Source organism: Gavia stellata, chromosome 7 (genome assembly GCF_030936135.1).
Source record: "Gavia stellata isolate bGavSte3 chromosome 7, bGavSte3.hap2, whole genome shotgun sequence".
Lineage (NCBI taxonomy): Eukaryota > Metazoa > Chordata > Aves > Gaviiformes > Gaviidae > Gavia > Gavia stellata.
The window spans coordinates 20,631,439-20,919,796 of NC_082600.1; the positions used below are offsets into that span (position 1 = coordinate 20,631,439).

Below are 288,358 nucleotides of genomic sequence, written 5' to 3' on the forward strand. Positions count from 1 at the left end.
CATTGGAGACAATGTGCAGCATTGCCGGTGGGTGCTAAAGCCTGTATGTGCACTCCCGCCCCAATGCTGCAGGTCTGCTAAGTGCCACTGTAATTAAGCCAAAGACCTTTCTTTCTCTCTTCTTTCATCTAGATCCCTGAACTTATTTTAAGCATTTGTACAGTGGTCCTCACTGTGGTACTGGAGAATCATTTAAATAACAAGCGATCTCAAAACTGAAATGTCTAGCACCTAAAAGTGATATCTAGTGATAACACAAACTTGAAATCTGTTTTCAAGCATTAGACTACATGGTACATAAGTGATTGGTGTTTGCTACTAAATGCTAGACAGCCTAGCATGGAGTATTTATAATAAATTACAAAATATATCATGGAAGTGGTTCTGTTTTCCAGGTGCAGCCTACACCCTTCCTGAAAAGGAAGCCCATAGACATGGCCAAGTGTGCAATTAGTTATCACCAGCCAACTTCCAGTGCTTCTGGCTTAGTCTGGTATTACATTTTCTGCACCTCCAGCAACTCCACAATTATTCTTCTGGACTTGGAAAAAGTAAAGATTAAAAGATCTTGGATGATAGTTTCCTTCTGAGCTGAAGAGGGTTTTTTTGTTTTTGGTTTTTTTCATTTTTCCTTCAAATTTAGTGATTTGTACCTGAAAGAGTTTAGTACCCTGCCTTCTGTTTCTGGAGCCCTGATCTGCAAAGACTTCTTTGATATCTATGCAATAAGATGTCAGGCTTTTTAAAGGCTTTTTTCGTAATGACATTATACAGATTGGATGTCCTGCCTTTCAGATGTTTGACTGGCAGCTTCTACTAAGACAAAAACAAGCAGTGCCACACCAAGTCACAGAAGGAGGTAAATAAGAAAACAAACAGACAAGCAAGCAAAAAAAATAATCAAGGAAACCTTGTCATATTTCCTGCCATCCTGTTTTCGGTTCTACCTGAAATTTGTTACTGTTTTCCTGTGGGAATGAGGTTTGACATGATTTTGCTGTCTATCTGTATGTCTCTCTGTATGTCTATCTGTATGCCTTCCAATTTCAGTGACATTTGGCAGGGAAGTAATGAATGGTCTGAAGGAGATGATGTTCTCACAGTTCTCATAAACACAGGTGGTTCTGTGCAGGAGGCCAATTCTAAGTGCATTGACTGGGAAGGTGCCTGGGTGGGAATCTCATGCACTATTAGACAGCAGAGGATTCAAATGATAAAGTCATTTTATATATGCCAATCATACATAAAACTCTAGAATTTATACCTTCTTCTACAGAAAAAGAGTCACTGCAGAAAAAATATCCTTGGGAAATCAGGTCTGCTTAGTCCCGGTGCTCAGGGATCTGCTTGTTCCCTGCCTTTTTGAAATGTTTTATCCATTTAGATGACTCATGGGGACAAGGACTGTCTCTTAATAGATGACCGTACCTAGCACAGTGAGTACCAGTCTCAGCTGAGTCAAGGGCTCTTCCATGGCGAAGGCAATTATGCACTGATGGAGCCTGCTTGCTATGAAGCAATAATACTCAGATCCATCAGGTCAATCACTAATCTTCCTTTTCTTCTCTTAGATGCAGATAATGGAGATTCTGCCTTCCATTACTCCTCTGCTATCAGTAAGAAGAATTATTTATTACCACAGGAAATGAAAAAGCTGAAGATGAGACTGAAATTAATTCCAACATAGTGGAGACTTTGATTCTTCTTTAAGTCTCTCATACCGAAGACTTAATGCACAAAGAAGGGATGAAGTCAGTGTCATGGGCTGGCAGTTGTAGTTTGCACCACATTTGCTTGGAGGTGAAGGAATATAAAAACCAAGCATGGAAGAAAACCAGGCATCTCTCTTGTTCTCTCTATACAGGAGAAGGTCATGCATTCCGAAATGCATCTTGTCGTCATCCCACCATCATGGTTATTGGTGTCAAAAGCTTCTCTTGCCAACTTTTTACGTGCAAAGGGAGTGTCTGGCTGCTGGAGCAGCACCGGCAGAGCCGTCGCAGGCAGCACAGCTGGGGATGCCTACTGGAGGTCACAGCCTCTGGGTTGCTGCAGACAGCCTAGGCCCAGCTGCTGGGGTGTTTCTTAGCTTTGAAACAGACATTCAGTTTGGTGTGGGGTATTTCTCTCTGGACACAAATACAGCAGAGAGCAGTGCTTCCCTCCTCATGGCACAGCAGCTAGCATGCAGCTTACATCCTTGCCTCACACGCTCTTTCTTCTTTTCCAAAATAATTGCAGACAGAAAGCAATTACTTAAGCAATATTGTTGGTAGGATGATCTCTGTGCCACTGACATTTTCGCAGCCCTGGGAGACCAAACAGGCCTTTTGTCTCCTGCTAAGCCCTGCCAAACACAGCATCTGCCTGTGTGAGACCAGTCTCTTGTCACCCCAGCCCACGATCCTCCTCCACCAGTATGACCTCCCTTTCCCTCCGTTTCCCTCCTCCACGTCCACCCGTCTCTCACCGGCTCCTTTCCCTGCACAAGCCCCAGCCGGTCTCTCCGTATGCCACACTCCAGCTCTCCCCTTCCCGGCGCAGCTCTCGCTCAGCCCCTTTTCCACCCCGACTGGCGCTGAGCCTGCCGGCTGCGGTGACCTTTCAAGCGCATGTAATGCCATGTGTGCCGCGAAAACATGCTCCCCTCCACGTGTCGGCACAGCCACAGCCTCTCATAAACTTTTGACCCTTGTTTAGCCCTCTGCCATCCCCTGGCAGAAACAATGGCAGGGTTGTACGCCTGGATTTAGTTACCAGGGGCTGGAGACTGCCAGGGAACACAGTGTTGCAGCTCTGATTACACTTACATGGGAGAAAAATACGCTTAAGGCAGCAGCTACCATTTTCTTCTTGTTTGCATTTGTTTTCTAGGCTGTTTTTCCTCTTTTTCATGTGTGTGTTCTTTTTTTATTTGTCTTTAGCTGCTGTTCAGGAGCCAGCTGTGAAAGACTACATCCCTTGCAGTAACACAAAGTAGTGCTCCCTGGGCTGGATAAGAAGTCCATGTTATGGGTGAAGGCAAGGAAGAGCCTAGAAACAGAGAGGGGTGGCTGCAGTCCTTTTGGAAGAGTGGGGAGGAGGCAGAAGCAGCAAGGCCATATGTTAAACTGGAGACTTAATGAAAGAAATTACACCTTTCCTGATTCCAGATAGCAGAAGGAAAATCCCTCCCCACTCAGAGGCTGCACAGGATACTGTCCATTGCTTTTTTCCTATTAGTAAACAAATAAAAGTGACTTTCCAATGAGCTCCAGAGCAACCTTCAGTGCTCTAATCAGTGCTTTGCTTTTCTTATTTTCAGCACACCATTCTCCCACTGCAGTTGTGCTCTAAAGAATTTATAAACTTCAAAGCCTTGCTCAGAAAACATTTTCAAAAGTATTATTCTTTCACATAATTTATTTGTAATACAATAGTTTTCTTTTCAGCTCCTGCCACCTTATTATATCAGCCTCAACTTTCCTTCTCAGTTCCAGCTCTTAATTGTATGTTCCACCATTTCTTCCACCCTTTTACAAGGTCCATGTTATTTAAGTGAAAAATAGTTAAGGAATGGATGGTGTACTCTAAAAGATGTTGCATTGGGTGTAATCATACTGCAGAAGGGTTGGTTAAATGGCAAAAAGTCAATTGCATCATTCTTCCAAGGGAAATTATCTAGTGAAGATATGTTTAGATGCATAAGATAATTGGTAATCTGCAGGACATCTCTGAGAGCATTCAGAAGCTGGGTTTTGATGGATGGTTCTTTAGAAGGAAATAAATCACACAGTCTGAGTGGTCCCTTCTGTATAGAAATGTCATGTCTCATGTCTTTGGCATGAGCTTTGCTCCATTGTCCCCAGTCCATGCGGTTGGCCTCACGCATGCTGCAGTGAGGTCTCCATCACTGTGTGAGCTCATGTGCCTGACTTGCCTCCTCCCCAGTTGGACCAGCTGTACTGGTGGGCAACACCTTAGAGTGGGAGACAAGCTGTGGCATTGCCTGGCAGGCAGCCTGGCTTGGCAGGTCCTGGTCTCAGTATGAGCTAATGTTAGGATCTGGAAAAGATGAGAGAGCTCTCTCTGTCACTGATGTGTGGTCCAAGTGATTGAGTAAATGACAAGTGAGCATTCATAGAATCATAGAATAGTTTGGATAGGAAGGAACCTTTAAAGGTCATCTAGTGCAACCCCCCCTGCAATGAGCAGGGACATCTTCAACTAGATCAGGTTGCTCAGAGCCCGGTCCAACCTGACTTTGAATGTTTCCGGGGATGGGTCATCTACCACCTTCACTGGGCAACCTGTTCCGGTGTTTCACCATGCTCATCGTAAAAAATTTCTTCCTTATATCTAGTCTGAATCCACCCTCTTTTAGTTTAATACCATTACCCCTTGTACTATTGCTACAGACCCTACTAAAAAGTTTGTCCCCATTTTTCTTAGAAGCCCCCTTTAAACATTGAAAGGCTTCATAAGGTCTCCCTGGAGCCTTCTGTACTCCAGGCTGAACAACCCCAACTCTCTCAGTCTTTCCTCATAGGAGAGGTGTTCCATCCCTCTGATCATTTTTGTGGCCCTCCTCTGGACCCGCTCCAACAGGTCCATGTCTTTCCTGTGCTGAGGACTCCAGAGCTGGACACAGTACTCCAGGTGGGGTCTCACGACAGTGGAGGAGTAGAGGGGCAGAATCATCTCCCTTGACCTGCTGGCCATGCTTCTTTTGATGCAGCCCAGGATATGGTTGGCTTTCTGGGCTGCGAGCGCACATTGCCGGCTCATGTCCAGCTTTTCATCCACCAGTACCCCCAAGTCCTTCTCCACAGGGCTGCTCTCAATCCCTTCATCCTTCAGCCTGTATTGATACCTTATTCAACAGATAAGGGGGCAGTCCACCCTCTAGCAGAAAGTATTTTCTGGTTACTTATACTACAGTGCTTAATTACATGGTCTCTGTTAAGAAGAGCTCACCAATCCACTGGCCAGGTGTCCTAGGAGTTGTGGGAACCTAGGAAGGGCATACGGTTCATGTGGCATATGTGTATATATATGCACATTATATATATGTGTATAGTATGTGTGCATCTATGTGTCTACTGTATATATGGTAGTCACCTATCATAATTTTTTCAGTTCTTTTTCTGGCAGCTTGTGGATACTTGGTTGTTTTCTTTCACTGACCCTCAACCATTACTTTCCTTATCTACACCTGTCTCATAACACCTGTCTCATACAGGAAATAAAAACTGGACAACTATTTCTCTAGTTGTTTTATTCTGTTTCAGGTTTAATCATAAGTGATTCATTTGAACCGCTCCTCACACCAGCCTGAGCAAACTTTTGAAGTTTCGCTGTGCCCCTTTATCCTGCTATCCCCGTTCCTTCTCCCCGTTTAACCAGGGCATGCATGGGGAGGCTGAAGCCCAGATAAGGTGCCTTTCTGCATCGAAGTCCTTGACATAGACCAAACTGATAGTGCGATGGCACTTGTGGTTTCTTCCTGTCCAACATATATCCTTCCTGCAAACATCAGTTTGAATACATGTCTTCCAATAACAGACACTTATATTTAGTTGCTTCTTTCTTGAACTCTGGCACAGTTTCCCTTAAAACCCATTGCTTCTTAGCTGTTGTAGGTGCTGCCAGGCAAAAGCCACGCAGAGACAAACAGGCCCTTGCATATTGCCTCCCTCCCATTGCCCTTACAGTCACCCGGCCCCGCTGTGGCTGCAGAGCCGGGGCGAATTTGCCACCCTCTTCAAGGGGGTGCCGAGGGTTGATGCCTTGATACTCCTTATACCTACCTGTACCTACAGCGTTGCTGAGGAAGAATTACTGGCTTCATTGCTCTGTGGAAATAGAAGGGAAAAGACTCAGCGACTCTTGAGGTCATCTAAGTTGCCTCTGTCTGAGTGGCCTGGATGGAGGAAGGGTAACAGCAACAAGCATGCTGCAATGTTTGTTGCATGAATGCCCTTAGTGAGTGCATCTTTGTGAGGATGACTAAACCCAAGGAAGGACACACGTGCTTCTCCTTACCCCGGTTTAAAGCCAGGGTGGCCGTTGGCCTCTGCTATTCTTGTGCCAGGCACAGCAAGCAGTAGTGCCCACAAGACCAATGGTATCTTGTTTTCCCGATGGAGCTGCCATTTGCCCTCAACAAGAGAACAAGCTCAGGTTTCATTTGAAAACAAATCCACAGGATGTTTCTTGCTGTTACAGAAAACAACACAGAAAGCTCCAGAATAGCTGTAATAACATAGATCCAAACTGCTTTATATTTACAGTTGCTTGATTTTGGAGGTTGGGCTGACTCTGGACTCTCTGTGCTCGACTTGGCAAAGTCCACCAGCTTTTACCAGCCAGGCTGTGCCTCATGCCTTAGCCTCTGAATATTTGCTTCCCTCCAGACATGTGTCTCTGCAATGCAGTTTATAGGTAGGACATGTTGTTATTTGTTTCTTTTCTGCCTGGAAAAGTATTTTCCTTTTGTAAGGTTGAATGCAGTCTAAATAAACACTTACTGTCTTTTTTGTGTCATTTTGAAACACAAGCTGATTCTGCAGACAGTGCAGCACATAGTATTCAATGTTTAAACTGTCTATTTAGCTCCATCCAGACACCACGGCCTTGAAACAAATGTGTTACACCACAGCATAAACTCACTGCGGAGAAATAAGACTAATTCTAGTTACTGGATTTAACAGGTTATGCTTACAAAGTAGTTGTTTGATTCTTTTCATTTCATGTCATATCCTATTCCATTTAAACTTGATATCCTATTTCTTAACAGATCAGGTGCCACAACTTTAATAATGAGACACAGTATCTCATTATCCTAAAAAAAAACCCCACCAAAAAACAACAAAAAAGTTTACAGCTTACTGTCAACTTCCATGAGAGAACATGCAGACAGAGCAGGAAAGTGCAGTCAGGTTCAGGAACCTGATAAGGAATATAGAGAAATGTTAAATAAATTATTACTTGTGCATTATTAAAAATAACAGTCACACTTCCATAGCTCCTCTCAGATAATGAGCTCAAAGCCATTTATAATTAATTTCACAACTCCATGTAGGTGAAGTAACTATGCCACGTTGTTTTTATGAGGAAAGAGCTGAGACATCAGGAAATGAAGTGTTTAAAGTCATGTAGACCCCCCTTGAACAGCACCAGGGAGTTTCTCCCAAAGGGCGCTCTGCCAGGTAAGTAAGGTGGGCAGGCATCCCAGTTGGTTTTCCAGGTTTTAAGCGCTTGGAGCTGGGACTGTCCGTTTGTCCTCAATTTGGCTGGAGTCTGGCCCAATGGGGTCTTCAGTTTTGCCCACTGAGGCACTGACCCAGCATCACTAGCTCCATGGGATACAGGCTGTGCGACGCGTCACCATGTAACCAGAGTTGCCAAAAAGGCATCTCACAGTGCGACACTGTGACAGGGCGCTGAGGGCTCCTGTCACTTACTGTTGTTGAAGCCTAAAAAATTGCAATGCTGTACAGAAGAGGAAAAAAAAGGCCATGACGCACAAATACTGCTTTAACTCACGGATAGGGGAGCTGAAACTGCCAAGACTGGAAGCCATTGAAGTACGTGCTGATGGGAGGCAGCAGGGCTGTCTGTACTTGTCCGATCTGCTTGACATGCAGCGAGGAAAGCATTTGTCTGCTGCTGAGCCCAGTGAGAAAATTAAAATCCTACCACAAATGATTTTCTAACATGGTATATTCCAGAAAAAGCAATGACATTTACTGGCATACTGACAATAACATGAACGTTTACATATAACACAACCAAGTATTTTATCAGAGCTGAAGTCAACTGTGCCGCCCAGATTACTTCCACTTTTGTAGACTGCGCTGCAGAGAGTGCTGTGGGAAGCAGTATTTCGGGAAACAGCATGGTTAGAGAATCTGAGCCCCGCGAACCCAGGAGAGCATGGCTTGCCCTCTTTTCCCCTGTGCTGCTTGGGCTTGCAAATAGCTGATACTTCTTTTTCCCAGCTTTCAGACTTATTTTATTTCTCATAGGCAATTGAGTCAAATTGCACCGTACATGCGGTATCCTATGACTGTGCTCCTTATTGGGCAATGGCAATGTGTATGTGAAACAACACGTCCAAATATTTCCTTACATTATCATCCTTGCCCAGATGAAGGTATGCTGTGATCGGTACTTTCTGCACCTGCTCACTGCATCGTGCAAGGAGCAGCAGTGAGGTCCTGGAGGCAGAAGATGCTATTTTTGGTTCTGTACTTTAAATGTGCATCTTTTTTCCCTCCTCCTAAAATTGTGTTTATTATCTAGCCATGTTTCAAGGAGGTAATGAATTTCTGCATTTAAAACCCTTCCCCAGAATGTGGTGGGCTTTCTTGGTAAAGAGACAGGTATGAAGAACCTGTTCCATTTCAAATCTCTGAAAATAAAGATCCTGGCAAATTATCATTGCTTCCTTCTTTTTTTGCTTTTATTTAAGCTGTTCCAGAGGTTTGTTGTGCCTGTATCAGGCAAGAGATGCGTTGAAGTTGTCTCCAGCGTTGGGCTGTGAAGGGCCCAGGGAGTGTCAGGGAAGAGGATGATCATGATGAACGCCCACCTTCTCCTGGGGCCGGCAGGCTTCCTCCAGGAGATGAGATTCGGATGGTGAAAGCAGGTGGTTAGCTATTCAGATAGCGGTAGAAAGGCTGTCAGGACCCCAGCTGTGGATGGATGAACTCTGGTTCTCACAAGGGTTTGTGTATTTTGTGACTGTGAGTTTTAGCTGCACTAAATATACGGTTTCCTTCCTCAAAGCACCAGCCTTTTCATAGGAAATATTTTGTTAGCTCTTGTCCTGCAGCCTTCTACTCACTTAGGGGTTAAATATGCTACAAAAACTGCCCATAAAATGGACTATGTGAAGATTTAATGACTATTGTGGTATTAGTAATAATCTGGTGAACAGTTGATTCTTATCTCTGTGTGTATGTGGAAAAGCATGAAGAGAGGAAATCTGTGACGGGTAATGGCCATATGAATAATTTATTTGACACAAAACTATTTTGTATCTTGACAAAAATCTTGTATCCCTATGAAAGCAGAAGTTCCTGAGGCAGCGCAGTTTGCCTCTAGGGCAATATGCTTTTTTCTTATCTTCATTTCTCATTTCTAGCAACAATCTTATTTACTCTATCAGAATTCATCATTAATAATCACTTGTCAGGGGTTTTCTGACTCTACCAGCAATTATTTTGCCGTTCTGCATTACACATTTCCAGAGTGAACAATAGACTATATGTTCCATATTTTGTTATAAAGCTATGCCAAGAAAACTTTTATGTTTTTGTGAGTAAACAGAATAGATGTAATATCTGAACAACAGAATGATGTACAGGTTTGGGATTTGATTGCATTTTTACCAAGCGAAAAATGACATTAGGATTAGAAGGGAAATATTTGCTGAAAATAAGAAAAGCTTACCTCAACTTTTTCGTAGTTACAAGACAGTATTCAAAAGAGGTATTTTTATACCCATCAGGGAGCCATCCAGGGTTTATGCAGATTTGACATTTTCTTCTTTCTTCTCTATTTATATCTGGACCCCAGGATGAACAGCTTCCTTTCTGTTTGCTCTTTCTAAATATCTCTGTCTGGGCAGCTGTTGATTCAGGCCCTGTGAATAAATAAAATGAAGAGGACCTCCTGCATGATTTAAAAAGAAATGCTATTTTCTGAAACTTGCCATTTGTGGTGTTAGCATTATCTTACTTAGAGAAACAACCGGCCTCTTCTCCCTCCTCACGAACATATTAGCTTTCCACTTGCAGAAGCTGCAGCAAGGGAACTTTCCTGACGTTAAAGGGAGCTGATGGCGGGTGAGGGAAGATGCTGCCTTTGTCCGAGAGGAGGAGAAACGCTGTGAGCCCAGCACGCCCGCAGCGCTCCAGCTTCCTGCACAGCTTTATTCTCCCAGTGCTTGTGAGTGTTACTGAGGGAAATCAAAGACAAAATCCTTCAAGAGTTCAGTCCTGTCACCCCCCTGCACACTGCCTCTCATCATCACTTAAGGAGGACTATTCACGCAAAAAACCCAGTGCTTACCAGGTGTAAGCATACACTGATACAAAATGCACTAGTTTGTTATAATGATAGCAGCAACAATCCCTTTAGCCTTATTTTACACATATGGAAATGGAGGCACGGAAAAGCACAAGGTGCTGAAGCTGGGAGCACCAGCTGGGTCTGGGACGCCGGCGCTCCCTTTTCAAACTACTAGACCAAATTGCATGAACCCAACATGTGATTGCTACCTCATATTCTTTATTAAGTGTGACTATAACCTGTCAGGAGATCCTCACACAGCTCTTTGAGGTCCATGTATGCTCATTGACCTTCAGTCATATTTGCACTGCCTCTTGAAGAGCATCAGGCAGTTTGGATGAATGTTCCTCAACTGGCAGGTCAGTGGCTGTGTTGTACGATCCAGCTCACCTGAGCCCTGTTTTGCATCCCGTTAACACATTTGAAGGCTGCCACTCTGATGGCACCTTGTACCGAAACTTTAGCTCCCTTTCCTTTTGGACTGTCCAAACTTGGAGGGGGGAAGAGGGGAGAAAGGAAAAAATCGTGGAGACAATACACTACACTGCTGTGCGATGATAGGAAATGTTGGATACTGAAAGATGCCAGTTATTTTAAGGTTGAAGGTGCTAAGAGTATCAGAAAAAGTGCTGAGCATCTTCAGCATCTGTTGCCCTCAGCGGGAGCAGAGACACTCAGCTTCTCTGAGACAGCACTAAGCACTCACCAGGGTCACCCTGATAATGAGCTCAGACAAATCCATGCTCCTTGGCTGCCACAATGTAAGGAGACGTGAGGACAGCTGTCGAACACAAAGTGGAACGGACACTGTGGCTTCACCAGACATGGAAGAAGCCTGGGAAATCGCTTCCTCCATGGTTCTTAGCCGCTTGTTGGTGTGATGCACTCCCCGGATGCCAGCTGGCTTGTGTTCGACTGTCTGCTGTCCCACAGGGCTGCACAAGCAAAGTTCTTGCTACTGGTGCAGACCTTTCACCTTATCTGGGTCCCTTTGTCCCAGGTCCAGCACAGCAGGGCCCATGATGATGGTGTGAGCTCATGCAATAGGAGCACAGAATACCCTTGGGCAACATAAGCTCCCCTGTACGGTACATGCTTGTCCAGGGACCTCCCGTGCCATTCGAAGCTGGGGAGCTGGCCACCGACAGGTCCAGTTTTCTGTTTGCGACGTGTAGGGTCACAAAGTTGAAAGCTATGGTATAGTGCTGTAAATGCACAGTGAACATGCACTGCAGAGGACATGGGTCTGGAAGGTGTCCAAATAGCATGTCTCATGCTTAGCAGGGGAGATTTGACGGGGCTGCTGTGAACATCTCAGGGAAGATTATTCTAAGCAATCTCTATTGTCACCATGTATTTTAGAAATTGCAGAGATTTTAAATGTTCTGGAGTTTCCAGTGTGTTAGAGCAGGAAGCAGTGGAGATAGATAGAGAAAAGTAAATACCGCTCACGTCTACTGTTGTGATCTGCTCCTAAACCTCCAGAACATAGGAAAAAGACATCAGATTAAACACAGGTTTTCAGGCTGGAAAAGAATGAAATCCCTGTTAGTCAGCATGATCAATTAAATGAAATTTAATTTGCTTTCCAAATGTGTGCACAGGACAAACCCAAAGCATCCAGCTGAGAAGCCCAACCAAAATGGACTGTTCTGAGTTTCTCTTCAAGCAAATGGAAAATCTGAACCACTTCCAGAGTTATTGGTGGCTGTGTGGCGAAGCTGGCCTGTCATGGTGACGGCTCGACTGGATGGAGCTGAAGCTTGTCCGAGGAATGCATTTCGTTGGAAAAAGCCAGGCTTATGCAGTCAGCAGCTGGAGGAGGAAAGGAAAGTTTTTGGGGTCATATAGACCAAACTGCCTGGAAATAGAACATAAAGTCATGGAGAGTGCAAGTGCAGCGTGGCAGGATGAACACATCCTGAGAGAAAAAATGTAACTAGGTCATAAAAACTAAGAAAAGAGGAGAAACTACACTTATTATTCCTTAGTGATTCCTAGGTTGCTTGATATCTCAGATCAAGTGTCTGATCCAGAGATGGATTTCACAGTTATCAGAATGATTCTTGTTTTCAGCTCACTTTTAAGAAAAAAACTTAAATTTTGCAAGTCATATTCCAGAAACTAAAGGTGTTTTTTTACATCAGCTGTCATGTGCCAGCCTGCTCCAGCCACACAGACGGGCTGTACCTCCCGGGAAAGGGTTACAGCTCCCTTTCCTTATCTCACTGGTAGCACTGTGCCAGCCAAGGGAAGTGGCAAGCAGTCTCCTGAGCCTTTGGGAGCTATGCAAAGCCCTGGGGCACCCACATCTTCTCAACAACTTTCTTTTACAGGTAAGACAAGCCTTAAAAAAACGACCTGGGCTGTCTGTTGAGATTTTTATCAAGTGTACCTTTAGCTACTTAAAGCTTCGTCAAAACCTGACTGGAGATGCTATATTCATACTGAAGCTTACCCATGTAAGAGAGCAGCTCTGACTGTGGTTGGGAGCAACACAGGGTGGTTGGTTTCTTTTTGCCCAGTGAGATGTGCTCAGCTTGTGAGTGCTCTCATTTCTCAGCATCTGTGAGGTTCTATCATATCTACTGCTTCTCTGCTGTAAGCAGTTTCATGAAAACATTGGTAGAAAACCCTGAAATCAGGATTGATGAAAAAAAGTTGTTCTGCTACAGGTATAATCAACTGATGGGAAACATACCGCTGACTACCTGCTGTGGATATGTGTGGAAAAATAAGCGCAAAAGAAGCTCTCATCTTTCTTGTATCTAGCTCCTTTGCTATTGTTAAAACAAAATTGTTATATTCAGCATGTCTGGTGATACGAACTCCTGAAGGGGCAGAAAAATGTTATGACCATGCCCAGCACTGACTTTCAAATGTGCACGGTCACAAAGACAAGGACGGCACTGCTCCCAAGAGTGTGGCAGCATGACGTTCCCCTGCGCTCTGTGGACTCCTTAAAGACCAATAGATTTATGGTAAACCAGAAACTATTCAAGGCCTGTTAAACTACCTGCTGTGCTTTTTTAAACCTGAGCTAAAGCAGGACTTCCAGATGGGGAAGGAGAATTTATTTGTAGTATATATGTCTTAGAGTCCTATGTAACAAGAGTGTTTATTTTTCCTCAGGATGCTTGAATAGACTTGTATGGGTCAAGTTTGTCTGTTTGCACGTGGTTATAAATGTTATTGTGCTGCAGCATAAATTAATCTTGGAAAAGTTGGCTATGTTGCTAGGTGAAGATGTCCAAGGGACCCAGAGGTGTCTCTTAGGATAACATGAGAATATTGTTTACAATCCAAATAACACTTTGCAGGTTTTCTCTTACTCTTCCTTGTTCAAGAGATTTGTGCCTGAATTACCTTGTTTGCCCAGAAATGATAGGTATTTAGCCAGAAAGGAATTTGCTTACAAGGGATGTTACTTTACATCATGTCATTGGCTTATGTTGCAGCACAGTAGGGTCCACCAAGATAACATGATATGAAGTTACAGGTGATGCTGTGACATGAGTTATGGGCTACCCCAAGAAACAACTCTTTCTCCCCTTCAAAATCAAGTATCTGTCATTATTCAGGCTTTGTTTCAAGTTTTTTAAAGTTTTGATCTAACAGGAAAAGCATCTGTTCTGGTGGTGGTGGTTTTTTGTTTTTAAAGGCATTGAAGCATCTGAAGCTTCAGCTGAATTAGAACCACTTTCCGAGATTGCTGAGTATGTCTAACTTTTTCTTTAAAGATGATGTTGTATTCAGGTAAACAGTACGAGATTTGTCACATAATGCCAGGGGTTTGAAAGTTTCTGAGCTTTGCTTGTAATTGCTTAAAAATGAATCTGTTTGATAAATATATACACATCTGCTAATAAAGATAATAAAGATTATCATAGGTGTGGCTGCAAAGTATAAATGACCACAGTCATTTATAAGTAGCCACATTTTGTTTATTTACCATTAATTTTCTATATTTTGCAAATATACATACACCCCTGCAAAACAGGATCTCCCATTCCACCCACCTTTCCCAGTGTTCAGTTAGACCGGGGTCTAAGGAACTCTTGGAGAATTATTTCCTTCACTGTCTACAGCTACTGCCTGATTTGAAGATACAGGCTATTTGGGGATGTCTTGCACATATGTAAAATGATATCCCTGTATTATACTGCAGAGATTTTTGGTATGTGACCTTGGCATGGCTTGTGGTCCTCTGCTTATTAGCCTGCCTTCCCAAGATTTGTGTTGAATTTCAAATCTTGCGTTCATCCAAGTAGCTACCATTTTATACCATAATAAAGAAATGCTTGGTAATGACACAGCATTTTAAGCCTATGCCTTAGACTTGCAGGATTGCAGGCAGAAGTCAGAAGCTTCTGAAGTTTTTCCACTGGGCCTCCCACATCAGTATCTCTGGAAGAACCAACCATTACATATTTAAAAGCTAGGACAGATACATGCATGTGGTTTTGTTCTACCAATTAAAAAAAGAAATCAGTGACCATCTATTTCAAAAGATCATGGCTTTATCTGAACCCTGAACTGCTGGCTTATGGTAATTCACAGGAATAAAAATAGTCTAGGGTTATGGTCCTAAATTAGCTTTTGTGTGGTATCTCATATACAAATAGACCAGAGTCTGTTGGTTGAAGGTTTTATGACCTTTGGTTAGGATGATCTAAAATCATTCTATGCGAGGATTAATTAGTTAACATGTGTAATAGCTTTAAAGGTGCTTGGCATTATTATAGGATATAGATTTGGCAAAATATGGAACTGACAGTAGTATAAAGTAATACCAAAGCTAAAACGTAAAATCTTGGCAATTACTTTACGGCTATGTAAACTGAATAAGCTGAGAATGAGGTGAAATTGCTGGGGTGGTCTACTTGCTGGAACCAAGTTTCCTGGCTCTTAATTGAGTTTGCCCTTTCCATAGTGCTGAGCAAGGTTTGCATCCTGCTGTTTCTTCTTGCATCTCATTTCTAATGGCTTCGAGACTTATCTTTGAAGCAATATAATTGGTTTCACTGGCAATGCCTGTCAAAAAGCAGACAGGTAATGGGGAAAACCCCCACAGTTGTATGTGCTGATATATTCACATACACAATTAAACATAATGCATTATGTGTTGGGAAGGGAGCTCGTTACTATAAAGTCATTGGTTTGATCTCTTTTTTTTTCCTTCACATATTCTATACAGATCTAGTATCTAACTAGGAAGTCTTTTTCAGCTGAACATTTATGACCCTTTTGTAAACTAAACATAAGAAGGGAGAAGGCTGTGTACTAAGCAATTGCTGTAATTAACCAACAGAAAGGAGAAGGTAAATATAGTACTCATACAGATCATTCAGTTATTCAGTGTAATTCAGGGTATGTTTACTTAATAGTTTTGCAATAAAACCTGCTTTCTCTGGTGACTTATCTCTCAGATTTAACCTGTTTACAGATGCTTCTGAGCATTTGCAGCTCCTGAGCACTCCTAAACTCTGAAAACATGAATAGGGAAATTAGTAACACAACTATTTCACCAGCACAGGAATTCAAATGCTATTAGAGAGTGACTGGAGATACAAGACCGTCTATGACTTGAATATCAGGGTTTCTTGGCTCTTGCTTCATTCATATTCTACAGCACAAAGAGAAACTTAGTTTTGTTTTTATTCATAGAGAAAGGGGCATTTTGCATTCTACATCTGCCATGTGCTCGCTTGTTCCCAGTGATGGCTGGGATATCAGTAAAATGCTACTCTGTGGCCCGCAGCGCTTGGCGGTGCAAAATTACAATGTGTACACACAGGCAACTGCTGGGAGGTGGAAGTTTGCAGCAGCCCTAGACCTTAAATAAATTCCAGCAAGCAGAGAAAATTGTGTGAGCGGCCTCTTGTCCTGGCCCTCTGATGAAAGCTCACCCTTTCCTTGAGTCTGATTCCACAGTGGCTTCGCACCCCATATTTTATATTGCTGTGTACAATATAAAATGTTTCTCATCTGGAAACTTGCTAAAATGGCAATTCTGAGACTTCCTCTGGAGTAGGTGAGGAACAGGGTGGGATCTCACAAACCCTTTTACTCAGCTGATTTAGTTTCCTGGTAGGCAGCTGCTTTTCCCCTGTACTTATCTCGAACTGATTTTTGACCTGCATTTCAGACTGTCCAGCTCTGTCCTTGCTGAAGGGGCATAGGTGATACCTGCCAGTAAGTTTTCACAGCAACTGCTTTTTGCTGTTTGGAGTAAACCAGCATGTCCTAGTTTAGACAAGTGTGTTGGTGCAAAGGGTTCTTCCAAGTTCTCTATTTCATGCTCTCTATGGCAGGGAGACAGCGTATTTGGTCAAAAATAACCATCACAGATGGCAGTGACAGCTCTGGTGACAGAGGCAAAGTAGGTATTGCCTAAAGGCTGCAGAATGGCCATGGTCCTACTCAGTTGTGGCAGATCCTAATGATGGTTCAGGTGCTGGTGCTGGGGTATAATGACTACCTACTGGTTGGGGAGTGGGTGAAGGGAGGGGGACATGAATGAGCTTGAAATCATCCATCAGAAAGAAGACAAACATATGGTAGTGAGGGTAACTGAATACAAAATCTTTCACAGAAGATGCTGTAGCTTTTTTGTACCAAAACTTGCTGCTGCTCTGGCAGGTAATCGCTAGTCAAGCACAGACTGGGCTCATTAAAAAGAGCTCCTGGCTTAAAATGTTTGGCCTATGCCATATCAGAGATCAGACTGAAAGACCCCCAAATCCCTCCCTTTAGCCTACAAAGATAGGAAGCAATCAAAGAAAAAAAATGCCACCACCAGCAACAACAACAAAATGGGATCATTATCCAAAGTCTTCCAGTGACTGAACTGGCACCTAATAGCAAACTGCTCTTGTCCTGCCCAACGACCTCTGAGGATGCTTTTTGCAGCCAAAATGATCCACAATCATTAACTGTGAATTCTGATTAACTTCACCCACAGTTTTGTGGCTGGTGATGTGGCTATAACATCTTGCAAAACAATCAAAATCTGTTAATAACCTAACCCTTCATTATCACCTTGTAAATGGATTCATCCATCAGAAAGACCCCAGCAAGAGGGCTGGTCAAAAAACTGGAATTGGTGGTAACAGCCATAAACTGTACAGACCTTTCCTGCAGGGACATAGAAACTTCAAGACCTCCCAGCAATCTGCTTTGAGCTTCCTTCCAGGCAGTATTGTTGTGGACACCATCTCCCCTGCAGATTAAAAAATTGTTTGTGTTGTTTTTTTCATTGTATTTTATTTTCTACTCCCAAGGGGCTTTATAAATGCTGGCTGGACATAGCTGGAGCTGTGCTACAGGTTAGAGGGAAAATGATTTCTATTACAGAAATGCTACTTGCAATATTAAGGTCACACCGTCCTAACATGATCCTACCGCAGAGATGAATACAGATTCTGATGCATTGTGTTGTGCTGTGTCGTCCTCAATGAACTGAAGGCAGTTTGCCCCAGGGCCTGCCGATTCATCTGTTCGTTGGAGCTCACACCAAATTAACATACAAAAAAATTGAAGGATTCCTCCACAACAAACAGCCTGCTCATTCATCTGTTGTTTCATTGTGGTGCTGTTCTCATTACCGCATTTGATTTCATTTGTATGGGTACTAGTCGTGAAAAAAATGCTGTCGTACCCTTGCTTTGGGGCATGAAAGGTCATCAAAGCAAATAGCTGCTGCCTTTTGGGGCAATCAAAATATACTATGTCAGATAAATTTGGAATTGCTTGCAGATGCTGCTCACTAGGGAGCCAGAAAGGTTTTAAGCCTTATGTAGAACTTTGTGTGTTTGTGAGGGGTGATTTTTTTTTTTTAATAACTAATTTGCACAAGCATCTTGTGTAAAGGATTCCTTACCATACACAAGCCTTTTCCCTTTCAATGTCCACACATCCCCCAATATTAAAAGAATAATCATGTCAGATCTATGTTCTAAGAAGTACTGTTTGCTAAAAAGATGAGTTATTCAGGTCACTAACTTGAGCAGTGATCACAGTAAGTGGGATCTCATAAGCACCTATGAGGAACTATTGAGCTGCCACACTGGATTAAAAACTGAAGTTGTATTACTAGTTTCTGATCCAGTTCATGTAGAAATAATCTTATTTACTATGCAATTTAAAAAATACTTTGAGTTAATAATATGACTTTCAAAAATTCTCAGTCGTCGTGTTTAAACTGCTAAAACAAACGTTTTCTTTTCTGGTAGCTTCCTAAGTTTAGCACTGTCAACTGGAAAGACACAAGTACAGTAGATCAAAGGATGGAATTTCCCTATAAATTTTTCCTTTTTAGCAGAAAGTAGGATCTTATTTAGGTAATGAAAATTACTGATAACTAAGGTTCTCTCTTAATTAGTTTGTGATAAATTTCCGACAATATAAAGATCAATATGGAAAAAATAAAAGATGCTGCAGCTATTCAGCCAATAATGCTTTTGCATTTCACAACATGATGTGACACCAGTTAATGATAGTGTTTCTAACAGTCATCTACAGACTGCTCTGTGGGGGAGCCTGTGGGTACACTTCTCTAAGCTCCCCAGCATCTGCCTTCACCAGCTACAAGGGTCATACAAAGATGCGGGTGAGGAAGTAACGAATAGTAAAAAGGAAGACATAATATTCATAAGCATGTTTAGGGTTGCTCCCTAAACCAAGATAATCCCTTAATGTACTAGAGAAACATGAAAAGATTTTAAAGGCCTGTTTCAGGATGTGCCATTTCAGAATGCCTCAACATCCCACATTTCTTAAAGGTCTTTTAAAAAGGTCAAGTTGGGAAATCATGCAAATTTATCCCTTTTAGTTAGAACACAAAGATATATGACAAAGTCTGTGTTTGTTGCTATTAGCAGTATTCTTGTAGTAAGGATGACCCAAATATTTATTTAGCAACAGTGCTTATGTGGTAGCACAGGTAACCAACCACCCAATCAATGCCTTGTTCTCAATTATTAGTACTTAACTCTGTAAGCATCTAAATATCCTTTTCCCTCACTGAGATCAAGAATAAACTCTCTCCTGGGTAGAGAGGAACACACATATTTATGCTATTTTGTACCAGTTCTGCATACAGAACTATGTACTATGTATGCTATTTTGTACCAATTTTTCAAAATACGTTAAGATCACTGACTCTGATTTTCATGGATGTAATTTTAACTTATAAAAACAAACAAGACAAACCATACAAACTGGAATTTATTTAATTCATACAGTACAAGGAATATAAGAACTTCTGCTTTACATACGTATTTTAGATTCTTTTTAGGTGTTTTCGTTTGAAAACTTAACATACAGTAAGAAAGTATACTATCAAAAGCCAAGTTTGAAGACCAGTTAGGAAGTACTCTTACTCTGTGTTACTTTACAGATTGTCACACAGGAATACTTAAAAACACTTTTTTCTGCAGTAAAGTCAGAAAAAAAAATCCTTTAAAATATTCATTAATATTAAATGAAGACTTACTTGCTTATATACCAGACAACTATTTCAAAGTTGTCATACTGGCAGTATCCTGCCATTCCTGTAATCTCTCATGTATGTAGTTGCAACATGTGTTTTAGCTGCATTTTAGTAAGTTATGTGTTTTAAGATGACAGAAACTAATAAGGACTCTTAAACCTTTCCTGCTACTCAAAGTAACACAGGCTTTGCCACAGGAATGCGTTAAGTATAGGTTATCCACTTTCAGCTAGTATTTTCAAGAAGATGTATGGGACATTTGCTCTGGCTAACTGTTTTTACATAATAAAAAATATGCTCATCAAAGCATAGCAAAGTGCTGTTTTAACTGTTTGATGAGCTGCTGTGTATCAACATGGCCTGGAAATGCTTCTTCTGACTTTTGAGCAGCTGTGTAACTCCTCTGAAGATCTCCAATCTGTAAGAAACACACAAACTAATTTTGTAAATGCAAGCACTGCAGTATTTGCATCATGTATTCTGTGCAGTACATTTCCGATACTCATAAATGTTTAAACATAGCTGGTCCTGAGAGTGAACAAATAAAACAGTCAGTATGAAGGCTTTTGAACTCAGGGTTATGACCCCCTTACATCAAGGGATCAGAAGAAAAAGACAGAAATGTGATTTTAATCGGAGGGATGCTTCAAGACAGTAACTTTACATCCCGTTCCACCTGACTTCCTGGAGAATGGACAACAAGGTACACCATGCCCAGTGCTTGAAGTGAGGAGGAATATGAAATGGAAGATTTGCTTTTAAATTCCACAGAACTGCTGTTGTATATACAGGCAAAACACAACCAGTCAAGCCTCTGTAAAAGCTGCAACTCCATGTGATTTCCGGCTTTCTTACAGAGAGGCACAACAGTGTTGGAAAGCTGATGTTGCTCCTCTGCTGCTTTTATTCCCTACTTAGGGAATTTTATTTTTTCCTAAATAGACATAATTTTTTGGAATGAGGAAGTTACGTAAGGAGAGTATCTCAGAAAGTGGTTTCAGCAAAAAAGAACCCAAATGTTTTGGAACCCGTCTAGTAAAAGTGGTATCTCCTGGGTGGAAAGGAAGAAGCTGTGGAAAGTGTCAGTAGGAGGCCTCTGTAGCCTGTGCATCAGTCAACACAGAGCTTCAGCGCAGCAAGAATTCTCTGAAGGGGAAGAAACCAGGGTGCTGGCCAGAGAAGTTATGTTTTGTAAACCATGGCCTTTCACTGAATCTAAGGATTGCATTACCGCACTGCATCAACAGCTAGCTGATCTGGCCATCTGTCTCCTCCCACAACCTATGCAGGTTCTTTGTGCAAAGCTATGTAACAAGACATTTGCAGACTAGGATTTACTCCTTAATCGGTAAGTACAGAATGCAATTATTCAAAACCATCTTATGCTTCACAACAGAGAAGATACGCTTACAAATTAATGGGTTGTTCTCTCCTTGATGCATGTACTTTAGTATCTGTAAGAGCTGGGCTGCCCACACAACACAGACTCATAACAGAATCTCGAAGGTGTAGGCACAAGCAAAGGAGCAATTTTTTCTTGTGAAAAATATAAGGACTTGTACAAGTTTCTCCTTATTAACAGGAATGTTGGACACACTGTTAATTCAGTGTCTGAAACACTCTGTATGAAAGAAATTATTAACACACAAAATTCAAAGGTTGTAAAGCTGAAGAACAGACTTTCCTTTTGAGATCAGTAACATCATGGGATGAATAAATGATACTCTTTCTCTAATTACTGATAAATCATATTATACTATTTCACTTCACATTCTGAAAAAGCCAAAGACTGTAAAAAATGTAGATGGAATTGTTAACAGATTGTTCATCCTCTGGGCATTTGAAAATTACAAAGTTACTTTATAGCTAGTTGGCCTCACTTATTCTCAAAAGCAAACATTTGAATGACTACTTTTACACACAAAGCTGCTCGGTATTAAAATGAAAATGTAACTTTAGTTTTCCTTGAGTTTATGCACTCTATATTGTTTTGTCTTACTTATTTGGAATTCTCAGTAATAACAATAAAAACCCAACTGCCCCACCAAGGCTCAATTTTTTGATTACAAGAATAGGATAGTGCATTACCTTCTCTGAGAGTATTGCAAAATTGAAATGGGGCTCATACATATGAGGTGCTAAAGACGAAGCAGTCTGCAGCAAAGCTCTTGCCTATGTAGAGAAAGAAAAAAAACCACAGTGAAATCTGTGAGGGAGGGTAACAAGAATCTAATGCAAATTTCATCATTCTTAAAAAGAAATCATCCTGTGTTTTCTTTACTAGGCCTTTACTAAGAAAGCCATCTTCAACTATGTATGAGTTACACCAGTAGTACATTTAGGCATAACACAGTTTAATACCATTGAAATGAATAAGACTCTTGGTTGAGTCAGAAAAAACATGTTGGGCCTTATTCACTCAAGCAATTCACTTATAAACACTGAACAGAATATATTAATTTAAAAAAAAAGCATTTGAAGTCCCACCCCACCGTATTTATCTATTGTCTCTGACAGCACTGTCTTATTAAGCATCCCTGAAAACCTAAATTTTATCATAAAAATGACAGCTTTCACACTCAAAAATTTTAATAAAATTAACTCTTTTTTTCTGCCTAGTAAAATAGTAGCATTAAAAACTAATGAAAAATTAAGTATCAGTGTGCATTTTCATGCTGTAAATTCAACACAAAATTAAGGTCAACTTGTGAATGCTTTTACTAAAAAATGGAGAACTTTGGGGGAAAAAAACTGATCTTGAAAAAAAAAAAGTATCTGTAAACTGTTTGGGAAGGCAGAGTTAAGAACTTGTTAAAACTCCCTAAATCTGACAACTCTGAGTACATGCAACAGTACTTACGAAAGAACATTGTAAAATAAAATCCAAGATAAACAAAATATTTTCACATTCTTTATTCTTCTGTCCATAATTTTATTGCCATGATGATCCTGATTTTTAATTATATATGTGATACAAGAAGAAAGTAGAAAATTTTAAGCTAAAAACTAAAGTAGACGGGGAACGATTGTAATGGAAAGGCTCTGCAGTGCTAATTATTAGCAATCACAACCTCCACAACTGGATGTAAGTTCCACCTGGGAATTAAACGTCTGTAAATTTACTGATTATGAAACTGAAACTAAACCCAAAGTTTATTTGTCACTGGAAATACCCAGTGCTGGGGTCATTTGTGTTTCCATGGTAATTGCTAGGTTATCTGAATAAAGTAAACTTTAAGAATTTGCTCTTAAAAAAGGTATTTACAAGTCTTTGTATCGTATTGTAGCTCTCCAATGTATATATGAGTCCATCAAAATAGGCTTGCTCCCATAAGGACTAAAACAAGCCCATAGTAGTTCAACCTGCCCAACAAATACATATTAATTTTCCCTGCATGTGTATAAAAAATGAATGCATTTAATCCACTGTGCATGTCAATTACACATCTAAGCTAAATACAACTCAGTATACTCACATTAGGTAAGACGAACTACCAAGCTTACTGATGCAAAAGTATTTATCAAGAACCTGCTGCTTTGGGACAAAACTCTAAAGCAATGTCCTTGTCAAAACCAATCTTTTAAGTGCTGATCTGATTGCTGTCTTCTGCCACCCAACAAAAGTATATTATCTACAGTTACAAACTGAACATATAGTCAAAGTTGTAATTTAAGTGACGATTACAGAGTGATGGGTTTTGTTTTGGGTATCAATTTAGAAAAAAGATCTGAACTACTGCAAAGCTACTGTAAACGTTGTTTGTCTTTGAACCTTTTGGATATACCTAAGAATGAGCAGTTTAATGGGAGATGGAATGACAATGTGGAGGTTACACTGAAACATCCATAAAAGTTATCCACGTGTTCTGCCTGTAATAGTAAGCTAGACATTCATATGATGCCTCCACCTCAGGGAAATGGCACGTTTCTTAAGTACAAAACAGCCAAAGGAAGCATTCTGCTTAGGCTGAGACTCAATACCAACCTGTTCAATGTGTCCTTTTCGCATTTCCAGCACAGCCAAGTTGTTGTAAGCTTCTGCATAGTCGTTATTGTTGACTAACGTTAGCCTGAAACACTGGTAAGCCAGATTCAGGTCTCCTATCCCCTAAAAGTAAGATTGTATTTTAATTTGTGAAAAGACTGGAAACAACATGCATCTGTTTTGTTGTCTGGAGTATCTTTTCACCCATATGTACTATCATGGAGCACAAATTACAATAAAAACACGCTGATCAGAACCATATGTGCTTTCTTCCCAGACCCTCTCATTTGATTCTTATTCTTCCTCCAGACAGAATCATTTCTCTCCAGCACAAACTTCCATGCTCCAAGTGATATTCTCTTCATCCAATTTAACCTTTAGATGACTGAAGTGTCATCTAAAGACTACGCTATCTGCTACTGTCTATAGTATGGTAAGAAAAACGGAGATGTCTCCAGAAGAGACGTCATCTTGCCTCTCTGTCTCTACACAGATTTAAAAAAATCACATATAAGCCTAGTTTTTAGAAGATAAAAATTAAGGGAGAGTAACTTCTTTGTATGGAGCAGCTGACTACTCTTTAATGCTCTAGTGTTATGACCAACACTGACACAGCATCAGGTTAAACATTAAAAGTGACAAATGCTGAAAAATGTAGGCACATCAGTTCAAATTTCAATTTTTTAGGCAGTATAAATTAATGTGTTCATCCTAGTTGCAGTACAATCAAGATGAACAGTTGAGTTTCTCTCTGACTTAAGTTAAATCATAATCAGCATTTGAAGACAACTCATATTAGAAAGCTGTCAAAAACTTTATTCAGTAACCTTATTCTGGGCATGCAGCTAAACAGAAATCTAACACAACTTCTGGAAGAACATCTGCAAAAATGGGCAATGAATGCAAATTAGTGTAGAAATTCAACAAACCTTACACACAATTACACAATAGTTCTATAACTGCCTATAAGACAGAGGAACATGCCTTCTCAACTATGACATACATAGTGCTTTAGCGTCTACTACATGCTGCTGAATATGCATTTTTATGACAAGAGAATCAGTCCAATGCTCCATGTAATACAAATAACAGCTCAGAGAAAAATACCTTGAAGTCAATTTTTTTGTGAGATTAGCTTGTATTGCAGCGAAGTCCTTCAAGGGTTGGTACGTGTTGCAATTTTTTTCAGAAAGAAGGGAAGGTTAAAGATGGTGGGGAGGGAGCATCTTTTAGCAGAAGTAAGGCACATTCTGTGAAGATGTACAGAACTTTTTTCTTTTGCCTCTGCCTCTCTACTGAAGTGCAAATAAACCTTTAATCTCTACTGCACTTTATCCTGTACACTATCAGGTTTCATATTTTGAAGTAGGGCAATGACTCCTTCCTTGTTATTCTTTTTCCAGTTTTTGTAAAAGTGTATTTATTCAGAAAGGTTGTTAATACTTTTCATACCACAGCCACGTGTCCCAAGTTGTACCACACATCTGCTGTCTCCTCCTCATTTTCAGCCAAAAACAGTGCACGTTCAAATGAAGATAGTGTCATATCGTATTGCTGGGCATAGAAGCAACAGAGGCCCAGATTGTTAAAAAGTTGGCAGTTATAAACGCCCATCTGCAGGAGCCGTCTAGATTGAAAGAAAATATTTATTTTTTTAGCTTAATTTCAAATAAGAGTTCTATTCTAAATGACAAAGTTCTCTCCTCCTTTCTCCCGATTCTGAGAGGGTGTAATAACCAAGTGTTACAGTTTTACACTTGGTAAAGGTTTCATGAAGGGCAGCGCAGGGCATTTTTGATTAGTAGAATCAAAGCTGTGCAAAACAGTCTTTGTGAAATTAGATAACTTCCGTCTTTTTGACTGTACCACATGATCTGACTTTACTGTAAGACAGAGCTGTATGTAGACTTTCTCCATTTCCTCTTTCCAATCCCTCAACCTCAATCAAGCTGTAATTTGTTGCAGTTACTTTTTATAGCTCTTCAGACTTCAATTTTTTGCTTGATTCCTGTCCTTCAGCACTGCTCTAATCAGTACATCTAGTATGTGAATTTACATTAATCTTACATTTGAAGTATAACTCAGATTTTGATTCAAATTGATGTTGTTTAATGTGTCTTTTAGAATGGAGATGTATTATAAAAATTCTGTTTATTAATATTTATAGGAAAACCAGATATGCTAAGAGGGCCAGGGAAAAAGAGGGCTGCTGTCTGCAGCATGACTCTGAATTTCTGAACCTAAAGTATAAAAGAGCTCAGGCCCAGCAGAAATGAGATGGTAGTGCTTATATTGACTTAATCTGCTCTTAGACTTAAGAACATGAATCAGGCTCCTTTGCACTCTGGTTGCATTGAAATAAAAAGCAAGCAGCATCATTTAACAGTATCTTTTTATTGCTTTCAGTAAAACATGGGGGAACCCCAGTCCATGTTCAGGTAAGGTATTTTGTAGTCACAACTGCTCATGACTTCAGGTGGGGTTTTTCAAAGACTACTCTTTTTCAAAGGGCTACATAGGAAGTCCATGTGCCTTCTGAATGCAACTGAGGTTTGGAGTAAGATCCAGTGTTCTCTGGACACTGGACCATGGTGTGAAAGATCATTTCTGGTTTATTAATGAAATAATAACTGTTTTGATAATCTTTGTTGATACTTGTACATACTTCACATGTAATGATGACAAGTTTTTAAGAGAGAGATGTAATTATCATTGGCCGAGAAGACACGTAAGTTGGTATGCTGATTTTATGGTGATATTTGTCCAAATGCCCAATCATCCTCCCATGCCAATCTCCTAATGTTCTTTTTTTGCTATCAGCATTACAAAAATCAACCCTTTATATTACTCTCCCACGCATTCAGTTCCCCCTCCCTCCCCCCAAGCGTAGATACCTATAAAACCGCAGAGCTATCTCAGGTTGGTCTGAATAAAAATGGTTACTGCCAATGCATGCAATGGCTTCCACATGAGTATTGTCTTGTTTTAAGACGTCTTTATAGTACTCTGCAGCCGAGGAGATATTGTTCATTTCCTATACAATTGGAAAAAATTCAGATTAATTCTATTTTTATCATAAAAGTTATTAAACTACTGAGTGCTTTATCCATGCCCTGTACAGTACTTAACTGAGATTAATTATGTATGCTCTTAAAGTTCTCTGATCATACAATGCAACATCACTGATTGGCATCTTCACAAGCAACACACACATCCACAAGAAGAATGCATATTAATTTATCAGTGCTAGCTATGCCTGTCGTTAACTCTACACCATAGCTACAAAAAGAAATTTGTTTCTTATTTTTTAGAAAAAGAGATTGGTCAGAAGCTTAGCACATGTAACAGGCATTTGCTACTTTTTGCACAATGCCTTGCGATACACAGTACTGTGCAGTCGGTTTCCCAGTATAGTAACATACAGTAGTCTTATTTCCCCAGTCAGCGTCTCAATTATTTTCAATGCTTTGTAAGCCAACTCATGAATTGCTCTAAACACAAATGAGAATATAATTGCATATGAAGAATTATTATGTGTTTTTGAAAACAGGAATCATGGATTTATTATGAAAACTTGTTCTAGCTAGGATATGCGAGTTAAGAGAACTACATTGTATAAAAATATATGCTTGGATGTATGCTACTTGGAAGACGAATTAGGGTGAACTCATTGCTGTAAACAACATCACACTGTTCCTGAGGAGCGCAAGTCACCTGAGGACTCTACCTCATATCAGAAGAAAATAAATTAAAAGATCAAAACACACTTCTGTCTTTAAAGAGGAATAATTTCTACCTGTGTGCTGTAGATACACTGTACTCTCAACATGACTAAAGAATAAGCTTTTATTTAACCTCAGCGGTGTATTTAGCTATGAAAAAATGTATTTCTTCCTGTGATTAAAGGAAATAGTACTAAAGCAGTCCCTTTAAAAATAACTTTTTAAAAAACAAAAAAGGTCTACAACTCTTCCTACTGTAAAAAGCTAGTGACAGAGAAGAAGAGCTCTGATTAAGATGCCTGATGCATATATTTCACTTGTGAGTCTATGTAATGAGAACAGCCCTGTGCTGCAGTACAAATCTTTGCTAATGAAGCTATAATCCTGCGCTAAGGTGTCAGTGCAAAACTAGATCCTGTCAACTATATACTGCTGTTTAATAATTCCTTAAAGGGTTATGCAATGTTATGTATGGTTCTGCAAAATAACATCCATATTAAAAACTGTTTAACAATTCAGAAAGAAAAGCCTCCAAAAATTATGCAGCTGTTTTCTTCCTCGCTGAAGGACAAAAAGGATTTAATATGAAAATGGATTAATGCTTAAGGGTTAGATGAGAATGATGAGAACAGGAAAGAATGCCAAGCATGAATGTAGACAAAAAAAAAAAAAATCATGACTTTGTTTAAAACATTTGTTCTGGAATAGCATCATCACTAACTTTCAGTGAAAAACAACATTAAGTCCACTGTTTGACATGAAAACACACACTTTTAAAATACAAAATACATGGTTACCAAGCTAAAATGAAACTACTTTAAAACTAATCCTACTTAAAATAGCATCTACTTCCTCAGCTAAGAAACATTCACATTCCAACTGTTCTCACTGGCTTAAGAAACTAACAGTAACACATAGTGCTAATAAAGACAACATTGACAAGTAGACTATTTTGCTGTTTAATCCTGCTAACAGGCTGTTGGTAACTTGAGCAGTTTTAGTATGATGAAACATATATGAACTAGACCAAGCTACATGGACAACATCTGGACCACTTGACTTAACGTGGACTTGCACCTCTGTGTCAAGGGTAAATAGGATCTCACTAGTGTGATAAACCATTTAAAGAAGTAAGCCTGCAAGGCTCCCCGACATTACTTTGGTATCTTTGTATAATGTTACCTGTTTTGCATTAGTGATACTGAAAATCAGTGTAGTTAATTTTTGATGTTATATTCAACTATTGGCTCTTTCTTCTTGCTCAGGTGGCTAACCTTGGCCACAATAAGGATTGCATAATGGGTGCATACCTCGTAGATTCTAGCAATTCCACAAATAAGAGTCACTTCTCCAGGAAATCGATCTAACCCTTGCTTGAAGAGGTTCAAAGCTGTTACAGGCTGATCCAAGCGCAAATACACCTAAGCAAATAAAAAGTGTATATAAATGTCAAATGTCTGACTTTTATACTTGTACTGCTGTTTAACAAGGGAGATAAATAAAAGGGATGACACCTCCCTTTAAGCAGTAAACCATTAGCTGAGATGGTGAATAATACTCGGAAAATAATGGAGTGAATACTGAATAAATCTCTGTAATGGACATAACATAGGCTAATTAAGATAATTAAATTTGTATGTGTATCATATGGACATTACTAATTCATCTGGACATTACTAATAAACTAAAAAAGTATCTTTATATTTATTATCATATAAAAATGATATACTTTGACACCGAGGTGAAGGTATCACCTTGAGTATTTTCCTGTTTAATATATTTTTAAAAACTTATGTTTAGGCTTGGAAGAACTGCATCTTCAGGTTGATAGTGTTGGAATACCAAAATATTTTACTTAGTCAAGTAAGACTGCACTGCACAGAACAGTGACACTGTCAAACATCCTTACTGCTCTGCCAGCCTCCCCTGTCACAAACAATAAAATCCCGTAACAGAAAGAGGGCAGTTTGGTCTCTGTGATTTTGGCTTCTGTGTTGATTATGACAATGTGTGATGTGGGTAACATTGTGTGAGAATTGGATAGAGGCCATCAACGTGTTGATAGAGACCACCTCTGCAGCTGTCTGAGAGTACAACTGTAAAGCCCTCCTGTTGTGGGGTATGGTAAATACAGCTACAGCAAAGGAAAAAGCCCCACGCACCTACTTTGGGAAACTAGATGGCTAGAGTGATTAATCTGTCTCCGACTGAGCGGAAAAGTGTTTTGAGTGCTCCTGTTGGGGAAATACTACATTAAATAGTGCTAATATTTGATATGACTAAAAAAGGGAAAGAATCTGTGACTGGTATCCTGACACAAACATTTTGTGATGCAATGTAAGAAAAATATCAACATTAACTGAACACCTGAGAAACCTCTGAACACATTGTCTGCTTCTGCCCTTGAGCTTCATGGACTTTTGAGTGCCAACAATCAAAATACTAGTTAAAGTCATATGTTCTTTATCTGCATCCCTACAGATATATACTGCTGTAGACATTTGCAAAGAATTCTTTCCTATGACCACTCAAGTGACATTCTTAATTGTCAAAGAGCTGTCGACTGAGTACCTTCCTAGTAAAGGGACTGCCATTTCAAGTTGATCACTGGCAAAAAGAAAAGAATACAGGCAATTTTTTTCCAGTAATTTTGCTAATGTTACTTGCATTTCCTGTATTAAGCTAGAAAACGAATTCCTTCCTGTGAAAAGCAATGAAAAAGAGAGGGGTTTGGGTTTTTTTGGGGGGCGTGGTACTTAATAGACTAGGACTGCACTAATGACACCATCAATGAATATGCTTTAAATCAACAATTTATTCCTAATGCACTCTATCTGGGCATGTTGCTCTATCTAAAAGAGACTTCAAGTCATTTGCTACAGTTTTGCATTTATAAACCATGCAGCAGTTTCTGATTAATTTTGCGCCTGCATTAAACTTTAAATAATTGTCTCCATTGTGACTGTCATGCTCCTTATTTTCTTCTAGCAACAGTTTTCTACAACTAAATTACTCTGTAAACAGTTTCAGTGGAAAGTACATAGATGAAAGAGAATAGATGACAGCTGGGTATGACTTCTTAATTAAGAAGAACCTTGGCTGGTTGTTTTACTCTTAAGTATCACCTATGTGAGCGACTTGCATAATTTATCCTAAATATGTGTAGTAAGCCACTGCACACTGCCATACCTACAAATAATTTCATATTTTCTTTGTTTGAACTGTGAGAAAATTTTAATTAGCTGGTTTTTTGTTTTGTTTGCTTGCTTGTTTTCTGACCTGATCTAGCTATGAAGCACAGCTACCTTCATATTCTTAGGGCAAAAAATGTAAAAAATGGAGGACAGGAAACTCCACTAGATCTGCTCCTTTTTTATCTTTTTCTGTTTGTTTATGAAATATATTTTCTAAGCATTATGACTCCAGTCTGCTCTATTGCTTCATCTGGAGTTTCACTCCAAAGATGCACTCACTACAGATCCTCTGTGCAAATATTACGCTAAGGCAACACAGCCACAGTAGTCTACTACATAATTCCCATATCCAGTGGCATATCACACTGTCCAACATCTCTGCAGACTGTAGAGCTGCTGTCCAGATGAGTGGCAAAAGAAAATAAAAGACAGGCAGGACAACTTCCACCTACTCACAGCTGCTTTCGGGAGACCTGCTCTTTAAGAGTACTATAGCTATAGTCATTAAGTTTTAGATGCTAAACGCAGAATGGCTCCATTTTCTTTTTGGTATCTCTCTTATCTCTGGTAAAAATATCCCATTTCCAGCTCTTCCAGGTCATGAAATACTTTGTATCTTCTCAGCAGCCCTGACTTCTTTAAAGACTCTTCATTTTTTTAGTTTTCTTTTGGTCTTTTATCTTTTCATAAATTACATTTCAAGGGAGAGTTAGCTTTCAGGAAAATATTTTAAAAAAACCAGATAGCTGTTGTAATAATGAATATAAACAGAAAATTAATTGGTACAGTAGTATCAGTCTGTTTGCACAGAACTTCATGCAATACTATTATTTTTTTAATGGCTGCTTAACTCAAGTGTTATCTTTTCAGTACTGTCAAATTGAGCTGTATCTCAGTGCCCTACCCCACGCCTGTCTACCTACAGTCACTAAATCATGCTGTGCGACACTTTATAATTGAGCAAGCTGGTCTATGGAGTGGGAGGTGGAAGTTCAAACGCAGCTCCTACTTGAGCTAGTAATGATCTGGGGGGACGCGTATCTCCCATAATGAAACACCGTTTGTTAATTTAATTACTCTGCCAATTTAATCACTCTGTGTAGCTCATGCATTTTGCAGAATGACTCCTGGTAGCGACAGAAATCTAAAATTACTAAGCTCAGTTGAGTAAACTAACTCCAACTGCTGTATTGAAGACAACTCTCCAGTTAGCAATGATGATCATTCAAATACAAACTGTAAATTGCTCAAGAAATGTAAAGGTAAAGCAAGTATCATAATATGAGTATCTGAATTATCCACTAGTATTGATGACTTTTGTATAGGCCTGTGACAGCTGGCTTAAACGGAGCTAATAAAGAGCAACTGATTTCATGTCCTTCTAGGACACGAGGAAGAAAAACGCAGTTTTAGTTTCTCACAGGCCACCTTTTCTTGAACGTCTTGGAAAATATTTAGAATCTGGTGTGTAGCCTGGTAACAAGTAATTCTGAGGCTTAGCTGTGCGACTTGTTCTTTTAAAGCTTTTAATGCCTTTATTTTGACAGAACATTCTCTGTTTCAAGGTCTCTGATTGCTTCCTTTAAGCTCACTTTGTTTTCATCTTGCTTGTGAAACTACGATTTTGAGCTTCACTCTTCACTTACTGATTTATTGCATTAGTTTCCTAGGAGACCATATATAGCTACATTGTTCTTCATACTGGAACTCCAATAATTCTTTAACTATATAATCCCCACTGGAGTTTAGAGCAAAGAATACAGTAACATAGGAGATTTTTTTGTTTCGTTTTGTGAAATCTGGAAGCTCCAAAAGCTTTTTGTAAACTATAGACTTCCATTTCAACTGTTAGCATGTATTGCCTCAGGTCTATATGGAGATCACACACTATTACACTTAATGGTGTATCAAGCTCAATACTCAGCTATTCTGGTGTATGGACTTCTCAGGGATAGTCTGGAATTTCACTACATTCTTAAACAAGCAAATCTATGACTTACTTTTGCCAAATACAAGATTGTATCAACCATGTCCTGTTGCTTGAGAGCTGACTTAAATTGTTTTTCGGCTTCGCGATATAATCCTAACCTAAAGAGACAACAGATAGATATAGAAGGTATTTGTTTGTTGTTTTTTTTTTTTTTTAAAAAAAAGCTTGTTAAATAATGAAGCAGTGCACACTACACCAAACACGAACTGCCCAAAAGCATACTTTAAGGTCATATATTTGTGTGCATGTTAATAAAAACATGCTGTTAAATATACTAAGGTTACAAAGACAACCATTCAAAACTATGAAAAAGGCAAATTCATGAAATTTGTCCCCCTTTTGTACATGCAGCCTTCTGGTGCTAATTGAATAATGATGTACTCATTTTCGTAGGACTCCTTCCTGCTTTTTGTACAGAAAGGACATTAGAAAACGAGCAATTAAAGTCATGCCTCAATCTCTACCCACATAGTTTTGGAGCAGAATTTCCTCACTCATGGCAAAGATCATGCAGATACTCTCCACTGTAAAGTTTAGGAAATGCTTAATCATCTATAAAACACTTTCTCCTAGCCTTGTATGAGAAATGGTGAAACTTCTGTGGCTGGTACTAAAAATCCTTAACTGTGTGTTGAAAACATGCTGTATTGTAAATGACACCACAGCTTAAGACCATCCAAGCAGACCACTTGGGAGGGGGCAGTATATGGCAGATGAACCTCACAGTAGTCTGTTTCATCTCAAAAGCATTTGTTTTGCAGTATTACTGTAGAATATTTTGCAGTAATCTATAAATGCTACATAGCCTACATAATTAAAAGGACTGTACCATGTCAAAAACAGCAAAAAGGTACACTTTCTCATATGCAAATTGCCTTCAGCCAAAGAGCACATATACTTGGTGAAGAAACACAAAACACGGTCAGAACAAGCCAGCCAAAACAAAGAAACAAAGCCAATGGGGACATAAGGTAATTTTCGATCCTGGAAGTCCATGTGCCTGCTTAGATGCTTTAGTCTCTGTAACACTATTCATAAAAATCCTGAAAGTGACGGATGACCTCTAAGCTCAAAAAAAAAAATCAGTCTAATCTTCTAAAGAATGTCAAATAAAGGTTAAGAATAATGAAGAATTTCATTAGTTTGGGCACCTAAAAGAAGCAATAGTTTCAAGCCAAGATACAACATGGAATTTCAGAGGGATTACTGCTTTGTATTATCAGCCTGTTCATACAAGAATTGCTTATAGAATTGTAAAGACTGCAGATGATGCTACAGTTTTTTAACAATGAATACAGTATCCATATGTTTTACATTCATGGGACAAACACATTGTAAAGAATGAAAGGGGGAACTGCCTCAGTACTTGTTTAAATTATGGGAAACAAGGCTGTATCAGGAGGAGTTTCACCTGATTTCATAGAACTGGCTGTTACAATCATAGCTAGATCCTCAGCAAGCACTCTAAACTGCTTGCAACAAGCTCTCCTCCCCACTGTTGCTACTCTTTCCTCAGAGAGGTATATCACTGCACAGTGTTGGGGCACTCCTAAGTCATTTGTATCAGATGCTTGGGTACAGGGTGCCAGCCCTAAGGCCTTGGCATCTTTGAAACTGGTATTTCTTGGGCAATATACTAACGTGAATATTTCATTTTTCATTATTTCATCAGTCTGAAGCCCTCATTGACAGTTAATTTCTCAAGCTAATATTGTAATATTAATTTTGTGTGGTCTGTTTTAACAATAGTTCTTTGCATTTATTTACTGACTTTTCAAACAAGGACTTTGAACCACATTAACAAAGGTGAAGATGCAACAAATTCAGTTACTTAAAGGTACTCAACGTTGATGCCTTTACCTCAAGCAGTTGAACATAATCTCCTTGTATATTAAAGGAGATTTAACTGTAAGCACAGCGCTCTCCAACTAAATACTTACTGAACTATTTCTCAGTGTTCAGCATTGCACAATACACTCAGCAGTTCAGGTCCTGCACTCATACTGACTGATCACAGAAGTAATGAACAACGGCTTACCTATAGTAGCACTTCCCAATTTGGACTTTCCACCACCAGTCCTTGAATTGTGCATGCTCAGTGGCAAGGGCTGCCAAATCTAGTGCCTTCCAAAACAAACCCATCATCTTAACATTAGTACCTTCAATGTTTACCCAAAGAAAAAGAACATGAAGTGAACAATGTAAACATTTTTGTAAAGAGAAAATTTTGAACAAAAAGTCCTGGTAAACTTGAGGTGGGGGCACTGCTTTATGTTCACTATTTTTATAGCTTAGTGCATGAAGTAGCTGAAAGGATAATTTGTCCCTGTAAGAACATGTAATCCAAACAGCTTCTAGTAATGCAAAGATAAAATATAAAATTAATTTGATCAGATTCCTGAAGTGCTGATTTTCATGTTTCAGCTATAACTCCAACATTTCTGTTCAAACAAATAAATGTGTGTTCTGTACCAAAACCTACCAAAGAAGCAATTGTTAGTGTCCCTTTTTTTCACATTCCATTTTGTCCCAGAACATATCAAAGCTATGCTATGTTTGTTACTTATATTTTAGGGCTATCATCAGAAATAGTCTAAAAAGTTTCAACACAGTATTTTTATAACAAAGAACTGACCTTTTTTTGTTTTCATAAACATTTTGCAGACCACAGAAATCAGAAACCCGCTATCTATTACAAACAATATGGAAAAGTTCTGTGCATTGGCCACTCAGTAGCAGAGGAACCAATAATTTCCAGGAAAAAAAAAATCTGACATACTAGAAAGAGCCTAATTTAGTGACATCTACCTCTGGATTTGAGTCCTGTTCTTCCTGCTAGCAAAAGGAGGCTGCAAGTAATCAACAGGTGTAGATTTGACATAGCACAGCAAAGTCAGTGGAGCTATGACAACTTAGACAAATTGCTCTGTTTTGGCTCTGTGAGAAAGAATAATTTGCTTTCTGTAGCAATTTAGGCTAAGGATTTGCATTGATGCTGTCCTCAAAAAGAAAGAGACTCCTTGCCTCTGTGACAGGAGAGAGAAAACTGAGGAAAGCTTACAACACTGAAGTCACTATTTCTTCCAGTTAGGTGGAGTCCTTGAAGACCTCAGATGGCAGCTCTTATCTTGGTTGCCCTTTGTTACTTAATGGCTTTGCAAATTGCACAACAGGGCCTCTGGATGCTACAGCTACAATGGGGAAGAAGCTTGCTTCAAGACAGAAATTATGAGTTTCCCTTCCAGACAAATACTTTCTTTCATCTGAAGGTATATAAGCAACTTCGTCCCAGTACTGGGAAAATTTGGGAAAATAATTGATGTTAAAACATGGGTTACTTTTGATGCGTTTACAGATGTTTAAACAACACCTGTCAAACACCATACCTGCTTCTAATGCAGCATGAGCAGCCACTTAAAATGAGTAAGGATCATACTGCAAATAACGTGCTTCAAAGAGTTTTCCTTAGAGTGCTCTGATGACAAGTATTCAAGGAGAAGGTCTGAATTTCAAAAAACGATCCCTTCTGTAGCTACACATTCAGCTTTCTTTCTGGTACCCTAATTATTTCTGATAACTATTTTATGCAAGGCTAACAATTCTGACTGCTATTGGGAAATGGGAACTAAGACTGCTTCAGGCTTGGTAGACACTAACATCAGCAGTTTATCTGTCAGTGCAGATCCTGAACTCTTACTGGGATCTTATTAATATGAAGAAACAAAGCATGACTTCATTTTGAAGTTAGTTTCTGAGTCCTGTTTTTACACTTTCCTACTAAGGAAGTAGGAAAGGAATAGGAGAATCCTGTTTCTGATACTGTACAAGCGATCACAAAAACTTTAATCTAAAAATACTACAAATGTTACCAACATTTCTAAAAAGTGTTTGCCTGAAAAGGTTTTGTGCATAACAATGTTAGCTTTTTGCATGCTAGTAGTTAAAACTTTCTGCCGGTATTACAACAAAATCTTTTGAGAATGTGGCCTTTGAAATGTTAGTAAATTGATTAAAATAGACTTTTAGAAGTCAAAGCCTTCACCTTGCCATGTCAAAACCAACTGCTACTATATTTCAATTTCAGTTTGCTTCAAACTTTTTTTTTTTAATTGTGCAGTTTAGGTACAAATCTATATTCAATCTGCCCAGCATGTTAATTTAAAACCAATCCATAACAGCAGTAGTAAATGTTATGCCTATCCTGCACTCCTGTGCATTGCTGAACATTGATGCAATCATGTTAGTAACTAGAAGGGAAAACCAGCATGGATTGTGGATTGGCAGATACTGGTATGTTCTTTTAAGGATTTTTGCTTCTAATGTACATATCAGAATAAAAACCCCACACTGATTGTCCCAAAAGTTTTAATAAACTTTAGGATATAACTCATCGTCTGGAAATGCTGGTCAGCTGAAATTGTTACTGTATCACAGAATCATTAAGGTTGAAAAAGACCTGTAAGATTATCAAGTCCAACCATCAACTGAACACCACCATGCCCATTAAACCATGTCCTGCAATGCAACATCCACACATTCCTTGAACACCTCCACTGATGGTGACTCCACCACCTCCCTGGGCAGCATATAGAGCACTTAGCATAGTTAGTCATGTATCCAGGAGTCTGTTTCAATAACAGTCTTAGTCCTAGGAAGCCTTTCAGAATAAATTTGGTTTACTCTCAGTTCTTATATTTGTGCAAATAAAAATAATAAAAAACCCTAATACTTAGCACGTTTCCTGTTTAAAAAAATATTTTTTCTTAAAGAATGAATCAGAGCTGGTTTTAAATGAAAAAGAATGTAGATTCTTTACTTGTAACTGTATTTAGCATGATTCTGAGATTAATTTTTTTTACCATTACTTTCCTTAGCTAAACTGTATGGTAACTAAGACTTCCAAATTCTCTACCAGCTGTAGCTCAGTATAGAACAGCTTGTAGTGTTGTGGTAATTTATTATCATGTTGCAAAATTAAATTGGTAAATGTACATTTGTTTGAAACTTAATAATTTCATACATAGTATTGTGTGCACCAAGAAATTAGATAGATGGAAACGATAGCAAGTGTCTGCTGCTTCTTTCAGGTGCTGTGAATGGCAGTATTTCTCCCAGCAACAGTTACTGACCAAAGTCTTATTTGTAGACAGATCACCACAGGATAGTCTACAAGATAGCTGAGTAAATCACATTAGCCATAGTCAATTTAACACAATTTCTTTTGGTGAGTGCCTTGTGCATTTATACAGTTTGTAAATCTAACATAATTCCATTATAAATAGATTTCTATCAGAGAGTATAAACTTCAGAGTATTAGGAAGAACTAAGGAAGTATCATAGGTTATGACTTCTGACCCCAAGTATATATTGTACATTCACTGTTCTTCCTCAGGACAAAGTGTCTTGTCATCATTACCCACCTGTGAATAATGGCAGAATATGATGTCACAGTCTGCTCCTGAAAAAAGTGGCAGCTGAAATATTTCTGGACAAGTCTTTTAAACTGCTCTGCTTTTACAGCATTTAGCCCATAAAAGGTCTTTTAGAAATAGCCCAAGGGGTACAGAAAGTCAGTTATTAAGTATATACATTCAAAAGAAAACAAGTCATGAAAGACTTCATGAAGGGCAGGTCCTGCTTGACCAACCTGATCTCCTTCTATGACCAGGTGACCCACCTAGTGGATGAGGGAAAGGCTGTGGATGTTGTCTACCTGGACTTTAGTAAAGCCTTCAACACTGTCCCCCACAGTATTCTCCCGGAGAAGCTGGCGACTCGTGGCCTAGACAGGTGCACTCTTTGCTGGGTAAAAAACTACCTGGAGGGCCGAGCCCAGAGAGTTGAGGTGAATGGAGTGAAATCCAGTTGGTGGCCGGTCACAAGTGGTGTCCCCCAGGGCTCAGTTTTGGGGCCGGTCTTGTTTATATATTTATCGATGATCTGGATGAGGGGATTGAGTGCTCCCTCAGCAAGTTTGCAGATGACACCAAGTTGGGAGGGAGTGTTGATCTGCTCGAGGGTCGGAAGGCTCTGCAGAGGGATCTGGACAGGCTGGATCGATGGGCCCAGGCCAGTTGGATGAGGTTCAACAAGGCCAAGGGCCGGGTCCTGCACTTGGGTCACAACAACCCCAGGCAATGCTACAGGCTTGGGGACGAGTGGCTGGAAAGCTCCCCCTCAGAAAAGGACCTGGGGGTGTTGGTCAACAGTTGGCTGAATATGAGCCAGCAGTGTGCCCAGGTGGCCAAGAAGGCCAACGGCATCCTGGCTTGTATCAGAAATGGTGTGGCCAGCAGGAGCAGGGAGGTGATCGTGCCTCTGTACTCGGCTCTGGTGAGGCCGCACCTCGAATACTGTGTTCAGCTTTGGGCCCCTCACTACAAGAAGGACATTGAGGTGCTGGAGTGTGTCCAGAAAAGGGCGATAAAGATGGTGAGGGGTCTGGAGCAGAAGCCTTATGAGGAGCGGCTGAGGGAGCTGGGGTTGTTCAGTCTGGAGAAGAGGAGGCTGAGGGGAGACCTCATCACTCTCTACAACTACCTGAAAGGGGGTTGCAGAGAGGTGGGTGTTGGTCTCTTCTCCCAAGTGACTAGCGACAGGACTAGAGGAAATGGCCTCAAGTTGCACCAGGGGAGGTTCAGGCTGGATATTAGGAAAAATTTACGAGAGAGTGGTGAAACACTAGAATAAGCTGCCCAGGGAAGTGGTGGAGTCACCCTCACTGGAGGCGTTCAAGGAACATGTGGATGTTGCATTGTGGGACATGTTTTAGTGGGCATGGTGGTGTTGGGTTGATGGTTGGACTTGATGATCTTACAGGTCTTTTCCAACCGTAGTGATTCTGTGATTCTGTGAAGTCAAGAACAATAATGGATAGGGTAATAGTAATTTCTTCAGAGAAGTATTTCATTTTTCATTAAATAAGATGAAAGACTTTTGAATACATTTTCAAGTGCTGAAAAAGCTCAGCGCTTCTCTCTTCTTGCATCTCCACGTTTCTGGAAATTGATAGATTACAGATGTATTTATTTTTAATTTGAACTGAGTTCCTAGCCTTATTTGTCCAGTCGAATGCACGTTGATTAATGATATTTCTCAACTGAAATTGCTGAGGTTTGGGTTTTTTTCTTTCCATATAGTGACTGAATACTAAATAGAAGACAAATAATAAAACTGCCTTTGCTTCTTCAATAATAATGCAGTTGAGAACAGCACAGACTGTTCCAGATCAGCATAGTGACAAAGGAAGGATATTGTCACTACTACTTTTGTGTTTTATTTGCAAAACTGCAGGAACTGGTCTTCCAATTCTACTCATGCAGAAAGTCAATAAGTAGAGGCTTTTCAGTCTATACAGTCACAAACTTAAGCCAATTTCCCAGGCTTCCAAGCCTTCCAAGGTCTTTCATCTCATCCCATGCAGAAAAGCGTGTTGTGTTTTTTTTTTAAGAATGTGCAACATCACACAGTAGCAGGCAATACAAAGATGCAAGAGATGTCAGTGACTGTTCTAATGGGTGATCAAGCAAGATTCAGATCAACTTTTAAATAGTTAACATATGTGCTTTTTCACTGCTGAATCCTAAGCGACCAAATTCTTTTCAGGGAGAAGAAAGAAAATGAATTAGCGAAATGCCATTGGTAGGAGAAATGAGTAAACAGTGATGCAGCCAAGTTTAAGAAGAAGTTGAAGTATTTATTTTTTTGTTTAAGAAAAATTAATGCAGATGACGTTCAAAGGGAAAGGAGAACTGTTTGGAGAACAGAATTATATTGAAAATGGTGTAGGAATGAAGGCAAACCAGAGAAGGCAAACCGAACAGTTGAAAAAAATCTCTTCAGAGATACACATTACATTATAAAGGCACCTCATACTGTGAAGTGTGACACAATTTTTTTTCCTACAAGATGCTACCATTAACCAAACATGTTGCTCTCCCTCTCCACAATAAACAGTGGTGATTAAGCTGACACTTCTTTGCTTACAGATATTTGTTCAAATGGCTAGGGTGCCTAAAAAATACACAGGCAAAACTTTTCCTGCAATACAGTGATTTGGGATTTTCAGCAAGGATTTCAAAATACATGCAGCACAGTGTAAAAATATCTTACAATTTTTTCTGGAGTGCTTGGAAAATTCCTTGCATTATATGAAATTATCTGTCTAGCTTAGAGATCCTGCGTGTCCTTAAAGTGTAGGTCACAGGCACATGTGCCATCTTATCAAGTGACCCTTTTATCCTGAGTGAACTGAGTTCTCAGTAACAAACAACATGTATTTAAATTATTAGTGGCATAAAACCCATGCACTTTCTTCGTATTCAGTATCAGAATATGTAAATGTTAATTGCTATTTTTCTCTGACATTTCTGACACTTGCACTTACTGTTTCAACCATATTTTGGATTAATACTGCATTGCAATTCAATCCTCTTAAAAGAATGCTATGCAATAAATTGACAGTGTACAACTATAATCATTTGATACTAGATTAAAAAGCTTCACATAGCAGTACATTTGGAAATGGTTCTGATCTATGTCAACAACAACAAAATATTTTTTTGTGTGTTACTGATTAACTGGAGAGTTTAACCCCAGATCCAATCACACACCAGTTAGTAGTATTGCAGAAAATTCAATAAATGTTTAGATATGCATTATTGACACAAACACTTCTTTCAAACAAACTTCAAGCAGAAATTTTGATCCCATTTCAACTGGTTGCATATATCTAACACAGTAATGAAATATTTTGACACTTTATTAATTGAAAAAAAAAAATTATTTCCCTGGGTGAACTGCCAAAGAAGTTCTGCAACCTTTATCTATTTCTGAAAGTTTAAACAATATGTACCCAAACTTGATCTTCCCCATTCATGCAGTAACATATGAAGAACCACAGAAGAAAAATTTTGGATAGGGTGAGAGGGAAACTGTATAATTAGGAAAACTTTTGGAGAATAAATGTTATAGACAATCGTATGGACAATATAATCTTTCCCTTGAGGCCACAAAACACCTCAGCACTATGGAATTAAATTTCTAGAAAAAGTGTCCAAAGTTCTATTGATGCTTTTTTTTTCTGCAGCTTCACCAAATACCTTTCCTTTCTATTCACCCAAATGCATAAACAATCATCTCAGTAGTTTAAAATATCAAATGATGTTCAACTCATTCTCTAACTATTTTGTCAGATATTTTCACCTTCTTCTGTTAACGGACAGTCTTCCATAACTTATTGCTTACTCTCAAGCCTCAGGAACTCTGAACTTTCTAGGCAGTTCAGCTACCTGACATGTAGTTTCAGCTACTGCTCAGACCCCAGTAAATTCCATTAACATGAAATCATTAGACACAGGGATCTTACCATGTTGATAGATGAGGGACCTAGTTTTAAGCATTAGAATGTTTTGCTTCTCAAAAAAGAAAGCAATCCGTATCTTGGTATTTGCAAATTATCATCCCTGATTATTACCCCTGTAAGAAAAGATTTCTCTCTCTTAAACAGCTTCTAATGCTTCACTTCTATGCTCAGATGTAATGTATTACCTGGATCCTTAGTTTAGCAGAATATTGACAGAAATAACTGAATGATACTTAGTAAAAACTGAAAATGGAACATACGAATTACTCACAGTTTTTATGTCATTTTCATGGTGAAAAATATATTCGAACAATGCCTGTCAGAAGAATATTTAAAACATTGTCATATTTCAAAATAAAAATTGATAATATTATTTTAGATGAACACAGAATCTTGATTAGGTTAGGCAGAAATCAATTCTTTAAGGAAGCAATCACATTCACGTATCACAATTGCTGAAATTTACATTTAATTAAGACTTGAATAGACAAAAACTATAGATGTGCTACATTGTCATTACAGGAAAGCATTTTAATTCTTAATTTGTTGCAAGATATTAGTGGAATTGTCTCTTATCTTTGGTCCCTAAAGTAATTTAAAAAAAAAACCAAACAGCTGTAATTTGAAACTGAATAGAGATTTGAAAACCTGGTACCATTTTCAGGACTTTTTAACTGTAAAGTCAACAAGTGATCTAACAAAAACTTTTTGCAATGTATAGTTAGGTGCTTAAGTAGTGCAAAATCTACTTAAATTAAACATAGGTTTATTAAGAATGTAAGCTGAGCAAATTTTGCCTTAGGGAAAAAAATTTCTAAACCCTACAGAATTTTGGGATCTGTAAAGGAAAAACTTCTTTTTTATTTGTAAATGATAAATGCTAACAATATCGCGCTCCTGAAACTCAAATACACCATCATAACACCAAAGCTTAAAGAAGTTACATGCATCAGCTGTGCTGTGGTAACTGCTCATAAGTCCACAACAATTGCACGGCAATATAACTGCATCTTTGTTTACTGCTATATAAAGCTAAGAAAGTCATACTACCTTATAGCTGTTCTGCACTAGAATATAGAAGAGTATGTAACAGGTAATGGTGGTGGTATTTTAAGTGAAGAAAATTATGTTGAAAGATACTAGATAACAAAATGGAGACTGGAAGCCTCTATTCCCAGAAAAGTAATATGGGTGCTAGTAACACAAGGTTCAATTAAGTTGAACCTTGATCTTTTTCTGCATCCAAATCCCAGGTCTTAACTGCTTCAGAAGAACAGAACATTTTCCTAAATTCTTATTATTTACTATAAAAAACTAAAATAAAATATTGCCCCACAAGGAAAGAAATATAGAACAAGACAGCAGTCTTCTAAGGGCTTCCATGATTCTTCTGTCAGCTTTTCTTAGACAAAATTCTTAAAAGATTTACCTAAAGGAAACTAGAGAATTACTAATGAATTGTCATGTCTGGTGAGGAAAGTAAACCACAACCTCCTTTTCTCCTATTTGGTCAGGAAAGACTCTGAACAGATGATTAAGAGACCTTAAAGAATTATAGATAAAAACACATCTATAGGGAGATTAGAATAGGTGCATAACAAAAGAATAGAAAATGAAGAAGTAGCTGAACATTTCCTCCTCTTGTTCAGTAACAGGGAAGCATTCAGTAAAAGTGAGTAAATCTAAAGTAATAAAAAAGATGTTTTCTTGCATGGCTGGCATGAAAAATTTACTGCTGTTATCTATAGGCCCTGACCTTCGAAAGGATTTAAATGACTGAACATTCACTTGGATAAAAATATCTAGAGTTATCTTAATAGCTCTATTAAAAATCCACAAGCTAAAAAAGATAAAACTTCCTGTTTCATGCCATAAACAGGCTGCAAACTGAGATTTACCAGAGGCTCTCTCTGGCGACAGGTGATACCTCATATGTCTGCTATGGGGTTTCCTGCGATTGTCCTTAACATGGCTGATGCTAGTCAGAGAGAAGCCACATGCCTGTACACTTCAAAACATTGGAAGATCTAGCCGTGCAAAGAAAAGATAGATAATCTAGCTTAAAAAAAGATGCAATGAGTGTACTTTGCAAACACATAAGGAAGAAGTACACAGGAGGAGTATGTACCAACATGAATACACAGGCTAATTATGTGAATTTAATAGTTGCAAGATTTATCATCTTTTTGCACCTGGGAGAGGTGACAGCTCAAAGAGTTTTAAGACTTTAATCAATGATTCTTAACACAGAATGCAGTCTGCAGTCTCACCTCCTGCTTTGGCTTTAGCCTTATGGCTGTCTTGTTTTAAAAAAAGTTACAAATCCATGTAGCTCCAAATTTAAACTTAGATCTTACATTCTGTGTGAAATGTTAATGTCATAATGTATTAGCTTCGTAATACTGACAAGTACACTTGCTGCCTATGGATATTTCTATGAGTGCTGCTTTACATTTTTTGGCTTAAGCCTCTTTTCATATGAAACTGAAGGAAGACAGAGCTATTCCATTGTCCCAGAAAATGCTAATTAAAATCCAAAATTGCTAAAAATATATATGTTTCTCATTCCTGAGACCTGTTGCTGAGAATACATTTTTCATCTGAAAGCTAACCTACGTACTTAAATAGTATATAGAGTTACCAAACACAATTAAAAAGCTAGTTGTCTTCAAGCAGAAGAACTAAGCCTGATTTCTTATGGATGTGTCTCGTGTTTCTTAATCCTTCCCAGGTTTCTTACATTCTCCCTATTTTACAAACTGTGATGGATTTAGAATAAAGTTTGTGCTGGCTGGTTGCTAGCAAGGACATAATTGGACAAAAGGCCTGCAGTTTTTTCAGAAGTGATAAAGAACTGACTCGTAACTGCCCTCAGATGATAGTTTGGAAATCTTTCATTATCTTGCCAGGCTAGAGCTTAGTATATTTGATATCTATTCTTCTGCCTAGTTTAGTTAAGAGGCCAAGGGACAGAGATGTAAGAAGTGGGTGAAGAACACAATACAATTGCACAACATTTATTTCCTTTGAAAGCCACATTGAAAAGCAATGCTCTACATCAGTCTCAATCAGGTTTTAAAAAGCAAATGAATTTGCTAATCATTTATAAAAAAATATTAATTAAAGTTTTGGACTGGAGGAGCTAATTTCTACCAGCAGATTATTAGGTACTGCTAGTCTTCTAACAGCGTTCACCACCACATTTCTCAAAACAGACTGAATAGGTATGGGTTCTTTCAACTCTAGGTTGCTAGCCAAATATAGCTCCTGAGAGTGTGTCTGATAGTTGTTTTAGACCTTGTACAAAATGAGTTGTTGGTCTCAGCCCAACAGTTGTTTTTTGTGAACAAAGTATGCACAGAAAACATCTTCATCTATACAACTAACTGGTTGTGTTGGGGAAAGATTCAACTGAAAGGCCACAGAGTGATAAATCATTACACAACTTTTAGGTCCTTTCCACTCAGAGCTGAAACCCGTAAGTTGGGCAGATAACCTGGATAAACCTGTTCTGTTGGCAGATAGTCTCAGTTTCAATGGCTGTCAATCATAAGATCTTAACTGAAAATGAAGAAGAATTCTGAACAAAAAGATGAAATCTTTTTCTACAAAAATTGTTAACTCATGCCATAAAATCAAAGGGAAAAATCGAAACCATTTGAACATTTTTAGGCCAGGATTGCCATCTACGTGTACACAGAACCACACTTCTGGACACTAAAGAGGGTTCTGCTGGGGTTTTTTCCTCCTGTTTTTTTTTTTTTAGTTGCCCTTCATCACTTGTAGAATAATTGCTGGAGGTAACTTAGAAATTAAATTTGTATTAAAGTTGCAGCATTGAAGAAATCTTCAGGGTGGAGTGGGGTGAATATGCAAGGAATCCATCCCACAGAAGTTCTCTAGGCAGCCTTAGATGTTGGCAACACCAGGGGAGCTTGGTGTGCTGACTCTAAGAGAAACTACACAGAGGGTGGAGCAGAGTGAAGACACCGCGGCCAGGCTCTGCGATAAGACAGGAACTGGAAGGTACTATGGAACTGACAAGCTGCATATTTACTACCCTGAGCTGCATATTTACCACCCTGAGCCAACAGTCTGTCATTTTTTGACAAAATACTATCCTTTGGGTGAACTTTGCTCATTATAATCTCATTATAATACCAGAAAACACACCTCCATCCCAAAGCTACCCACCTCCAAGGTGCGACCACCCCTCACTGAGCTTGCGCTCTGGATTTTTCTTAGTCTATACCTTTAAAAGCAGAACGAGAAGCTTTTACACCAATTATAATAGAGGTATGTATGACTAGAGTCACTCAAGCTCCACCTGGAAGGACAAATAATATAAAAATGGCTTAAGAGAGGAAGGATACCAGGGAAGATACCATCACAGACCACCTCTGACACCTGGGATCAGTCGACGGGCTGAGCCTCTCTTAGCCCCCACAGGGACGCCTTTGGGTAAGATTCGAACACTTGGTTATACCGAGTGCTTCCCCGGGAAACTTAGAAATCTCTATAGAGTTGCTTTATAACTTAACGCGTTTGTAGCCAGGCTATATTACTCATATTCTTGGTATTCACACATGCTTTGCAGGCAGTAATTTTATCACCAGCAATTCAAAAGAACTTGTGTATCTGTTGCTTCAATAAACTGCACTATTCGCTAATCCAGCCGTGAGAGTTCTCATTCAACGCCACCAAATCCCTTAAGTGTGGCCGTGCTAGTTCATGGAACGCGACTAGACTGAAAGTGTATGGTACACATAGTATACCATACGGATACGAGTGTATCCGTAATCGTGAGAGTTCAATACATTGAACGCGACCAGACATGTAACACAGAGAATTGGGCATCACTCAGAATCTAAGCATAGCTGCCCCCAGCCCCTCTGATATCTGAGGACAAACTCGAATGCAAGGGGGTTTATTTTCTGCCAAATTGCCTTGCCCTTTAATGCAACATCACTCCTATATGCACAGTTCAAAGTTATTTACCAATAGAATATTTTATTCTATACAAATGTTTTTCCTAGGTTATACTTTCAACATAACCTCTTCAGACATATTTTCAATTTCAAGCCTGGTAATCACTGTCAAAGGATAAGTAACACACTATTTTTATGAACTTTACATCTACAACACAGTTCATCATTGTTTATATCCCCAAACCTATGTACAGTTACATTAGAATGATGCCAGAATATAAGAAAAAGATATCACAACATTAACTAAAACAGTTACATACCTTTGCCAGTTTGGGTTTTTGAGCGTATTTTGCTAAATTCAGTCGAGACAGATTTATGAAAGGGCCATCTGGATTTGTTAGCATTGAAGCCTGAAGGGGAGAAAGAAGTTTTTAAGCGGGAAGATTCCCTACACTCTTCCTGAAAATTTTCAAATTAGTAGTAGTATGCAAAAAAAAAAAAAACCCCAAAAAACCAAACAAAGCCTTTGTAGATGCATTGCTCTACTGTGTAGTACAGACTCTTCTTCCTGAATTTAATCTTTTCTGAAAGCCAGGAGTTCGTCCTACTCCCATACAGCCCCTGAAAGAGGTTGCATGAATTACCTCCTGGAACTACCTTTTTCTTCGCTCTCTCCACTATTCCCATAATGTGCCTAAGCACGTAGCTTGGACTAACTGTTAGATGGACTGAAGATTTAGGAAGATCTTTTCTTACCTGCAATAGCAAGAAGATACCATGTTTTGCCATTAATGTGATGTTAATCTGTATTACATATTCGTGCCAGTTGCAGTTTATTAGTTTTGCCAATAGAACAGGATAAAACTAGTATAGTTCTCCTTATCTTCTGAAGTGACAGGCACTGAGAGATTAGTAATTGTTTTGCAGTAAACTGAAAAACTTGGAGAAGGTTTCAACATACTTATGGTGAAATCATGTCATAGTCTTTTCATGGTCTTCAGTGAATAAAAATGAGTCTCACAGAACTTGTGAATTTGGAATTTATGTGAATTTTTGTGAACTTGTGAATTTATGTACATTTTTTATATAAACAGACTAACAAACTAACAAGTAACATTTTCAAACTCTACTTTGAAAACAATTTAAACAAAAAATTAAAAATGCTCACTTCCTTAAAACTTGAGTTTAGATGCAGCTTTTAAGTCAACTACAATGTCATTGTACCAGATACTATGACCAAGAAAGCCATTGTTCTGAGAATAGAGTCAAACAACTTACCGTTCCTAGCCTGACATATGTCCCAGAAGCACTAGTAATTGGACGAGCTGTGAGAGCTGTTCGAGGTGTTTTTATAGCCTGTTCCATAGTACTTGGCCGTCCACTTTGCGTGCTGGGTCTCACAAATCCCGTAATAGGTCTTCCTGATTGAGTTACTGGCCTGAAGATGTTAAGCACATTATCCTTATGTTGAGTGGTATTTATCGATAGAGAATTTAAATACTTATATCTGAAGTACTTCATTTTCAGAAGTTAAATTTAGGATTTGCTCATTTGTAACTAGTCACATTTTTAAAAAATAAACAATCACATACCTAACAGCTGGGCTGGGGCCTCCACCTTGGCTAGTTCCAGGGAGTTTCAAAGATGTTCCTGGTCCTATAAAATAACAGCATTTCTCACTGCACATTGAGATACTACACCCTTTTCCAGGGTGCTTTAAAAAATGATGGCATCTTACAATAAACTGGAAATTTCTTTGTTCAAACTGAGGGGCCATAGCACTAGACAAAGAAGACAAAAACCAAACATTGCGCTGTACTACTGATAAATTGTCAAGACTATTGCAAGAAACCTGCCACAATGAACATGGTTTTTTCACTTTTACCCTTCCCATTCTCTCCCCCATCCTACCTGGTGGCAGTGAGCGAGCAGCCATGTGGGGCTCAGCTGCCTACCGGGGTTAACCCACAACAATTCTCAAGAACATATTAGGAGCAACAGATAGCAATGAAGTAAGAAAGGTTACTGGAACAATAAGATCATGTTCATTTGAAAGGTATATTTTCTATCTGGGACTAAAATAGCACCCAGATTTGAGTAAGTACCCCAAAACCTTCAGCTGCAGGGCAGATGGAGAATGTTATGTCATTAGACCCCCGTAGGACCCCCACCCACAATTTAGGGCACAGTAAAGTTCAAACTCATCCATATCCAAGGTCATCACTGAAAATACTGAATTGGCCTAAGCCCAGGTGAACAGATGAAGGGTCCCCCTTTTCACATATTTCTGTTTTGACAGTGGATCATTACGAATTACTAGTTCCTGCATGTAGATTTTCCATCACCTTCACTGACATTCGATTATAGTCAGTTTTTCTAACCTCCTAAGTCAATGTCTAAGAGGTGGTTTTAAAAACTTGGTTAAAAGCAAGATATGACATCTATACCTTCTGGTCTGTTCACTGCTTGTTACCATGTACAGAAAGAAATGAGATTTAAGTTGACACACCCAGTTCTTGACAAATCACTGTTACTCATCGACTTACTTTCTAGATACGTATGAACGGCTTTTATTCCAAATGTTTCCAAGAACTGAAGTTAAACTGAGAGGTAGATAGTTACCTTCCTTCTTTTTTTCCCCAAAATAAACCCCAAGTCTGCCCTTTTTCAGTATTCTTCCTCTCCTGCCTTCAAGCTGTGATCACCTCTAAGATACTACCAGTCTGTTAAGCAAGTTTAGTAGATTTGTCCAAATTGATAACTTCTAATTCAATCTAAATACCTTCTAGCTTTTTTAATCCATGCTGATACCAAGCACCTCTGACTCCAATATTATAGTAGCCACCTGGCTACAGCTGTATTTAAAGTTAAATAATACAAAAAAAGGTATTAACCATGATCTCCTTGGCAAAACCAACTAAATATGCATGTGATGTTAAAATAAGGACCAAACCTCAGGATGCTCTCTCTTCTGGTTGGCCACACTTAGAATCTCTGTTGCTTACTCGCTCTTTATAGTCCTGTGAATCTTGATTTTTTTTTTTACTCCACAACAGAAAGGGTGGACAGTCCACCCAGCAGAGTTTCTAACATGATAACCAGGGCACTCTTCTGAGAGATGGAGAAAGTGGTTTTCAACTTTTCAGGCTAGCAGACAATGAACTAGTCTTCCACTTTCTGAGCCTTTTTTTAAACTATCGCAATAATATAAAAAAGGTAGGGCACTAAAATCCCTTTTCCAGACATGTTTTCTAATAACTACAATTGTTTTGTGCTTTTTTTTGGTGTACTGGAAGAATGCTTACAGGATTTAGTTCCCTTGATCTCACCCCAGGCAACTCAGTCCTTACTTCGAGAATCCCAACTGAACTAGCTATGAATAGGCATCAAGAGGCCCACAGCAATGCATTTGGCCACTAACAGTGACAGAATTTAAGAGCCTAATTTCAGCAGTTAGTGATGACTGCAGATTACTCCTGTAACGCCCTAGTTAATGAAATAGCTCTGATTACCCATAATGCCAATTAGTATGAGTTTCTGAAAACCATGTTGTCAAGGTAACACTTTTAAACAAGATTACAACCTTAGCTGATAAAATTGATGGCGTTAGGAGTCCAAAGGTAACATACTGGAAATTTTCTGTAAAATTATGCTACAGGACATTTTTATTAATAAACAAGACTGATGGAAAATTAACACAGCAAAATTATAAAAATTTAAAAACTGGTGGAACCACAGAAAAGTAGTTATTTCCAGTGGACCCTATACAATTTAGTAATTATTTAATAATGCAAGACTGAGAGCAAAATAATTATTAAGATCGTTTAATCTGGAAACTAAGGTAAGGACAGATGCAAAATTGAAATGGACATGTAACTGATGCAAAAGGATTTGAACTGCTTAGTAAGCAAAGTACAGACAATACCAGTTGTAATACTGGAGGAATGACTACACGTTTTTAAGTTTGTAAGCTATAATTGTAGTGGTGGAGGATATCCTGGAAGATTTGCCACAGTAAAAGACCCTGAGTCAAGACCAGCTATGGCTAACACAGTTTAACAGGAAAATAAAGAGCCCACAGTCAGCAAGCACCCATTTTTATTAAATCATGTGTAAAAGTGCAAGTGATCACAGAATCACAGAACGGTTGAGGTTGGAAGGGACCTCTGGAGGTCATCTGGTCCAACCAGGCTCAAGCAGGGCCACCTACAGCCAGTTGCCCAGGACCCTGTCTAGATGGTTTCTGAGTATCTCTAAGGAGGGAGACTCCACAACCTTCCTGAGCAACCTGTACCAGTGCTCAGTCACCCTCACAGAAAAAAAAAGTGTTTCCTGATGTTCAGACAGAGCCTCCTGTGTTTCAGTTTGTGCTCACTGCCTCTGGTCCTGTCACTGGGCACTACTGCAAAGACTAGCTCTGTCCTCTTTGCACCCTCCCTGGTGATACCTGTGCTTACCTTTGTATAAAAGCGTAACAGAAAAACACTTCAGATGTATAAAGAAAGTAAAATCAATCTGTAGAGGAAAAATGTGTTTTCTGTGTGTCAGGGGACTGTTTAGTTTGGTGACTACAACTGAAAAAGCATGCAGATTAATTGGAAAGGGTTAAGAAGAGAGTTTCAAGACTCAACTCAAAAATTAAAAGATATACCTCAGAATGAGAAGATTGTTTAGCTTATCAAAGAAAAAAAATCACTGGATGACTTAATGACAGTTTTAACTACTTACTTTGGAAACATACCTTTGAAAATAAAGACTTCAATCAGGCATAAAATGTACAAAAAGAAGCAACAGCTGGAGCTATAGTTGATAATTCCTACTAAAGATATGGCATACACTGATAAAAGCTAGCAAATTTAATAATTCACTAAAAACTGCAGGGGGTTCTTTCTCTCTGGAAAGTTCTTACACTTTCTGAAAAACTATATACTAGCTCAGGCAATTCTAGTGGATTTGAAGCACGAACAGCAAAGTCTTATCTCAATGATTCAGGAGTGCAGGCCACACTATCATAATGATTTTCTTTGGCTTTGACATCTGTGAAACACTATGCAGAAAGTCACCTTTTTTCAGTTTAAATATAGTATTAATGTATTTTTCCAGAATGCCTTATTTCTAAGTAATATTAGTCAAATGATTTTTGTTGGCAGATGGTCTCTACCACAGGGGGCATGAAGTCAAATGAAAGTATAAATTATATTATTACGCTATTTTAAGACAGATACAAATAATTAGATTATCATAATGTATAAACACAACTTGAGTACTGCTTGACAGTTTATATGTGACCAAGCATGTAATGACAATTTTAAAAAATGTAATCAGATATATCACAGAATCACTAAGGTTGGAAAAGACCTCTAAGATCATCAAGTCCAACCATCAACCAACACCACCATGCCCACTAAACCATGTCCCACAGTGCCACGTCCACATGTTCCTTGAATGCCTCCAGTGATGGTGACTCCACCACCTCCCTGGGCAGCCTGGTCCAATGTTTCACCACTCTCTCAGTAAAGAAATTTTTCCTAATATCCAGCCTGAACCTCCCCTGGTGCAACTTGAGGCCATTTCCTCTAGTCCTGTCACTAGTCACTTGGGAGAAGAGACCGACACCCACCTCGCTACAACCCCCTTTCAGGTAGTTGTAGAGAGTGATGAGGTCTCCCCTCAGCCTCCTCTTCTCCAGACTGAACAACCCCAGTTCCCTCAGCCGCTCCTCATAAGACTTCTGCTCCAGACCCCTCACCATCTTTATCGCCCTTTTCTGGACACACTCCAGCACCTCAATGTCCTTCTTGTAGTGAGGGGCCCAAAACTGAACACAGGATTCGAGGTGCGGCCTCACCAGCACTGAGTACAGGGGCACAATCACCTCCCTACTCCTGCTGGCCACACTATTTCTGATACAGGCCAGGATGCTGTTGGCCTTCTTGGCCACCTGGGCACACTGCTGGCCCATATTCAGCCGGCTGTCAATCAACACCCCCAGGTCCTTTTCTGCGGGGCAGCTTTCCAGCCACTCCTCCCCAAGCCTGTAGCGTTGCCTGGGGTTGTTGTGACCCAAGTGCAGGACCCGGCCCTTGGCCTTGTTGAACCTCATCCAATTGGCCTGGGCCCATCGATCCAGCCTGTCCAGATCCCTCTGCAGAGCCTTCCGACCCTCAAGCAGATCAACACTCCCACCCAACTTGGTGTCGTCTGCAATTGCCTACTTCTATCCAGATGAGAAAAGCTTTTAATGCTTTAAATATTAGTTCTGGCCTACGTCCAGTTCTTCCCTTGAATTCCTTGACATGGTAGGTGGTTGAGAGCCACATCTAATAAGACACATAAAAATTCCCATGTGGACTGTACTAAAGAAACAGAGAAAAATAGAAATAATGCCAAAAAGTAGTGGAAGACTACTAATCACTGCCTACTTAGAAGGGAACTGACAAAGCTGAAAAGAGCTGCATACAAGAAACAACAACAGGACTGAAGAACTGCCCTGGGAAGGAAGAGAGGAAAAAGTAGAGAAAAGCAGAAGAGAGAAAATCAGTTCAGAAAATGTTTGTGGGAAATGATACAAACAGGTGATGTCAGATTTGGCCAGACTGTTGCCTACAGTACAGGCATACAGATGAGATTCACAGTACATCAAGGGCCTATATTTTCCTCTAGTTTCCCACAGTGCCTAAAGAAGCCAGAAAGGAGTAAAAGAAATCAATGCACTGATAGAAAAGAGCTAGTGAGTACAGAGACGTAGAAGAAAAGCTGACAAAACACTATTTGTCTGAACCCCCGTCTGACAGGCCTAAGCACTACATTAAGATCATATGGCATATCTCAACATTGTCATGCAACCATGAAACAATCTAAACCTCTTCTTGTAGCAATAGCTAAAAGCTGTATCAGGTCACCTCAGTATGTACTATTTTATGCTAGATGACAATCGTGACCAGAAGACCTCTTGTTGCTTCAATGTATTTAAGTGAAAGTCATTCTTACGCGCGACTTGAGCAATGGCATTTTCATCTAGCATCATCTCTGCGATTCCTTCTTGATCCATATCGATTTCATCCACGTACACCACTTCTGTCAAAGCTCGTGTTTTCAGGCTCCAGGCAGCCTGAACAAGGATAAATTAAAAAGTAATATATCTTCAAGACACCAAGTAAATAATATAATCAGCAATTTTGCCATTTTTAATTATTATTCCCTTCACAGTTTTAATAGGCTTGAATAAGGTATTGACTTAAATAGCTGGGTATATCCATCAGTTGCCTGTTGGAGGTGGAAAGGGGACCAAGACTTTAGACAACTCTTTTGTGGTGGAACAGCTATAGTCACTGAGTTTAAAGGACAGAATTTCATGCCTCATGAAGTTACGACTAATTTAGGTCACAGACAACTCTCTGAGATCTTGTGCTTTTGAAGAAATCCCCAGCTACCAGTGCCATTCAAAACCCACCGCTGACAGACACCTTATTTAAATTGAGATGGGAAAGGAAGGTAGGTAAACCACTGTAATGCAAACTAATGCCCTTCCCACAAATCTGTAGAGAAAGAAGGAAAATCTTTTAACCAGCAGTTAAAGATACAGTACATTACTATCCACAAGTGAGTCTTTAGAAAGATAATCTAAAACTCCTTTGTTCAAAGCATCAGCTGTAAAAAATGTGTACATGTATAGATTAAGCATCTCAGATTGTGAGATTATTGGCATACTTGTTAGTGAACTGAACTGACAAATTACTGCATTAAATGTCTTGGAGGATTATCTGAGCAGTGTGCAAAGGCAAGCATAATTCTAGCCTATGTGACAAGCTTTATATAGACTGTAGAGACACCAAATCAACAGGGAAAAGAAAAAACAGTGGCAGCCATACAGACGTAACAACAAAATAAGTGCAGATCCAGCCACTCTGATAACTTAATATGCCTGTAATGGACTCAGAGAGCTGGCATGATAAAGGGAGCCACAAAACCAATCCCTAATCTTCCTTCAGATATTGAACAGATCATCATAAATTTTCCAGACTAAAAATCACTGCCAAAACAATTAGATTTGTTTCTTTTCTGACACAGGCTACATCAGTCTGGTGGAAAAGCATGTTTAATATTTGCTAAGGAGACATTTCAAAATAGAAACAAACTGATGTTTAATAGAAGTAAAGGTCAAACACACGGAAACATTTGTTCTTTAAATAAGAGGTAGGAGAAGATCTGGTCCTCAGGCTTATTTAATAATTTAAGTAATCATTTAATGGGACACTTCTCATTCATCATGTCTCAGACCACCCCTTCCCCTACACTTCCCTCACATTTCTATGCAACTTTATAACTGTCTATCAAAAAGAAAGTATATCTAAAAATGAAACATTTAACTCTCCTTTTTAAAAGTGCTTTTTTCCAAGCAGAAGTAAAGGAGGGATTTAGCTAGCCAGTTCAACCACTATTAGAAACCTTTGTTCAAGTATGAAGAGAAAGGAACAGGGCAGGATGATTTGAATCTAGGCCATACAGACATAATCCAGATCTGCTTTATTATCTTTTGGTTTCTTCTTACGTAGTAAGGTGACAACCTCTAATTAGCATTGAGATTTGCAGTTAGATGTTCAACACCCTTAACTGTTTTTCATTATTCTATAGAAGTATTTAGCTTGTTGAATTTTTAACACCTTGACGGTACTCTGCTTTTTTCAAAGACATATACGTCTGAAGTCAACATAACTTTGTCTATATTGGGAATATGCTGAAATTAGAGCTCTCAGTATAGCCAAACACAGGCTAATTTCCTAGTAAAGATAAGAAAAGCTGCCCATGGTAATGAGCTTTTCCTGGGAATTGAAAGTAGCAACTTCACTACACTAATTGCTAAAATTGAGGCCAGTTCTTAACATACAGATAAGTATATCATTGTAATTTTTCCAATAACAAACATGAGATAATGTGTTTTTAAAAGGAACATGTCTCTTTGTCATTATTGGACAAATATCTCTCATAAGAAATAGATTTCTTCGGCTGCTCTTCCAGTCTTAAGCTCCTAGTCTGAGGCTTCACAGCCAACAAAAAATTCAAATATCACATATTATTCCTTAATTAAACATCAGTCTGTAGATTAGAGTATTGCCTGCAACAATGTTTGTTACAGGACTTCTGATCAAAATAGCAAGAGAGAGAAAAATCATAGAATCACAGAATGGTTTGGGTTGGAAGGGACCTTAAAGATCATCTATTTCCAACCCTCCTGCCATGGGCACAGACACCTTCCACTAGAAAAATGTCAAATTTGTTACTTAAACTATAGAAAGATGACCTTTACCTTGGGAGACAAGAAGACAATTCAAAATTCCTAACTACTAGTTACAAGACCCATATGAAACAAAAGTATCATTTCTATGCACGCACAGTTATCCTGAATATCTGAAAAATCAAGGCATGGGAAAAGGAATTAGAAATGTATACTGACACACAAAGATAAAGGGAGATGTAGGAAAAAGATATTTTTTTCAAAAGAATTAAATGACATTTCTGACACCCTTTTCATTCACAAAAAATTTGCTACTTATTCATAAAAAGCCACATAGGACTTTATTAGAACTACATCATATGGCTATTGTCTTACTTTTTTGAAAAAAATGGAGAGATGTACATTCTGTTAAAACAAACCCTCCCCAACAAATTTTCTTTTTTTTTTTTGTTCATAAAGTAAAGGTGTCTTTTATCACAGGAGACATAAAACTCATGCAAAGTTCAAAGGTTTTCTTAACAGCTCAGTAATTTCAACTTTTGCTGACTTTATATAAAGAATTTGTACCAGTAGTCTTGGTATTTCCTATAGCTACTTTATCCTTGTATGAAGACCCAGAAAAATTTTAACAATTCTGTTCATAAGAAACTACACAGTTTTAGTAATTTACTATAGCACAATGCACAGATCTCTCATTCAGTGAAAACCTGTAAGGGTTTTCTGAAACTGAAACTAATGCAGAAGAACTTCAGTTGAAAAACTTCAGTTAAAATGAATGAAAGCAGCACAAAACTGGAAGAATCACACTGCCAACAGTGAGAGGAAGGCTCACTTATAATCACAAAAAGCCGTAAAAATAAATGCACACATTTCTGAGTAACCACATGACAATATTATTTACACCTCAACTTAGCACAAGTTTGCCCACGCAAACTGTTGCCTCCATTTATATTACCTGCTCTCTCTTTGGGGGATCAATAATTTCGTTTTGTGACAAGCAACGTCTGGCGTTTATGAAGACGACTTGTATTTTTATGAAATGGGGACTTATTCAGCAGGAAAAAGAAAGGGACAGTTCGTTTCAGACAACCCACATAATCACAACATAATAATAGATTTAGCTTGCTTAACTCATAATCAGAACAGAACTTTACAATAACTAATAGCAATTAAAGAGGGAAGCAATATCTTAAGTACCGTAAGTACAGAAATGTGATATAGTATTACTTAAGGAGTCTAAACTCCAGAAAGAAAAGTGACAAAGTGTTTTTCACTCAGTTCCTGAGAACTGGTTTGTCACTGAATCGAGTATCTTCCTCTTGTTCCTGAAAAGTCCGAAAACCAAATTCAAAAAAGACAAACTTAAAATCTAAATCTAAATGTATTTTCTGAATCTGGTAACGCACATTTCTAAGAGGTTTCATTCTCCAATAATCCTTGCCATTATCATAAATTTTATTTCGTACACAATGAAAACCCCAGAACGCAAGAACTACCTGGTGAAGCATAATCTTTAAAGTCAAGAAGATATCTGGCAGTATTTCACTGAAACTATTTTGTATGCAAACAACTTGCACGACTTCATTGGAATGTAATCAGAGACTTGTAAAATATGTTATTGAGCTGAATTTAAAGATGCAATTTCACATTGCATTTAATCTCATCTGACTGTGGGCTGGAGCCAAAGGATGCCACCACCTGCACATTACTATTCTTCCCATTGCAGTAATCTAGTGCTAATGTGGACAGAGTGAAAACCAATCAATTACTCTCAGTCTTCCATCACTTATGCAAATCATTATCATGCAGCGTCAAGACTACTAGACTCTACACAACGTAGGCAGTTTAGAGTGAGCTGTAGGAGCAGGAAAGGCATGGGTAACAGGTCACCGTTACACAGCATTAGATGAAACATGAAAGTGAGCCCTAAGAGCATAAACATTGTTCTGTTTGTGAAATACACATTGGCTTTTTCCTAATCTCATCAGCAGACAAAGGTCATTCAGTTCAAGATAGATTCAATTTAGCTTTTAGAAGGCACTAAGCTACTGAACTGCTGAATAAACCTATAGGAAATATATGAGAGAAATAAACTTCTATCAAATATAAAAGCTGACTATTTAAAAAATCCTTTATCAGACATACTGCCTTACCAATGATGAAAAAAAAATTTATTCCATTAAAGATTTAACAACAAAACAAGTATTATGCACTGTATCAAATTCTTCCTAATGATTGTATCTAATAATTGCATCTACGAAAAGAATTTTACCTGAAACACAGTGTATTCAGAATCAGGCTCCTGAAAAGAGAGGAAATAGAAATTGAGGAATGGAAATGCCAAACAATAAAAAGAATAACAAAAAATTGAATTATACTCTGTGACCACCTCATTTTGTACAAACATTTTCTCTCAGACGCATACATCCAAATTTTCATTTTATTACATTATCTCCAATTACACACATTATGGAGCTAATCAATGTTTTACACAATGAAAGCAGATTTGCAGTAAGTACATTTTTCAAATACCATTTGCTTTCTTGCTTCTGATGGATCATGTTGACCAAATCTTAGATTAACATTACAGAATTATTAAACTAAATAATGGTACATTTAAAAAAAAAAAAAAAAAAAAAAGAAAAACTTGGAAGATGTAAGCAAATCTCTCAAAAGGTAACCAGATTATTAGGCCATGGGCTTTAGAACACCTACTTAATAAAATCCATCATTGTGCATTTTTGCTAGCTGCTGATAGTGATCACACTGATATCACTGAAGTACATAAAAGAAAATTCCTGCACATGTTGAATTTTTTTATACTTTTATGATGTAAATGATGTATTTATTGTATTTTGGACAGTAACAATGTAAGTGGAATAAATGTCAAACTAATGGCTTATTGTACCATCCAATAAACAAAAGGAAAACTACCAGATGAAGTTTACTACAAGCCTAAAAGCAGGAACTTACATCTGCTTGAAAACGAGGTAAAAGTGAGTAAATACTAACAATGGGAAATGTAGGTTTATCATAATTTATTGTGTAATTATAATGTTTATATAATATTTAAACTATCCTTCAGAGCTTCTGCTGCTCACTTCCAGGGGCTGGCGAGGAATTTTTCCTCTCTAATGTATAACTTAGCTTTAGGGGGAAAGACAAGGAAGGTAGAAGATAGATGTTACTTTCTCTAAAACACTATTAGTCTTTTGTAGATTCAGGTCATTTCTGCTCCTAGAGGCAGTGGAAAATGTCTTGCATATCTGGCCTTGTGTAAATCTATCACAGTTAAGCCAGCTACATTAGATTGAATATGGAACCTTAGAGTAATTCAGACTAGAAAGGGACTTCAGGAGGTCTCTAGTCCAAAGCCTTGCTCAAAGCAAGGTCAGCTATGAGGTCAGTTGAGGTTGCTCAGAGCTTTGTCCAGTTGGGTCTTGAAAATTTCCAAGGATGGAGACTGCAAAATACCCCTGTGCAACCTGTTCCACTGCCTCACTGTCCTTTCGGAGAAATGTTTTTCCTTATATCAAGCCAAAGTCTCCTTCATTTCAATTCATGTTTGCTGTCTCTCACTCCATGCACCACTGTGAGGGGCCTAGCTCGATGTTCTTGATAACCTCCTTGTATGAATTAGATGGCTGCTGTTAGACCACACCAATGTCTTCTCCAAGCTGAAGCACTGGCTAGTGTGCTGTTAGCTTCCTTTGCAGCCAGGGCATACTGCTGACTCATGCTTCACCAAGAGCAAGGTCAAGCTCCCTCTTCTCCTCTGTAGTATGAGACATGGCCTACTTTCAATTTGAGCATTTTTACTCAGTAAACTCCATGACAGCAGGGACCTGGAACACTGGTGATGCTCTTGCATCTTCCTTCTGTAGTGTACTGAAATTTCTGTGGCCTTTTAAGGATCATATTTGGAACCACAAACTTGTTCACTGGTGGTAGAATGCATAAAACACAGCTTAAAAATTGAGTATTCTATGGAACTAAATGCTAATTGAGGGATTAATCTCAGCTGTCTGTGATGTACCTGGGCTTGACTAAGGCACTGAAACTGCCTTTACATTTTAGATGTATGATTAAATTAACTCCAAGTTCTTTTAATATGTTGTTTTATTTATAGTATTCATCTTCTAAAAAATAAACTGTTCTAGCTTTCTAAGCAATAAAGTACATTGAGATATTTCAGCTTGCATTTTATTCAGCCCATTGTGTCCGAGTGTTACAGCACATATGGTGTACTAGAAAATGGTTTAAGAGCAGTAGGTGATCTTCCATACCATATGTGCTACAGTAACTAATGAGGACAAGGTTAGGAATATTACGTCAACACTAACTCAAAAACGCCTTGATGTTACAGATGTGTATCTTACTTTAGGCACTGTTCACTGGTTTAAAATTAATTTTAAAATAAACCAAATTTGCTTATGTAGGAGCATTCATATTACTAAAAAAGTCAGAAATTACATCCCTTCGCACTTTGGAAAAAACGAGTTGACCAATAATACTTACCAAAAGCATTGCTTTCTCATAATGGTAGATGATAGTATGCATTGTTCATAGATCCTAATATACTGTTTCAGTTTTTGACAAGAAGTAACTTCAGATTTTAAATAACCCTCACGCAGGTGATAGAACCCTCCCATTAAACACAAGTCTGGAACAACAACAACATTAAAATATGGGTGGATCCAGCAGTTGCTACTTATGCAAGTAGTCCACTGGAAATAGATTCCAAATAAAGATTTCTCTGAGAGGATTAACAAATAGCGTTGCCCTGTAAGCTTGTATCTCAAAACAAAAGGTCAAATTTATTCTTCATTCACACATATAAAGCTCCTTAGAAATTAATAAGATTGTAAAAGCAATGAAGGAAGGATTTAACCCAGATCTCTAAATCCACTGAGGGCATTTTAAAATTAATGTATAAAGTCAGTTTATTTGAAGACTGAAAATATTTAGAAAAATTAAGTCTTCTGATGCTTATAGCCTAGAAGAGGGAATGAAAAAAGATGCACATACCTTATATTCTAATAAAGCTTCATTCTACAATTAATTTCAGGTGAGTATGATTTAATACATGCAGAATATTAAAATCAGTATATTCTAAAAATGCTCTCCAAATGATTAAGAGCAGAAACACAGAAAAAACATTACCCAGGAACAGTAACTTGACTGTATGTATCACTAGTTTTTATGCATAAACTTAGTAATTACAGTCTCTTGAACCAGTAACTGATTTCAGTTGAAGATGCTTTTTCAAATCATGTTCCATGTACATAAACATGTCCATGATAACTTTATTATTACTTACTTATAAAAACCAGTGTGCAAGTAACAGTAGCTGAAAGTTCACCACAGGGGGGAAAAAAGGACAAAAGAACAAAAGCAAATCCTCCTCATAGTAGACCATCAATCACGTTAAAGGCAGGACATCCACTGTATGTCTATTAATTACATTAGGCTTTTTTATTTTTATTGTTAAACTACAGCAGGCCTCAGACATGGGTGCTGGTTATTGCCTTGAATCTGACATATGGAACACAAAGAAGAGTAATCAGATTAGGTAACTAATCAGGATGATCAACAAAGACAGCCCTGGATTTTATTTCCTCTAGGTCATGCTATTACTATAAACATAGAAGACAATGCCTGTCTGCTTACAATAGGAAATAATTAAACTGAACATCAGTGCTTTATGTCTTTGTGTGCCCAAATGCTAGTCATAGAAAATGTAGCTTTAATCTTTCCTGAGATAAGACTCTCAGCATAGAAGTAAATTCCATCAATAAAATACTTAAATGAAGAAATGCACAGGACATTTTATAGAAAAAAATATTTCAGTCTTCCATAAAATCTAATTCAGTAGCAGCTAATTATTCTTCTATCAAAATGTTCAGCATGTTTTATTCATTAAGAACTCTTCAGGAAAACATAATTGACTTTAAAATGTTTTGATTTCATTGGTGTGTTCTTTAAGAATGCAAGTTTATAATGGCATAGCATTTGATACTGCTACATAAGAAAATTCCCGATTCATGCCCAGTTGGCTAAAAGGTCAACACCATACCTCAAAAAGCTCCTAGGGCCTACCGCATCAGGTGACAGAGTTCAAAGTGAGTTCTACACTAATTAAATGTATGTACATGTAAGTATTGATTGATAAGCATCAGTAAACTTATTTTTGAGACCTTCAAATCATCTTTTATGTTCTTAAAGGAGAACTTCTTAAACATCATTATACTTGTGATGAAAACATATTCTGAATACTAAGCTATATGTACAGGGAATGGTAAATTAAGAGATATCAAGATGTCCTGGTCAAGAAAATTTCTTATTACATTTCTAAGTGTGACTGGCAAAACTGCCTACTTCTCAGGCTATTGTAGAAAGCTGATTTCAGCTGCTGATGGTTTTGTGATAGTGTTGTAGATGCAATGAAACACGAGCAGCACTATCATTTAGCAGACCAGCTGACAGCTGGGAAAAATGGACAGGCTTTCAGACAAGCAAGGTCGTCTCTTTCAGGCAAGAAAACACTCTCAGATTATGTACTGTTAGTCTCTTCATTTACTTATTGTTACCTTACACGTCTTAGAAGGGAGAAGGTTAGTTGCCTGAGCATGAAAAGTTCTGACCTGCAACAGTCACAGTTTAACTGAACCATTCCTAAGCATCTCCTTAAAGGATACCATCTCCTGTGGCTTGGTTTATATCATAACCTAATGCATGCTGTTCAAGGAAGTGAATCCCTGAACAGTGGCAGAGGCTACTGTTCTTACAAGATCCTTCTTTCCCTGGTTGCAGAGGTTGGGAGGCACACACTTAGCAGAAAATGGGACAAGATGATGAGAACAGGTGGCACGGTGATTACAGCAGTTGAGTATTCCCTTGTGCTGCACAGCAGCTCACTTAATCCAAACTTTCTGTAAGTGGTGTCATTTGTCTGTTTGCTTTCTTGGTGGTCAACATGACATATCTTAGGCTTGATTTGCAGAAGTGTTCCCGTTAAGGGTTTGACCATGAAATGTTTTAGAATTGCTATGCGTTTTTTAAGCATAATAAACCACACATATTGGGTTTAGGTACCAAAAATGATACATACTTAATTTGAGATATTTCTCCAGGTTATACTAAAATACTACTAATGTAATTCACACAGATGGACGACAGCATCATTTTCTGCTAGGTGGCTGAAGACGACAGAAATAAAGTTCAATCAAAATATTTAGGAACTACTGATTTCATTAACACGCTGCCTTCAAAAGTAAAACAGACTTCAGGAATCAATAGTTAATCTGCCTGAGAATGGTCTTGGATTCTTAATTAACTTTAAAAAAAGTAATCTTAGATCACTTTTCTAGTATTCACAATTACAGCAACTTAACTGATATGCTAGCATTAGAATAAATACAGAATAATGTAAAATAGTATTAGACTAGGCAACCCAGGAGAATTAAGTAATGTATGTCACTTATTTGAGTTCTAATTACTTCAGTGTTCAGCCTTGGAGTTTAGCATCTTTCAAAGGTTTTACAAAAAATAATGGTTCTATTAAATGTAAAGTATACATGCTGCAATACATAAACATGATTTGCTTTTTCATTCTGTCATATTAAGTAGGTTCAAAATAGTTTGTAAGGTTTCAACTACATGTAAGACACATTCTTGAGGCACGTTACTATTTTATTTACTCTATGCCTTAAGTCTAGCAGGGCGAATGTGAAAGACGGGTACCTGAAAGCAGCAAGTGTTAGAAAGTAACGAGCTGAAAGCGCAACAACATAGCTAGGGAGAAGACCTGCGAGGCTTTACAAACGGGAAGCAGAATACAGACTTACTTGGACAGATAACCAGTAAAGATTAAGATTTTGTGCTGATTACAATAAAAAGTGTATAATCTAAAACATCATGAGCACAGCTGACTGAAGAAGAGAAATGCCATTCCATGTTAAGTCTGCCATAAATGTTAAAGCTATATTTTAACTAGATAATTAGAAAATGTTTTACCTGAAGAGATTTCAAGTGTAACATTTTGTATGTTGAATTGGTTTGAGTTTGGTTCAAGTTGCACCCTTGAAAGATATTTAGCCGATATTCTGGTTTCTCCAACCTGCTGTACCAAAATAAACAGGTGGTATAAAAACAACGCTGCATCTTCTCCTGTCAGGAGCTGTGCTCTTTGCCTGGACTAACAGAGAGGAATGATGGAAGAGCGAGCTGTGTAGCCATTACATTATAGACCATGAAGTACAGTATACTCCATGATCCTTCTGAAGAAACATGCTGAATTGCCACTTAATAACCACCCCTCCATTTATTTTATTTTTTTAAAAAGTCTCTAAACTGTTACTCTGCTTACATAAAGTACTTACATAGAGTAAAATCCACTTGCTGGTATCTGCAAACTTATTATGTGCTTTACTTGAACATTGCTCTATGAAATCTCTTGTCAGAGGAAGGCTGAAATCTCTTGTCAGAGAAAGACTGAAACATTGTTCCATGCACTTTTAAAATGTTAAGGAGGAAGACTGTTATTTCCCAAGCTAAAGTAGATATATTTTTAAATATTTTTAAAAGTCATTAATTCCTGCTTAGAAAGAGCTCTTAATAAGGATCCCTCAAGAAGATTATATGGGGCAAGAGCCAAACTAATCATATTTCAAGTTTGCCTCTACAGAAAGCAAAGTAATTTCTCTTCCTCCTAAACTTTCAGGTAGGTTTGAAATATGCTGCTGATGAAGAGTATCTTTGTCACCCAGAACTGTGAATAGCAATATAGTTCTGAAATTAACATACTGAAGTTATAAAGTCCAGTCCTTTGCAGGCAACCATGACCTGGAAGTCTTTTCAAAACACTGATGAAACTTGATCTTAAAATTCAGAGACTTCATACAGGACCTCTTCTAAGAGCTTGTGATTTGATGTAGTATAGACACTATTCATATGCCCATCCTCCACTGTTTCTCAAAGCATAACTATCTTAAACGTTTTCACTCTTTCATTCTTATAGAAGATGAAGCTTATAGGCTGGTGCGATCATTTCAAAGGTTGTATTAAGTGATCAGTTGTTTGTCCCAGCTTTATATAGTATTTGCGAAAACTCTCATATTGCTGTATGTAAGGTCCTGGTTCTTCATTTAAGAAAACAATTTAATTTATATACTTAAATGTTTGCAGCATGTGTGATCAATATTTGGAAGAAAGAAGGAAGACCAAAGGGGATCTACAGCCTCTCATTGCTGCTTTGTTATTTTCCTCCAAAACATTTTTTCCAGCCTTGTACACTTCCTCCTCCTTACCCCACTTCTGTCAGTTGCAGATGTCTTCAACAAGTCCCCCAGTGCTACAGGAAACAGCCCAGCAAAGGTTTGGAGTTGCCACGTGTAACAAAACAATTTTATACTTGAGCATCAGCACACAGTAGAAATGCAGTTGTCTTTATATTTCCATGTTGAGATCATGTTGAAAACATTTTACTAATTTAAAAAATTATAAATTAATAGCAGCAGAAACACTATGATCTTTACGACTCTTATTTACTGTTATTACCTGTACTGTCTCAAGAGTTTCTATCATGAATCAAGTGCTGTACTTCCATATGCAAAGATTACATGTATGAAAACCCTATAATGTAAATACACATAAACGATACTGTTCTCAAGACTAATTTTTGAAGGACTTGCACAGAACTAATACTCAGTCCCATTTAGTGTTTAGGACCAATTTTCTTGGAATGTCTTCTCTGCTAAAAATTTTTCTGCTCATGGCTCCTTGTTGGTGCCTTATAGTATATAACATAAACAAAAGCATCTTTTAAAACTCTATCTGTATTGGGTTTGCGTGGCAGCGCTCTGGTAGCAGGGGGGGCTACAGGGGTGGCTTCTGCGAGAAGCTGCTAGAAGCTTCTCCTATGTCTGATAGAGCCAATGCCAGCCGACTCCAAGACGGATCTGCCACTGGCTAAGGCTGAGCTAATCAGCAACAGTGGTAGCGCCTCTGTGATAACATATTTAAGAAGGGCTGAAAAACCAGGAAGAGGCAGCCGGAGAAGAGAGGAGTGAGAATATGTGAGAGAAACAACTCTGCAGACACCAAGGTCAGTGAAGAAGGAGGGGGAGGAGGTGCTCCAGGCGCCGGAGCAGAGATTCCCCTGCAGCCCGTGGTGAAGACCATGGTGAAGCAGGTTGTCCCCCTGCAGCCCATGGAGGTCCATGGTGGAGCAGATATCCACCTGCAGCCCGTGGAGGACCCCACGCTGGAGCAGGTGGATGCCTGAAGGAGGCTGTGGTCCTGTGGGAAGCCCATGCTGGAGCAGGCTCCTGGCAGGACCTGTGGAGCCGTGGAGAGAGGAGCCCACGCTGGAGCAGGTTTGCTGGCAGGACTTGCGATCCCGCGGGGGACCCGCATTGGAGCAGTCTGTTCCTGAAGGACTGCACCCCGTGGAACGGACCCATGCTGGAGCAGTTCGTGAAGAACTGCAGCCCGTGGGAAGAACCCACGTTGGAGAAGTTCGTGGAGAACTGTCTCCTGTGGGAGGGACCCCACGCTGGAGCAGGGGAAGAGTGTGAGGAGGAAGGAGCGGCAGAAACAGCGTGTGATGAACTGACCGCAACCCCCATTCCCCGTCCCCCTGCGCCGCTCGGGGGGGGAAGAGGTTCGGGAGTGAAGTTGAGCCCGGGAAGAAGGGAGGGGTGGGGGGAAGGTGTTGCTTTTTAAGATTTGGTTTTACTTCTCATTATCCTACTCTGATTTTGATTGGTAATAAATTAAACTAATTTCCCCAAGTCAAGTCTATTTTGCCCATGATGGTAATTGGTGAGTGATCTCCCTATGTCCTTATCTCGACCTACGAGCCTTTTCCTCATATTTTCTCTCCCCTGTCCAGCTGAGGAAGGGGAGTGAGTGAGAAGCTGTGTGGTGATTAGTCCGGCTGGGCTTAAACCACGACACTATCCTAAACCAGTTTAAACAATTACTGTGCTTTACATTTATACAACCATGTGACTGTACCGCTTTCTTTAAAGACTTTTCCTTTGTGATCAAAAGAACTGCTTTCGAGATTCTTAAAATATGTAGCTATAGGATGCTTTGAGAGACTTACTAATTTACTGTATTTATCATGAAGTCCATTCAATTACTGTTTTCCAAATATGACAGTAAAAATGTTTACATGCATACAAGTATTAATCCGGAAACAAATTTCTCAAATCCTTCCTTCTTACAGAAGGGTGAGAAAATATGTAGGAATTGAACAACACATGCCCAATGCTTTCAGACACTTTGCAGCTGGAGAAAGAGCAAAGAGAGAGGAATGGAAACACCTGCTGTCCCATGGTAATGCTCATACACCAGCTGAGCGAAAATGAGTCTCTTAACCTTATGAGGTTTAGTCCATACAGCAACTGTGATATCCGAACATCTGTGTAAAACCAACAGCAACATCCTTAAGCAGACCTGATTTTTAGTCTTGGCTTTTCTTCCTTTAACTCCGCAAAATCTTGAGTTAAAATTCTTGTTGTGGGGAGTCCTGGGACCCCACTACTGTCAGGGTTTCATTCCCGGCAGTACAACGTACCCGTTGCACTACCCCCCTGCCCTTACTCGGCCGGGGCTGGAGGGGTACTACCAGGGCGGGTCTGAGGAGGAGCCGGCAGCCCCGCACTCACCGCCTCCACTTTCAGAGATGTAGGGAGCTCGGTGAGAGAAGACGCTGCCCGGCCCCCCTCCTCCTCGCGGAGCACGGCGCGGCCCAACCCTCCCCGGCCCGCTAACGGAGGGTCACACCGGGCCTCTCCGGCGCCGGCAGCAGGTAGAGAAGGGGTGCCGCGGAGCCTGTCCCGGCGGGCGGCGCAGCCGCTGAGAAAGCGGGAACGCGGCCCGCTACCGACCGACACCACCGCCTCCCGCCCCGGCTAGCCGGCGCCCCCGGCCTCCCGGCCCGGCCCCCGCTACCTGCTCGCCGGGCGGCCTCTCCAGAAGCTGCGAGCAAAGATCTGAGCACTGCCGGAACTTCCTCCGCCTGAAGTAGCTCCAGGCCTGGAACAGCGGCTCCAGCCCCATCCCGCCGGCGGGACAGCCGCAGCGGCTCCCGCTGGGCCCCTCGCGCCTTCCGGCCCGCTGCCTGCCGAGCCGGGCCCTGGGCGGAGCGCGGGCGGCCGAGCTGCTGCCGCGGAAACGCCAGGCCCCGCCTCGGCCTGGCAGGGCCTGCGCGCCGCGCCGTGAGGCCTCGAGGGAGGCGGCCGAGCGACCGGGGAGCCGGCAGCTGTGGGCGGCTTCCGTGGGGTCCTGCGGCCGGTCCCAGCTAGCTACGGTGAGCTCCCGGGCCGGGAGCTGCGGCCCCGGTCCCGGGCCGAGCCCCTCCCTGCAAGAGCCTCTCGTAGGCTGACGCGTTGATGACTGAAAGCAGAGTTTGATCTGTAATACTGGGAAGAGTAGGTTTCAAACAACCGCACTATTTTTAACTGTGTCCTATTATTTGCTGTCCTATCATCAAGGGCCATTTCGAATTGGAATATATGCCTAAACAAGAATACAGTCCTTTAATCCGTATTTGGGTAGAATGTACTTTAGAGCCATGGGAGTCCTTGTTGAGAAAAATACAGAGTGCTGTGAACAGCAGTGTTTTCGATCTTGCAGACTCCATTAGTTCCTTTAGTTCATTAGTTCTTGCAGAGAAATGATAAGACCAAGATATTGAGAGATGAAAAAAGCTGGAATACAACTACTCTTACTTTGTATGTATTGTAAGATGCTGATTGCAACCATCAGCCCAAGTAAAAGGAAGAAAAATTCTCTAGGGATGCTTGGTGAAATAAGTGAGTTTGTGATGTGAAAATCCCTGATGGATGACCACTAACATAATAGCTACAATCATGTCATTGGTATTTTCACAGATCATTCTGCTTTTATTGCTTCTGTTTCACCGAAACAGCTTGTCCAAGATCCATGAAATGGATATGCAGGCTAGCAAGATCAATGTCAGGTGGAAAGATGCAGAAACAGAAGTGCCAGTCCCAGGCTTATTCTAATACCGGAGAAAGTGGCTTGAACTGAAGTAGCAGCTATAGACAGCTGGGTTTTGGTTGTCCCATGGAGAGTGCACAGGGAACCAGTGATCTGAGTGAAGTCTTTTCTGGGACCCATGCCATCCTCAGTTAAGAAGGGTGGAAAGGAACTAGTACAGTAGTTTCTGTCCCTCTCTGTTTTTAAGTCATTGTGGGAGTCAGTATGTGCTGCATTCGCACAAAACATGTAGGAGACTTGCACAAGGAGACTCAGTGTATACCTCAGGTTGGTCAGAAGAGTGAACAGTATTTCTTGTTGCTCTGTCAGACCATCTGATGTGATACTGCTATGCAGTTGTACTACTGTGGCTCAGTAACTACTGAGCTGTAAGATAAGATCCCATTTTGTTTACAAATTCTTTCAAATGGCAAATCCTTCAGCACGTGTTTTATGGTCAGGCTTAGCATGATGAGCAGGATATGCTGTTCAGAGAGATTGTGAACATTGGTCAAAAACTACAGATTTACTAAAAATACTAACTAGAAGTTCCTCCACTTCTGTGTGCATTTATGAGATGGTCTGTTTTTAAACTCTTGCTGTTACCATGTTAGGTAATTCAGTATGTCTGAGCTATTACTTTTTAATAGAACATAATGTGAATGGCACTTTCAGTTTATAGAGACACATTTTGAGGTCAGTGCATTAGTTTCAAAGTTGTTAGATTAAAATGCCAAACTGGTGTTAGTTTACTGGAGACAAATAATGCCCAAATGTTTTATACTTGCTGTTTTTAAAAGGTGGTTTTCTTTTGTGAACACTCCACCACATCAGTTAAACACACCATTTATCTGCACAGGAAAACAGGGGAGACCAGTAGCTCCTAAATTTTATTGATTCCAACACTACCGTCTTAAAAACCTCATAATTAAAGTGCTACATGTAATTTTTTTCTTTGTAAACACCTATTTTAAGCCTTAATATCTCTTAATGATTACTTCCAGACTACGAAGTAAATTAAATGTCTAAGGATGCTAGGCATGTTTGATTATAACAGTCTTTTTCGTGATTTCCATTTTGAGATAGTGAATCAAAATGAAACACAATGAAGTGGTGATTGTGGGCAGACACAATGGATTAAGGTTTCCAAGTACTCTGTCAAGCTGGGAGCTGCGCATTCAGGTGAGCAAGTAGTGGATTACTCATAGATATCATCAAATAATCTGTGCTGTAGCTCACCCGAGGGTGTTTGGCTTGACAAGGAAACAGTGTTTTCTGTTTCCTAGAGAAAAGAATGGATCTTCAAGGTGACTTGGCTTTCCAGCAGAAACCAGTGGAGACCCAGAAAGAGGCATGAAGCTGTATGCTTTATATGGAGCATGAACTTGGAGTTCCTCTGATAAAAGCCGATGACTTCAGAAGAAAAAAAATGAGATGAGGCTGTGTGACTAGAAACCAATGGGAATAAATTGTGAGTCATGTGAGCTGCCAGTATTTGGTCCCTGGTCATGGGAGGATGCCCCTGAAAGCCAGAAAAACAGTAAGTATTTCAAATAGCTCTCTTGGGTGGAGAGGTGGAAAATGAATGCTTTTCATATAAAAGAATTGCTGTATATTTAATCAGTAATACACATATTGCTGGACTTCAGCCATAGTTCTATTGCACCAAGGTTCTATCTATAACAAGTGTCGTGATTTAACCCCAGCTGGCAACTAAGCACCACAGAGCGGCTCGCTTGCTCTCCCCCTGCCCCAGTGGGATGGGGGAGAGAATCAGAAAAGTCAGAAAGCTCATGGGTTGAGATAAGAACAGTTTAATAAATAAAATGAAATAAAATATAATAATAATAACAACCATAACAATAATAATAATATTGTAATGAAAAGGAAAATAACAACAACAAAAAAAACCCCAAACCCCAAGAAAGACAAGTGATGCAAATGAAAACAACTGCTCACCACCCTCCGTCTGATGCCCAGCCTGTCCCCAAGCAGTGGTTCCCCAGCTAGCTTTCCCCCTAGTTCATATACTGAGCATGGCATCATATGGTATGCAATATCCCTTTGGTCAGTTGGGGTCAGCTGTCCCGGCTGTGTCCCCTCCCAACTTCTTGTGCACCCCTCGCCTACTCGCTGGTGGGGTGGGGTGAGAAACAGAAAAGGCCTTCACTCTGTGTAAGCACTGCTCAGCAATAACAAAAACATCTCTGTGTTATCAGCACTGTTTCCAGCACAAAACTAAAACACAGCCTCATACTAGCTACTATGAAGAAAATTAACTTTATCCCAGCCAAAACCAGCAAGACAAGAAAGGTCACAGTTTTCCAAAGTTAGCCTGTTAGATACTGCCATATGGCTTATCAACAAAAGAAAGGGGAAGATGGTCCCGGAGCAATTTTTATTTGTTACGCTGTTGGGAAAGGTATTCATTGCACTTAGTGATCAAGCTGAAGTAACCTTGTCCTACGGTAGCAATTAGATCAAGATGGATCTTCAGCTTTTTTACAATGAGGAGATTTTACAGTGTTGAGAATGACAAAATTCTTTTTCCTTCTTTTCAAGCTGTAATGTGCAAGGCATTTTTGCTCTCTGTTTGGCTACACATATGAGAAGGAGTTTTTTTCAGTTTCTACATGATGGTATGTATCTAACTGAAATATATGAAGCCAGAAAGAGCTGTCCTGGCAAGACTAATTCATCCACCCGTGGCAACATGAACACTCAGAACTAAAATAATAAAGCAAAAAACTGTACCTAAAATCAAAGTTCAAAGAAAGATGCATCTATATAATAATTTGTCAGCAATAATTATATGAGGAAGAGCCTTTGATTATTTCCTTTATATAGGTCCAAATGTAAAGCAACTGTGATTCTGGAAATTTAGCTTTTATCAAACCATTTACTTTCATGGCCTACCTGCCAGCATGTAGAATAGAAACACACTGTCAGTCTCCTCCTGCTTCCAGATCACATCGCAGTTTTGTCTGCATTCCGGAAGCTATGCATGGTGCACTGAACATTTCACTGGTAAGTGCTCTAGATAAACAAGTTTGTATAAGGGTAGGAAAAAGTCAAGATGGACAGAGAAAAGTGTGGCCATCCAAGTCAGCAGTTACAGTACATATAAGTCCCTGCTCATGTATTGCCTCTCTATGTGCACTATTCGGAGGATAAATATAGATCTGAGAACATCTATGTTCATCCTCCGTAATATCTTAGAGAACATCAATTCTCTAAACTGTGGCACTGTTTTATTCCCGGAAACAGCTGTCCAAAAAGTATGTCATGATCCTGGAGGAACATTGCAAAGAAGACTCAATCCAATATTGACAGATTTCTGTATGAGCAGAGCACTTAGACATAAAATTACACATGATTCAACCTGTCCTACCTTTCAAGTAAGTCCAATCCCTTAGTGCAGATGCTATTTGCATCCCTGGAGTCCAGTCCTACCTCAGTAGCAGGCATAAAAATGCATTCTGTCTGTCACAGCCTGCTGCTGCTACTAGGTGAGGCCAAATTTCCAAATGTGCTGCTGGTGTGCTTTCTTGGCATGCTTGTATCCTGGCCTGTCTCTGGTATTGGCACAGAGATCATCCTATGCATATCATCTTTGAAGTCTTTTCCACTGATAATGCTGGCTTTCACTTCTTGCATAGGGGAGTGTTCTGAGATTTTTAATATAAGGGCTGTCATCTTGATTATCAAAATCCCCAAATTTGAACCTTCTAACCAGTCTAGTACTTCCTCCAAATAATAATCTCTGTGGGTAGCCACATTCCACTTATCTAATTTACTAAAATCCTGGAATAAGACACACAAAGTCCCTGTGTCTTCCTTTGTGTGCTTTGTAGAGCCCTATATGGCAGTCTCCATTCCAGTGTAACTGCATGAAAGCTAAACAACCAGGAATTAGATTCAGGGCCGATGACCAGACTACCTTCAGGGAAAGAAAAAGACATAATCTATTGCAGCTGAAGTTAGGTGATGTATAAAATTGGGAGAAGTTTCATACCTATTCAACTGAGCAACTCACCCTATCCATCTGCCTATGATATTTATTTGCCAAAAAATCTGGATCTGAATACCTATTTCTGGTATGTGCAGAGGCACTCTTGCACACTTGCGTAATTCTCAAAACACAGCATAGAAGCCAGATGGGTAGTCCAGCGAGTATTTCTAATACTTGCTGCCCACTTTCTGGGACACTGATAACAGGATTTTGGAAGCCAGTACATGGCAACTAGGACATAAAGGAATATGTCAAATAAGACTACATATGAAAACTTTTACTTGCAGGAATACAGAAGTCCTTGAAGGCATGTGTAAAGTCCCTGGCTGACTTGGGATGTAGGCAAATCCTGATCATGGTTTAGGACTAACTGTAGGGCTGGTTGGTTGTGCTGATTAATTATCCTAAGACATATGAGAAAAAGAGAGGGAATTCGATTGACAGAGGAGGTAAAACAGGAGCTGACGAACAGAGCTGCTATACCTCTGGCTGTCCTTTCCTGGACTCTGAGTTGCAGTCCTCCCAGACTAATATTGAGATGAGTACTGGGAACAGACTATAGAGGAGTTTTCATATCCTTTTTTCTATGTTTCTCCTAGTTAACAGCAACATTAACTTTTACAATAGGCCATCAGCATGGGCAGCCATGCACTTTAGTTACCCTCAAGTCATTTTGCACAGTTCGAGCACAGGCTTGTAAATAGTCTTTTCCATGTCACCTTCTGAGAAGCATAGATTAATTTAGAATATTTCATGTCCAGCTACATAATTAGAGTGTTTTAAAGCCCTGCTGTAAGGCCTCTACTGTAGAGGAAAAGAAAATGTAGGTTATTTTTTGCTGTATTTTCTTGAGGGTCTGCTGTTAGCCTCCTGGCCTTTAAAGGCCTCTACTCTCTTTAGTGTCCTTGAAGTCAGGTGAAGTCAGGCGTACACATGTATGCCTGGTTCATTGTGTATGCTGCTGTGTTTGCTCTGGTGATGTGGCCTTCCTGGATGCTAATGAATCCAACGTGTCTGCTGAGGTATCTGGTACCAGCCTCTATTGCAAATGCTGATGCTTATCCCAAAAAAGTGTACCATATGCATTTGGCTGATGCCAACAGTAAAAGGAGAAAAAGCCCAGCAATTGCCTTTCTGCAGAGCTGAGGTGTATATAAAAGAGCAAGTACAGAAGGCCAGTAACAAAGATGGTCAGATGCTGGCCTAGAATGCAATCTCCTGCTCCTGCCACTGCCTCTGGGCAGTTGCCACTACTGATTCATGTGAACATGAAAAAGGAACTTGCTCCTCTCATTTCCTACAAAGACAAATTCCTGTCTAATGTATAGTTGTGCAGTGTACCACATACCCCATTTTTCTAAAGCCATTTTCTATCTCGAAGTTTGACTGGGTGAGTCTGAGCCAAAGGTCAGTGGAAATGGACTCTGCAAAAGTTTTCTACATCAAAGCTTTTTGCTCTCTGGGCTTCATGTGTTTGCAATTCTGTATGCTAGTCCTTTGTACATATGCCTTTCTATGCATGAAGTAAACCACTGGTGACTTGTGAGTTAATCATTTAAGCTGTATATGCTAGATCTAAAAAGAATTCAACCAACTGGGCAGCAAATGAGTGTCTTGTGTCCCCTATACATAGCCACGCTACACAACTGGCCTGTAAATAAAATTACTCTGCCATTGAATTGTATTTGTCATTAGGCTGACAGAAGCCTGGAGAGCCTGTTTGGCTTCTCAAGAGTTTTCTCACACAGGCTGCAGTGCATGAAATAACTCTCAGTTGCACTAAATGGATGACGTTCATTGTTGTTGGGGGTGCAGAATCACAGTTTGGAAGACTGAACATGCTGGCCCTCCTCCACAAAAACAAGAACATGGTATCTTTCAGACTCTAGTGTTAATAACTGCAAGGTATTAAGGAGTTGTTTTCAGCTCTGGAGCATTTCTTTCATGATGTCATTTATTTAAATACATGTCTGGCACCCCATGTGAGAGCTGGAAGTGTTATCTATCACAAGATAGCTATTCAGTGGCTTATGCGAAATCAGTGGATGGTTTCAGCAAAATTATTAGTAATGCTTGAATCTCCACGTTATACTTCAGGAATTATCACTTCCAGCATATTTTTGTATAGTGTGTGGAAAAAGAATAATTTTGAATGTGTGTAGAAACGGCTTAGTTTCTTTCCCATAGCTCAGGGCTAAGACACTGAGTAGCTTGCTAGAGCTATGTGCTTCTTTCACCCACTCTCTCCCAAAATGAAGAAAATTCATTCTGTGGGAAGTTGGACAAAATAAATTTGGGGAATTATACCTCGATGCACTTGATTTGTGGGAGAAGAACAAATCGCAAATAATCTGTTTAACATTGATAGAAAAAAATCATAATTTAGTAACAGTGACATCCTGGTGGATTGTCTAGGTGGAAGATGGGTTTCACTGTGTGAAATGTTACAAGTAGTGTTTATGTGTGATATTATGAAAGGTGGCAGTTGCTTGGCTTGAGTGCAATATAGGCTTGTCTGCATTCTTTTTTCATAACTTTTGTAGTCTAGTGGTTAGTCCCTTCCATTACTTTAAGTAGAAGTGCTTAATTTGGTCATAATACTCAAATGTCCTCCAACTATAATGAATCCCTCCATGTTCATTGTGTCAATGCTATCTTGGGACAATGATAGGTGTGTGATATAACTAGAAATAACCAGGGTTATTAAATAAAAGTCATGTGCTTGTCTTGTATAACTATGCATGTTCGTTGTATTAGAAGTGACCTGACCTTAGCTAGTATGTTTTGAGAGACTATTCTCATCCTTGAAAGGACAGGAAATTCTGGTGCTACTTTATTTATAGCTGGAGTATTGTGGCAATATCACTGTCTCATGGGTAACTTGAACCTTGCCTTCATTTATTTGAACCAAGAACAGAAAATTCACGAATCAGAAGTAAGGGACAGTTTAATTCCTCTTCTGTCTATGTTTTATTCTTCATTTGAAAACTAGATGTCCCTGAGACATGCTACAATAAGAACTCTTATTATAATTATTTCTAGATAAAAATATCAGGGAGCTCTACTGAATATCAGGATTCCATTATTATTTCTTTATTCATAAAACATGTGGCTTTGTATAATTGCTTTTTATAAAACGTAGGTTTTGTTGACATCTGTATCTGTGTAGTGGATTTCAGTTGTGTTTCAATTAATCGTTCAATTACTTGTCAAGATTAAATGTTGCTTAGAGATTTAAATTGTCTTCACATTTTCACCTTTTATATTAATACATTTTTTTTCTTCCTACTGACAAGGGCGCTTTAAACTGATACTGAATACTGGCTCTGAAAGGATAGATTTATTTAATGTGTTTCTCCTTTACATACTCCTCCAGAATAAACTATTGGTATGCCTAAAATGCTTTGCATTTTCCAAATGCTCTTATGACTCTTCTGCATCAGCCTCTTAACATTTAAACTATGAGATACATGAAGTAGCTTCTTACAAAGTGCATATGAAAGAGGAGAGTAGGACAGAACCCACTGATATCAAAGACCCCTTTCATTTTAAAAACATAAATGCTATAGGCTGACTTTGTCTTTCTCCGTAAGTCTCCCATGGGGGTCTTCTGTGCACCAAGCAATCATACTTGTTACTTGAACTAGGAATGCTAATTCTCAGGCCGTATCTCTCATCATGAACTCACATTCTCATGATAAGACTTGGAACAGAACCTAAAAATTGTTCCTGAAATTCTGTTGGTATCTTAAAATTTCTTTTGCAACTCTGGAGAAATGTCCTGTATCCCTCAGTATGCAGGCTACTGCTTCTGTCAGTGACTCATCTCTCTCAAGACGTAAGACTACACAAGAAATGTGTAATTTGCTGGTCAATACAATTAACAAGGGCTTGAAAATGAACATTGATGTTACCACATGTCTACCTGCAGATTGCCTCAGCTAGAGATGTCTGGCTTGCCTTTGAACAAGAGTTGGCATCATGAAAGAAGACATGCAAAAAGGGTTCATTCTAATGATTCAGATACATTTGATGTTGGGACAATTGAGAGCAACAGAGCGTAAGGAGAGTTTTGTTTTGTGTGCTTTGAATGAATCTGAATAGGACTACAGATCAGGCCATGCCAAGTGCTTGCTTTTTGGGAAGGCATGTAATTGTGGCAGAAGAGGACAAAGAGGAACTTCCCTCTTTACATGCTATTTTCAGCAAGGACCCTGCCATCTGAAGTTGATTTCACATATTTGCTTGTAGAACCCATTTCTTACTGACTGTAGAAAATTAGGAGAGGTCATGCAAATGAAATTGCATTAAGAAGAGTTTTGTGCTGAGGCTTAGATTCAGCATCGGGGAAAGTAATTTGTAGTAACAGCTGCAGGTCTCATTCTGTGACCAGCCAAGACAACAACATGCATCAATAGCAACTATTGCTATCATAAATAAGAATACTGCTGCTTCTGGCTGATCATGCATGATATCCTAACTATGGTTACCATGGTCTAGCTGAAAAGGGATCATCCATGCATTTGATAACAGAACTTAGGTGGCAATACTGTTCAGGTCCCAAGCCATTAACTTTAGGGCTGCCCTATTCTATTTACGCATGGAATGAATGCAGTCTTTGTGATCAGATCCACACCTCCTTCAGTGTACAGGATGAACAGGATGTTTTTCAAGTGAGATTGTTACCTTCCTTTTTATCTTTAGTGTCTCAAATGAGTTATCTTTAGTGTTTTGTATGAGGTACTATTTCTTGTTTGATGCAGATACTCTGTATGCTGCACTGAATATAGATTGTTGTTCATGACACTAGCAGGAATCAATGCAGCTATGAAAAAAACTGGGCTTGACTCTGTTTGTTTCTTTTCAAGTTTAGAGCGGCTAGACTAAAACACTTATTTGCAGTGCATCCTAAATATCGAAGTAGGAACCCTGGTAATAATACTAAGTTAACAGTCATAGCTGAAAAGCTTGATGTAAATGGGTTTGCTCATATATATATACACACACATATGCATGTATATGGAAGTGGTGGAGAGAGAATACAGATCTCCTGGTACTCGGCTTACTGTATTAATTACAAAGCCATTCCAGCATCATCATTTGTTATACACCTGCTAGTTCCCACAAAAAACGATGTAGGTGCCCTACAAATCTACTTTCTTCCTTTTAGGAGTGTTAGTCTGTTTTGTTATTAATTTATCATTTTTAGAGCAAAAATATGGGAAAAAGATCTATTTTCCTATTGTGAGGAGTGCCTATTTTATAGATGCTTGTGCACAGTAAGTTACACTAAGAAGTTATATCAAGTAGCAGTCTCTTGCCCATATTTTCTTTTACAACTGGAATAATTTAAAATGAAGTATTTGCTGTCCTTAAAGTAGGCTTACTTTACTTCAGTCGGTAGACTGACTTAAGTGCAGTATGACTGTAGGGAACCAGCCTACAGAACTGAGTATCTAAATCAGGGCATAATTTAAGTTCAAAGGGATGTTTGGAGGCTCTCTAATTCAACCTCCCGCTCAAAACAGGGTTAACTTCAAAGCTGGATGAGGTTGCTCAGGGCCTTGTCCACCTAAGATTAGAGAATCTCTGAGGATGGGGAATCCACAGCCTCTTTGGACCACCTATTCCAGTCCTTAACCAGTCTGTTCCAGTGCTTAGTCAAATCTGATAGTATGAAGTCATACAATGAAATTAATTAAATCAAGGTTCGCATTCCACTGCTAGATTAAAAGTGCTATGCTATTTTTTAAGTTTCTTAGCATTATGAGATCTAATACTGCTACTTTTTTTAATGTTTAAATATTTTATATTCCTTCAGTTCTTCTGAATATTTATATGATCACAGATAAATGATGTCATATTTGATAAAAGTGCATTATTGTATGTTGAGTCTATGTAGTGACTTACAGCTAAGCGCTTTCATGATTCCTTTTGACAGCTAAGCTTTTTGAAAGTTTTGCAAAGTCAGTACTGTGCATTATATTTTGAAAACCTTGTCAACTACTGTGTAAAAAGATGTCATCTTGACCTGACAATTTTTAATCTAATAATTAGCATCAGCCAGCTGAAATATTAATTTGTCCCCCAAAAAATATTAAAAACATGCTTTGGGGTTGATCATCCTACACTATCCTAGTTGTAAATAAAAAATTGAAAACAGGTAGAAAAATTACCACTGCATGCAGACAAGGTGTTGCTTCACATTGTTTTTGATCATATCATAAGATGAAGCCAGAGATAGCTGTCACTTAAGTAGAATTCAAAATAAATTGCATTCCATATTTAGTTTACTCAACAGTTGAAATCAATTGATTTTGAGAGTTCAGAATCAGATTTTCATCATAAGTCTATTGATAGAAAATGCATTGGGATTTAATCAGCCCCTCTTTATGCGCCTCATTTAAGCCTGTTTAGGTTGTCATATGTTATATCAAGAGCTGGTGCTTGATACAAGTTCTTCACATCACCTAGATTAATGACTTCAGTACACATATAATTGTGCATAAAATGCAAACTGTAAAAAGCTGTTTAAATCCAAGTGTGTGTGTGGTGACTAGAGCCATGTTGTGTAGACACAACGTCATTGCTGAAAGAAACTGAGGGCTCCATTGAGTGGCTTCAAAATGCATTCTGGTGTCAGATTGTTGGCAGTCTGAAACAGTAGTTGTTTAATTGTTTACAGACTAAAAAGATCTCTTTTTAATGAACTGTTCCCATGTGCTAACACAGATTTTAGGGCCAATTTTTAAAGTTTGTGATAGACATTTTAAGAAAGAATACAAATGTTAGTGCCTAACTTCTAACACCAATATTAAACATCATTTTAGTACAGCAACTTCAAATCTGGAACTAAATGTAGAAGTTCTTTTGCATTTACTTGGAAAAAAATATGTGCTGTGATGGAAATTCTTAGACTGAGATTTTTGCCATTGAAATCATGGTAGAAACCCTTCTCTCAGTTTCAAAAGAGAGAGGATTTGAACTTTGGATTACAGGAAAGATGCTAAAACAAGATCCTTTGGTAAAAATGTCACAGCTAAGGAAGCCAGTATACGGTTTTCAGTAATTGTGTTCCCTCTGCAGTTTCAGCTGGTGTTGTTTACTGATGTACTTGCATCACTTCCTGTCTTAAACAGATTTATTTCTGCATTAGAATGTCCAGAAGAAGTTGTTGCTTTCTATACTAATGATAGATTAATTTAATTTCAATAACGTTTGTATCTTGTCCATCCCTTTACCAGCCCTGTGTTAGGAAACTGTTATGTGAGGACATTTGTAAATCGAATTTCCATGAATAAACGTATAGCAGCCCTAGTTGCTGTCCGCATTGTGAAAATTACATGTTCATTGTCTTTTCAATAGGGTGCCTATTTCTTCCAGTGCCCAGAATGAATGTTTACCAAATTAATATAATTCCTATGAATATGAAGGTTTAATTTATCTTGCAGAAGCAGGACAAATTAATGTCTATAATATTTAATTTCATACACATATAACTGTTTTATTTTCATTTCAACCGTTGTATCTAGTTTATCAGTTAGTACCAAAAGAAAATATATGGATTCATAGTTACCAAGTTTATAATAGAACTTGCTTTTCAAATTATTACAGTATTGAATGATGCTTCAACATAGGACATGATTTTAAAGGCAATCACATTTTTCTCTTCAGAACATGTCAGCTAAAACATTTTGAAATTGACAGCATTTCTGGAGTTATAATGTAATGTACCCATGGCTTGTTGCTCTTCAGCGCTTCATTTTCCAGCACTTTGTTATAAAGATATCTCCTTCTGTGACCATACCCTGTATGTGCTCCCATCTTGTATTTCCCAGACTTTTCTGTGTTGAGGATAGATGTGAAGAAATCAATAACTATTTTTCTGTGCCATTTTCTTTATCTTAATTGGTTCCTTTTCTTCTTGATGATGCAGTAGACCTACTGATTATTTTCAAGGCTTCCTACTTCTAATGTTACTTTTAAAAAAAATAATCTCTATTGTTAATTTGATAATATATCTTAGTCCTTTAAAATTTCTTAATAACTTGCATCTTATGTGTTGCCTGATATGGTATAAGAGCTCTTGTTAAATTTTCCATTTTCTGAAGGCAAATTAACTCAAATGGTGTTTGAGTTTGCAATGATGTCTTTTTTCCTTGACTTCTTATTTTTATCCGGTAGTAAACAGGCCTTTGTGATCCTTAGTATTTGCCTCACTGCTATTAAATGGTAGCAGGTAATTTTCATTACTTTCTCTCTTAAATAGGTTTCTTAGTTTTGCAAAATATTATTTTCAGGCATTGTGTTCCCATAATAGACTGAGACCTTTTTATCCCCAAGGATGTTGAAAATAATGTTGTCACTGTTGCTCATCTGTTTCATATTATATAATTACTACTTGAACCAGCTACTCTGTATTACCTAGGACTTAACAGAGAATAATCCCTCATCTTGTGTGCTCTGGAATTAGCTGTTCCAAGAGCATTTGTTTAAGAAATCACTTCTTTAAGCCTTGTTCCATTTAGCAGAACATAAGATACACTGTAAATATATTTATAATATGCTAGGAAGTATGTCTTCTTGTAAGTACGCTTTGTGAGACATTAAAATGCCACTCATTTGATTTTGTTTAGAGAAGTGATGTACTTGTGTCACTGTATACTAACGAAACTTAATTTGCAGTGATGTATCTGACATCGTAGGAAAGATATAAAACCCACCATAGGCAGCTGAGGCAAAACAGCTAAACACCATGCTTGCAGGAAGCACATAAAATGTCTTATTTGGCTAAAAGCTCGTTTATTTCCCACGATAACCATAGGTCTAATAAAAGATACCTTTCCTCTCCCTGCGAAGGCCGCCTGGCCTCATGGATCCTGCCTACCGAGATCAGCACCGTGGACAGCGCCAGCCCCGCCAGCACGTGCGACTGCCCGGCCGCGCCGTGCGCGTTCCGCCCCGCTCGGCCCCCGTGTCTTCGGCCGCGCGGGCCGCACGGATGGCGGCGGGGTTCGGAGGGGAGTCACAGGCTTTGAGAAGAGCTTGAAAAGGACAGGCCGCGCTCAGTTTGTACACCTGCCAAGAAAAAGAATGGAGAGGGACTGGTGTCAGAGTCCTGGTGTACGTGTGCAACATATACAAGAATATAACGCTGACGGGGGGATGTCATGGGTCCTGGTCGTTCCTGAAGTAATGACTGCCTGCTACCAGTGATACTGGGTGGAGACGTCCAGGCTGGTAGACGCCAAAGGAATTACGTGTGTCAGAGCTGAGTGGGAACGCTAGACAGAGTAAGGGTAGAGGACGAGGTTGTGATAGTACAGTGCTTCCTATTCCTGGCAAAATTAGATGCTGAGTGTGTAAAATTTCACTTGCACCCCTTATGCGTAGCCATAAGGTTAGCAAACTACGACAATGAACAGTTTTCCTCTTGGAATTTTCTCTCAGGCATTTCCTCATCTTAGAGATGGCAGTCAATTCTGGAACAATCAAAAGGAAGTACTGGCTGTTTGTGTGGTGTGTGACATGCAGCTGTTCCCATCCTCCTTACATTGCACATATGTAGTGCTTCTGACTACAGTTTTGGGTTCTCCTGTTCATTACAGGAAATACGATCTGCAACCTCCAGTTAGAGCCAATGTCATTACATGTTAAAGTTTCTTCCTGATTGCTGTTTTATCTTTTCAGTTTTAGTAACAGTGGTTTTGGAACATGTGGCTGAAAACAGCCTATTCATTTCATAACCAAATACTCTCTTGTTCCGAGTTGCGATCAAGACCACAAGATTAAAATTTTAGCTCCACTGAAGTCAGTAACACACATTGGTATTGATCTCAAGAGGTCCAGAATTTCATTTTAAGTAATAACCCAGCAAAATATATATTTATATAGAGTAGAAGAAAGTAGAGACACCATAATTATGTATTTTTGTACATTCATGTTTAAATATGTAATAAATGTGCAGTAAAAAGAAAATTAGTATATTCTTAATTCATATGACAAAAATACTCCCACTTTCAAATGCACTTCTACAACAGCAGAAGTCAAATATGTATCAAATACCTATGTCTGCTGATAATCCAATTAACATTTAAAAGCTTGAAAGAAGTTATTTCAGTTATCATGTACATTCAGTATTTTTTGAACCTACTTTCTCATAAGCTTCAGTTTATGAAGGGCACAGTCTTGCAGTTGTAATCTTACTTTTAGTCTCAATATATTTGTAACTTTATGAAACTGCACAAAATCTTACTAGCAGTTTGATTAAATGTATATCGACATTCAAAACATTTTGTGGAATTCAAGGGGAAGCAATGCAGAAATGCATATTTTTTTGGTTTTTGTTTTTCAAAAGGAAGTCAGTGTTCATTTCTTTTCCATATTATTTCCAGAATGAGACTAAGCGTCACTGTTATAGAATTCTTCTGTAACCTCCTTTCCCATGAAAAGAGCTGGGATAGCAACACAGAACAGCCATGCAGAGTTAACATCAGAGTAGAAAGAATACTACATTTTGTACTTCTAAGATGAGTTAGTTGGGAATTTTCCAGTCTGTTTCCCTGGCTAGTCTCCCATCTTGGGGACTCCTGAGAAACTGTGGGTACCCAAGTTCCAAGGTGCTCTGACTGTTTAGGAAGCAAATAGAAGGGAAGAAGACTGCCTATGATTTTTGTGGAAGTAACATTTGCTTTATCTGTTGGTGAATGTATACAACTTTTTGTCCTGATTAGGGATAAAAGCCTTTTTCTTTCTTTCTTTCAAAAAATTCAAATTTTTCATGGAAGGGGAAGTTTCCTTGGCTGTATATTTGAGTCAAGTTTCAGGCTGCCTGAATCTCTCTGCAGACCTCTGTTATGTGCCTTGTGTTGTTTTCAATAAACGTGTGGGACTGAAAGCTGCATCTGACCCTGGTGTCATGAAAATCCTTATTGTCAGAGCTTGAGAAGAATATCATCTCTTGGTGTTCTAGACTGCAAAAATATCTTAATATAAACCTAATTGACCAGAATGCTTAAATACATGTTTTTACAAGAGAATTCTTTTTCTGAAACAATGAAAGGAATAATATAAGTTTACTCAAGAAAAATTTAAGAGGAAAAACTCCCAGTAATTAAAACGTAAATAGAGTAGCACAGCAAAATGTCTCCAACATGAAGTAACTAGTTAGAAGTAGATGTTTTGTGGAAGAAATGTCAATAGGACTAATGAAATAGTAGAAGGGAAACAGAAGTCAAAGAAATGGAGATTTAAAAATAAATCCTGACAAAATACATACATTTGGAAAGCCAAATCTGTGCTGAAAGTAATAGGAAAATGATTTGGTTTATTTTCAATTGTCAAACCAGGCTAGTTATCCAGGAGCTTTTAGAACAAGTATTCACGTTTATAGCGCAAAACTGTTTGCATGATCATGTAATGTACATTTATTTAGCCAGCTAGGTACTCCGTAGTGTGACAAAGCTGGGAAGGAGCACGTTCTCCTGACCAAAAGTTTGGACGTGGCGGGGGCGTTCCCCCGCACTGCTGCCTCATGCAGCACAGACAAGTCGCTTCCCCATCTGTGAGATGGGAAAATGGTGACTTTCCCATGTAAAACGCTTTGAGATCTAAGGATGAAAACTTGTGTCATGGGGAAATTAAGGCATGGATGGGGAAGTGACTTCTGTGTGGTGTATGAGGCAGGCGGTGGGGTTAAAGGGTTGAATACTAGTCATTAAAAATTACAGCTGACATTTTCTTCTTGGATGAAATGGAGCTGGGCCCTCAGTGAGAGCGGGGTGGGGGGTGGTTTCCACCCTCGGCTGAGGAGGGACTCGCCAGCCCCAGCGGCTGCCGAGGGCCAGGCGGCAGCGGCTCGACAGAAAGGCAAGGAACCGGTATAACCGCCGAAGGGTCAGTAAAAATATAAAACTAAACTTGGGGAAGGGGGAGAAGACACAGCCTCGCTTAAAAAGAAAAAAAAAGGGGAAAAAAAAAGAAACTTTTAAATAAGAAAGCCTCCCCGAAAGCCAAGAAGGGGCGATGGTGAAGCCCGTTATCTCCTGCCCTCTACCCGCGCCGCCATCTCCTCACCGCGGCGCCTCGGCCCGCGCCTCCCGCCGCTCAGCGGTGGCCACCGCGCGTGCCCTTCCCGCGGCCGGCCGCGCAGGCCCGCCTGGCCGCCTGACAGGCTCTGCCCTCCGCGCAGGCGCAGGCCGGGGCGCGCGCGGGGGGGCGCAGAGCGGCGGCGCGCCGCGCCCTCGCTCCGCGTCCCGGGCGGTGTCTCAGTGCAGCCATGTCTGGCAGCGCGAGGCGGCGAGGCGGGCTCGGTCGGCGGCGCCCTCTGTGAGGCGGTGGCGGACGAGCGGCGGCGGCGGGCATTCATGTCGGCGGCCAGGGATTAGCGGGGCGGACATCGAGCCGAGCGGAGGGGGCGGCCGACCCGTCGCCCCCTTCCCGCGGGGTCTCCGGCGGGAGAGAGCCGTACGCGGCTGGCGGGGGCGGGGGGACATGGCTGACCGGAGCGCGCCGAGCTGCCACCTGCGGCTGGAGTGGGTCTACGGTTACCGGGGTCACCAGTGCCGCAACAACCTCTACTACACGGCGGCCAAGGAGATAGTCTACTTCGTGGCGGGGGTCGGCGTGGTCTACAGCCCCCGGGAGCACCGGCAGAAATTCTACCTGGGGCACCAGGACGACATCATCAGGTACCGCCGCGGGCCGCCGGGCCGCATGCCGCGCCGCGCCCCGGCCCCACAGCCCGGCTCGTCCCCTGCCCGCTCCTCCCGCCCCCCTGGAGCGGGGCGCGAGTATCCCCCCGCCGCCGCCTGCCCCAGGTGCTGTCCCGGGCTGCGCCGGCAGTCCGCCTCCCGCGCCCAGTCAGCGCTGTGGGGATCCGGAGAGCGGATCGAAATACATCAAGGACAGTCAGCGCTTCCTCGCCCCCCCCGCCCGGGCTCCGCCGTGGGTAGAAACAGCCTGGAAATGGCTTTTGGCTGTCGGCTTTAACGGGCCGTGCCGTGTTCCCCCCGCCACCGGCGCGCGGTGCTGAAACTTGTACGGGCGCTTCTGCGCCGGGGTGTCCGGCGCGGCACGGCACGGCACGGCACGGCACGGCAGCCTGAGGGTCGCTGCTCGGTCCCCGGCCGCCCATGAATGTCAAAGGGCCGGCGGGAGGAGAAAGAGTAATCTCGTGTGTGCTCTGAAGTACTTTGGCTGCGGAGGAGGTTAATCTGCAGTAGGTAGACCTTTGGCTCACGTTTAAAAGGCGGCGATTACATGGGGAATTAGTGGCCTGCCTGTAACTCGTGCAACTTTTAGGGTAATCTTAAAAGATCAGCCTTTCTTGCAAAATTGAGGCTTCTCCTGTAGCTCAGTAGTTCACTTGGCAGTGAATGTTATTGGGTGCTGAAGTTCATAAAAAAATAATTACAAACTGATGTTGCAGAAGAAATGTGCTGGTATTACTTCTTAAATGTATTTTCACTGTAAGGATGCTTTTATAAGCCTAGTGGTGTTGTGAGATCAATGAGAGAATTTGAAGAGTATGAAGGGCAGGTGTGAGCCTGAGTCATCAATCCTTTCCCTTCCAGTAGGTGTCATTGCGGATGGATTTTAAATTCTGATTTCCTTTGCTCTTCCTGTTGGGGTAAAGAGCTAGCAGTAGACCATTTGTAGGTAATTTACACACAAAATTTGTTTTTCTGATGCTTAGTGCTCCAAGGCCTATCTTCTGTGTGTGTTACTCATATGAGTAACAGGTTTGCCTGCGGAGAGCAGAATAGGTGCTATGTCTTTCATTTAAGCTTTTCAACACACTAGAAAACTTGGTCATCGTGGCCACTTTTTTTTCTTTGTTTAAATCTTCTTGAAGAAATTTAAGTAGTTTTGAAGTATGGCTGTGAATGTCCCTTAGAAGGGTGTCACATCTATAGTATATTTCTCCTTTAGTGGTAAAAATGTGAAGAAAAAAAGTAGGCAGACAATGTACCATTATAGAGTGTTGTACTAGGGGTGTTGAATCAGAAGTCTGAATCACTGTTACTTGCATCATCTAATGCTTTAACATTCTCATTTTAATCCAGGAAAAAGCTTTTCTTAAGATCTGCTAGCAGTCCCTGATGTCAGGTGTTGTGGGAAATCCAGATCTGCAACTTCCTATTGTGCTAAGGAAGTGGTGGCTCATTACTTGTTCTAATCTAAGGTCCAAGGTTGCTGTAGTGTAATATTACACATTTAATACCGTGTATTTGTGAGTGCTTCCAAATGACACCGTTTATTTCAGTAGAATGACTTATAGTACAAGAATTACATGGCTTGAGCTACAACTGGGGAAGTTGTTTATGTTTCCCTGTGACAACAGTTTTTTGCTTGGTGTCTCTCAGTTTTGGTACAATGTGCTACATTTGGCCAAAATGTGACAGAACTTACTGTTCAGGATAGTACTGAAACAAAAAAAATCTGTAAAAAATCAGGAAACCAGAGAGAAAGAATATAATGACTTTATCTGATTTGTGTGGGGATGTACTTCGATTTGTATGGTACCATGATCCGGCGTACTGGAGTTTCTCCTGCTTTGAATTGTACTGATGTTGAGAGAATATAATTCTAAATATGTTAAAGCATTACAGTTTTATGCAGTTAGAATTTTTTATGCTTCTTAAATGCAAAAGCTGTACAGAAATGTTAGTATGCTTAAAGAAGAATGCTTGATTTAAAAGCAGCATGGCTATTTCTAATAGTAAGATCAGACTTGCAGTGATCAGTGTTTCACTTGCTGCTTTTTCTAAAAACAACAAGGTACCATTTAAATGTCATCATCCCATACTTTTCCTCACTAAACTTGGGTACCTAGACATGTTAGTTCTCAATATTTAAAGCAGTCATAGTAGGAAGGTCAAGTATTTAAAAAACGGATTTTTAAAATACCAGAAAACAGGTGCAAAAATGGGATTATATAATATAGTAATCAGTGTTACTAAATTTCTGTCTGAAGATAGCAAATTCAGCTGTTGTATTGCAATAAAATTCATATGTTTTGTGTTTTAATAGGCTCAGCAAGTACCGTCCGAATGCTGAGGCATTTGTGATGTTTTAGCAAAAGCAATGGGAGGACTGAGTGTCTTTTTTACAAGTATAGGATCTCATTTGTGAAAGCAGGTCTGGTGTCTGAAAATCTATATTTAAGGAATCAAACTTCCATGAGCACAGCTCCATAGCTACAGACTAAGCAGTATATATGGCATTCTACATGATGATATTATTAGTACTGTTCATTATGGGAACTTTTATATCATTAGCATGCTTTGGATGTCATTCTAATTTTAAGCGTCAGTCAGGAAGAGAGGAATTGCAATTCCTAAGTCAGAGACCAGCTCTTTATCTTTAATAATAGAAAACAGTATTAGATTAATGGACAGCTAGATTTTCCTTTGGAAAATTTCTTTCTAACACTAGCAGTTAGTTTGTCTTCTTCTGTGAAGATTTACCTCCTTTTATTAAACAAAAACCTATAAACCTGCTGTAAGATTTTTGGTATGATTAGATGTTTTAACATCATTTATTTCCAGTGTAAATATCTAATCTCAATTTTAATCACAGTGTCCACCCCACAGCTCCCCCCTGCCCAGCCTCAGTTAACTGTGTACTGAAAATATGAGACCTCTCTTTCAGTGTTGTGACCCTGAGTTCTATCAAACAGTCTTTTGGAATAGAAAAGGGTAATTAGGATCACTTGGGGCCTCTTCTATTAGTCTGGTTTTTGAATTGAACTATCTCAGTCATTGAGCTCCAATCTATCTCTAAAAGGACTTCTCTTTCTTTCTGGTTAACTTTTGTTTTTTATATTTCGGTTTTTATCTCTTCTGAGAATTACTTTCCAGAAATCAACCCACTATTCTGGAGGACAGAGAATATCATGTTTCTGATCTTATTTATCTCCCATTTCTTAGTCATCTGCACATTTTTATTGTTGAGGTCCTAGGTGTGTGCAGACACTTGTGGAACATGTCACTTAGATGCAGAAGTGCTGTGGAAATTTGTGTCTTTTGGGAGTGCTGATAACTGAGGGGTTTTTTCTTGCATTTTTAGGAGTAAATAAGGAGGAAAATCTTGTACATGAAATCTCGGGTGACTTGCTTTGATAGTGCTATCCATTGCCAGCAGCATAACTTGGACGTCCGCTGTGATTGCAGAAGATAAGATCCCCTATCCAGCATGGGCTGTATATATGTAGGAGATACTAATTTTGAATGAACATGTGAATTATTCCTGCAGAGTTACTGATTTAAACTGTGTGTTCTGTAGGATTTCATAAATCACCAAACTAGCTTGTGAGGTGTAGATTTGTTTGCTTTATGGTAGAGGAGGAAGAAACAATGTCTTGGTGTGTGCAGGTTAGATCTTTCCTTTGTTGTCTCTTCATAATTTTAGGGGTTTAGAGGAGCATGGGTTATTTAATGTAGGCTGTCCTTCCCTTGTCTGAGGGACCTTAGGGGGATCATATTTAATCCCGATCTGTATAAAGATTTCAGAAGATGCCCCCTCAGAGTATTAACCTGTCACACTGGAAACTGATGATCATGTTGAGGCTCCATATTTGTCTGGGCTAGCTAAAGCATATTTATGTACTTTACTTCCTCTGATGGAAGGTGAGAAAATTGGAAACCCTGAACTCATCCACCTTTTTAAATGGCTGTCTGCTGGCAAAAGCCTTTGATGTTACCAGGACTATTCTCTATGCTGGCATGCTCCAAGGAGACTTCAGAATCATTTTTCCTTTTGATGCATTTTTCCCCCCTTTTTTTATTTTTTCTTAATGCCAGCCCTGTGACCGTCTTTTTTTCATGAGCTTCAGAGTTATTGGAATTTTACTGCGAATTAACTTTTCACCTGGCATCAATGATGCTATTGAAAAGCAAAAGCAAAACCTAAGATCAGACCAGTGCCTTTTTTTGAGATCTTTAGTAGACCTGGCAAAAATTCATATTTTGCTTTCCATGACGTCTGTTCTTCAGTTCAAATGTTAGCACTCATTCGTAAGTCTGTCGTGCACCATTATCTCTATGCTGGCCGAAAGTAACGACACAACCACGCAGGTCAAAGAAAGAAGAGGAACTACATTTCTCTGTCAAAGGGAGACAAATTAGGAAGAGTTGTTACCACTCTCGTACTTTTTTAATATCTATCATGTGAGTTAGCTGGCAAATAATAGTGCTGTTGTATATGTTTCCTAGAACTTTATCACCAGTAAACTGTGATTACTTGATTAAGATGTCTGTGCTACATTTAGGTTTTGTTGCTAAAGGTAGTAGCCAGCTCATGTTATGCTAGAAAGAATGCTTGAATTTCTGCTGATAATGCCATCTGTAGCTCTGCTGTAGAGCAACCATAGGCTGTATCTAATAAGTTCATTTCCCTACTTCTCTAGAAATATGTGTATTTTTCCTTGTCTCAGACTAAGCTGGGGGAAAGAAATCATGCATTGTCTGCCCTAGAACTCATGTGAAGTTGTGTTTTTAGGGCAGACATAACTTAAAAAAATTATTCAGAAAACATTAAATTTCTTTACTATTAGGACTTCTAGTACCAGAAGCTAAGAGATCCCCTGCTGCAAAGACAGAGAAGAAAGAAATTGGTACTACATTCAGTTTGGTTAAAAATACCTGGTTCTTTCCCCCTTTGTGCCCCTCTGTATCCAAGAGTGTAGAGAGGTAAACTGCATGCTTACAGAAAGCAGAGGTATATGCAAGACAGGTAGGAAGAATGACAAAGCATTTCTCTTTATTCTGACAGAGATAGGGTTTGGCTGTTTTCAGCAAAATAGTTTACTTGTCTAAATCACAGCTTTTGTTAAGACAGTTTTTCTTATTTGTTGCTGTGAACTCTGTAGGAATCGTCTTGGATTTTGTTTCCCAAGGAACAAAAAGAAGCAGCCAAAACTCTGATCTTTCTGCACACTTTATTTAAGACTGTCTTCTTTTTATATTTCAGAATTTGGCTCAGTCTACAAGAGATTGTCCTGCCTGAGATTTCTGTGGTCTTGCTCCTGTGTTCCAAGGCAAAAGAAACCATTTCTTTCTAGTGTCAATATTTCTGAGGTTCTAGTGTAAATCAAAATCACTAAAATCATGTCTGCTCCCTGGTGTTAGGGCTGTCCACCGACTCTGCTTGAAGGAGATTTTTCTACCTATTGTTGCACCCTCAACGTTAGTCTGACCGTCAGCATCTAAGAAATTGTTAGACTCTGTCAGCTGCTTTCTAAGACTGCTACTAGATAAGCTCTCCAGGAGGCAGGTCCAGGCTTCCTCTGTATGGCTGTCAGCTGTGGTTTGCAAACAGAAATTCTAGCAGTGCAGTGATTAGTCACATCTTACTTTTGAATGACGACTCTGTTCTTTTCCTCATCCTCTCTTTTTGTTAACTATGCATTGTTATGACTTCGGATGACTAGCTGTTGGACTTTTTCTGTAAAGATGCTGTGTATTTCTACGACCTTATTGTATTGTTCTGCCCCCTTTGTTCCCTTTTCATTAGATCCATGTCATGAGAAACCTTATGAAATAAGAGAATATATTTTCTCAGAAAAAGAGCCGAACAGAAGGTTTCACAAGAATGTAGAGGGAAATTATTTTATTTCCATCTTTTCTATTCTTCCAGTAGACTGACACCCTAAGATCCATCCTAGTTCTCAAAAGCCTCAACAAATAATGCAAGTAGTTGGAAGTTAGGGTATCTGCTGTCAGCTTATTGTCTTGTTCTTGTCTGGAATAAATGATGTATGTCTCTGACCTAACTCCAGATGACAGTCAAGCACAAATGTTAAGCAAGAGATATTATGTATAGCTACAAAATTCTATCAGATGGAATTCTGTCAATTGGTTTGGCAGCAGATCTATGAATTTTCACCAGGAATTTCACGATTAGTTGTTTATTTTGAATTCCAGGGAATGTAACTGAATGAATACCACAGTTGCCACATGAGGAGAAATTTCTTCATTATCCATTACATGTGCAACCTCTTCCATCTTTTGAATTACTAGTGTGATAGAGGAAAAACAAGCTTCAGCATGTTCTTGTGAGGAATTCTTTGTATGCCCTGGAATTCTTTGTATGCCCGTGAATTCTAGGCAGTCCGGATCTTCCTTTCCAGAAGAGAACTCTGTTGTTTATTCATTTGCAGAAATGTAATCTCCCAAATGATTTCAACAATCATAGCCTTTGAATAAGGCCAGTCATCCCCCTTTGGATCCTCTAATAACTTTACTGGAGGAAAACAGGAGTAAAATCCATCTTACAGTTATGCCTAAAATGTGAAATGGACCATGCATAGAAACACCTCAAAATGTTGCTTGTGTAATACTTAGGAAACCTACAAGGTGCATACATTCTGGATTATTAGGGATAGTCTTGGGAAACCAGTCTTTGTTCTTAAGTCCCAAAGAAAGTCTTTGGTAGGAATCCTTCCCCTCTGCTGAGCACTGGTGAGGCCACATCTGGAGTACTGTGTCCAGTTCTGGGCTCCCCAGTACAAGAGAGATATGGTGCTACTAGAGAGAGTCCAATGAAGGGCCACAAAGATGATTAAGGAACTGGACCATCGCTCCTGAGGAAATGCTGAGAGAGCTGGGACCATTTAGCCTAGAGAAGAGAAGGCTCAGAGGGGGTCTTACCAATGTATATAAATACCTGAAGAGAAAGTGTAAAGAAGGTGGAGCCAGGCTCTCTTCAGTGGTGCCCAGTGACAGATCAGGTGACTTTCCAACCAAAAATCAAAATTGGAGCCCCAAGCTGAACAGTGGGGCCTTCCAGAATTGGAAGTTCAGTTCCAAAGCTTCAGGATTTTGACTACAAACATCCATTTATGGTCTTCTTTCCACATGCAAATTCAAATAAAAATAATTTCATGTAAGTCTATAGTTAAGGAAATTATTTTTTAAATTATTTTTTCTTGAAGAAAATGAGACATTGAGAATAGATTGTGGGGTTTTGATATGCAATGGAATGTTTACTGTGAAACCTAATAGCTTTAATAGTTTGTTTTCTGCAAAGAAGAACAGGCTTTGGAGTGTGTGCTGGTGCGTCCCTGCTCAAATGTGACAACTGGGGTTCATTCTCCATTCGCACTTGATGAGGAAACCATGTTCTTGCTTCAAAGGATGAGAGCAATGTAATGCTGAAATCATGTAATGTGTACCATTCTGAGAGGTTTATTACAGCAACCCTAATCACTTGAATAGATTAATTCACCAAGCTAATGTACTTCTTTGTGAAGAAGGCATTTTCCTTTTCTGAATACAGTATTTCGAGAGACTGGTTGGTTTTTTTCCCAGAAAGTTTAGATTTGTAACTTAAAAATCAAGTCTTCTCCTTTGCTTATTCTTAGGCTTATATGGTGCCATGTTTGTTTTCTTTATACTAAAGATAAATCCATCTACTCTCACTTTGTCATCTCCAGATGTTCTTTAAGGCCATAATCAGTTTATTTCCCCCCATTAAAGAACTCATGACTTAATGGGACCTAAATTATGTCATAATTAAACTAATCAGTCCTCCTATGAGCCTCTAGCTCAAGTATCTTTTGACTGTCAGTCGAAATGCCATTTCTTACAGCAGAAGTAATTGCTAGGAAAAGGAGTGAGATAATTACTCTGCTGACCGCTTCATTTTATGCCATGGTTCACAAGGACAAAGTCCCAGTTAAGCTCTGTCCAGCTTTTCATGTTAAGTGATCTCAAATTGTCAAATATGTAGAAGTCTGGAGGGAAGATTTGTGTTCATCTCTTAAACAGATCAGAGGGAGAGAGGAGAGAGAATGATCTGCTTTTTCCTTGAGGAAAACAGAGTTTTCTGGGTAGTTCTAGAGCTGTTCTGGAACATGTGTTGTAGCAGGATGGAAGATGTTCTTTGAGGGATTTATTGTCGAATCTTCATTATGGGGTTTTTTTACTGAGAGCTTTGTGTGTCGTCTTTTTAAAATATCTTTTGCTTGGATTTGGTTTGATAAAATGAAAATATTTTAGGAATACAGAATAAAATATTTTCTGGATTAAGTTTTGAAATGGGATTAGAGTGTGCCTGTTGTTTAATATGCGTGCATACCATTGAAAACTTTATTTCTGCTAATTAAAACTACATTAATAGAAATACCAAAAATATCCAACCAGAATTGAACATCTAAAACATACTAGAAGTTGATTAAAGTAGATCAACACGGCAAGGAGCTACAGGCTTATGAGCTTGCCTTCATGCATCATGCTTTTCGTAGCCTGCAGTCACATCACCTTCTGATCTGATTCTGTCAGCACTCACAGGCAGGGTCAGATCAGGTCAATACTTAAATGAGAAAACATCTTGGTGCTGTAGAAAATGCTTTTCTTGATTTGGTAGTTGTCTCTTTTTCTCAGAACTAATGTGACAACATGAGGCTTTAGGACAACATCAGAGAAGAACAGGAAATGTAACCAAAGGCTTAATAATGTTTGATCATTAAAAATTTTAAAGGATTTTCTGCAAAAATTTTGAGGTCTGCCCTAATCTTTTAGCTTTTCCAAATTGCAGTCAAAGCAGTTATTTTTCTGCTTACCTATGTTTTCAATGTTTTAATTTGTTAGTTATCCTCTTGATATAGGTAGGAAAGTAGATTATGTTCCTGGCTGATTTTTAAACAGCATTATGAAATTAACTTATTATTGTGTTTACAATGTTATTATGATCGTGATAGGCAGTAGCTTAGCATGTTTGAATAAAGTAATTCTTTCGAAGGGTTTGTCTGAAGTCAAATGTTTGAGTTTTTTAATGCAAAATTTAAAGTTTCAGTTAAGACATAAAATAAACTTCAGGTTGAAAAGTTAATTATTTAAGAGTTGATTTATTTCCCCACCCAAGTGTTTTAGAATGAAAACCATAGTATACTAGTTCTGTCTGTCATAATAAAAAAATGAGTTTAGATTTTACTGTAATTACTAACACAAGCACTGTAGGCTTTTAAAAAAACATACACCGCTTGAAACAAAACCTGAAATAATTATAAAACCTCCCCCAAACAACAAAAATTATGAAGTTATTTGTAGTTTTATGTAATCTACAATTTGGGGGTTTTAAATTTTTAAGTTTTACAACTAAAACCTTTTTTTTAGGCTTAAAGCTAAAAAGGCCAGAGAATTTAGTTTTACATTTTATAATATCTCAAGGGTTTTTTTTACTTCAAAATGTAGTTTACCCAGTTTTTCAAAATATTATTATATCACTTACAGAGTTACATTTGTGATTTAGGACAGCACTTTTGTCTAGCATCAAGGACTTTAAAAGAAAAATAATTGATTACTCATAAAAGTGGTAAAGCTGTCTAATCTGGACTGATAAGGATCAGTCATATGCTCAATTTAAAATTCAGATTTCTTAAGGTACACTTATAATGCTGTTATAGTATTATCAAGGAAATTGGTTTATTCACAATATATATATTTGACTTGGAATAATCTGTTGCTCTTGGTACTTTCAAATGGTAAACAAAGTTACTGAGCACTTGAAATAACTTTCTTCTCAAGTTATAATATTCCTTGAACTTACATGGCAGAGTGTGAAAGTTTCCCTGGCTGTCTTAGTAATTCAGTTGAATGTTTAACCTAGATGCTATTGAATGCTCTCTTCAAAATACATATAGTCAAGATTTTCTACACAGTGAGATTCTGGTGTGAGTGCCATCTGATGCAGTATGAATTTTCCCTGGTGCATCAGTGAATCACCTTACAGAATGTTATAGATACATACAAATTACTTGCATTAGGGCGCAGATTGCTCTGATTACTCCAGTGGCTACAAAAGACTTTCATTTCTACAAGAAATAACCAGTATCATTTTTTGTATTGGTTTTGTAGCTATTACAATAGTAACAGACTTTCAAAATGCGGTGCTTGATTTGCACAAAAAAGGTCAGAATCAGCCAACATTCCCTTAACTCTTGGTAGCAAAAGATACGATTAAATTTTTGCGCTGGGCTTATGATACCTATCGGTTACATATTGCAAAAGACAGAAACCACAAAGAATTCCAGTGTGTGCACCACCTGATAACAAATCCCTGGAACATTTTTGGTGTTGACCACCCTTACTTTGATTCAAGTTTCTGTCTTTCTGCTTCAATTTTGGCCATGAAAATGGCAAAAGTGATGTCAGCGTTACTAAGAAAGCGGACAAACTTTGGTATTCATTAGTAGCTGATATGAGTTGAGTGAAATCACTCTTGGAGACATCTTCATCAGCCTGTGAACATGAAGAAAATCTGTCCTTTGAAGGCCCCATCCTGACACACCTATTACTTTGGCAATAGGTGAGATACTTCACTTCTATGCTGCATTTAAAGCAACATGTCTTTGTGGGACCATTTCTGTTAGAAAAGCAGTTTTTCTTGTTATTTTACATAGCTGCTACAGGATACCTGTATGATTAAATCTCTTCTCAGAATAACTTTCTTGGCCTAGTTGAAAAAGACTTTCCTTTAACTGGGAATCCTCACTACTGTTGAGAGGCTTCCTGGTAGACTTCTTTTCTTTTGAATAGGATCTGTAAGATGGTGCCTGATACTTATCCTTCTGTAAAAGCCCTGGGTATTCAGATACTAGTTCAGAAGATACAGTGGACAGTCCTTCCAGCTGTTACTCAGTTTTCTAATCTCATGTCACTGCTTGATCTTCCCAGCTTTTTCAGGGGAGTTTTCTTTATAGTGCCTATTGCTTTGGCCTGCAGACAGGATGGATCAAGACCCCTATCTGTATGCCCAGATCAATCTGACTATTTTGCTTTAAAAACACGTGTTACTTCCTCTCATTTTAGCCAGAAAAAAATCCCTTATTTTAACTCCCATCCTAACAGTGATGTCCAACTTCTTATTGCTTAAATATTCATGGGGTTGTCCTTGACAAATATTTTTGGGGGCTCACTTTTTTGGAGGTATCTTGGTATTGTTTGTCCGTGGATTAGCATTGTTTTGCATTGAATGCTGTTCCTATGCTGAAAAGCAGTGGATTCATACCATGGGAGTAATAACTCCTCTTGAACTGTGAATTGAAATGCCTCTTTTTCTGAGGTGAGGTAAGCCAGTTTGTTCACAGGATTTTTTTTTACTTTTGACTGTCCAAATACAAACAGAATTACTAGGTTTTAAGACAGGTATGTGGAAATAAAAGAATGTGAAACATATGCTTTAGATTCTTTCCAAGAGATTTCTCTGCATTCGATTTGGCTAACAAACTGCTGGGATGCAGTTCTGCTAGTCTCAGAACCAGGACCCTGTCTTCAGAAAATCCTCACCTACGCATTCTTTTAGAACAACGTGTGCCTAATCAGTGGATAGTGGGTAGGATTTGTGGCTGGCACAGGAGGACACCTGAGCAGACCCTGGCATTCGGTTCAGTTTTGAACTTTGCTCTTTGCAAGGATTGCTGTGATTTGGAGTGGATGTTTCTCGGGGGTTTGAATTTAAGAGTCGAGAGGTGTGTCCAAAGAGTTAGTGCCATAACTTCGGTGAGAATAATGTAGTTTTGCACAAAGTGGTCAGCTTTATAGGTACCACAAGTGGTATTTCCACTTCTGGTTTAGCCAGATCTGTGACAGATGACATGCAGGGAAATTTTTTGTTTGCCTTTTACGTTGTGTTGACTGTAGGATGTATTAAAATTTAGACTTCCTTTGGCTTCATAGAAGGTATATTGATTAGATATTTGACATACAATTTTATGTAAATAAAATGCTTGATTCAGATGAAGAATTCAACTGAACAGAAGAGAAACAAACCTGAGGCAAAGGACCAGACCTAATAATAAAGCAATTGTGTCCAAGCTGAATATCAAGTTTATAAAGTGCTCATAGTTACAGTAAAATCATTGTGTTCTCACCTCTAATTCATACTTCTCACTCCTGATTACATATTGTATTTTTTTCTTTACCAGAATTGGAGAATGAAATTTGTAGTTATGACGTAGTTTTATAACAATGTTCTAAAAGACTAGATGGAAAAGAATTGTTTTACTGCTTTGCTGCTTTCGATTTATGTGGTACATTTCTTGTGACTAAATCTGGTTGGATATAATGTTAAAAATAACAGTAACCCTTCAATTTTCTGAATTATAGGGTAACTTACTTTATTATTAAAGCTCCTGAAAATGTCAGATTGTGATATAGGTGCATGCAAACATTATACCTACATACAATTGGGAAAAAAATCCAAAACATGCTTAAGGGCAGAAGTCACTTAAAAACATTTATGCATTTAAGTCATTTAAGGTGAGTGGTGGTGAGATGTCTCCATTTTATGAAGACAGCATGCACGCAGAATAAGTGGATTAATTCTGTGTTTTGGTTAGCTGACAACTGTATAAACCTTCTCCTGACTTTTAGAACTGTGTTAATCCTCGTTCCCTGCTTACAATCCCTCTACAAGAGCAAGCAAGGTGAATGATGCTTTATCTTAGATCAAGACAAGGCATCTGACAGCATTTGGAAATTGCCTGAAGATTTATTGTGGTGAGTGTGACATTTTAAGCTAAATAGTCTTCCAGAGTACTTAGGGAAATAACAGGAAAATTTGAAGAGCTGGTAAATGTTTGGTTTGCTGTTTTTTAGATCGAGGTTGCACTTGAGATGGTATTTGCCTTTTTAGTTACAGGTTCTTCTTTTACTTATTGCTTTATCAATTGCTTTTTCTTCTACCATAGAAATTCATACCATAAAAATGAATAGCCTTTGGAACATCATTCAGTAATAAATTAATTTATAAATAAATGTGGTTTTACCTTTTGCAGGTTGCAGCATATGCTTATGATAATGAATATACATTACATTACCTGGGAATAGTCAACTGGATCAGTATTCTTGTGTTAAACATAATTTTAGAACAGAAGAATTATATTTTCTTGAAAGTGTTGCTCATGAATGCTTTTCATCCATCTTCTCCTTTCCAGTGGTTTTTAGTAATTAAGTTTGTGAGCCCACATGTCCCAACAGCTTTCATTGCTTACCAAATACACGTTGACCTTAGAGTTGCTTTAGTATACTTGCATTTTCCCATGCTGCTTTCCTGTTTTGTTTATGCTTCTGGTACATGTGGGGGTTTTGTTTGTTTTAGCAGACAGTCTTTCATGTAAATACTTCTGTTCTGTGGTGTCCATCACATTTTTGTAGTTTTTCTAAATGACAGTTCAGATGTTGTCCCAACTTTAAGTGGTATCCTGGCTCATTTCACCTTTCTGGGCATGAAGTTAAATGCTGGGATGGTAAATTTGAGACAAGTGTTATAGATGTCCTTGGCTTTCCTTTTCTGTAGGAAAACACCTCTGGCTAACAGCTGCAGAACGTCTGTAGGCCTGGTGTTTTCAAGAGTTCGGGAAGAAATCTAGTGTATCTGCAGTCTCCAGGGTTGGCGAGATAAAGATTATTTCAGTGCTCTCTTCTGCTTTAAACCTTCTTTGGTTGGTAATGAAATACAGTCCATCGAAGCACAGAATATTGTGCTTATCTCAGCTTCTTTCACTAGCAGATCTGCCACTGCCTTCTTCCCACCATTCCTTATTTTAAGCCGACTGCTAAATTTATCAGGGTGACCTTTCTGTATAAAAGAAAAACCTTTAAAAGGTTGTCACTAATTATTCTGTGACTCCAGTATTGAATATTCAGATGATAAGTTCTCACATATTCAGATAAGTTTTTTGATAATATATATCATAAGAGAGAAGACTGAATTGCTGTTTAATATACTTGTTCAGAAATATGAAAGAAAATTGTACAATCTGTGATTTTCTTTTTTTCTCTATAATACTTAAAGATCTAGTAAGAATTTCAAAAATAATAGAAGGAAGATTAATCTAGTAGTTAAAAACTGTTGTAAATCTCTTATGGAGAGGAAGCAAACAGCAATGACTGGATGAAGGGTTGGATGAAGAGTTTTATCATGATAGTGAAAGATTTAGAAACAAGAAAATTTTGTACCTCAAGGAAGTTTATTTAGTTAACTTGTGAGGTCAGAAGCATCCAAAATAACCTTTTTCTGGAAAAAAATTTTTGCAATTCTCCTGGCTAAAAGATTTGGAGTAAATGCTTCTTTGACCTTAAATCAATTATTCTGTATATTTCTAATTCAGCAAACAGTGCAATGAGTTTTCATGCACTGAAAAATGAGAGTGATTATAACTGTGGTAAGAATTCTTGTCATTCGGTTTCCCTTTCTAGCTTGTATTTCATTGCAAACTATATCTGAATTTAAATCTGTTCTGATTTTATAGCCATACTTGTCTTAGTGTCCACATAATCTTTACTCAAGCTAATTAAGTAGTTTCTTAGCTTATAAATGGGTTAGAATGGGCAATAAGTATTTCCACTTTAATTTTAGGCTGCCTTAGTTTTTGATCTATGATCATTTTGTAGGTTTGTATACTTTTCACGTCTTCTATTCAGGAATGAAGAATTGGTTTCTAACTTTGTGACTGACAGATCTTAACAAAATCATTAAATAGTGCTTGCTGATTTATTAAGGGATGTCTTTTCGGTCATCAAATGTAGTGACCCAAAGGAGCTGAATAGATGGACTGCCTCCCTTCTAAGTTATTGACAGCTGATTGTAGTACCTCTTCTCTCCGCAGATCTTGCTCTTCTCTATTTTTTTAACTCCTTTTTTTTCTTTTGCTGCTGGGGGGAGGGTTATGTTTGTCACTTTATAGCTAATAATCGTTTAAAGAACTAGTCTTAAGTCCTTGCATTGTCTCATGAGGAAAGAAGGAAGTTGGATATTTTTTTAGGTGGGATTCCATTCCTTGGTTACCTTCAGGCTTTAGTATGTCACATTGTTGTACCACCAGTTATTATAATCAGAATTTCTTCTTACATATGAATAGCTAGTAAAAGATAATAGGACACTGTCTTAGCAAATTTATCTCCAAATCATTTTGGAGTATATATTTCTGACTTTCCTGTGAGAAGAGTTTTTTGACAGGAAAACGCAAGTGATTTTGCTGCCACCTTTTTCAAGCGGCATGTTAGAAAAGAAACTTTCCTCAGGTAGTGAAAACCTGGTGATTAAAGTGTCAAGATCATGTAGAATTTAGAAAAAAAAAACCAGCACCCCCACTCAGTCAAAACATGAGTTCTCCTATTGGCACTGGCAAAATCATTCATATTTGAAAAGAAGGGGAATATCTTTATTTTTAATCTCTTCTGGAGATGGTAACTTTTACTAGAAAGCTTAAGCCAATCCATTCCTCAGCATTGGAGGATGTGACTGTGCAAGGCAAAAATGGGCATCTGTGTAAAGTGGCATGTAGTTCCTAGAATCTTTTTCCTCAATTTTCATATTTGATGAGTTGGGAACTTTGCATCAGTGTTACTGTACTCACTCTCTAACTCTTTCCTTCTAGTCTTTCCCCCTCCCCCCCCCTTCTGCTGAGTTTTTTGGAACAGATAGGCGCCCAAATCAATTTTTAGGATTCTCTAGGTTGCTTATAAACATTTCTTGTGAATGTAAAAACATTCAGATCTGAGAGGGGAGAATATGGAAAGGTAATGAGATAAACTGCAGCTGGGAATGATCAATGTACAGTTTTACTCCACCCTCCCTGTCTCCAGTTCAGACTTTCTTACTTTGAAGTTGGATGCTTGTCCAATTTAAGGAGTCTTCAGAAAGCTGTATTTGACATTATTGGTGCTATGACAATAACTATGTGGAAGACCCAGTAGTGATACTCCATGACTAGTACTGCTTTGTTTTGTCTATGGGAAGTTAGTGTGCTCTGACTTGATATATTTAAACTTTGATGAGAGGTGTTTGCTGATTACAGCTCTTACTGTTTTAAGTTGTTAAAGCAGAATGACAGAAATAGTTTGTAGTTTCTCCTGTCATTCTTTCTGGGGAAATAGGGATAAATGGCAGCAAATAAGAAAATACTCACAAATGTATGTAAAATGTCTGTAAACATACAATGAAAATATTTTTCTGTATTTACTCATAGAAACAATTTCACACTTGAAATTAACTCTTAATTAATAGATATCTGAGATGATGTTATTTTACTGCAGCATTCTTTTGTGCATTTTTTTACTGGTGCCCTAGTTTTATGAAGCTCAGGAGTAGTCACATGAATATATTCTTGGATTTTTATCCAATATTGTTGCTAAGGAAACATCATCTTTAATACTGTATTCTTGTCTGCAGCTTGTCTGTATTAATCAATGCCTGTTAATGCTTAGCACAAACCAAGTAAAGATGGAAAAATCTTAAGTTCTTTTATAATAAAGTAGTTTATTATAGACTATTCTGCTTCAGGATCCCCTGCCACTACAAACCTCACACAAATTGGAGGGTCACGTCCACGCCTCTGGTCTCATCCCAAAGAGATACAGTATGGATGGTTTTTATACTTTTTTCCCATAGGCTGCCATTAGTATTTAATATCGTTAATCTAACATAGGTATTGTACAGTGCATGGGTCTGGTCAAAATGGTGGTAATGCTTACATGCTGCTGTAAAAGGGAGAAAGAACCTTTTTTGTATGAAGTATAAAAGAGGAGCTTGAATGCATTAAATTGAGAAACATACCCCTTTTCAGTATGCTGTTAAAATTATAATACTGTATTTCAGCCTGCTTGGATTATCTGTCTAGGAAAAGACCTGTCAGTCAGAGATATCAGTGGAAATCTCAGTTGTCTACACGTCCAGCTATTTGGTTTTGTTGCAGTAGTGACAGGCAGACTTTTGGAATTTTTTACTTCTGAACTCTTCTGAGAAGTATTAAATTTTATAGCCAATTTCAAAATTCATTTGACTTAGCAGTTTGTTAGCCTAATTCCTGCTTTGTTTCATGGTCGCATTTGCCTTTTGGACATTTTCCTTCAAATCTGCCTCTTCAGAGACACTACGTTAGATCTAACATCCGTTCTTGAAAAACCCAGGTCAGAAAGGCCAGAGGCAAGAAGGGCTGAAGAACTTGTCTCGTTAGGAATATTTGTTTCCTTTTTTGGAGAATCAGTGATATCTCATTCATCAGCTTAGTCATCCTTCAAGGAAGAGGAAAGAAATCAGGCACAAGTTTACAGTCTAGCTGTGTGGGCTGGATGCAAGCACAGTTTCAGCAGTCTAATCTGGGTAGGTCATCCCAGCTTTCATTACCAGGGCAGTAAAAGGAACATGAATTCTCTCCTCCTGAGTGCAGAGCTTCTCATTCCACTAAGCAATCTCCTTCTTCTCCCTAGGAGAAAAAATGCCAGAGAATCCATGTGAGGGTGTCAGTGTACTTAAGTCCACACAGCCCACACCAACAGATTCAGAAGCTGTCGTAAGAGCTGAGCCACGCTCATGCTTTTCTGCCTGTCCTCAGGGACTGACTGGATAGATAGTAAGCAACTACTTCAAATACCATCCCAACAGTTGTACACTGTTAACACCTCTGTAGAGGTGCTTGGAGATCTTACCAGGGGTATCCAGAGAAAACTCGCACTTGTTGTTTGATCCTATTAACTGCATCATGCCCATGAGTCAGCATAGTCCCTGTATAGCAAACTGATACAGTTATTCATTTCTGGGCACCCATTCTAGTTATATTTTTCCCTTCTGCACTGAGAAGCTATTTACAGTGCGTTGCTCAGGACTGTTTTAATAATGAAAGTTCTTGAAAATGTGAGTTGTATCAATGCTTTTATTCTAGAGGTTAGACCAAGATACCATATTTTTGTATTAATTGCTATGCCTGTAAGGATTGCTTAATCACTTACAGTCCAATGAAAGAACTGAAAAGGGTCTCCATATTGCTTAAAACTGGAGTCTAATCTTTGAGTTTTGATGAGGACTCAAAATTTCAGAACCGTAATTCTGCATGGTGCTCCATGGGTGTAATAATAGCCAAGACTTGAATATTAAGGAAAATAATCTTATCGACAGTTCATATGAAAATCATGTAAATAAGTGTGGCAGTTCCTTTGCTTAGTGTTGGTAATAGAAATAGCAGTCTTATGACTCTTTCCATGCTTCCCTTTTCCATCTGTCCTGATAGCCAGTGGAATAAAATACTTGCAAGTAGTACTTCAACCTATCCTTCACTCCTTGGTCTGGAAGAAATGGTGAGGGAGGGTGTTTTCAGGTAAGTATTGATTCAGCCACTGCCAACAGCTCTGCTGTTCAGTTTCCCTGAAATCCCTGCATATTGGCATTTTTTAAAAAAGCTTGCTGTTTTAAAATATTTATTGTATGTTTATTTTCTTCTACTTTAAATGACTGTCTAGAAAGGTTGTTAACAGCTTACTGTAGAGACGGAAGCGATAGGGGAAGGACATTGGTAATTCTACAGTGTTGTGCTGTGTTTAAAATATAGGCTTTGGATCTTGATTTGTGCTGCATTATCCCACATAAAGGTGGAATTTGAGCTCAGTTGTTTAAGTCAGTATTTTATATCATGATATAGAAAGAACTAATACTATGATATTGCTATAAGCTGTTATTTGCCATTTATAAATTAGAAAGAGAGGAAACATTCTCTATATTCACCTAATACACTTCGAGTGGAGTTAGTTGGCACACTTGGGCTAGGACAATGTTTTTCTGGCCTTTGGTTGTTCCTTTACTGATGTCCCTTCCATCTCTGATGTGTTATGGTTGTCATTTCTGGTCTTTAGTTAAAAGCATGCTAAGCTAATTTTTGGTTGCTGGAAAGTGTTTGTAGGGTGTGTCGTGCTTTTGCATATGTGTTTTTGTATGTGTGTGTTCTAGGGTGGTGCCTGAGTATTTTTCAAAGTTGCAGTTGTGGGGTGGTTTTCCCTTGCCTGAAACTGCACAATACACTAATAGCAGAGCTGAGTATGGGATTGAAGAAGTCGTGAATCAGTCATAAGACTGCTGTGTTTTTACTTTTACTCTTAGTTTCAGTCTCTTGTCTTTTTCTTGCTTATTCTTTTCGTTTCCTTTCTCTTCTTGAATTTCTTTATTGTCCATGTGGTCTTATCTCTCCCTCCCCATGGTGTCATTGTAAAAATTAGATTGTTTCGACTGCGGCATTTTTTCCCCCTCCAGATGCTTTTCCTTTTTCCCCATGCATACACCATCTGCCTGTGTGTGTTCTGGGAGATGTGCAGGTGTTGGTCAGGATTAAGTGGCAGAACTGAAGTGAAATGTGGTAAGTTTTGCCTGCCAGCTCCTTCCTGCATTGTTTTTTAATTATGGAGTTGCTCCGTCAAATAAAGAAGGAAGGGAAGAACCAGGCAAATAATTCTGGAATTTAAGAGAAGCAAAGCGGGGAAATGTTGGTTGCTTGATCCCAGGGCTGAGGATAATGCGGAGTAGCAAAGAAGAGGAATTCCCACAGAAAAGTTGGAAGGTCCAGAAGCTTTTTACCTTTTGTAGAAACTTTGAAGTTAAAGGTTTCTCTCAGAGTTGTGCATGTGGAATTTGTCAAGCAATATCAACCAACCGAAATGCTATATGAAAATAGAAAAAATATAAAAGTGTATTGTGTAGCGTAGTATGACTTCAGGAAATTTTAAGCAACTTCTAACATGGTTTTCTCTTGCTCTTTTTGTATATAGAAAATGTATACATCTTTTGAGTTAGATTTTTTCTTCTGGTCATTTCCTGATTAGCTTTATCCTGGTTATTTCTTCTATGTTTATTGACTCCCCTTTTCTCCACCCTTTGAAATTCATTTATCAAAATCTGTGTTCAGGTGTAAGATCATCTTACCATTGCAAAGTGCTCAACTTTTCTCCTTTCCAAGTGACATTGAGAAGATAAATACATTTAGTATAAGTTGTTAGTTGTTATGTCCATCACTCTCTCAAGATCATTATGATTAGTTAGGGGAGGAAATTTTTTAACCAAATTAAATAGCCAACTTTTGCAATTTTATCTTCCTGACTCACATGTGGTATTTCTCAGATCATTTTGGACTGCTGTACCTAGTCTGTGTGGAATGTCATCAAGTAGCTTGTTTGGGTTTCTATTAGAATATATTCTTACTTTTCTGTATTATGAAATACGAATCTTCAGACCTCGTGTCCTTCCTTGCAGCTTGCTTGCATACACAAAAAACTATCTTGCTGACTAGCATGCTTTCTAGCTTGGTCCCATATTTGACAAAACAGTTGTGACGATCCACTGTGGACTTTGAAAGACTCTGAAATACAAACTATAAGAAAATTTTCTGCAATGTTAGAAATGTAAAAAGTTAATAATTACTCAAAATCGACCATTCCCAATTGTTCTATATTAAAATTAAGAGATTTAAGACACTCTTCATCTCACTTCAGTTTAGTCATCCGAAGTCTAGTCATAACATCTAGTCTACGCTAATCATGCTTTGGCTTGCTGTACAGTCAGTAGAGAGATAGCTTCAGAAGACTATTCAATCCTCTCAGAAAAAGGATGTCAAATAGTATGTGGAATGAAGTATTTCTGGAGATGCATATCTCTCTCCATTGATGATAGATGTGTAGATAGCTAAACACTAACTTTTGTTGTCCATCCTTTGTGTTTTTAAATGTTAAGAAATAGAAAGAAATGGAACATAGGTATTTTTTTAGTTCATTAAAATCTGACCTAATTTAATAAACTCTGTATTTTGGAACAGAGGATTAATGACTATTCTGCAGTTAGTTTAAATGGAGGAGGCTTGAAGGTTCAAATTCAAGAAAGGTGGTGGTATGTACTGTATTAAGGGAATTTTACTGCTATTGTGGAATTGATACAAAATGACTTGTTAATGTCGACTATCAGTGGGAAGATATTGTAATCATTTTTAAGGAAAAATATTAATGCAACTATCCAGGCAAATGTAAAAGTTTCATGCAAAAATACTGTATGTCTTTTTCTTTGGCAGCCTTGCTTTGCATCCTGAACGTGTGTTGGTGGCAACAGGTCAAGTTGGAAAAGAACCATACATCTGTGTGTGGGACTCGTACACTGTGCAAACTGTATCTGTTCTGAAAGACGTTCACACACATGGCATAGCTTGCTTGGCTTTTGATTTAGAAGGTCAGGTATGTAATTAATATTCTTTTTTCAAACACTTAAATAAATTGTTTATTTGTCAGAAATCTTGTTATGTAGCTTTTTCTTTTTTTAAGGAAGTGTATTGACTCAAGTTTTATCTGCTTATTGTCAAATTGAGGAAAAAAGTTGGCATTAGTAGTGACTGACAGATACATTTGGCAAGAAAAGTATAACTTCAGAAGAGTTTTGAATGAAGATGAGGTGGTAAGGAGATTCTCCAAATGGTTGGAGATAGTGGACCTCCCCTGTGCAGGGGCGCGTCTTGTGCACAAAGTGATGGCAATCCTGTTGTGTTTCTCATCTTGGACTCCGAACGTCTTCAGGCAGCATCCCCTTCTCTGTCATGCATTTTGCATGCATTGGTGGCTCTCCACATTTTTGATTGTTTGTTCAGATTCATGTATCCTGGATCTAAGAGTCAAGAAAAAGGTTTTATTGGATTATAATTCTGTTACTTTAAAACATTCTCTGAGTAGTAAATTGGTTCTCAGAGTTGCTACTTATAAAGGAGATCATTTTTACCAGACACTTGCTCCTATGAGTAAAGAGGCTTGCTTGAATGATGTATTAGAAATGGAAAATACACATTAGGTAGCAGCTGAAGAGATATTAGCTGTGAAAGTCCTTTCTGCAATTGTGCTTTCCTGGTCTTATGCAGCACTTCTTCCCCTCCCACTTAGCCTTGCAATGTGATGTTCAGATTTAGCTATATTTTCAGTTCCTTTTGCTTGCTAAAAAGGTCAGTATCTGTTAGTTGCTACTGCAATCTCAAGTGAGGGTGTATTGTAGAGACCAGTTGCTGTCCTTATTAAGACAATATCAAATGGCTCTATTAAACACAAGTAGAGGAAAGCCTAGCTGTAACTTGTTTCTGTTAAAACATGCTGTAATTGTTGTAGGGAGGTTTTGAGTTTGTTGGAATGATCTACAGATTTTATCAACAGGAAGGGTTTCTTCAAGTACATCGGAGGCAAAAGGAAAACGAGAGAAAATGTGGGCCTGCTGCTGAATGAGACAGGTGCCATGGTGACAGGTGATGCAGAGAACGTGGAGTTACTGAATGCCTTCTTTGCTTCAGTCTTTACTGCTCCAGCCAGCCCTCAGGAGTCCCAGATTTTGGAGGTAACAGAGAAAGTCTGGAAGAAGGAAGACTTTTCCCTGGTTGAGGAGGATCAAGTTAGAGACCAATTAAGTAACCTGGACATGCACAAGTCCATGGGTCCTGATGGGATGCACCCATGAATGCTGAGGGAGCTGGCAGAAGTCATTGCTGGGCCATTCTCCATCATCTTTGAAAGGTCCTGGAGAACAGGCGAGGTGCCTGAGGACTGGAGGAAAGCCAATGTCACTCCAATCTTCAAAAAGGGCAAGAAGGAAGACCCAGGGAACTACAGGCCAGTCAGCCTCACTTCCATCCCTGGAAAGATGATGGAACAGCTCATTCTGGGTGTCATCTTAAAGCACCTGGAGGAAAAGAAGGTTATCAGAAGTAGTCAACATGGATTCACCAAGGGGAAGTCATGTCTGACCAATCTGATAGCCTTCTACGACGGCATGACTGGTTGGATAGATGAGGGAAGGGAAGAGGATATTGTCTACCTTGACTTCAGCAAGGCTTTTGACACCGTCTCTCACACCATCCTCATAGGCAAGCTTAGGAAGTGTGGGTTCGATGAATGGACAGTGGGGTGGATTGAAAACTGGCTGATAGATAGAGCTCAGAGGGTTGTGGTTAGTGGCACAGAGTCTAGTTGGAGGTCTGTAACAAGTTGTGTTCCCCAGGGGTTGGTACTGGGTCCAGTCCTGCTGAATATATTCATCAGTGACCTGGATGAAGGGATGGAGTATGCCCTCAGCAAGTTTGCTGATGACACAAAACCGGGAGGAGTGGCAGACACACCGGAAGGCTGCGCTGCCATTCAGCGTGACCTGGACAGGCTGGAGAGTTGGGCAAAGAGGAACCTTATGAAATTCAACAAAGGCAAGTGTAGGGTACCGCACCTGGGCAGGAATAACCCCATGCATCAGTACAGGTTAGGGGCTGACCTGCTGGAGAGCAGCTCTGTGGAAAGGGACCTGGGAGTCCTGGTGGACAACGAGATGACCATGAGCCAGCAGTGTGCCCTTGTGGCCAAGAAGGCCAATGGCATCCTGGGGGGCATCAAGAAGAGTGTGGCAAGCAGGTCGAGGGAGGTTATCCTCCCCCTCTACTCTGCCCTGGTGAGGCCGCATCTGGAGTACTGTGTCCAGTTCTGGGCTCCCCGGTTCAAGAAGGACAGGGAGCTGCTGGAGAGGGTACAGCAAAGGGCTACGAAGATGATTAGGGGACTGGAATATCTTTCTTATGAGGAAGGAGAAGAGAATACTGAGGGGGCATCTTATTAATGCTTAGAAATAGTTAAGGGGTTGGTGCCAGGAGGACGGGGCCAGTCTTTTTTCAGTGGTGCCCAGTGACAGGACAAGAGGTAATGGGCACAAACTTGGTCATAGGAAGTTCCATCTAAACATGAGGAGGAACTCCTTTCCTTTGAGGGTGGCAGAGCACTGGAATAAGCTGCCCAGAGAGGTCGTGGAGTCTCCTTCTCTGGAGGTATTCAAAACTTGCCTGGACGCATTCCTGTGCAATCTGCTTTAGGTGAACCTGCTCTGGCGGGGGGGTTGGACTAGATGATCTCCAGAGGTCCCTTCCAACCCCTATCATTCTGTGATTCTGTGATTTAGGTTTGTCATTGTTTAGAGAGTTAACTTCTAGATTCAGCTTCTTTCTAGAACATCATTTCTACTTGACAGTGATCTTTTCTCTATGTTGTTGTCTGTGTAAACTTGTGTCACTTCCTCACTTGAACAGCCTTAATAATTTAAGGTCAAAATGTATCTAATTAGGATTGAAGTCCCCCAACTCTTTTTTAGAATGCAGTTATGCATCCCCTGTGTGTATTGGAGAGATTTGAATGTAGATCTGTGATTTGTTCTAGGAGTGCCCAGTACTGATTCTTAGGTTTAAAGCCAGAAGTGGTCAGAATTTAGGCTGTTCGCTTTTCTCAGCATTTCCACATGATCACGTTTGTCATGATGTTTGTTAGAATTTTGTGGTCTCAAAGGAAAGGTGGATACAGGATTTTCAAGATCTGCATCTCCAGAATTGTCTCCATATGGAAATACAGTAAAACACAAATCCATTTCAGAAAGATTTGCAAAATATGTTTGTTTACATCTTGCCTATCCTTTTAAATCCAAATTTGTCAGAGTCCCTGACCAGGTTCTTTTAGAGGGTTTAGTGTTTGATATTAAACATACTTATTTGATATATTTGGCATTATATGGGATTTTGATTTAGTAGAGTGATAACAGCAATATACTGAAATCACAACCTAAGTAATTGCAATATACAGATGAATCACAAGAAAAATGTGGTTCCTATTACTGCTCCCTATATGATCACTGTCACGATGTTGGGCATCTCCAGTCACTGGGAAGGAATATGTGGATTGTAGTGAGGTCAAGCCCATTGCCCTTTTCAAAGTTTGTTTTATTAGTTGCTCAGTTTTTATACTTCGTGTTGGGCTGTGCCACATACATACTCTCCTCCCCCTGCCCCCAACTGGTCTGGCTAGCTCAGTAAGACATTATTTATTCTTTATTTATTATCCTGTGTTAATTGTCCTGGGGAACCTGATGATTCACTGGTGCAGCTGTGTTACCTAAAACCAAGGTTACCCTCCAGTCTCCCTGGTGTTGAGAGAGGTTCAGCTTGCTTTATGGTACATTCTTCCCCAAGCTCGCTGGTTTTTTTGCTCTTCGCTGAGCTCTGCTCCACTGTGGGGGTGTGCTGGTTGGTTACAAGATTTTGTCGTTCTTAGGAGAACTGAGAACATCATTTAATCTCCCTTTTTGAGAAGTCAGTATATTGGCTTATGTCTGGAAAGGCATCACCCACTTTTTTTTGTGATGGGTATGCAGTAATTGTAAAACTAGTCTGCATTTACACCTCTCATTCTGCAGTAGGACTGGAATTGAACTGACTGGAATTCAGCTGCTTGGAAGTGTAGCTGGAATTGTAACTCATGTTCCTTCCAAGAATGTTTTCAAAGGTGGAATAGAAAGGTTGGACTTTGCAGTATCTGAAAAATTGAAGTTGGCATTAGTAAATAGGGAGCACGGATAACAATTGTATTTAACTTGTTTCTTTTTCTTCTTATAGTCTTGGAGCTTTTCAGACAGTAAAGCAATGGTGTTATTTGGAATAGGTTTCTGTATTTGGGAAAAAATTTACGTATGTTTGGGGTTTTCTTTTGCTTTTACAAACTCACTTTGATAATCTATGTAGAAATTGAAACTAAATTTGTCTTTAATGTGTGTAGGTATTAACTGCTGAACAGTAAAAAACCCTTTGTCCTAAAGATTTGCAAAGCTTTCATTTATCAAAACTAAGATGTCACAATTCCTGCATAAACTGAACAAAAAGACTTAATTTTCTTTTAAAAAACCCCTCAAAATCACTCAGTTTCTTTTTATCTGATCTTTAATACTGTTTGTCTTTCTGTTGAGACTTGCTATAGGAAAAATAATATTGTGACTGGTTAACAGATATAGTAAAAGTGGTCTGTTGGATAATATGGTCAATGAATTGTGTCAAGAAATCTGTGCAAAATATCTTCACAGTTGAAGACAAGACAGGCTGCAGAGCGTGGGAAGATCTCAAACTTTTATTTTTCTATATTTTCTTGAAATAATCTTTTTGCCCTTCCTGGTTTTACAGTTTAACTGTCTTCAGACTCTTTCTGAATATTAAAGACTTCATAAAATTTGTACATTCAGGTCTTGTTGGAGTCTGGTTTGAGAAAGGGTTCAGAAAGGAATAGTTACTCATACATGTTTTGAAGAATCAAGCAAAAGACTCTTAAATCTTTTACCTATTTTTAAGCTTTTGTTTGTTTTCAAGAAGATTGAAGAAAATATTTTTTCTTTGTATCTCCTGCAATGGTAAAATAAATACTTAAATTCTTCAAGTTATGTGTAATTAAGGATAAACACATGTAGTTTCATTAACTTCATGGAGATTATCCCTTTTTGCAAATGTCTCCTGATTGCTTGCCATGTGTGCTATATATAATGATATATATTAAACATTATAAATCAGAAATGTGTTGTTATCTGAGAAGATCTTACTTCTTTATGATCATGATGTCATAACTGAAGAGACTCATCTATGGAAGCTTTGGCATAAGATGTTGTGTCTTAGTTTTCTTCTGTATTGAAATGTTGCTATTGCTTCTAACCCAAATGTGTTATGAATTTGTTATCATTCAAAATGATGACTCTAGCTTTCATTAAGATATTGAGTTATTTTTATTTATTTATTTAATTTGGACATTTTTAGCGTTTGGTCTCAGTTGGTTTGGATTCAAAAAACACAGTTTGTGTATGGGACTGGAGAAAAGGAAAATTGTTATCAATGGCTCCTGGTCATACAGACAGAGTAAGTATAACTAAAGAATTTGAGTGTCAGTGTAATTTTAAACCATGTCTGTGTATACATACTAGAGCTATGTCTGAACAAAAAACATTTTATGTTTTAGAAATTGAATTTGCATATGAATTTGCATAAAGCTTGGATATGTATTAAGATATGTGAAGATATTTAAGATATGTACATTTATTTGTGTATGTTTTGTTCAGACTGTAAACATGTAGGGGAAGTGAAAAATTAATGCACTTCCTAGACCCTAATCCCCATATGGGAAATCAAAATGCAAATAATCTCTTAAATTTTTCTAGTCCGTAAATGAACCCTTATGTTGTTTTATCATGTGTTGTAATTACTCTAGGAAAAAAACCCAAACAGAACTAATATGAGCTATATTGCAATTTCAGTATTGAATGAGGGGATAAAAAAATCATTCCAAAAGTTCCATTTAAAGCATTTCAGAATGTCTGTTAATTTGCTACTAGTTTTTAGTGTTTTAACTGTCCCATGCTAGAAAGGCCATCTCTGCTGATATCCCTGGGTTTTTTTATGCAGATATTTGATATTTCTTGGGATTTGTACCAGCCAAACAAGCTCGTCAGCTGTGGCGTAAAACACATCAAGGTAATGAAATCAATGTTGATTCATAAAATATTTAAGCTGCAGTAGTTTATACACTATAAAATATATAAAAATAGAATCTGAAAGGAATATATAGTTATAATATGAAAGGTCCTCTGTAGGAATAATATTTCTTCTTAGGAACTGCAATAGTGGATCACACCTGACTACACTAGACATTTTACAAGATAGATATAGTGGAAAACAGACCATCTCTGCTCAAAAGAGTTCATTCCCTGACAAAAGGAATGAAGAAGGAATGAAACAGTTGTCAGTAGCATCATATGTAATGACCGTAATATAATTTAAGACACTTCATGTCTTTTTCAAGACATGCTTTGTTTGATCCATGTACCAACTGCTGTGCAGAAACAGCTTCTTTTTCAGGTTTAACTCTGTCAGCAGGCTTATCGGTGCTTGACTGCTACCAAATATGTTTCCTAAAGTCACCGCACTGTCGTCTTTGTTACCATGTAACAGCAATAGATGGCAGCTTGAAAGTTCTGTATTGCTCTTATGTGTAGGTTCCTATGGTGGGAAAAATGTGTTGCTTTTATATAATGAACTTTTACATTAATATGTATTAATGATTTATTGGAAAAGATATTCAACGTGTTGGCTAGATTGCATATGCCTGTAATTTAGCATAGTGTTTAACATGTCATTTACTGATTCCCATAAGCTTGTTTAATAATGATCTGTTTTCCTACTTTAAGATCTGAAAGGACTGTTACACCAATAGTGAGCTGAAATTTGCCAGCAGTGATTTAGTATATATAGCCTTTGTGATGTCAAAACATATCTGTTTAGATAAGCAAAAGTTTATCTGAGCAACTTCTAAGGCTCTACGAAGCCTTTTTAAATAACAATAGCATTTTAAAAAAAGTTGGTGTTTCCTTTGAGAAAACATTAGCTAAAAACCTGAATCCTAGAGATTTATAGGCATTTGGATCAGGCAAGAGATTTTTGATGTGTATTTTTCTTAAACCATCCCTTCTTCTTGTTCTTTCAGATAATAATAATTACTTTTATGTCTGTAATACTATTGTATTTTTTCCTCATATGATATTTTATGCAAGTTGTAATACTACTTAATTGAGTTATGTAGATAATTCCAAATGAACTGATATTGAGGAATTACTTTTCTTAGATATGTTGCCTACTTCCATATTGGAGCTAGGTGTTTGATTTATGCAGTGTTTGTGCAGTTACTTCTCAAGCAACGACATAATCTATGACCTCTGTACTTTGGTTAAAGAAATACTAGTTAAGATACAGGGATTTGTCTAATCAGTATATGGTTATTTCTTAATTACAGTATTGCTGGTACAAAAATCTGTTCATTGTAACTGCTTACATTATCCTGCATTAATTGAAGTTTCTGCTCAGAATTTTGAATAGGTTATCGGTAACAGAGAGACTTGCTGTGAAATACAGTTTCATAAATGTGTATACAGGGAACATGCTTGAGACAATGTAAGAGTAACCTGTCAGCAGTGATGAAATAAATACTTTCACATTTTGCACTGGATTACTCCAGCAGCTTGTTGACTTTCCAGTAGACATTTACATGTTTGGACAGGAGGGTATGAAGGGAATATGCAAGTGTTGCTTGTCTGCAGAGATCTCAGAAACTAGACTAGCTGCAGGTTTGGTTGGCAAGTATTGTGCTCCGACAAGAGACTGCATGTCTTCGGTTTAAGAGTCATTAGTACATGTTGGATCACCTAGGAGGAAATTCACTCTCATGGGATTGCTGTGATCCCATGCTAACGGTTTATTAGAAGGTTGTCAAAAATGTCTGCCTTAGATGGCTGCTTTGCATGATCAGTGGTTCTGATGAGAAGAGGTAAGTCTAGAATAAAACCAGCTGCTTACAAACAGAGCAAATGGCAACCTTATCAGAAATTTACATGTTTAGATTGCATCTTTAAATGCCTAAACTAATATGAAGTACAGATGCAGCATTTGCAAAGTGGAAGTCTTACATCAAAGAAAGATCAGATAATTCTATTATGAAACGCTTTTTGAAAATGACTGAAAATACAACTGACTCACAATTATAGTTTGAAAGAATTTCAGTTTGATTTAATAGTGATATCCCGAAACTCCTTCCCAGCTAGTCTGCTATGCTGATTATATGGAAAGATAAAGTTGGTTAATAACAAGTCTTTTGGACATGATGTCTTTTGGAGGTAAGGTACTTCTGTTTCAGATGTACATATTAAATTATAGGATATTAGTGAAATATACATCTTTCTAAATCACTTTATGTTGCAGTTCTGGAGCTTGTGTGGCAATTCATTGACACCAAAACGTGGTGTTTTTGGCAAAACCGGTGATCTCCAAACTATATTGTGCCTAGCCTGTGCAAGGGATGAAGTTACATATTCTGGTGCACTGAATGGAGATATATATGTATGGAAAGGAATCAACCTTGTACGGACAATACAGGGAGCACATGCTGTAAGTATATATATTTAAATTAATATAAAATATTAAATAGATTTCTGGAGAGCTGGAAAGGGCAGTGCAAGATCACTTGGTCTGTGTTCCTAAACAATTTCAACGATAGAGACTCAGCATGTCTAATTTGAATATATTTTTTTTCTCTTTTTCTTTCTGTTGCTTAAGATCACTGTTATGGTAGAAAGTGAATGCTAGACTGAGAAGTACATTTAGGTGTCTATTTATATGCTGTCTCCCATTGTCATTGATGGGGTACTTGGTCAGTAATCAGTAGAGCCTGGAATGCATTTATGTTTACCCTTAAGTAGATATGTATTAGTCTGTTCAGTTACCCATGCATGGGTATATACAGTGACATTTTATATATTGGAATTGAGTACATAGCTGCCTCCCCCGAAGAATATGGATCTGCTTTTATCTTACTTTCTTTTGTCGATGTCTGATTAATCCAAAAGCATCTCAGAAGGCCTGGACTCCTATATTCAGGCAATTGGCATTGAAACAAAGAAACGGGTCCCCAGAGAGGCTGTGGAGTCTCCATCCACATCTCTGTCCATTTGGAGATACTCACAACACTGCTGGACACAGCCCTGAGCAACCTGCTGTTATCTGATTCTGCTTTGAGCAGGGCTTCGGACTAGAAGCTCTCCAGAGTTTTCCCCCAACATCAGCTATTCTGTCATTCTGTGGATTGAGTCCTACTGGCTGGTTGTCTGATAGCTCTCTAGAGTCCATTGGTTCTACGAAGTGTAATGTAAGCCCAAACACCTAGCTTGTTTGTAGACACATATGTTTAGTCATTTCAGCTTGACTCAATCACTCTTCCTTGTCCTATGTTGCTGCCTTTTACTGTATTCATTCAGCTTTTTAGAACAGTATACAGCTTGGAAAAATGAAGACGTATCAGCGAAAGTTTAATAAATTTTTTCAAAAGTGCTTGGTAAGATTTTCTTTTAATCGAAATGTTTAATGTGACTATGAAGTGATTATTTTTGCTATGTAAGTGTTCATTATATTTTCCAGATTCTTTCAAAGCATATGGGTTTGTGATTAAAGTGGGCAGCAAAAAACCAGTCATTTGCAATCTAATTTGTGCATGTCAAACTATGAGACTCCTCATTTCCTCTCATGGTAGTAAGTCATATATGGTAATATAATGCAAGATTCAACTTCTAACTTGCCCAAGTATCACTTTAAAAACAAGGCCAATCAATTTCTCGTTGTTTTAACCTAAGAGGCGTGAAAGGGCTAAGGTAACTTTATGATGCTATATTATTTGCTGGTTGAAGGTTGATTTTTGTTTCAGAAAGTATTGTACTTTCTAGATAATATTTTAAGTTCCCTCATTAACAATTTAAAATAGTGTGAAAATGCAAGCATATGAGTTCATATATTGCAGCTTCAAAATTCTAGGTAAAAATCAATAACAGTTAATTATTCCTTCTTAGAAGAATGCGTTTGTTTTAAATGGCGGTATTGGACTGGATGGGATGATGTATGTAACTGAAGTATTAAAATCACTCTTTATGATTTGGTCAGGTAGAATGGAGGGGACAAAAAGTGATGAATGATATCTATGTGGGAGAGGTTGCAGTCAGTCTGTAGTAAGGAGACTCTTGGTTTACTGATGATTTAGAAATGTACATTCAGGACGGTTGCAGCTTGTTGAATTAACTAATAATTTAAAAGTGATTGGACTGCTTATTCAGACAGCTGTATAATGACAGTGTATCTGATTATGAACAAAAATAAAGTTATGAAGAACGTAAGTGTGGGAAACATATCACAGACTATATTTTGCATTTGAGATTTCTTTATATATATATAAGCGTATGTGTGTTAAAAAAACCCCACATATATATATACGCACACATGCATACCCTCCTGTACGCATCTATAGAAATATTAAATGTATTCAGGAAGGCCCAAATTATAAACCAAGAAGTATGAGGGGATATTTTAGCCTTCAAATATTCCTTGATTCTTACTCTATACATTCAGATCTGGTTTTAGTGTTTGTATTTAGTGTTCAATAGTGTCCTATTCTGTTCTATATTTTCCTAAGGTGACATGGACATTTAGTTTTTGATGTTGAACTTAGTGAAATGAAATTTTTAAAAATGCTTATATTGCATATGCAGACCTGGATTCCCAGAGGATAGAGTGCATTTTGTCTCCTATCCAAAACTGATCAGGAAAATACCCTCTCATCCTGTGTGGTGCTGTAGGAGACACCTGTCCTGTATATTCACATATTTGTTACTTGGAGTATTTAGAAGTTTATTTCTCAGAATAATGCAGTGATTTTCAGCAGTATCACTGTGAAATGACCCAAGTGATGAACGTAGGATGATGAGGGCTTGTTATTCTATTACCTTATGTGCTGTGTCAGTTCTTTGTTGGCCACAAGATCAAATTTGAAGTGCTCTGCTCCTTATCTTCAGTAGCGTCAGTGGATGGAGCTCAGGTGACCTTGGAGTAGGTTTCACCTAGCCGCCTATTTTTGGCTCTGTCCTTTAGGCTCAATGGAATTGTACTTTGCAGTACTGTAAATTAAGTAGGGGCACTAGTCCATGGCTTTGGAATTCATTTTCACAAGAGATTAGAGTCACTACAAATCTCACCAATTTCAGGGAAAAAAAAAAAAACACAATAAAATCTCTTCTGGAAGCTTACTTCCCAACAAAATGAAACCTTGTTTTTCAATAATATATTACCTTAAAGGATAATATTGTCAGACTATTGTAAGCACAAAATATAGCAGCTTGGAATAAGAGTGCCTCTTCAGCCATACTAAACTATTACCATCATATTTTACAGTTATTTTATACTTAATTTTATAAACCATGTCCTTCTCGTCCATTCTTTTAAAAGCAAATGCAAGTGTAACTGATAACATTTGTGATGTGCCTATGTTGTTAAAAGCACAGTGTGCGCATAGTAGGGAATTGATAGAAATTTTCATTCGGTACGCTAGTGTTGGAATTGCCATCCCTGCATGCCTGTTTATCGTCCCGCATCCTTACTCCTCAACAGGCTTGAATGAAACTGAAAATTTATTCAAGGAAAACATGTCCCTTTGCATAAAGTACCATGTATTCCTTTCTTGCAGTATAAACAGTAGGTATCTGAGATGCAGGAAAACATTTTCTAAAGCACGTTAGTGGTATGGGGATATAGTCCATCCAGCTGGCAGTGGTCTGCATTAATGTAGAAAGCGAGTTCTTTTAAAAGGTTGGCTATCTTCGTTACAGTTACCCTATCTGAAAAGACATTTTTTTATTTTAAGAGTAATTCAATGTGAAAATAAACCATGCTGTTCCAGTATAAGCAACCGACGAAACACATAGCAACTTTAACACTAGCAAGCAAAATAAAACTTCACAGCTAAGCCAGATTACGTGTCTTCTGTCACAACAGTACTAAGAACTGTAGACAGAGGAAAGAAGAGTTTCAAGCAGATTCCTATTTGAGTTTGAGTAGAAACAAAAAGTTGAAAGCAAATAGTTTGGGATGACCGGAGAATTAGCTGGAAGAGGACTGGAGAGTTCACTTAATGTAGAAGTAGGAATGAAAAGTAGGAAAAGATGGAAATGAGCAGGGGTTAAGAGTAAAGGCACAGAGTTCATGTGCAGGGAACACTGGATGGCAATGGGGCACTCAAATTCTAGTTTTGCTCTGTCTCCTAAATAATACTACTAATAATGAAAGTTTTAAAAGGAAGGAAGAAAACAGAGCAATGTGAAAGCATATGTAAGTTCATTAGCACTGGTAGTACTTCAGGAGGTTATTTGTAGGCAGTACATCTGAATCTGGAAAGTTAATATATACCTTGACAAAAAAAAAATAAAAAAACCTTTTATTAGATGTCTCATTTTTGTACCAGTGCAAAGAACAGACTATAGATTCTTCAATTTATTTTGTCATCTTATATGTTCTAAATTCAAGGTGGTTCATGACTGTTAAGTTATATATACAAGATGTTACTTGGGTATTAAAACAAAATAGTGTGCTTATTTAAAAATACCATGCGTTTTAAAGATTCTTGTATGCTATGCCATTGCCTTGCATAGTAAATGTACATAAGATGCTTTATCAGCAGCTGAATAATTTATTTTGAGATAGTCTTTCAGAGGTACACATTAAAGTTGTGTGGATTGATGTCAGAAACTGAGGTTAAATAACAGGCTTGAGGTTAAGTAACAGGCACTCTGTTAAAACTATTGCACACCTATGTCAGTTGGCTGAATACTAATTAAATACAGATGGAAACAATATAACAAACTTAAATGAATGGTTTTAAGCTGGTATCATGTACCAACACATTAAGTCATGCAGTATTTTTCTCCTACTGCTTGGACTAGGCATGAATTTGAAAGGTAACTGTCCATTTATTTCAGTCAATGAGAGGTGTATAGGCAACTATTTTAATTTTTTTTCACAGTAATATGCCCATTTTTAAACTGTTTTATGGGTGATTTCTTAGATAGGAAGATTAAATTTTGAAGTAGTGGCTCTCCACTGTAAACTTACTGATACCAACCTTAAATGTTTGCAATCCATTTCCTTGCTATGCAGTATATATTGGGAGAGACAACATCTTAGAATAGGTGCCCAACGTATGTGTTGCTTTACATGTTAGCATCTGTGTCCTGAATTGTATCTGGGAGTAAAAACAAGGCACTGGAGTTCTTATTGAACTGGTGTAATGTCTCTGTTCTCCATATTGCTGAGTAATAGTTGCTTTCAAGCAACTAGTTCTTTCAAGCTTGATCCTAAGTATACCTAACTGCAGTCATGTGTTTTAGGAGCTGCATAGTCAGAGTTAGTGTGGTGGATTTTATACGAACGACTGCATTTAGATAAATTAACACTTGATTTTTGTCCGTTGGAGGCAAGATAAGTCCAGCAGCAATAGAATACCTGAGACTACCTCACTATTGGAAGCTTCTTGGATACAAGCAGTGGCAAAATATTCATGCAGCAGAGACCATCTTTGTCAGGTTCTTCTTGTACTTCTCCAGCTTTCAACTATCATTTCTGGTAGATCTGGGCATTTCTTTCTTTGTTTGCTCTCATTCAACTATTTTTTTCAAATTTGAGGGAACACAGATGTGATACTAGCTGGTTGTATTGGAAAAATAGGAAATATTCTGCATTCTGACAAAACTGCTGATCAGTTTGAGATGTTATTTCCAGAATTTTCCTGTTCATTAGGAAGTGTGATGAAAAATTTGTAACAGAAGAATGCAGTCCATATGTCAAACTTTGTAACTTTTAAGATGGAAGACTTTGAACTACACCTTTTATTTTGATTCAGGAGCACAATCAGTCTTTGTTGCTCACATTATTCATTTGGATCAAACGAAGTCAATGCAATTGTTTGCCTCTCATTACTGCTAGAAGGCTATTGACCATCAAGAATGAAAGTATGTTAATGACAATTCCGGGCTGAAGGATTAAGAGAAGCATGAAGACTCCAAAGTTGATTTGCATTAACAATCTTGTCAGTTTCTAAAAGGAAAGATTCAGTGGAAGAATTATGACTGGCCAAGGTACCAGAGTAAAGAATCTGTCTTTTCCCCATTAAGTGTGGGCCTAACAATTAAATGAAGAGTAGATAAGCTCAGCTTCTTCAATTAGGTACTTACAGTCCCCATTAATACGGGACCTTTTTTCTAGCTTTCATCTAATTCTTCTATTCCAGTGGCACATAGAGTGAAACGAGAATGTCCTATTGCATTTCAAGAGATTGAGCAAGCGCCACATCTGCCAAATCTCCTTGACAACCAGTATGTCCTTTTCAAGATAAGGATATTCTGTGAAATGGAAAACAGATTAATCCTGGATCCACTTGATCTTATCTTCAGAACATTCAGCCAGCTTCCCACATCGCCACATGTCTGATTCTTTTTTTAATACTGACTAATTAAATCATGGATTTCGGATGGAGTTAATTAGAGAAAAAAGAATAATTCTATTATCAAGGTTACATTCCAAAAAGAGCTTTAGAAGATTTTAAATATACCAGAACTTGGGCAGAATTCAGTATATGGTACAAAATGAGCCAAAATTCCTCTAGCCTTTTTTTTGCTCAATGACACTAAAAGGTTAATGCAATAAAACAGACAGACAAACACACAGAAGCAAATACAGTTTGGGTTGTATTTTCAAAAATCTCTAGGCTCCTAAAGAAGCAGAAAGAGGATTTTCAGGACGTTAGAGATAATGGGAGTTAGCCTTCTAATCTGCTTATGACTTAAAAATTCCACGACATTTCTGTTTAGGCACGTACTACTCCTGAAAATATGGCTTGTCTTAAAAGTCTGTATCGTGAGGATGGACACGACATGTCAAAAAATTTGAGTTCTGTCACCTTAGTCTTTCAGTTTTGATTGTGATTTGACATTCTAGTAATAATATGCTTTTTTTGTGAAAGCTGAGATATTTCTTTTTTCTCAACTTGAAAAATTATATCCTTGTTACCTGAGCTAGAGAAGCAAACACAGTCCATATTTCATTATGATCAGTCCATGATGATATTTTCCTTGGTTATAATTTAAGAAGAAAAACCAGCTTTGTAAGAGAAACTAGTCATGAGTACCTGGGAATTCTCACAAGCTACAACACTGGATGCTAATTTGTTCTGTAAGTCTTTTTTTTTCCCCAGAAAGCCAATCTCTCTGAAAATTGCTTTCACTTTTGGGGTTAATGATGCGCTTCATTAATGTAAAATCTAGACCCCCAACCAAAGAAACTATTGGAACTTTACATTTACTTGTTTACAAAACTGAGATTTCAGAACGATACTATAAAAGATATATGTCTGTTACTGCCTATTCTGCCTTCTTTTGGACAGGAGTTACAGAGGCAGATTTTCCCTTCCATCGTTTTTAATGCTCTCCTGTTTTCTTTTGTCATAGCTGAATATTAAATATTTTCAATAAATATACAACAATTTTTTTTTAACTTCTCATAGGTTTATTAGCCAGAGTTGCCCTTTCAGTAGCTTTGCTTACTGAAATGCATGAGCTACTTCTGAAAATGAGTAGTGAGTTGTGTAGGTACTTTAAAAAACCAAAAAAGTCTGTATTCTGTTTAGATAATGAATCATGTTTACATCAAATATAGTGGCTATTTGGATACGGTATCTTTATTTTAGTAATAGATATATCATCCTTACCTCTTTGTTATCCTGAAGAAAACATGTATCAAGTGAATTAAAGAAAATATGTTAGGTTTTGTTTCCTGGTGTCCACTTTTAAAATGAGAGCTTATATTACATATTTTTAAATGTTTTCAAGTGATCACTGTTTTTCTTGTATTTTGCTTCTAAACTTTAATTTTGAATCAATCTTCCTTGGCTTAAAACATAAAAAAATGTCAGATGTTTTTTGCCCGGTTGCATAGAAGCTGAGTAATAGCAACAAAGGCCCTGAACCAAGCCTAACGGAGATCAGTGGAAATCTTCCTGCTGACATTGGTGAGAGTTGGACCAGGCCCTAAGGCAAGAGGATATGAAACTAAACTCTTTCTAGGGATAAGAAGCAGTATCACTACAATCATCATCATCAGGATGAAAGCAGTATTGCAACAATTCTCTTATCTTGCTGTTTGTCACTGAATGTGAATTCTACTTGTTTTGAGTTTGTTTCCATTTCTGACTCTTTCATATTTAAAGCTTGTATTGGTTGCATATGTTTATGCTATTTACAACAGCGTAACAGATAGGAAGACAGGAAGACAATCAATACTGGCATGGACAAGAGTTCCACTTTCCATATTGGTATCTCTAATCTGTGTATATTGTTAAAAATAACTTTCTTCTCTCTTTAGGCAGGAATTTTCAGCATGAATGCATGTGAAGAGGGGTTTGCCACTGGTGGCAGGGATGGCTGTGTTCGCTTGTGGGACTTAAATTTTAAACCAATTACTGTGATTGATCTCAGGGAAACAGACCAGGGATATAAAGGTAAAAAGAAGTTTGTCACTTTTGATATACCAGTAAGGTAGGAAATTTACCAGTGTTTTGAACAAGAAAAGGCTTTAAAAAACCACAAAGGTTGTTTCATGTATGTTATTGTGAACTATTTGCTAGAAAAGAAATTTGATCATGCCCACTAGTGTGAAGGTCACATTGTCTTTCAAAGTTAACTGTAAAACATACTATGAAGTTGTAGACACAGAGATTTATTTTTTTTTCTTTTAAACCAATAAAATGCACATATTTTCTGTAGCACAGCAGTTTTTAACAAGGAACAGTAATGCTTTAAGAGAACTTAGAGCGAGATCTACAGTGTAAAACAGCGGAGTACAGAAATTGCATTTGCTAATTACCCAGATTTTCATAAGAACTATTTGGAAGTAATTCACAGTTTTGTAGTACTTAGAACGCTGTTTACATATACCTATGACTTCAGGTACAGTTTATGTCTTGCTAAAATTTTACGTCTAGCAGTCTATAGCACGTTTTGTCAGTATTCTAGATATTGTTACTGTAATGATTCAGGAAAAGAATACAAATGTATACTGAAGCACTAATGTCACTTACAATATTGCTTTTGTTGGCATTTGGTTTTCTTTGCCCCTAGTCACTTTGTTATTTTCTAATATCTTGCCAAGAATTTGACAACGTAGTAGAATGTCTGATGGCAATCAGATATTCAGGGTCAATAAATAACTGATTACAAATTAAATCTTTGTATTCTGAAATGAGCTTGGCATTCCCACCAAGATTGCGAAATATTGCAACACGGTGGAATGCATTCCATTTTAAATGCCCTGCGATACAGTGACTCTGTTTTAAATTGAAATTTACTCAGCTGCTGTTTCTCAGCTCTGTTGCATGTAGTCGAAAGCTATGTTTCATTCCCTGTTTCATTCTTTCAAACTTGTTCTCCATTCCAGGTTGTTTCCTTTACTTTTGATGGAACAGACTCTTGCCATGAACTCTTTTGGTTCTTCTTGATCACTTTTGTGAACTCCATCCTCATTTTTTTGACTTGTCAAATGCCCCTGAAAGAGCTAATAGCTTTTTAAAAATCCTATCTTTAATAAATTCAGTTTCCTGAATCTTTTCCATTCAGTCTTTTTTTCTTATTGTATCCTTTTGAGGATTGCCGTTATGACCTGTCCTTCTACCTGTTTTCTTAATTGCCTTTTCTGCTGCTCTTGTACCTCACTTCTTGGTAATTCTATCCATGAACACGAACTCAAAGTTCTGTATCCCTGTGAATGGCTCGCAGAGCAATTAGCTGACTCTAGATATATCTCCAAGTAATCAAATTGTTTTTTAAAATATCTCCCTCCACCATAAGAAGTCCCAAATTACTAAAACAGATGTCTTAATTATCCTTCATCAAAGATTCTGGTTGTTTCTGTCTTTATTTTTTAATCACTGTAGACAATATAGCCATATAATGTCTAGATTATAGTGCTGAGTGATAAAGTGGTTATATTCACCAGTGCAGCACAATAGGAACAAATCAGTAAAGCAAAACAGTTGGTGTGGAGGGTTAGAGTAGCACAATATATATGCATTTTGAGGGGCATTAGCTCTAGCCTGTTTCAGTGGACTGCAGTTGGAGTGCACTGAGTGTACTCCTGGAGCACATATTTCAGTTCTGTGTCATATGGAGGGAGTCTTACTTGTGCATTTGAAAGCTATCTTGTAATGCAAAGCATGGTACCTAGGCACGATCAGGAGCTTTGCTTTGAAAGCTAGCTAACCCACCCGTTCACTGTTTCCGAGTCTTGCAATTTTTTTCCAATGTAAATTTAATAACATAAGGCTCTTCTTTTCCCTCTACATAGTTAAAAATATTTTTCAGAAGCACATCAATTCATACGATTACAATAGTCCTTTCTCTCATCTGATAGATATATTTTTGTCACACACATTAATCCAGAGTAGTTTTTCAAAGATCATTCTTGAGCTACTTTCCACAGAAGTCGGTGTTTAGGCAAAGTGACTTAAGTTAGGCTTTGCTACCATCTGGTTATCTGCACCTGAAATTGGCAAAATTGAGTTGCACTATCAGAATGTAATAAATACAGCCTGTTTTAAAAGGTGCATATTCCTAAAATCGGGCACCTAAGACTAAGTTCTCAGTGTACAACTGTCCTGGCTTTCATTTTATTATTCCCAACCTTACTTCCAAACAAGTGTAGCCTGTGAGTGCTCACCTCCACTGTAAGCCTGGAAACTAATTCAGTTGTTAGAAATGCATGTTAAATTCCATCATAAGCCCTTTTCATCTCTTTTTATGTTGTTTCAGTTTGATTTATTTTTATTTTCTATTTAGTGGGAAAAATAATGCCAGATACTATTGAAAGATTTGCTTTAGGGGGAGCCTCTCAGAAACAAGCTGGGGAGAATTGGGCTTTGTAACTGTCTTACATATAATGCATGTTCCACTGATGCTTCTGTCACTTGCACAATTTAGGATAATCTAGCTAGTACTAAGGTCCGTGGTTTGATCAGAAATTGTCATTTATATTGTCTGCTACCTTTGTTGAAATTTAAAGACATTAAATGCGTAATTTCAGATGCAAATGTCAGTATTATCTTTCTCTGTCAGAGATCTTGTAATATAAGAATTGGCTACATGTCCTTTATTAAAATAAGTTTTAGAGTTTTTGTAATACTAAGCTTGAAAAGTTGATGTTCCAAGGGCAGTATGTGTTATGGAATAGATAAAAGGAGTAAATGGAGGAGTAAGAGAAGGTGTATGGATACTTTTTGACATTTTCTTGCTTTTATGTTTTGTCATGTGCTATGTTACCTTTGTTTCACAAATTCTCAGGATGTATCTCTTCTACAGGTCTGTCTGTAAGAAGTGTTTGCTGGAGAGGAGACCATATACTCGTCGGGACACAAGATAGTGAAATTTTTGAAATTGTGGTGCATGAGCGTAATAAGCCTTTCCTGATCATGCAGGGGCACTGTGAAGGAGAGCTATGGGCTTTGGCTGTCCATCCTACAAAACCACTAGCAATGACTGGAAGTGATGATCGATCAGTCAGGTTAAATATTGTTTGTTTGTTTAACTGCGTACAGTTTTATACACATAGCTCATTTCATAGATAACCTAATTGAAATGTATACACTTTAAAGGCATTAATATGGCATTGAAGTGCTTCTGAATCAGTTAAGTTACGCATGAAATTAGTGCCCTCCAGTAATAAAATATAGTGGAAATGTATATTTCACAAAAATGGAATGTACAAAATTTGAACAAATTTCATTTAGCCTAACATTAAGCACTCACACACAAGTATCCTGCAAGTGTTTCCTTTTCAGGAGTTATGTTAAGCATTCACAGATTACAATGAAAAAAATTGTAATAAAAGCTTACAATTTTTACTCTTACCATATTCACTTTTTCACATGCTGCGAATTAACTTTTAGCTTGGGAGTTTGATGAAACTTAATGCATGCATAGTAAATAGAAGCTGTATTCTGAGAAAACCCAGTAAATTACTCTCTTTTACAAGTTCATCTTTTTTTGTCAGAAACACTTTTTCTCTTCTTTCTTAGAAATCAGATATGTTGGCATTTTTGTTAAATACCTTAAGTGTAACGTGGTTAAGCAAAACAGTAGTTGAATTATGAATATTGAAATAATGCTCTAGAATTCCAGATATATCTCGTAAATGATAGATGTTGTAACGTATCTTGTAGTAAAAACTTACATGTTGTAATATTATCTGGTTATATGTAAGGAGTTATGAATAATGACTTGTTAATAGGAAAAGTTATGTTTACTGAGCAAAGTCTTTAATGAACAATTAATGTTCTTCTTGGCTAAAATGATTAACAAAATTGTGGCATTTTCACAGAGTGGTCTAAAAGTACATACTGTCATATGTTGTCATTCTTTTTGTATTCAGAAAGTGAAATATAATTAATCTGCCCCTGCATTTTCTCATTAGATATTTTCTCGCTACTTTAAATATAAGAGTATTCTTTGCTGTATGCAAAATTCACACTTTTGTCTTAGACTTCCCTTGTGGAAAATTATTTTAAAATAGGACACTACCATGTCCAGTATTCTGGAGAAATTGCAAGCTTCGTGCTATCTATGACACAGCTACAAACCACTCATTTAATTTGTAGTTATTACTTTATTTTAGAATCTGGAGTTTAATAGACCATGCTCTGATTGCCCGGTGCAATATGGAGGAACCTATTCGCTGTGCCGCAGTTAGTACTGATGGAATCCATCTCGCTCTTGGAATGAAGGATGGCTCTTTCACTGTGCTTCGAGTCAGGTATGTTACAAAAACTAAAAACAGATATGTTATTAACTCTTTCAAGCATGTTATCTAATTGCTTTTATAAATTGTCTGTATGTTGACACTGTAGTGAACATACATGAGGAGATCACTTACATTTCTGTTTTAAATTACTGATCTTGAGGGTGCTCAGGTTTTTTAAATGCGTGTGCTACATGTGTTCATGTTGTTCCATAACAACACATTTGAAAAAGTCTATCAGTCTATTTGCAAAGAACGGCAGTGTTCTAGGAAGTGTTTTACTTTAGGTCTTAGCTTTATTAATTATTCTTGAATTATTAATAAATAAATTTTAATTACTTCCTAAATTGTTTCCATGTGTTGGAATGATGCTGTCAGCACATCATGCATACAAAACCAGCACTGCCTTCTTGCTGTGATCCCACAGTTCTAAATGGAAAATGAGATCTGTGTCTCATGTCAGTGAAGTTTTCTTCCTGGAGTGAATAAAGATCTGGTAATCTACCTGATTCTTTTTTTTTTTTTTTTTTTTTTTTTTTTGTGGAGTCAGGGTGAACAGTTCCTTTTGCTCGCTGTCCCTCAGCAGCACTTTCTTGTGTCACTGTCCCCTTCTCCTTTTTTTGGCCATGAAGCCCTACCCAACTCTAAAAATAGCAGTGTTGTGTTTGCACATATGATAGTAAAGTTCACTTCATCATTTCAAGATTTTGCCCGTTTTTTAAAAACTGGGAACTTGACAGTATTATAAGACTTTTCTATACTTATGACACGCTTTCTTTCATACTACAGAGATATGACTGAGGTTGTTCATATCAAAGACAGGAAAGAAGCTATTCATGAACTGAAATATTCACCAGATGGGAATTTCCTAGCTGTTGGTTCCAATGACAGCTCTGTGGATATATATGGTGTTGTTCAGCGATACAAGAAAGTTGGGGAATGTATTGGATCTTTAAGTTTCATCACCCATATGGATTGGTCTTCGGACAGTAAATACTTACAGACCAATGATGGCAATGGGAAGAGACTTTTTTACAGGATGCCAAGTAAGATTCTGAGTTGCCTTTATGATATTTGTTCCTTATTACAGGAAGAATGTATAGAAGTTTTGTAAAAACAGCTAAATATAGATCCTGGTTCAAAGCACTGGATTACAGAGAATTTTTATTCTAATTTTGTATGAATATTTGCTATATTTGAATAAGTACAGCATTTTCTGGCAAAGTTACTTACAAGTTTAGTCTTCTTTGTAATGCTGACTTGTAATTTATTTTGTTTCTCAAAACTAAATCTTTGCTCCCACTTTTTTAGAAAAAAAAAATACTGCATTCAGGTTCAGCTTTGCAATAGCTAATGGCTTTGTACTTATTGAGCTTTGCTATTAAATGGATTATCATTTGCTTAAGCTGTATGTTTTTTAAAATGTATGGAAAAATCAATATGTTGCATCTCGGAAGAGTCATCTGGCTTTTGGAACTATCTTTGCAGCAGAACTGAGTAATTAATTTAAAAGAGCTTTTACAGTGAGGAATTTGTAACAGATAGAAACAATCGGAATGCAAATTAATTTGGAAGTATAATGGGATTAGGTAACTGTAGAGAAAATAAGAGTACCTGATATAAGGATGTCAGAATGTTAGGAATTACTGGAGACAAAAGAAATATTGAAGCTATGATACATGTATGATTCAATCATGCAACCTTCAAAATGAATAAAAATATCAAAATGAAATTTAGCTGGTCAGTCTACTGATTAATGCAAGTTCAAATGTGTCTTTTCTCTTTTATGGCAAGGGACTACTAAAGAAAATTAGTATATTACATAATATTAAAATATAGTTTTCAGATTCAAAGTTTGTGACAACCCCACTATTGTAAATATTTTCAAGACAACACTGTCTTGAAAACATGACTGAACTGTCCCATACTCTTGAAACAGTTTTCAATAAGACAATTCCCTCTGCAGAGGACATACGCACATAGTACATATATCTTAAAGCTTCAAATTTAAGTGGTCCTGATTACAATATGTCAACGGCAGTGTTTGTCACAAGGTTTGACTTGTTTCTTCTGTGTGTATACACTCTTTACATAATATCATTCTACATTTTTTCCCACTCGTTGTATTTGTAGTAAGTATTTATTATCATCACCACTTACTATATTGTCCTTTTATTTTTTAGACAATACTTACACTTTGCACTGTACGTTATTCATATTTCCATGGAGCTTTTTGTGACTGTCTTTGCTGAAGCGTCTAATTCGTTTTATGCACAAGTTTGATTTTGTGCACAGAATGAGCCAGAAGATATGTAAGAAAAGATATTAAGTGATAATTTAATTAGACTGTAAAAAATACGTACACACAGGAGGAGCAATTTGAAATTATATAGACAGCTTTCAGCCTGGAGTTTCTTGATATATTAGAATGTGGGATTGTGAAAGGTTGTTTAGGAAAAAAGTTTAGCAAAATCAGTGAAGTTAGAGGAATCTCCTAAATATTTTAAAATAATGATCGGAATCATGTAACCCTTGAAATTTCACTGTAAATGAGTAAGGAACTTACCGTTGCCTAATACAAGATCTGTAGGACTTAGTCATGGATATAACCAGTATTAGTAGTCATCATTTATATGGATTAGTGATTGAAAGAGATCACAAGGTAAACCTTGTCAAAGGGTGCAGTTATTTCATCAGAGCTGAAGGATCTTCAAACAGGATACTTGAGTTTCTTTCCAGTTTTTGGAGGGGTATATAGTAGTTAAACTTCTTCTTGAGTGTGGGGGTTTTTCGTTATTTTTGTGGGTTTGGTTTTTTTTTAAGTCTTCCTTTCTGATTTATTTGCTGGTTTGCTTTATCTTTTCTCTATGGCTGTTCTTGACTCTTTATTCCAGTCTACTTGAGTTCTTCCTTGCCCTATCCCTCTGTTGAAAACTTACCTCCTTACAGTACCTGAGGCTGCTTCCCCCTACATCCCATCCCATCCCACTAGTCAGAAATAAGAAAACCCAGCACAGTTGCCTTTGATTTTGTTACCACTGAAGACTGAGAGGTGAATTGTTGGCAGTGTCCTGTGCAGGTTCTGCAGTTGCACACTCAGTCCGACTCACAACTTTTACACTTGCTTGCATTGTTCTTGTGTTGCTCCTGCTCTCTGTTTGTGGCCATTGCTGAAGACACAGTATTTATTAAGTAGGCCTTTGGTCTGATTCAGTACTTAAGCTCTTACATGAAACTTTGTGGGACTCGAACAAGCTTATTACAGATAGAGCTGATGTGAAATAATGTAACAAGAATCTAAGCATAAAATTTGTATTTTCAGTAATTTACAATGGCCAGATCTAAATGAGTTCTTCATTTTTTGCTCTAAATAATTCAGGTTTCTAGAATAGTTCAGCAACAGAATTTTTCCAAACTTTATCTTAGAATAGCTACATGTATTTTTTGATAAATATTTTAAAATAACACAGCCTCAAGCAGATATCAAGAAATAATAAAAACCGTAAACTACCGAACCCATGATCTTCTGTTAAGTAGTCTTGAGAAGCCTTACTACTGATGCTGTTGGTCATAATAGAGAATATTAGATCAGGACAGTTATAGAAGTCAGTTTTTAAATCTGTCGCATTTAGATTTAATTTCTGGAGAATTTAAAAAAAAATTATATTCTTAAAATTGTATAAGTAAATATTGAAAAACAGCTCTTTATTTCTGTTCTTAGGTGGAAAAGAAGTAACAAACAAGGAAGAATTAAAAGGCGTTCAGTGGGCATCATGGACCTGTGTTTCTGGCCTTGAAGTTAATGGAATCTGGCCCAAATATTCGGATATAAATGATATAAATTCTGTGGATGCAAATTTTATTGGGCAAGTTATGGTTACAGCTGATGATTATGGAATAGTAAAGCTCTTCCGATACCCATGTCTAAGAAAAGGTAGTACCTTTAAGTTCAATTATAAACATATTTTTGAATTTTGGTTATTCAAGAAACAGGTTTTAGAAAACTGAGTTTTTGAAAATTATATAAATGGCCAATATTTATTCTTAGAAGTTTAGTTTGAGCTCAAAGATAGAAAACAATAATAGGCTAGTGTATTGACAACTGTAATAGTAACAGTATTTAATTTGCATTTTGAATAAGATATCAAGAAGTTTTACATATATTTTATTTTGTAAAAAAATAATGCTCCTTTTTTTTTTGATAATTTCATGAGGTGATGCAGTATCTACCCTGTTATGAGATACATACCTTTATGTATTTCACCTTGGTCTTCAAGTAGTTTTCTTCCTTCCTCTGGATCTGTGATGGAGATTTGGGCTAGGAACGAGAAAAAATAATTTTACTAAATGAGTAGAGGCAATAAATAAGTTAACAGCAAATTGGTCCTATAATCAGAGTATGTCACTATATGTTATTTGAAGTTTAAAAACTTTTCCAACACATTTTTCCTCAAAAGTTTCCTAGCAATAAGGACTACTCTCATGAAATTTTTAAAACTGAAGCCTAAAGCAAGGTATATAATTTTCAAGTTTACTGTTCAGGACTGAGTGAACAGGAGAGAGATGCGTATCTTTTTAGGCAAGAAAGGCTTCATTTTTTCAGAGCTGTTTGAAAAACTCCATTCTAGACATGATTCAAATTGAAATGTAACAAATTATCAATAACAGAGATCTCTGTCTTCAAGCTGATGATGATCAGAGAAAGCCTGTGAAATGTTCCCTAGCTTTTAAGAAGAGTCCTCTTAACCTAAAAAGTTTGCCTGGGGACTAGATCAAATCTCTAAGTTTTAAAAGGGGAAACAAAAAGTTGCTCCGTTGCACCATTGCAATTTGCAGCATTGCATGTTTAATGCTGGCTACAACTGCATGATCTTCATGACGGTTCTTAGGATATATCTTCAAGCAATATGTGCTTAAAGAAATGTTGGGGTTTTTTTAAATGATTAATATTCCCCCATAGTTTTTTCAACTCGGTTTGTAAAAGGTGATATTAAAAAAATTTCATTTCAATCTTTTCAGTTTTATTTTTAAAGTGATAAAGCCTTTATTGGTTCCTGAGGTAATCCAAAAATATGTTCTTGAAAACAGTCTTCTGTCCATTTGAAGGAGACTGAAATTTGTTCCCTTTTTATCCCCTCTTTTGCACTAGCATTCTAAAACCAAAGAAAAGGCACAAGAATCTGTATAATGGAGTGCTCTTAGGAACTTCTTTTTAGTAACTGATGCAATGATTGTGTTCTAATTATATAGTAGTCAGTGAAAACGTTAACTTGATGTAGTTATACGGCTGCTACCACTATTACCACTACTAAAGATGTGAGGATATGAATTGCTAGAAGTGCTTAGCACTCAAATTGCACAAACAGTGGGAAGCGGTGCTACAAGCACACATATGGGAGTGTTTTCACAGAGCTAAATATACATCATTTAACATTTAAATAACTGCATCTTTTCAATGTAGAAATAATAATTGGCAAAATCTTGGTTTGTAAAAAATAATACAATAGAATTTTGAAAAATATTCCTTTAGTGCGCCTCATACAGCACTATCATATGTCTTCTCTCTTTGTGTTTGACTTGTTAAAGATGTTTTATCATGGAATCCAAATGTAAAAATTTATCTTAAAGACATTAAAATTTGGGAATACTGCAAGAAGTTGCTGCTGTTAATTAAAATATCACTAGTAATTAGAATATCTTAATTAAACTATTACTTTTTATACAGGTTCCTTGATCTGTTTTCCTAAGGTGCTTCTGAAACATTTATTCCACATATATTGAAGGAGATTTTTATTCTTGTTCTAGGAGCAAAGTTTAAAAAATATCTTGGTCATTCTGCTCATGTGACAAACGTCAGATGGTCGCACGATCACCAGTGGGTTGTTTCCATTGGGGGAGCTGATCATTCTGTCTTTCAGTGGAAATTTGTCCCTGACCGGAAGTTGAAGGATTCTCTTCATATAGCACCCCAAGGTAAGTAACTTACTTTAAAAAAAAGGGTGGGAGGAGGGAGGCTAAAAGAGGAGTAAAATTCTTTGGTGCAAGTATAAATATGAAAAATCGTCAGTCTGCACAAAATTGTTGTTCTTTAAACTTTGCAGCTGCCTGAAGTACCTGACAGCATTGCCTAATACTTGCCTGTACCGTGTATGCTCAGTCTAGCAAGATTGTGAAAAAAAAATCACGCTGTGCAAAGGGAAAATTTAAAAGTTCAGATCATAGATAGGAATTTATGAATTCTGTACATATAATCCTTTAGTAAATGGACAACAACTGTATGCCCAGATGTCACTGGGAAAAAAAAAGATGTGCATACTCACTTGATTAAAATTTTGAAGTATTTAGATGATAACTTAAGCATTGTAACTGATTTTTTTTTTTCTTTTAAAGCAGACTATAGGTGTCTAATATTTGGGAAAAAATGTAGATCATGTTTCCACCAGTGACTAATACAGCAATTACTCTCATGACTGAGTTTCCCAAAATCAAATAATTAACTGAGTGCCTCACTTGGAAATTCCTGAAGGAATTTAGAGAGTCCTTTGGGGAAATAAGTATATAGAGTTACAATGAAATAGGCTATTTCACCCTTTAGTTGCTACGATCAGATGAAGATGTATTAGTGTGGACCTAGCTAATAGGTAAATGAATGCTGATTCAGTGCTGGCCTTGTCAGTGCCAAATGCATCTCCTTGATGAAGCCTCCAGAAAGCCTTTAACTGGTTTATCCTTCATGGTATGAATTCATTTTCAACTGATTATTTCCCATGACCCAAATATCTTCTTAGCTACTGCTTCCCAAGATAAAATTCCTGTATATTTAAATGTTTAGATTCCATATCCCTGGATATCTAATCTTACTTCTAGCTATCTGATAGTATGTGCAACATACATCTGTTTTGTCACGCTATTGATAATTGTCCTGTTAATGCCTTTTCTAACTCTGTAATCTACCACCTTTATTGGTAGCAACATTGTTTTTCTCTAGATCACTGATAAAAATGTTAAGTAGTGTAACTCCAAAGATTGGTCTCCATTGCATATTTCTAGAAACATTTCTTACTGAGGGGTAATTCTCTCTTTGCAATTACATTTTGAGATCTTTTAAAATCCATTTGTGTTCTAGACTGATTTTTTGTCTGGTTTCTTGATCAAAAAATGTGCAACATTCAATCAAAGGTTGCAGAAAGATCCAAATATATTATTATTTATCAGCCAGGACATTCTTTTCTGTGTCTGTTGGAATGAAACTCTGTGCTACAACTTTGTCTGGCTTTCCCCAGATGTAAAACAGAAACATTAAATGACTACACTTTTTCTCCACTGTCACCGAAGATTTTACCACTTCCTTCCCATATATGATTTCTTTTTTTTTTTTTCCTAATCTACGTGAAGAATTGCTGCTTACGTCAATGACTCACCTAACCATAAGTTTCTCTTTCGAGCCCTTTAATTCTCTTGTTAATTTTCTTCAAGTCTTAGTTTCTGCTTTGTACTCATTACTTTATTCTCTTCTTTCTTTCTTTCCTCCTAACATTAATGCTGATGAAATAATTTTAATGAATGAAAACTAACTTGCTCCCAAAAACAAAGAAAAAAATTACCATACTTAGAAGTTGGCTTATTTCTACTCTATCAGCAGAATTGATTCTGTCAGCCTGTCAATTATTAGCAGTTTATGTTGTAGTTAATATAAGGATTGATTATCAAATCAGAAACATTAAGCAGTTACTTTAAACACTTTCTGGTTTGTAATTTAGGTTGCTTCACTTTCTGTTTCTGTTTTCTTGGTGGCAGAGAGTCTGATTGATTCTAATAGCGATGAATCAGATTCAGATCAATCTGATGTTCCAGAGCTGGACTCTGAAATTGAACAGGAGACACAGATCACCTATCGTCGACAGGTAAAGATTTTAGTTTTAATGGCAGTTGGAATGCTTCCCAGGGTTTAAGTTGGTCTTTTATGAAGACCTGTTGAAATCTGAAAACTGGGGAAACTGAGAGCTGAACAGGAACTGTCCAAAACCTTTAGAATTGTTATTTTTTGATGCATTCAAAATATGAAGACACATGTAATCACTTCCTTTTCTCTATTGTATTCCTAGCATGTTCTATTAGAGTTTTGGTTGTAATTGAAAAACAAGTTACACTATACAATAACCAGCTACAGTTATTGGAGATTTTTTCAATGATGTCAGTATAACATTTTTGTGGTTGATAACTGTGGCTGAATTCTCAGAAACATGCTTTTCTTATGAATCTCTTAATTCATAAGTGTGCTCTTTCTTAAAGGTTTACAAAGAAGATCTACCTCAACTTAAAGAGCAATGCAAAGAAAAAAGAAGTAGTGCAGCTTCTAAGAGACGAGAGCGAGCTCCAGGGAACAGTATAAGATTACATTTTGTTCATGGGTATGAAAACTAGGATTCTTCAAAATATACGAGCAGACTGTTTGTGTTTTGTAGATTGGTGTTCATAATCTAATAATCTGATGAAAGACTTTTAGGTCAGTTGCTTTGTGATTTACTGTTATTAATTATTTCTGTAAAAATAAATTTACACAAAATTAATAGAAAGCTTTGATGCCAAGCTAGACTAATTCTGAACATGAATTCTGAAGTGAATTTGCACTGAAACTTTAGCTGATACTCATTATTTGAATAGAGGTGACTAAATATAATATTTGGCTATCACCCATATTTTTCAGTATCTGGAAAGTAATAGTTCTCTTTGTATTATTTTGGAAGCTACGACATAAACTTGGTGTAGTTGAAGATGACTGGCTTCTGAACTAAGTGGTGTTTCTATCAGTGTTTTATTAAAAAAAAAGTATAAACTGTTTGTACCTAATCTGAAACAATTTACACGTTCCTCTGTTAGTTTGGGAATTACATTTAATTATTAATAGGCCCTGTAAGTGTGTTAAAATTCAGTTTAATTATCTTTTTGGTGCTAATTTGAGTAACAAAATGACTTTCAGATGCATCCTTGAAATCTTATGATTTCATCTTTAGGATTGGTCATCTCCCATAACTCTTCATAAGTGAAGACTTTTTCGTCAGGACAAAGATGTGGTGTTTTCAAGCAAACTGGCAGTAGGTGTTACTACATTAGAATAATGATCAGAAATATAAATTCCCTTGATACAAAGCAAAACCAAAGCCTTTATTAAATTAAGGCATTGGAAATTAGGTAATATTGTGTTTTCCTTTCAAAAGATACCTCTTTGCAGGAATACAACTTCTTTTTAGAGATAACTAAATGCACAGATTAGTTACTGATACTGTCTGTCTTTATAATGACACTTAAACAATTTTAAAAGGGTTTCACATGGAATGCTTAACAAATCAATTGGCTAAGAATAGTTAATCATTCAACTCAGCAATTTTGTCTGTAGAAGACATGGAGTCTGAGGAATAGCTTTGGAAGTAATGACAACTGGGAAGCTTGGTACAGGGTTGTCTTTTTATTTCTATTTTTGACACTCCAGAATTCTCAGTTGAAGATTTTCATATCTGTGTAGAAAATGCATTAAGGTGGGTAGCTGTATGTAGTCTTTAAAATTTGGTCTAAGAATCAAACCAAATGATCCTGAAGAAGATGCAGCACAAGCAAGGGCCCTGGATCTTTGGGATTATTGTTATTTCCTTCACAACAGAAGTGAAGCTTGACCAGAATATCCAGGAATGACCAGAAGTAGAATGTCCAGTTGAGTTCTGTCTGGTTACCCAATGGGCATCAAGGAAACTAATGAAGAATCCATGCTGAACAACAGATTTTTCTCAGTGTCCAGGCTGTTAACTTTAAAGTGACCCACATCCAAGTGAGTAATAGGCATATTGTCTGATTCAGGAAGTCTGCTTTGCTTCATCTTTCTTTAGCTGCAATGGAAATGTCTTGGATGTTCCTTGAAAGTGTAAAAAGTGGTGCTTTTTTGAACTAGGGGAATAAGAAGCTCTTTTTCCTTTCTTTGTTTTTGAGCACATTGGTTTTGTGTTTTGAATTTGTCAACTGCCTTGAAAGATTAAATCTTTTCATATCCTGTAAGAAATCTTTTAAACCCCTGGTTACTTCCTGTTTTGGAAGGGGATAAAAACAATAATGCTGAGTATGTGAGCCAGCCACTGACTAACACGGATGAGAAAGCAACTTCTGTTAACAGGTTAATCTTTAAGTGCATCTTTTTGTAAGTAATCTGATGCAATCATGATCAGAAACATGTTTATTAAAGTGGTGTACTAGTTTGGCCTCTTTTTGACTATTCCTGTATTTTCTTTTTGCCATGTCTTTGACAGTGGTGGTGGTTCAGAAACATAAAAAGGATACATCTTCTGAAATACTCAGAGGAACCCCTTTCTCTCAGACTCAATGCTTACACTACTTTCTTTTTGCTGACAGGGAATAAGGATGCAAGTATAATACTTATGTCCCGTATTCTCTCAAAGCTATGCTGCTGATCTCACAAGAATGATTTTTTTTTTTTTTTTTTTTTTTTTTTTTTTTTTAATATTTAAAGGATTTAAGCAAAATCTAGTTTGAGTTTCAGGATATTCATTGAGCTGACCTTCTCATAAGATGAAATTTGGTTATAGTTTCAAGATGACATGGGATTTCTAATGCTTTTAAATGAGAGTCTTATGATACCTTGCATGGATTCCTAACAGAGGGCTACAAATACCTATAAATAGCATCTGAATGGAGTAGGCTGTGAGTGGGTCCTGTTGAGAAAACACTATTGCTGTGCAAAAGTATTTATTTTTTAAATTAAAAAATATTTACCTTTGTGCTAAAGACTCTGACCTCAACCATGTTTATTTTAACATTTTGTTCTTCTGGAGATTTTTGGGGGAGGGTTGCACTACATTTGGAAATTTCCCATGTATACTTTGAAGAGTAATATCCGAATTTTGAAACACAGCATCAGACAAACTGTGGACATTGACTCTTAGTTGGCTGTAGATTTGTAACTTGTAACTGTGGGTAGGATCCAGCTTCAGGTTAAACAATTTACAATTGTGTGTCTAAAAGTAGGTGGTTTTATGTGTGAATCTAAACAGACAATGGAGATCCAGTCAGTAGTCAGTGGAGCATAAGGAGTGATTTGGCTCAGTAAAATTAAATGCTGACTGGTTGGTCAGCTGAGTAGCCCTGCAGGTTCCATTGACTGTATTGACTAGAACACTGTTGATTAAAATATAGGTGTTAATATGTCTAACACACATGTGAACATCTAGATTTACATGTCTTAATCTCAAACAGAATACAGTCCTTGTTCTTCATGACCTTGGTAATGGCAAAATTTTTTTCTTACATTGCATTGAGGTAGCTATCTTTTCTTCTGAAAGTTACTGTCATATTAACTTGCATCAGTCCTGGATTAATGGTTTGATTAGGTGTTGCTGAAGAACACTTAAAAACATCAACTACTGCAGAATGCAGTGTAACATTTATTGTGTCTTGTTATATGTTATCCAGAACTATGATGCAGAGCTTGCTTTCATTATTATTTAGTTTCTAGTTGCTAATCAAGATGCCTTGTAAATTACTTCTGTGGTTTGTTTTCTGCATGTGAAGAAATTGTTTCTCTCATGCTCTTTCTGAGATTAGCTAATAATGTGAGTTCTAAATTGATTTAATAATATGGAGATGTAAGTATTTTGGAACTGTGTAGCATATTCTCTGGGAATGATCTTCTACACTGAAACATGCTTCTTTTCAACTCTGCTTGGACTGTCTAAGCCCATCACTTTATCCTTCTGGTGAAAGGTACCAATATGTTGTCAGGGAGTTACTAAACTGGCATGTGGGAAAGACCAGATGTGATTAACTGAGTTACAAAATGACTTTGTTTGCGCTGCTTGATATTTTGGCAAAATATGTTTTATTTTAATCATAAACAACTGATTGTACACCTTTTTTTTTCTTTAAATAACTGGAGGAAGTGAGCTAATATCCAAACTTTTGATCACAAAAAGTTATAGATAGGAGTAATAAGAACTATTTTCCTGCTTTCTAGATACATTTTGGATGTTTTGGGTAGTCCTGTGATACATGGCATTAATGTACTCAGTTTCACTATGCTAAACTTAGGGTATATAGGCAATTGTTATGACAAGAGCTGGGAAAATTCTGAATTTCTGGGTTGCAGGTAGAAGGATCTGAGACCTTTTTGCTGTTTTAATGCTTTCTACTTTTATGGGTGACTGCTTTTTAAAATATTCTCATTTAGGGTGCATATTCAGCATTGTTTTTATTATTCTGTGCTTGCAAAGGAAATCCAGTATTTTTAACAGAGCACAGTGCAGAGTGATGCACAGGAAAATGACATCTGAGCAACAATAGGTCCAGATATCTTCTTTGGCACTGTGCCTGCCTTTATAATCCCTCCCCCTCACTGAATGTTGTCATGTCCTTAAACTGTTTATGTTGCATACTGTGGTAGGTTATTTTTGTTTCATGTCTTCATAGTTAACTGTAGGTCATTGTATATTAGGTCCCTTTAAAAACTAGTGGCTGGACATCAAAGAAGGGTGCAGCCAGGCAGGTCAGGCAGAAATCAGCTTCAAAACATCTGCACGTGTTGATTCTGGGGGAACTTGTTAGTGAAGGATATGGGTGGAGGGAGAATGGAGCATGACTGAAGAGTCTGCACCTGTATTGTGAGTCTAAATTGTTGGTCACTATGAGAAGAGCAGGGAGCAGATATATAGCTGAGCCTCAGACCTAATGGAAAGAGAGAGATTTTTCTAGAGACTTTGAAGGGACAGTAACTCAGGAGACACTGAAAAGTTGCTGGACTGGGACCAAACCTGAAGTTAAGAACCTGCCTGTGAGTACCAATCTAAACAGTGGATTGGAGGGAGACTTACATAAAAACTTTTATTTCTGTGCTATCACTGTTTTTGCTGGTTTAAGAAGTTTACTTTGTTCATGATCTAGTGAGACCCAGCTTTGGACTTTACAGTATCGCAGACAATACAAAACTGGGAGGAGTGGCTGGTACACCAGATGGCTGTGCTGCCATTGAGAGGGACCTGGACAGGCTAGAGAACTGGGCAGGGAGGAATCTCATGAACTTCAAAAAGGGGAAATGCAACGTTTTGCATCTGGGGAGGAATGGACCTTGACCATCTGCTGGTCTGTTTAAAAAGTTTGTGAGATGATTTTAGCAGTTTTTCTCTAATCACATATGATCTAATATAAGTACCATTCAGTGTAGTGTAGGTGAGCCAACAGAAATACAGCATGTTCAAACCTGCTCCAGGTATGTTCTGTGGTGTTTTCCAGTAGTGCATGGATCTAGTATTTGTGAACATAGATCCATGGCTGGAGTTTTGAGAATAGTACTCATTAAGCTACAGTTGGTCAACTGCCTTAAAGATTCATTACTTCACCAGTGCATATGGCTGCACCATGTATGCAGGGAAAGCCATATATAATTTTATGAAAGACTTTTCTACCTGGACTGCATAATTTCTGTGTCATTGAAACCTTTTAAGTGTCTCATATGCAGTAATTGTCCTAATGCTATCCCATTCATTTTGTGTATGACACTTACTGGTATGTGTACAGATGCATCTTTGTCTTATGCAATAATTTAAAGACCTGCATGGTTGCAAAAAGATACTGCATTTGTTCTGAAAAAAAGGTAATTTGTTCTGATGATACATGCTTTTAATTAAGCAAAGAAATTAATATCCTGACAAGTGTAACATAGACATTAGAGACTTCTGTTAGTTTGGAGTTGCTGATGGTGAAAGTTTAGTTATTTTGTTTGCCAAGAATGACTTGCTGATCATCTTCAGGGCTTTTTTTCAACTAGTTCAATTAGAAGTTGGGTGCAAAAATACTTAGGTAGAGCCTTATGATCGCTAAATAAAGATAATGCGTGGCCAATTCAAATACATTCAAGTGTCATTCCCTTCCTGTAAATTTAACTATATATTTAGAAATGTAACCAGATTTTTACCTTCATCTTTATAAAATAATTAAAAAGTTGATTTAATGAAGACCTGTAAGAACAGAAGAAGGAACAGAAAGAGGTTAGCTGGGGAATTACTAGAAATAGGGTGATTCAGGATTATGTGGAGTATTGTTTATATCAGAAGAAAGGAAGGAATGAATGAATTTAAGTTACACATTTTTAAATATTATCTCCATTGACTGCCAAGGATAGCATTATTAAAAACACTAATTTAAAACTTGCTTGTTTGTTGAATGTTTTTTAGGTTTCTGAGCCTCTTAAATTACTTCTGAAAGTAGGAGCCTAGCCTCTTTGAAAATGCCACCTTTTGGGTTTTTATGGGGTACTGAATCTTAATCACACCTAGGAAAAATGTGTATACTGTGATTGTGCATACAGACCTCAGCTGGAAATTGGCGTATTCATGCCAGTTGCTGTATCAGTACAGAAAGAAGACAGGTTTTCTCTCAAAAAATAAACTGATCTAGAAAAAAAATTATGGATTTGTTTTCTGTTAGCAAGTTCCAGAAACTTTCAGGTTTGCGATATCTGTGTTATCCATGTTGTTGGGGAAACTTTTGCTGCCTGTTTTTTGAGCAGTAAGAGATAGAAAGTGTCCAAAGTATTAGTTTAGCTATTGCGTTTAATTACGTGTTGCATGCCCAAATTTTCAGTGTGGTCTGGAAAAATTACTAGTTATTGCTTCCTCTTCAAAACTACTTGTGGGAAGTAACTATTAAATAGCAGCCACTTTCAAACTAATGCTAGTAGTGATGTCTGAATAGTAAATGAAATTGATAAATTGGTGTTCCTTTGGGAAAATATGTTAATAATATTAAACCACCAAAACAGTAATTGGTAAGTAATCTGAGTTTTTACATGTAGAAAATGCATCTTGCATAATTTTATCTCAAACTTTCAGTATGTGTGGTTATGACCTTGATGAACAAATTTTTTTCTTTAATTAGTTACAGAGGTTACGACTGTCGAAGCAATTTATTTTACACTCAGACGGGGGAAATTGTATACCATGTTGCAGCAGTGGGAGTGGTGTACAATCGACAGCAGAACACACAGCGCTTTTATCTAGGTCATGATGATGACATTCTTTGCCTTGCTATTCATCCCTTAAAGGACTATGTGGCAACAGGCCAGGTAGGATGTGTGTTTATATGCAATAAGAATCTGAAGTTGTTACTACTGAATTTAGAAAAGCCTATTTTGGAGGAAGGAAGTCCAGTCTACATTTATTCAGGTGAAGACTGCATTTCTGTTGCAGATAGAATGATGTTAAAAAACTGCAACATAAGTGTTTTTTCCAGTTCTTTATATTAATTCTGATGAGTTTTAGTTGATAGGGTTTTTTTAACCTCTTTTTTAAGGATAGATTCACAGTTTTTATTCAGCATTATGTTGCGTTGTTATAACAAGTAGAGGAAATGGGCAATTAAAATATATTTTTTAGTGTCTTGGTTTTGAAGTTAGCTATGTTATTATTGCATAACATGAAGTTAGCAGTTGTTATTACATTCTGGCATTTCAGCTTCATGCATTATCTTTTTGGTTATCACCTATAGCCAAACTATCTACTGTTTGTACATGCAATACAGATATATATGTTGCTAAATTATTTATAATAGTTCATTGTGTCTTTCACCAGACAGTAATTTTAAGTGCGTTCTTTCACTCATGTTTTCTGACAAACATCTCTTCCCATGAATGTTTATATACCAGGACTTGAAGGTTTGATTTGATGTTTCAGAGTTTTAAAATTATTATCATTATTGTTGTTGTTATTATTTTTTGTTATTATATAATAAATTGGAGAACATGTGAACTGAAATTTTTAATAGAAATAAACTTTTGCTTATAATGCCCTTAATTTGCGTAAAAATGTTTGAGATTAACATAAATTTGCAGGTCAGTTTAGAGATTAAAGCCCTAAATGTGACAATTGATTCTATTTAGTTTTGGAGTAATAAAGACTATGAATAAAAATGTGCCTGGGTTTACTATATTTTAAAATGCCTTATGCTATAAACAGAAGGATACACTCCATTATATACTGTTTTATATATACACATTTTATACTCTTGTACACTACATTACCTGCAGAAATTAGGTAATGCAGTAATCAAATTCCCCATGCAACACTTGTTCAGATTTTCCTGATAGTGGACATCATGAAAAGCTTTGCAAACATCACATATTAAGTTTGTGGCAAAACCAGAAATAGATCCTAGTTTTCTTGGGTCCTGGCCCTGCCTGGTCTTAAACACAGGAGAGTGTTCTTCTGGTTTTGCAGCCCTTTTTTGTGTACTGAGGTGCAAAACCTTTGGAATAGCAAATAATCTTGTGAATATTGTCTAATAGTGCTTGTACATAGCTGAAAAGAATAATCTATTTTCCGTTTCTTACCAAGTTCTAGTTACCTACAGTAGTGCTATTCTAGTGGAGATTATTCCACAGGTATCAATGCATTAGAATCTAACTTGTAGGCACTTGCAATGACACCAGAAAGTCACCTTGATTTCTCAAACATAGAGTAGCTTACATATTAGCAATAAAAATAACCTTTTATTTTTAGACAGGGAATGATTGATAGAGAATTGATGGAATAAATATGCCACAGTGCAATCAATTAAAGGCTCTTTTTTTTTTTTTTGCCTCCACAAGAGGACTCTAGTTAATTGTGATTAACGTGCCTAAGTTCTTTGGAGAGAAGAGTGAGCCATCTGGGGAGTAGCATTGGTAAAGCAGGAGAAGGAATAATATACTGCTAGTCAGACAGAATTAATATACTACTAGGAAAATTTTATCACTGTAAACTTTTTCAAATACTTTTTAAAGTATTTGTTAATATTATACTTTTAAACATCTGTGTGAAGTAACTGGGAAATATTTATAACCTTTTTTCATGTACATTCAGGTTGGTCGAGATTCTTCAATACACATTTGGGATACAGAAACAATAAAACCACTCTCAGTATTAAAGGGCTATCACCAGTACGGTGTTTGTGCTGTTGATTTTTCAGGTAATAAGTATTTATTTATATACAATTTTCCTTTTCTGTATGAAAATACAAGCCAGTCAGTTCTAATGAGCTGTTGGGAATTCCTTTACACTGAAGATTTTGTATTAAAATATTCTCCAGTGATCAATGTCAAATGAGAGAGGCTGTCTTAAAGTGATCATTCATTAAAAAGATCTCCTGTGGAGTCTTGCACCTCAGGAAATGCGATAACAGGTTCTGTGCCATTTAATAGCTGAGCTGATCACTTTGGAATTTCTTTTGGTGGTGAGGCAGGCACACAGATCTTGACTGTTGTGTCTGCGTTACAACTGTGTAAGCAAAGTTTTGACCAAATTGATCAGGTATGCAGGTTTTTTTTAATTAAATCCTGCACGCCAATTGAGTAGCACACTGATAAATTCAGAAAGTCCAGTTACGGAGTTGTTCTGGGCAGAAACCCAGCTTCTCGCTCCACCTTATACTAACATAAGAGACTGTAGTTACATCTTTTGAGATTTTTGCAACCCATACATTGAATTCCTGTACCAATGTTAAATTTCCTCTTCTCCACTGGCTTCTATTCATTCTTTAATGGTTTGGATTTACTAGGTAGGATCTCTAACCTCACAGTGAAGATGTGAGATCACAAAGATGAGTAGTTTAGGATCTTTGATGTTTCATAGCTTTGGTTCTCCTTTTTCAAGATGTGAATGTAATTTCCCAAATTCTGGCATGGATGCATAGCAATTTCAAAGATGGATACATGTCAGAAAGTCGTCGATCATGAGTGAGCACAAATAACTTCTTTTTTGGAGGTTAATGTGGGATACGTGTCAGCTTCTCAAAGACTTCACACCTTTACTAAGTTTAAGGATATTTCATAAACTTCATGGTATTGCTTCCATGCTTTCCTGTTTAGAAATGAACAGGGATTTTCAGAGTGAACAGAAAATTCTCACAGTACAACCTGTGATGAAGGTTTTTGTGCAACTGCATCAGCAACTAGCTGAACGAAGAATTTGATACAAACACAGAGGATCTAAGTGCAATTTTTAGAGAGGGTAACTTAAAGTCCTAAACTCCATCCAACCGACCACTCAAGTTTAAAAGCAAACAGGCGACAGACATGCCTCTAAGCACATGTCATACGATTATTTACCTGCTTGTACATTCTTCCTATAATATTTGTGAAGTTATAATATTCTTTAATATGGTTTCTTATTGTTGCAACATAATGTTATCTATCTACTCTCTTAATCATAAATTTATTTTTCTAGCGGATGGGAAACGATTGGCTTCTGTTGGAATAGATGACAATCACACTATTGTACTCTGGGATTGGAAGAAAGGAGAAAAGCTTTCAGCAGTAAGGTAGGAATTTAACTTTGTTTTAAAATTTGTACATAGATTTACTCTCAAATGACAGTAAGCAAAATATATTAGTGAACTATTATTCTTTAATGAATAAATTAGCAGTTTTTATCACTTAAGTGATACAAGCGATAGCATTTAGCATAGCCATAAAACTTTCTTTGGAAGAAAAAACTGAAGCTGTGATAGAGTCAACAAGAATTATTACAGTGACAGTTCAACTGGTGAGGAAAGAAGACATAGAAGACAAAGTTTATTTATGTTTATTTGATGTGTTCTAAAGTAACTTATTTAAAACTCACTCCATGCACTTCTGTTGGCCTTCCCAGAGATGGTGATGTATGCTCTGCTTTTCATTTCTTCATCAGAGGTCATGACTTTCTTGGGATAGTAGTTTGCATTTGTTTTGCTCAGTTCTCTTTTCTTCAAGGTTCTTTCCTTTTCTGTTCTGAGTCCTGAGCAGCGTGATCTAACTTTGAAGTTAGCTCTGCTTTGAACAGGATGTTGGACTAAACAACCTCCAAAGGTTAAATATTTTGGAAGGTTCTTTGACTCTGCATGGATTATTTCATATACTTTTATTAAATAGAGTTTTAATCTACAAGATAGAATCTTATTTCTAATGTTGAGTAATGTTTTTGAAACCTTTGACTTTGTTGTTTCTAAGGATCTATTGCTTTAAATAGAGTAGTAATGCGAGTGGGTTTTTCCCCACTCTGTCTGGATTCAGTATGTATACTCTAAATACTGTTCTAGGTAGGTTTGAAAGGCATTTATTATTCTCTGCAGATAAAATTTAAGAAGTATCAACTTCCTTTTTATCCATTAAGTTCATTATTGCTCTTCGATGACATTTACTCTCATTTTCTTTTTAAACACGCTTTGAGTTTCTTATCCACTGAGGAATGAAAATCCTGAATAGATGATGTAGATAAAGAAGAGTACTCCCTTTCCAGTTATTTATCAGAAGCCCAGTTAGCTTGGCTGCTCTGAAGATACTGATTTGGACCTTTCAGTTGTCTGCCTTTCACATGATTTTCCCCTCCCCAGCTTTTTTTTTTTTTTTTTTTTTTAATCCCCCTACTCTCTGAACCCACCAGTTTCACTGAATTTATTTTTTTAATCAAACCTTAACCAGTTTATACTGGATTTAATTTCTGGAGTGCTTTTCCTCCTACCTACTCAGAGAAACTGAATAGAATTTTTGAGAACAGCATCTATACTTTGCAAAGGAACTGGTTCATACTTTTTGCTACTAGTTCATTTTGTGGTCTGAAAATGACAGAAGCTAAAAGATTATTCCCACTCTTGAACAGGGAACAAAAATTAGGGATTAGAGGCTCTTCTGCATTTTAAAGAAAAAAAAACCAAACCAACTACTAGTAAGCATTTCTTTCCTTGCATAGATAGCAAACAGTTGAAAGCTGTTTTTCAAACTGTAGGACTGAAGCAAGACATTGGTTTATAGAAGCAGAGTAAGAAATCTAAAATACACAACAGGTTTTAATATTTTTAGAAACAACTGAAATCTCCATTTAAATTTGGTATAGAAGCATATGTTTTATTCTAACAAGAAAAATAGAAAAATCAATTAAAAGGTGGATGAGAATGGCAATTTATTTTCAAAATGAGACTTTTAAATAAGATTTACAACTTTACACCTTTAAGTTTCATTATGAGCTGTCAGAGGTCTAAATGCCATATACCTAAACTTAATGCAAATATATATTCTTTTGCAAAAAAAATGCCACCTAGTGGGTTTTTGAAGTAACATAATTACTCACCTGCTTTGGAAACTGAAGGGTAATGAAAATAGAACAGGACTCAATATGTTAGTTCTTTGGCTTTCTTCCTTCTCATAACAAATTATTATTAATGATTTGGAAGTAAATGTTAGCAAGACAGAGAAGGTATACATTAGTAAAGAAACCCCAAACCAAAACCTATTTAAAAATATAAATAGTTGTATTTTTATTTAAAATATTTTGCTTTGCATTTCAGGGGAAGCAAAGATAAGATTTTTGTTGTTAAGATTAATCCTTATATGCCTGATAAATTGATTACAGTTGGAATTAAACACATGAAATTCTGGCGTAGAGCAGGTAAGGAAACTTTTCAGAATTACAGCATTTTCTGTTACTTAAAGTATAAATATTGCATCTCTTATAGTATGTTTCACGCATCAAAGGCAAATGTTTTCTCTGTATATCTCTCTAAGTTAGCTTTGCCCTAGTAGAAATAACATTAATTGGCATGGCAGTAGTCGGATTTCTTTTAAAGATCAATTTGCTATGGAGCTAGAGCAACACAAATAGAAAGGACCCTGGATTTCCTACTGTCTGTTTTTATATCTAATAATAATATAGCACATTTGAAAATGTTACAGAGCTGCTTTAAAATCATAGAACAGTTTTTGGAAGAAGGACCTTTAGAACTTGTATGTTTTAAAGAGGCACAAATATAAATAAATTTAATGTTATTAAAATCCACATACAAAAACTCAGACAAAGTACTTGAAGAGGATACATGTACCAGTTGAGACCTGTTTCTCTACGTACCTCTGAACTTGACAATTAAAAACCAAGATAAAGCAAGCTGCTTTATCCGCTTGAAAAATTTTGAAGAGTGAAAAATTCATTCCCTGATATTACCATGAACTTCGTTGTTTCAAACCTCAAAATGTATATAAAGACATAGGTGCTACAGGAGACTGGCTTATCTGCTAAGAATGTTCTAATTATTCATGCAGAATTTATGCACATCAACTCACATGAGTCCCTGATAAAGACTAATTGTGGAGAGAAAAGTCTGTGATGAAAAAAATGACACTGGTTTTCTCAGATCTGGCTCCAACAGAAATTAATCAAGATTGCCTGAGAGCAAGCTGTTGAAGTCTATATAAATTATTAATTTTAACAATGGTGCTCGCTATCTATAGAAAGAACAAAGTGTGTCAGAATATTTACTGAATGAATTACTATAAATTGTTTAGAAAGAAGTCTTAACTATGATAAAAGCCCGGGGGTGCTAATTTTGAATAAAGAAATGAAATTGTTTAAAATGCCGCTTTTCTCTCTGGCATTGTTCAGTCAGCAGGAATCAAATTTCTCCAATGCTACAGCCCATCTGTGCAAAACTGCAATGGCACACTGGCAAGGCAGTCACTGTGAAACACGCTTAGCAGTGTTAATGTGAGGAGTAGAGTATCACTGCACCTTAACAAATGCCAAGTCTCTAAAATCTGCACTAGAGCAGGTGCACTTGATGTGTGAAGAGACACCAAAGTACATGCTTTGGACTAAATTTTCATCAGTGCCAAGTGATGGCAGAGAGGTTCAGAGACCTTGCCTCTGCAAGTATGAGAACAGTGTGAAGTGTCAGATCCTGAAGGGCTTCTGTGTTACATCACATGAAGTTTCTCTGAGGATTGTGAAAATAGAAATCTGAATTTCTAGCCAGAAGTTACTATGTGTTATACCTGTCAAATGATTTTAGATATGGTAAAGTATTTTAAAATTTACATAGCTGTAACATTTCTATTATCCAGAGCCCAGTATAGCAAACCTCTAAAATAAAATTAGAAATCCTCTCACTGAAAACATATGTGAAAAGGATGGGATGTCAAGATTTAAACACTTTTTTTTCTTTCAAGATAATTTAATTAGGAATTTCTATGAACTGTGTGGTAGATGGTACGTTTTTTGTTTAGATCCGAGTTTACAAATGCACTTTCTCTTTGTCTGTCTATGTGGGTATATGGGCGTATCGAAATCCAGATTCAAGTAGTAAGTTAAAAGTAAGGGGTTTTTTCTTGAAAGATGCCAAACAGTACAGAAATTTTATTTTGTGAGAACTCTGCTCAGGCTCGATTTTTTGGTGAGCATGGGTGAACCAGAAGAAAAGGACTTGTTGCTCTGGGTAAGGTTGTATACTTTTTGGAAAATAATTCTAAGGAAACATCTGATGACTTTTTTTTGGTTTGAACCAGGCGGAGGACTAATTGGGAGAAAGGGCTGCATAGGTGCCTTGGGAAGAACCGATACAATGATGTGTGCAGTATATGGCTGGACTGAAGAGATGGCATTCTCTGGAACTTCCACTGGGGATGTGTGTATTTGGAGAGATGTGTTTCTCATAAAAACTGTCAAAGCACATGATGGTCCTGTGTTCAGCATGCACGCATTGGAAAAAGTAAATAAACTGCTCATTGATTTTTTGATGTCTGGACAAAAAACTCTATGAAGTTAGGCCTTTCCCAAACTCAGGAATCCATGGCTTTATTTCCACTACAGAAAACCCTTGGGAGGTGCAGATTCAAAGTGTGTTTTATGCATCTCTCAAACCCTTGCGGTCCAGTGACATCTTATGCATGACGTCTTGCTAAAGACATAATAGTAACTAATTATAAGTAAAAGTACTTTTTGATTTAAGCATCCATAAGTTTAATGGAATATATGAGCTTGCGAGAGAGGAACAAGATCATACTCTTACTATTTTGTGCTGTAATTACCATCTACTAGTAGAAGCATTCAATCTGTAGATCACTGAGTACTCTCTCCTGATTCTTAACTTCTTTTGACTCAGGAAGGCCTTTAAGCATGTGCTTAAATGTGAATGGGTGTTCCAGCTAGGTTACTTGTATATTTGAAGTTATGTATATGTTTCTGTTTTGCTAGGTTAGATTAAGTTACTCCACCTTCTAATACTTGAGTTTAAGTATAGTAGCTATGGACAAAGCCTGTGTTATTCATATTGCAAGAACTAAGCTCTCCAAAGGAAAGTACTAGTGATTTCAGTATTAAATATACCTGTTGCTTCGTTAAATAGCTGTAAATAATTTTTGAAGACAGAATGGCACAAATATGCATACATGTGAACAATTTAAGCACTAAGCAAATTTTTGTGAGTGGTACTAAGTTTGGTTTGGAGTAATGAGGTGAAATGCCAAAGGAATATGGAAGCTAAATATCAAGAAAAACATTTCAGTATGTCAGTTAAATTATTTTTCTAGTATGGTAGAAGCTTTTTGGTTAGAACTTTTAAATCCAGCCTGTGTACATGGACTGTACAGAACTGTGCTGCCTTTGTCAGGAGGAGAATTCAGTCATTTTGTTGCTCCTAATCTTTTAATCCCTAACATATGTAGTTCTGTGCATTACAGTGTTGTATATAATCCATTTTCAGTATTGGCAGAAATCACTGAAAAATTAAGGAAAGATAATAACTGATGATAACTTGTGATATTTTTTTTTTTCCCAGGGATTTGTCACTGGAGGAAAGGATGGGGTAGTAGCTCTCTGGGACGATACCTTTGAACGTTGTCTCAAAACCTATGCCATCAAAAGGGCTGCTTTGGCCCCTGGGTCTAAAGGTAACACAGACTTTATCTTATTTTTTGTTCTATTTAAAATACTTTCTTTAGAAAACTCTTTCTGTGGAATTGCTTTCTCCAATAGGAGGAAATCCACGTTTGACATAACGAATACTAAGTCTTTTTTTTTTTTTAAAAAGCTTTATTGATTCTAAATAAGTCATTTTTCTGTTGGGAGGGGAATGGTATGTGGTAGTGTCTTTTTGCAGATTCGGTGGATGCAGCTCATAATATTTACCTTATTATCTGCCTGAATTAATTGATTTAACCTTGAGTCTCTTACCACCCAGGTGATTTTGGTTGCCACTTTAAAAAAAAAAAAAAAAGTCCATTATATTTTTAATCATGAAGTATCTTGTCTGATCTTTTTTGTTTTGGCAGAGGAATGGAATTCAGAATTGTGGTTAGTTTTGTAAGGTATTAGAACATTTTATGACTTAATTTTCTGTAAATGCATATGTCTTTTGAAATTATTTAAGAACATTTTCATTCCTATTATTCCTATATCTTCCATTTATTCTTGATCTTAGTGCTGATTTACTGTTTTCCCTATTTGACATTCCGGATAGCCTTTTCTCTTCTCCCCCCCGCCATGCCCCCTTCCCGCGCCTTAAAATTACATTTGCTGTGTTCTAATGTATATGGTTTGATTTTCTTTTTTCTTCTCAAAAATCATGAATGGAAACACCCGTTAACTAAAACATTCTACTACAGAGTGTCTCATTCTCATATCTGTTTAATAAAAAGCTAGATTTGAAGGTGCTGTAAATGCTAGCAATATAGTAGTATAGTTGATACTTCACATAAACATTTTTTTCACTAAGATTGCCAGTGAGTCAGGCTGATTAAACTTCAGAGGTACTGGGTTGAGAAGAAAGATTATTGTCAGTTGGGTAATTTCTGAATACACCCAAATGAATCCAAACATCTAAGTTCTTCCATGCAGGAATATGTTTTTACTTGTTTACTACTATATTTTTCTACAGTGAGAATGTAATGTGCATATGTGTGAAAAATCCTTCTTCAGGCATACTTGAGAATCTTCTGTCTTCTAACATTTTAATGTTCTAGGTCTCCTCTTAGAAGATAATCCTTCTATACGTGCCATATCTTTAGGACATGGTCATATTTTAGTGGGCACAAAGAATGGTGAAATATTGGAGGTGGATAAAAGTGGACCAATAACTCTGCTGGTTCAGGTACATGTTAAATCTCAGTCAAATATTCCATACCACAAACACTGTTTTATTTTTCAAGTAAAGACTGCTGTGAAATAACAAGCATTTTAATTACTAGTGAAGTTAGCGAGTTACTATCACTTCGTACTTTTTTTTTTAATGCTAGGCTAGACCATTATGACTCTTTAATGAGCAAAACAGATCACAGAATTTCATGTACTAATTTGTTCAATAAGTTAATCCTTTCAAACAGACCAAGATCATATTTCTGTTTAAAAAAAAAAAGTACATGAAACAGTGTATCCTCCACAAAATTACTTACTAACTTTTTCTGAGTACTAATTACTCTTATTATTTTAAAAAGTTGTCTTCTTGAGGTTTATTTTTAGATTTTCTTTGTAATTATGTAAAAAACATCTCCGTTTTCTTTGCCATACCAAACAGACTGCATTTCTTAAGCCTGACTACAAAACAGATTTTTTAGATCGTATCATCAAATGATTTTCTTTCATACTTAAAAAAATCTGTGGAACTTTAATTCACAATTCTGAGTGACCAATGCAATATGTAAAGAACTAGATTTTTTTAAAGAATATATTAGAACCTAAGGTAAAGAAAAAAATGTAGATCATAGAATCATAGAATAGTTTGGGTTGGAAAGGACCTTTAAAGGTCATCTAGTCCAAGCTCCCTGCAATGAGCAGGGACATCTTCAACTAGATCAGGTTGCTCAGAGCCCAGTCCAGCCTGACCTTGGATGTTTCCAGGGATGGGGCATCTACCACCTCTCTGGGCAACCTGTTCTAGTCAGTGTTTCACCATGCTCATCGTAAAAAATTTCTTCCTTATATGTAGTCTGAATCCACCCTCTTTTAGTTTAATACCATTACCCCTTGTACTATTGCTACAGACCCTACTAAAAAGTTTGTCCCCATTTTTCTTAGAAGCCCCCTTTAAACATTGAAAGGCTTCATAAGGTCTCCCTGGAGCCTTCTGTACTCCAGGCTGAACAACCCCAATTCTCCCAGCCTTTCCTCATAGGAGAGGTGTTCCATCCCTCTGATCATTTTTGTGGCCCTCCTCTGGACCCGCTCCAACAGGTCCATGTCTTTCCTGTGCTGAGGACTCCAGAGCTGGACGCAGTACTCCAGGTGGGGTCTCACGAGAGTGGAGTAGAGGGGCAGAATCATCTCCCTTGACCTGCTGGCCATGCTTCTTTTGATGCAGCCCAGGATATGGTTGGCTTTCTGGGCTGCGAGCGCACATTGCCGGCTCATGTCCAGCTTTTCATCCGCCAGTACCCCCAAGTCCTTCTCTGCAGGGCTGCTCTCAATCCCTTCATCCCCGAGCCTGTATTGTTACTGGGGGTTGCCGAGACCCAGGTGCGGGACCTTGCACTTGACCTTGTTGAACCTTATGAGGTTCAAATGGGCCCACTTCTCGAGCTCGTCCAGGTCCCTCTGGATGGCATCCTGTCCCTCAGGCGTGTCAACTGCATCACTCAGCTTGGTGTCTTCTGCAAACTTGCTGAGGTTGCTCTCGAGCCTGCTGTCTATGTCATTGACATAGATGTGTGTGACGATTATTTCTCAGGGAAAAGTTTTTCTCTAGTACTAAGTACTATAATTTGTACTTTTACTGTAAGTAGCAGGGTGGGGTTTTTTTCAGGTGTTCTATGTTTCTATTCAGATATTTCTTTATTATCCTCTAAAGATATGCATGTTCTCTCTCTTTTTTTTTTTTTTAACTTCCTTAAATGTGGGTGTTTGGGTGTTGGCCTCTTCTCCCAAGTGATGAGTGACAGGAAAAGAGGAAATGGCCTCAAGTTGCGCCAGGGGAGGTTCAGGCTAGTTATTAGGAAAAATTTCTTTACTGAGAGAGTGGTGACACACTGGAATAAAATGCCCAGGGAAGTGGTGGAGTCACCCTCCCTGGAGGTATTCAAGGAACGTGTGGACGTGGCATTGTGGGACATGGTTTAATGGGCAATGGTGGTGTTTTTTTGGTTGATGGTTGGACTTGATGATCTTACAGGTCTTTTCCAACCTTAGTGATTCTGTGATTCTGTGAATGTATTATTTCATATTTCAGTTTAAAATGCAAAGTGATCTGATTCATTTTGTTTTTTCAGGGTCACATGGAAGGAGAAGTTTGGGGTCTAGCTACTCATCCTCATTTACCTATTTGTGCCACTGTAAGTGATGACAAAACCTTAAGAATATGGGATTTATCTCCTAGCCATTGTATGTTAGCAGTTCGCAAATTGAAGAAGGGTAAGATGCTTATTATGAAAAAATATTTACCTGAATTCAGTTGACATTTACTAGCATTACGAATCTTTCAAAAGCAAGACTGAATAAATTCCTTTCTTTGCTCAAATTATTTTATCAGTGCTATGTTCACAAGTTATGTAGCCCTTAAACTAATGAATCTGTACGAAAGATTTCTATGTAATATTGTTCTTAGGATTATTTGCAATTGTAACATCAGTGAATTTACAATAAAAGTTGAGCCAATTACGTAAATCTGCCATGGTGCTTATAGTATTGCAAGCTTTTTTGAACAGTGGAGGACTTCAAATCTAGAAATTTTTGGAAGAAATCTTAGAAGTAATGTTGAATTTCTCTTCTTTGTGAACCTTAGAAGAATGTGGAATGTCAAGGAAAGAGAACAGTCATAAATTCTTAATCGTTGTATACTATATAACTAAATTCTGTTTGAGAGATGGAAAGTCTGTTCTAAGTTACATCATATAAGGAGACTTTTTTTAGGATTATACCTGACTGGCCTTAACAAGCTTTTAATGAGATACATGCTTTGCTAGACAAAAAAACCCCAACAACTTTATCTGTTTGGTGTTCAGTAAAGCATTTTGATCCAAACCTTATAGGAAGCTTAGTTGAAGACTATTTGGATTGATAAACTAAATGTAAGAAGAGTCATCAACTGGCACAAGCAGGGATTAAACAAGAAAGTTTTAAGTTGGTGAAGTCTGCTCAAGTCTTAAAGCTGATATTTCTTAATATTTTTAAGAGTAGTTTTGGCAGAAAAGTAAGGACTGTGATGACTAATTTGCTGATGAGACACATTTTGAGACACTTCGGCAATCTTAAAAAGCGCCTGTGTATGCACAGAAAGTGCTGGATACTTCTGCAGTAATGGAAATGAGATAATATTTGGTAATTCAAAAAGGCAAGACTCAATGACTATAAGAAAAATGTCTGTGTAGCTGAGGAGTAACTGAGGAGCAGAAGGCTCAGGATGTTCCAGCTGATTGCAGGATGACAATTACGTGTGATAGTGAGGTATTTTTTCCCAGGACATACTGAAGTATTCATGTAATTTACAAGAGATTAATCAGAATATTTTTGGTGTACGCGTCTCATCTGTGTTCGGCTGAATGAAATTAAACAAGGTTGAGTATGGAGAAAGAGGAGCTACAGGATAATGAATGAGAAGTTTTGTGGTGGAGTCAGCTAAATAAAGGATTACTGTCTACAAATTAATCAGAGGAACAAATAGTAGGGAAAAATATTTACACTAATGGAAAATTCTGGCACGGAAATAAATCTATATAAGCTGACCATAAACAAATTTAAACTGGAAATTGAACTGTTTTTCAAAGGAAACTTGACATGTTTATTAAAAGGATTATATGACATAGTGACCGTGATAGCAAACAACTGGATTTTGTGAGTCCAGAAGGTCTTTTCCAGCTGTGTTCTCCTTACCCAAAGGTAACAAACAACTGGCACCAGATACTAAGAAGGAAGGCAAATTAAAAATATGTAGACATAGTGATTAATCTGTATCACTAATGTAGAACATATGTCAATTAATATGCAAATAAATGTAATTTAAGATTCTGGGGTTGTGTACTTGTCGATTTGCCAATAGCTTGTGTGTGCTATCACAGATGTAGGGCTTGGAAATGATCTTGGCAGCATCTAAAAAATTTCATTGTACTATATACTATAATAATAGCTTTCCTTTACTACTGGAAAAATAAATCTAAAAGAGGGATTATGTACTGTAAATGTACCTGAATGCCATTTCTGTATTCCTCATAGGGGGTAGGTGTTGCTGCTTTTCTCCTGATGGAAAAGCATTAGCCGTTGGTCTCAACGATGGAAGTTTTTTGATAGTTAATGCAGATACCCTGGAGGATCTAGTCTCTTTCCAGCACAGGAAAGATGTTATTTCAGAGATTCGATTTTCTCCTGGTAAGTGATTTAAAATGAAGATTTTTGTATCAAGGCTGTTCAAGCAAGGTTTATAACCTTTCAAAGATAAAAGAAGTAGAGATTTGTAGTACTCTTTTACATGTAACAAATAAGTCAGCAAGACTAATATTTACATTTTGAAAAATATTGGGTGTGAAGTCTTATGTTGCTCATTTAAGGATGAGATTATTGGAATGGGTTTGCTCATAGTAACCTCCTGAATGCAACAATCAATTTTAAATCACGAACATCCAGCAGCCTCCCTAGGTCCCTAGGGTTCTACTTTGAGCTGCATAAATTTGGCTCTTCACTGACGTTACTGTTAGCTAATTAGAATGCTTGAAACTGATGTGTCAGAAAGTTCTGGTGTCTTCTTTTTCTTCTTTTTCCCCCTACAGGGCTTAGCATTCACAGTGAGGCTAGTTTTTTTCAAATAGTACAGCTCCTATTTAGGAACTCAAATGTATGGCCTAAACTAATACTACTACTTCAGTGAAAATACTCTTCTGTAGCAGAAATTTGATGCAAATTACTGATACCAATTCTCATGCAACATTACTTTCTGGCTACCGAAGCCTTGCCACTCTCTGAGTGCAATAAATGTTTAAAATTTCATGAAATAGTTTTTATTGTTTGAAGATATAATGATGTAATGGTTGTATATTTCATACTGATTTTGATTATGTGATGTGAACATTAGTCTGTTGGGGACTATGTATAAATTAGCAAGCTCATTTCAAAGAAATCTGAGTTTCATGTAGCTAAATTCCAGAAGGTACTTGTGTTTAATATACAGAGCACTACAATTTTTGAAACTGTCTTATGTTTCTTCTGATGTGTTTTAGGGGCTGGAAAGTACTTAGCTGTGGCATCCTGTGACAATTTTGTAGATATTTACAATGTAATGAGCAGTAAACGAGTAGGAATCTGCAAAGGAGCCTCTAGCTATATCACACACATGGACTGGGATATAAGAGGTAAGTAGCATTCATTTGGAAAATCTACTGGAAGATTGATTACATTATAGACTAAATACAGTACATCTACAGTATGAATTTATGGTATCGCTGACAGATTTGTTTCTTCAGTTTATGAATATACTCACAGCACCTGAATAAATATAAAAAATTATTTTTACTACTATTGTTTTTGTGCAATTTGAGGTAAAATAGATTGTCTCTATAGATTGGTTTGCTTGGGTGTTTTTTTTACATCTTCTGTGTTTATTGTTTGACTTCTACTTCTTGAATAATGTTGCATCTGTAGCTTAGGAATATGTATCCTTGTCAAAAATAGCAAGACTGGATTTCCTGTCTTCTGGGTCTTAATACGTGATTAATTTAAATACTAACTTTAGTCCTGTTTCATACAAAAGCAAGGTAGTGCAGTTATGCGGTCTATTAGTTCCTGCTCTTATTCCTCTGCATAAGCACTTTTGAAACAGTCCCGTTTAATTTGACAGAGTGTTGTAAGTTAGCTTCCTCTGACAACCTGGAAAACAGGAAGAAGACCGAAACATTAATGAGAATTTTCCTCAGAAAAGTAGTAGTACAAAGGCAAGCAGAAATTAGCTGCTTGGAAGCAGCCATTGGCCAGGCAGCGTATGTGCTTCTCAATCCCAAGAGCCCATGCGTACTGGTTAGCCTGTTGTCACAAACAAGCTCTGAATTAGACCCAGTACGTTTTTGTATACCAACTGATGGGACAACCATAAACAGGAGAGAAAAGTGATGCGTTATTACAGTTTTCAATGGGAGGAGGAAGGACTGTGAATTTAAGGGGTCAAAAAAAGGACTTATCTTCAGAAGCCCACACTTCCAGATCCACTGTTCATGTATGCAACTTTTTACTTTTTCCAGTGGAATCAAACAATTTGTGTAATGCTCCTTGCAACAAAAATTTCTTTTTTTTTTTTTTTTTTTGTAAAATGGATTCTTCTATTTAATGTTAATATACAATACGTAATATGTTTTATAGGGAAGCTCTTGCAAGTCAACACTGGTGCTAAAGAGCAGTTGTTTTTTGAAGCTCCTCGTGGGAAAAAACAGACAATTCCTAGTTTGGAGGTGAGGAAATAGACTGCCTTCTTAACTTGTTTGCAAATTACAGTTACGATACAACCATCTATACCGCATAAAAGGGAATGATGTGTAAAACTATAATTTTAACTGGTCTGTTGAAAAAGCTTCTCTTTAGGCATTTGCTGTCCTTTATCCTTTTTTTCAGCCTGTTCAATTATATAATGTAGTCAGAATGATAAAATACACAGGGGATATCACATTTGTATTTTCTGTTAAGAAAAGGACATTTGGCTGACTTGCGCACTCATGAGGATCTCACTGGACTTCTGTATGCCTCTTTTGGTATCTAAACACCTTTGAAAACCTATGGCAGATTACTTAGCCCTAAACTTGCTGTGGAAGACCTCACGTCTATCTTTACATAACAGTGCAATGTAGTATACATAATATACCTAGGCAAGTGTAGTATATTGTAGCTATATTGATTTGTTTTCTCAGACATAGAGCATTGTCATAGGGCAGAGAGTGGAAATGGATAATTTTCAAATAATATTTTCTATGAGATTGGAGGCAGTGTTGAAAAATGTAATTTGTCTTCTGTAGCCTGGAAGGGCAGGTAAGGTCAAAATTTTTTAAATACTTCTAGAGGTTTTGGAACTGGTAGTTAATAGAGGTAAAATAAAGGGTCTCAAATGAAATCCTGAATAGTCAGAAAACAATTGGTTAATATGTTAAAATATTATCTTTTAGATGTGACATCTTTCAGTGCAAAGACTTTTTCTTGAAATCAGATATGGAAGAAAACTGCCTGGGAAGAAGCATGCTCTGTCTCAAAACAGGTTGTTTTTGTAGGTGGAAAAGATTGGCTGGGCATCCTGGACAAGTGTTTTGGGCTCTTGCTGTGAAGGAATCTGGCCAATAATTGGTGAAGTCACAGATGTAACTGCTTCATGCCTCACTAGTGATAGTAAAGTATTAGCCACAGGAGATGATTTTGGATTTGTGAAACTGTTTCGATACCCTGCTAAAGTAAGTAATTTTCAGCTGTTCATGGGGAAGATTGATTAATAAAGCTGCCTTTTCAAAACGGTAAAAATTCATCACTGAGAACAAAATGTGCTTTTATACTTTTGTCCTTATGATCAAAAAAGGCATTAAATATTACACTGCAATTTGCAATACATTAAACTTTCAGTTAGTAAGAATGACCATTCCAGCTCAGTCTAAAGAGCCATCTCATGTAGTGTCCTATCAGTGACAGTCGCAAATGCATAGGAAAAACTGTAAGAACAGGAATGGGACAGGCACTGTCTAATAATATCTTAGGCATGAAGAGCCTCAGTGTGGTTTTTATCAGTGTCATTTTTAGCCCCTTAAGGTCGTCTTTTGGAAGACAATGAACATTTCTTCCTCACCTTCATTTCACTCATGATTTTATAGACCTTCATTCTGTCCAACCTCAGTCATTTTTCTCTAAGATGAAGAGCTTTATTTAATCATGCATCACAGAAAAGCCATTCCAGAAGCACGTTACATTTTTACTGCTCTTCTAGAACCTTTCTGGTTTTCCTATATATTTATCAGTAAATATGTCTACAATTTTTAATACTTTGCCATGCTGGGGATGGTAACAATGCACAAGTATTGACTCAAAATATTCTGTGTGTATTTTATTCTTAATCTGTTAGATTATTTTCTCTCTTAGGAAAAATGATCTGGTGATTATTGCTGGAATCTGATTATATCAAATCCTTGCATGCTTGGTATGTAAATATGGTTAACATTTCATGAAGTTGCTATAGGAGAGGAACTTGGCAAATCATGTGATACATACAAATGCAAAACAGCTGAAGCATAAACTGTAAAGAAGTTAAGAACATGTTGTGCACTGGCAACTCATTTCAGTTTTATCTAGCAGGCTGGTTAAATTTGATCTGTGCCTTTTCTTCTCCCTTCTTAGGGAAAGTTTGGAAAATTTAAGAGGTATGTTGCTCACAGTACCCATGTAACAAATGTCCGTTGGACCTATGACGACAGTTTGTTGGTGACTGTTGGAGGAGCAGACACCTCTTTAATGCTGTGGACTTACGAAATGGAAGGACATCGGGATAGCAGGCAGTGTGACAGTGAAGAGTCTGATCTAGATTCTGAAGAAGATGGAGGTCAGTGATAATTTATAAAACTAGCTGGATTATGCTATCTCAAGAAAACTTTATTAATGGAAAACTGCTAATTTAGAAATAATCAAGTTTTATATATGATTGTTTTAATCTTAAATAGTGAAGACACTTCAAAAACATTAGGTGAAGTTTTTTTCTGGGGAAAGGACTGATAAACTGTTGTGAAGAAAATGATAATGAAGTGTTTGACTTACTGCTTTGAGTCAGAGTATATAAAAAGACTCTTGACATATTTTAAATTAAAAAATATTAAGTGCCAATTATAGGTAACTTCCAAAAATCTATATAGAAAAATACATGCCTCACAGTTTAGATTTGGGCACTAATTCTAATGGAATTATGTTAAAATCTGTATAATGAGAGATCATAGTTATCTTGATGTTACAGCATCTGTTTCCGTAACATGAAAGCATAGTAGACTAGGGTAGTCTGATGTTCATATATGGAACAATCTATTGAAAAATCATAATATCAATAGTTATAAAGTGTTAATTACATTTCATAGAATTAACTTCTGTTGTTTTTTCCATACTTATGTTTTCCTTTTCATGTTGTAATTCCAAGGGTTCATGAGCCTCCAGACTTGTTCTCTTTGCTCCCAAGTGCAGATTTTCCCCCTTGTCAATTCCTCAGTCTTCAAGCATTTTTAAACTATCGCTGCTACTCTTTAAACAGTTCTGTGTAATGAATTAACTTCAGTTTTCACTAAAATCTGCTAAATGACCAAAGAGATACTTTAAATACTAGAGGCATAGTAAACATTCATTGGAGAAGAATTTTTATGCACTGTCTTTCTGCTTAAAAATATTGAAGACTACATCCGCAAAATAATTTAATTGCCTACAGGGGGACTTGGTCACCTTTAACTTTCTGAATCAAAAATTGCAATCTTCAGAGTTCTTGTTCAGCTTCTGCCTGTGATCTGATAGCACATACCTGCCCAATAACCCTCCCCAGGCTCTGGTGCTTTACACAGAACCCTCGTAAGCTATGTATTCAAAAATACTCTAAAAGAGAGAGACATCTGTTAAGCTTTACAAGAAAAGACATTGACATCTTTTTCCACAAAAGTTGCTGCTCTCAGGTCCTATTAATTTCAGTTAGAGTTAAAAACTGTTCATGAAGTTGGCATTAGTAGTCTTGATCTTTGGGGGGGAGCGGGGTGGAAGGGAGGTTAAGTAACAACCCTGTCTCTATTTAGCTTTTTTGCCATGTTTACTATAGTAAACATCATCTTGAGGTGCCTGACTGTCCCTAAGCATTGTGTAGGAACCCTGTGCAGACCTACAGATTCCATCCTAATGGATGGATCCTGAAATTGAGAACAACCTGGTGCTAAGTCTTCCAGAACTGAACAGCAGGTGTCGTGTAGCAAGGTCCTTTGTTAGTGACCGCGAGTTAAAGCTAACCAAGCAGATACGGGGTAGCTTTGAATGTCCCTTGAATCTTTGTTAATCACTTTTTTCCACGAAGATATTGCGGAGAATTTTTTTCTTAGAATGTCTTTTATTAACAGTGTTCGTGATTCCTAGCTGCTTTCTTTCTGTTGTGTATTTGTATTACTAATAACACATGGTATAATTGTTCTTGTAGTCCAGTACATTGTTGAAACCTGCACAAATTATGATTTAAATCTTTTTTCTGGTATCTTATTTTGTTTTGATACTGTTCACTCTGATTTTTTTAGGTTATGACAGTGATGTGACAAGGGAAAATGAGATTAATTACACCATCAAAGCCTTATCAACAAACATTAGACCAATGTTTGGAATTAAGCCTCATCTGCAGCAAAAGGAGCCAACCTTAGATGAAAGGTAATTTCTAAATTACAATTCTAGCCAAGAAGCAATCTGAAAAGATGATTGTTAGTAAAACGTAATTATATTGGAATATATATACAACTTAAAAGGTTATGTATAAAAAGAGCGGAAATACTTCTTTGGAGAAAAAAGAATAACTTAAAAAAGTCTTGCCTAAGGGCTAGGCTTTATCTCTTTTCCAGAGAGCACAAAAGACTACAAATTATGTAGGTATATTATTATGTTTGGGGAGTTTCTTGAGATGATTGAGTTATTTGCTGGTGTTTGAGAATATGTTCTTGAAACTTAAATACCAAGTGGTACCTAGCGATGGCATTATAGGCATGAACCTGTACAATTGTTTTGTTGAAAGAGAGCTCTCAATTTTTTGTTTTTGCCAACAAACTAATCTGACTAATTCAGCTGTAATTGCTCCTTGCATTGTTTCTGTCTCCAGATAACTTCTACCTTTCTTTGAAAAATTCTGTCCGCAGTGGTTCTGCAGTTTCTATTAATAAGTCTTGGAAAATGAAGTTGATTGATTGCTTTGCAGTGTTGGTTGTATTGCTTGGTTCACTATCATACGCTTTAGAAGAGAAGGGTATGGGGAGCAGAGTAGAGTAAGACCAGCAGGTAAAGTAGATGTGAAATAAGAAAAATAATTTATAACCACTAGAACATAATCTGTTGTAGAATCTGCAACGGAGCACAAGACCCTGAAAGTTGTTGCTTGTTGTCAGCAAAATCAATGTGGACAGTGTATGTGAGGAGAAAGGAAAGAGGGATTCTTAATACAGTGGCAACTGAGGAATGCTAGTATTAAGGAAAGGGAAGTAAGGAAAACGCAACACAGTATAATTAGGTGTAAGGGTATAGAGAAATAGCAGATTGGCAACTTCCTGCAGGAATGTGAGGAGTTCTGTTATGATGCACATGCCTCTTTCAGCAGTGAAGCTGACAGATCTGTGATGCCCTTGTTTAGAAATGCAACCTGATGTTTGTGTGAGTTTTGGTGTTGTCTTGTTTTTTAAGTTGTGTTGCTGAAGGAGAGAATGGATGCCTGCGTATAAAGGTGTGGCTCCCTGTCTTGCATTTAAAATGAGAAACGGTCTTTCTGTTTATTAATTAGATGTATTTGATGTGGAAATCAAAAAGAAATAATGTGCACGGTATCAACATTCTGGATTTATATTTACTCTTGTTAATGAGAGCGGTGATTAAAGATTTTTTTTTTTTTTTTAAGGAAATTGTAAACCTCTTGTATTTCTTTCAATAATTGTTTCTGGAAGCTGAGTGAGTTGTGGTTTTCAGTTTCAAATAAAATATTTAAAGAAAATTCATTCTGTAGTAAGGTAACTAGGTTCTGATTCAGAATGCATAAAAGTTCATGAAAGAATTCCATTGCCTGCATTGTTTAAAAGTTTGGGGCCCTAAAACTTCAATGAAAAGGTTTTGTGAAGAAGAAAACCAGAATACGGTTACTGTATGCATTTTAACTTCTGTTCTGCTGAAGTTAATATCTTGTAAGATTGCTAAATGTTTTAGTAAGTCTACTTTCGTAGATACTAATTTTTGTTTTATTTTTATTTCCCTTTCCTTTTGCTTCCTATGAAGGCAAGGGATAGTGAGGTAAGTTCATATGCACAAAGTCCAGGATCAAATGCATTTTAATAACTTTAACTACTTTCCCAAGCAGCTTTACTTTAAAATAGAAGTGAAGGCTTTAACTCTTTACTATTAAATAGTAACTTGTTAACGGGTAGAAAATGTATAACGGACAAAGAATAAGCCCAGTTCTCAGTTTGAGTAGACATGAGTGAGTGCTCAATAGAGTATTTGGGAGGAGGTGATCAAATCTCATCTTCTTTTCCTCAGTACTTTGGAGTTGCTAAGGGACAGCTTGACTTAAGTAGCTATAGTTGGAGAGCTCACCTGACTTCTTGCGGACTTCTGTAAGACTATATCACAGTGTTGGCATAGACGTCCTACATGGAATAAAAAGTGCAGGGGGCATGTTGCAGAGATGCCTGAAGTGGACGACCAGTATCACCACATCTGCACCACTGTGTTGGAGCATTATTGACTTGACTGCAGCATTTTACCAATGCACCTACACTACTTAAGGAACAGAGCTGCTAGGTCCACGTAGCATTAATATGACATGCAGAGTCGCTAGCTTAGGTGCCTGCATTAGGTAGTGAGTTTTTGCACATACTCTATTTAGAATATATGCATACTCAAAAACATGCTCTTACATTTGTAGCACAATAAATCCTTAGGCTTTAGGCCACCCTTCAGACTTGCAGACTGACCTGCCAGGACACTTGGACCTACACTGGTTAAGAAAGGAGAACCTCTCTCATACCTACCTGGACCCTATTTCCACAATGAAATCAAATACCTTGGTGATAGGTGATAGAATTGTGTTAATTTCTGTGTATCTTTCTACAGACAACTTGACATAATCAAGAAAGCCACTGTTTTAATCTAAATTTTAGATTGTACCACTACAACCTTTATCAAATTAATTCTGGTTTTAGACTTTTTTTTAAAAAGTGTATCTGTAAAGTCAGTGTTTCTGTGTAAGTTATACAGAGTGTGTATAACTTATACAGACTTTTCTTCTGTGTTTGTTCATTTACAGGGTATTTGGGTATATTGCTCAGCGTGTGTGTAGTACATCTGTGGCATTCCATGTTATGCGTAGGCTTGTTATATTGACTGTCAAACATTAGAAGAGATACGTTTCTTGTAGTTACACTTTATTGGAATCCTTGTATTCTCAGGATCACAGGTACACACCAGTGTAGAATTTGCTTCTGAGACTGTCTTTCAAGTAATTTTGACTTTGTGTATAAAGGAGATTCCTTATCAGAAAGTATCTCAACCTCTTTTACTGTTGAGTGTACGAAGAGTTTAATTCTCTGGGGGAGAAGGTGGAGATAAATACTACCAGATAATTGAACTCTAAGGCTATGTATAAAGACTTCAAAGACCATACAAAAAATGTAGTTACTACTTAAGATTGTTGTACCTGACAGCTGAAGTAGAATTCATAAACCCTAGCTGAGTAGTGAAGTTCCCTTTATATAGAAGGAATATGGTTTTTAGTGTCCAGTGTATTGAATGAGATAAACAATAGGAGAACACTAAAGGAAGAAACATACCTGAAATCTCATCTGTTTCCTACTTCTGACCGTGGCCTGGATTTAGAGTCAGAAATTACTCAACTGGGTACCAAAAATTGATTCACTGAAATTATTTTGATTCTAATATTGTTAGAAAGGTTAAGTTGATCTCACCTTTATGTTGTAAGTAGTAGGATGACATAGACTAAATGACCTAAATCTCTTATTTCCTATCACAAATTCAAATACACATCACCAGGTGGGTCAAAACAGTGTCACTCCTTTTTGCTAAAGCTCTACAGAAAGGAATGAAACAATCCCTAGGGTCAGAAAGTGCGAAGAGGCAAAAGAGGCTACAAAACACTGCAGTCTGGTGGGTAGGTAACTTCTCTGTGAAGTATGGAACATGGGATTCTGCTTTTGGTGTAGCATAATGATTTTCTTCCAGTGACCCTTAATTCAAAATGTAAATGGAATTTCCAGAACATGAATCTGAACAAAGGATTATTTTTGCTCTCCAACAGAGAGGTAGTGTCCTGTTCTCAATTTTCTGGTTTTGCTCATAAATTACTTTTTTCCTTGCAATAGCAGAAGTTAAAAAAAAATTTGTTTTCCCTTTCACAATAGCACAGTTTTACTAGGAGCAGTGGACATTTCTGTGCCTTCATCATTTTTGTGGCTAACACATTAACTTGAGATGTGAGTTGCATCAACTCATGCTTCTAGGCAGCACTGCTTTTACTTTTTCCTTCAGGACAAACACTATTTTCTCCACTTTTTCTGGGACTCTTTTTTTTTTTTTTTTGTAACAATCTAATCAAAGCAATTCAGTATTTGAAAGAAGATAAGAGACAGCTATTTTTTGAAAATAAAAGATGCTAGTGCTATAAAAGTTGATGTGCTGAATACAAATATGTTGAAGCCTTAAATTTCAGGCACGTTTTTTTAAAAACTTGCAGATGCTAGAACTCAAGATTTCATTCATATTCAATTGGTTTAAGGTTTGTTTGCAGTGTAATTTAAGGCCATCTGTACTAATGATATGCCATTCTCTAGTAGTAGAATTACCATAATATATCGTTGACATTGGAATACTTATTTTAACTTCTATTGAAAACACAAAATGGCATTGGCTGTGAGGCAGCACTTATGTCTATAATTTGAATTAATTATAATTTAATAATAATAATATTAAAAGATAACATTTTTATGTGAAAATATGTCTACTGCATGTCTAATGTGGTTGCGTAATAGCTTTATGGATATTCAGCAGCACAAAATAAATTGGAAAACTGTTTCTATCATTTACTAAAAGTTCTTTCCTAGAATGTTTTTGTGCTAGGTAAATTGCTCAGAAGGAAAATCCATCATGGATTGTTAATTTTGAAAACACTTCTGCCTCAGCTACTCCCTGAACTGCAAATCACTGAAGGTTGGGAGAAGAATCTGGAGAATATCACTTCATTCTTACCCTGCTCTTATACTCCCTAAATTGTTCACTATTTGTCACTGTCAAAGGGACGATACTGTGTTTAATGTACCTTAGATAAGAATGGTTGTACCAAGAGATCTTGAAACTAAACAACCAGGAATTCTGGTTTAATTTTTCACCATAAATTTACCATACTAAAGATTTGCAAGCAACTAAAACCTCCGAAAGAGTTTGTCTCTCATAGTAATCACTATCCTGTTTTCTTAATATGTACCATTACTCAGTCCACATGCTAAGATACCTTCTATGGGAAGATCCCAGTGTTTTATATATTGAAAATTCTTTAGATGCTCTGCATCCACTCCCAGATGCAGTTCAAAACCAGGCACTGTGGCAAAATTGCTTCCAAATTAATTTTCTTTTTGGTCTTGAGGATTTTTTGTGTGTGTGGAAGGACATATGCAAAAATACATAACCTATTAACCTATTTTAGATCCTTGTGTATTCATAATGGGAAGGGAACTAACAAACTATTTACAAACTAGTTCTTTAATGATCCAGAAGTCAAGAATTTTTTTTTACCTGATACAAACAGTAAATAAACCTAAATTGTACTTCCAAGGGCGTGAGAGAGGGAGGAAGCTGCTGAAATGAGGCTTTCTTTATCTTAACCTCACAATTATCACCTTGTAATCACCACTGAAAGAGAAATTCAGAGATTTTATACAAACATCTTCCATATATTTTGGATAAATGAACAGAATGCAATTAGACTTTTCTGCTTGCCAGCCTACTGACTTGTGATATGAATGTAAATAGCATAAATTCGAAAGTTCTTTTTGTAACAAAACAGCTTTATCCTCTCCTTCTGCTCTGTCAACTTGTGTGATGGGGAGCGGGGAGAAGCCAGGAATCAAAATGAAAAATCATAGCAAGGGACTTTCTATTAGCAGCTGCTTCCCTCTCTCTGTTCACCCTGTTTGCAGAATAAATTAGATTACAGGGAAGTTTAAATTTAAAGTTAACTTTTTTTAAACAGTTTTAGAAAGACAGCAGGGCTTTTTGAATCTAACTTTCTGTGAATCAGTTTCTGCATATTGGAATGTACATTAGTGTAGGGCATTAACTTTGAGATTGAAAACCATGAAATTTCTGGAGATTTCATTCTTCACAAGCAAGAATTTCATTATCATTAGTTACTTGTATTGCTGTGTCTCTGAGCACTAGCAATAGACTAAAACAACATTATGGAAAGGAATGGTCTCCCTTTACCAGTTTGAGGTATTAATTTTTTCCTCCCAAAGATGACCTGAAACTCATGTCTTTGAGGAAATCAAAAAGCCAATTACCAAAGTATCAAGGTTTACCAAGTAATCTCAATTTTTGAATGCAAGGAAAAAAACCTATTCATTTTGCAACTAAAATAATTATATGTGACCAGGAAAGAAATGTCTAGAGGAATGATTGCATGGCCCAATGATGAGGGTTGGAAGATTTGTGTTTGGATTATGATCCGTGTAGACTGACTTTGTCACTAGAACCTAAGAGGTTATGTGAACAATATGCATTTATCAAAGACCTCAAGAAAATAACTGAAACACAGGCATATTACTTGATAGGTTGAATACAGCTCCAAATATGTCTCACGTATTTCAGTGATGAAGACAGAACAAAAGCCTTTTATGAAATCTGCCTTGTACCAATTAGGCACCCGATCGTATCTCCATATATGTAAATATTTGCGAGCTAATAATTAGATATATCACATGTGGTCCATGTGGAAAGTCTTGTTCCATACTTAAATCATGAGATTGAAAAATTGGAATTTGAGATTAAAGAATTGAAACTGCCAAATGAAAGCTAAAAATTTTCCTCTGACTGTATGAACACTTGGTTCGGTGGACTCAGGAAAATTGTAAAACTGTGCTCCATTCTTGGAGAAACTCTCATTTCTGCATGCATAGTGCTTATTCTGAAAAATATCTGAAAGCATTTGAATTCTGTAGTCCTTGAAGAATTGCATGTTATTGACTGTAAAACCTGTTCAAGAAACATTTGAATTTTATTGGGAGGAAAGGTTTAGCTGTTTCCTGTATGAAGAAATAGTGCATCAGTCTTGCACTGCAGAATAAAGTTGGAACTAATTAGAAGAGATTCAGTAAAATAGAATATTTTCATTGGGGGGGGAAAAATATACGTTTCTAAGTTGTTAACACTGTTTTCTTAATTTTCTGTAAAGTTTTCCCTAACAGATGAGAGAGAAATTATTTTTGCTTCACCTGTAAGTGAAAAAGACTGATAAGTAGTGTCCTCCTTGCTTGGTAGCTCTTAAAAGAAAAACAAATCAAACCAAAGGAAGTGTACCTGCTAATTGGACTAATGAAAAGCACCCATGCATAGTACAAGTATTAGGAAATAATCTGTACATGCCCATATATTTTGATGGTGATTAATGATTTTTTGCTAGTCAAAGTGTAGGAGTATGCATCATACATGACTGAGAAAACCCATCCAGTCAACACATTAGTGAAACAGATGCCAAAATATTTTCAGTCAACATAACTGAATTAAATAATCATGAAAAAACAGTGTCTATATTAGCAGTGCTCAGTACCCCACACATTTTGACTAGCTGAGGTAATTGTATTTTAGTATAACTGAATATATTTTTATGAGTGAACTTGAACATCTGTCTCTAATAGTGCGTTGACTGTTCTATCCATCAGCTCATTTTGGGAATTTAAACCTTCACAACCTTTCTTTGAGTAATTCAGGTGTTGTGTTTGCCAACTCTTTAAACACTTGATATACTCTAGAGTTTTTTGGGTCTGCTTCTGCTTTCTTTCTTTGTTTACAGCAGGAATCATTCCGAAGAATTATATTCTCATGCCAACACATGTATATAATTCCCATTTGAATGAATGGGAGTTTTCTGTACAAATAATAAATTTACATAACCTATGAAGTTGTGAATAATCCCCTTGTTGTAAAAAGAAGTAAACAAACCAGAAAGTCAATAATAATTATTTCTATGAATAATTCACTGACACCTAGCTTTCAGCCAAACTTGCATAAGTAATCCTTTTCTCTTTCCCACCTGCTGCTGAAAAGAGGTTCCAGGTAATGCTTTTATTTTGCTATCTAGTCCATATCTTACTGTCATTTTCCATTTTCCTTAAAAAGCCATCTGTCATGTTGGGTGCTAGACCATGCACCTATCACTCTTCAGAATATTGCTGTATTACAAATTTTTAATGTATATGTATTCATTGTAGTTCTGTTTCATACAGTAAGCTAGATATTTATTTAGCTACCAATATAAAATTAACTACATGGATCATTAAACTTGCCTATGTTCCACAAATAGTATTTTCCAATAATATTTATTAAAACATAGAGATTAGCACTCTCTCCAGTCCCTAGTGGACAGCTGTCCACCTCAAAAGTGGATTGTTTTACATTTGATGGGACAGTCTCACCTGACATGTCAAGGTATATATGTTGCTAAATTATGCAAGTATTAGATTACCTATATCTGCATTAGTGCGTACAAAGTGGCACTTAGTACTCATAGGACACATGAAAATAATTATGACTAATTGTTGTCAAGAAGCAGTATTTAAAAGCTACCAGGTTTCATTAGAGGTCTGATTTCTATTCGAAAATAAAGTTTCACAAGTGACTTTGAAAATCTTACCAAGAGTAAATAGAAAGAATTCCTTACTTCTAAAATTAATTCTCTACTTCATGCTTGCCAACACCTTTTGGGGAGGGCAGTGAAAGTCACTTCATGCTGAAGGCTAGTGCAAAATCAATTGTTAAGTTCTCTGCAAGTTCTCTCCCCTAAAGTACGAGGTGCAGCTATGGTGACCCTCACAGGAAGGGACTTTTTCTTTTGTACCAACAGCTGTAATTTGCTCTATGAAATCATGCCCAAAATAACACTTGGATTTTTAAAACAGAAGTAAGTGTTGTAATTGACATTGTCATGTTACCATGGAAATCAAAAAATTGATGGCAGTTTATATAACCTACAGAAGACCATCCCTTGTTCTGTTAATAACATTAGAAATTCATTATCAATAATAAAAATAGGGAGTGAAATACAGCAACATCATACAAGACAACATGGGTAGCAGTATCAGTAATATTGAAACTATGTCTAAAACCATGAAAAAGGGATTTCTTTGTTTCACTTCAAAATGCTTGTATTCCATTTTTACGGTCTCATAACAAGAAATATTAAAATACATATACTGATTCTATTTTCATGTTGAAAATAGAGTGCCAATATTAAGGTATTTATTTCCCCTATGATAGATGGCGGGAATTCTCCTTCCACATGTTCAAACTGAGCCCATCCATATGTGCAGTTACCCCAAAATGTTACTGATGCTCTCCTTCCCATCTTTTGCACGCAGTTTTTGAGCTTGCAGCCAGTAATACATGCAGGTATACGACCACTGTGTGCTGTATATGCCGTTAGTCACCTTCCTGCATATTAAATAGCAAACAAAAAATATCTTCAGCTTTCACGCTGTTAAAAAAAGCACTGGGAAAACGTATTCTGGTGTCCTTCAACATTCCTGCTTTTAATGCACAAGCTGTCATCTTGAAATTTAATTGGGAAAAAAATACATACGTGCTTGTCATTTGCATTCCAGTTCCACTGCTCTGAATCAATGTGGAGTTAATCTTTCATAGATGGGTACTTGTATAAATTGTTTAGGTGACCTGTGAGATAATATAGCTGAGTATAAATTGTCAAGTTCTATTGACCAATGTACATTCACTTTATTCTTTTGTATGGTAATGTATAAACGTAAATGTACTCTAATGATTGGCTGAGGCTGGATATCAATCTATATTTGTATCTGTTTATCTGTACAGCCTTTAAGTATGATGGTCTTTTCAAGCAGTTACATAATGTGAGATTGTTTTACCTCTTCTCCCATTCTATCACAAGGGATTAGCAGACAGCAAATGTTATAAAAATGCTACATTCTAGATCCAAGCAGCAGAGAAATCTTCACTTCCAGTCAGTTCAGTTCCAGTAACATATGGTTCTGTGCCAGAACCATGTCTTTTCAGTTTTTACTGCTTTCATGAAACTTCAGATATGCTCTCCTGCTCTACTTGGTTTTTCTGCTTCCCCCCCCCCACTTTTTCCTCTATCTTTCAGGGACATAGATGAAAGGGGGGGGAAGGAAAGAAATGGGGCTTGAGTGCTCTATGTCAAATGTGAGGGTGACAAGTGGAAGAAGGGCTCTTCATGCTGTGTTTTATCAATTTCTAGAGCAACAGTAATAAGACACTTGCTGGATTGCCCATGACAAATCAGAAATTAAAATATTTGGAAGCATTCTGGAGTGAGCAGGAGGTGGATTGGGCCGTTTTGCTCAATCTTCTCCTACCCCCATCTGTAAAGCAGGACTGACCTCCAGTGGTGGAGCCTGCAGCCTGCTCAGCACCAGCGGTGTCACTCACTTCTACTCCAGGGCTGTCTGGATGACCTGTGGTCAAGTATCCTACTGCTGTTAAGCCTGAGTTTGGTGGTTTGTTTTTGTTGGTTGGTTTGTTTTCAGGGAAAAACTTGTTGAACCTAATTTTCATTTGCTTTACCTCAAATATGTAATTACAGGGATTTCCTCTGCTGTTTTAGATGTATCCTTTTTATTTCCTTGAACCCTCCCTGACCTATGCAGTCTTCCCTCAGTCTCTGATTTTTATGTATCTTTGCAACAGCAGTCAAACAGCACTAGCCTATGACAACTAATAGATATATACTGTTCCTCCTAAATAATAGCATTTCTGGGAATGCCTTTTTTCTTCTTAGAAGCTCTAAATTGAGATGGGCATCAAAATATTTTTATGGATAGATGGTTAGGAATTGTCCTAAGAGAACTGGACACAATTCCCTACAGTTTGGACTTCTTGCTTCAGATCAGGTGGGGTTTTTTGATGGTAACACATAGTAGTCTCCTGTCTTTGATCCGAAGCCTTCATTTGCTCTTGTGCTACTTTTCATAGATTTGTTTGTTTGTTTTTAAAAGAGTGGCATTAGTTACTGATACGCTTTTTCTGTTCAAAGTAATAGAGAAATTTATGCAAGATTACCAAGATTACTATATCTAGAACCTGACATTCTTGTTCGATGTGCCGGCTGCAATGTAATCTAAAGGAAGCTACATTCAAAGATTTACTTGTTGTCTGAAAAGCATCAGAAATTACACTTCTCTCTCAGCTAGGAAGGCTCTCTGGAACTGTAAGAGGAGTGTATCTTTTTCTACTTTCCTTCCTTCAAGAAGGTTTGGATTTTTTTCTGCTGGTGTATGTGTAGGCTGGCAATCATATCGTGGGTATTGATGCTCCACAGCTGAGTAAGGTGGCATTGTGATTTTCTTTTTAGTCCTTAATATGTCACTGACAGCTGGATTTCTTTTTCTCCAGAAGCCTTTTTGAGTTCTACAACAAGCCAGTAGAAGCAGCATGCACAACAAACAGCATGCCAGTCTCACATTTCTGCAATACTCCCTGCTCTACTTGCTGTTTGATTTTTATAGCTGCTGCATGGGATGAGAGAAGAGGTAACATGACAGTGGAAAACTAGTGAACGTTGATACTATTTATTATATGCTCCTCTTTTTACCCCCTCTCTGATTCTTGGGGAAACTAATGGTTAGGACCAACAGAATCACTGGTATACAATCTTCTAATTTTCAGCACTTCAGTGTTGTTCCTAATTTCCATGTTTAAAAAGAGAAAGGTACATGTTGTGTTTGCTTAATTTAAAAAAGGATTTAAAGTCAACGTTATGTAAGTGGTTTTTAAGGAACCGCTTTTGCCTAAGTGTTTTTAAGGAACTTCTTGCATTTGTAAGTGTGCTTGTAGTTACCTAATAAATGAGCAGCGACTATGGAGGTATTAAAGGAATTAAGGAATTTTAGTTATAATTCAAAGTAATAAACGCTAGGTAGGAAAAAAATTGGTTACAGCTCTTAATATCATTAACCTGTTACACAAATCAGGTATTACATATATTTCAATAACTAATTCATAGCCATAAAATAACAGGTTGTGTATAATCAAGGGTATGTGCAATTCATTTAACTTGTTAACCCTGTTTATTCTTCAGAGTTTTGATTGCATAGGCAGAGAACTGGTTATTATTTTGCCATTTAACTTCAGAGATTGTAAGCACTAGAACTTGTTCAGTTTTAAGCAGTACTTATATTCATATGCAAAAAAACCCACAAAACCCCACGCTCCAAAACCCAAAATATTTGTTAATATTTTGGGAGGTCAGTGTGACCATTTCAAAAAAGATTTTGGAAAAAATAGTTGTTCTTTTGTTCTTTACGAGAGAATAGGGAATCTTAATGTAAATTTACTCTCAGATGTTTGATGAAGCTGTCTGATTTCCAACCCCCACCCCCCCAAGCAAATTTTAATTGGGCCTGGGCTGTATTAGTTTCTCTCTTTCTCTGTCTCTTCATTTACTTGAATGAATAAGGGCAGGTTTTTATTCTCTGTATCACTGAAGTGCTTTCAGAAAGCCCATTCCCCTTACAGAATCTGTGCCTTTCAATTTTTGTTCATGCATTTCAGTAGTTTTACTTGATTGGATTTGATTCAGTTTAAGTAGCACATGGTGGTAAGAGGGCTTCTATGGCACTGGGAGATACCTGTTACCTCTTGATCAGTGTATTTGTAACTGAAATTGCTCATCTACTGTGAAGGTGGGGAACAAATATGGTCAAAGATTTTTTCCTCTGCAAAACTTTAATGACCTGTCTCCATAGGTATTTAATATGATAAACATTGTGACCTGTTGGAGCGTTTTCTGTTGATAATTTAGAAACTTCTAAATAAAAGTGTAGTTTCTTTCTCACTTTTTAATTTTAAAAAATAATTTTAATCATACTTAGCGATACTGTTGTTTTAATAGGACAGGCTAGATGAGAGGGTGCTAGGAGTCAGTGGTGATAGGACAGAAGAGAAGAAAGGACCTGGAAAATAGCTGGGGAGGCTAGGAATTTCGCATTAAGTGTAAGACCTGGAAAGAGCTGGTTGAGCGACAGTAGTGATTCAAGAGCGGTCATGAAATTGGGTGTTTGGATTGCTGACAGAAATCGGATGTATGCCTTGCTTCCTCTACTGGCTGACATGCTTGTGTAGATGATGAGGACAGCACAGCCCATACTTGGTTTGTTTTTCCTCCTCTTTTCCAAAAGTTAGGAGAATACTTTTTCACCTCCACAGACTAAGGGACAGGATGCTATGGCTGTGAGCTAGGTCCAGGCTATAACTGAAAAAGAAATTCAAATGCCGTGCTTTTCTGTCTCAAGGAGTATGTGAATTCCTTTTAACTGGAGACCACGGAGAGGAAAAAAGATCTGTAACTGAGGACCTTTGAGAATGAAGTCTGGGGGTACATTCCCATCAGGCATATTTCAACCAGGACTGAAAGAGTGTATTTAAATGCTGCTATCTTTTAATACTTGTCTCCGAGCGACAAGACCTTTAGTGCATGTCCACATCAGATTCCTTTTCTGACCTGCATTGCTGTGTAAGGTAGACGTCCCTGGATTTTGCCTTTAATGCCAGTTTATTAGAAGTCTGTTTTCTAAGAGTAAGAATTTTGGAGTAGCAAAAAACAAGTGTTTTGTGAAATTACAAAAGTCTTTGACCATACTTCAATTAGTGTTCTCTGTTTTAATTTGCACTTATTTATGAATTAATATGAAATATGAGCCTTAGTTATTTTCCTTCATGCCTTGAATTTTCTTTTTAACTTTAAATTATTATTTCATAATTTGCTTCGATAAGAATTTATTTCATACAGCCCATAGTCCCTCCCTGTGAAAAGACTCATTGTGTTACCTATCCAATGTAAAGTAGCAATATTTCTTTTTAGACCTGGATTTGAATTTTCTATTGTAAAGATTTTACATTTCAAAAAATCTAAATCTTTGATGCTGAATTAAATATTTCAACTATCTCTAACAAAATAGCCAGTTTTAATAAACTTGATCATGTTTGGGTGATCCAGGCATCTGACAGACTTCTTTACCAGACAGAAATTTTTCATCATCTGTTTTTCTTTTGTAAATTTTTTTTTCTATAGGTAATTCACAGGCCTCTAAGTGTAGAGGAAGTAACTGAAGTATCTCAGAACACAGTTTATAGTTGCAGTATAATTTGCATTATAATACATATAAATCTTTTGATTGGTGACATGACATCAATCTATACATTGTACTAAAATTAGGCAGGGAAAATGGAGGAATAAAGCGCAGAAAATGATATTTTATTTGAATAACTGAAAAAATACTTTTTGAATGTAGTTCAAAATACACAGTGTACAAAGTATAGTCTATTGTTATTAGAAAATACACGCTGATTATTTTGAATCAAAGTTATCATTCAAGAGCAGAGAAGGAATTAAAAGTACTTCCTACTAAAAAGGGAATATGAAAGAGAGCTGACTTGTTGCTTTTTGTGTGATACTAGTTTGTCACACTGCCTACTGAATTAAATCATCTGGATTTCATTGAGTATATAAGTAGAATTTATTTTTGAATTAATTGTTCTTCTTAAGGGTCAAACTTACATGTTTCTTTTCATGGCCACATATGCTGTATATATAGAATCAATAACCAATGTTCCTGCAAATTACTAGAAATAATTGCATGATTTTGATAAATAAAATGTATTTGTTTCTGTCTTTCTTTGTATATGAACAGTTGAACATAATCTGAAAGATATGTTACAGATATTTCAGACATATCTAGTTGAGATTTCTTAATTAAATCTGGAATATTCAGAACAGTGGAACATAAGTTATGGCTAATATTCATGCACTTGCATTGTCATGGTTTGCTTCCAACTAAGCGTTCATCAATAACTTGTTTCTGTTGATGTAAGAGTGAATGGGCAGGTGTACCTTTTGGTTCTTTACAAACTATTACAAAAATAAGAAAAGTTAGGTCCTGCTGAAGGCATGTGGGAACAGGAATTATTATCTCAAGTATTTAGATTAATCAGGTAATCCTTTAAAGTTTATCCAATAAAAATTGCTACAGAGAAGATGGAAGTACCTTAACAATATAGCATGAAAAAGCTAAGAATATTATATCAGTGGTCATTCATTGTAAGAACAAGCTTTTGCATTAACCTCATGGATTGTTGAATAATTGTTGGAAAACCCAGCATGTTAAACCAAGGCGGTGGTTTTTTTCCTTTGACAGAGATATTTCTTTTAAAGATGAATACAAGTATCAGTTAAGCAGGACAGGGCTATACCTTTTCCATATGCAGTAGCAGGTTGGAAGGTACTGTGTTAGTATGGAATGGGTGACGGACAGCCTTCTCTTATTCACAGTTCTTTATTTCAGACCACCAGTTAGTAGGGCATTGCCACAGCCTGAGAAACTTCAGACAAATAATGTTGGGAAAAAAAAGAGACCTATAGAGGTAAGAAAAACACTGATCTCTTCCTCTCCTTTTAGGATTTTTTTCTTGCCAGAAGTTGACACATTTGTGGACACACTAAATGATTGTTTCATTTTAAATGTATCAAAGATGGAAATATTGAATAGTGAGTAAACAGGCAGCAAAAAAAGTGGGAGAGAATGGGGTTTTTGTAAATCCAAAAAAGCCTGATACTACTACTTCCTGCAAACAAAATGAATCACAACTTAATTCTTAGTAATGTTAAAACCTTTTAAATGTAGTGTGTAGAAAGCAATACGTCCTGTTTAGATAACTGGGTTGTTAATGGGTGTCTTATAATTGATAAAACTAAGCAAATTCTACTGCAAATTTTTTTAAAATTTATTGTAAAACTTTCTTTAAAATTAATCATTAACAGTTTTAAAAATGAAATAATTTTTAAATATCTATTAATAATGTCTTTAGCTCAGGCACCTGGGGTTTTTTCATTACATGGTCAAAGCAAATAAATGTACTCACTTTTGATTAATCTGAAGTGGAAATTTCATCTAACCTTGAAAAATGCAGTTCTTCATATCAGCTGGAATATTTTCTATGATATGAAACAAAATGTTCGTAGCATAATAAATGGCCTTTTGTCATCAATATTCCTGAAGTTTTAGGCTGTAATTCAGCTTTCTTAATTGTCAGCTGGAATTAAATTGTGGACCAATGTTTTTCATTCTTTGTTTTTCAGTATCTTCTGTATCAAAAGACCTGTGTTCTTCTTGGCTCACTGTAATTTATCTATTTATATGCATGTGTATGAGGATCTCTTTCTGTGTATATATACATGTATGTGTATACACATACAAATATTCTACAGCATCCACCAAAGAGAGATGATAGGATGACATGACTGTGTATGGCAAGAATGAGCAGCAGTGTAAGCTGACAGGGAAGGCAGGATCTCTGTTTCTGTTGGTTTGAGACATCGTTAAACTCATTTTCCTTTACTATAAGGACATATTTGAAAAATAAAATCCTGGAAGGGATTGTAAAGTTCATAATTGCTTTAAGGTTTTGAGTATCTAATAGATGTAAATATCTTTTTTAGGACCTAATTTTGGAGCTGGTATTTGGGTACCGAGGCAAGGACTGCAGAAACAATGTGCACTATTTGAACGATGGTGCTGATGTAATATATCATACTGCATCTATTGGGATCTTGTATAATGTGGCAACAGGTAGGAGAAAACCCACTTGAGGAAAAATGTTTCTTCACACACATGGAGTTACAGTTTATGAAGGAACTGGTATGCTTTAAATCTTACAGAAATATGTGGGAAAATTATTACTTTTATTTGTTGCAGAAAATTCAGTTTATAGAGATGATTCATAATAAGCAAACTAAATACATTGAAACGTTTCTGGTGACTGACTTTTGAAGGAAGTAAAGGTTTTATTATTTTGGTATTAGCTTTCTGAAATTTGCTTTTTAAAATGATCACAGAAACTAAAAGAGCTGAACAATGAGGTCATTGTAGTTGTTTAATGTTTTTTCTAAGACTAAGTTAATTATTTTTTATTTGGTTTACTTTTCAGTCCTCTGTGTCACGCATATTCGTTCCCAATAACCAACTTAGTTTAGATAACTTAGACCTTTTAAAGAGTAACACAATGCCATTTGTTTCTGTGATATTTAAGCAACTTGATGTAGAAAACTTGAGGGAATAATTTGGAGTTATTGAGTGCTATGTGTTAAAATTGAGATAAAAAATTATGAGTTTCTATTTCCTGGGTTTAAGTTCCAAACTGCAACATCACCATAATGCTGTTTCCTAACAAATATTACAAAATTTTAAAACATTAACCATGTCTACATGTGTATAAATGTTTTAAAGTTGGACTTTGTTCTTTTTTTTTTCTCTCTTTTAGGCTCTCAGTCTTTTTACCAGGAACATAATGATGATATTTTGTGCCTCACTGTAAATCAGCACCCCAAGTTCACCAACATAGTGGCAACTGGCCAAGTAGGTATGTTTGTATGTTTGTAAAAAGAAATTAATGTAAGAGCATGTGATTAGGGACTTGTGAGTTCATAATAAGTCACAAAAATAGTTGATTATGCTATCTCCGTTTGTATGAGTGTTACTCAGTTACCTGTCCTCTTTATATGTTTATTTGAGTGTAATTTAATGAAGTTGAACAAAAACCATTGAGGCATGAAAGAAGATTAAGCTTATCTTTTGTTTGGAGTGTATAAAAATATTTTTTTAGAAATCACAGAATCACACAGAATCACAGAATCACTAAGGTTGGAAAAGACCTCTAAGATCATCAAGTCCAACCATAAAAAAAAAAAAAAAACCACAACAAAAACACACCACCACACACCCCCCCACCAAAAAAACCAAAACCACCCACAAACCACAAAACACGCCACAACCCACACCAAAATAACCCACCCACACCACACAGCACCATGCCCATCAAGCCACATCCCACAATGCCACATCCACACGCTCCTTGAATACCTCCAGAGAGGGTGACTCTACCACCTCCCTGGGCAGCCTGTTCCAATGTTTCACTACTCTCTCAGTAAAGAAATTTTTCCTAATATCCAGCCTGAACCTCCCCTGGCGCAACTTGAGGCCATTTCCTCTAGTCCTGTCACTAGTCACTTGGGAGAAGAGACCAACACCCACCTCACTACAACCTCCTTTCAGGTAGTTATAGAGAGTGATAAGGTCTCCCCTCAGCCTCCTCTTCTCCAGACTGAACAACCCCAGTTCCCTCAGCTGCTCCTCACAGGACTTGTTCTCTAGACTGTTCACCGGCTTTGTCGCCCTTCTCTGGACACACTCCAGCACCTCAGTGTCGTCCTTGTAGTGAGGGGCCCAAAACTGAACACAGTATTTGAGGTGTGGCCTCACCAGTGCCCAAGTACAAGGGCACAATCACTTCCCTGGTCCTGCTGGCCACACCATTTCTGATACAGGCCAGGATGCCGTTGGCCTTCTGGGCCACCTGGGCACACTGCTGGCTCATATTCAGCCAGCTGTCAATCAACACCCCCAGGTCCTTTTCTGCGGGGGAGCTTTCCAGCCACTCTTACCCCAGCCTGTAGCGTTGCCTGGGGTTGTTGTGGCCAAAGTGCAGGACCCGGCACTTGGCCTTGTTGAACCTCATCCAACTGGCCTGGGCCCACAGATCCAGCCTGTACAGATCCCTCTGCAGAGCCTAGCCCCGTGAAATTTGTCTGGTTTTATTTAACTATTGGCTTGTGTTAGGCCTTCCAAAGAGTCATAGCCCTTCCAAAGAGGCTTAATTGAGCTATCCTTCATTTCTATATGCACTAAACCCAGAATTCTTAAAATGGATGTCACTTTATGTAGGTCTTATCTCATTAGGCAGATTTGTAATACCTACTTGGTGCTTTGGTAATACATAGTTGTAATACTCTAGGCAGAACCAAAACCCTGATTGTGTTTCCCTACAGATAAATTTAGATTTAGGGGGAAAAGATACATGTTTCATAGTTTAAAAACAAAAAAAAAGAAAATAAAAAAACCACTGTGCATCTGCATAGCTGAACTAATACTGCTGTTTTGAAATTTTGCAGAATAGTGTAATTTTGTAGTCCTACAACCCAACTGCAGTTTTCATACCTTCAACTGTTTCTCAGCAGATTCAAAACCACATTGTTTTCCTTAGTGCGTAGAATACAAAAATCCCCTTGGTTTATTTTAGCCAGAGTAGGGTTTTTTCCCTGTTGCTTTGTTTTAGATGTTTAATCTAAATATGGTCAGTTTTTCAGAGTTTATTACCTGTTTCCCTTTGTCTTCTGGATTTTTTTAGGTGCATGTCTCATTAAAATTCACACATTGATAGTAGTAACTGCTTAGCTAAAATAGCTTCATTTCTTGGTGAGTTTCTTGCCTCACATCAATTTAAAGAAATCATTAATGGAAATTACTTAAATGGAAAAAAACTATCAGCAGATTTTTTTCCTATGGTTTGATTGCAAAGAACATTTGCAGAAATTACAGACCTTTTATTGTCTTTAGGAATTTGATTTTTCAGTGTATTTCTGAATCTGGCCCTGTTTGCCTTTCCATATGATAGAATATACGGGAAATGTGTAGGCATAATGTGAAAATTTGTTCTTTGCATGGATTTTCTTCAGTGTTTCAAGAAGAAACACAGGACCCTCAATGCTTTTTTATTTCGTAATCATTTCTACGTCAACTCGCAGTAGAACAATTTTAATTGTTTTGTAATGTGTATTAAGGCATGCAAATCGGGAGCAGATGACACTTAAATTACAAAACCTATTTTTAGGGAGAGAATTAAATCTGAAAAGTGAGCTGGAAGCAAAATACCTTCAAACAACACTTACTTTCAGATTCTGAACAGATGTTAAGGAGTATATACTCCATAAAGTACATACTTAACTGCTGTTACTTTTCCTGCTGATGTGACTGGCACAAAGATAGCTTCAAATCACGATTTAAATCCTCAAAAGATTTACAGAAACATTATTTCAAGTATTTTTTAACTGTAATGCTGTTACGCAGAGTCTTGGTAATACTTCCCAGAACCTGAACCTTCATAATCCTGATTTCTTAATGCTTCTATAGAAGAACATTGGGTGTATTTGCCACTTGTCAAGATTATACTCAAACATTACTTCTTAGCAGATTAGCAATCAGCATTTTTTTCCACACTTATAATTTGTTAAAATATCAGTAACATGTAAAATACGGGGTTTTTTTAGTTTGGCAGAGAGAGACCTAACATACACCAAAACTAGACTTTTGTGTTGTAACTCAAAATGGAAATCAAAATATATTCATTCTACAAATTATTATTTCTGATGTGACCGCCTTTTATTAGTAATTGTTCATCTTTAACACTAAAAGCAGTATTGGCCCTGCTGCAATGCAAAGAGATGACATCAAGGTGTGTGTTAAGAAACTACACTAAATGTGGCATATATTTTCTTTAGCACTTATCTTACTTCTGGTCTAATTATTTTTCTGCTGCTTTTCCATTACAGGAGACTCAGCAGATATGTCAGGTAAGGGAAATAAAATTTTAACATCTTCAGGTGTAGTTAGCCTATCTAGTAGCCGTCTGCAGCTTTATAGAGCAATAAGTGACGTGAATTCATTTTTAGTTTATTAACACCCTGTATCAGTGATATTACTGTCAGCACTGAATATAAACCACAACAGCTCAGCAAATTGTAAATACAGAAACAATTAAGTTGTAGAACACACTTAAAACTACTTTCGTTGTAACATATTCCCTTCTTGCTGCCCAGTGATTAGTGAGTTCTAACACATACTGCTACTGTAGCATTCCTATGTATGCTTGCAAGTTTTATAGACATGTTGGGGCTGACAATTAACATTTGGTTTAGACACTCAATTGAGTATAATTTTGAATATGCATTTCTAAAGTAAATTCCATTGAGGAGGCCTAGGTGACTGAGTGAAAAAAACAATCACCTTTCACATTTATGTATGATTGTCATGCAGTTATTACCACTGATCCTAAATGCTTGTTATGATATCAGTTTAATTTTTTTCTGTATCATTTTGGGTCTTTGACAGTTTGACCGTCTGGACTGAGCTATTTTTTATTAATACATTGTTTTTTCAACTGTTATCTTAAAAATTCATCACTGTCATGTGTGAGTGAGTTCATTGTTGAGCAGCCTTAATTGTCTTGTGACACATGTTCAGAGATGCATAAATGTGTGTTCATGTGTACCTAGAAAATATAATAATCTTCATGTGGATCTAAAGCTTGTTCTGTGAAGAACAAATGTACAATGGCATTTTTAATGTGTGTTGACTTCTTTTAAATATGCCAAATTGTGCTTGCTCTAAGGATGGGAGGAAGAATATAGGTACCTTTTCCCACACTTTTAAACTGTATAAAAGAAGCAGTGATGATACGGTTGTTTATATGAAAGAACATCTCTAGTCCTGCATATAATGCCTGGAGACTTTCCCTCTCTCACTTGTCTTCCTACAGCAATTTTAGTTTGAGCTTGTGTACATTACTAAATTCTGTTGTCACTGCCTGAAACCAGCACTCCTATTTTTTTCTTCTTTATGGAACCATTAGTCTGGAATCCAAGCTGCTGCCTGCCTTTATTAAAAAGTTGCATAGTTTCACTTAATATTTATCAATGGCTATTTGGCACCTTTCGTACTGACAACTTTTGCTTTTCTGGTTCCAATTTTCTATTGTCTACAGTGATGCAGGGGTTCTTGAAGCAGTAATGTTTGTAATAGGCTGGAATGGGAAATTAAGTTTCGTAATGACTTGGTACAGATTTGCTTCATCTTAGGGAAGATATTTTTTGTCCTGCCAGCCCATGGTAGCTTTATCTAACTTCTCTCAGAAGGAGATGACACCTTAGAAAATCTCTCTTGTGAGAGCAGATGTTGAGCATCTGGAGTACTCCACAAGCAGGACGCAAGGTCAGGACAGAGACTTTCAGAAGAGCACTGTCAAGTAGGAGGGCTCAAAGAGTCCACACTCTCTGTCCTGCAAATCTTGCTCTGAAAAATTTTGTCAGTTCTTACTCGTGAAATCTAGGTGAAATCTGTCTGCCACCCAAAAGAAAAATGTTGGCCAAGGTTATAGGGGAGGTGCACAGATCAAGGGCAATACAGAGTTTTACCACGGGGAGAGCTGAAAAGGAAAAAAGAGTTCAGAGCCATAATAAAGCTTTCCCTTCCCTCAACTTTCCATAAGGACAGCAAGGAGTTTGCTGAAAATGTTGAGACATGCCAGTTGTTGCCAATCCCTGCTCTTTCTGTTTTAATGGCATGTCTATACTATGCTGTAGTAGCTCTCAGAAGGTGATGATAACAGCATGTTTGTGCCATGAGAGGAAATTCCATTGGAAAACAGAAGAAATTAGGAAGATTGTTCTAAAGACAGTTGTGGAATTGTGCCCAAAAACTTAGTTTCATGTGGCTAAAATTTTGCCTAGCTCCCTGTGCCTACTGTTTCCCATCATATATGTGCCTTTGAGGGACTAGATTTAGCTGATTAGAAACACAAAGCATGGAGCTGAAATAGAATTTAGTTTATGTGAGTCTGGGTCTAAGACAGTAACCAGTAACCTCCAGGCTCTGCAGTCAGGTTTACTAGAGATAAGAAGAAAAGAAGTTTGAGAGAGAATCTTACTGTCGTGGAAATGCCCTAGGTTCTATTCAGAGATTGCAAACCATACATGGATTGCAGGATCTTTGGAGAAGGCATTGCATTTGGAAAAAGCCTAGCTATCATCACAATAGAAATAATCACATACATCAGTAGCATGGAAAGACGGTTCTTACTGCAAAGAGCTTGCAGTCTAAACAATGCAAACTAAATTAAATACGCTAGTTCTTCTGCATCAGTAAGCAAGCTGATTACTCAGTTGATGTTCTCCTAAGAGAGCATGCATTTCAGACAGATGGCCATTTTGTAGAAAATGAGATTTTGGCCTTGCACTGTAAACTACTTTTTCTGTAGCTATCAGTTGTCCAAAAGCCCCAGGTAGAAATTATGTTCGTGATGATCTACTCAATATATATGACAGTGTTTGAGTTAGCATGCTGAGCAAAATTTTACTAGGAGAAAACCAGGAGAAGACAGCTTGCTTTCAGAGCTTCTACTGTGCTTCAGAAGTCCAGTAACAGGTTAAGCAAAGTTTTAATCTCCAGTAGTGTAATGAGGCCAACTTCTTAGTCCTACTTAATGATCCTGTTTGCCGTAAACTGGTTTCCAAAGGGAGGCCAAAATCTCCTTTATTTTCTTGCTTTTCTTTTTTCCTTCTGACCAGAACAGTTTTATTCATCTTATTAAAAAATATTAGCTGCTTCAATAAGCAAATCATTAGACAATTTCAAAATGTATACTAATCACATGTTTTTATATTTGTGTAGCTACAGCTCCTTCTATTCACGTGTGGGATGCAATGAACAAACAGACACTGTCGGTACTACGGTGCTACCATTCAAAGGGCGTTTGCTCAGTCAGTTTCAGTGCCACTGGCAAACTGCTGCTCTCTGTGGGGCTGGATCCCGAACATACCATTACCATTTGGAAGTGGCAGGAAGGTAGGAAAGTGATTGTTTTTATAGAATGTTTTTATATTGTTAGAGGTATGTTGGCTTGAGTCAAGAGCAATTTAACATAAAAATATCAGCAGATAGAAAATTATTACAATAAATGCTGTGCACTATGCAGTGTACATGAAGAGGCAAAATAAATGTGCTTACCCACTCTAGTAACTGCTAAATATATCTCCTTTGTAACTATTGTGTAAAGATCAAGATAGTTCACTGATTTCCAGGTAGAATAATTAAAGAAAATTGTAGTCTTCATTCTTATTTATTTATTTATTTCAGTCATTTTTTTGCTGCTTGGTAAAAATTCTTTATAAAATCTTTTTTGCTCTGTTTTTTCTATTCTTCTCTGTTCTTATTCTTCTCTAAAGTCTGATTACTGATTAGATTGTTGTACTTCTAAAATTATCCCCCAAAAATTGCAAATTGAAGAAATGTGACACCAGTGCAGCTCCTCTATGCAGCTATATAATTGGTGTATACTAGAGTTTTTCAGACTGGCTTTGATCTGAGTTCAGGATTTAGGCTAAAGCAATTTGGTCAGCTTCTTTCCTCATCTCCTTTCTGTCTGACAAAGTCATGCCCAGAATATCAAACTGATTCTCTAGTCTTAGTTGTTTATTTCCTCTCTCTTTGGAGATTTCCTTTGATCAATTAGTATCTCTCAGAAGTTTAAAGATCAGCTATCAAGCTGATAAAATGTGATCCATCACAGCTTGTCTGCTAGATCCTGTGGAGCTGGATGCAATGTCAAATGTGTGTTTATGCAGTCTTAGGTAGTATGAAGGATGTGTGGTAAAAGCCCATGCCGCAATTCACTGCCGTTTCAGTCAGAACGTGCCTGTGCTCATTCTTAAGAGTTGATACAGGTTCAACATGGCAGCTAAGGATCCAGATCAAGGAATTTTCATATGGGTCAAAATGTCTGATTTTATCAAACACCTCTGAAGAGACTGGTAAAAGCATTACCTTTGAATCTAAGACCGTGTGTAATGAAGTCATTTTCTGCAGAAAGAAAGAAAACTTTGGACAAAATTTGCAGAGAAGTCATTCATTACTCTCTTCTAATGTGCCCAGAGTTTGGGATTTTCAGAGGAGTCCTAGGAATTTAAGAGGAGATGGAGACTTACTTGGATCTAAGCTTCTAACTCTTCTATACTCCTGAGGAAATTGAAAATTCTAAGTAGATGGCATCTTCATTAGGTGCTACAATTTGCTACTGGGTCTTATTAAATAATTTTTTTTTTTATTTGCATCTTAATTTAGTTTTAATTTAGGAGCAGTTTGCGCTTTTCTTCATGACCTGTGTGGTCTTGGGTGACTCATAATTCTTCATAATTTTTTTTTTTTAACCATAAATGTAAATTTTTCTCAGCGAATTCAAAATGTCCGTTTTCTTTCTGTCAGGTGCCAAAATTGCCAGCCGAGCTGGTCATAACCAGCGTATATTTGTAGCAGAATTCAGACCAGATTCAGATACCCAGTTTGTTTCTGTGGGAGTAAAACATGTGAGGTTCTGGACACTGGCTGGAAGAGCTCTTCTCAGTAAAAAAGGGCTGCTCAGCTCCATAGAAGATGCCCGAATGCAGACAATGCTGTCTGTAGCTTTTGGAGCGGTACGTACCTTAACAAACTACGTTAAGATGCATATAAACAAAAATTTTTTGACACTTCTGCCTTTATTCAGTTCAATGAGTCTTTTCTAACCTGCTAATGAGTATGTCAGTTGTTTTATTTAATTCAGTGTAGTGTTTCAAATGCTTGCCTGCTAGTTAGAACTAATACCAGCTGTTTTTAGAATAGAAAAGAAAGAAGATTATGGATTTATATGTTTTCAAAAGAAACAAGCATAGGTGCTTTGGACTGATGATACGATGTTTGGTATTAAATCCAGGTAGAACAAAGCTGACTCTAGACAAACAGGAGAAATGCGGCTAATTTTATGCCCACCTGGGGGTGATTGTATTATAACCTATATGCATTACTACTCATGGGTGATCTGAGAGCAGCATTGTCCTGGGGCATTTGTTAACATCTATGGCTGTTAGACGACCGCAGTAGGGTTTTGTTTTGCTTTGGGGTTTTTTTGACAGATGCGGGCCTTGTTGCTAAGTTCCACGTCTTTGCCATTTCAGGAGTTACTCTGTATGAGCAGCACTCATCTCTTCAGCTGGGCAGATAGCCATAGATTTCTTTTGTGAAGTCGTGCTTCTCTTCTATTGCGTGTGTTACTGTCCTGCTTGCTGATCTTCCTGTTGGGTCCAGACTGAATTTATACTATTGATTTTGATTTTTGGAAAAAATCAGGGGCCTGGAGCAGAAGCCTTATGAGGAGCGGCTGAGGGAACTGGGGTTGTTCAGTCTGGAGAAGAGGAGGCTGAGGGGAGACCTCATCGCTCCCTACAATTACCTGAAAGGGGGTCTCCCAAATGACAAGTGACAGGACAAGAGGAAATGACCTCAAGTTGTGCCAGGGGAGGTTTAGGCTGAATATTAGGAAAAATTTCTTTACCAAGGGAGTGGTCAAGCATTGGAACAAGGTTGCCCAGGGAAGTGGTGGAGTCACCATGACTGGAGGTGTTCAAAAAATGGGTAGATGTGGCACTTCGGGACATGGTTTAATGGGCATGGTGGTGTTAGTTGATGGTTGGACTTGATGATCTTACACGTCTTTTCCAACCTTAGTGATTCTGTGATTTTGTGAAACTGTAACTGGCCTGTGGTTTCATTTTTCATGAGACTATCTCTTTTCCAGAGTGGTGTGTCTCTTTCTCAGGTAGCTCTGATTTAAGAGAGAGTCCTACAAAGCAGTAAGATACCTTCCAAATGATAACTGTTAAGAGATGCACAGCCCAGGCATTAGTCTGGGGTTTGGAAAACCTCTGTGAACTTTCTTGTGGAGGTACAGATTCTTAGCATGAAAATCAGGCTGTATGCTGAATGTTCTGGAGTATGGTATGAGGTTGTTCGAGGATGGAAAGCTTGCAGGGGTTTTGTAAAAAGCTGTGCAAACTGAATAAATCTGAACCTGATGTGTTCTCCATACTTCCTGTAGGGAGCAGTTCTGAGAATGCTTTTCTTCCTTGATTTTTGTCTCAGAAGGAGCTAGATCAGGTCCTCCTAATGAAGGGTTGGAAACAGCGCAACAGTTATGCTGTGAGGATGATCAGAGGATCTGCTCCCAAGTTCATTTCCAGTCCTCTTTTATTTAGTCACTTATTAGAGCACCCACACACACCCCTTAAAAAAAGATGTAGAACATCAACCCACCTCAGTCAAGGAAAGTGTTCTTTCCAAATCTATACATGTGTACTGGTACTCTAAAATACTACTGAATTTGAGGATTGTTCTTGTAAGTTAGTAAACCAGTTTTGCTTAATAACCAGCTCCTGTTGGTTTTAAGGGTATCCTAATAAATTGCCCTTAAATTTCAGAGGTAATTGAATTTATTTTTATTAACTTCCAAAAACAGGAATCAGAAGTAAAGAAGAACAGGCAGCTTTTAGTTCTGAGCTAAGTCAGACTGTTTTCTTCATAAACTAATGGTTACTGTAATCCAGTGAGTACCTTCACCTAACAACAAAAATGAGTGCAAGCATAATGTACATAGCAAAGGGGTACAAATTGCCTGTTTGTGTGAAATGTCAAAACTGTTCTTGGTTTTCTATTTTTTTTAACCACAGTTTGCACACCTGATAGGCTGAAAACACAGATAACACTATGGCTGAAGCTTAAGTCATTGCATTTCTTCTTGCAGTGCAGAGCCTATTAGCTACAAGAAAGCGTGTTTCAGAATTCAAGAAAGAGTATAGTAGCTCATTGTTTTGTCCCTACAGGTTCTTATTACCCCTTCCACAATTTGCTCTTCTACAGCAGCAAATAAAAGCAATGTAGCGTAAAAGCAAATGGTGATGATCTTTATTTCTGAATGTTTTTCTTCCTGCCTTACTCAGAATCAGACGATGAGTATATTTTTCCCCTTTTCAGAATAACTTGACGTTTACAGGTACTATCAGTGGAGATGTTTGTGTTTGGAAAGATCATGTGTTGATACGAATTGTGGCCAAAGCTCACAATGGACCTGTTTTCACAATGTATACCACGTTAAGAGATGGTTTGATCGTTACAGGAGGCAAAGAAAGGCCGTGAGTCGTCTTTTTTCTTTTTTCTGCATGCATATGTATTCTTTAAAAATGGTTTGGATTGATCCCATCTAACACTAGGCAGTTGAGACATCAAAGCTGGAAGAGTAGTCACTTTTGGAGCCCTGAATAGGTGGTAGGGAAAAAAGTAGCCACTACCTCCAAAGTGCACGTGAGCCCACATGAGCTTCAAGTACTTATTTTTTTCCATTCATTATAAAAGAAAGGCTAGAGTGGCTAGGATCCTGACCTGGGTGCCTTGCTTAAGTATTTGAAGTCAAGGGAGATGAATCAGAATCTAAAGCTATACAAATAGTTCTTCATAATTTTAACTTCTAGATAACAGTCATCTTCCTAAAGCACACATGCAAGCTTCTTCAGGCATTTTATCATGACTCTACATTATTTTGGTGTAAAATAAATTATGTGAATGTATTATCAGTCATATTGCATTATCAATTATACTGCATTACATCAGTCAGGTAATATTTCTCCAAGTACAAATACACAAATTATCAAAGAGGTGATACAGTTCTCCCTCCTTAAGCTGAAAAGGGCTGAACTACTATAATCAAAAGTAGCCTTGAAATCACCTTATCATTTTACTAAATGGTTCAATGGTATTTATCACAACAGAATTATTTTTGAGAGAAGGCAAAACCATTTAGTTTGCAATATAGCTTTAAGGATTAAAAAGTTACCTAGTAACTCACTGTGAGTGAGTTCTTTTTCTGAAATTGAACTGAGGTGGCTAATCCAAGTAATTTGCACAACTGTGATTAAATAAATGAATGATAAATATTATAACAGCATAATGCACAGCTTCTTTTAAAGGAAGCATCTTTTTTAGTTATGATGGCAGAGGCAAACTGTATTCTGTCAAATCTAAGGTACAGCAAGATCCATTGTTTCTGGGGTTGTAAGCAAAATATCTCGTTAAGCATTTTAATTTTTTTCTTAGTGCCTTGCTAATGATAAAATAAAAAAAAATGCTTCAGCTGTAATACAGTCCATCTGATGGCATGATAGTGCCCCATTTTGCAGGACACAGGCCACTTACTACCTTTTCCTCAAAAAGTCCTTAAAGATCCTGGTTGATATTCAGACCCAGCTGAAAACTTATTTATTCCTGTGCTTGAGATACTTTCTTCTAGTATTTATAAAACATCACTGTGATTTTATTTGGAGAGTGTTCTCTCTACCAGTTAGCTTCAAAGCCTCTTAATAATTAGTATTTGACCTGAAAGAAACAGTCATGAGTAACAGTAAGAAACAATAATTAGTTTCCTGTGGGAAAATGGAGTCTTGAAAGTATACAACACAAATTCTACATTTAGCAAAATTGTATGTTTGCTTCTGCCTTGGCATTCTTAATTGCAGTTCACCAGCCTCATTTGATAAAATCTTTTTGCAGACTATGATGACCAATCATATGTTAAAACAGTACTATTGGGAAGCAAAGAATATTGCATTGCAAGGACTAGCAATTTATAATTAATTACAGTTCTTTTAGTAATAATACTACAAAAGCAGTAATTGTGATTAAACTTTCTGGAGTTCTTTGTCAGGGTTTGTTGAATAATCAAAGCTGTAACACTGGCAGCTCAATATTGCGGAAATTTATATTCTTTTCTGTTGGGGGAGATTCTTTTCTCTTTGAAGACAGATAAAACTAATGTCCCAGCTCAACTGAAAATGCCAGATTTATAACTGTTTCATTAAACATTATCTCCTTTCTAAAAACTTTTTTTATTTTATGTGTTCTTTACTGAAATAGCAGTTCTCTTGAAAGTGGGTGGGAAATACTTAGTGCTTTCATGATTAACACTTACTAGTTGGGTATCTTGTGCAATTAACATTGTAGGATTTTTCTCCTATATCTTTGTCATTTATTTCACAGCAGTCAAAATAGTGAAATTTTCACAGAAGTGAAAATCTTTTGTCCCTAAGAGCTACTAATACAGACTAAGCTTAGCAGCGACCATCTTTCAACTTGTTCTGTAAAGTAGTACAACAAGGACTTTGAATCAGGATGTCTTGCTTAGCTAGGAGGCTCAGCATATGAACATCATCTGTTCAGTAAAAACAAATGGAATCTTTAATCGTTTAAAACATACTAAAATGCCTCGTTTACAATTCATTACATTAAATAATATAGTTCTTTCATACATCAATTTTCTTTTTTGTGCCAGCCATTATACTCATGGTTGTTCCTGATTTCTTCATAGTTCAAAGGAAGGAGGAGCAGTTAAGCTATGGGATCAAGAGCTGAAGCGATGTCGTGCCTTCAAACTAGAGACAGGACAAATGACAGACTGTGTTCGCTCTGTTTGTAGAGGCAAGGTAAAGAAAGCATCATGTCTTTATTTTAAAGCTTATAATTTGTGGATTGATCTATAGCATTAAATATATCATAAATTGTTTGCTTCCTTTTTCTTTTACGATAGTATTTGAAATTAAAGGTTGAGCTAGAAGGTGTCTACAACTGATTTGACAGCAGAAAAAAAAAATCTACTTCGGGAGATCTTAGTCTTACTTAGGATAATATTCTGTATATATTTTTATTAAAGACTAACTAAGGATTTCTTTTCTATTTTCTTTTCACACTTCAAATATCTGTCTTACAAGCAATAACTCAACTAGCATCATGATTTATATACAGCTTTGTACTTTAATAAATCATAGAGGAGTTTAAAAAATAAATTATTTTTGATTACTTGATTTCAGCAAACCTTCTTGACAGAACTATAGCTTTGGATTATATCTTTATTACTGTTCACCATGAGTAGTTAATGTATTATATCAGAGATAATTCTTCCACTGTTGTTCAAGGGGAAAATTCTTGTTGGGACAAGAAATGCTGAAATAATTGAAGTTGGAGAGAAAAATGCTGCATGTAACATTCTAATTAATGGTCATATGGATGGACCAATCTGGGGCCTAGCAACACATCCTTCCAGAGATTTTTTCCTTTCTGCTGCAGAAGATGGCACAGTAAGACTCTGGGACATTGCTGAAAAGGTAGGTGTTGGAGAATAGTTGTTGTTTAGGAAATAAATAAAAAATCCTAGGCTTGTGGTGGTGTTGAGGACTTGAAACTTGTTTTTTAATGTATTCTGAGAATAATCCATCTGATAGTAGCAGACTGTTAGCATAAGGTACTTTTGAAATATGAACAAATAGAAACATTTGCTCTTCTGGGTTTTTATTTCTTCACAGAAGATGCTGAACAAAGTCAGCTTAGGACATGCAGCTCGTACGGTTTGTTACAGCCCAGAAGGCGATATGGTAGCTATTGGCATGAAAAATGGAGAATTTATTATTTTGCTTGTGACCTCTCTAAAAATTTGGGGGAAAAAAAGGGACAGAAGATCAGCGATTCAAGATATCAGGTCAGAAAATATAATGCCTTTGTCTATGGTGGTATTCTAGAAATCTGTATTATTTTTATTTTTTAAAAATAAAATTTTATGTTCTGAGGAGCGTTGCAGTGATATTTCAGAGAGTTGGAATCAGTGAGTGAATTGTGGAGTTTGTGTGATTACTCTGATGCCAGGAATAAAAAGGAAGGAGGAGGTACCTGAAGATAAGATATAGCATCAGTCAAAAAACAGGCAGTACCATGTAAGGTAAGGAGCAGGGTGAGACGATGTGTAGGAGGTAAAATGAGATCAGAAGTTTACAGATGAAGACTGGATTGTGAGAGATGATGGAAGTGCTTGTCTGTCAGTTTGCTCTTTGTTGTGTTTTGTTAGAAGGAGTTAGCAGAAGTAAAAGTTTACTGCTGTTTCCTGAGTGGAGGACAAAACTGTTCCGTCTGTGAGATAAATTGATCGTGATCAGCTAAGGGAAGCTTCTGGAGAGCAAAATGGGGGGAGTGGGAGAAATACGAGCAAACGGGGACCTTGCTGCAAGAAGGCAGGAGAGCTCTGCTAGGAGTTAGTTAGGGGGTTGCTGGAATCAGAAAGCTGTCCCAAGGTGTGTCTTGGAGATAATAGAAATAAAGAAATTTCCCTAGTAACACAAAAGGGCCTGTGAGGAATTTGGTCAGCTCAGGAAGCTACTGAGTTTTAAGACTAGAAGGGAAAACTGGAGGAAAGAAACCACTGTGCAAAGATACATTAGGCAAATGAAAGGTTTGATTTCACATCTTTTTATTCAGTACATTTCATCTAGAAGGTGTGGGTTTTCTTCATTTACAGCATTTCATTTTTCTAGTTTGTAGCCTTGTAAGTATAGCATTAGAGAGTCAAAGTCACCAGGGGCATGTCACAAAGTTTTTTTTAGACCGTTGAGATGGTAATGAGATCAGATAATGAACAGAATTATTCCAGACATGTTCCCAGTTTGCTTATATGTGACAGCTGTACCAAAATTATTGCCACCTTCTACTGCATTATGCATTCCCGGAAAATTTTATTTGTTTCAAAAGTTATTTTGCTTAGCAGATGAAATACTCCACCTCCCTCTTTATTTCTGGATAGCAGATACTTTAAATGCAAATTTACCGGTGCTTCTAAACTAATAGAATCTGTTTTAAGTCCAACCTGTGTTTATAAAACCCTTTTATCTGTTCAGGTTTAGCCCAGATTCTCGTTACTTAGCAGTCGGTTCCAGTGAGAATGCAGTGGATTTTTATGATCTGACTTTGGGTCCCACACTAAATCGAGTCAGCTATTGCAAAGATATCCCAAGTTTTGTGATCCAGATGGACTTCTCTGCAGATAGCTCTTATCTCCAGGTATCAGTCATTAATTGTTCAAGATACTGAATGGAAAACATACTCATGACAGATATTCTGCAAGTATTCTCCTTTGACAGCTGCTAAATTTTGTAATGAAATGTTGGAATAGTTAGGTTACTGTCACTAGGGGCAGGGAGGAAGGAGTACAGTCTATCATCCTGTAAGCCCCAGCGACCTGTGATTTCTTCATATCCCTGACCAGAATGGTAGCATTACACATCGTTTCAGTGCTAGCCTTTTTGGAGCAGCACCAAAATCATGGTGTTACAACTCCCAGCCACGGGACTCAATACATTTCTTAAAATCAAAATAAAGTAGGCATACTTTGCTTTCTGTATTTTGATCACATCTAGGAGGAGGAATAAGCTTTGGTCACTATCAAATTGACTTCTGCAGGCTGAGAGGCATACACTTCTGTCACTTTTAAAGATAGGAGTTTATTTTTCCTTATCTATTTATACACACACACACACTAACACCCACAATATAGAGAGATAATTAGTATGTGCAGAATGTGAAATGTTTCAATTATTTTTTTATTAATTAGACATTTTAAAAGTTAAGATTTCTTATGCTTTCTCACTGTTGCTTTATGCTTGTATAGATTTTTGAGAATTTTCAACTCATCAAGCAAGTTTATTAATAGCTAGGTTACTTACAGAGTAAAAGATAACTATCAAGAAAATGCTTTTCAGAGCCCTTTAGAATTACGTTTTCATCCTTTCAGACAAGTTTATGTATTCTAAATTCTCTGTGGTCATCTCAAAGGTGTCTACTGGATCTTACAAAAGGCAGGTCTATGAAGTGCCTTCAGGAAAACAGCTTGTGGACCAGGCTGTGATTGACAGAATAACATGGGCTACTTGGACAAGGTAAATGATTCACACATTTACACCTGTTAAAACACTTGTAACTTCCAGGAGAAGCACCTACTGTTTAAAAGCATATTTCATCCCTTCATTCAGTCTGATACTTTCTTTTAACACACCCATCTGCTCTGGCAACAAATCAGGTAAGTACAGTACAGCAAAAGAAAGTATATAGCAGGTTCCCTCAGTAGAACATGAGCTGTTTGACTGGTGAGGACATCCAGTAAAAACTGATCTCTCTAATGCGTGCCTTTCTATTTGCTGTATATCTCTAGCTTCCTTTGATATATCCCTAGCAGCCTCAGTAGTTTTTCGTTGCACTGTGCAAATTACCTGGAATACTGCACTATTTGCTTCAAAATAGCGATTTGGTGATAAGAGTACAGGGAAAATTAAAACATACCAAAACATGAAAAGACAATACAAGACTGCGATAATTCAAGTTTTATTTACAGTATAACACTAATGGTAGCTGTATATTAAAGTTGCTATTAACTTTTGCATATTAAAAGGTGCACAAAAGTACTTTTAAATACCTTAAAGTTACTATGTTTCATTCAAAATAGACTTAGAAATTACATGAAGAATGGTACCATATTTTATTTTTATTTCACATTTAAGTAATTTATTTTATAGTCTATGCAAATCTGATTTCCTGTGCCTTATTTCAGGCTCCTTTGCCTGTTTTCAATTATTGTCCTCTGATTAGCACACTCAGACAAAAATTGAGACTAAATACTTGAAAATTGTCCACATGTGAACCACTTTAAACAATAATAATCCTGACTATTTGCTACAAGGCATTACTAAAACTACAAGCTTTTCTGAAAAACTAATTTTGCTAGCTTTCTGTTTTCTGTTTGGGTAATCCATTTTTGTCACCTCTTTGGTATGAAAACAAGAAACCTGTGTTTTCTGACCCAATTCAGTATGTCTGAAGTAAATAATTCCTTTTTGAATGTAATGTACTGTGCTCTGATTTGGGGGGAAAGAATCACAGAAAAATTCCAAAATCATTCACCTATTAACAAATGATAAAGTGCTTGTTTCTATGCATTCTTGGAAGTATGCATATACATAGTAAGAGGAGCTGAATAAAAAGCAACTTTTCACAAGGCTTTGCAAAGGAAATTTTCTATAAATGTCTATTTTGGAATCTTAAGGTAATTATGTTTTCTGTTTAGGACTATTTCTGTCTCTCTCTCTCTCTCTCTCTCTCTCTCTCTCTCTGGTTATAATGAAGAATTTTCACTGGGCTCAGGGAAACTTTTCATCTAATTGATATGAAAATGTTACAGAATCAACAAAACATAGTTATAATGAGAACATACATATTTTTATTTTCCAACAACTGAAACTTATTTATCTAATGCTTATGCTATGGCATTCTATTTTTAATTGTCCTTTCTTTATTTTTTTGGCAGATGCCTCACTGGACAGTATTAGTACTATTGATTTCATCTCTGCTTCTTAGTGTTGTCATGGGCCATGTTATTTTGGGAATTATATCACTGAATCAATTTCAGAAGCAGTTATGGAATGATATAAAAATTAAATAGAGAGTAAAACCTATACGAGATGTGTATGTGTAAGAATAAAATTTAAAAATTACATTTTTATAAAACCAGTTACAATATGAGAGCTGCTTACTATTTCCTTACTCTGTTGTTTTTGCTGTAGTTTTCAAAAGAATCTCTTGTTCTTCTATTTCAGTGTTCTAGGGGATGAAGTAATTGGAATCTGGTCCAGGCATGCTGAAAAAGCTGATGTAAACTGTGCCTGTGTCTCTCACTCGGGAATCAATCTTGTAACAGGCGATGATTTTGGCATGGTCAAACTGTTTGACTTTCCATGTCCTGAAAAATTTGTAAGAACTTGTTTTTGCATTGTTACGACAACAAGTACTGTCAATAGTATGGTCTTGTATTGTTTCTCTAGCAGATATGTGATGGAAATATTTCCTTCTCTAAATTTATAGCTTTTTAATGCATCTATGTAACTTTGGCTTTATAGTCTCATAAGCATGCTTCACCTCAAAGTTTTCCTAACATTTTGTGCAATAGCTCTTGCTATAAGCTCTTGCAGGTGTTAATATTGTCTGCCAGTCTGCATTAGCATAGTGCCTTCACACTGAAAATCTCAAAGCCCTTAGTTTTATTTATCCACATTTCCAATCTCCGTTTGACAGATGAGGAAGTTGGCTGGTAATTTCAGTCCCACAGTTGTAAACTGCTTGCACACTTATAATGAAAATAATTTTTTCAGTCTTAGGAATTTTACACAAAATTTAGAGGTTGATCATGTGACAAGATATATTTCATTTTATTGTGTTAGCTTGAGCGCTGTTCCTGATTTGCAGGTGCTGTCTCATTTGGGGACAATTTTATCTACTCAATAGTAGTTCTCCTTCAGGAGATCTTTCATGTTTGAAAACCTATGTAACATTCTGAATGATACAAATACAAGATGCAATAAAAAGGTAGATAAAACCATGCATGACTTGTTTTGATTTAGGAAGACACAGAGTATTTAGACTCATTTTATTGGTTTTGGTTTTTTTTTCAGGCAAAACACAAGCGATTTTTAGGTCACTCTGCCCACTTAACTAATATTCGATTTACAAGTGGAGATAGATACGTGGTCAGTGCTGGAGGGGATGACTGCAGGTATGTATCCTTTCCATTATTGTCAAAAAGTACACAGAAGTGGACATGGACAGTCCATAACAGTACAAAGCTCAAGTTCAGAATCTTCATCTTTTTATATGTGTGCTTGCTTTTCTCTTTGTATATAAAGAAATGGATATTTGCAGCAAAATAAATAGCCCAGATATTTATATGAACAGTTAACATTTAATAAATTAAAATATGTTTACATCTGTATTCAGAGCATCATACTTTTAACTGAAATTTTTCTTTTGACTGTATTAGCCATTTCTTTTAACAATATTGTAGTCTTTTATATCTCATATTTAATATCTTTTTGAAAACACAGCTTATTTGTTTGGAAATGTGTGCATATGCCTCATTGAGAGAGACATGGAGACTTGCAAAGAGGACACTGCATGAAGTACCAGGCATGAAATACCCAGGATTGCAATGTGACATTCTGCTGTGCCCTGCATGCGTAAGAAATGGTGCTGATCCAAGACACAGAGCAATCTGTCTTTGAAAGACAAGTATCTAGAGTCTGTCAGAAGGATGGACTGTAACAAATACGCTGAGGCTGTTAGATTTGCTTCAGTATCGGATAATCCGGGTTTGTATTTCACTCACTGCCAGATGCTGAAAATGAAATATGTGGATAAAAGGAAAAAGTGAATTGTTAATCAATGTACAGTTTCACAGTAAGATCCTGGGGTTTTAATCAAGAGATGTTATTTCTGACCTAGTGCTGTACATTGATCTATTTTCAGCATGAATGTTTCTCCTTTAAGTTTTGGGGTCTGAATATCATTGAAAAAAAGACTATTCCATATTTTATTACTGAAAGAAACCATATATTAACTCTTAAACATATAGTATTTTAATAAATGTTTAATTATTATAATGGAAATGATATTTCTATGACTGGTCAAAAGGAAACATTATTTGGTGAGGCAGAAAATAAGAGAGCTGATTCCTTAGGACTTAAATATTTCTGTATTTAGAGGCCTGGGTCACAGTCATGTCTGGTGAAAACCATTGGATATGCATGATCTTCATGGCTAATTTAGTGTTTTTGTTGCACTTAAACATTAAATTAGTTCTGTGAGCAAAAATAGATTTGCTCACTTTGCGAGTGCCTTGCCCACAACCTAAAAGTCTAACTCCAATTTTTGCCTTGTGAATAAAAGTATTCTCAGCGGAAGAGAGATTATTGCTGTGTTACTTGACTGGGCTGTTAGCCTCTATGCTGGAAATGTGGACTAGGGTGAGGATTTTATAGTCTTCATAATCGATAAAGCTTGGGATGTCACCAGTTGCAAAAATAGAATTTCATAGCAATATGAATTGATTTTATTTTCTCAGCATCATGGGGGGGGTATTCAGAGAGAATATAAACTTTCCAAACATTATATTTTGTACATTTGAGCTTTTTAACAGAGTTAGGACTAGCTGGGAGAGGTCTCTACTCAGATTTCTCTCCTGATCATAAAAAATGTCCAATCATATGCTTCTTTAAATGGACCTGCTGTCACCTCTAGCATAAGTGCATTTATTCTATCCTGCAACATAACTGAAACTCTTAAGTTGAAAAAAAACATTTCAGTGATAAAGAAAACCTGAATGAAGCTGTGTTTTGGGTACAAGTGAGGAAGATTTCATTAGCTCATTTTGTCTAAATCATGTCATTGAGATGCATTATGGACTGAACCTGGTTTTTAATCAGTACAGTTAATTTTCATGCAACATAGAAGGGAATGGAAGTCACTAATTATCAGCCCTACTCTTATAATGACATTGTACTGTGAATGTAAAGCCCTTTTTTTTCTGTGTAAGCCAGCATTGCTTTAACAATGGCATTTGTTTAGGTCAGTCAGTAGGCTTTGATATTATTCACTTCTTGCATTCTCTTATGCCAGATAAAAGTAAAAAAGAAATAAACCTCATCTCTTCTTGTAAGCATCTCATGTGCATGGTGGTTATAGAGGGAATGGGAGGGCTTGCATATAGAAGAGAAAGGGGAGAAAAGTGAATGAGCCACACTTCTGTGCTCTCCTAGGTCCAAAAATGCTTGTTACGTGTGTTACGTGCTATACAAAGCTAGTTACCGAATGATCTTACAAAATATATTCTATATATCAAGCTATAACAAATATTTATTTTAAAGAAGTTGATGAACTAAACAATTACCAGGTTTGTCAGCATGATGGTTCTTAGCAAAGTCTTGCCAGTCATGCAGCTGCTATTCTGCGGGAGCAAAAACTCTGTGGATTTGGTCATGAGTGTACAGGGAGATCTTGCATGTCATGTTTTTCACTTTAGGGGAATTGCATATGAGAATTGAGATTAGACCTGATCTGTCTCATAACCTTGTTTCCTGCCTGCCTGTTTTAGATGAAAATTAGTATCTGGCATTTAAATCTTATCTATGCCAGAGAAATCAGTTGTAGTATACTATTCTATAGCTGTGATTCTATCCCTTATTAAACACATCTGTGCAGGACTTCTTGACTTAAAGTAAGATTTGTCCTGCCTCTGTTTTAAAGTTGCCTTTCATCGGTTCAAGTTGGATGACTGTTAAGAGCTCCCTCGTAGTCTGTCCTACTCAGACTGCCAGATCAAAGCCCAAATTTTTCTGCCTCTGAGTTTTCCCCTCAAAATCCTAGACTCAGTGTCTCCCAGCCTCATGATCTTCTATAGGCCTTAGGTATGATGTGGACCATCAAGAGGTTTGTTCCTCGGATCCCTATCACTGGTCATGTCCTCTTCTCCTCCCTCCCCCCCATGCCCTTCATTAATGCTGTGCCTCTCCACTGATAATTTGTCCATTGGTGCTTTTGCTCTGAGGAATCTCAAATGCCACGCTAGCGGTGGAGTACCAGTGAGAAGCTGACGGGCGAATTGCAACAGGGCTGCCCTCGGCGGTGCAAGGCTGTTAGCTGCAGTGCGAAAGTCTGAGCCTCCAGTTCTCCCTGTTTCTTCGCTCTCTTCCAAACCTGACCGCTACAGTAAAGGGCTCGAATGGGAGCTGGAAGCTGAGGAGCTCTTTAAAAACAAAACTACCAGCCTTGTTCCTCCTATTGCAGCCAGTATTGGTGGCTAGCATTTTCCCTGGCAGACTGCTCGAGTGGTTTGCCAGGTAAAATGGGGTCAGCCAGCTGGGAATGGTTGTGAATGTTGAGGAGAGGAGCGAGCAGAGCCTCAGTTGCAGCTTTCTTCCTGAGCATATTTTGTAGGACAAGCTGCAGTTCTCTGCTGAAGAGAACGGCTGGCTGTAAGCATGGTTAAAAATTGCAGCTTTGTGGTCTTTTTGTCTGATGGTGCTTGTTATTGTGCCTCGTTTGCTGTTTACATGAAATGCTACTGTAGTAACTTGCTAATTGTTGCCACCTGTGCATGAAGCACGTGTACAGGAACAGACTGCCTGTTTTGGTAGGTAGTGGGAGCTCGTGACTGGTTGCTCAGCAGAAGAGTCGGAGGATGACATAACCCTGTAGGATAGATCAGGCAAGAAGCTGAAACATGGAGGGACTAGTGACAGTTTCCATTTGGAAGCGTCAGAGAGAAGAAATGTGGGCCGGAGGGCTGTCTGAAGCTGGAGAACGCCTTTTCTGTGATTATACAGCACCAAGGAAGTTGGTAGAAGAGGCAAAAGTTCTTTGTGTAATTTGTTCACTCATAGTGGATAATTTTGTTCTCCAGCTTAATTTGTCTTTCTAACTCTTTTTCTGGCTAGCAGCAAACATACATCTTTGGGATCTTTAAAGTCAGCAATATTTTTTGTAATAAAAGAAATAAACTAGAGAACTGATTCAATAAAAGCAAAATGACATTTCACTTTAAAAAATAAATGTGACCTTGAAAGCTATTTAAGTGTGCTTAGAAAAAAGAGAATGAGAGAAGGAAAATCCAGCTCCTAGGAGCAAACAAAAATAAAAAATAAACACATTTAGAACTGAAAATTGCCGTAGTGCAGGAACTGAGGAACACAGTTGAAATTAGGACAGAGAGAACAAAATAGCCAAATGTATTGAATTATTCAGACTTGAAATTTTATATTTGTTCTTAAAGAGGTAGTCATCCTGTATGACTTTCTGATTTTGATAGGGAGGGCAAGAGTGTAAAACTAAAGATAAAGAAAGTATTTCAGAAAATTAAGGCTACATCATCACTTGCTGACAGCTGAAGGAAAGCACACATTCAGAGTAACTTCTGACTCAGCTCAGTATCAGGGTTTCAATATTAAAAAAATTCATTTCAGAATAACTCCGAACTTCATAGAAGTCGGATTAATGCTGACCTGGAATTGTACCATCAGAAAGCAGACACATTGCAGACAAGTTACCTCCTGGATCTGGACACTAGATCAAAATAAAGGACTTCCAATTCCAAGAGCAGGACTTTGTTACCATTCAGGCGTGGCTTAGTTTAAAACCGTGATCCACTTCTCTCAGTGGCTGCCTAAACTGCACTATTTGACTTGCAAGTTTGCCAAGGCAAACAGTGCCCTTCTTTCAACAAGCCCTGAGCGTCTGCTCCTCATCTGCTTTCTGGATTGCACCCAGCAGAGCTCAAGTCTCCAGGTGCACATGGATTTCACTCTAGACCTGTACACTGGAGTCCTTTACTGGATTTGCTGTGCATGATGTCGTCGTGTGACAAGTGAAGGATCTTGGTTTCAAATACAACTCTTACATGGGCAAGGTGTCATGTTTCCCTGTTTCATCATCAGTGTCACAGATGTGACTAGCCTTAATCTTTAAAGATTTTTTTGAATGCCATTAGCATAAGTTATAGACAAATGTCATCTTGTCAGTATTTTGGACAAAGTGAATCATCCTCTAGACTCTACCGAAAGGGAAGTAAGATCGCAAGTCACAAAATAAATTGCCACATCAGTGATTTTAACATCACTAGCTGTATTGCATTTGCATACTCCATTGTTCTCGTGGTTTTCATATGCTTCCTTACAATCGGCGCTGTTTTCCTAAGGTGTATAGCACCATTCGATTTTTGCTCATGTGGATAGATATGTGAGCTTGCCAAAGCCTACTACGTATTCTTTATACCAGTTACTGTGGTGTGATTAGACCAAGCCCTTTTCTGTGGTTGTCTCCAGCTTCTGCTCTTCAATTAACTTTGACTTCAGACTTAAACTCTGCATATCTCATTTCAGAAAAAATGAATAGTTTTAGGTGTATAATATGCATAAAAGCCACAATAGGTTTCCTTGCCAAAATCATTCATAAGGAACTAAAAATTAGTGGATGGGTTTGGGGCAGGGGGCTGGGGTGTTCTCCAGTCTACTTGATGCTAGAACAGGTAACCACTCACCATCCCCTTCTCAGATTACCAACGGCATACCAGTCATAACCTTGATCTGGTTTTTTGTTAACTTGTTAAATCAGCAATCCAACCAATTCACTTTTTCTTTGGAAAAAAAAAAAAAAAGGAAAAAAGGAGAAAAAAGTCATGAAGCATGTATTCTCTTTTCCCTCCTGGTGTAAAACAAAACAGCAAAAAAAAGTGTAAGGTCTGAGCATGGTGACAATAGGCAATTCTCATAATTTCCACTTCTTTTTGAAATTCTAGAACATAGGATGGAGGAAACAGTAACAGGAAACCAGTAAATGTGATCCTGGAGAAAAGGGAAAAGACAGGAAAACAAAGGAAAACAGAGGAAGGGGAATGCTCATAAACAGGCAAAGATGGGACCCAAGAACCAGCGAGGGTGGTGGTGGGTGGGGAGCCATATAACTTTCTGGCAACTGTCTTCTTTCAAATGGGAAGTGTTCAGTGGCTGGTTGTGGAGTTTAAGGACTGGAGAGCAGCAGAGTGCTCAAGGAGAGGCTGCAGGCAACACTGTTCACTCTGTTTTTGGGAGGATGCAGCTGCTCCCATTCATTGCTTTTTCCACTCCCATACCTATGGGACAACTATTCAGTGCTGAAGCACAGTAGCTAACACAGCTCAACCACTGTTGCAGTGTTCACATGTTGCTAACAAAGAAAATAAATATAAAAATGCTATGTAGTACTGAGAGCTCAGGTAAAAGAGTTTAAGGATGTATTTTAAAATGCTACTCATCTTTCCCACATAAACCAAACATGGATTGTTTTAATAGGCCTCTTCTGATTTATCCATATTTTAGTTTCCTGTGCAACTGGGCTTAAATGCATTCTTTAAACAAAAAATATTAAACCAAAGAACTACTGTACTTTAGAAAACTCTTGATAACCAACCTGTATTAATTACTGCCTCTTTCATTTCTTCCCTTATTCACCAGTTCTTGGTTCTGTTCCCAGACGTGCACAACATTTAAGATGACATACATTAAAGCTATGGCTGGTATTTGTTCTGTTTAACTCGAGGTGTAATGGAGACAGGTATCTGCAGAGGGCAATTCAAATCATACATGAGCTGAATTTTCCTTTGGTGGTTCCTTGCCTTAGGCCTCCAAATATAGGTACAGTAAGTCAGGGAGGGTGGACGTAATGCAGGCCTATGAATACATATGAGTAGAAATAGATTAATAAAAAGTTCTTGATTTTATCCCATAATAAATGATTACAAAATAAGGAAATAATTGACTTAAGGTAAACTTTCTGTAAAAAAAAATCTAAACTCATTGCAGGTGCTACTTGGACAACTAAACTGGACTTTTACCTGTAGCAGCTCTTGGTAAGAAAGAAAAAATCTGTGCAAAAACAGCTTATCTATCTGATGCTTCTCTACCTGTTAGAGGACAGTTGTTTGGGACATGAGAGGCAGTAGGTTCCTATCGCTGGGTGTGTTTGGATTTCTTTTCCAAAAGCCAAAATACGAGTTTCTTGAGTTTCCATTGCTTCTTGTGGGATAACTTCAAGACCCTACAAAGTGATTTTGCCCTTACTAGTACATATCTTGCTCAGTTTGGGCACAGGTGTCATGTGAGAGCTTATTTAAAAAACAAAATAACCCACCCACACACAAAACCAAGACACCCCAAACTTTTTAAGATATCCCCAAAATTGCTGTCATGTTCATTGCAGTGATGTAAAGATGTGTCTGACTCACACCATTCTACAGTCTCAGAAGAAAACTAGTTGTACCCACTTAAGTGGCCCTAACGTAACAGGTATTGTGTTATATTATGTATTAATGTAATTCTTGCTTTACCACTTTTTCGTGAGATGCGTTATTCTTTCACAGGGGACAAATGCTGCTATCCCATCACTGTATGTAACTGCAGCTTTCCTAAAGCTCGTGCCATCTTTGGCTGGTCTCAGTGGGGCTGAGGCAGGAGACGAGTGCTTAAGGGAAAAAAAAAGTAGATTATTGAAACAAGTATTGCACTGGTGGGTTCTGAAAAAGGGAGGTAGTAGGGGTATTTTAGTTCCAGTCCTCTGTAGGTTTATAAGCCTTGGGGGGGGGGAGTTTTTCATGTAATGTTCTCCAATTATTCATTCATTAGCTTTTGCCATTACTTTTCTTTTCTCCCTCCCCACCTTTTTCCCCCACCTCTTCCCCCAGGAGCCCTTAACCCAACCACCACCCCCAAACCCCAAATAAGTATTTTTTTCAGATGTAGTGGCTGTGAGAGGTCAGCCAACTTTAACCACAGCTTTACTGTTACTATGGTGACTTACACTACAAAGCTAATACAAAAGCATTACGCTGCTGAAAATGAATTTTCTGTTATTAACTTTGTTGCAAGTTCTTGTGACTGGGGAGGAGGGGGGCATCTTTCCATGCCCAGCAGGTAAAAAAATAAGGTATTTATTCTTCCCAAGAAGCAAAGCAGTGAAATACCCTTTTCCAGCACATTACTTAAAATCTGAATATGTGATGTTCAGCTATGGAGCTGTAAATGTTCCGTAACTGCATCATTTTTTTCAAACACCCATCACACCCAGGACATGCTCTATACTGTACGCTTTGGGAATTTAATAAATATAAATTCTAAAAAAACTGAGCATGAACACAGGCATAAATTGCATGGGGAAAAAAATGGTTTTCTGTACTTTTGTGTATGTTGGTGCTGTTGGGTAGTACTTCCCACATCTCTGGTCTATTTTTCCTGTACGTGCTACTACTTTACTTATCATTGTATTGTGGTTTTAGGTGCGAAATAGCGCTTTTTTTTTTTAAAGCAGTATTTGGTAATTATAAGCTTTGTTTATGCTTTTTTAGTTCAGTTATGGGTATACAGCTGCATTACTAATTTGTGAAGAAAGTTAGTGCATTTTTAATGTAAAATTTCACGTAAGAATACACTCAAGACCACAATGATCAGTTACTTAAAGCAATGTAATAATCTAAGTAAATGCATTAGAACCATTCCCTTTAAAAATACATACACTTTGAGCTTTGTGGCTTGGTTTATTCACTTTTTTTTTTAGCAGTGAAAAATCAGCAGCTTGCCTTATGCGAAACATTGTACAGTAGGTTATAAAACATCAAAGCTGGTCAAATTCAGCAATGGAGGTAGTACTAGTTTGCTGCTGCCCTTACAAACGATTATCATCTCCTCATCTCACACCGAAGAGGAAAATAGCTTCATGGTGGCAGCTATTTCTGAAAGGGACAGCTAATGAAGGCATTGGAAAATTCTATAGAAAAAATAATGTAATTTGCAGTCTTTCCTCTGGAAATCTGTTTCAGTATTGCTCCATACAATGCAAGAGCCCATCCTCTCCTCCTCCACACCCCTGTCAGGTCACCTTAGGAAAATACTTTATTGTAGTTCTTTTAAGCTTAAAATCCAGTTGTCTGTTCAGATTTGTTGTGTTTCATTATGGACTGTGTCAGATAATCCCTCTTGCTTTAACAAAGAAAAAGAAAAAAAAAGGTATTTTAAACTAGTCTAAAGGTATGGTCATGTATTACTGTAGTAAGGATCATGGTTCTAAGTGTACTCCATTTTGGTTTCCACCATGAACATCTAATCCTTGTAACAATGATGTTGTATGTTTATTTAAAGTATATATATATATAAAAAAATTAAATGTCAGATTTTTGCATTAAGATTTTTTAAAATTTGAATATGAACTTTGAGTACTTTATTTCACAAAAAAAAAGAAAAAAACTTTCCTGGAGTGTTAAGTTTCAGAATTCCAGACTATATTTGTCAAATTTAAGTTTAAAACATGTAGCTAACATTGTTTTCTGATACCAAATGTAAATATTTGTAAAAAGAAATTATTTTGTATATTTTTGTGAAAATGTAGTTCCCCAAAAGATACAAAAGATTTAATAAAAAAGTGCATTTATGTTACTGCTCGACACTTTTCATCATTATACTACCACTTAAACATATTTGTGGTCACCTCCTGGGATTACTTTTTGCACTGTAAGTCACTCTAATTATCTCATTTGAGAAACGTCCTAACGTCTGCCCAGTGGTCAGGTGTAGCGGAAGAAAACCAGATTCTTCAGAAGGAGATTCAGAGAGGTACTTTTTATCTTCCTGGTGTAAATAGAGACATCTGAAACCATTTATTTTCAAGTGAAGTGGTATTTAATTTTGTAGGCTTTTTAAATGGAGCACAATACCATTAATTGTTTCATTGTTATTGCTTATGAAGCATTTTTGTTCCCTTGGTCTTTGTTTTTTCCCCATTTGAGGAAGTATCAGGGGTACGATGACTATTAGATGGAAAAAATGCCCAAAAGCCAAACCATTTATGCTCTTTGTGAGCAGGTGAAGAGTTCAGTCGCTATTTGCTAGGACATCAGTTCAGTTGTATCTGCTGAACAAAAAATACTTCTAGTATGATCCAAATATGGGAATATGCTAAGACCTTCTGATGATATACTAGCTTCTTCAGCACACCTCATCTTAAGCAAGAAACGTTACCCAAATAGAACACAAAATGTGCTTTGAAAGTTTTTAATGGAATTTAAAGTAAAACTTTTCTTACACAGACATTTTCTTCTTACAGTGTAAAAAAAAATGTAAAATTGCTCAAACTTACAAACTTGGAAAATTAGAGACATTTCAAGTATGCAATCAATCAACCTCATTTTATGAAAACAATGTATATTAAAAGTTCAAAATGCATGAATCTTTCTAACATCCCATGCCCCTGGTGGTTAATCCTCCTTTCCGCTACTGTCCAAAGGAGGCAAACTTCAGTCTCAAGTTGTATCATAATCATTCACTGAGGGGAAAGAGAAAAACAATTTGTGTAAGTACCAGTCTGTAAAGATGATTTCAGAACTGATTGGCAACCTACCCCCATAATCATTAAGTCCTTTGCACGTGAGAGTAGTTGGAGTGAAAGGCTCAACTGACTTCGCTGTCTTTAAGACAGACCACTGACTGCAGCTTTGGGAAGTTTGCTACCAGTTTATGAAATCACAGATAGATGACAGAAATGAGCTGTTCTGCCAGAAACACTCCCAAGAAACATCTGAACATTTTGTGGAAAAGACAGCTTGGACACAAGATGAAACAACAGTAAAGAAGAGCTGATGTTGGATTTTCAGCTTTATTCAAATAAAACTCAGTAACTACAACATGTCCAGGTCAGGATTCCAGTGACTGTCCCCTACCTTAGCTGCAGGGCACTTGTCTTTCTTTCAGTGTTGCATCACATTAGTTCGCATTTATACTACTAAAAACAAACAGTACAGAGTTCTCTTTAAAAGAAAGATGCCTGTAACAGGTATCTATCTTCATACAACTGCCATTGTTCATCACACACACACACACATTACTCCTGTGAGCAGAATTACATTTGTGATGCAAGTCAAAACATACACTCTAAAGAAAATCTCACCTGGTTTGCGTTCGAGTCCATTTCAAGGCATGGCGTGGAGGTACAGCAATAGTTGGATGGTAGAAAGTGCAGTCTGGTCTTGTACACTGGGTATTAAATCTGCAATGCTAAAAATGAAAGCATTTCAGAAGAGGCTACTCAAAGCTGGCTAGCTGCACTCCTGAACAAGCTAACCTAGAATGTTACATGCAAATTTGTACTACTGTATGACTTACCTCATTATAGGTAATTGAATCAACAACTACATAGACTAGTGCAATCAGTTCAACCCAATGACAGAAAGAAATCCTTTTTCAAAAGTATTAGTTAAGAGTTAGAAGCTCCAAAACTGCCACTGCACCGACAGGTGGAAGTCCCTTTGCTTTTAAGGGTTTAGAGTTTAGTTTCAATTGACCTGTGTGTACAAGTTAGGAGCATGACACAGCATTATCTGAAAGACAGAGGAAAAGCCGGAGTATCTGTCTAGTAGTATCTGGGAGCAGAGTCCTGGGGACCCAGTGCATTTCTCAGCTAAAGTTAAAATGTGAAAAGTAAAAGCAAAAAGTGTGAAATGCTAGTGACATTTCCTGACCCAAAGTAACATATTTCAAGTATCTTTCTAGAAAGGAAGGGAAGAGATAGGAGATAAATTCTTACTTTTGGGTGGTAAAATGGACATTCCATTTTCTTACAAGCAGGAAAAAACTTGCACAGTGGACTACTGGAGGATATCGATGGTGTGGGTAGTGGTGCTAACAGTGGAAAAGAAAAGAACAGGAAGTGAGCCTGGATCAGAATAGATTGCTTTTTTAATACCTTTCCACACAAACTTAAATATATCAATGCTTCTGCAAGAAATTACTTTTTATAATACACCAAAGTTCTGCAAGAAATATGGGAAGCATATCACAATGCACTAAGTGGATCTCATACTGGGGTAGAACAAGACTGTCACGTAATCATTAGTCTCGGTTCTTCACCATTTCAGGACCGATGGTACCACGGTCACGGCAATGCTCCCAACAAATTAAGCAGCGATTCTGGTAGGCAGAGACATTCAAATGTTACACTTAGATAGCAGCAAGCCTGTTAGAGTTTCAGCTAATGGGACTGAAAAGCGCAGGCAGTGCACTTTCCAGGAATACAGAGGAAATGATACAGGAGTTAAGGACATTGTACTCTGTCTTCTGGCAGAGTAACAAAACTGCATCGTAGCATTACTAAGGGCTAAACCACTTCCTGAAGACCATCACTTCAGTGGAGTAAAGGGCCTCCACCTTTCTGTGGAGCACTGTTCAAAGGCTCAGGAATACCAACCCGTAATCCAAACACAGCTATTGCCTTCAGTGGGTAACCTCATCCCTGAAAGTCATCTCATCATCACATAAAGTTAACTCCTACGGTGTCATTAAAGAAAAACACGTTCATACAAAGACAGAAACCTCTGGTTTCAATTTGTGTCACAAGCTCTTGCTACAACATGTATCCAATTTAAGAAACAAATTTGAGTAAAACTGCAATCCTGGCTAATCCCTCCAGACGGAAGGACCGCTTGTGCAAGTCACCACTTTGGACTTCCATAGATTTCGTATGGAGTCTTGCATAAAAGCATTCAGGGATTTTTCTGATAACAGTTTTTGTGGTAACACTGGATTATTATTCTTCATCTAGCATTAAGAGTTGAAAGAAAATTAAGTAAAATCAAGCGAAAAATTATTTTTTCACCACTGTCACAGCTTCTGCTTCCAAAAATAGTTTTCTCTTTGGCGCTTTCATTTAAAGCTCAGAAAAACAAGAGGTGCTCACCTGGTTTAGGAGGTGGATGGGGAGCTCGTCGACTGGCATGAGTGTAAGGACAGTCTGGCTTAGTGCACTTTGCATCGTATTTACAGTTTGGATGGATGAACAAGCATTTATCGGCAAATTTGCAGTTAGGAAAAACTCTGAGGGAAAAGAAATTGAGTCATAAGCCCATACTTGGAGCAAAATCCCCAAGCAGCTGTTGCGCATGAAAGCCAGAGTATCACAGAAAGCCAGAACTACAACAGAGCTTGTGCATGTGTTAGTTACTTTCAAAGCAGGGCATGCAGGTGTTAGGGTACTAGCTGTACTCAAACAGATCTGTACCCATTTTCCCCTGTGGACACTCTTTACACACAGTAAATAAGTGAACTACCTCACACTCAGAGGAGTTTAGTAGCAAGCTACTTGTTCCAAGCCAAGACACACTATTCCTAAGGCGCTGTGCAGAGCAGCAAAGGCACTGTGAATTCAGACCTTCACACAGAGGGGCACAGAATTCCCCAAGTAACATGGTTCATTCAGTGAAGAGAAAGTGTTATTTTGAGTTTAGTTATGTCGGATTTTAAAAGAAAATTTGAACGTCTGAGTAAATGAAGCTACCCAATCTGGTAACATTTATCTCAAAACAGAAATTGTTTTTCTAGGCTGTTGCTGCTTGTGGAAGAGAAATCAAAGGCACAGTGCACATTGAAGAGTGTCTTTGCTTTCAAATTTAAAAAAAAAAAAAAAAAAAAAAAAATATCACTGCATCACTATGTAATGGTACCCTAACATGTTCAAAAGCATTTTGACAGCTAGCCGAAGAGTGCCTGTTGTTTTAAGAAGACAACGATTCCCACATCTCTAAGCAACATAAAACCACCAACCTGTATGCTAAACTTTCTTCTGCATGAGCACAGCTGTGACTCTACTTACTAAAAACATCACTGCATTCTGACACATGGTAGATGGGAGGAAAACAAAAGAAATTACAGTGTGATAATCTAGCTCCGATCCTACCCTAACAGACTTACACCACCTTGGAATAATGCAGAAGGGAAATTGGTAGCACCGAAATAAAAATAAAAATCACATGTCAAGTGGTGAGCTTTGCACTACTCACTTGCAAGGTAGTGTGGGGTGATGGTACACACATTCATCTCCATTTTTACAGGCGGGCCAGTACTTGCAGCGCTCAAGCACCTTCTCCTGTTTTTGCAGCACATTTAACTGTTCCATATCCACTAGAAAGGAAAGAAAAAAGAAAGAAAAGCAGCTGGGACCTTTACGATTCTATATGCAATTTGGCGCACACAATATACCATAACTGAAATTCACAATATTTTCTATTCTCTCTCTCTCCTTTTAACCCAATTCTTGATAAGCCTCTATTAAATCAAAAAAAGTCATGACAGTAAAAATTCATGTACAATCATATTAGCCAAAGAAAATTTCCAAAACTACAAAGTGAAAGAAGTCATAATATTGGACTGACAGCTGCCTTTTGGTGATAAAAGATTAAACTTACACTGTTTACAAGCAAAATAAATTTATCTTCACAAATCCAAACTGAGGTGTGAAAGTTAAATAGACCTGATCTTGATCAGACAAGACAAAGATTCTTCAACTGAACCTTAGTTATGACTGTTTTACTAAGCCATGTGTTAATAATAGCTATGCTTCCTTTCTCCAAGGTATTTTTGGGTCCAGAAAATTATTTCAAGAGATAAAGTAAAAAAATCAATTTTTACACTAATCAGATAAAATTTATTAGTATGGAAGCACGCATTGAAAAAGAACCACTTGGATGTAATCTGCTTGGACAGATACCACGTTCACTTCAGCTACCTGAACCCAGACTGCAATCCAAAAAGTATTTTAAGAAATTCCATGTTGAAACATTCAATACCTTCACTACTCTCACGGGAACCCGGGACTCTGACTTTCTCATATTTAACATTATTTGTAAAACCTCATTCTGCATATTCAGGAAATTAAGCATATACCTTCAGCGTTGTCTTATTTTCCCAAATCTGCCTAAACCTTTGGCTTTTCATAGCTTTCCAGGACTGCTAGACTTACCTCTCTGATCTTACTAGTGACACACTTGCTGCAGCTTCATTCCATCCTCAGCCTCATTTATGCCTTATCTTCACAATGTATGGAAGCCAAGTAACGCTATCCTATTGTAAAACCACACTGCTTGTACAAATCACTTCCACACTGACCTGATTCTGGGTGAACTCCAGTCACACCCGTGCTACTTCTGGCTAACATAGCTAATCAAATAAGAATCACTAACAGAGATATAACTATATCATCAACACTCTCCTGTACCCAATAGCTTTAGACAGGAGTGTGAAAGAGACTATACTAGTAAAAACACAGATTTGCAAGGGTAGTATTCCAATTTATATTTCACTGTACTAGTAAAAATGTGCCAATGGATATATAACATTCCTTTCTTCTTTAAGACTGCCTGATATGCATAGTACTTCTGCAGCCAGTGGAACTGAAAGGACATGACCTTAAAAGATCTTTTGCTTTTCCCCCATGGTTCTCTCGTAATTGCATTACATATTTACAGCTGGATCTATGAAATGTAAGAGTTCCCTGTATAGCATCAAATACTATCCTTTATTTAGTTCAAAAAATTTGGATGCACTGCTACTATGGAAAATAAAGATCTTTATTTTCCTAAGAAAACTAAATAAATAAAAAAAAAAAGAATCCAAGCATGACCTTACAGCAAGTATTCAACAGGTCTATGACAAAACAATATCCTCTATATTCTAAACAATTCAAACATAGGCTTCAGCAAGCAATTTCCCATGTTATTCAAAAGGTATCCTGAATATGCAAACCTTCAAGTAAAATCATACACTCTTTAAGTTCTACTTTCAGAGATTCTAGCAACTAGACTATACCAACACCTTACACTTAACAGGCTCCTTTTGATATCACAAATCTAGACAGAAACATTGATACCACCTAACGTATTTTTTAAAGTTCAAGGCACAGCAAAAAGTTCATCATAAAATCTCCTGTCCATCAGCATGGGGACAAATGATAATGGGTCAACTAGAAGTGCAGATTTCTGGCAAGGTAGACAAACTACATTTTCAAAAGAAAAAAAACCCAAATTTTACCAATACCGAGATGTGTGGAGAATTACCTATGTGCTGTATCACTCTAGTTTACAAAGATAAAGGTTTCTGAAGATATGGCCCCACTGAACTACCACATTTCATTTGCCTAAAGAATGTTCTAATTTGAAGAATAAACACCACCACTTTGATTTCTTAAGAATGATATATATTCAAGAGTTCTATCCACAATCAAACCTTCACATTAATGTTATATCCTGTTGGTAAGCATAATTACCATCGCAGCTCTCTAGCTGCCTGGTTACAATTTGCATCTGCTGTGCTCGAAGACCTTTTAATCCTTTGCCACCACACATATTTTGGGTAACTGGCTTTAATCCTTCAGTTATACACATATCTTCCTCTTCTTGATCAGAAAGGTATCCTGGTGGACTGGGCACACCATCCAGTGTCACGATGAACTTGGGACTAGCAGGTTTCTCTGGCTGTGCAAGCTGGTCTCTATCAAAGAAATGTAGTAAAAATAGATTTTCTGACTCCAGAGGTTTAAGTAAAAGTGAGCTGCACTAGTAACTAAAAGTAGTACAAGCTAACCTATGGAGAGTCACGCAGTAACACATTTTCTTTTAATGCTACTAATAATGTACTCCAATTAACAGTTTGCCTTCTATTGTCCCTGAAGCACTAATAAGAAATACAGCTTTCAATGGCATACAGCAGAGAATTTGGCAGGTACATTTCAGTTTGTTGCATTCTGCTCAACAGATAGATCTGAAAGCTCATTTATAGACACAGTTAAATAAAAGAAAGCAATTAATCTTTTGAGGAATTCACAGTTCTGAGACAAAAAAAGAGAGGGTAAATACCATTCTTGGAATCACAAGCCTTTTAACACACAAAACAGGTGTCTCCTCAAAAATACTGAGCAGTGCATAATGAAACAGTCGGTGTAAAAGTTTTTAGGACTAGGAAGAGAGAATTGAAATAACTGACACTAAGAACTTTGATGCTCAGCCTGATCGAAAGATCAGTCCAGCCTAGTATCCTGTATCTGACAGTAGTCAATGTGGATAAAAGACCATAAAAACAGCGGATGCATATTCCACTGTCCCACCCATTTCACCCGAGGGATTTCCTGAATGGCATATGATTCTAAGTATTTCGAAACACGCTATGGAGTTCTCATCTTTGACAAACAGTGATGATACAAACTTTGCGTCTCTATGAAATTAGGCTAAAAGCAACTACAGTGTAGAATGCCTTTAAGAAGAGAGAAAAGCAACACAATAAAAACATCACTAGCCAGAACTTTCAAGTTCAAGCAGTCAGAAATTGACCTATTCACATGCAAAAATTTAACACTCTCCTGTAGCACAGCCACAGTTTTCAACTGTGACATTGCAATGGGATCCTTTTGGGGTTTTTTGTTCATTGCTGGTTTTATTTTTAATGAACACAGGCTGTTTAAAGCCACTAATGGAAAGGAAACACTAACAGTTTCTCAAACACAGCAGTCCACAGTGATGAAGTGTATCACATTGTTCTGAGTGTTTCTTAACTCTACAGGTAAGATACATAAAACTACTTGGTAGCAGGAACTATTAAGGCCTTTAACAAGTTAGCAAAATGACTGTGCACTGGTCAGTGTTCCTTGGGGAAATGAAAAAACATCCACAACACATCATTTGAAGCTGACATGAATTTTAAACTTCTCTTGGCCAAACTCACCAGTAAGGAGCCTTAAATCACTTGTCCCACATGCCACTTCACTGTTTGTTGGCTTACGGGTACTGAGCTACCTGAATGCAGAATGTGCTGTTTTCCCTCCAGCACTGGGAGCTCAATACTCAATACTGCATTAAAAGATGTTTCTTAAGAAATGTAATCTCAGGGTAAAACAGGTATAAAACTGAAGGCAATTTAAGCAAAATTATTACTTAACTAAGATTTCAGAAATGCGAACAGCTATGACAAAAGAGAGCAGTACTTTTCAGTTCCTCCTTCTTCTTTCTTGCAAATCAAGACCTGCTCAAGCTACCGTTGACCCTGGGAATTATTCTCCATTTAGAAGGATTTCTGGGACTTTTTTGCCCCTGCTTTTTTTCCTCTGCTATTCAATATCAGTCCATTTTCCATGATTTCACAGATCCTGACTGTGAAAGGACTGACAAAGCACAAGTATGACTGGATGATTCCATCTAAACCACAAACAAGTCCTAATAACTAATAGGACTAATAACAGTCCTAAACGAAGTAACTTTTTACCGTGTCTGTATTAGACGTCCTGAGAGTACTCGCATTGCCTCTGTGGCCCTCTTTCCCAATTGCTGATTCTGCAGCACTATTTCCTCAGATAACTTGGGCTTCTTCAGGATAAATGACCTAGTATCTGTATGGACCATAGATTCTGCATCATAGTAATCTGAATTGGGAGAAAAATTACACAGAAAAGAGAAAAATAAGGTTGTAGTTGTACTCTTTAACTTATAGCATATTTTTTTTAATAGCAATTTACATGACCGATAAGCTGATTTATTTTGTTTTAATTTCTTACTAGTAGCTTCACAAAAACATTTTTACTTCCTTGCTAATTCCACAAAATGGATCAACAAGAGCCATAGGACATATTAGGCCAGACCAGGAAACTTTGTTACTGGAATGGCTGTGCTGAAACAGCATTGAAGGGGGTCCACACACCCCCGAAACACCTCAGGCTTTGAACACCTACCGATGTAACACTTTCATTCCTTAGAGATGTAGAAACTAGAAAATCCTAGAAATCAGTATAATTCATTGAAAAGGAAGTTATATTTTAACATTCACTGACCAGTAGTGTTCAATTTGAAAATAAAAGATGACAAGACTTAACCTTGAGTCACTTGCAAGGTATCTTCAATCACAGGATCAATCTGGAGCCGAGAAGAGAGCTCCTTTTGTTCAGCTCCTAAAAAAAACCAAACAGTAATTAGAAGCATATTTTACTGCATGTCAAAATGAAACTATAAAGAACTTAAGCATATTCTTCTAATTCCTTCGATTAAAAAAACCCAAACAACACAAACCTCCACAATTCTTACAAAAAAAAAGCCATTCTCATTGCTATGAACCCCTTTCTCATTGTTTCAGAAACAGTAACCAGTTTCCTCCAGTCAGACGGCATGGCAAAATCCAAATACTGAAAGACTCTAGTCTTTCCCATAATCATTGCTCAGTACAAACTAGGTCTGTTAGTATGGCAACTTATAAAGGCCGAGTTCTTCCTCCTCATTTGTAGAGGTGGTAACTATTCAGAGGACATACACACAGGAAAGCAGCTAACTACAAGGGACTACTTTATGGCCTTCTTAGAAGAGGCGAAACAAATCAAAGTAGCACTGTTCTACCTTTGACTTATGGTTTGAAAAAATTTATTTTGCTTTCTGTAAATTTCCTAAGCAAGCTGTCATTTCCATTTCAATGGCAAAAGAGCAAAAATATTTAGTGTAAGTATTTTCTGTACATTAATTCAAAGACTGATAAAGCTTCTTCTTATGTACTTTACAGATACAATTTCAACTATGACCATGAGCTGATGTAACAAAGATCTTACTCAAACCAAATGTTATTCGACAACCTAAATATCTAAATGCTTAGGAAGATTAAAGTGACTTCTTACAGAAGTGTTTTTCCACTGCCTTACTTCTATGTTTCCTTGTAACTAACACAGACACACACACACAGTTCTTTCTTTGTAACAAAATCATGCTGGAAAGGTACTTGGACTGCCTTTAAATGTTATGCCAATTTCCTTCAGGAGTTTCATAACAGAAGTAAAAAAAAAAAGCTTAAGGTTCACAGAGTTACCCTGGCATCAGCTGTCCTGTAACAGCAAACACAGTACTCCAATATTTACACAAAAAAATAAAACATTAGAACTATTTGTGTGGTAACAATATGTCAGAAAGAATATTTTAAATACTCATATTCTGCAAAATTATCCCAAATGTAGAGTATCTTAACTTTCTCACGTAAGCTTCATAACAGAATTACTCCTACAAGATACTAAGGAAAAAACGTAAAGGATGGGGAAAACAGAAGTTATCCCAATATAAATGGATACATTTGCTTATTGCATTTGCTTATGCAAAATTATTCTTCAGTGATATGCCAGAATGCTATATCACCCTTTGCTTACTGATTAATTCCTCTGAGGTTATCTCTGTGTGTGTGCATGTATGTACGTATCTATCTTACAGCCACGCTTTAGAAAGCTTCTTGGTTTTCAGGGCATTTCCACATGCAACTTTTGATGCTGACTTAAAAATGAAAAGCATTTCTTTTCTCTGCTCAGCCTGTTGTAAAATGACATTCCCTGGTATAACCTTTTAAAGAATATTATCAGATGACCTTGAATTCCTTCAACTGTCTGCTCCTTTGGCTCTTCCACTTGAAGCTGAGAACTCAGAGCAGGCAGTCTGTTTTGCACATGGATTACTTCTAACTGAGATTCTTCTGGGCTAATTCGAGTTCTTGGTGCAACTGGAACAGTCTGTTTCTGTGGAACTTTAAATAAAGAAACAATGGTAAATCATTTACATACAACCCAATCACACAATAGTACTATTTTTTACATATGGTGCTAAAATAACTGTAATAAATTCCTACACACACACACAAAAAAAATCCCAAGCATCTATCTCCATAAAAAGCATATTTAGCTACCTGTAAAATTCTCAGGGGAAAAGAACATTTATGCATGTGCATAGAGCACTGAGTGGCACCTCAGAACATCTACTTGTAATACAAAACAGCATGAGAAGGATTCGAGTAACATCAGCAAAGTACTCATTCATCCACTTCTACACATAATTAATTTAGTACTTTCTTATGGTATTGAAATCACTTTTCATTCCACCTTTCATATAAACAATCATGGATTACCAATGTGTGCTTTTCATACTGTGCCAGCTACCCTGTGCTAAGGTGCCTGCAAATAGCATATAAAACTCAGTAGAATCATAAAATCATTTAGGTTGGAAAAGACGTTTAAGATCATCAAGTCTAACCACTAACCTAACACTGCCAAGTCCACCACTAATCTGTATCCCCAAGTGTCTTTTAAATACCGCCTGGGATGGTGACTCAACCACCTCCCTGGGCAGCCTGTTCCAATGCTTGACAACCCTTTTGGTGAAGAAATTCTTCCTACTATCCAACCTAAACCTCCCCTGCTGCAACTTGAGGCTGTTTCCTCTTGTCCTATCACTTGTTACTTGGGAAAAGAGACCAGCATCCACTTTGCTACACCCCCCCTTCGGGTAGTTGTAGCACGGAATTGGGGGTAGCAGGACAACAGGTTGACTTCTTTACTTGGCTTCCGCTAAGACTGTCAGAACTGGTTGTGAAAAGCTAAGCATATTCTTCCCTTGGCTGAATATCACATCAGTACTCAACTTCTGACACAGACAACAAAAAGGTACCGCTCAGTACTGGATTTATCATTTATGATCTTACCGTTTTGTTTTACCTATCTATTTCAAATTAGCTTAATTCTATATTTCATTCAATACTTAAAAAAATACATTAAATACTACCTCTGAAGTGGAACAACCTGAATGATACTTCAGCTAAAATTCACAAATCTCCCCTGTATTAAACCACAGTGATGCTTTTTGGTGTCTCCACTGAAATATTCTCATGTTGGTAAGTCAAATTACAAGATCACCACTATTAAAAATCAATAATTTTAATTTAAAATTTTTCTGCCTATGTTCTATTTCCTGCCATATTGCTATGTACACAAGAAAGAGCTTCCTGCATCACCTCAAATTACTGTTCCCTGTGTTGCTGCTTTTTCCACCATAAACACTCCTTGCTGGATAACTGGCATCAGAACTTAGGAGTATCAGTGCTCCTACCTCTTTCTGTAACAAACTGCTCATTCTGCTTACCCTCTAGAATGAAGACAAGCTCCTAATGCTTAGGAGGCACTTACGTTATTTGCTATTAATGAAGAAGCACAATTTTCTTTTAGAAGTTCATTTACTGTATGAAATATATTTTTTAAGTAGTCAAGCAATTCCACAGTTTACTAGAACTATTCTTAGTTATTTTTCTTCAATTCTAAGCTTGGCAATCATCTTTATTAGTCACGCATACAATTTATTCTGTATTAAAACCAGCTCACTCTACATCCCACTTCTAGCAAACACTGACATCTCCTCCAATTCAAGAGCCTTTGAACACAGAAAACTCCATACACATCTCATACCTTTAAATCTACTTATCAGCAACTGTGCAACCTTGAAAATACACGCAACCACAAGAAATCAGGGAAGACGTTCACAATGACCATTTTGTAAATATGTTAATGTAGAAGGAAGACATGTGTTTCTTGAAGATAGTTTCCAGGTTTTGAGAGAGAGAGCAGGCAAAAGATTTTGGATAGCTTTCAGCCTTGCTCCAGATGGCATAAAAGTCACTGTTTAGGAAGTTTAGTGAATGCTCCTTCTCTGGCAATGTGCAATACTTCCTACTGACAACACTAGGTTTATTAACACCCAGTGAAATGAAAGCACACAAGATAACAGATGGATTTGCCTTCAGCAGAACTCTCTCCTAGCTAGGGGAACTGAATGCCTACACACAGGCAACTCCTCAGCTGCTGTATTAACTGCAACTCAATACCTAAAATCATTGCCTCATTGTTCAAAGACTATATGCTGATACATCAGTCAGTAGTTGCTTGTTATTTTGCACTTCTATTACCTATACCCAGTGCATTTTGATTTTTTGCTGTTTGGTTTTTTTCTCTTCCCCTCTCAGAAGGAAGGGGGAGAGTGAAGAAAGGGAAAAAAGATCAACCAAACAGCTCAAACAACCTGCCTAATTATGAACACTTTCCCCTTGGCAACTATCAACTTCAAAATACTTCTGGCACTTCCATTTTGTATCTATACACTTTACAGACTTACTATCTTGATTAATGTATTTTAAATAACTCCTCCCTTGTTAATGCTTTCATAATTCATCAGTGAAGACTAATGTAATGTTCACGGAACATGGAAAATCCCTTACGTGTAGCACTGACACGCATTATTTAACATTCTGTTTTATTTCTAAGCGCTATTTTTAGCTTGGATTTATAAAACAGGGCTTGGAAATATTATAGCTTAACACAAACAAAAATAATACTAATTACCAGTGGAATAATTGGTTGTTTTTGTAACCGATTCCTGTGCTTCAGAGATTGCTTTCAGTATTAAGTTCTTATTGGCCTGTTTTGAAGGTGGCAATGAAGGTCTAAGGGAGATAAAAAAAATTATGAATTGTACATGAATTGCAACAGCAACTGTATCCATGTTAAACACAGATATTTCAACAGGTTAACACAGTTATGCATCATACTGATAGAAATCATGATCTAAAAATCACTGTACCCACATTTATTTTCAGCTTGTTAATCTATTCTCCGAGTGGACAGATCCACAAAATGCTCTCAAAAATGGAAGTCCAGAAGCGTGACTTCACCTCTCAGCTTAAGTTGCTGTAAAACCACGCTGCATCTGAAAGGCACGAACTCTGCCATTCATTTCCTCCCACCTCTGCCCCTCATATGCCTGTTGCTACGTTTGTGTTGGCACTGCTAATTATGCAGCTGCCCTGGAGAGTAAGATCCAGCTGAAAACTGACTTTATCAAAATTAGCTGTAAAAAAAGCTTTCTGTTTGTCTTTGAACATCAACAACAAGGAAGTTTAAATCAGAAAAATGTGTTGGGGGGCTGAAGATAAATTCAGTAAAGTGTATTAGCTTAAAACAAATCTTATACAAGCTAGCACTGTAGATCACTAGAACCATCTCTTCCCTAGTTTAAATGTTCTTCCTCCTATTGTTGAAAATCACATACAAACCACTGATGTACTTTGAATGACACCTGACATTCAGACAGAATTAGGGAGCAGAAAAAAAGGAAAAACCTCTCAAGTTTTTTGAAAAGTTAAAATCACCTTAAAGAACAAGTGATAACTGGTTTGAAAACTATTCCCAAAATAGAAACAAAGCAATTAAAACTCCTGGAAAATTATTTTACCACATTAAAAACCTGGTCTGAAACACGCCAACATTAATGTTGTTTTGCCAGTAAACTTTTCACAAACAGTGTAGAATTTCACATTCCGTTGCAGCTTATGCACAATAATAAAAACAGGTTACAAAATCAGAGGAAAAAGGGTGATACAAACAGAGATCTCACCCATAGAATTGTAAGACAGTACAAAAAAAATATAAAAATGGCTTACTGAATTTCATCTGTCAATTTTCAAAACTGCAAACAGTTTTTCCCCAACTTCCGCTTTCAAAGTTTTTGTTCATTAAATTAATTTTGGAAACGACACAGAATCACTGAGATCTTAAATACCTTCTTTCTGGCTTTGCAGGTACAGACACACTGCTGGAGATGCTTCCTGCTCGTGATCCATACTCTTCCTCCTCCTCGTCGTCTTCCCCATCATTACAGAACTTTTTCACTTTGACTACTGAGCTTACAACAGGCAACCGTCTCTTCCTGGAGCTTTCTTCCTACAACAAACAGAGCAGCCAAACCAATTCAATTAGCGTAAAACATGTATTAATAAGCCAGCAAAGAAAATATTGCAATTCTACCTATAGCCAGAAGATGGAGAACTTCCATTCAAGTTGCATGAGTCTGGGACTACTGTACTGTCTGAAGAAACAAGTGACAGCACTAGAGAATATGAAAATCAGACATATTTACACTGAAACAACTCATTAAAAACGTAACCGTAAATAACATTTAGAAAAGGAGAAGAAAAAAGTTGAAAGTACAGACATTTTATCCAACATCTAGAGAAAAAGGGGGTTTTCCAAAGAAATTCATACTACCTTTCAAGATGCACCTGTTGAAAGTCTGATAGAGAAAACTGAAATCAGTATGAATGACCTTCGCCTCTGTATCAACTCTTATTTCAGATTAGCATAAGGATTAATTTCTAGCAAGCTGACATATTCCAAAGGTTGCTAACAGCTATGCAAAGCCAGGATGGTCCAGTTTAGGCAGTGCAAGGTCCATGTTCTGACACAGCCACTCACTGTCACATGTGGTAGTGACAAATTTAAATGCTAGGCTATGTGAAAGTGTAGGAGAAAGCACGTGTCAATAATTTCTGTAGGAACCATCACTCAGCACTGAACTACACAGGAGTGCAATGAGGCATCTGGATGCCACGTTTCTACACAGTAACCTTTAAATGATCTTATCTCCTCCAAAGAGAAAGAAGTATCCTAAGGGATGGACCTAGACTACACAGATACAGAAGATTCATACAGTAAAAAACCCAATACCTAAAGAAATGACCTTTTAAAAGGTAAAACTTCCCAAAGCACAAGAACTTGTCTAAGAGAAGGCAGAATACAGCAAAGGTCCACAGTTCTAAGAAACACTCCTGAAATAGCCCTCTTCTGGACATTATTCATGAAATAGTAATAGAAGAAAATTACCACAAGACCTTTTTCTAATATTTCCAAGGAGAGATGTGACTGTCATTCATCCATGACTTATGTACAGCATTAAACAAATCACTATATTCTCACTATATTCTCATTCTCACTTCTCCATCTTAAAAAACAAAGACATCAGCACATATCTTTGTACAGCATTCTACATTTCCAAGTAAAATTTGTTGTCCTTTATACAGAACTAAGTAAGTAGTAGTAAAGACAGAGAACTATATGTGACAAATACAGATGTACTTGGAATACAAGGTATGTAAAATTACAACATTATTGCCTCATTACAACATTAGCAGCTGTAACAATCTTCATTCCTCTCACAAAGGGCTCTAAACTGATTCATATGGATCGTCTTTAAAACAATCAGCTAGGACTATCACCATGCCTGGCTTAGTCTGGCCTCCAGAGTATGTAGGGCAGCAAGCACCTTTTAGTTTCTCCTTGTACAACACCCATCCCAAAGAGTTCTTAAATGCCATGGTTCTAAATAGTGTAATAATAATCCTACTAAGCAACATATCTGGGCTTTAGAGACTAACATATATCTAGCATAGGTATGAATAAACAGCATCCCAAAAATACTGGTTTACAGAACTGTGTAAAGCTGGAGATTTAGAAAGCACTTATGGAAGATCATACTGTTCCAATGATCTAGAGATCAAAATTATTTCTGATTCATCACGTGCTTCATAACAATGTGCTAACCCATTAGTCCAACTCAATATGGCATGAAGATGTACAAGCTAATTAACTCTGAGATGAAGCAACCTGTCAGGTGATGATGTTAAACTATGCAACCTCTTTTGATCAGCGAACCCAAAGAATGAAATCCCAAACCTACTGGTATCAATGACAGAAGTCCTTTGATTTCTCCGAGGTCAAGATTTTACTGGAAGTGTACATAGTAATTTAAGTTTCTGGCAAAATATTGTAAAATATTGCAATAGTTTAGCTCGTACTAACCTCACTGCCTACTTTATCGGCACTAAGTTTGGAGGTGGGTCTGTAACTTTCTGCTAAGCTGCCAAATGCTTCTGGATTGCACAGCTGGCCTGTTTCCAAAGACCTGCAGCTTTGTGTGTCTAACTGCCGGCCCCCCTGTAAGTTGCCCTGCTGTGACAATCTGTGCACATGTATATTGCCATCTGCACTCCTGCTAGCTGGTGGTCGGTAGATTTCAGCAGAAGGACGAGAAGAACCGTAAGTTACAGTTACAATAGGTTTCTTCCGTGACAAAGGATTCTCCTGCACGAAGTTTAGGTCTTCATCAATTAGATCATCTGGTTCAGGTTTAATATCAATTACAGCTTCAGAAGGTGACAATTCCCTCAAAGGCTTGACTGTAGATGTTAAGCGGGATGCAGAACCATCTTCACAAGACTGCCTGATAAAATAAGAAATTGCCAACTATTAACTCATCTGCAAATAAAGTTCTGGAAAATGAGAACTGTCTTTAAAACAAAGCCAGCAGGGAAGAATCATTATGGTATTATTATTTATACAAATCCAACACACTGATCACTATTTTTAGTTTGGTTAGTTAATCTAAGCCCAGCTGTTCCTTAAAGAAATGGAACTGAATTCCTGATTTAATGTTTTTTATGCAACAAACTGCAGTGATGCTTTACTCTTCAAAACTACTTTGATCTTTCCAAGTATCTGTGCTCTTCAGAATGACTACTACAGTCACACAAGTACTAATGTCTGAATGTGTGTTAGTAAGTAACCACACGCCTTACCGTGAAGCGGTGTTCCTTTGCTCCTGTGAGCTAGTTGAAACTCTTGAGTCATTTCTTTCAGTCCGAGTGCTGGAAACTGCAAGAGGTGGCAAAATATCCTCACGCCTCCTCTCATCACTGACACATGAACTGCTTTTGCTGGAAGGAAGGCTGCTCTCAAAGATACTAGATTCTGAAGATTTTATACTAGTTGGTTCTGTGGAGACAGGTACCTTTCATTTTTACATCAAAGTACAGCAATACAGATTTTGCAGTAAATGTAGCAAAGAAACTGCAAACAAGACATTGTGCAGATCTGAAAACACAACAAGCTGAAAGCTGTTTCAGCTGAAAACATCAGAAAGAAACACCCAGAAATAAATTCTGGACTCAGAAATAAATTCTTTATCTCAAAATAGAAAGCAATTTTTTAAATTCTCAGGACCCAAAAGACCATATAAATTGAAAATTAACAAAACAGTCAGCCAAGATCTTTTTTGAAACTCAGACATGCAACACTACACAGAAAAGACAAACCTACTTTCACCCAAAATTAATTTTCTTACTTACCAGTAGTCACAGACCGCAGCTTATCCAAAACACCATGGAGCCTGAAATAGATGGGGGACAGGGAAAGAAGCAGAAGAGAAAAAGGAGAAATAGAAGAAATTTAACTTACATTCAGAATAATAATCTTTCAGAAACCAACTGCCTTTTCCCCCATAATAAGCATCTCATTTATCTAACACTTCACCTTCCATCAACTGACGTATGTTTAACCTCAAAAGGGAGGCTTTAAGTACCTTGCCTCCAGTGAATCTTCATACATGCAGGTTGGGTATTCATCACATCATCTATTTTTAGCATTTAATTGGTTTACATAATTAAAGCCAGTACTTTCCAATGTTTCACTACAATCAATGGTGTGAGTCAAGTGTCTTCAAAAGGAATGATTCAAAAAACCTAAGTTAGAAGCCTGAAGTATAGCTGAAAATTTTACTTCATATATGAAGGTTTAATTACACAGCAAAGTTAAACAGAATTGACAAGACAAACCTAAACAATGTACAATTCATAGCACTTAACATACTCAGGATTTTTCCAGCATGCTTTGTGTATACCAACAATATTTGAGACATGTTGGTGAGCAAAAACATTTCAGCAAGGTACCAAATTTGCCATTTGCCTGTGAAAAAGGCACCAAGCTGAAGCAATACAGAAAATCAAAAGGCTATAAAATAATGCTGTTTAAAAATAAACAAACATTACAGTAAAAAGAAAGTAAAAAATAAAAAAGAAAAAATAATCCCAACACTTAAATGCATATCCTGCTTGGAATTCAAACCTGATCATGGGCTTCTCCATAATTTAGACTGAGTATTAGAAAGGAGGTAAGGAACAAGAACATTTAAAACTGGGAAAAGTAAGACTGCATGCGAGTATAAGGAAGGCTTCTCAAACCTCCTCCTGACGTTTCACTAGAACACTCCTAAAAGTTTCGTCAACTGAGCTCTGCTGACGCATATCAGTTTTCACACTGACCTCCGGATAACTGTGACCTGACACTTGGTTCAGCGTAAGAAGTGTTGGCCAACCAGCAGGATTGCCAGGTCTGCCACAGAACTGCTGTGAGACTTTTGCTAGATGACCCCAAATTACTAGCTACAGAGACAAACCAAGGAAGGCAGACCTTGTTGAGTATTGTATTTAGCCAGAGACCCAGTACTTAAGAATGTAAACATTCTGGGTTGCCTTTAAAAGATATAAGAGCATATGAAACTCCCAACTACAATGCTATTTAACTTTTTTCCACCAGTCCTCTTACAGCTTATTGCATAGGTTTCATCTTGTCTTCTTTTCCATCATTCTTTTAACCAATACCTACTTTGTTACTTGATAAAGCACTCTGAAATTGAAATTGTATTTATGTATGTGGATACTTATTATGTGGATACTGAATTGAGAATAAAAGACTCATTACATTCGGAATTTAAGCAGGTGTCAAAACCAGCAGGAGGTATAATATCTACATATAGTTGATAACCAGTTCTAAATATATTTATATATAAAAAGAATCTTGATTTCTCTTCCCTGCTGAAATTTGCTTTCTCTACATCTTTATATTTTTTGTCAATAAAGTTTTAGTTTCATTTACAAAGCCAAAGAAGTATTTTCTGCTACATACTATTGTGTTATTACTTACTGTATATCAGGATTCAGTCAAAACCCTAGTACTGGAGTTACCTTCGTCAACTTGTAAACCTCACTAATTTGTCTAACTGATTCCCAAAACTACTACGAGAAAGACAACTGCATGACTTACTGATACAGTGAAACCCAACAAATTTGCCTAAGCAGGCCACAAGAGGGAACGAAGAACATAAATGCCTGTGTACTTTTAAAAAAAGGAGTGCATGCCTAATTGCACTCCTTTCTTATATTTCTGACAAATGGCAGGAAAAAATTGAAAAATCTGAAAGCAAACTCAAATTATATCCATACAAGTAACGCTGTCACATGGAAATCCATCAGTTTCAATAGTTAATACAGTGAATTGTAATAGGTGGAACTAATTTTCACTTTTTGTCAATGTTTATGGTTTCATAATGCATCTAACCTCTAAAATGTCTCTCTCTGCTATTTAATAGCATAAAAGCTCCTAACCAAATAAAAAGAAACCTGGCTAATCACATACACTAAATACTGGAAGTGAATGTAACCAGTCAGTACAAAAATTTCAAAGGAAGGAAACTGAAAAAGCAGAAAAAATGTAGTATTTCTCTAATCTATACAAAACAAAATAATATTCCTTAAAACTATATTAGGTTAGAGACTCAGAAATAAGATTAAGTTAAAAAAATACACAACTCTGAATGCAAGAAAAATCTCTGGAGTGAAATATCTGTATGGATACTCTGAAACATGGAGTTAATTAAAGGTTTATACTCTAAGCCAAACTCAGTATCAGAAAATGCATGAGAAATATAATGGCTAAGGCTGTCATGCAGCATAGCATAAATTAATCCACACTGTCAGGAGTTTAGAAAAGAGTTCATCTGTTGCTAATTTGTCCTGCTCATAATAATTCTGGGGTTCTACTTTTGTTTTGTAAAGCTGGGTGGTGGTAATAAATAAACAGCCTGAGAGGTGGGAATACCTAAACATTTGGTGCTAAGCCTTGTCAAAAGACAGTATGCAAGATTAGATCCACTGCTCATCTGCCTTGATATAGTAATTCTCACGCACAACAGCAATCTGAAACACTATTAGCATAAAAGCAAAGAATTTTGCCTTTGAAGAACCATTTTACACCTAACTACAGTGAACAACACTCTCATGCTCACAGTGGGCTTTGCAGGAATAATTTTTTTTTTAAGTCAACATATAGCCCCCACTTACCTGAGCATTTCACGCTTCATTCAAAAATTTGCCTGGACTTACAAGCAAACAAACAATAGAAGCCCTCCAGTCCTTTGCCACTTAATTGTTACTGCAATAGCCTAACTGATGACAGACTAAAAGTGATTTACTTATTGGACCTGCAAAGTAAAAGTTTTGATTAATGTAAATTACACAATGGGAAGTAAGTAAGTGCTTAAATTCTCAGGTTTCACTTACAGAGAGCAGTCCTGATTACTGATAAGAAGTGCGACAAGTAACTTACAAACATACCAGACAGTAAACCTGACAGTATTGTTTCCAAGGAAAAGGGAAAGGTCTTCTGTCATCTGCTCCTGACTCTTCTTATTGGCCACCATAACCATAATATAATCAGGGAGCTCTTCATCTAATAGAAAGAGAAAAATGTTGGTTTGAAGTATAATAAATCATAAAAGATGTAGCAAACATCCTTAAACATGTAACCAGATTTTTTTTTCCAGTTTTACTACAAAGACTCTGCAGGCAGAGGATTAGGTAAGCAAATTAACAAGACTTCCATTTCCTCTGAGGTTCAAGACAAGTTTCAGCTATGACTGAGGAATAAAAGATCGTCAACTTCACAAGAGCATAAGCCAAAGATAAGATCAAAGTATTTAAAAAGTGATAAAACACAAAAAGGACAAGATAGAAGAAAGCCACTCTGCTGCCTATATCCTTTAACTTGAACACTAACAACAATTTTCATCATTTCAAATATTGCCAATTTATCCTTGCCAAATTTCCTTTAGCTACAAAGACCAGATAAATATCCCTTTCTGATTTGTGCATTAAACAAATCAAAACTGTATTAACTTCCAGATTTTCTATCTACAAGAAAATGAACAAACCAACCAGCAACCCCGAGAGTCTGACTCTCTAACTCCCTAACATATGCAATTTCACACACAGCGAGAAATCCTTGAGTGAGTCCCTTGCTGGACTGCTCTCACGGAGTACGCCTACTCATCAGAATGGATAGGAAGGTGCTTGGAATCTGACCCTTAATACATTAAGGGTTCGGGGAGTTTGTTATTCGGCTTTTTACTTTGGCCTAGCTCTGGTCTACCCTGAAGGACTGAATGGCATGTCTGTGGCTCGAGGGAATTAGGTATGCTTCTTCAGCACATATTTCAATTTAGTTTAATCAAACACCTCATGCTCTCCAATACCACTCCATCACATGAACATAGTAAGTGAAGACAGTTGGGAAATCCACTTCAAATTGTGAATTTGAACCAAGGCACTAAAATAGATGTACTAATTTCATCAAGTTAAGTTTGTACACAACATTAAAAAGATGTAAAAAATGAAAAATCTTAAACAGAAATCAAAATACCAATCAAAGAAATTGCCTTTCTTGTATGTCTCTCTATATACCCATCTGTACTACAGAAATAACATTCATACATTGCACCTGCACTCCATTATCACTATTCAAGTATTCCAACATAACACATTCCTAGCCTCACCCCAACTTGTTTTTGGTGGTTTTTTTTTTTTTCCCCCTGAATGTAAACTGCAAGTTGCACAAGATGGATGGATACCCAGATCTAGGAACTTAGAATTAATTTTATTTTTTGTCCAAGCTACTTCTAAACCTGATCAGCTCCTCAGGTGGTTCAACATATGATAAAGTATAGAAGAAGATACTTTAAGTATAGATCAAAACATAAATTAGCACAATTACCTGTAACAGTATGATAGAAGAAGGAAAGAAAGAAAACAACTGCTTCTCTCGGCGACCGCATTGGTTTATGCCAACTTAAATTGTATGCAAAACTACAACCTTTTGAAAATTTTGATACTTGATGAATATTTAACTATCTTTATTTTGCTTCACAGATATGAATTTTTCCTCTGGAAATTCTACACAACAAGTAAGTTTCAACATGTCTTACTGTAGAAGACTTTTCAAAAGAAAAGAACTAGCAGCTACAGAAAGAAACAAAAGCATGATTCTTGCTTACAGAGGCTAGAATGAGGGAGAACTGATTTTTACCAGTTACCTAAAAGAAGAAATGGAGAGTTTTTCAAAAACATTACTGGAAAAGTTGTCCAAAATACCCTAGTCAGGAAAGGAAACCTGGAAAATGTCAGAAATTTTGAAACAGTGGTTTAAAAACAAAAAAGAAGCCAAGGGAAGTCAGACTTGGTGATAAAGAAAACAAGGTTATTTAAAGAAGTTCAGAAGCTGACTGAGAAGAAAGTGCAGACATTGTATGGTGATCTTGGGAACTGCCTTCTGAATACAGGAAACAGAAAGAAAAGCAAAACAGAGAAAGAATAATCAGCCATAGTTGGAATCAAAGATTATTAGTATTCTACCAGCATCCTGGTATCAGAGATAAGAAAAATTTTTTTCAGAAATGCAGGAAAAAGCAGACAAAGAATCAACGACTGAGAAACTGAAACCTGGAATGACAGTAAAAAACCAAAAATGAGTTACTGAAAAAGACAACTTTTGAGATGGTGAAAAAAGACGACCTTACAATGAAAAAATTCTAAACACGGTTCCTTGGCACCTGCTGAGTTCAGAACATCAGCTGATGTAGCCCTCTTTAAATAGGAAATAAGATGAATTCAAGATCAAACTACAAACTTTGAACTTGGTTCTGCAACTCATGGGATCTCTGAACTATGGTCTCAATTCCTTTCCTTCACCTGAAATCCAAGAAGTATCACAGACAACAACAAGGCAGTGCAGGACTGAGTTATTCTGCTTCCAACAGAACACTGTGTTAAGTTACCAACTTTCACTGCTTTAAAAAAAAAAAACCTGCTCTTAAGTGCAATATCCATTTAATCCTGGATTCAGGAAAGAAAAAAAAAGAAAAACACAGACATTCACACTGCTCATATCTCTCTCCTCACAATCCAAAATAAAATCTCACCCTGCCTCTAAGATTCAACATCAGCTTAACGTAGCTCTTCGTTCTCCCCTTAACAATCAAGCTCTTACATTTTGGAGATTTGTCCTACATAAATGTTTCTGACATGGCCTTTGTACTTCCTAAACCAGTCAGTCTACCTCTGTCTTACAGTAATATCCTTCCTCCTAATTTTGACAAATGTCTCACTCTGAATTCAAAAGGCTTTTGAAAAGATGCCTAAGAAAGACTCACTCCATCTCAGAGTCATCACAGGTAACTGCTGCTGTATTTGCAAGGATCTTGCTTTCTATGTTTCTCCTTGTGTTTCAAAGAAACTTCCTTAAATATTCACAGACACATCATTGTTTGTTTTTCTTTTAAATCCCTTGCCACCATTTCTCCTTGAAAGGGGAGACTGTTAGCCTTCTTAGTTATTTTCTTTTAGTTCTTTATATATTGATGTCCACAGACTGCCTCCTCTTACTCTTCGGCTAGACGTATTTTGTGAAGTAAGTCTTTTTCTTTCATACTAGTCCAGCACTTCAGACAATTCACCTCATGCTGAAGGCTTCTGTACGCAGTAACGCAAGTAATAGTAAGTAAATATGCTGTTCCATTAACTAGCTGGTTGTTTCCTATCTAACAACAACAAACCTGAAGAAGATTGCTAAACACATGATAAAACTTACCAACATAAGCCCCCAGCTCCTGCAACTTTCCTTTTATAGCACCCTAAAAAAATAATGAAATAGCATTTAAGGAATGGAGCAACAAAATATTTCTAACTGCAAAACGGTGGGAGGCTTAGCAAAGTTTTCATCATTAACTGTTTGAACACGTTGGTTTAACACATTACTTTTCCTATTCTCCACTGCTCATGATATAAACGTTGTAACAGTGAGAGACTGACAGCAGAATAGCAAGAACTGCCAGGAAATCTCACACTCTCTACCATATTTCCTATATACTAGTTCCCGGTGCTACTATACAACTTCCAAGTCCCAGCTGTCCTTTTTTAAGCAGAGACCATCCGGGCTCATAAGGTGCAAAGAAAACGAATCACGGATGGTTTGATAAAAGGTCATTCCCGGCTCAGCAAGAAAAAAAGCCTGCCATGATTTTCAAACTGTGATTGCTGAGTGGGAGCAGCTGACAAGACCTGACGGTAATGGGGGCTTACACCAGAACGCCCGGCTACAGCTGCTCCCTCTCCCGGGCAACCCCCGGTTCCGGGCCTGCGTCCCAGGCGGGCCGCTGCAGGGCGAGAACGCCAAATCCGGTGGAGAGACGGTGCTGCCCTCCGGGGTACGGTAGGACCCCGACTCCGCTTCCCAAAACAACGACTCTCCTGCTCATTCCCCTCCCCGGGGAGCCGCGAGGCCGAAGGCCGCACGCCCCGGGAGCTCCCGGTCACCCCGGCCCAGCAGGGTTCACCCCGCCGCTTCCTTCCGCCAAGGCAAAGGGGCTCGGCGGTGCACGGTACGCAGCGCCCGCGCCACCTCCGCGCCTGAGGGGAGGCCGGAGGGAGCCCGGCGCCTCAGCCATGGGCCAGGCCTGCCCCGCACAAGCGGGGTCAGGCCCCTGCCACGGGTGGAGAGGGAGCGACGCGGCTGCTTCTCTCTCACCCGGATCTTGCGGCTGATCTCGGTGCCGATCTCCATGGTCGCGCCGCCCCGGCCCCTTCCCGTCGCGCCGCGCCGCGCCGTGCCGTGCCCCCTCCCCTCCCACCGCGGCCTCCCGGCTCCGCTCCCGCCGCAGGCCGCGCCGCCTCTGGAGCGCCGCGCCGGAGAGTGCGCGGCCTCCGCCTGCGGCGCCCCCTGCTGGGCCGCGGCGGTGCCTCCGCGCCGCCCCCGCCGCCTCGCCCCACCTGCCCCGCGGCAGCGTCCCCACAGCGCGGCGGCCAGAGCGAGCCGGGCGGTGCGGCGGGATACGCTCCGGCAGACGACGAGGCACTAACGTAGAAGCAACAGGTGCCCGAGCTCACCCTGACGCCCCTCAGCAACCCCCGCCTGCTCCCCACGTCCCTCCTAGCCCCTCTCCCAGCAGCTGTCCCAGCCAGCTCTGCGGCGCTGGAGGCGCGCACCAAACTGCCTCTTTACCGTAACGCTCCGTGTGCCCTGTCAGCGCTCGGGCTCCGCAGCTTGCACAGGCCTGAGGGCGGCCTGGAGGGTCGGGGTACCCCTGGAGCGATGTCCGCGGACAGCCGGCCCCAGCTGGGAGGCCGGCGGGCAGGGAGGCGCGGCCGCCCTGGGCCGTCCGTCCCCGCAAACCGCGTCGGAGCCCGTGGCTGCGGCCCGCCTCGCCCTGCAAGCACCAGGCTCCCACCGCACGCTCGGGACTAGGGCCCTGGAGCAAAGAAAATACATTTATCTTCTAGCATATCTCTAAGTAGTTGTGTGTTCGAGGGTCTACTCTTAATTACTCAAGTGTTACATTCAGCTTTAAGCTGTTTCTGTCTTCATTCCTTTTTTTTTTATAAAACTGGTTTGTAAAGTCCTGCCACATGGCCTAGGATAAGTATGAATACTGTAAGATGAACTACAAGGTTATTTTAATATTAATGCTCTTTCTTGAAAAGTAAAAAAATTGAAGATTTAAATATCTATTAGCTTAAAAAAAATATGGTATAGCAACACACCAAGTATCAAAGTAACTTTTAATGCCGTACTACAAGTATACTATAAAAGTATTTTAGTATTATAGTATATTTAGCCTTAAAACAACATGCATTTTGGTCTTGAGTATTTTTTTCTGAGAAAGTCATCTACGAATCTTGTTGCTACAAGGGATCAGTTGCAGAGGGAGGAAGAAGTACGTGGAGAAAACCCTACAAGGCACATAACAGTAAGCAGAAAAGAAGTCATGTTTGGGGCATACCATTTATCTTTTGCACCAGTGTCCCAGCTTCAGCTGATTTAGTGAGTAGTAACATTATAGAAAGCCCAGCTTACAGATAAAGGGTCTTTTGCAAGTAATGCCACTGGGTTAAATAAACTTCAGGCGCTGTAGTTAACAGCTGTATTAATCTCTTTCTGCATCACTGCTCCTAATATAAACCAAACATCATACAGAGATAGCCTAGACTAATTATTGCTAATGCTGAGCTGTTTGCCTGACTATGCTTATAATACACTTGTGTTACAGTGAGATACCACTAGTAACAGATTAGTTTAATTACAACATTCCATTTTAACCTTCAAGAGACACATTTTGCTCTCTGTAAGATTTCAAATAAGTTGTATTACTTCATTATTGGAACAAAAAATAATTATTGAGGGACAGAAATAGGAATTGAGTTCATTTCATAACTAGTGGATTTACTTTAGAAAGAAATACTGTGTTTAAAAAAAAAAGTATCCTTTGTGAATAACAACAGGAGCTCATTGCTTCAAGTTCAGTGCTGCATGTGTATGTGTAGGAAAACTGCCTGTTTTCTTCTAACAGGAAAATTCTATAACCCGAATTAGTTATTTAGTAGAACATGGTTCAACTTTTTACAGTGCCTTATAAGTAAAAATGAATCTTGCAAACATGAAATTTCAGGCTTCAAGCATGTAATAGACATATTGTATGCTCATTTTTCTAACACCTTCCGTTCTCTGCACTACCATCAAGAAATATGTAATGATGCATAAAGGCCCAGCTATCTCTTGCTTTTTCACAAATAAGAAATGGAATGATGAAAAAACAGGGAGGCTTCAGACACAAAGTCAAAACATAGAAGTGATGAATAAAGTGAATTTGTTCAGAGAACAGCTTTAAGAGTCACATGCAGAAGCAGAGGTATTCTGACTTTTCAGTTCATGAAGTTGCTATTTTGCATGGCTAGTGAGTAAATCAAGATATTTTTCCACATGACTTCTTCATTGTCTCAGCATCTTTGGAATGCCCCTTTAACTGGTAGTTTCTGGATTATCCTGCCTGTGTTTTTATCACAAACGGAAAACTCTCCGGTAGGCTGAGGAGTATATACATGCATACCACTTTTCTGCCTGGAGGGTGACTGATTCTGCTTCCTATTTGGCTCACTTACAACTTCCTGTCTTACCATTAGTCAATGCAAAGATGTGATGCTGGACAGAGTTCCCAGAATCGGAACAAGATGAATACTTGTGTCAACCTTTACCCTGTTGGCTGATATACTCAACTGCAAATATGTATCTGGACCAGGATGGAAAAAAAAATCAAAACTGTTCCAGAAGGGAAGATGTCAAGAAGAACAAAATAGGTTTATCCCTGTTCCACTATGGGCAGGCAGCATTCAACCCAATGGGCAGAAACTTTTCTTTGTACTTACACAAGGACTACAGCACTCAGCTGTAGGATATTCGTCTTTTCCTCCCATAATCTTCAACAAGAGAGTAAAGAGTACAGGAAAAGATGCGGGTGTTTCTACCCATGCATGTCATGAATGTGGGCCAGGGATTAAACAGGGGAAGCAGAAGCACAGTATAGTGCCCTGAGGCAATCACTCGGTGTCTTATTGATGTGTCTTTATCAGAGTTCATCACATGTTCATGGACGCCTTTGTCTCTTTGGCCTTGTTACTGGAGTTCATAGTTGGAGCAAAGAAGGTAATGGAGAGCTGATGAAGCAAAAAAATGAGACAAGGCAAAATGGAGAAAGCGCAGAAAACCACAAAGTTAGGGTACAAACTAGGGTTATAGGAAGCAGAAGAAAAAAAATTTAATTCAGAAATAAAAGTTTGATGAGCTTCAAAAGGAGAAAATGTAGGCTATAGAGGAGCATATTGAAAATGTCCTAGCTGTCTCTTAAGATGAGGTGTTGTCTTTAATGTAAATGCGAAGAAAGAAAATGCAGCAAGGACTAACTACGGAAAGTAAGAAAACTCTAATAAATGCAACTTCTAGGCAGGGAATCAGGCAGGAAATGGGTGTGATCAAGATTTAGAATAGGAAATGTGACAGATGAGAGAACTGAGACCTTGTTTCCAGTATGAATTGTTTAGAAATAGGAGGGGTTGCCTCTATTACCCTGAATTTTCATGGCTTGGATTTGTCATGCACTGCATCAGCCAGTTTTCTCTGGCGAGTAACTGTAGTTCTGGCCTGTAGGAGATACCACTAGAAAAGGGTATCCATTTAGGTTAGTTCAAAGTTAGTTTATTTTACTCAACATAAAATTCCCCAAAATGAGTTCTTTTTTTGGCTTATGGACTGCTCATCATAACTATGGCTGATGTATAGAGGGGGAAAAAAGGTATTCGCCTGATCTGAGGAAAGGCCATTCCGTCTAAGAGAAATAACTCAGAAGAGTTCATCATAGTACAAAATTACCTACATATTTCAGCTGAGATTAGTGTCCTCCTGAGTAACATGCTATTTGCATAGTAGATCTGCAGGTTAGACCTGCTCAGACAGTAGCATGTTTGTGCGCTTTACATTACCAAAACACTTTCTAAGTTTTATAGTTATGAGTCAGCGTTCACATACTGACTTTACCTTTTTCCTCATCCCTGACCTGTTTCAAGTTTGTATGTACTTTTGCCTGGCTCATGCACTGTGGAGAGCCGTAAAATTCCAAATCGCATAGAACAATTACTGATTTCACATGTGTGCAAACACACAGGCAGAGGACTCCGTATATTTGTGAGACTGGAGTGCAGCCCCTTATAGGTTTGCATTGGTTAAACACTGTAAATATTACTTAATTGATATGCATTTTATGCTTGCTAAGACAGTTGTTATTAAGGGCATAATTTCTGCTGACACCTCTGGGAGTTTTAAGTCCTGACAAGAGCTGAAAGATCAGTCTTTAGTCTGCATTTTCTTGCTGTGTATATTACCAACAACTGAAACTTCACAAGGACTTTTGTTTTTAGCTGCAGACATAAATGTTTGTGCATAGGTCATTTGGTACGACACATACGGATTAAACCTTGAAAATATTTCCAAGCTGCGTGAAAATAAGAGCAACAGAATTTTTGGTAAGAGATTTGCCTTAATTGGAAAGGCTTAAAATAAATGATCATATGATTGAAAAAAGCAAGGATTGCCTGCTATTTGTTGTAACCCCTATTTCTGTAATGCCCCTGTAGCCAGAGAAGCAGCTGTTCATTGCTGACATTCTCCCTGCCAGGCATTCCAACTCTCTGAGGTAATGGGCTACAAGCATACGGGCCTTCGCTTTAATTCTTTCAGCGTATCCTTCCGCATGGATAGAGCGAGGGGAACGCCTCCAGGAAAAGAAATTAAATGCACACACACAGAGGCACACAGAGACTGGCGATTTGAAAATATTCCTGAGAACGCAATTTGCGCTCATGCAGCGCAGCATCACGTGAAAGAGCTTGCCTGAAGAGCTGGCTGGCACAGGTTTATCTTGTTGTAATATTTTCTTCCACCCCCAGCTCTTTACCCAGTGGAATGATATCCAGAGCAAGTTTTTTGAGACAGGAAGTGAGGAATGTTTTCACTATGAGTGATCTAAGAAGAAGGTGGGTTAGCCGAGATAGCAGCTGTTTCGGGCAAGAGGAACACAGTAAGTCAGTTCCTGAGAAATACCGATGAGATGGCTCCGGGAGAAAAAGTCTTGGAGCGCTGTGGGGTTTTTTTGGCTACACGTATGTGAAAGGAGACTCGGTGTCTTTGGATCGCTGCACAAGGTAAGGGGGAAACAGCAGGCACAGTAAAAAAATAGCGGGTGATCTTCTCTGCTGTGTACCGTAAGACTGAGGAGTTTCAAGCATTTACTTTTTGAAAAGTAAAGGCTGTAGAAGTGTGCTTCTGGAGGTAGGGGAGGTTTGAGATGTGTACTTATTGCTGCTCTTTCAGTCCAAGAGTCATGTCAAAGATTAATTGGTAGAACAAGGGGAGGGTGGAGTACTCTGATTTTTTTGGCTCCCCAAATATTTCTGAAATAAATATATGTATTTTAAGCATTTGAAATAATAGGAGCCCTTTTTCACCATTATTCATGCAGGCTGTTTAAAAAAATCTTTGTAAAGTAAAATGCTAATTATTGAGGGGGGAGTGGGAGGTGCAGGTAAAGGGGAAAGCTACCACAGTGCTCAGTAATCACACGTCAGTCACAGCCATGTTGCTGAAATTCTAATATAACATTTTAGAAACTACATGTTTGTGTTGAAATACAAAGTTTGGCCACTAAAGACATTTTTAGCTGTTGCGTGAAAATTACAGGCTTGCTAAATAAAGGCAACCTCGTAGAGGTTGTCAACTGGATTTGTAACTCCTGATGGTATGTAGCTCCTTGTTGCTAAAGTAGCTTTATAACAATGCAGATGTGTCTGAATTTAAAGTAATGCAGAAGGCAAATACGAGAGCAGCTAGCATTGCAAAATGCACAGCTGCTGAAAAAAACAGCACAGCTGTGTTTGGAAGAAGTACACGTGGCTAGCAGTAGAATTACTGAATGATACCTCAGTGTTATTCATCAAACTTGCCTTTATTTGACAATATTTATTATATGTCAGGAATTTTTTTTGAGTTGGTCTTTTGTGACGTGGACTGGAGGTTACTTACTTAAGTTTCCTTGTTATAAATGTGTTTCAGAAGTAACGAAGATTATGTCAGATATGTACTGAGTTAAAATGAAATTGTTCAGGGTAAATGCTCAGTAGAGCAATAAATGCAAACAACGTATCTTAACCTGAAGAGCGTTCCTGGCATGTTCTGAAAATTCTGCTCTAAACTTCCTTCCTATTCTTGCATTGCTACCTGTCTGCATAGTGAAATAACTGAAAGTCTGAGATTGCCTAATGTCAGCATTAGATGGTTTGGAAATTTCACCTGTCAGGTCAGCCTCTGGTTAGTGATTTTTTTTTTTCCCCCATGCCCTTAGAATACTTTTCTAAGGGTCTGGTGGGAGCATAAAAGTTTGAAAGTCTTTCATATTCAGTGGCATTACATAAAAACTGAGATTAAACCAGCACTGCCCTTCTGACTGCAGCTTTCAAAAAGATAAGTAAATTGGTTTCTCTCATTGCTGTAGCACCAAAGAAAGTGTGTAAGTGTGCAAAGAACGTATTGGAAAATGGGCCCCGGGGACGTGAGCTGAGGTCAGTCAGCCGAAAGCTACTCTGCCAGGAATAAACCCAGTGTGAGATTCTGCTGGCAGTGGGCAGGAAACTAAAAGTTTCTATCTGTAGAGCGTTCCCTGCATGCTGCTCCAGGGGGGCCGGATTTGGAGGATCAAAGTGCAGAGAATCAAAGTGCAGAGCAAGTAACAAAGTGAGGAGTCCCCGTGTATCCCTAAATTTTTCAGGGAAACCTGTTGCTATCAGATGTTATTTATTCTGCAGCTGCACCCAGAAATAAACTAGCTGGTGTTTGGGTCATGTTTTTTTTGATTCAGTTAAGATTTTAGGGGGTATCTGTTGAGGATGGGCATTGCGTAGGATGGCAGAACTGCTTCCAGATTATTAGAAATGCGGTCATGAAATATGCTTACAGTCATTCTTTGGAGTAGGGTTGCAAAGATGTCATTGAGGAAGAATGCCGTGCTGCCTCCTCTTTCTCCCCGTTTTAGGCCTTTAGTGTCTTTACACCTCCCTTTCTTCTTTGCCGTGCTGCTCACAAGGGAGTAGGGAGTCCAATAGGAGGTTTTCAACCTAAGAAGTTTGTGGTTCTGTTGAATAACGTTAAATTTCTGGGTGTATATATAAACGTCCAAGTAGTATATGGCAATCTATTTATTTACAGCTATACCTTTGAGTTTAAAAACAGGTGCGCTAGGAAGACTACTTCTTCCGACTCCCCCTCTCCAAGTAAATAGATGGCTTCGTGTTATTCCTGTCTGAGAATTCTAAGAGTCTTCAGAAATCAAGTTATGCCTTTTAAACTGTGCTACCAACACATACCCGCCTGAAAAACACGTAGGTGGTTGTTTTCTTCTTCCCTTCAGGCGGCGCGGCGCTGCCGCCAGAGCTCCCCCGGCAGAGCTCACCACGCCAACGGCACCTAACAACGAGGGGAAGAAGCGCAGCTTTCCCCCGGGCCCGGCTCCGCTCGCCAGGGCTCGGCTCGGCCCACGAGCAGCGCGCGCCCGGGCGCGGCTGCCGGCGCGGCGCGGCGCGGCGCGGACAGGACAACGGCCGCCCCGCCCACGGCGCTTGCTCCGGCCCGGGGGCCGCCGCCCCGCCCCACACCGGCCCAGCCCCGCGCTGGTAGCGCTGCGGGGCGGGCGGGTCCCGTCCCAGGGGTGTTATGTGGGCCCGGGGAGGGGGCACATCGCCCCCCGCCCTGGGACGCGTCGCTGTGGGGGAGGTGGTGCAGCCCCCCCCGCCCCTCCCCGAGGCGATGGTGGCTTTATCTCGCGCGTGTGACGCGCTTTCGCTTCAGTGGTAGCCCCAGTGCCCAGCTTCGCCGTAGCCCCTGCCCTCCACACACGTCCTTCTGTGTTTAGGGAATGTTTTCATTTTGCTTGTCCTACCGAAAGGCAGCGCCAGCAAGAGTGACAAATTTCTCAGGCTAGGGTGCGTGCGGTGAGGAAACACTTGACAGAGGAGAAAGGCGAAGCTTTTGTAAAGCAGTTGACAGGAGAGGAGGCGTGAAGGTGTTTGCAAAAGGTGGGGAAATGGGTGGTTACCTTTAGACTGGGAATAAGTATGTTTTTCAAGGAAAAATTGGAAAATAAATGGTTCTCGGAATCCGCATACTCTCTTGGTGAGGCAAAGTGTAACCTGAAACATCCTACGGCAGTTTAGCGTAAGAAATAATGGTACGGCTAGCTGTATGCAGGAAAAAGTAGAGGAATTGGATTTTAATTGTCTGGTAGGAAGTGGCTAAGGTGTGAGCTTTAATGCCTCGCTTCCTGCCTTTCTTTTTTTTTCCTTAATTGTTTCTGGGGCTTGGTTGTGTGTTTAATCCAACAGATAGCGGCTGAGGCTGCGCGCCGCTCTGAAAAACAAACCAGATGGCTGGATTTGCTCTTAAAGAACATGGCTTTGTTCAGTATTAGAAATACCTTAGGCAACTTGGACTTCATAGAGGTATTTCATTTAAATACTGATTTAGTTTAGAAATACTTATTTTAAGACATTTAAAGACACATTTGATTAAGACTCATTCACTTGCGAGTTTAAAAAAAAATCAACTTGCCAAAAACCGGTGGTGTCTGTGGAAAAACCAGAAACTCTGGTGCATTATTTGAATGCGTAACAGCTCTCTATTTTGGAAAAGTAGACTGATTATTTAGATTTAGAAAAAATATACATGGGGTTTTTTCCCATGTTACCATTCCCCTTTCAGTCAAAGTATTTCTGATTCTTGTATTTATTTGCTTTCTCTTTTGCTCTTTACTAGGATTCCGGTGGATGCCCCTTCTGCTTGTCTCTTGGTGGAAAACTTGCTTGTCTTTAATGGATACTGCTGCTGCTGGTTGATCTCTGGAGACTTTACAGCTCCTTACCTTTTGAAAGGACATAGCTGCTTGTCCCCTCTCAAGGTCCTGGTGATAGTAGCTTTTTATCAGTAACCATCTGCGGAGGAAAAAAGAAGATGCCTCTACCTTTTGGGTTAAAATTGAAACGAACTCGACGTTACACAGTATCCAGCAAGAGTTGCTTGGTGGCTCGTATCCAGCTGCTCAACAATGAATTTGTGGAGTTCACGCTCTCGGTGGAAAGCACGGGCCAGGAAAGTCTGGAAGCGGTGGCTCAAAGGCTTGAATTGCGGGAGGTGAGTGAACTGTCGAGTGAAGGCATGATTTTTGTCTCTGGTACTAGGTGACCTATGTGGTGAATCCTTACCATTTGGGGCAATCAGTTTGTTTACTGGAGCAGCTATCCTATGTTCCCCTTGTTTCTTCACCTTCTGGTCTTGATGGGGACTTGCATTGCCCCAAAACAGTTGCAAAACTTAGGTTGCAGAACTAGGGAATGCCCAAGGGGACATGTGAGAAGTGGCAGTGAATAGAAGCTTAGAGCGATAAACAAAGCGACTGTTTTTTAAACTTGACAATGCTGAAAATGCTGTTTAAAAAAACCCACAAAGCAACAAAAAAAAAATTCTGCCTAAGCAACATGGTTAAGAATTACCGCAAGACTTGAGACAACTTTTAGCTAAGGGTATGAAAGAGAGTGTGGCTTGTGTGCATGTATTTTTTTCCGATGCATTAGTGCTGTGAAAAGAACCTAAAGCACAAAACGTGGTAAGTGTACCAGTGACCAACTATTTGTGTTGCTTGTTCAAATACCACAAACATGTTTGCAGGCACTGTCTTGGATTGGAGCAAGCATATAGTTGTTTAGATTGAGTGCTGGCCTCATGAGGAAACATGGTTTGCATTAGATGAATCTGTATCTATCTGTGCAACTTGCCTTTTTCCCTAAAAATTCAATACTTGATATTTTGAAGGATCCTTTTGCAACTGAAATTTACTGTTCCCCCACACATTTAGTGATTATTCATACATCTCCTGTATTGGGTGAATTACTTCTGAAATGCTGAGATGTGAAATGTTCTTTATAGAAATCTACATACATTACCAACGTATGAACCAACGTCATTGTTTTATAATTTTGTTGAACACAGGTAGATTTGATTGCAGTAGCTGAATGCTCTTGATCCTGTGTAAAACTGACATTTCCCGCTAGAGTCTCAAAAGGTTTAGTTCGTTTTGTAGTTATTAAACTGTGACAGCATGTGCACTGTGTGGGGCAGGAGAGAGAAAGCTTGTAATACAATTTTAGTGTTGCTAACATTGTTCTGACAAAGATACTTTCGCTCTGTTATGTGATCTGCCATATAATGGTGTCTTGAGTGTGGGATTCAAATACAGGATGAAAACCCTAGACTTAGGTAACCAAAATCAGAGTAATCGTGAAAATAATTGTTGTCTAATAACTATGATTTTTTAAAATGTCGTATTTTCATTGTCAAGCAATTGCAACTGCTTATAACTTTGTTCAAATATTGAGCGAATAAATTTAGGAGTCAATCCTGCAAACATTTATTAATGTACACAGCATGCATTACTGTAGGATTTCTCAGTAGGAAATGCTATTTATAGTCAATTGTTTTCAGAATTTTTTTTTTTTCTGTTTGGAGAATAATAAATGAAACGGGTGTGAATCCGTTAATCTCTAAGTGTTTGTTTACTGTAGTTGTTTTCAATCCCAATATGCATTCTTGTAGATTCTCCAAATATTTTTTTTAGTATACAGTTATTTTGGAAAAATGCAATTCTGTGCAACAGTATAACTTCTTTTTTTTATCTTGCTTCTTCTAGCAAAAGGAGAATCTTAACTACTGTCGTAGCCTTAGTGTTTACTTAGAAGAACACATCAGATATCATATATTTAGAATTCAGTTATTGTTGTGTGAATGGAGTTTGTCAATTTTATCTATCCACTTTCAGATGTCACTGCTAAGTCAACAGAAGGCAAAGAATTTTAACTATATTTGGTTTGCAAAATGCAAAGGCTTTGTCTTATTGAATGACGACTGCTAGCTTTTGTTGAACTAGTCACAGAGTGTTGGAGATGCAGGTTTTTTTCAGCTATTCTTCATTATCTCTTTCTTTGGAGCTACTCCTAAAAATCTGTTTAAAAAAAAAAAAAGAGAAAGATGGCAATTCCCTCAATTAAGAGTCATATATCAGACTAAGGGAGTTGACAGTACACTATTGAACTCTGAGCAGATTCCTTCAGTCATGCATTCTTGCATGGATTATTTTGGCAGGAAAATGTGTTGCAATAAAAGGGAATGGAAAATAGGGATATAAATTACTTTCCAGAGCTTGCATTCAAAAAATGTTTTTCTGCCTTTAAATAGTCAGATTTGCCAAGCAGATACTGGATCATTCCTGACTGCTTGCTTAGTAGAAAGTTTTCAGAAAGAAAAATTTGCTCAGCACTTTGCTTAAATCCACAAAAACATTAGTCCCTGATACTGTAAAATACGAAGTACTTTCTAGAAGATGTTGCATATTGTTAATGCACTAAGCACTCTTAAAGCATGAGTTTGAATTCAAAGTGTTAAATGTGAAAATATGACTGTTTATTTGAATACTGAGACTTAATGCAGTTATGAAAACCAAGGCATCAGTTTTGGATTACAGTGTATGGGCTACGCAGTTACGACATGTGGTTCCCATGCACCTTCAAAACAGTTTATTGCAGGAGGTATGAGGGGAATCTCTACCTTTTTACACATTGAATGGTAAAATTTGTAAATATCTCTTTCTCTCTGGTGTAGTCTGCAATTACTAAATTTGGGCAGTGAATTGAATGGCTTATTTTTAATGCTGTGCCATCTTTTAAGATATTTGTTTTAAAAGATCTTTGTGTAAATGAGTAGTCTTCAAATTATGCTTTGTGTGGCTAAACACTGGGGGGTTTTTTTATTTTCCAATTAGTACCTCTCAATTTCCAAGTTATATACCAGTATGGACACATAGTTAGGGTTTAGGAAGTCTTAAGTATCTTGACAATTCTATTTTTTTCCTGAATGGTAGACTTTACAGAAAGGTGAAATGAATGCATTAAACTAAGAAGAACATCTTCTGGTATTCCCAGAATGTGACTCATTAGCAATGGGTATGTAATGCAGTTCTCTTAAACTGAGGAGCTGGGGAAGGAAGCCAAAGGGAACAGGGAACTTAAGTTACTTACCCTTTATAGCTCAGCCTGTCTTTTATCCTGTGAGAGAACTTGATTTATGCAAAAAGCTGTATTTGTTGCAGAAAACTCTTCTGGAATTACAAGTTTTGAAAAACTGCTGAGAGCTCTGATTGTTAACTACCTTAAAAAGTATGTACAACACTGCTCATCTTGCATCTAGGGCATGAGTATACAAATTAAATACTTGAAAATATAGAATTTTTTTTTTAAAATGTTAATACAGCTAGATATCTATAGGATGTTTGGCAGGAGATGTTACGACTCCTTTACCTCTCTTGCTGGATCTTGTTTTATTTCTGTTTTCTAATAAAACTTCTAAACCAGAATGAAGGGGCAAATTCTGCTATTGTGTACAAGCGGAGTCTGACTTAACTGCAGATATGTGGTAGAGATTTGGGCCCAAGTACCAGAACTAATGCTAGGGAACTTCTGTGGACAGTATGTGTTGTGCATATGCAAGTTCTTGTGTTTGTATGTGGATCCTGAATAACTTCGAAGTTCTGAAACAGTGCTTCAGAAATGCTTGAACTATGCTGTAAAACTTTGCTGAATTCTGAAGTATCAGTTCTTCTTTGGAGAAAACACATAAAAATACCTTTAATTCAATGTGGTGGTTTCTTAAGTTTAAAGCACTCTTAAGAGTGCTTTAAAAATAAGACCAAGTATAACCATAAATATTCTTACATGTATATTTATCAGTAAACATATTGACTGGCAAATAAAAGTTGGGCCAAGTCATGACAGAGTAGTCACTAACATAATTATGTTTATGCCTTGTATCAAAATCTGACAAAGTTTTAGATAATGCTTAGAGAAATAAAAGGAGAAGCATTGCTCATAGTTGAACTGCTATGGTTGCCTCTCTGAACCAAATTTTCCTTAAAAATAGGAAAGGAGAAATTGTCATGGAGAAATGTATATAAAAATGCAGACCTTCAGTGTGTATTCTAATTGATTTAAAAGGTTCTATTTTATTGAAAAACAAACTTGACTCCATCTAAAACATATATTAATTATAAGTGTGCTGTAATTGTAATTTACAATCAAGATAAATTGAAGGACAGAGCAGTCAGCCAAAAATCAGGAATTGCCTCAGTGCAATTATTGCAGTTCTTTTTTCGGAAGGAAGAAAGCGATACATTCAGGTATAGGATTTGCACTCAGTCCTATTACACTGAGCAGCACAAAATTAAGGTTTTCCCATGAAAGCAATAGTGGCAATTAGGAAGGCTTGCCCCTGATTTCTTTAGCTTTTTTATAGTTAGGTCAGAATTTGACTATAACACTTAATTGTATTTTTTCACTGTCACAATGTCTGTGAATTGTAATTTTGACAGAAGAGGTTTTCTTCTGAAGGGAAGACATTAGTTTATTGTTTAGTATTTTTAGACTACTTTGAAATTTTGCTTTTCCCCATTGTCAAGCAATCAGAATTTAAGCCTCTGATGAATGGGAACATGATACTTCTTTTAATGTCAGTGCTGGGTAAGGTGTGAGTCCAAAGCAGGTATGTGAGTCCATCCTTCTCAGAGCCTTGGACAGTGGTGGGAAAAAGTAACACTATTTAAAAAAAAAAAAAAGTATATTCCTACATTTCTTGGTCATGTTGATTGATAACTGACCTGTTTCTGCAAGAGGTTAAAGTATGTCTTGATGAGATATAATGTCTCCTACGCACTATGAAGGTATTGCTCTTTAGCTTGTAAATCAGCCATCTTACCTTTGTCTGATGTACTGATGAGTAGAATCTGCCTTGCCTGTCAGAAGACCATTTATTCAAGATATTTGAGGGGTGTAAAACACAGTGTATTGTGATTTGTGCAATGTCTTAGTTTGAATAAATTAGAATATGTCAGGTGACCTTGCAAAGTATTGATTTTGTTTGTTTATTTCTTATCCCTGCTGTTTTGCTTGAAGCTATAGATGGCAATTGCTTTGTTTAAATAGCATTTGTGAAACCCATATTGGAGTAGTTAGGAGAAAATAATTGGTGGGGGGTGGTGTTGGAAAAAAGGTTTACATTATGAAAGAACTAGGACTTAAGGCTGACTTCTCTCCATATTTGTATAGCTACCCTGCTAAATACTCTCTCCTGCAGCTACAGTTGAAGATCATGTCAGTACTAGAACAACAAAAATAGTGTAAGCAAAAGTACCCTAAAGTGAGTAGCTTCAAGATGGGGAAGAGGGAGGGATTTTTATGAGGCTAGCCAGCGGTCCTCCTTTTTCTGCAAGAAGAATTGGCTGTGGTAGTATGTAGAGGAGTGCAGCTTTCCACTCGGTGGCTGGTACATGGCAAGACTCACAGGTTTCTTTCTCCACCACTTCCAGGAAGTCTTGGATGTCGTACACTGGCCAGTCCAGGCTGCTCCAAATCCTTTCTCCCCTAGAGATTTGGAAGATTTGTGGAGGAGGTTGTCTGTTGTGATAAGAGTGGAGCTTCTGGAGAATTTTCAGGGCCTCTTGTCTCCTTCCGTAGGTCTTAATATTGGGCGTAGGGTAAAGCTTTCACTTGGTATCTGGCAGTCGTGCATAGTACAAGATTATTGACCCAGTTGTCCTGCATGCAGTTTAAATAAACTGTGATATCCTGATGGCAGGAGCTGTTTTGTGTCCAAGCATGTAATAAAGCTAGACGCAGTGGAGCCCTTGGGCTAACTGGGATTTTATAAGTCCGACTGCAGTGCTTATCCTTCAATAATGAGAAGGTGTTTTCAGCACTCTGTTCGGGAAAGTCTTATGGCTTGTTTTATTTGTATGTACCAGTGTAAAAGAGGAAAAGCCTGAAAATATATTTTCATTGCGTTCTTCTGTAAACCCTGTTATTGTTTTGGGTTTTTTTTTTTGATTTCTTGCCTCTCATCTTAGGATGATGATTCCTCAGGTCACGGTACCCTTGAGGCAGGTAGTAGATTGCATTAATTAGAAGGCACTGTATTAACAATTAGAAAACAATTGTCTTTTCCAGTCTATTTGTAACCTGTGAGATATTCTGTAAGATTTATAATATAGGCTATTTGAATTAGCTGGGAAATATATAATTAAATACATAAGTTTGAAGTAAACTTTGAACACTGCTATGCCTCAGGAGAATGTGTGGTAAAGTCTATATTTCTTCCCTGCTTCCATCCGCAAAAAGTGGTTGGTTTTTTTCCTTTAGTCTGAGGGTTTATAGAGAATGATTTTTCTTTTTTTTTTCTTTTTTTTTTTTCCCCTCCTTAAAGATGCCAGTAATGGTGTTGTCTCAAAAGCCTAGGGAACATAACTTTTTCTGATATATTATATTGCCAAAAGACAGAAGGCACAGTCGAGTTTGGGGATCATAATAGGTGCTGTTAAGCTCAGGTGAGAAGATTACAGACATTTAATATCTGGCATATACATTTGTCATATTTATTTCTTTTCTAGACAGTGTAAACTGTGACCAAAATAGACCCTGAGATTCTGTATTAAAACTTTTTTTTTTATACTGATAATCAGAATAACTGATATATACAAATGATGTTTAGATCGGAACCAAAGTGGAATTATATTAGGGAGGAGGCTGATCCATGTTAAGGAAAATAAAATGAAATGCAGCATTTGTAGCTAATTAATATCAGGCAATTGGTACAGGGAAGGACTGTCCCACTGATTCCATTTCATATTATAAAACATGAGGAACAGCAAAGTATGCTCAATAGATGTTGAAACTGATGAGAATTTTAAGATTTAAAGCTCAGTTTTTAATGGGTTTGTAAAAGATAAGACTTTATTTTTAAAAAAAGGTGTTACTTAATTTACATCCAAGAATTTCTCAGTAAGCTTTTTCTCTTTATAAGTACCAATTCTATAACAACATAGAATCACATACCAGTTTGAGTTGGAAGGGGCCTTTGAGGGTTGCATGATCCCACCCTCTGCTCAGGAAGGCCAGCTTGCATCAGGTGGCTCAGGGATTGCCTGGGTGAGTTTGAGTTCCTCCAAGGATGGAGATTTGACACCTTTTCGGGCTAACTGTTCCAGTGTTTGGCTAGTCTTGTGAAATTTTTTTCCTGATCTAACTGGAATTTCCCACACAGCAGCTTGTGCCCACTGCTTCTCATACTTGCAGTGAGCACTTCCAAGAGCAGTCTGGCTCTGTCTTCTCTATACACTGCTCTTAGGAAATTGAAGTCCACAGTAAGATTTTACTTCAGTCTCTTCTTAAGACTGATGCGCCCCATTTCCCTGACTCATGCATCATGCTGAATGATATAATATAGTCATGTACGGTAATGTAGTTCTGTGGCACTCACACCTGATGAAGCTCCTCTGCCTAGCTTAGGAAGTCTGGTTGACTTCATAGATGAAGTCACTCCACTCCCACCAACTTGTGAGCTGTAATACTGTGTTGGGCTTTTGGTGCTTTTGAGTTCTTGGTAACTCTCGAACTTTTACGCAAAAATGCTTACTATTCCTGTCTCTAGTGACAGAAAGCAGCTAGGTGGAAAGTAACTGTGCTGAAATTATATGTTCTTTTTATTTCTGTTTGATTTTCTTCAAGGGGTTTGGGTCATGAATAAGTCACAAAAAGAAATGAACCTCAAAATAGTGTTAATCTTAACAGCTTAACATATTTTAAGAATTATGTCATGACATTCTTTTTAGAATTGGGTGTTGTCCTGAGCTGCTAATAATAAAATGTTTTAGCAATGAATAAAGATGGATTCTATTTTAATCAGTGTGAATATTCCAGGGTGCATAAGCTCCTCTGAAAACTCACAGGATCAAATTCTGCCCTTGAAGTCAAGTGAAAGGTTTGCATACAAGTCAGAAGACAGGCTTTGGTCGATAGTGTTTTGCTTGGCTTTCGTTTTATTTTTGATAGCCCAGGTTGGAGGAGTTTGTAAGGGAAATACCGTGGCAGAAAAATCTTCTTTAAAGATATGCTGGGTTCCAGAGAATATTTTAAAATGCAGAAACATTTTTCTTAGTCTCTTGAGCCAGTAACTACTTGGTTCTGTGCGTAGGCAAGAAAACGTGGTCAGTGTTTTAAAGAAACAGACCAGTGCAAGTAATCATCGTGCCTTAAAAATAGGCCATACATTCAGTTTAGACTTCAGGGTGTAGAACCAGGAGTATCTTACATCAGAGGGTTTGAACCAGTGGTGGTGTTAACAGAAGTTTGTGCTCTTTCTCTCCTTAGCTTTATGTTACACATCTGTGCTTTGAGGGTTAAATACACCAAGGCTGCAGATGAACGTTATTCAAACAGTTGCTTAGAAATTTTTGCATACATTTTTAGTTGGTTTCCAAAAGTGTGTGTGTGGTATCTTTTATAGAAGTCATTCAATTTTGTCGGTATGCTTCTGTGGTTCTGTAGCGATTACCCTTGATGTTGCAGTCTCTGCCTTGGCCTCTGCTGTCACCCAGAAGGTTGAGGTTCGCCGATCTGGAACGTCGCATCTCAACCTTTCAGATTGCACTCAGCCCAGGGCTGATGTGGTTGACCTGTTGGGCAGGTGGGCTGAGCCAGCACAGTAGGCTTTCTTTTTTTGTGCTCTTCCTAGCAAGTGCGATCAAGTAGCTCATGGCATATAATTCAGCTTTAACTGTTAGGTTCATTTTTTTGTCCTCTAGTTTACTTACTGTCTTGCATTATATATACGCTACTTTTATAACACTGGGAAGTTACAGGATGTCAGCATCACTGTCTGACTTTGGCTCCTGTGACTGTGCGCGTGATGACAACAGCCTTGTAATGAAAGAGAAATACACCTTTTTACATGCATTCCTTTCCTCATTCAGTCTGCAGGAAGGATTGAGGAGTAGTCATTCAGTACATTTTATCCTTTTCAGCGTGTGATGTTGCAGTGAACATAATATTTCTTTCTTAATGGTGTGGTACTACTGTTATAATTCCTATACTGTTATAATTCCTAACATCATATTGAATCTTAAGATACTGTCTTTTCAATATCCTTGTGGCGTGGTGGAGGTTACCACACTATATCTTATGGTTGGGGGATTGAAGCACAGAAATAAAAGCAAATGTTGTCTAAGGTATCAGCAAACTTTTTGTGCCTGGACTGAGAAATTTAGAAAACAGTGTTGTTTATAGCATTTGTTTTCAGAGCCATATCCCTTTTGTCTTCTTGAAACTGGAAGTATTTATGACTTCTTAAATTTGACTCTTGGTTTTCAGAATTCAGAAGTGACAAGCACGCAGTGTCCACCTGTGAAAAATTTGGTTTGTACGATTTACTTTACAAGAGAACTCTTTCTTATGTGAGAATACAGTCTGGTTCTCTATGGTGATTTTTAAACTTTCCCAACCATGAAACTCTTTTGTATATATCAGCATTCTGCTTTTTCTCCAGACACCTTCCACTATACTGAAAAACTGCTTTTTTCTTCTATGAACAGTTCTAACTTAATTTAATTTTTTGTGTTACATCCTACCTTTTTATCAAATAGGACCAGAGTTGTCTTAGAGTTTGCAGAAGGGATCTTAATTAAGGTTAAATGCGCAGACTTCACCCTAACATTTTTTTGTCTTCTGAATACTGATTTTGCAATTACATGGTAACATTAATTTTAATTTAGAGGATTTTTTTTTTAAACATTGGGGGAAAAAAAGCCCTCCAAAACCCAACAATTACTTAAAACTGTGTTGATGCTAATTCAGGGAGTGGCAAAGTAGTACGTTTTGCCAGTATGCCGTGTCAAAGAAACATTATGCCTTAGAATTGGATCTAATTTCCCAGTTTTGCTAATTTCCCAGAGAAGATGCTTTTGTGGAATAGATGGTAGTATGACTTCAATGCTACACCTTGACTTTTGTGCCCAAAATCACTTAATGATCTGTGCTGAATACGGAGCATTGACTTCTCTTGAAGTTTGAGATATAGCATACCTACCCTGTTGTTGTTAAGTTCATAGTCAGCCTGACAGAACTGTAGGGGATAGACAGAATCCCGTGAGGATAGACTCTTCATCCTGTTTAGAATATAAACTAAGAAGATGTATATATATGAATTTTCAGACATGTATATAAGCGAGTTTTCACAGGAAAGTACTGAAGTGGCCTTTTTCTACTACCAGCTGTTGCTCCCCAATGAATTTTGAATCTGTGCTCCAAAGCATCAAAATGCTAGAGCTTCTGAGAAAACAACAGTAAATACTTTGCTTGCTAGGTAGACAATTTTTCGAAGTCTAATTCACAGAAGTTATTGATGTAAAAAAATCATTATGATGAATAGTTCTTTGTTTTATAGAACTTCATCCTTAATAGCTTTATTTTGTATAAGTCAAAGACATCTGAAAATACCTAAAGAAAAGTGTTGGATTAAAGGTATTGCTACCATTTCTACATACATATGTGTATGTAGCAAGGACTTGGAGAATTTCCATATAAATGCCTACAGACATAATTGGTAATTCGTAGCATTTCCTTATCTCTCTCTCTCAATTAAAAAACTTACAACTATGATTTCTAGTTTTGCTATGATAATGACCTGAATATTTTCCAGTCCACGTCTGTTTGCTCGTCCAGAACTGAATGAAATAAGTGCTGCAGGAGCAGATTTTAATCATTTTAAACGTAGTGGAGAAATTTAAATTTGAATGAGTGGCTCTGCAGTGTGGATTTAGAACTATACCGTGGAGGGATAGAAAAATATTCTGGTCCAAACTCCTTCTCAGAGGAGATCTAATCAAAGTTAGGTTGTGTTGCTCAAGATGTTGTCCAGAGGGATTTTGACGTTCTGGGGATGGACATCCCTCAGCCTCTCAGGGCGATCTGTTCCAATGCATACTGTATTTTGTGTTTGGCTTGGTCAAGAGTTGCCTGCTCAGGCAAGGTAGCTTGCTGCTGTACCTGGTCATTTCCTTGCTCATGGGATGAGCCATATGTGTGCTTTAATGAGCTTGTCTTTGACTGACTAGCGGTCCTGTGCTCTTTTGTCCTCCAGCATCCCATGTGAACCCGCCTGCAGTTCCCCAGAGAAGCCATACTTTGCTCTCCTGCTGTCCAATGTCATTTTCTATTTGCTTTCCTCACTTCCCTTAGTTTTCCTGTCACACATGAATGCTTACTACTGACATCCATGAGTTGCCACAACAGGGTCAGGGACTGTTTGCAAATAAAGAGTAGGTTTGGTAATGTTTCAGGTCGGGGACCTTATGTACGTAGATTGCTTATCTGGAAGTACTATCTACTTTAGATATTAAATGTCTCTCCAGTTCTCCAAGTTTTCAATAATCCATAGTCTTAGTCAGTGTTTTAAAACTTTTATTTCTAAGTAGCAAGACTTTCATACAATGTATTTTATCTAATATCAGAATATTAACTTTTTTTCATCATTGAAATGCCTCTTTTTCAGATTACATATTTCAGTCTGTGGTATTATAATAAGCAGAATCAGCGCAGATGGGTAGATTTGGATAAACCTCTGAAAAAGCAGCTGGACAAATATGCCTTGGAGCCAACTGTGTATTTTGGAGTAGTGTTCTATGTGCCTACTGTTTCTCAGCTTCAGCAGGAGATTACCAGGTAAACTTCATACATGTGTCTATGATTTTGCTTTCAGCATTCTGAAATGTATGGTTCATTTAAAAATTGTCTGCTTTCCTCTCTGCCACCCCTACAGAAATGATAATTATTACTTTAGGCAGAATTTATGTTCAAACTGTGTATTTATTTCCCTTTTGAATATTTAAAATATGTGATAAACTAAGCAAACAACTTTATGGGGATCTTCGGAATCTATTTAAACCTGTTTTCAGTAATAGGCATACTTGCATGGTCAGTGTTTTAGTCCCTTCATGTTTGTCTTTCTCTTTTTTTGTTTTGAAGAGCCATATGTTGCTTTTGGGGACGTCCATCCTGCACAAAGCACATGCAGATTTTATTGAGCTATGCTTTCCTTTTTTGCTTTCAGTACTTTCTGTACTTTCAGTATAACACATCGGCAAACTGCAGGCTGAGCTTCAGCTTGTGATGTTTTTTGTGTATCCCTGGACAATGAAGATGGATGTTAGCTTTGATATCATATATCCCATTTCTACTGTGAATCTGGGGAACATCACATAAGTGGTGCTGACTGCAGGGGAAAAGTAAATTTGAGCATGTATACTGGCCGGTTATTCTTACGAGCCTATACATTGGCTTCTAGTGTCTTAATGTGTATAGTTGTTCTGATTTAATTATTATTTTTAACAGGCAAGTGAGTACAAAACCAGTAAGTGGATTGCAAACATATATTTGTTATTTCAGAAATATGTGCTTATTTAAAGAATATGATGTTTATGCTGAGCTTTAACAGCAATTTTGCAACGTAGAAAGCAGGAATTTATGTGCCAACCTTATAGTCAAGTCCTAGAGGATTGTACTTGCTTTGATGCACGATAGTGAGAGTGTGGATTAGTTTCAGAAACCTGTGGATTTTTTTCATGCCTTTTCAATATGAATGAGATTAAGCGTGTTTAAGTGAATTATATTCTTAATGTATACCAGGAAATGGAAATGTCATAGACAAAAGAGATGGTTTTTGTACTGTCATGAGGTAGTGTCAAGATTCTTCATCAGTATGTTTACTTTTAATAGCAGTTCTATGGAAAGAGCTTACATTCTACTGCTTGACTGGGAAGATTTATTTCCCCAAATGCCTTGATATGTGGTGGCTTTTTCCTTTCTTTTTTTTTTAAGGCCTGGGTTTAGTCCCAGTTGTTCTTGAGTGTGTATTATAAGGATGTTATCTACTGTCGTATGGCGTACTGCTTTTCTGTAGTAGGATCCAGAAGAATCTAAACACTATTTGTAAAATGTCACTGTATTTAACGGGCTGTTAAATAGCGAGGGAAGAGAGTCTTTTAGCCTGATGAAAATTTGTGTGGCCTTTACTTCACCTTTCTAATCTCTGAATGAATTGCAGCACATGCTTCCGTGTTCTCAGTATTAAAGCCTTACTTCACAGGAGTTAACATACAATATGAGGAAGTTAAGGAGCTTTAAAAACTAGACTTATAGAAGAGAAATGTCCTTCTTGGAAAAGTCTGTGTAGCTATAATGGCATTTTTGAGTTTTGAGGTGTTTTGGGCTCCAGGTAGTGTGGTCCATGGATGGCTGAAAGGGGCAGAAGAATTCAAGAAAATAGTGATTCAGACTGTGGACAAATGGTACAGCTAGTAGCGGTTGCATGTACAAGAGATGACCCAGGAAAAGGTCAGATTAAAGGAAAAAAAAAGGAGCCTTGAAAGCGAGCACAAAGTGTAATCAGAAGTTATAATGCAGAAATGAAAGTCACGATTGTGATTGAAGGGATGTGCAATGTTAAATTTATTGGAAGAGAATGCAGCAGTACAGCAGCAGTGTACTGAACAGTGTAAGGAGGAGATAATAAGATCATTAAGGAAGGAAGAGGTAAAAATAAAAAATTTGTGAGGGTATGGCAGTAGATAGGAATCGTGGAGATTCTTTGCTTTAAGAGGTAGCAGTATTTGATTCTGCAGTGATATGTGAAAGCTAAGGGAGGAGTTAACAAAGACCATGAAATAGTGGGTCTGAATGATGAGGAAGACTACCCTCCACACAAACGGGGGAATGCAGAGAGGAATTGGAAATGCAGGCATATTCATTGGCACTTTCTTTAAATTAAGAAGCCCATGTTAACTTCTTCTTTTTTTCCCATGTAGGTATCAGTATTATTTGCAATTAAAGAAAGATATCTTAGAGGGCAACATTCCTTGCACACTGGAACAAGCAATACATCTGGCTGGTTTAGCTGTTCAGGGTAAGTAAGGCAGTTGTGCCAATTAGCTAACGTTGCATTAGAAACTTTGGTGATATATTTTCTATTGCATGTTTTCTATTTATTGCTTAAAGACACAATTCAGTAGCTTATGAAAGGCTTGCTCCTTAGAACTCTGTCATACGGGCTGAGGAGGGGTAACAGTGGGGTCAGTGGCCCTGAACTTGCTGGTATTTCTGTGCAGTCCTCAGAGGTGTACCTGGGTATCTAACATGTATTTTCAGGAGCTGGGTTTGACTTAGACATCTGAATTCCTTTGGGGGCAAAGGCTTTAGTCGTCTGCTTACACTGACAGACCTTTCATCTATTTCTGCTAATGAAGACTATTTATTTTGAGATGGTAACGAGAAAGAGACATATTTTAATAAATAAGCAAATTTGAATGTACAGTAGTACTTACATCTCCACTTTTTCTCCTAAATATCCTAACATCTAAGATTATTTTAAGTTAGTACGCAAGACTGTTAACAATTCCTGTGTTCAAATAGCTCTTGAAGACCCATTTCTGTAATACCTACATGAAAATGGCTGCTTTATTTTTCCTAACTGAGGTCAGATGGAATAGAGTATACACCGGAGAACTACCAGTCCTAAGTTTGTCGGCACTGATCATGTCTAGTGTTCCCTGCTAACACGCTTGTTCGATCTTAAATCTCTCAAAATAGAAGTTTTTAATGGCAACAGCTTTGTTTAGCGTATTTGTATATTGCTTCACAGTGAATGCCACTCCAGTATATCTAACAGCAATTGTAAATCTGCCAAAATTGAAAGGGACTTAAAATCATTGGCGGTACATACAACTTAAGGGGTTTTTGTCTTTTTTTAATTATATGTGTTAGTAGTATCACATTAAAGATGAAGATTATGTTTTTTGAAAATGTGGTTACCAGTGGAGTAGGGTGAATTATATTAGTGCCTTGTTTATATAACAGTGAATTTGTTTAATCCAAGCCAGGATTTAATGGTCTTCAACAGACAAAATCTTGCTTTGTTATTTTCATATCTTTGGGCAGTGTAAATGTCTCTCTGCTCAGTGAGTTGTTTATAGAAATCTTTCAATATAATCCTCTTTCCAGATGGAAAATATTTATCCTTTTAGCTTTCACATTCCTTTTTCAGTTTTGTATGAGAGAGAAACTGTATATGTTGATAACACAGTGAAAAAAAAAACTCAGAAAAAATGCAGGTTCTAAATTAATGTGCTCTGACGATTGAAGTAGCTTATACCGTGTAGGTTAGTTAATTTTAGCTGGTGAACGAACAGAAGCAGTTGTTTGCTGATTTGAGTGAACTGGTTTCAAGAATGGTCTGTATTTGAAATAATCACAGTAGGCTAATTCTAAACACTGCTTTATCTCAAGTGCTGTATTGGTGTAGCTTGTCACAAGTTGTCCCCTTTCATCATAAATAACTTGCATATTAATTGTTAATGCTTAATACAAATTTGGTTCCTAAATGTATCTAAAATTATACTATGTGAATGAGAATCTGTGGTAATGTAAATAGGATCTGTATACTTGGGGATTGTGTTTATATTGTTGGGAGCAGCCGTTCCGTACAGACTGCTGTTCCACAGTTTCTCCTGTGAGACTGATACATAACTTTTCCAATTTAGACTGTTTTATTTCTCTCTTTGAAACATTGGCTAGTTTTTTCCTGGAAACAGAAAAAGAGGCAAATTCCTTGGGATGCCCTTTGGCATGACATAAAATCAAAACGGTTCTTAAGTCCCTTGTGAGCATGCCCCTGAGTCTAGGAAGGCTTCTAGGTCCCGCTTTCTGCACGTCTGGCTGCAGGGAACTGTGGAAGGCTTGAGAGCGGAAAGAGCCGGTGTCCAGGATGCTGTAGCTGCTCTGTGCAGTGTTTGAGTCCTGCTGCAGGTTAGAGCAGTCTGCCGGCGCTATACTGCAAGTAGTTAAGTTTCTGACAGGAGGGAGTAAAGAAGATGGAGCCAGACTCTTCTCAGGCAATGAGCACAAATTGAAACACAGGAAATTCCATCTAAACATAATAAAAGTTTTCTTTTGTGAGAGTGGTGCGACACTGGAGCAGGTTGCCCAGAGAAGTTGTGAAGTCTCCATCCTCTGTATTCAAAACTTGACTGGAGAAGGCTCTGAGACAATCTGCTGTAGCTGACCCTGCTTGGGGCTGGAAGGAGACACTAGACAGTTTCCAGAGGCCCCTTCCAACCTCAACCATTCTGTGATTAAAAAACCAAACAAATAAAAAGCCAAGGAACTAAGGAACTTTGAGCAACACTCTGATTGTTTTATCGTTTCTTCTCCTTTCCTATCCACAGGGAGTGTTATCAGTTTTTCTGAACACGGCAAAAAGCTGGGATGTGTTTTTACTTTTCCTCTTCATAAACATTACTGGTTAGTTTGTTCCATTGTTTTACTTTCAGATCGTAGTTCTATAGGATGGAGATTTGCTGCTTAGAGATCCTGCTGCAATTAATTGGGTATTGAATAATTTTGTTACAAATGTTTGAATCCAATAAACTTTTTATTTTTTAGCTGATTTTGGAGACTATGATCAGTATGAATCTCAGGAGTTTCTACAAAGATTTGCTTTGTTTCCAGTGGTAAGTACTTTCTTTAAATTGATAAATTTAAATTCTTAAATTGATAAATTTTAATATTTCTTTAGATTGGTAAATGCAAATCATTATAAAAGACTCCATGATCCATCTAGCTTACTGCTCCCTAGATTGTCAAATTCAGTAAAGGTTTTCTTTGAGACTGGAGTGAGATATGATACCTTATATTACACAGAAGCAAAGATGATGTAAGATCTTTTCAATTTTATTGTATATTACACTGAAAAGAAGGTTGGGGTGGAGATGGGAAAGTGAGTAAAACTACTTCAAAACAGTGTTTGTGCTTTTTGTTTTTCTTTGTGTGCATATTACAGCAGCTAAGCTCCAAGACTAGAGTGGAGAGTTGATTAGCCTGTGTAAAGAAACTATAACCATTTAATTTTGTAGAATTTTTTGTATTTCATTCTATAAATGCTATCTCACCTTAAGGGTTGGCTACAAGAAGAAAAAATATTGGAAGAAGCAACACAGAAAGTTGCTTTGCTACATCAGAAGTACAGGTAACATTTCTAAAACACTTTATTGCTTAATTTTGATGTGATTGCTTCAGTAGCTCAGGAAGTTGGGAATCTCAGAAGACAGTTGGACTAATTTCACCTCCCATTTAAATAAGTTTTGCACTGATACATCTGCATTAAAGTTATAAGAACTTTTGCTGAATGAAAGTGAAAAGAGGACAGAATGACCATTAAAATAGAGGATTCTGCTTGAAAATTAAGAGTACAGGACACAATTAAATAGTGTGACTTCACCTGTATAATGTTTGTGAAGCTTGTTTATATGAAGTTGTGACCCCAATAAGGAGATTTCTTGATAAACAACAATGGCAGATACTGAGGGCAGTCACTGTGCCAGAATGCTTATGACCTTAAGTAAAAGGTAGCTAAGATGCAGTAGTCTAAGACAAAGGAAAGTTGAGTTCTCTCTTGTCAGTTCATCAGTGAAGAATGTTTGTGACTATGTGAGTAGTAGTTATTATTTTTCCCTGTAATGTTTTGAAACAAGTTTGAAAAATTGAAATCCATTTATCTATTAAATGCTTTCTTAACAAGATTGCATGGTTAAGGTTCAGCAAAGAAAACTTAATCTACATGACATTAGGAAAAAGTGAAGAAACAGAGAGATTCATGACTGAAAAAGTATTGAGAGGCACAAGAATGAGTATGACAGGATTTTGCAGGTAGAGATAATGTCTTTTATGAGCTCAACTGAGGCTGGTAGGGAAGCACAAGCTTTTAATCCCTGAGACACTACTCTAAGTCTGTGAGAAAACTGTCTTTGCCAGTTGGTCTAATTAAAAAAAATATTACCTACAGATCTTGTCCTTCTCATGTTTTCAAACCATTAATGTTAAAACTCTGTCAGCATTTAGAAAATGAGACTCTCTTTCCTGAAATCCGAAGCATCAAACTCTGTATTATCATAGAATCATAGAATCGTTTAGGTTGGAAAAGACCTTTAAGATCATCAAGTCCAACCATTAACTTAACCACTGCTAAGTCCACCACTAAACCATGTCCCTAAGCACCACACCACATGTCTTTAAAATACCTCCAGGGATGGTGACTCAGGCACCTCCCTGTGGGCAGCCTGTTCCAATGTCTGACAACCCTTTCAGTGAAGAAACTTTTCCTAATATCCAACCTAAACCTCCCCTGGCACAACCTGAGGCCATTCCCTCTTGTCCAGTCACTTGTCACTTGGGAGAAGAGACCAACACCCACCTCACTACAACCTCCTTTCAGGTAGTTACAGAGAGTGATATGGTCTCCCCTGAGCCTCCTTTTCTCCACACTGAACAACCCCAGTTCCCTCAGCTGCTCCTCACAGGACTTGTTCTCTAGGCTGTTCACCGGCTTTGTTGCCCATCTCTGGACACACTCCAGCACCTCAATGTCCTTCTTGTAGTGAGGGGCCCAAAACTGAACACAGTATTTGAGGTGTGGCCTCACCAGTGCCCAAGTACAAGGGCACAATCACTTCCCTGGTCCTGCTGGACACACTATTTCTGATACAGGCCAGGATGCCGTTGGCCTTCTTGGCTACCTGGGCACACTGCTGGCTCATATTCAGCCGGCTGTCGACCAACACCCCCAGGTCCTTTTCTGCGAGGCAGCTTTCCAGTCACTCTTCCCCAAGCCTGTAGCGTTGCATGGGGTTGTTGCAGCCCAAATGCAGCACCCGGCACTTGGCCTTGTTGAACCTCATACAATTGGTGTTGGCCCATTGATTCAGCCTGTCCAGATCCCTCTGCAGAGCCTTCCTCAAGCAGATCAACACTCCGTCCCACCTTGGTGTCGTCTGCAAACTTGCTGAGGGTGCCCTTGATCCCCTCGTCCAGATCATTGATAAAGATATTAAACAGAACTGGCCCCAATACTGAGCCCTGGGGAACACCACTCATGACTGGCCGCCAACTGGATTTAAGTCCATTGACCACAACCGTTTGGGCTCAGGCATCCAGCCAGTTTTTTACCCAGCGAAGAGTGCGCCTGTCCAAGCCGTGAGCAGTCAGTTTCTTCAGGAGGATGCTGTGGGAAACGGTGTCAGATGTTTTACTAAAGTCTAGGCAGACAACATCCACAGCCTTTCCTTCGTCCACTAAGTGGGTCACTTTGTCATAGAAGGAGATCAGGTTAGTCAGGCAGGACCTGCCTTTCATAAACCCATGCTGAATGGGCCTGATCGCCTTGTTGTCCTGCGTGATGATGATCTGCTCCATAACCTTCCCCAGCACCGAGGTCAGGCTGACAGGCCTGTAGTTCCCCGGATCCTCCTTCTGGCCCTTTTTGTAGATGGGCGTCAGATTTGCTAACCTCCAGTCAACTGGGACCTCCCCAGTTAGCCAGGACTGCTGGTAGATGATGGAAAGTGGCTTGGTGAGCTCTTCCGCCAGCTCCCTCAGTACCCTTGGGTGGATCCCATCCAGTCCCACAGACTTGGTGGGTGTCTAAGTGGTGTAGCAGGTCGCTAACCATTTCCCCTTGGATTGTGGGGGCTTCATTCTGCTCCCCGTCGCTATCTACCATCACAGATTGATGGTAGATCAATCTGGGTACTCAGACAACAACTGGTCTTACTATTAAAGACTGAGGCAAAGAAGGCATTAAATACCTCACCCTTTTCCTCATCTTTTATCCCTGTGTTTCCCCCCGCGTCCAGTAAAGGATGAAGATTCTCCTTAGCCCTCCTTTTGTTGCTAATGTATTTATAGAAACGTTTTTTATTGCCTTTTACGGCAGTGGCCAGGTTAAGTTCTAGTCGGGCTTTGGCCCTTCTAATTTTCTCCCTGCATAATAATAATGATAATAAATTAATATGTAATAATAATGATAATACTGGTCCTAAACATGCATGCTGCAATAGGAGAAATTCAGGTTTTGAACGCGTGTGCCAGCATAATCATTCTGATAAAGTGAGAAAATATGGTGAGAATGATGGATTTGAAGAAGAATCTGATAATTGTCTGCCATTAGCAGAGATGATAATTTTAACTGGTCTTTGTTGCCATTTACCCTTAGAGATGCCTGAGAGAAGGAAGTTGCTAGAATCGAAGTGTAAAGGCTAAGACAAATATATCAGCCATTGGTACAAATGAAAACAGCACGATTTGATGGTTGCCTGGATGTCTTGGGGATGCTTTTCAAGCTTTGACAGTGTCAGTCAGAGTAAAACAAAGATGATTTTTTCTATTGACAGTACTAGCTGATCGTTGTTTTCACTTGTAGAGGCCTTACTCCTCCTGACGCGGAAATGTTATATATGCAAGAAGTAGAGAGAATGGAGGGCTATGGTGAAGAGATCTACCCTGCAAAGGTAAACAGGGCTTTGATCTTTGTCTCAGTTGCTTTTTTTCCTTATGTAAAAAGGCTTACTTCCTGCCAAAAATAAATTTTAAAACCCCACACGCCACTCCTTTTCTCCCCCAGAACTGTAAAAGTAGTTGCTTCTCATGTAACTTTGCTTTCAAAGACTTTTTTTCTGTATTTGCATAATTTTTTGCAACTTCTTCCAGGACAGCCAAGGAAGTGACATATTCATTGGAGCATGTCTTGATGGTATCTTTGTGAAACACAAAAATGGTCGTCCTCCTGTTATATTTAGGTTAGTATTGCTCTTCCTTAAAATAACTTTGTGCGCTTCACATTTTATGTGTGTTCCTCACTAGCATGAATGACTCTTAGATATGACGTGTATTTACTCATTTGATAAATCTGAACATAGTCTTGTAGTTGTCATGCTACAGTGAATACTGAAGCCTGTGGGAATTTTCAATGTATTGATTCTAAGATGAATATCTTTAAGCCAGATTAATTCTAAGAGGTGAACATTTAATATACATTCCATTGTAAAATGTTTATTGAGTCAAAAAGGAGCAATTCTCTGCACATAGAACATCTTAAATCCTGAGAGGGGCACATCAATTTACTTAGAAATATTCAGTTGTAAAATTATCCAGGAGTTCCTTTCGTATGTTATATATAAAAGAAGTAGAGGAGAGTCACATGATAACATTTGTTTCATTATTTTGGATTCATACGTTGTTTTAGTTTATTATTTAATGTTCTGATAGTCAAATAATAGGCATGTCTGCAGCTTACCTAACAGTTAAAATTCGGTCTTCATGTGAAATGGCCTGGCTCCCACTGACTTCAAGAGGGGTTGCTTGGGCATCTTCGGACAGAATTTGGAATAAATTTCAAAAAATACATATCAAGGCATTTTTTTAATGAATCTTAGTAATCTGTAGTTATCACTAGAGCAAGAAAGGCTTTATTCTTAGTGAATCTTCGGACAGAATTTGGAATAAATTTCAAAAAATACATATCAAGGCATTTTTTTAATGAATCTTAGTAATCTGTAGTTATCACTAGAGCAAGAAAGGCTTTATTCTTAGTGAACTTTAATCTTCTAGAATTTAATATTTGGCTGAATATGAACAGAATCTTGAAATCCTGTGTTCCAGCAATTACTGGAACTCATGAATTTCTGGGGTTAGAGAAATTAACAACTGTGTTTCTTTCTGTTAGTGGTTTGTTTAATAGAATTTATAAATTCAGTACTGTTAACTGTCCTTCACAAAAATCTCTATCTCTGCTGCTGATAGGAGAGCTGATGCCAAGTTATTTTTTTTTTTAAAAGAACACTTGAAAGAATTTCAAGTGGAAGACAAGTAATAAACTTATCACTGTACATGTTGCACATCTTCAGAAGGGTTAGTCACATATATATTTTCCTTTCAGCAGTCATTTAATGGATATGGAAGTGATGGTCTGCAACTTGTTCAGATAGATTGATGAACTTCTCATTTGTCCTCAGTTCTTTATCCATAAACTTGGTGGTGGTTGTGTTCTTCAGTTGCATTTTCTGTGGTTTGAAAATCAGAGCTTGCCAGTCATGTTCTATCCTTTTTGTCTGCAGGTGGCATGATATTGCCAACATGTCCCACAACAAATCCTTTTTCGCATTAGAGCTGGCAAACAAAGAAGAGACAATCCAATTCCAAACTGTGAGTAGATTTTTACTTTCATTTTTTCCCTAAGGCATCAGTAAATAAAAACACAAATTAAGACTGCTAATTTAACTCAAAGGATAAAAACTACTTTTTATATATTTAGCCACTTTGAACTGTATGAGTGAGTAAAAAGTAGTAACACTGTCTCTGGCTAGCTTTCTACGGGAAGGCATTAAAACTCTGACCTTTTATGTTGAGTACATTGACAAGTTTGGTTCAGGTGCTTGTAAACATTTTCATCCATTCCAGGAAAAACTCTGGCATGTTTTTTGACTTTTAAATCAGTGGCATTTAAAGATAAACATGGTCTTAGACCTTTGCTGGAATGGGCCACAGCATTCCTTACAGAATTAATTTTATGTAGCATCTACCAGTTGCCTTTGACAATCTTATGCCATGATATATGTATATACTGTAAGTTGTGTTAGTGTTATAGCTGATAAGAGTGTCTTCAACAAAAGGCTTCTACTTTCAACTTTCATAAATCTAATAAAATTGTTAGGCTAGAGTGCATGTTCAGGCCCAGATAGTACAGTTTTAGGGAAAACCTGGTGACAGTAATGAAGTTATACTAAAATGAAATTGGTCAATGCTAATTTAATCTTAAAAATTTCAGTGGCTTTTGTGAAAGCAAATGAAGGGTATGCATATTTGGCCTAATATGCAAATTTTGGCTTTGTTTTTTGGCAGGAGGATATGGAAACAGCAAAATATGTGTGGAGGATGTGTGTGGCTAGACACAAATTTTACAGACTAAATAAATGCAGCCTGTAAGTAGAATACGTTAGCAGAACTCTTGGTGCCCTTGAAGCTTCCATTGGGAAGTGAAATCTTTTATAACCTCCGTAATGTCTTTACTGTCCTTTTTAGATGGTAGTAATTAATGACTTGGGGTTCTTTAAGAAAGTATTTTGGGAAAATACTTATCACCAGTTTCTCAAACATGTTCGGCTTTATAACCAAGGACAATATTAAACTCTGAAATCTTACCAAAAGTAACAGTGTTTGGCCTCTGCTGCTGGATCTCAGTCCTGCGACAGACTTTAGTTGCTTTGGGGGCTACTGTTGCTAGAATGTTTGTGAGCTACTGGAATCACTGGGATTTTGGCCTGGGTTTGAGTGAACTGCTCTGAAAGGACATGCTAGAGGCTTTTAAAAGGGCGGGAAGTGTATGTGAAGCACTCCTGAAATGTGCTGGATTGACAGCTGAGAGGTATGTGGTCCTTTGGATATCCATGGAATCTGTATAGCTCAAGTAGCACCAGTGCAAAGTAAATTTAATACAATTCATCAAATTAAATTTAAATGGGCTGGTTTCCAACGTATAAATCAAGGGCTGGAATTTGAGCTACTCCACTGGTACAGCTCTCCTTCAGTTAAGTTACTTCAGTCAAAGAATAGAGAATTAAACCCAGTGAATAGTCTGTCATAAAAAAGCATGATTCCCAAATGTTCCATTCCTCTTCTTTGTACACAAGGTAGCTATGGTGGGGTTGGTCCAAAATTTTCTGAGGCCAGTGGAAAGATAATGGACTATTTTGTACCACAGATGACTCACTAGTGTGTTTAATGCTAATTTATTTTAGAAGAGTATGATTAATTTGGAATAGAGTAGACCTCATACCTCTAAGCTTGTAAACCTTGGCTGCCTTTTGAGAGGGATAAAAAATATGGGTAGAAGTAGTGCATTTGTGAGACTTGTGCATTGCTATTTGAATAACGTCAGTTCTATAGTTCTGTATTAAACGTCAGACTCTAGATTTACTTATTTTAACCCTTTCACCACAACATGGTTTTATTAATATGTAGAGTCCTTAAAAAAACTTTTCTGATTATCTCTGCTCTAAGATTCCCTGTCATCTGGTCCTGCTGCTGAAAACTGTCCTATGCATGCCTGTATTAAATTCAGGTTGTTTTTTTTTTTATCTGTACATACCTTGTCTTTAGAGACTCCCTGGACTCTCCGCCTGAGGAGGGCTCTCAGAAATCTTCCCTCATTCTTTCCCTTCCACGCTTTCCAATCCTTTCTCGTCCTTCACTTCCCAAAGGGTGAGCTGAAAAATCATCTTTCTTTCTGAAATCTGGCAGTTCCTGCGTTTGTATTATTCTGCTGTCTTTTGACCTCTGCCTTGCTACAAGATGCAGAGTACAGGTGCAGTGTAGGGTGGGGAAAAAGGACCTTAAAGTTTCTGAACCTTACATCATGGAGGCAATCCAACAAATTATGAAAATTTATTACCCTTAGCTTGAATGTTAGAAGATACAAATGCTCATGCAGTATAGTTGTGTTTTCCAATTCCTGTAACATCTGTAATGTCACATTCTGTAAACAATTTTATGTCTGTTCTTGTAGAACAGGTAACTTACAGTATCAGATTTTATATGGGGTTCAAATTTGGAACTAGTCCCCAGTTACTCTGCTGCTTTTTCTGCCCTGCTGCAGTGTTTCAGGGACATCTCCTTTTTATGCTTCATAGAAAGGAGGCAAAGAAGTAACTGAGGTGTTTTGATCTTTTTTTTGTTATTCTGCTCATACTGTCTGTGATGGTGGTTTATGCACAGAGCTCTTTCCTTTTGAGACTGTTGGGGAGGACTATTTAACACAGGGCCTGGTTCCAAGAAATGTAGAGTGATTTTTAACTGAACTTGGGAGCACTTTCCAAGGTTTGAAATAGGTCTTGGTGTTGTTAAGAATAATTTCTCACCATAAAATTTCTTCTGTAGACAAACCCAGCCCGTTACAGTGAATCCTGTTAGAAGGCGGTCTTCGTCCAGGATGTCTATGGTAAGGAGAGCAAATAGTTTTCTATTTGCATTTTTATGGATTTAAATTGACTTTGAATCAGACATTAGGTTCCTTCAGTGAAATAAAATGAGCAGTGAAAAAGATGAGTCTAGTATGTGAGGAACTGTTTCTGACTGTTCCAGCAGAAAAAACTGCTATGTAATATCTAAATAATAGAATTAAAATAATTGCAATGAAAAATATTTTAAATACTTCTGTTTTTAGTTTGGTTGCTCTGTCTCCAAGAGACTCATTTAGGAGACTCTGCTAGATGTCAGATGGCAAGATACAGTCTTGGGTTGGTGGTGTGTGGTTTTGGTTTTCTTTCCTTTTTTTTTTTTAATTATTTCTTGTATGACCTCACAGGGGAAACTTACATTGCAGATTTAGAGAAATGGGTTAAGACTAAAACTTCGTGTGTGTTTGTGTATTATATATTATATATAAAATATTATACATTATATTTTAAAAAAATCTTCAAGACTTAGTTAAAATCTCATTATTTATTTTAAAAATAACAGTAAGATGCTTGCTTTCTTAGCCCAAGCCTCAGCCTTATATGTTGCCTCCACCACCTCAGCTGCATTACAATGGTCATTATACTGAACCATATGCATCCTCCCAAGGTAAGTTCATTAAATCCAAGGCCATGCTACACAACTTTAGAAGGTGAAAGCTATAATTTGCATTTATAGCTGAATAAATTCATAGGGTGAACATGGGATAGGTTTGTACTACAACACTCGTTGAAGTGCTTGCTGCTACTCTAGGCATATAGGCTAATGTGAAATATGGGATAGGAGTAAAGTTAGTTATGATAACATATACAGCAACTATAGACAATGGTCCCCTGTGTGAGTTTAAGCTGACTATCGTTTTTTTGGTTCATGTGCCAAACTGGTACGTTATGGCATTCTGAGATCCTTGTCAATATCGATCTTAATAGCTGCAAAGAATAACTGAGCCCCCAGACAATTAAAAAAAAAAATTATTAAACCCAGGATGCAGGAAGAGAGAAGTTTCTGTCAGAATTCGCTAGACTACAAGGTGATGGGGTGTTCAGGCTAAGGAAATCTGCAAGTTATGGAATTGGTGTACATTTGATTGAAAAAAGGAAAGAAAAAAGCCAAAACAAACCGTAATTAGAATTTTCAAGGGATGCACACTCCTAATCTAAGCGGTTTACAGTGGAATCATGGCTGCTTTCTCTCCTTTGTTTTGATTGTTACACATTGTGTCTTTAACAAAGTTGCTGCCCTGAAGGGCTTCATCTAGTCTTTTGCAAAGTTGCCTCAGTTTTGATAGGGACCTTCCAGTCCTACAAGTCAGCTGGATTAAAAAAAAAAATACTCTAACAACTTACTGGTAAAGGACCAAGCACATTTTCTATCTAAATAGTGTTACAGAAGTATTTATGAAGGTACAGGTATATAAATTCAGAATGTAGCTGAATTGTTTCCAATATAGTGTCAGAATTATTGCTGGATACTTGCTACTGCACGTATCCTATTTTTGAACAATCTTTTCACAAAGAAAAGAATTTTTTATTGTCAGCAAATTCATTAACGTAAGTGTGGTAATTATTTCGGTGAACCTGAAGAGTTAAGTCATAGAAGGCATCTAAGGCAATGACTGAATTGTTCTCTTCTGGAGCTTGGCAAATTGTATACCCAATGAAGTAATTGTTAAATTATTAAATGTATATTGGATGTATAAACTGTTAGATAATTTTCTTTACAGATCAGAGTGGGTATATGTTAATGTGCACACAATATATGGTGGTGGTTTAAACTGTCTCCATAATTTCTGGAGAAAAGTTAATTTAATTTTTTTGGTTTTTTTAAAGATCTTGTGGTACTATATCTACTTATGGCCTGGAGAGGGGAGAAGAAGAGTGAAGGGGATTTTGTTTGGTTGTTGGGGGTGTTTTTAGGTGTTTGGTGGTTTTAAGTTTGCGTTTTTTTCTTTCTTGCTGTTTAAACTGATCTCATTAGATTAGTGCAAACCCTGGTGTACACGTTCTTTCTTTCAATTAATGTGGTTTAAGATTGATAGGATTTTTGTTTAGCTGGACTGAAACTTAGCAAATCTATCCTAACAGAAGCAAGCCATTCTTAAACTGAGACAATGTTTTCCAATAGGAATTAGCATCATCTAAATGAACACAATAGGTTACTGTGGTATACATACCTTAGGTATCAACAACAACAAAAAAGCTGGGATGTTTTTTTTTTTTTCCTTCCCATTTCAATACATAGCTAAGAATAACTGAGATTTTGAAAATCTCAAACATAGGTTAGCTACGTCTTAATAGAGGATATCTTGTTTGATGTTTTGGACATAAAGATTGTTCTTTGCTTTCAGATAACCTCTTTGTGAGCAATCAGAATGGATATTACTGTCACTCTCAGACTAGCTTGGATAGAGCCCCTCATGACTACGGTCGGATCCGCAATGGTAGTGTCTATAGTGCACATAGCACAAACTCCTTGAACAATCCACAACATTACTTGCAGCCATCCCCCATGTCCTCTAACCCAAGCATTACTGGAAGTGATGTCCTTAGAACTGATTATATCCCATCGCATAGACATAGTGCACTAATACCACCTTCTTATCGTCCCACGCCAGACTATGAAACTGTGATGAGGCAGCTCAACAGGGGAATGGTGCACACAGATAGGCAGAGTCATTCAATGAGAAATCTTAACATCAGCAATTCATACGCTTACAGCAGGCCTGATGCCTTAGTTTACAGTCAACCTGAAATACGAGAACACGCTCACTTTGCTTCCCCACAATCTAACCATTATCCATTTAACCTGAACTACAGTTTTCATAGCCAATCCCCCTATCCCTATCCTGCTGAAAAGCGCCCAGTTGTTGGAGCAGTCAGTGTGCCTGAATTGACAAATGTGCAGCTCCAGGCTCAGGACTATCCAGCACCAAATATAATGAAGACCCAAGTCTATCGACCACCTCCCCCATACCCGTACCCAAGACCTGCAAATAGTACTCCAGACCTTTCACGACATATCTACATTAGCAGCAGCAATCCAGATCTTATCACAAGGCGAGTGCACCATTCTGTCCAGACATTTCAGGAAGACAGCCTGCCTGTGGCACATTCTCTTCAGGAAGTCAGTGAACCTCTAACATTGGCACGCCATGCTCAGCTGCAGAAAAGGAACAGTATTGAAATAGCAGGCTTGACTCCCAGCTTTGAAGGACTAAGAATTAAAGAAAGGACCATGTCAGCTTCTGCAGCAGATGTGGCTGTTCCAAGGGTTATCTCAGAAGGGTCACAACCCAACATTCTGATGGAGAGAACAAAGCAAAAAGAAAATGAGCAAGAAGAAAGTGTGAACTGTGATCATAAGAAAACCCTTTCAGATGCCACTATGCTGATTCACAGTAGTGAGGAAGAGGAAGAATTTGAAGAAGAAAACAAGACTAGTACAAGTCTTTCTCCTCTCCCTGAAGATCAAACCCAACTTTCATCTGTTATGGGTGGTTATTCTCATGATTCAGTACTGAACTACCCTTATAGCTCTGTTGCTTCATCTGCTGGCCCTTTGCATATTCTTGAGCCTAAATTACATATTACGGAGACAGAAAAGAGAATGAAAGATAAGAGCCCCGTTCATTTACTAGTAGAAAGCCAGGTACAGAGAAGAGGGGAAGGACTGCTTACTCCATCTATGTCAGAATCTGACCTTACAACATCAGGGAGATACAGAGTAAGGAAAGATTCAGTAAAGAAGAGACCTGTGTCTGATCTTTTGTCTGGGAAGAAGAATATTGTGGAAGGCCTTCCCCCGCTAGGTGTAAGTGGATATTATTCCTCTTGTTTTGGGTTGTTTTGAGTTGTTCTGTAGCAGTTGTGTGGGGGTTTTGTTTGAGGTTTGGGTGTTTTTTTTAATCAACCTGAGATGCTTTTAAAATGTGTTAATTAAAAGCTACATTCAGCTTGACCTTTATGTTTTTCCCTGATGATCTTTGCTTAGCTGTCTTACATCCCCTCCTCTGCCATGTCTGAGTTGTGTTTGTATAGCCCTCCTACACAAATCCATCTCTGTAGCCTCCATCCATCTGATACACCTAACCTGGCTAGCAACTGTAGAACGAGTTAGTTTAAAGTCAGTTCTAGATCCCAAATTCTGCCCTATCTATCCTTATCTGGAACAGAAGCAACTGCTTCCATTGCACTGCCAGCTTTTTAATCTTCCCCTCACTGAAAAATCAGATGTAGCTGAATGTTTGCTTTTTTTGATTCGTTTGCTTTCTTCCTCTGACCTAAGAGGGGGACCTGACACATTAGGCAATAAATTCTTTCCTTGCCGTCTCTTCTTTCCTCCATCCCTTCCCCTTTTCATATCCTTTCCCTTTTGCCTTGCCTTCAAGCTGTTTTGATCTCACTAAAGGTATTTCTTGCTTGCCATGTCTCTTTCCACTCACTTTTCCTTACCACTCACTTTGTTTTAAACTCTTGTTCAGTTTTATGTAGCCCATGGTGTATTTCAGGTGCTAATGAAGAAAGACCATTTTTATTATTAGTTCACCTTTTAACATTGATTGTTGTTAACTTTGCCTGACTGAGTTAGTGTCAAATAGTTTTCTGCACAAATTGGACTGCAGTGGAACTACCATATAACTTCTGCTGCTGTAGTAACTGTTATAGCTGATGCTGCAAAAGCTAATCTATAGTAAGCTATGTATTTAAATAGTTACTGCTCTCACAATTTTTTGTCTGTCAGACTTCCTGTACATGGAGCTGAACACAATGAAATTAACCTTCATCAGCTTCAATTAATTATATAATTGTGTATGTTTTTCTAAATCTTCTTCCTCCTGTTATGTGGATATAGGGAAAAAAGGTGATACCTTTCTCCTTGTGTTCACATTTAGGTAGTCACTTAGTATTTTGTTCTCCAGAAGATACATTTTCAGAAAAGAAATCATACCCTGCCTTTTCCTTTTGATAGCTATGTAAATATTCAAGTCAACCTTTGAAATAAAATTGATATTAAAACTTTTTCACTGTTGGTGTTCAGTAAAATACTTTCTAGTTCAGTAATATTTAAGAGTGCTATTGCATAATAGAGAATATTACCTTTCTGTATTCAATATTGAGATGAATATCCTGGTAACAAAGGTGGCCCCTACCAATGTTTGCACATTTTGCTTTTCAATGAACTCTTCACTTCACTTTTAAATGTGGTCTCATCCTCTTAGCTTTGTCTTCCTATTTCTTACTACCATTTAGCTTTTGAAAGCATTGAGTATCATTCAAGCAGCATATACACTCACATTTTCAGTGTATTTTTGTTAACCACGAAACTTAGCAACTGCAGGAATGATAAAGTTTTCTCTTACACTTTTTAAAAGAATCATTTGAATTTATTCTTTCATAAAAATCCCTCTTTGGTATTTTTTCAAATAATGAATGGTAACTTCAATAATTTAGATTCATGGCCTGGTTCAGGACTCAGATCTGTCGGCAGTTCTGTGTTCGTGTTTTGTATGTGCAGTTTGTTGCAAACTTAGTCAAACGTTTAACTGTGTCCAAATATCATAAAGGTATATGCTCATTTTTACGCCCACTTGTAGGAAAGAAAAGTGCCTGTAAACTGAATAGTCTAGTAAGCAATACTTTTTATGTATTTTTGGGTCTGGAAAGTGATTGTAATTCTGTCCAAGAATGTTAATTATCCAGAGTTGTCACCTCACACCCTCAGTTGTGAGCTTTGTAGGGAACAATATTTGTCATTCTCAGGCAGTTTCATTAACCTGTCTGGAATGAAGACAGACTTGTGTTGTGTCCTTGGAGGAATGTAGTCCCACCACCCTAATCTCTCACTGCAGTGCTTATCAAAAAAAAAAAAGGTCAGAGCTGTTTGCAGAAGGGTTCAAAGAAGTATCTTTTGCTTAATTGAACTTGTCTGGTTTCTGCCTTATAACTTCATCAGATACTTAAGAATATTTTTAAGTTTTAGCTTTGCTTTTGCAGGGTATGAAAAAAAATAAAAATGATGCAAAAAAAATGGGGCCTCTAAAGCTAGCTGCCCTGAATGGACTAGCTTTGACTAGAATGCCTCTGCCAGATGAGGGGAAGGAAGAATCAACAAGAGCAACAAATGATGAACGGGTATGCTGAAGTTCTTTAATGCTTGATTTCTCTTTCACACTAGTGATTTTTCAAAATGAAATTGCATATGAATGGTGCTTTGTGTTGACTTTAAAATGCTTCAGATTCAAAGCAAGTCAAATACTGATAATAGAAACCAAATGAAGAATGAGACTTCTGATTGATAAGTCATTGCTATGAGTATTGGGTGTAACTCAGATTTTTCTTTAAGGTTTAAGACGACAGTGAATCAGATTATAGTTTGCCCTTTGAATATATAGGAAGCAAATTAACTAGTATCTACTGATACATTTTTGTGCCAAGTCTTTCTGTTTTCTCTCTTAATTTTTGGGTTTTCCAGACTGAAAATGTATGAAAATTAAAATTCTGAGTGTGAGATTGAACTTAGTTGTAATTATTAGTAATTCATACAGTTTTTACAATAAATTTTGTTGCTAAATTGCATTGCCAGGGTATAGCTTGTCAGATCATATTTATCTGTTTTCCTCATGTGGATCCCTTAAAATATAAATGGAATTTGTGTGATCTGCAGAAATTTTAAATTCAGTAAAAGATCTCAGATCCCTGAGAGGACATCAGGTTCTAGAATTTGAGGATCATTCTTTGAGAAATATAAGACTCCATCTGCCTGTGTCAGAGTAACCAATTGTCAGTAAATATACTTCAGCCTGCCTTGTATATCATTAAATAGGTGCAGGAAAGTGAAATGCAGTCAATATTCAGCCTGTGAAGGTCTCTGTAGAACAGTGCTGTATCACATGTCTGACCAGGGAGCAACTAGATACACCAAGGTCTACGGTGATTATTATACTTTCAGCGACCAGTCGTCTGTTTAGAATCTGGTTCTGAGCATGGTTGGGCATCCTCAGCTGCAGACCCCCTCAAGCCCAATTTGTTGACAGTGACTGGGCAGGGATTACAACCTGAAGGAACAGTCCTGCTCTCACCAGCTGCAGTTTTAAGGAACAGGCCAAGAAAATGAATTGCAAGTCACACAGTAGAAGTTCAGTCTTGGAGTTTGAAGGCTTGGAGTGAGATCCATAGGAGGTAGATTTGACTGTTCTATTTGAACACAACTGAAGTTCTTTTTGAGCTATATATACACTCCTTAAAGACGCTAAGGGACAGAAATTAATATTGTGTTATTAAGATACATTTCTACGTTTAGTATCTGTATTGGTTATTTCCTCTTACTTACAGCCATCATCTCTTCCTGGATTGACCTTTATTGAATTCAGCCATGTTATTATTCAGCTAGCTCTGCTCAAAGTGTTGAAGTAAAAGAAGAATCCATAAAGTCAAATTATGAAAAAGACACGTCACTACACTGTCTCTTCAGGCAGTCATGTAGTAGCAGAATAGATATCATGAAATGGGAGTAATTCCTAAAGCAGTTGAAAAGAGGCAGTGCAAAGCAGACATGTGACATGAAAGGAAGTCCAGACTGCAGATATTTTAGAAGATGACTTTAAAGTTGATTCAGTGCCTGTTTCATTGCTCAGCTTCATGTTATTATCAGTTTAAATGAGGGAATTTAGCCTAAAGATAATAAAGAAGTTTGTACAGTTGATGTATTGATGTGCAAATTGTATATGACTGAGGTTTTACACCTTCTTCTGCAACATTTGGCAATAGAGTTATTTGATATAAGACACTTTTCTGATCTGATAGCAGAGAGCAATTGCTGTGAGAAGCTGGGGACATGTGACATAGATGAAATTTTCTGGCTAAAATCTTACATATTATTCCTCTAATTATTGTTGGCAAAGAGATGCTGAAATTCCAGAAGTGTCTTATGATTTAGAAAGAACTTGGTTTTGAAAGAATAAATCAGAGGGGAGGGTGAGGAGAGGGAGCAGCTTATTAAATAAAACAGATTGAATTATACTAGTAGAAAAAATCCTGGGTTTATACCTCAGCTGCAGCAAGAGATTCTAACAAGGCTTTGCTGCTATATGCAAAGTTTAATATCTTCAGCCTAAGAAAATGTGGAATATTGGTAGTGAATGATGAGTTCATTGACTGAGAGAAGTGTTTTGTTTTACAGTTTTAGAGTTTTTCTCCATCCAAATGACAAAGTTGACTTTTTTTTTTAATACAAGGTTTAGTGGGCATGGTGGTGTTGGGTTGATGGTTGGACTTGATGATCTTACAGGTCTTTTCCAACCTTAATGATTCTGTGATTCTGTTAAAGGAGACCTTTTCAAATGATGTAATCTAACATACTATATTGAGCAGGAGGATTAATGAGTATGTCTTGTTCGAAGGTATTTGAGGTGGTTTGCAGTATAGTATAGCATAGCTACCTGGTTTGGCTAAATATTTCTTTGCCCAACTGGGTTGTCTTCATAGAAATTATGAAGTAATTTTTCTTTCACCAGTGGTATCCACAGTCTTTGTGACCTAATGAAGCATAACAGGCTTAGTTTTCACTTGAACAAAATTCCTGCTGGTTAGGGTTGCTTCTAATTATTCTGGTATGTTTTTAAAAACATTATTAGCTGGAAAAGCATTGAAAAAGTATGCAGGAGAAGAATATATTTTTTATATACATATATTTTATATATGTATTTTACGCTTCGTGAATAGACTCATCTTAGAACGTGACTTTGTATGGTTACCTGTGTTCTGTCTTTCAGTGTAAAGTTCTGGAACAACGGTTAGAGCAGGGGATGGTGTTTACTGAATATGAGCGTATTCAGAAAAAAAGACTTATAGATGGTGAGTGCTCAATAGCTCGGCTTCCTGAAAATGCTGAAAGAAACCGGTTCCAGGACGTCCTTCCTTATGATGATACCAGAGTAGAGCTAGTCCCAACCAAAGAAAATAACACAGGTTACATCAATGCATCTCATATCAAGGTGAGAGAAAAACTGTTGGAGAAATGTTTTCCAGTTCATGTGGTAACTAAAAATGGGTTTGGCTATCAATTTTGGTTTGGTCAGATGAGTAAGAATTCCTCCATCTCTCGCTCTCTTTCCCTCCTTCTGCAGAGGTTTCTTTGGGGAAAGGAGGAACCTGTTTTTCCTCATTACTTAGAATAATGGAGGGTTAATTATTGGAGAGGTCTGCTGCATTTCACTTCTGTATTGATCGACTGTCTCCTTTCTCTCTCTGTCTCATGTCTCTGTGGATTGATGCTAACAGAAGGCATGTCCTTTCTTCCCAGAGTTAAGAAGGCAAAGAGCTTTATAACAAACTGGGTTCCTTTGCAATGATTATGATATTTTTGAACTGCAGTGACAATCCTTATTTCTTCCTCCTCTGTACTCTCAGACTAGATCCACAACAGGCAGTAAGCTAGCTCCCAGCTTAAGCTTTTTTGGATGGTTAGAGGAACAGATGGAGCCAGGGGGAAATCTGCTCTTTCGTAATCTTCAGTTTTCCCCTTTCCTCAGGCTTAGCTCTTCAAACTCTGTTTAAAAAGTGAAGAAGTTGCAGGGTGACCTCAAGAAACTTCAAGGCAGTTCATTAATTTTCAATGCATTTACCTACTTAAAGTGCAACTACAATTGGCTTCATGCTTTCTCCAAAAAGAGTTGAAAATTTCTGAGTAGCAAATGTAGTTGTGTTGCTGTGTTTTTTTTAAGAAATCTGTTTGTATACTGACATGGTACCGTAGTTTCTATACTTCAACTCATTCACAAATGTTGAGTAACTTTTCTGAAACAAGATAATATTTTTTGATGAAACGTCAGCTAATTCTGACTTTTTAGTGCATATAATAGCATTTACAGCACCAGGGTATGAAAGCTTCTCTAAACCCGAATTGGCTAGAATAACTTAAATTCATAAAAGAGAAATACAATTTTATTTATTTACTTTTACATTATGCTTATGATGTAAAATACATTTATTTAGCTATGTGCCTATATAATTTTTAACATTGTGGCTCTCCTGCATCTAATGTGACAAGATGCAGCTAAAAAATGGGAGGCAGACATAACTCATGGTGGGCTCCTACTTCTGCAGTGCTGCTGTCTTTTTTTCAGTTTGTGTGTCTTCAAATGGCTGACTTAAGAATTGGGGAAAGGGAGTTTTCAACAATTAATAATATAATGTGTTTCTTTTTACAGATCTCTGTTGGCGGCATAGAGTGGGATTACATTGCTACGCAGGGCCCTTTGCAGAATACATGTCAGGATTTCTGGCAGATGGTCTGGGAACAAGGGATTGCCATCATAGCTATGGTGACGGCAGAGGAAGTGAGTATAAACTGAGTCAGGTTTCTCCCAGAAATTCGGCAATGATTTTGTTATGATCTATTAAGGCAAAGGGATCTTTGCTCCAACAAGAACACCAATCAAAGATAAATTTCTAGTGACCCCTTTGCCATTCTGTCTTGCTTTCCTTGGCAGAAAGATGGAAATTTGCAAACTCTTTCCACTGGAAAGTTGTTTTACTCAGTAAGAAACCATAACACTGTAGTAGTACTTAAATAGAGGAGAGATACAGTTGTTACAGGAGCATTAGTTGTGTGAGTGTTATGTTTCTTGTTAAGCAAGTGTTTTACTTTTAAGGAAAGTGGACGAGAAAAAAGCTTCAGATACTGGCCACGTCTTGGTTCAAGACATAACACTGTAACATATGGAAGATTTAAGATTACCACACGATTCCGTACTGACTCAGGCTGCTATGCAACTACGGGTTTGAAGATTAAACATCTTCTCACAGGACAGGAGAGAACAGTTTGGCATCTGCAATATACTGACTGGCCAGAGCATGGCTGTCCAGAGGATTTAAAGGGATTTCTCTGTAAGTTGTATTTAATAGCTTTGTTTTGGGATTGTTGTGGTTTTGTTTTTTTTTTTCTGTTTGTTTGTTTGTTTGTTTGTTTAATGCCTCCTAAAATGGCTGCTGTACGTGAATTAGCTTTTGATAAGTATGCCAAGCATTCTGCTGAAAAAGGTTTCTTCACACCACCAAGAGATACTGAATTATATTTTTGGCAGGAATATACCTGCCAGTTTGTTAAAGTGACTGCTTATGTCTAAAGCCAAGTATATAATTTACTAAAAGGTCATATAGATTAAAACATAATTGCATCATATACTACACATTTGAGTATGTTACAGCAGTAGCAAGACAGCCACAAGCCACCTTTGGTGGGGAATAAGGGAACAAAGCAAGGAAAGCCTTACAAAAGTTAGATGATCTTTATAGATCTGTATTGCTTTGGTTGGGATATGACTTGTGATTTATACAGTGTGACATTTTTCTGTAGGATGTCATTTGTTAAATTACTACTTTTCTGGTGGTCATATGGCATAATAGCATTGCTTATGGGTCTTCATCTGCTAAATTTATTATTCTTATCTTGTTGAACTTAATAGCATACTTGGAAGAGATACAGTCAGTGCGGCGCCATACGAACAGCACTGGGGATCCTAAAAACTCTAATCCTCCTGTACTGGTACATTGCAGTGCAGGTGTAGGACGAACAGGAGTGGTCATACTGTCAGAGATCATGATTGCTTGCTTGGAACACAATGAGGTGACCTCTTTTTCTTTCTCATGCTTTAAATAATGTTAGGTAGTGGAAGAGTAAATAACCTGCCTAATAATAAATATTTTATGGCTGTTCATCTGAGCTTTCCCAAGATGTGGCCTTTGGAAGAGCCCTTACAACTATGGTTGAAAGAGCTCTTGGCAATTCAACAGAAGTTAATAATCTTCTAGAGTTGCCTGCTTACACACTGGGTACTGGAATGCTTATTTGGATTCTTGACTCCATAAGATGTTGAATCACTGAGTGGAACAAGGTATGCCCTGGGCTACTAAGCATATTTCAGGATTTCGCCCTGACTTTACCACTTCTACTTCATGCCTTAGTTTTAATGGCTAATGTTCAAGAACATGCTTTGTAGCGAGTCTCTGTGCTTGCTGTTAAGTATTTTGTTCCTAAGTGTAGTAGTATTTGCAGTATACGTCTCAGCACAGGACAAAGCAGTAGTTTAATAGAATAAAACCTGGTCTATCAGCTTTTAGCCAGGAGTGAACAGTTATAAAGTGTTTATTAATAATATAATATGCCAGCTGAGACTCAACAAACCAATTGTTTCGTTGTGTATCCCTGTTTCGTTGTGTATCCCTGTCCTAACACAGTGGCAGACTTTTGCAGCCATTAGATTTGTGAAGACCCAAACCCCATGAGATAGGCAAGTTTAACATTATGCATATTTCACTGATGAGGAAGTTGAGGTAGGCATAGTCAGTGGTGTAGTGCAGTTCATACCACAGGCATGGGCAATGAATTGTCAGAGCTGAAATTAGAGCAGCTGATTCTGCCCTTAGATCATTGGTACTGCTCTGAACCTCCTGCTGAGAAAGTACAAGCCAGTATCCTTGCTCACCAGTCACTTGTAATGGTTTGTTCTCTTCCTGCAGGTGCTGGACATCCCACGAGTGCTGGACATGTTGAGGCAGCAGAGAATGATGATGGTGCAGACTCTTTCGCAGTACACTTTTGTCTATGGAGTTCTCATTCAGTTTCTCAAAAGTTCTAGACTTATATAATCCTTGCCACTTCCTAAGGGACACTGCAAGAGTTTACAGAAAGAAAATTACAGTTGTCCAGGCAGACCTGCTCTCACTGGTGTTTTCTTCATATGATGAATCACACGGTTACCTTTTAGGGCTGGTATGTGACTATTAAATGCAAGTCAGTGTAACAGTCCCTGCAAAGCAGGATCTTCACTGGACTAAATTCTTCCCATGTTCAGCTGCAGTCATATTAGGGAATGATTTACTTGTCCTGGTATTACTCTGGGCAAAATAAGTATCTTATGGAATGGAAGTACATGGCACAATTTGAGTAACATGTTTTAAAACATAATTGTTAACTGTGCGAAAGTTAGAATGTATAGATGCACATGGGCTGAGAAACCTGCTCCTTGGGAATGTCAAGGTCTTACGCAGTTTCATTCTGCTTTTAATTTTATATTTAGAATAATACATCTATATTTTTTAAAATGAACTTTTGTTTTTTTCTGGTTTACTCAGCAAAATTAGCAGCTCTTAGGTATTTTAAGTTGTTGCTTTAAGGACAGTTATTTTTTTATATTCAGCATTTTTTAATTAAAAAAACCCAAACACGACGACAACCTAAAACTTTTTAAACAGCATAATATTTTCAGAGAAGACTGACAACGTTTGAAATAACTTTTCAAAAATCATGCAGAAAGTACTAGGGGAAGCTATTGGTAGTTAGTTGTAGTGCCGTGTAATAGAACTGACAGGTGAAAGATGATGTTAACTGTTGGTAACTTCCATTTGAGTGGAGGCATGTTTACTTATTGAGTTGTGGGCAACAAGCAGGGGAAAATTATTCTAATTATCTACAAGGTTATTGGAAACAAATGGATGAGAGAAAGTACATATTCAGTATTATTCATGTATTTAGAGGACAGTTTGATTTTACTGGCTGAAATCAAAGTGGATGCAAATGTTTTATGCACTTTCTTTTCTCTGTTATTTATGTAGTTAAACATAGAAACTATAATCACGCATTGTTTCCTATGGTAATATACCATTACTAACCTGTTATTTTAGGAAGAGCCTTTTAAGTTGATGAAGTGAGAGAACCAAAATTGGAGTGAGAAGGTGCATAGTGGCGAAGCGGAAATGATCATATGAAACATAATGGAGGAGGTGTGGCAGCTATGATTGCTGGTTTACACAGTGCAAAGATGACCATTAAAAATGTTTATGTTTCCAGTCAAGAAAGCCTTTAAAGCACTGGAAGTTTCTGAAGAATCCTCCAGATTATTATCCTCCAGTCAGTACTAGAACAGATTTTGCTAATGCTGTGCAGTGTTGCAGTGAAGACTATCTACAGAAGCTGTTTGAGAACACCTGCAGAGTGTAAGAGCTCTTGGAGGTAACACTGGAGATGTGGGTATTTTAGTAGCTGTGTAGGTGGTTGAGTCAATGGCTGTGGCATGGACCTGGAGACGAGTTGCACCTTCGGTAGTTTGCATTTTGTCCCGTGGTCTGGTCTAATGATGGTATCCCTAAATAATCCTCTGTCTGTGGTTTTCAAATGGGGACAGTGTGGCTTTATCTGCCTTTTCAAGTGTTTTGAGATGCTGAATTGAAAATCCCGATTCAAAAGTGAGCTATTAGTTTGTAGATATCTGGTTTAATTTAAAAAAACCCCTATGATAGACCAGTCTGCAGGCATGTTTAAGTGTCCATTTCCCTTGATACCTGCTTAGCGAAATGAAATGAGACTGAAAGTCATTTTTATCACTGGTGAAATAATGTTTCTGTTCTGAGCTGTAGCAAGGGTTTGGAAACTACTATGAATAATTAAAATCCCTTCAAAACAATAATTGTCTCCCAAAACATTAATTAAGAATAATAAATAGGTTGCCTCCATTTCCTCTGTAATAAGCTACTCCCACAAAGAAAAAACACACAGTCCAAATGACATTCTATACAAAATGTATTACTTTAAAGTACACTATATTAATCTAGTGCGTTTGGTCTGCTTTCAGGCAGTCTGAATTGTTCTGCTCTCAGTAGAAGTAAGATTGAATATTTCAGATGGGGGAAAAAAATGTTCTTTTTCCAACTATAAAATGCCTAGGGAGTATTAACTGCCAAATGTAAAACTGTGAGTCCAGAGGAAACCAGTTACTGAAGACTGATTCTTTATATATGTCTTGCAAGCAAACCAATTTGACATACCTGTGTTAACAGAAGTACCAAAAGAAACAAACATACTTAGCTCTTGGTAACATTCTGTGTTTTAAAAACATTGCTACTTTTTGCCACAGTTCACTTCTGTCTTCAGAAATATTTTTGAATGGGAAGGTATGCTCTAAAATGTAGCTTGTACCACTTCTAAAGTTTGGACTGTGATCTTCATAACCCGATACATGCAGCTTTTAATGAAATGATATACAATCACAACTTCAAGCAACAATTTTTAGCTGTTCAGTAGTTACTGGGACAGAACATCAGCTGTGAGGCATTAAAAGGAGCGGTTAAATGTAAAACTTACGGGATTATCTGAGGTGGGTGAGGAAGTCTCTCTCTTTCGGCTTTCTTTTCTGTTTTGCTGAAAGAAGTTGTGTTCACTTTAAGAGGCGGTTGTTCTCTAATCTGGTAGTCACAGTCTTGATTATTTTTTTAAGCATAACACTGCTACCTCCTCTACTTCAGCTTTCAGTTCTGTCCATCAGCAATCCATTTTTGCAGTAACAGACTTGACCTTAATAGACTTGGCTTTATGTGAGTTTTCCTACTGAAGATAGCAGGATTGCTTTTGTATGTAAGCATATGGCTCCAAGTGAGCATTGAAAATGAGCATTTTCTCTTCTAAAGATACCAAATGAAAAAAAACTTCACAACCTCCTGTAACAAAATTAATTTTCAAACCATTGTTTAGATTTTCAGTTAACTTTTAAAAGAAAATTCAGTTTTTAGCACTTTGTTCTGAGCCTTGAAAAGGGATGCTTTTTACATGTAGTTGCGCTGGGTGCTTCATGAAGTGTTGGACATTAAAAGAACATCCACTGTCCAAATCCAGTCACAGTGTGAGTTGGAGGTGGATTTGTTTGTCAAAATCTTAAAATTCCACTATAAGCCTGTCCATTTTGCCAAATGCGCTTTTGTTTTTATGGGGATGAAATCAGATTATTATGCAAGATTTGAGCTGACTTTCTTTAGTAAGAAAAGTTGTATGAAGACATTCGTACAGTAAATGGCAATGACGATGCTGATTTCTAGGGGTGTCAGAGCTCTCAGGGATAAATAAAGGTGCTATATACTGTGAAGAGACAATTTGACTGTCTTTTGTGGGCTAGGTGGAAAATGCTTTTTAGGATCAAATTCTATGAAGAGTCAGAAGAACCCACAAATTATAGTAAGGGCTTCTGCATGTTTGATCTCATTCTTGCTTGCTCTGATGAGAGATTTTTTGGCCAGTGAATCTTTGTAGTCTTGGTCTAGCACCTATTCTCTAAGAGCACAAGTCAGAGCCCTGTTCATTGCAAAGATGTCACTGCCTTAGCAGGCTTAGCTGTAGGCTGCAAATCACTCCTCGCCCCATTCTGTGAGGGAGAAGGTCCATGGTAGACAGGGGAGTTTTGCATAGCTTTTCTGCAGCCTGCACAGCACAGCAGTGCTCTCCTTTTTCTGCTGTCCGCCGTGAAGAGCCGGAAAAGTTTTATGCCTTACTATTGCTCTCATTGTGATACCTTTTGCGCAAGTGAATGGTAAAATCTACAAGTTCAGGGTGCTATGGTTTATATCTAGAAATACATTTAATTCAAAGCAGGTGAGGAAGGCAGTGTTCCTATAATTTCTGTGGATGAAAAGCTGCCTTAAGTTATCATTAACATTCAGAAAAAAAAAAGTAAAATAAAGTAATAACAAATAAAAGTAAAATAAATATGTACTAAAATGGAAAAAATTCTTGGCATTTTGAGAGATGTATTTTTGGCTCCTCTTGTAATCCTGTGTATCTTTTTTGAAGTGGATGACATTTGGAGCAATTTTCTCCAAAAATAGCTTCTTAAATTTAATAAGTATGACTACCTGAGGTTGCTGCTACATTTTTCTTGTTTGAGCAGCTGTTAAAGTTGAGTGGCTTATAGATTTCAATGGCCTCTGGACCAAACTTGAGAACTGCAGAGTCATTTATCATACAAGCTAGCTGGTTGATGAGACCTCAGTTTTAATATCAGTAGTGTTCCTAAAACCCTGGACTTAAAAATAGTGAACTCATTACTATATTTCAAGAGTTAGTTGAAATTATTAATTTAAAATAAACAATACTTCGATTGCTAAGAACTCTGTGCTTTAGAGTTTAGGGTTTGGGTTTTTTTTTTTAATACTGCAAAGTCATGCAAAGCCAGAGTCCAGTCCTGCAAGATGCAAAACTCCTGCAGTTCTTCCTGGTATTGTAGGAATTAAAATGGGCTTATTGCCAATGAAAGCTTGAGCCCTTAAAGCATGAATACTCACATGTCTGCTTTAAATTGAAATACAGATTACAAGAATTAACCAAAAGAATACAACAGGAATGTGCATACATGAAGCTGCAGCATTCAAAGGAAAAGTAGCTGAGATAGTTTGGAAGAAATTCTCTTGTGAAAGTACAAAATGTTGGAAGTAGGGAGTGAGGATTTGAGGAATGGCTGAAGGCATTTGGAGGAGGATTTGGAACATTTTGTAGCCACAGTAGAGCTGCTAGAAGGGTTTGATTCATGTGGTATGTTTTTCATGGCATGGTAGGGTAAGTGAATATGTAGTCATAGGTGTTATTCTTACTGCCTTTTTAAAATGTGATTTTTGAAACCCCAAGTATTTTTTTTTCAGAGGCTCTGTTATTTTTATATATCTTCCTTTCCAAATGTATTTAATGCAATGTCAGCTCAGTTCCTGATTACTTATTAAAGGTCAGATTTTTCAAACCATAGTCTCTGGTTTTACACATGCAAAATGCAGGGGGAATAAGCATACATGCAATTTTGCAGTGATAATTTCTAATGGATGCAGGTTAGATGATTTGAAAGTCTAAATACTTTATGAATGCAGCCAGGTGTTTACAGTAGGTGTGAATTCCACCAGGCTGATAATCAGGCCCTTGAAACGTGGAATTTAACGTGTGCGTAGAAATTATGTTGCAGTGCAGCATTTGCAATACAGTGATATTAAAACAATACAATACTGTGCTAGGGTAAGGGAAAAAAGCTTAAGAGCTGTTGCAAACATGTCTGTAAAAAAAAAAAAAAAGATTTCTTAGTAAGATATTGTTGGGGACCAGCTAACTTGATGCATTCTGTCGGCATCACATATGTTACTTTAAGAGCTACTGGGGCTGAAAAAAAAAGGATTTGTTAACTTCAATGAGCATTTCAAGAAACAGTTGCTAAATGGCCTTTGGTTCTATTCTTTGCTATTTTCCACATGATGCTGCATTCAGTGGTGAAGAATAACCTCCAGTGTATTTGTTCTTTAGAAGTCTATTCTTCAGCCCGAATTAGGGAACGAAGATAGAAATAAAATGCAAAGAATCTAATGAATCGAGTTTACAACAGATCCAGCCTGTGACAAGATAGAGAGCAAGTCTGTAGATACTGTAATGTTATTTTGGTTCAGATACGCAGCAATCAAAACTACCAAATTATAAATTTTATGAGCACAGTTTCAGAAGGTGCCTAACTTTTATAAAGGGAATTTAAATGCTGTTTTTCCATTTGGAAATATTTAGGTAAAATTAGGAGACTTTTAAAATACTTTAAAGACTTTGCAAATGCCACTAATTTTTAGAATGGTAGGAAACTTGATGGGGAAAACCCATGTAAAATCCTCCAGTCTGTCACCTTGGTAATCCTGGATAATTCTGGCAGACAAGGTGTATATGCTCTTTAGAAAGATACTTTCTTAAATTGCATTGAAATACCCAACATATCTGTCCTCTTTATGGCTGATCTGGGGGGACTTGGATGGAAATTTTAAAGGCTTGACCTGGCAAATCGGTAAGTATGTACATTCCTGCACATTGCTGAAATCTCTTCATTCAGTTAAAGCAAATGGGTGTTTGAAGTCCTTTCAGCAGTTTTGTAGGATTGAGTCCTTAATGTCAGAGGAATGCAGGATCTGGCTCCATTTTATTCCATTTTCATTTGAGCCAGTATGCAAGGATTTAAATGGGACTTTGTTTAAACAGTAGCAAACATGAAGTATTATTTTCTAGTACTAAGCTAGTGGTTAACATGTCTATTTTTGCTGTCTTGCCACCAATACTGTAAAAATGTATAATCAAAACAGCTTTAATTCTTGTAAAACTGAAATTGGTTTGTAAAACAATGTACAAATTGTGTTTCATAGACAGAAAAGCTTGTATTACTGAATGTAATATATGTGAAATGAATATATTATAGTCTATTTTTGCCATGGAAATAAATATTTGAAGCAGCTGTGAGTTTTTATTGTTCCATTATTAAAAGAAAAATCAGAGAACTTAGTTTTCATGTGTAGTCCTAGGTTGGGACTTTACCTTCTGTACTAGGTGCTATCCCTCTTCTAAAGCGCTGCAAGTACTGTCCTGCATCTCAGTATGAATATAAAACTTGTATTGTCAGATACTAATAGCTGTCATCTTTGTGGAAGGAAAGTCTTGCACCTGCTGCCCTATCATTATTGTTTATAATGTTTTGCATTTTCTAAAGCTATTTTAGTACTGAACATTCAATTTCCCTGTAACCTTTTAGCGGAGGAGGGATAAAAAGGTTTTGAAAGTTGAAAAACCCTTTCCAAAAGCACGTGAGAGTGGAAACAGTTGATTGTATATTACTTAGTATCATTGGAGCTGCTACCAATAACTAACACAAAGTTTTTCTTCATTTTATAATTGAGATATAGTCAAAAAGGGAGGTGATGCAAAAGTCTTGCTGTATAACACTTGGTGCAGCACAAGACCTCATAACGTCATGATAAATGAATTGCACGCTGGACATCGCAATTTCACACTGGACAATTGCATTTCCCTTGTCTTTGTTAAACGCCTAGCGCGCTGCCCACTTAACTATATCTGAAACGACCAGGCTTTTAACTAAAATCTGTCTTCTAGGTATGCTCAATTTGATGGCATTAATCAACTTAAGGTAAGACAGTAACACACCAGCTATCCATGTACTTGTCTGATCAGTTCCCAAATGCCGGGGAATGTCCTGTGCGATGTTCAGTGTGGGCAAAGCTCTCTTATTTGACATGGATTCAAAATTACAGGAGGGAAATGCGACTTCTTGGGGTCCTAAGCACATGGTAAAACACCCAGTAGTTCTGATCAGATTTATTATTTATAATGATTTTAGGCCTGAGGCGAAGGTCTCTTCAGAAACCTAAATTTCCCCTAAATCCAAATTGCTCTAAATTGTACCTGTTATTTTCCAGCCACTGTAAAATCCCTGTTAGAGCCTTCCGGTGGCCAGAGCTGGCTGATAGGGAAGTGGCTTGATTCTTGGATTTGGCACAGCTGGCCGGCAGCTTTCTTGGGCAAGAGCTCCAGGACTTGGTACAAGAGAAACTTCAGGGGAACTGATGAGAGAGGTTCCTAGCCTAGTGCCTTGACTAGGGGAACTGCAGTAGCTCTCATTCAGCTGTTAGGGTTGTTTAAATCTGGAAAGGCTGTGGATAGATGAAGATTACATGAAACTCAGCAATGCTAGGTACCTGGCTGGAAGTTTTACATGTGACAATTGCTCTGTTTAGGATCTGATGGGTTGTTTTTTTTTTACACCCATTCCTTTTCCCTGAGGGGTCAATGACAGCATGTAAATGTGTGTTCTCTCTCTCCGCTATTTTTATGAGCATCCCCTGGAAGGCTGGACTCTGCATGAAGACAGAAGGTGCCCAGTGACACAGAAAACATTGCCAGTTTACCTCCTGCAGCCTGAGAACTACTTGTGGATGGTCACAATTTGTGAGTATGATGGGAACGTCACTTACGCAGGTACTGACAGGAGAATTGTGTTGCAGGAGAGTTGGAGTTGAGTGAGGAGTGGGTGATAGGTGAATGTTGGTCAGTTCTGAACTAAGCAAGTTATTTCATATCCCTGTATATCCCATTGACTCAGTCTGGCTCTTGGGCAAGTTGAACCTTCTGCCATCAGCACTTGCGTTTGAGTGATGGCAGTTCTGTGGCTCCAGTGGAACACAACACTTAGGGGAATGGTGGTTCTGATACTTAAAAGCTAGTTCTGTTGTTATTACAATTGCTTTAAACTAGCCTCATTAATTCAAAGAAAACACAAGTGTAAGTAGGATATGAGTGAGCCTGGGACTATCTTAACACAAAACTTTATTTTTCAGAGGTGCACAGGGTTGAAGACATGTTGTAACATTTGACTTCATGGCATTCTTTGGGAGTTTTTCTGAAGCAAGGACTTCAGGGCACGTGTGTGTTCCTGGGCTCTCCACGTGTAAAACAGCAAAACATAGATGTGGGAGCTAGAAGGGGTAGAGTTTAGAAAAATTCTGGCCCATTTCTGATCAATCATCGTATCTCTCAAACTGATCTGCTTGACAGCCTTTCAGATGGACACCTAAGTTTAAACAAAACATCTGCCATCCCCAACATACCAAACCAGTATTATTTGCTGCCCTGCGTATTCTATGGATTTAAAATATCTTCTGTAATAAACAAAATAACCAGAAAAGACATGGAGGGCTTGCAGATGAGGGTTCAGATTATTATTATTATTATTATTACACATTTCTAAAATGACAATCATGTGCCTTAGGTAAATTTAGAAGGACATCAAATCCTTCCACGAACAGACCCCGAATTATCATACCCAGAGGCGAATGAAGA

General features: G+C 37.8%; 4 protein-coding genes across 13 annotated transcripts; 2 read left to right on the forward strand and 2 right to left on the reverse strand.

Moving 5' to 3' along the window:
- Positions 1–19,269: 19,269 nt before the first annotated feature.
- On the reverse strand, positions 19,270–68,057 carry TTC8 (tetratricopeptide repeat domain 8). Of its 6 annotated transcripts, XM_059819344.1 has the most exons (15): positions 67,932–68,057; positions 58,243–58,272; positions 53,726–53,846; positions 48,328–48,391; positions 48,014–48,173; positions 47,056–47,145; positions 42,079–42,123; positions 34,482–34,567; positions 32,454–32,541; positions 28,570–28,680; positions 26,432–26,571; positions 24,990–25,164; positions 23,538–23,660; positions 21,641–21,724; positions 19,270–19,970 (listed from the first exon to the last, which is right to left on the reverse strand). In XM_059819344.1, exons 1-15 carry the CDS (start codon positions 68,037–68,039, stop codon positions 19,854–19,856), a joined length of 1,542 nt encoding a protein of 513 aa, XP_059675327.1. In that variant the 5' UTR covers positions 68,040–68,057; the 3' UTR covers positions 19,270–19,853. The 6 variants fall into 6 exon arrangements, with proteins under 6 accessions (XP_059675327.1, XP_059675328.1, XP_059675331.1 ...); XM_059819345.1 differs by lacking the exon at positions 58,243–58,272; XM_059819348.1 differs by lacking the exons at positions 47,056–47,145; positions 58,243–58,272.
- A 17,428-nt stretch (positions 68,058–85,485) lies between these two features.
- Positions 85,486–199,190, forward strand: EML5 (EMAP like 5). 5 transcript variants are annotated; one of them, XM_059820030.1, is made up of 45 exons: positions 85,486–85,682; positions 106,820–106,979; positions 112,373–112,471; positions 113,015–113,083; positions 115,361–115,546; positions 123,386–123,521; positions 126,373–126,574; positions 127,685–127,822; positions 128,597–128,853; positions 131,529–131,741; positions 133,613–133,780; positions 135,605–135,711; positions 136,100–136,218; positions 142,739–142,925; positions 144,700–144,805; positions 146,062–146,155; positions 148,157–148,257; positions 150,144–150,346; positions 151,415–151,526; positions 152,598–152,725; positions 154,836–154,977; positions 156,775–156,927; positions 157,773–157,904; positions 158,905–158,993; positions 159,801–159,977; positions 160,909–161,110; positions 162,816–162,942; positions 164,542–164,556; positions 170,599–170,607; positions 177,885–177,963; positions 179,039–179,168; positions 179,860–179,974; positions 180,590–180,600; positions 185,886–186,053; positions 187,470–187,678; positions 190,050–190,207; positions 192,433–192,547; positions 193,037–193,231; positions 193,276–193,287; positions 193,388–193,596; positions 194,783–194,945; positions 195,717–195,820; positions 197,531–197,684; positions 198,383–198,483; positions 198,812–199,190. In XM_059820030.1, exons 1-45 carry the CDS (start codon positions 85,486–85,488, stop codon positions 198,846–198,848), a joined length of 5,988 nt encoding a protein of 1,995 aa, XP_059676013.1. In that variant the 3' UTR covers positions 198,849–199,190. The 5 variants fall into 5 exon arrangements, with proteins under 5 accessions (XP_059676013.1, XP_059676012.1, XP_059676011.1 ...); XM_059820029.1 differs by lacking the exons at positions 180,590–180,600; positions 193,276–193,287 and adding an exon at positions 182,984–183,004 and having other exon boundaries at positions 179,860–179,958; positions 185,880–186,053; positions 193,037–193,225; positions 193,424–193,596; XM_059820028.1 differs by lacking the exons at positions 170,599–170,607; positions 180,590–180,600; positions 193,276–193,287 and adding an exon at positions 182,984–183,004 and having other exon boundaries at positions 179,860–179,958; positions 185,880–186,053; positions 193,037–193,225; positions 193,424–193,596.
- Positions 199,191–208,360: 9,170 nt separating this feature from the next.
- Positions 208,361–233,285, reverse strand: ZC3H14 (zinc finger CCCH-type containing 14). The gene is made up of 17 exons (XM_059819994.1): positions 233,235–233,285; positions 232,299–232,341; positions 228,992–229,106; positions 225,890–225,930; positions 225,341–225,536; positions 224,565–224,985; positions 222,490–222,650; positions 221,274–221,374; positions 218,480–218,635; positions 216,963–217,037; positions 216,359–216,515; positions 214,371–214,594; positions 212,110–212,230; positions 211,011–211,147; positions 209,862–209,956; positions 209,226–209,332; positions 208,361–208,604 (listed from the first exon to the last, which is right to left on the reverse strand). Exons 1-17 carry the CDS (start codon positions 233,268–233,270, stop codon positions 208,598–208,600), a joined length of 2,193 nt encoding a protein of 730 aa, XP_059675977.1. The 5' UTR covers positions 233,271–233,285; the 3' UTR covers positions 208,361–208,597.
- Positions 233,286–242,078: 8,793 nt separating this feature from the next.
- PTPN21 (protein tyrosine phosphatase non-receptor type 21) lies at positions 242,079–279,921 on the forward strand. Its single transcript, XM_059819248.1, has 18 exons — positions 242,079–242,267; positions 253,557–253,726; positions 255,868–255,965; positions 258,500–258,567; positions 259,012–259,082; positions 262,311–262,398; positions 262,598–262,686; positions 264,004–264,091; positions 264,788–264,867; positions 266,822–266,882; positions 267,424–267,508; positions 269,247–270,709; positions 272,893–273,030; positions 275,670–275,891; positions 277,107–277,235; positions 277,551–277,785; positions 278,364–278,524; positions 279,418–279,921. Exons 1-18 carry the CDS (start codon positions 242,088–242,090, stop codon positions 279,544–279,546), a joined length of 3,555 nt encoding a protein of 1,184 aa, XP_059675231.1. The 5' UTR covers positions 242,079–242,087; the 3' UTR covers positions 279,547–279,921.
- Positions 279,922–288,358: the final 8,437 nt, after the last annotated feature.

Coding starts and splice junctions, on each gene's coding strand:
- ZC3H14 (XM_059819994.1), bottom strand. CDS start 233,270: ATGGAGATCGGCACCGAGATCAGCCGCAAGATCCGG. Junction 229,107..232,298: donor GGAGCTGGGGGCTTATGTTG/GTAAGTTTTATC, acceptor TCTTTCTATTAG/ATGAAGAGCTCCCTGATTAT. Junction 212,231..214,370: donor GCAGCTAGAGAGCTGCGATG/GTAATTATGCTT, acceptor TTTCCTTTCTAG/TGGATATGGAACAGTTAAAT.
- TTC8 (XM_059819344.1), bottom strand. CDS start 68,039: ATGGGGCTGGAGCCGCTGTTCCAGGCCTGGAGCTACTTCAGGCGGAGG. Junction 26,572..28,569: donor GAATTGCTAGAATCTACGAG/GTATGCACCCAT, acceptor CCAATTGTATAG/GAAATGAACAATATCTCCTC. Junction 23,661..24,989: donor ACTTGGGACACGTGGCTGTG/GTATGAAAAGTA, acceptor TCTTACTTTTAG/GGGATAGGAGACCTGAATCT.
- PTPN21 (XM_059819248.1), top strand. CDS start 242,088: ATGCCTCTACCTTTTGGGTTAAAATTGAAACGAACTCGACGTTACACA. Junction 255,966..258,499: donor GGCTGGTTTAGCTGTTCAGG/GTAAGTAAGGCA, acceptor TTTATTTTTTAG/CTGATTTTGGAGACTATGAT. Junction 277,786..278,363: donor GGATTTAAAGGGATTTCTCT/GTAAGTTGTATT, acceptor TGAACTTAATAG/CATACTTGGAAGAGATACAG.
- EML5 (XM_059820030.1), top strand. CDS start 85,486: ATGGCTGACCGGAGCGCGCCGAGCTGCCACCTGCGGCTGGAGTGGGTC. Junction 127,823..128,596: donor TTCACTGTGCTTCGAGTCAG/GTATGTTACAAA, acceptor TTCATACTACAG/AGATATGACTGAGGTTGTTC. Junction 148,258..150,143: donor GAAATTCTGGCGTAGAGCAG/GTAAGGAAACTT, acceptor GGTTTGAACCAG/GCGGAGGACTAATTGGGAGA.